The 288,358-nt window shown below is 35.1% G+C and overlaps 7 protein-coding genes and 1 long non-coding RNA gene across 10 annotated transcripts; 5 read left to right on the plus strand and 3 right to left on the minus strand.

Annotated features, from left to right (window-relative positions):
* Window positions 1-27,589: 27,589 nt before the first annotated feature.
* On the plus strand, window positions 27,590-30,443 carry LOC123566172 (uncharacterized). Of its 2 annotated transcripts, none has more exons than XM_053517486.1 (2): window positions 27,590-27,726; window positions 28,289-30,443. In XM_053517486.1, the coding sequence occupies exon 2, from the start codon at window positions 28,293-28,295 to the stop codon at window positions 29,301-29,303; it is 1,011 nt and encodes a 336-aa protein (XP_053373461.1). In that variant the 5' UTR covers window positions 27,590-27,726; window positions 28,289-28,292; the 3' UTR covers window positions 29,304-30,443. Both variants share the same exon structure in this region, with proteins under 2 accessions (XP_053373461.1, XP_045216004.2).
* Window positions 30,444-52,565: 22,122 nt separating this feature from the next.
* Window positions 52,566-189,706, plus strand: LOC123532095 (PDF receptor-like). The gene is made up of 12 exons (XM_045313453.2): window positions 52,566-52,689; window positions 135,168-135,278; window positions 137,197-137,360; window positions 155,963-156,066; window positions 162,062-162,227; window positions 167,237-167,393; window positions 171,109-171,169; window positions 176,804-176,873; window positions 177,494-177,588; window positions 181,738-181,915; window positions 184,731-184,865; window positions 186,760-189,706. The coding sequence occupies exons 1-12, from the start codon at window positions 52,614-52,616 to the stop codon at window positions 186,856-186,858; spliced, it is 1,416 nt and encodes a 471-aa protein (XP_045169388.1). The 5' UTR covers window positions 52,566-52,613; the 3' UTR covers window positions 186,859-189,706.
* A 17,524-nt stretch (window positions 189,707-207,230) lies between these two features.
* LOC123531005 (uncharacterized) lies at window positions 207,231-210,377 on the minus strand. Its single transcript, XM_045311782.2, has 4 exons — window positions 210,238-210,377; window positions 209,480-209,590; window positions 208,397-208,495; window positions 207,231-207,647 (listed from the first exon to the last, which is right to left on the minus strand). Exons 2-4 carry the CDS (start codon window positions 209,483-209,485, stop codon window positions 207,231-207,233), a joined length of 522 nt encoding a protein of 173 aa, XP_045167717.2. The 5' UTR covers window positions 209,486-209,590; window positions 210,238-210,377.
* A 4,932-nt stretch (window positions 210,378-215,309) lies between these two features.
* LOC128546785 (putative deoxyribonuclease TATDN2) lies at window positions 215,310-216,146 on the plus strand. The gene has a single exon (XM_053518116.1). The coding sequence runs from the start codon at window positions 215,310-215,312 to the stop codon at window positions 216,144-216,146; it is 837 nt and encodes a 278-aa protein (XP_053374091.1).
* Window positions 216,147-223,683: 7,537 nt separating this feature from the next.
* On the plus strand, window positions 223,684-224,607 carry LOC123531006 (uncharacterized). Its single transcript, XM_045311784.2, has one exon. It carries the CDS (start codon window positions 223,684-223,686, stop codon window positions 224,605-224,607), a length of 924 nt encoding a protein of 307 aa, XP_045167719.2.
* A 30,290-nt stretch (window positions 224,608-254,897) lies between these two features.
* LOC128546786 (uncharacterized) lies at window positions 254,898-258,589 on the minus strand. The gene is made up of 2 exons (XM_053518117.1): window positions 258,066-258,589; window positions 254,898-254,916 (listed from the first exon to the last, which is right to left on the minus strand). The coding sequence occupies exons 1-2, from the start codon at window positions 258,587-258,589 to the stop codon at window positions 254,898-254,900; spliced, it is 543 nt and encodes a 180-aa protein (XP_053374092.1).
* Window positions 258,590-265,470: 6,881 nt separating this feature from the next.
* Window positions 265,471-269,855, plus strand: LOC123532996 (uncharacterized). 2 transcript variants are annotated; one of them, XR_008366055.1, is made up of 4 exons: window positions 265,471-265,532; window positions 267,554-267,598; window positions 268,924-269,074; window positions 269,703-269,855. It is a non-coding gene; the product is annotated as an uncharacterized LOC123532996 (long non-coding RNA). The 2 variants fall into 2 exon arrangements; XR_008366054.1 differs by lacking the exon at window positions 265,471-265,532 and adding an exon at window positions 266,858-266,921.
* Window positions 269,856-272,290: 2,435 nt separating this feature from the next.
* On the minus strand, window positions 272,291-273,262 carry LOC128546787 (uncharacterized). Its single transcript, XM_053518119.1, has one exon. It carries the CDS (start codon window positions 273,260-273,262, stop codon window positions 272,291-272,293), a length of 972 nt encoding a protein of 323 aa, XP_053374094.1.
* Window positions 273,263-288,358: the final 15,096 nt, after the last annotated feature.

The following is a 288,358-nucleotide window of genomic DNA, read 5'->3' on the forward strand; positions in this document are numbered from 1 at the left end:
TTTTTTAACATATTTCTGCCGTCAAGTTTAATCTATTTCAGGGTCACAGTGGTGAACCATACTGCTGAACCCTGCCACAAAATGTACTGCTGCACCAAACATGTCACGCCGCTTCTGTTAATCTGTTGTATATTAGAGAACAAACTCTAAACGTGTGTGTGTATAAACACAATTTTGCTAGTATGCTTCTGTTGGTATATTTAATCATCATTGAACAATACGGTTGAATGAAACCGACTTGATTTTAAACTGCATGTATTTATTTATAAACATTCCGAATGTACTATCTTTTTCTTTTTGGTACTTTGTTTCTTGTTTTTTGTTAAATTTGGTTTGAATTTAAGCACGAAGATATCATGAATTATCGATAGCATGCAGGTTCGCCAGATTCTGGCATAGTATTTGCAGAAATATGAGGAGATGGTCTTAATGTCATTTATTCTGTAAAAAAACAAAACATAATTGAAATATTTTTGTAGGACATCGTTTTGTACATCGATTTATAATTCGATGACAGCTCATGAACATTATCCAGTTTTTCGTGTTGTTTTTGTTCTGTTTGGCACATTTATTTTATCTACTAGAAACATTGATGATAGTAAATACTCGGAAAGCAGGGGGTGGAGAGAGCCTTTTCGCTGGTCAGAGCCTCGGATTCTCCCTACCTCCCCCCTCTTATATAAAAATATCATAAAAATAGAGAAGAGTTAGGGTTGGGGCAGCCGGCTCGCAGCATACGATTAACCTGTCTTTCTGGGTAGTTTTTAGATGAAATTAAAACAAAAACAAAAATTAAAAAAAAATAATAATAATAATGCGTAAAGATTAAGAAAACATGACAAGTATTTGGCATATTAAATATTAATTGTCCATTCTGTATTTTGTCTTGCTGCATATGTTCATAAATAGTCCGGTATATTTTATGTTTCTTTCGGCATATTGATTGCTTAAGTACATGCATATTTGGAAAGAATTATGGTATTTCTATCTGTGGCAACGTTAAATGTCGCAACGCCGCTAAATGTCGCAACCACCGTTAAATGTCGCAAGGTTGACGTTAAATGTCGCAACCACCGCTAAATGTCGCAAAATCGTCTGCCGCTAAATGTCGCACCTTTAACGTTAAATGTCGCAAAAGATTGCCCACCGTTATATGTCGCAACACCAACGCTAAATGTCGCACTTCCTATTTGACACTATGACTATTAATCCCTTGTGTATATTTACTTTTTTGAGGGAAGAAAAATTAACAGGTTTATGTAATACAAATAATTATCTTAATGATAAGTGCTGTTACGTATAGCAACAAGAGGGCCTTGTTGACCCTAGATCGCTCACCTGAGTTCCACACCTTGCTTGAAGAGTCACGCAAGAAAAATATTTGTGAAATTATTTTGTAATAGGGCCAGTGTTTTTGGATAGAAATATTTTGAGGTTTCTTCTAACTAAATACGATTTGGTAATACTGTTGTATGTTTGTGGGGGTTGGGTATGGGTGGGGAACGGGGTGAATAACGACAGAAACACACAGCACCAAGACAATTAATAGAAAATATAAAAATTTACATTTTTGAAACGGGGCTGGGGGGGGGGGGGGGGAAGTGGAGAGAGGGGGGTTATGTGTGGGTAGGCGAAAAAGTAGGATAAGAGGGGAATGAGACGAAAGCAAACAATTTTAAGAGACTAAAAGTAAAATAATATCAAAATTCCCGCTTTACATGAAAGAATGTACAGAGGGCCACATAGGATCTTTCCCCGCCATTGAAGCTTGATAGTTACCTTATGACTGTAAACCTCCGAACAAAGAAATAGAACCCATGGCTGATTAATAGAAAATCTTCGCTTTCTACAGCTGGTACAAAACACAGTCTTCGTGTCGCGTAGTTGAACATCCTGTTGTGTAACAGGCCTGGATTGTTGCCCGAGCCGATTCCCCCCACCCCAAACCCCACCCATGTTGGCTTACTAGTGACTTATACTCATCAAAGTTGCACCCAACAATTTTGGAAATAATATTTTCTCAAAATGTAGACCCAAAACGCCCCAGAGGCGAACATTTTATACTTATATTTCAAAATTCCCCGTGAGAAGAACCCTTGACCCCTTGAAATGGGGGAGTACCCCTCCAGTACCTTAAAATTAAGAAAAAAATGCACCAGAGGCAACCATTTTATACCTGTGTTTCAAACTTTCCCGGGGAGGGACCCTGAGCCCTGAAAAAATGACAGGGATAATCCCTCCCATACACCGAAATTTTGAACAAAAAATGCAATAAAAGTCGAGCATTCCATACTTGTATTTCAAAATTGTGAATGGGAAAAGACCCTAACCACCTAAAATAAGGGGAGTGCCCCTCTAGTACGTACCTAAAAATAGACAAAAATGCACCACAGGCCAACATTTCATACCTGTATATAAAAAACTGTCCTACAAATACGGACAGAGGAACCCCGTACCTACTGCACGTCGCCGGTGACGCTTTTGTTTTAAACTGGTGCCATCAACAATTTCTGGCCCCAGGCCTGTTGTGTAACGAAATTCAGTTCGACTAAAGACATGCTATACAACGCGCGACAATACGGAGCGCGAGCTTAATGTCTCATGAGCTAAACAGGACTCCATAGAATTACATAGTTCCGACCTGAAATAAATCTAGTACTGTGGCGAGTACCACGTTAGTGCTCAAACCTTTAGATATGAAATATATAACGTATGTATGGTGCGGAACCACTGAAAAGCAAACGTGCAGATTAGAGTGAAAGGTCAATTCAGCCCTTCCCAAATCAGGCATGCATTACACAGTCTTATCTCTAAGTTTTAAAGACTGTTTAACTTACCTTATTTTGCTGTGCGACATTTAGCGTTGATGTTGCGACATATAACGGTGGGCAAATTTTTGCGACATTTGACGTTAAAGGTGCGACATTTAGCGGCAGACGATTTTGCGACATTTAGCGTTGGTTGCGACATTTAACGTCAACCTTGCGACATTTAACGGTGGTTGCGACGTTTAGCGGCGTTGCGACATTTAACGTTGCCACACTGTCTACATATTTTTTGAAGGCGTTCTATTGATGCATTGTGTTATTGGGATATTGATTTGTTATATGAACAGTAGTTAACCACCATCTTTGAAACCAGTTTAAGTTGTTTGTTTGGTATTAGTTATATAGTAAAGGAAAGAAATAATTTATTTTCGGACGAACGAAGTGAGGCCGAAAATAAGGCGTGTATGCGTATATAAACTTGATTTTATTAGTAAACATACATAACTTGCATTGATCTGATTTCATCAATTTAGAATTATTTTATTGTCGTGACTTAAATGGCGCTTACAAATTATAATCTTTATTCGGGTACAGTAAAGAAAGTCTTCTTTATTAAAATGTTTGGCTCAAGTCAATTCTAATTTCATTTTCATTTTTGTCCGTGTTATGAGCAATATTTAGTGATCCACAAAATTTTTATTCTTGTATACTACGGCAGTATCAAAATAAAAGTTCACTTGTCTAGGTTGACCTTCTCGTAACCTTGCGCTCGGTTGGTCATCTCTTATTATTGGTGTTATTGGGCGGGCGCCCTTACCGTTAGAGGGGGCCTTGACCAGGTGGTCGGCCATTCACCAGGTCCATGGATTGACTGTGTCTTATTTAAACAGGGTTATTCAACTTATCGGCCATACGATTATCAGTGATCAGTCGAAAGTTGCATTTATTATATGTACGTGTATGTCGGTACATATTATAATTTGTGGATCACTTTGCTACAAACCTCTAACACATGGGTTATGTTGAAACAGTCATGTAAATCCCCCCCCCCCCCCCCCCCCCCCCCCCCACTGTTTTCTTACGTTTCCAGTCTGCCGGTTAGCTCAGTCAATCGCTTGGATGGATTATATTTTTATTGTAGCATAGTTTGTTATAATCATTCCCTCGCACCGGTCCGTTTGTTCATATATTACATTGAAACACATTTTTCAATATTTTAATATTTTTGTGCGTTTGTTTGCTGAAGACTTTCTTGACTTAATCAGATTTTATTTTGATCTTGGTACTATGTTTCATTTCGTATTTACTTAATCTAGGAAGAATATTTTTGTTGATATATCATCTCATGTCATAGAGATCGGTGAGAGCATCTTTGCCTCGTTTCTCATTAGTGCGAAGTACTAAAACCTACAATTTCCTATTAGGTCTGGTATGTTTTGCGCTTATTTCCATAGTTTTCTGCACCTTCGCGCTGCTATGTTGCTTCCAGGCATTTTAGCTGGAGCTTTGTCTTTCATATTTTCTCATCATTTTCATATATACCATGCTATATATTTACAATATGCCATAATTTTCATTTGAAAATTTACAATAAAGTCACGGCCTTATCCCACATAATTTCGTTTTGTTTTTGCTATATTGCTTGGTACATTCACCTTTGTCTTAGAACCGATGAATTCCCTTATGCAGTCAGACCCGTACTGTAGACAGCCTCCAAAAAAGTATAACCTGCTTACTATGGTCACACGTCACCTGTCTTGAAAAAAATATATGTTTTCACAAATACCAGCATTTTCAGTTCCCAAGGGAGGTTCTGCAGCCGGGTTTGACTGTATATATATTTAAATACCCTCGCACCCACCAATAAATTAACAAAGATAATCATGTCTAGCACATCCGGAAGTGTATTTTACATCGCATTTTCAGGTAAACTGCCTTCAATAAGCGTAAATTGATAACATAAATATATTTTTTTGTAGAAATGGCAGAAAAAAACGATCTCTGATTCTGTAGGCCGCCATTGTTGTTTCCGACTTATTTAAATTTCCGTCACGTGACACTGTCTTCGTTGATTTACGGAAATCGGCGAAGACTCGCGGGTTGATTATATCTTTTAGGGACTCGCGGGTCATTAGATATTTTATCCATTATCTCAATAATATTTAGCCATCCAAGTCAGACTAACGGGCGAATGAGTACAATATATTGTTTTCTACAAATCTACAAAGTTTACAGTGATTTTGAACAGGATTATAACTTTAAAATCAATACAGTATTTGTATAAATCATGTGCTAAATATTACTGTTTAGTACGTTATGCGTAACAGATACAATACTTCAGTGAAAGTACCAAACATTTGAGAATAAATCTGTTTATCGGGAAATTGACGGTTTTTGGCTTCTATCGGAATGTTTCGTCTTGTACATTAGCTGATACAGTATAATGGTAAAATCTTTGGATACAAGTAACATATTGTTTTACGAGTTGCTGAATCTCTCAGACAGTGAACAGCGGATGGAATAGCAGTATCTGTACGAAGTTGTTATATTTACTTTATATGGCAAATGATTGCTTTAAATGGCACGAGGACTTTATGAGCTCTTTATCCCTAGTTTAACTATGAAATGTACAACTAATTATTTGCGTGTATGACAACAATGTTGTTTACGTTACAAGCTATAGAGTATAAAACATACATATATTTTCCTGTTGTGACAAGAGGATATGTTTATATTCGATACATTGAGTGATGTATAGATATTAAAAGGTAACAGGTAAGAGACCGATTCCATCTCATATTCTAATGATCAAGTTTATTTTAACAAATTTCAACAAACACGCTTGAAATGGTTAAAGCTTCATAATGTTGTTCAGCAAGTTTATGCCTATGCTAGGGAAGGTACGTTTTTCATGTACACAATGTTTATGCCTATGCTAGGGAAGGTACGGTTTTCATGTACACAATATTTATGCCTATGCTAGGGAAGGTACGGTTTTCATGTACACAATGTTTATGCCTATGCTAGGGAAGGTACGGTTTTCATGTACACAATGTTTATGCTTATGCTAGGGAAGGTGCGGTTTTCATGTACACAATTCGAGAGCAGACTTATATTTATTTCAAGGCTAAAGTTAAGACATAGAATTTAAAAAGTAAATTTGCCGTAACTTCCTTTATTAAACATCGAAACAACAACTAGATGATTGGTAAGTCAAATGATGCAGTATTCCATATAGAGATGATACCTGAAAATTAACAATGTATCTGATATTGCTTTCTGTGAGAAATCTTGTTACCGGAGTTTCTCAGTTACATAATAATTAAGATTTAATAGTTCAATTTTCATGATGAAATGCAATAACTAGTTGAAAAACTTAAGTCCTACTTAAAAAAAGTGAAGCCACTCGTATTGGGCTAGTGGAGTTGTTGTGAAATATGCTCGCTCGTTTGTGCTGCTGGTCGCTTAGCCGCAACTGGTCTAGTATACTGTAGTGGTGATTTGTTCGTATAAATTCTCTCTACCTATAATGATTTATAATGCGAACTATGCTCACGGATCTCGCGTATGGGAAAAAGAACAGTTCTGAATTTAATTATATCCCTAAATGCACACTATCTCTATAAAATTCAGTGTATTCTCGAGATCCAGTTAACTTTCAGAGGGAAAAATATAGCTTCTCTGGTCCCAATCAGTTAAAATGACTAAAATGTCACTCTTGATTTGTGAGACATGATAACAGAGATTTGAGTATATATGTAAATCATGAACCAGTGCAAATGTGAAGTACAATTTAAGTGTGTATATCAAGCAGCATCTTAACCAATTTTATTGGGTTGGTGGAGTTGTTGTGAAATATGCACGCTCGTTTGTGCTTTGCTTTGCTGTACTTCGTCTGGTATATTGCGGTGATGTTTTGTTCGTATAAATTCTCTCTACCTATAATAATTCAAAATATGATTTTGTGTCCTGAAGGATCTCACGTATGGGGAAGTGAACTGCTCTGAATTTAATTATATCCCTAATGCGCACTATTTCTATAAAATTCATTGTATCCACGAGATCCAGTTAACTTTCAGAGAGAGAAAATATAGCTTCTCTGGTCCCAGTCATTTAAAAAGACTACAATGTCACTGCTGATTTGTGAGACATGATAACAGAGATTTGAGTATATTTAGAAATGTTGAACCAGTACAAATGTGTAGTACAATCGGATGTATGCTGTTGGTCTAAAACATTGAGTAATATGCTTGATCTCTGAAATTATTGAGCTTACAATTAAAGTCAATTAAAATCATTGGTACACGAAGCCAAAGAAACATTGTATAAACAAATTATGTCTACGTGTTAGCAAATGACATTCAATATAGTTTGTCAGCTAGTCACCTTAGCGACTGGACCCATTTCATTGCTCAAGATATAAAAGACCAATTTCATGCATGCCAGACAGGATTTTCTCGTGTTTTTGCCAGTGCTGGAAAACTCGTCTTAAACCCAGAGGCGTAAGATAACTCACATGCTGCAGTTTATGAACGAATACGTAAACTGATACACTATTATAATAGAATAGTGCTTAAATAGAAAAGCATTTATTTTCTTTTATTTCTTCTATGAATTGAAGAACACGGTATGCACGAAAAAGAATCTATCACTAGTTGAAGATGTGGGCGGAAATATCTGGCTCTCGGGTAACTGTTGCGCAGTAACTCGACAGAGACTCGTAACCGCCTAAACAGGTACTCTTGAGTCAGATATTTCTATCCGAACTATGAGCCAGTGAAAGATTCCTATAATCTTTTTGATTATTTCTGTCAGGTTTGTTAATCTTTAATTTGTTTGACAACGTGGATTATTCCAAAAACTCTTCGATTACCGGTATAAAGATCAAGAGGTAGATTATGCCTCCTCAATGAGGTAATAACTAAGTAAAGCGATGTGTTTTGATGTTCATTTTTATGACATTTAACATGACACTATATCTTCACGAATTAACTAAACGAATGAAAATACCTGCCGCAAAAACTTATCTCATAGTTAAGGCAAACTAATACAATCTAGGAATGAATCATTCTCTCTGGACATTTCAGACATGAGTGGGTACCCGGGTATAACTATTGTATATCTTATTTATATAAACCATCTTTATCCTAAGTAAAAGTTTGCGAACTCATAGAATAAACTTACAAGTGACGTCCACCATCCGGCCACGGGGCCATTTAAACAATTTTAATATATTGCCAAATGTAGTCTTTGATAATTGGCTTTCAATAGCATGAACATAAGACGCGTAACTATATGAAATTAGACAAAACACAGTATTTGAATCAGTTAAATGAATTGTCGGTACCTTTGTGCAACAAAACCATTCTTTCGCATGCATGTAATGTTCAATATATCCCTGAAGCAAACAGAGTAAAATACACATATCGAACTTTTCTTGTCGCATTTCCATGTTTAACTGATCGTTTCCTTAACGATGTAGCCTTTTTATTCTGAATCAGTTATTTCATTTATCGTGAGCCCGTAGCGTTTATTCTTAACTACTGGTGACGGTAGAACCTATGATAAACAGCACCCAGACTGGATATGCTACATAATGAGATATGGTGACATCCCTCACATTTGTACGCAAACGTAAAGTGAACATCTACATAATTATGTAAATAACTATCAGCTAAACACTCTCCGATTAACTTAATTGTGTGAATAACTTGCATCGTTCTTAATTTTGTCACATGAGACGCTTATTGGAATAAAGAATGAAATCCTACCCGCACAAGTAAAACATCGCAACCTCTCCAATGACAAAAATGCACAGTCAAATCTGTATTAAGAAGTCCACAAAACCAATGAATCATTGCGCAAGTGATCGCCAACAACATGTGGCAATGAAAACAAAATATTTTTCGGGTTGGTTTCTGACGTGACAGATTAACGCAAGGAGCAACGTAGCACAGGTTACTACAAACTTTAAGGTAGAATATTCAGAGATTTTATTAGGTATACTAAATTTATAACAGCCATTTCCAAGACGACATATACATTCAATTATTGTACCCCCGACAACAAAGTTGTAAGGGGGGGTATACTGGTTTCAGGTTGTCTGTCTGTCTGTCCGTCTGTCCGTAGACGCAATCTTGTGCGCACCATCTCTCCTTATCCCTTTGACAGAATTTAATGAAACTTCACACAAGTGATCAGTACCAACAGTAGTTGTGCATGGGGCATGTTAGGTTCTTTTAGAAAAAAAATTTGCAGAGTTATGGGACTTTGTTTTTTTGTTACTATACTATATATATACATAGACACAATCTTGTGCGCACCATCTCTCCTCATCCCCTTGACACAATTTAATGAAACTTCACACAAGTGATCAGTACCAACAGTAGTTGTGCATGGGACATGTTAGGTTCTTTTAGAAAAAAAATTCCAGAGTTATGGGACTTTGTTTTTTTGTTACTATACTATATACATAGACACAATCTTGTGCGCACCATCTCTCCTTATCCCCTTGACAGAATTTAATGAAACTTCACACAAGTGATCAGTACCAACAGTAGTTGTGCATGGGGCATGTTAGGTTCTTTTAGAAAAAAAATTCCAGAGTTATGGGACTTTGTTTTTTGTTACTATACTATATACATAGACACAATCTTGTGCGCACCATCTCTTCTCATCCCCTTGACACAATTTAATGAAACTTCACACAAGTGATCAGTAACAACAGTAGTTGTGCATGGGGCATGTTAGGTTCTTTCAGTGACAAAAATTGCAGAGTTATGGGACTTTGTTTCTTGTTAACATACTATGTACATACAGTCTGCATATGCAATTTTGTGCGTGCCTAATCTACCAAACCCTTGCACACAATTTAATGAAACTTCACACAAGTGATCAGTACCAACGCTAGTTGTGCATGGTGCATGTTACATTCTTTTAGATAAATATTCTGCATAGTTATGGGACTTTGTTTTTTGTTACTATACTGTATACATACAGTCTATATATACATACAGTCCACATAATTATGCAATCTTGTGTGCATCAAATTGCAATGTACTGTGTCAGTGCATGCGGGGGGGGGGGGGGGGTACATTCATCACCTTTAGTGATAGCTCTAGTTCTCATTATTATACAAAAAGCAACAGCACATAGAACTTAGTGAAAATGGCCGCGACTTTTTTTTTGCACCCGAGGGGAGGCATATAGTTTTTGAACCGTCTGTCCGTCTTTTGATCTGTCAGTCTGTCGGTCTGTCCGCAATTTTCGTGTCCGGTCCATATCTTTGTCATCGATGGATGGATTTTCAAATAACTTGGCATGAATGTGTACCACAGTAAGACGACGTGTTGCGTGCAAGGCCCAGGTCCGTAGCTCAAAGGTCAAGGTCACACTTAGACATTAAAGGTCATTTTTCATGATGTGCATTCGTGTCCGGTCCATATCTTTGTCATCCATGGATGGATTTTCAAATAACTTGGCATGAATGTGTACCACAGTAAGACGACGTGTCATGCGCAAGACCCAGGTCCGTAGCTCAAAGGTCAAGGTCACACTTAGACGTTAAAGGTCATTTTTCATGATAGTGCATTCGTGTCCGGTCCATATCTTTGTCATCCATGGATGGATTTTTAAGTAACTTGGCATGAATGTGTACCACAGTAAGACGACGTGTCGCACGCAAGACCCAGGTCCGTAGCTCAAAGGTCAAGGTCACACTTAGACGTTAAAGGTCATATTTCATGATAGTGCATTGATGGGCCTGTCCGGTCCATATCTTTGTCATTCATGCATGGATTTTAAAATTATTGGGCATGAATGTGTACCACAGTAAGACGACGTGTCGCGCGCAAGACCCAGATCCGTAGGTCAGAAGTCCTAAACTCTAACATCGGCCATAACTATTCATTCAAAGTGCCATCGGGGGCATGTGTCATCCAATGGAGACAGCTCTTGTTTTCTTTGTTATTATGCAGTACAACAAGTTTACATTTATAGAAATGAATATGAGCAAAAGAAAGATCACTAACGAAATGACTTTTATCAGACGTCCATGATGTGAACTGATGAGGAAGAAAGTGGCAAGATGCAGATATTTCTACATTCATAGCTGCTGGAAAAGTCTGCTTATATCTATAAGTGCATAGGCCATACAGAATTGCACATGAGAGCACATGTGCATTCTTTTTTTTTTTTTTTTTTTGGCTACTGAATATGTTGTTAATCAAAAGCACTTTAAAGTCAGATTTATAATGGCATATTCATGTTGTATTGTACACAGTATTTACAATATATTAAATATTTGAGCTCAAAATATACTTTAAAACATTTCTCACTTTTGTTTGTAGACTTAAACAAAATGCTTGTACAGTTTATAATGAAATTCTAACTATGTTCTTTACTACAGAACATAATTAGCATATCTGCAACCTTAACCTTTATTTGCAGTAGATGGCACGTTTTCCTATACTCACCATTAATAACAAACATATTACAGAAATAACAGTAACTATTTGTAATTGTTACGTCTTCAAAATTAAATTACTGTTATATGAAATGTAAATTATACAACTGACATCTGTCATCAAGTTTTTTGTGACGATTTTCAAAGCGACATTTACGTCAAGGCTTTATATTACACTAGTGTAGTACCAAAATTATGTATGGCTTTATTTCACTCCCACGACGTCAAACATGTGATAATATGCGTTATGGTAAATAAAAGAACATATGTCAATGCCTGGTCTATTACTATGTCCTGAGGTTTGAATGTTACTCATAAAAACTGGTCAGCATGCCCTTTTCAGGTTTGAATTCGTATACATGCAATAACGTAGTTTCTTACTGAAGCTGCAGCAGATGTCCGTTGTCAGCTAATATCAAAAACATCTTTAATACAGACAAGAGCGAATGCCCGGGTAACCCCTCCAATTCGCTGTTTTGTAAGCCAGCTTTTTTGCTTCTTGTATTTTGTATTTGATCCTCAACGTGGCTCAAACTCACAACAATGAGAGATAGGTCATTCGGAGCACGCGACAAAAGTCTTTAGACCACAGCGGCATACTAAATATTCACTCTTTTGTTCTTTCTTTCATTCTTTTAATGAAAATTGATCGGGAAAAGAGCTGAAAAGCAGATTCTGATAACTTAATTTTCTTTCACGTGTCTTTTATCATTTTATCGTTGATTTGTTTATCTGTTACAATGTTTCCCTTTAATGCCTGAGTATCCGTTACAATCTTAAATGCAACAAGATTTTTTATTCAAAAATCATTAAAAAGTTTTCGTAATATGGACTATTCTTACAAAATATATTCACAATATATTCCCATCAGTAATTTTCCTAAAGAGAACACAACGAAAAGTCAATATTTTACAACATTGAGTAGACATATAGACTGCAGAAATGTCTGAATTACTCTATTATAGGGCTTACATTCGTACAAATACAAGTAAACCATACGGTGACTTTTCTTGATGTTAAAGGAGACCCCAGATGTTCCTCCAAGCATTTTTAATCACCTTGATAGAACAGCCGAGGTCATAAGCCATCTATATGGCTTCCTCACTTTAAGAGTTGTTACGAGCCCATATCAGTGTGGGACTGAAATATAAATCAGCGACCTTAACCAATTTGCCGCGGAGGTCTCTATCTTACTGTTTTTTTACATGAACACAGTATACGAGGAATCTTTCAAAATATATGCCACACTTAATTTGCCCATCATATAAAACTTTTTTACTATGATAAAACAATTAAGTAATATAAGAACTGACTTTTAAAATCGGTCGTAGAAATCTAGCGGTGTGCCGTAACCATGGAAACGGCTACTGAAGCTGGTAATCGCGGAAAGTCAAAAAACTTTCTTGTGTCATATTTCAAAAGGTAGTAGTATTAGAAACTTGATTTTTTCAAATTTATGAATATCTATCGTTCGCAGTGATTATATTCTAAATATCTGATTTAATTTCTAAATTGTCGTCAGCACGTGTAATTTTAGTAATAAGCACGTGCATTCAGTTGTGAACCAACAAGGTGCCTTTCTTAATCAGAAAATGTTTTCTGGACTTAATTACAACTATTGCTGATTTTTGGCTTCAAAATGTTGTATAATACGTATGCAATTAAAATTCTAAAAGTTTTTAATACGTCAGTTTAACTTCATTTTATATATTAATGCAGCGGCTTACATGCCATATCTTCCTTTTTCAATACATATGGACAATGAAGTTAATTAATAATGCGTTAAATATCGTTTTGGAATATTTAATAGATATTATATGACAAACAACAAAGTTTATTTAATTAATTGTTGGAATTGTTGGAAAACATGTGTATAAATTGTGACATTGCCTTTTGTTAGCTGTCAGTAATGTATAGATACGCTTAACATATTATAATGCATGCATAAAATTGTTCCCTTTTTCGTTGATATTTTTACTATTACTGTTACGAAATACAATACTTTAGATTTGATACTTCTATAGTTTTAATAACTAATCAAATTACCGGACTTTTGGAACCATTATGGGAGTAAACAAGGCCTAGAGTTAAGGCTTCCAGTGTGTGTAGAGCGGTTCTACCAAAGTGATGCTTACGTACATGTACTGAATAATAATAATGTTTTGCCTATTTCTTATTTTCGGGTTGGGTCACTTATTGTTACATTGTTGAATCTCGTGTTATGCAATACACTTTCCGGAGATATCATGACCATTGGTATGTTATCAAGTACTTTATATATATAATTATTTTATATAGACCAGATGGAAAAATAAAAGGAAAATACCGGATGTTTTTGAAAGAGTATGTCTGTATTTCTTTCATGCACACTTGCAGTAGCAATATACACGCTCTGCGTGCGGTTACGAAGAAAACATACACATGTTAAAGTGACAGTTTGCAAAAGGATGGTCAGCAAATGTTATCTTTATACATTTTCATTCCGGCTCCGTTGCTCCAGTAAGTCGCACATTTCTAGTTATTTTATGTACAAAACACTTTACAGTTTATTGACGAAAAAAATGAAATCTAAATGATCGTTTTACTATGATAACTTACATTCTAAACATTGAAAAAAAACATACATATACCATAATCCCGTTTTAAAAAGCAAACAGAACGTAAGTATAGGACAATGTGTATGGTCGAATTTCGAACCCAGGATCCCCCACCCCCACGCTCTACCAATTACTCAAATTGGGAAACTTGAGTAAATACTAGACGTCTCAGTGCTAGAATTTATTCTTTATTGCAACATTGTACGACTGTTCCGGTACTTATCAATATGCACACTATATTAGAATCAATTTGCTTTTAGTGAAAATACCGAAATTCAAATGGTACAAGGTTACATTCTTCATTTGTTTCTTGTAAACAATTAAATCTTGAGACCTCATTTTCAGTGCTTTACAGCATTTCAATGACATAAATCAGATATATAGCCATTAAATATAACATGCCTTCTCACCAAAAATGAAAAAATATACATATTTAGATGTTAGGTTACATTTATTAAAGAAATATTATCTGTCTGAAAATACTCCCATAAAATTTGTCATTTAGCAATAACCCGTTTACATGTAGACATGGAAATTCACAGTGAAAGTTATCTAGATTTTTTCTCAATACAATAAGCAATGCAGCTAAGCCAAAGCTATAACTGTCACATCCTTATCTGACTCATATACAAGATCTCATCAAAAACATGGAACTACATTTTGAATTGCAAAAACAGATCATCTAACATCATCTTACATGCTTGGCGAACTTCTCTTTTCGTAACACTGGGACTCATTGTCCGTGCGCAGTTAGTGGGGACCGATGCGCTATGCTAACTGCCAAATGCTAAATAAGAAGTTGTTGATGCTAAATGTCAATAGCTTAATGTTAATGTCACATACTTAATGCTAAATGCTACATACAAAAAACTATAATCCGTATACAAAATGCTAAATGTCATAAAATCTCTACATGCAGCAATTATAAGGCAGAGACTGAAGCATTCATGAAGGCCGTCTGAATGGTTGAAGACTCGACAGAAGAAAGCTCCTCAGTCGACTTTCTTACATATGCACTGTCTGTTATGGAAGTTCTGGTTAACAATAAAGCTCCGCACTAGCCAGGAGAATGTAGAGCCCGAGTATAAACTGCAAAGTAGCACTTCAGTGGATTATATCCGTTGTGGACTTGCAGGCAATGAAGAGACAGACAAACTGGCTAAGCTAGAAGCACAGTCAGAACAACCAACAAAACCTGTGTGCTACAAGACCAAAGCCACCATCATCAAGGCACTAACGAGACCAAGGATAGAGAAAGATGCTTTTCATCTCCTTGAGCAAGCTCGGGGCACAACAAACTCAATGCTCACATGTACAAGAAATATAGACTGGCATCGCCATCTTGTTCATGTGGTGAGGAAGATCAAACTGCGGAGCATATACTTCGGAGATGTAAAAATGTATGATCATGAGCGAGCTGCGACTTGGCCAATAGATACCTCAATGCACCAGAATCTGTATGGAGGCATTGAGGATCTGCGGCAAACCACAATTTTCACCAAGGCTACTGGTCTGACAATGTATTTGCAAACGAGGAGAAGAAGATAAAACAAATTCTTTTTGTCGAATGATAAATGCTAATTTTCAAATTATCAATCTTTGTGATCTTTATCTCTTCAACTAATGAATGTAACTTTTACTCATTTGGAAAAAAATAAATGTGCTGCCTGTCTAATTTAAAGCAATAACGTTGCAGATGTTACAGGGACATGGAACCGAACAATTTTGCTGTAAAATGTTTATTATATGATAGACTAAGATATGTAACAGAGAAAAAGTTATGTAACGAAGGGCAATGATTATATAACTGATATATTCAGCTCTTTATTTCAATGGAAACTTAGCAATGAGTATTTTGACATTTATTGTTTTAACAAAAAAGCATTTATCATTGACAATTACCGTTCGAAAGCCAACATTTGAAGTTAAGCAGTTCGTAAATAGCATTTTTCATTTTGCATCAACATATTTGCAGTGGCCATTGCGCATTGACCTTCCATAGGCATATCGCATTTGGTATGTTGCATTTCATGTAAAGTATTAGGCATTTTGCATTAAGTGATTGACATTTAACATTAAGTATTTGATGTTTAGTATTAAGTTATTTGCATTTTGCATTAAATAATTGTCATTTAACATTTGGCTATATTCATGGCGCACCGGCCTTCAATACATATCAAATGCCATATCCTTTGTGCTAAATGCCTATAATTATTGCCAAATGACAAATGCTACTCGTCAAATGCTTTAACTTTGTGAGTTAATAATCTGTATCCCTTACACTAATGACTGTTACTTTTAATCACGTAAAAACATATGAAGTTCTATCAGCCTGATTTGAATTAACATGTTCTGAGGGTTATGAGATGACATGATCGAAACTTTTCACTCTAAAATGTTAAGAAATATTTTTAAGAGCGACAAAGTAATGTTACAAAGGCCAATGACTATTTACAGGATGCATTTATACACTGATATATTCAGCTCTTTCTGTGAAGAAGTACTTTGCAATACGCATTTGGAATTTATTGTTTCGTATTTGCAATTATAATTGATTTTTTGACAATTACAAATGTACCATTTCACAGGCAATATTTGACATTAAGCATATAGCAAATAACATTTTGCAACACCTGTTTGACATTTAGCATTTGGCAAGTAGCATGGCACACCGAATTTCCATAGCCTTCCCAATGTCATTTCGTTTTCAAACATTTTGCATAAGGTGTTTGGCATTTAACATTGTTATCTGATATTTAGCAATTGACAAATAACATGGCGCACCAGGTTTCCATATAAACATACATGTACATTTATTTTATTAGCATCACTTTGGTAGAACCGTTCTACACACACTTTACTCTAGGCCTAGTTTACTCCCATTATTGTACTGCTTAATTATGAAGAGAAGTCCGGTAATATGATTAATTATTAAAGTGATAGAAGTATGAAATCTAAAATACTTGAATTCGTAACAGAAATAGTAAAAATATCAACGAAAATGAGAACAATTGTATGCATGTGTTATATGTTAAGCTTATGTCACACACACACACGCACGCACGCACGCACGTACACAAAATATATATGTTAAATATTCCAAGCCGAGATTCAACGAGTTATTCCCTAACTTCATTGTCCATGTGTATTGAAAAAAGAAGCGAATGAATAACGTACATGACATGCAATCCACTACATTAATATATAAAATAGTGTTAAACTGACGTATCAAAATTTTTAGAATTTTAATAGCATGCGTATTGTACAAAACTTTCAAACCAAAAATTAGCCATAGTTGTAATCAAGTTCAGGAAACATTTTCTGATTTAAAGAGGTTCCATGTTGATTCACAACTGAATGCACGTGCTAATGACTAAAATTGCACGTGCTGACGACAATTAAGAAATTTAATTAGATATTTAGAATATAATTACTGCAAACGATAGGTATTCATAACTTAAAAAAATGTGAAAAAATCAAGTTTCTAATACCATTACTTTTTGAAATATAACAAAAGAAAGATTTTTAGCTTCCGCGATTACCAGCTTCAGTAGCCGTTTCCATGGTTACGGCACACAGCTAGATTTCTACGACCGATCTTAAAACCTCCATTTATTGCCGAACTGTATTCTTATACAGGTGAAAAAGTTTTGAATGATGGGTAAATTAAAATCCTTACGGAGGGCCCGTACACACGAAAGCTTCTTCAGATACAGGCTGTACAGTCAAAAATAGGTCTGTAATGATGTAACAAGAATATATCATGTTTCTTACAAATTAGAGACGAAAATAAATGAGTGTCAGTCATATGCACAAAACTGCTTTATGTGCCCCCGCCATCTTTTGCAGGGCGGTGGAGGTGGGTGGGCGGGAGCAGTTACTCTTGTCCTTTTGTCAGCCGTCAGTCCGTTCGTCCGAATTTGTGTCATGCAGATCTCAAAAAGTATTTGACCCAGAGTAATCAAACCACACAGGATTATTATTCAGCATGCTAATTAACTTGTGCACTTGTTTTTTAAATTGGGATTTCACACGGCCACAAAAATATGCATTTAAAGGGCCTCAAAGTTTGTGTCGAATGTATCTAAACAAGTGTTTAACCTGCGAAAAACACTTTCTACAGAGGATGACAAAAAAGTACTATGGCTCAGACTCGAAGTGTTCGAGTCAGCCATTTCCGTCAAGGAATTTCGCTATCTGACTCCTGAGATTTATGTGGTCACTCAAAGGAAACCCTTAGAGTGACTCGAGTTGTTTGAAATAACTTTGAAGACATATTTCACATTACTTTTAGCACAAAAAAAATGTATTCTTGTAATTATAGATGCAAAAAACACATTGTTTGTGATAAATGATATTGATATTAATGATACTTTTTATTTTACATTAAGATAAATCAGAAAAAGACCTTAGCTTTTTATTTATGAATATGTAAATAAAGATTGCATCACTTTTTTGCTCTTTTTTTGTCCTCCGCCTTTTTCGAAGAAAAAAAGGGGGATATAGAAATAGGCTTCGTCCTTCGTCTGTCCGTCCTTCCGTTTTTCCGTCCGTCACACTTCGTGTCCGGTCCATAACTATGCCATCCATGAAGGGATTTTGAAATAACTTGGCATAAATGTTCATCATAATGAGGCGACGTGGAATGCGCAAGACCCAGAGCTCAAAAGGGGTAAAGGTCACACTTAGAGGTCAAAGGTTAACAGGTTCTATTTCATGCCCGGTCCATAATCATGAGACAGAGTGTCATGCCCAAGAACCAGGTCCCTAATTTGGAATTACTTCCCTTTGTTGTTACTATAAATAGCTTATACTGGCCGGAAAATTTTTGTAGTACAACATGCATGTTACATCCAATTTTTAGGTGTATTTTGATCTATCGCTACCTGGTAAGGGTTTTTGTGTGGACTTAGATTTTTAGCTCACCTCAGCATAAAGTGCTCAGGGTGACCTATTGTGATCGTTCACCGTCCGGCGTCCGTCCATCCGTCGTTCGTTCGGACGTCCGTCCGTTCACACTTTCCTTTAAACAACATCTCCTCCTAAGCTATCAGGCCAATTTTGATGAAACTTCACAGGGATGTTCCTTGGACTGTCTTCTTGAAAAAATATTCAAAGAATTGGATTCCATACAGAACAAAAGACTTTAAAAATCTTCTTGTCCAAAATCACAGGTCATAGGGCTTTTACATTTTGTATGTAGCATCATCTAGTGCTCCTCTACCAAGATTGTTCAAATTATCCCCCTACGGTCAAATATGGGACGGCCCCGGGGGTCACATGTTTTATATAGACTTGTATAGGGAAAAACTTTTTCTTGTCCAAAACCATAGAGCCTAGGATTTTGATATTTGGTATGTAGCATCATCTAGTGGTCCTCTACCAAGATTGTTCAAATTATCCCCCTTTAGTCAAATATGGCCCCGCCCGGGGGAGGGGGGGGGGCACATGTTTTAAATAGACTTGTCCAGGGAAAAACCTTTAAAAAATTCTTGACAAACCATAAGGTACGGAGATTAGATATTTAGTATGTGTTATGTTCTAGTGGTTCTCTACCAAGATTGTTCAAATCTTGACCCTGGGGTCAGTATAGGCAACGCCCGGGTGGTCCCTTGTTTTACATAGACTTATTTGTTTTTGAAGCAGTGGCAAGGAAATTTGAACCACAAGCAAAATGTTTGATACAGATTTCAATGTTCATCTTGAATTGTCCTAATCATGACCTACTGACCTACTTTCTTGTTTTTGAAGGTATAGCTTAGAAATTTAGACCATGTCCATAACTTTTGATACTGATTTCATGCTCATCTTTAATATTCTTAACCCTGAATTACTGACCTACTTTCTTGTTTTTTAAACTACAGCAAATAACTTTGGACCACCAATTCAATTTCTAAACAGATTTCAGTAGTTATCTTGAATACTTTTTATCATGACCTACTCACCTAGGTTTTGTTAATGAAGCTTAAACAAAGAAATTTGTCACTAGTTTTGACTTTTCTATCAAAATTTAAGAAAATCTAAGCGAGCGTATGAAGTCATTTTATAATTTAACGATATTTTGTTCCCGTTCCTGATTCTTTTTTAATTGCCGGGTCATTGCCGGGTCATTTTCCACTTACTGTTTTTTTTTGTGTTTTTTTTGCCATTTATTGAGTCTTTTTAAACAATACATATGTTCTATAATTTATTATTTAAACTTGTCAACCTCAAAATAAATGTGTTGTTACCGGGTATTGTTATATGTGACCAAACAATTTCAGTCCGATGATCATTATCAACATAAGAGCCCAATACTGGTCATATATGGAAAGTATCATATTTGACCATGATTCACAACCTGGTAAAAACAAACAGTTTTACAGCTTCATTAAGCACAACAAAACAGAAAATGTCGGCATCGCCCCCCTCATATCAGATGGTCTTACTTACACAGACCCCATCCAAAAGGGTACTATCTTAAACAAACAATTTGAATCTGTCTTTTCCCCTCCCCAGCCCCTTAGTCTGAAGCATATATGTTCCAACGTCCTCTCATCCCCAGTCTCCAAGATGAATAAGATTCAGGTCACCACTGAAGGTGTGGAAAAACTACTCCATGGCCTATCCCCACATAAAGCCTAGGGACCTGATGAATTATCCCCACGCATCCTAAAAGAACTCCACCATGAAATTGCTCCTGTACTTGCCCATATATACAGGTTATCTCTCGAATCTGGCCTAGTACCCAGTGATTGGAAAAAAGCCGCCGTAGCCCCCGTATTTAAAAAAGGTCTCAAGTCTAAACCTAGTAACTATCGTCCAATTTCCCTAACTTGCATTGCTTCTAAACTCCTTGAACACATTGTTGTTTCCAATCTTATGACCTATTTTGACAAGCATAAGTTACTTAGCCAGTTCCAGCACGGCTTTAGATCAGGTCACAGTTGTGAGACTCAGCTCATTAATTTCACTCAGGAACTTTACAATAACACTGAACAGGGTTAACAAACAGATGTTATTGTCATGGACTTTTCCAAGGCGTTTGACCAGGTCGATCACATAAGACTAATTTATAAACTACAAAGCCTTGGTGTCAACCCACAAATTACCAAATGGGTCAAATCTTTCCTGTCCAGTCGATCCCAGAAAGTCGCTGTTGATGGTCATTTTTTCAGTGCACTTCCTGTACCCTGTACTGTCTGGAGTTCCCCAGGGGTCTGTTCTTGGGCCTTGTCTCTTCCTGGTATATATCAATGACTTACCAGTCTCGGTCAAATGTAACGCAAGAATGTTTGCAGATGACACCATAATATACCTTACCGTCAACTCCATTTCAGATAGTATATCTCTGCAACAAGACCTCATTAGCTTAGAAACCTGGGAGAAGACATGGTCCATGGAGTTCAACCCGGACAAGTGTGAAGTCCTTAGAATCTTTAGAAATAAAAATCCTGTGGTCTACCCCTACAAACTTCACAATATAGAGTTAAAAACTTGTGAGGCAGCCAAATACCTAGGCATAACCATTTCCAAAGATCTAAACTGGTCCAAACACATTGACAATATCACTTCCAAAGCAACTTCCACTCTTCGCTTCATACAACGAAATGTCAAAACTGACAATAAAAAGGTCAAAATTGCTGCCTATAACACCTATGTCCGCCCTCAACTTGAGTACTGTTCAAGCGTCTGGCATCCTTGGAAAAAACCCCTCACTAGCAAAGTCGAAAATGTCCAAAGGTCAGCTGCTAGGTACGTCATGTACGACTACAGTTACACCAGTAGTGTTACACAAATGCTGAAAACTTTAGAATGGAATACACTCCAGTATAGAAGGTTACACAATTCATTAGTAATGTTTATAAGGACCGAGACAGTTGCAGTCGACCAATCTCATCTTATTCCAACTAGAAACCTAAATTACCTAATCCCCAGGTCTCACACTCAGTACTTTTCTAACTCCTACTTCCCAAGGACCATCCGACTCTGGAACTCCCTACCAACTTATGTTAAATCTAGCCCCAGTCCAGTATCTTTAGAGAGAGGCTGGCGGTAGTCAGTATGTAATTCTATTGCTTCTGTCCCATTTTAACTGTAGCATACTGTCTTTTTTAGCTTTAATTCTTTTAACATTGTAACATATCATTTCTTTAACAACTGTTTCTCTGACAGCGCCGCCCAGTGATAGTCGGAAATCGGCGACTGGGTGAAAGATGTAGATGAACATCTTCATCATTATCAGTTATAAACGTAACCATGTTCTTCATTATGAGTGTCCCGTCATCACTTTCGCAACTACTCTATGCTTACAAATATATGTGAGTTCATCAAAAAAAATATTATCATCATCATCATTATCCATTGCTTTATAACTGAAACCGCTTATATTACATGACGTTGTTAATACATTCATGACTTCTTGTATCTTTTGCCGCTACCTGTGTTACGTATTTAAATCGTAATACTGATTGAGACTGATGTTGTATATCTGCAACTCAGTATATTTGCCCTGACTTCTTGATGCTCAGCTTATCACTGTTACAAGTAGACATGGTCGTTAATGTGACTGAAAATTGCTGAACAAGACGCTAAACACAAACACTGTACCGGTATATAATTTCTTCAATTTTTTTTTAGGTTTCTAAATTACAACAAGAATCAAACGGTTTTTCTTAATCAAATATCCACTAAACTCTCGATCTGACTGATTTTGTCTCCTAGCTCGTCGTGTTGACATTATTGTAAAATAAGGTATACATTTACTTGCTTCTTTTAATACGTTTTCCTGACTGTTTTCGTACTGTTATTTTATGGTCACCGAAGGCGGGGGATTAATATAAAAACTAGATCACTAGGTCAAATCAAAGAAAAACCTTGTGTATGCGATGGAAACTGTATTTTTCAATTGATCTTTATGAATTTTTATCAGAATGATTGCCTTGATGAATTCTAGGTCAAGTTCGAATATGGATTATCTGGGGTCAAAAACTAGGTCACTAGGTCAAATCAAAGAAAAACCTTGTGTATGCAATAGGGGCTGCATTTTACACCGGATCTTCATGAAATTTGATCAGAATGTGTGTCTTGATGAAATCTAGAATGTATGTTTTGATGAAATCTAGGTTGAGTTTGAATATGGGTCATCTAGGGTCAAAAACTAGGCCACCCGGTTAAATTAAAGAGAAACTTTGTGTACATAATAGGGGCTGCATTTTTCACTGGATATTCATAAAATTTAGTCTGAATGATTGCCTTAATGAAATCTAGGTTATGTTAGAATATGGGTCATCTGGGGTCAAAAACTAGGTCACTAGGTCAAATCAAAGAAAAACCTTTTGTATGCAATAGAGACTGAATTTTTCAATTGATCTTCATGAAATTTAGTCAGAATGATTGCCTTGATAAAATTAAGGTCAAGTTTGAATATGGGTCATCTGAGATCAAAAACTAGGTCGCTAGGACAAATCAAAGAAAAATGGTTTTGTATGCGATTGAGGCTGTATTTTTCAATTGATGGTGATGAAATATGTACAGAATGATTGCCTTGATCAAATCTAGGTCAAGTTCGAATGTAGGTCATCTTGGCTCAAAAACTAGGTCACTAGATCAAATTGAAGAAAATACTTGTTTACACTTAAGAGACCACATTTTTGGTCCAATCTTACTGAAAATTGGTCAGAATATTTGTTTCCATTAAATAACTAGGTCAAACATGTTTACACTGTTATGGTGTGTTTCTCAGGTGAGCGACCTAGGGCCGTCTTGGCCCTCTTGTTTATTTATCTCCCATTTTTGAAAACATGGTCCAGGCATAACTCAAATATTATGTAAGGTATTGACTTGATACTTTACATATTGATAGAGCTCAGTGAGAGAGAGTGCAGTGGCAAAGAACCATAAGTCTAGTGGTCCGGTTTTTTAATGATGACCCTTTGTTTTAAAACCTTGAATAACAACTTGAATACTATGTAAGGTATTGACTTCATACTTTACATATTCATTCATAATTTTAACATGTCTGAAACATTGCGGAATGATACTAATTTCACTTGGGTAATGATTACATTTTACTCGGACTTTATCATAGACACTTTGTGTAAAATCTCAAACTTTAAACTAAAAAATCCATATAATATTTCGATGAAAGTTTTGTAGTTTGTAGCATCACCTGGGGCATGTGAAGTAAAAACTCTAATTTGACTTCTGAAGTAGTGCGATATTTGCTTCTGAACTCACTATATGTCCATGTAAAAATACTTTGTTTTACCCAAGTGGAAACTGGCAGGTACTTGAAATTGCAGCTTTCTGATTGGTCAGTTAGAACTCCTGATGTCATGATAAAATTTTGAATAGAAGTCAATGAGGCGGAGTGCAGTGACAAGGAACCATAACTATAGGTGGTTCAAGTTTTTTTAGTATCTCTCTTTTTGAAAATTTGTCCGGGGAATAACTCATAGCTATTGACATAATACTTTACATATTCACAGAGATCAGTGAGGGGAAAAGCAGTGTTAAAGAACCACTTTTGCTGACCGCATTTGTTCTTAACATAACCTCCGTGACTGAAAAGCCCCTTATGCTGCAGTCATTTTGGGGAGCATCCACCGGTGTTACCGATCTCCGTGTTATGAGTTGCATATGCAATAGTCTTGCATTCAACCGCCATGTTAACGAAAATAATATAAACTTTAAGACATACGGTAATTCGATATGTCGTTAAGAAGTGCAATGAAAATAATAAAAAACTACATTACTAAAACTAAATTTGAAAAACATACTAATTTTATGGTTAGATGAAAATTATCTGAATTCTGAAATATAGTTTTTAGGTTTTGAATATATAGAAATACTGTATATTCAAATATATTATCTGTAAAACAGTGATAACTGATAATGCATTACCAAAACCGGTTAAGATATATAAAAGCTATATCCTAGTACATTTTCGCACAGGGAGTAAAAGTTTTCGCTAATTTCGCGAATGAATTGAAAATTAAAATGGAATTCTTGTAAAAACGAAGGATGAATATCCAACAGATAAAGCCACTTAAAAAGCGCAGTCTCCCCAAAGCAACCCACAGCACTCGGACGTGCACATATGCATATGCACAAACACAGACAAAGGTAACACAAGAAGACAAAACGAACAAGCAAAGGTACACAGTGGGGGCATTGCCTTTGAACGTTCAAAGGCGAAATCACAAATGAGGAGATTAAACCGGTTTCTGGTGCGCACCTGACTTCACATTTACACCAATCATGTTCCAGAGTCACAGAACAGTGTAGATCCTGGTGAATTTCTAACACACGTAATGGCAATAGAAAGTTCTTAATAACAGAAAGTGATTAGAGAAAAAAATGACAACAAATTTGTATCAGTGGGGAAATTATCCTAGTGGCATCGACATTTGGAATCATAAATTAAACAATGTCTGTCCCCTAGTTATTAAAAAAAAATATATTCCGAGTACAACATTTATAACATTATACTGAAATATTTCTACGTAACTACTCAGATTTTATTTTTTTCAAGATGTTCGAACATTTAGTACAGTCAAACTAAACAAGAGGGCCAAGATGACCCTAGGTCGCTCACCTGAGTAACACACCATGACAGTGTAAACATGTTTGACCTAGTGATTTCATGGAAACAAATATTCTGATCAATTTTCTTTAAAATTGGACCAAAAATGTGGTCTCTTAAGTGTAAACAAGTATTTTCTTCCATTTGACCTAGTGACCTAGCTTTTGAGCCAAGATGACCTACGTTTGAACTTGACTTAGATTTGATCAAGGCAATCATTCTGACCAAATTTCATGAACCTCAATTGAAAAATACAACCTCTATCACATACAAAACCATTTTTCTTTGATTTGTCCTAGCGACCTAGTTTTTGACCCCAGATGACCCATATTCAAACTTGACCTTAATTTCATCAAGGCTATCATTCAGACAAAATTTCATGAAGATCAATTAAAAAAAATACAGTCTCTAGTGCATACACAAGGTTTCTCTTTGATTTGACCTAGTGACCTAGTTTTTGACCACAGATTAGACATATTCTTACCTGACCTAGATTTCATCAAGGCAATCGTTCTGACTAAATTTTATGAATATACCGTGTAAAATGCAGCCCCTATTGCATACACAAGGTTGATCTTTAATTTGACCGGGTGGACTAGTTTTTGACCCTAGATGACCCATATTCAAACTCAACCTAGATTCATCAAGACAAACATTCTGATCAAATGTCATGAAGATCCGGTATAAAATGCAGCCCCTATTGTATACACAAGGTTTTTCTTTGATTTGACCTAGTGACCTAGTATTTGATCCCAGATAATCCATATTCGAACTTGATCTAGATTTTATCAAAGCAATCATTCTGATAAAAATATATAAAGATCAATTGAAAATTGCAGCCTCTATCGCATACACAATGTTTTTATTTTATTTGACCAAGTGACCTAGTTTTTGACCCCAGATGTCCCATTTTTAAACTTTGCCTACATTTCATCAAGGTAATCATTCTGACAAAATTCAGGAAGATCAATTGAAAAATACAGCCTCTATCGCATACACATGGTTTTCCTTGATTTGACCTAGTGACCTAGTTTTTGACCCCAGATGACCCATTTTCGAGGTAATCATTCTGACCAAATTTCATGAAGATCAGTTGAAAATTACAGCCTCTATCGCATACACAAGCTAAATGTTGACGGACGACAGACGACAGACGCCAGACATCTAGCGATCAGAAAAACTAAAGATATTGCTAAATATTGGTTTTCAGACTATTTATTGCATTTATATTGCCAAGTGCTGTTTTGATCCACGACCCCTGGTTTCGTATTCCGACAGTGCTACCACTGGATCATACGTTTACGTCAACTGAATGGAAATAAATGTTTAAGTAATGTTAGAAACTGGTTCATCTTTTTATAGTTTAATATTGTATTCTTCTTAACACACTTCGTCTTACTTTCCGTAATATTGTTGTCATTTTAAACAGATTGTATGGATATAGTGTTTTAACAGCAAATACTACATAATGTAAACCAGAAATGTATGATACCAGTCAACACCAGTAATGCTATATGAAAGCGGGTAGCGCAGAGTTTTTTGTAATATTTTGCTCTTTATGCTTGAATTCAACCATTACAGTCATTTTCTACGTTACATAATTCATTAAGTCAGTTTTCATAGCAGACATATCTTTAGTTATACATAAATTCTGTATAGAGATTCTTGTCCGTGTTTGTTCTCTTAAATTTCTGTCGAGATTTCAGTTTAACGTCAAGGTACAAAGCCTAGAGCTTATAGCTGTACGTATCGTTGGGACGCTCGCCTTTGATTTGTGTCGGAGTTATGACTCCTTAAAGGTCATTTGTAATAATTTTATTCGGATTACATGTATTTTCTTTCATATCATTAATTGGATTTATACAAAAATCAGGAGAAAGGATCAGTAGAAAGTTGTGTTACGTATATGTTACTCGTTTTACGGTTGAATGATTTTCACTGAGTTATGACCCTTTCTTTTTTATCTCAATTTTCAGTGATAAGTTAAGATTTACTTCCACACTCTTTTCCCAACATACAGCGTTTTCAGATGCGTGTTTCTTAAAAATACGCGTACACATCCAGGTTTAAATTTTAAAAGCTTCCGTTCACCGCCGTATGAACACATCTGCCGCCGTATGAACACATCTCTGCCGACGTCTCTAATTTGTTTTTGGGTAGGGGAAACCGGGGTAAGTCGGAACAAGGACGATAATTTCAATATGCCAATAATGTACACGATATTTGATGACGTATAAGACTGACGTTACCAGTACCTGCTATCTCCAAAAGTTGCAATGGCGGGAGATCAAAACAAGAAGATAGCGTAAGAAAAGTTTAATTTTCGACTCCGTAAGTAAATTTTAGCATTTTGTACATGTTTTGTTTCACATATCATGAGTATAGAAATATTGTTTATCGTTTTGCATGATATAAAAGTTCTTTTTCTGAGCTAACATCTGAAACACTACAATTTGAGTCACTGTCATCGGCGCGCTTTCACGAGACGATGACAGAAGGAAACACGTGGTCGGGGTAAATTGGAACAGCGTGGTCGGGGTATGTTGGAACAATGTTCCGACTTGCCCCAGTCAGGTCTATTGGTCATCTGCGGTATTTCTCCTTTCTGTCTGCCAAAATAAGGCAAATGTAAATTGGTCTACTAAAATGACAGCATTCAGAGTAAATTTAGTTGCATTTGACTTTGGTATATTGCTGTAGGCAAAACATCAGATTGTATCTAAACGCTATTTTTTCGTCTATATAATTAGTGTGTGGTGTTTCCTGATAGCACTCTTCGTTGGTTTTAGCAGTTGCAATTTTAAACTCTGTAACAGTCTAGAAAAGATGTAACAGCAGATTTGTAGGTCCTAACTGCTTAAAATGTTAACGACTGATTTTTTTTTATTTACAGCAAAATGAGGAACTATGAAAGAAAAACTTCGAAGGGAATGGCGTCTGAAAGTAACATAAGATTGGCACTACGAGAAATCCTAGTGAACAAAAGTAGTTTAAATTCTGTTGCTGAACGGTTTAATATACCGAAAACAACTTTACACAGATACTTAAAGAAAGTTGGGGGTGGTGACGTTGAAGGTCTTCAAACGGGGTATTCGAAACATCTGCAGATATTTACTAAAGAGCAAGAAACGTCTCTTGAAAACTACATCAAGTTTGCTGCAGGAATATATTTTGGCTTGACTCCACATGATATTAAAACCTTAGCGTATGAATGTGCTGTCCAATATGAGATAAAAGTTCCCGACTCGTGGCACCGTGACAAAAAAGCGGGACCAGACTGGTTTTCAGGATTTATGAGACGTCATAAGTCTCTCTCTGCGCGAATACCGGAAGCTACTAGCTTGTCACGAAGTACAAGCTTTAACAAAACAAATGTTGGGGAATTCTATGAAAAGCTTATTACAGTAATAGATAAGAATCAGTTAAAGAGTCACCAAATATATAATGCAGACGAAACAGGCATTACAACCGTCCAAAAACCACGCAGTATCATTGCTACAAAAGGTACTAAACAAGTAGGTGCAATGACATCCGGGGAGAGAGGGACTCTGGTGACGACTTGTCTGGCAGTAAGTGCAACTGGAAACATGGTACCATCAATGCTAATATTTCCCAGGAAAAATTTCAAAGATCATTTCATTCGCGATGGCCCTACCGGCTGCATAGGATCTGCAAATACATCTGGGTGGATGATAGGAGAACACTTTCTAGAGTTTCTAAAGCATTTCGTTGAGCATACACGACCAATTTCTGACAACCCTGTGCTCCTTCTGCTCGACAATCACCACAGCCATGTTCACGTTCCTGCACTTAATTATGCGAAACGAAATGGGATAATTATGCTTTCTTTCCCCCGCACTGCAGCCACAAGCTGCAGCCCTTGGACAGATCTGTATATGGCCCTTTGAAACGATATGTTCAAACAGAGCAAGATAAATGGATAAGAACTATCCCGGTAAGCCAATGACTATTTATGACATACCAGGTATCTTGCGCATAACGCTACCGAAGGCTGCAACGCCACTGAACATCATTCGAGGATTCGAGGTATCTGGTATTGTCCCCTACAATCCAGATGTTTTCACCGATTTTGACTTTGCTCCATCCTATGTAATAGATCGGCCTGAAACTAAGTCAATGCAAAATGAAAATGGAGAATATGACGTCACAGAGAAGCATGTTGTCACAAGTACCCCAGTTAACAAAGCCCAAGACACTCATAGCAACCGGCCAGAAAATGAAACATTAGAAGTGCATGATGGCGCAGAGAATGAAGAAGCTTTGAGAAACAGTGCATTTGATCTTACATATACAGAGTGGGAACGCATAAGGCAGCATATTGAAAAGGAGAACCTTGGGCTTGAGAACGTCCCCGGAGATGGGCACTGTCTTTTGTATGCTGTACAAGCTAGTCTGAAATCAGGAAACATTGCAAATTTTTCCATCGAGGAAATCGGCAATAAACTTACGGAGGAAGTCAACACGTATTCACAGTTTTACAACAAATTTACGGTTGAGGGGCAAAATATTGAAACTGAACTGGAAAGGTACATTATCCACAAAGAGTACAGCAACAACACTGGAGATTTAGTGCTGTCAGCATTGAACAGTGCCCTATAAATGAAAACGACTGTTTATCAAGTCGACGGAAATAGGGTTATAACCATTGATTTAGGGCCTGGAAGACCTGTTGTACTTCCTACGAGACACATAATGTTGGCCTTCCATGGTGAACATTATCAAGCTGTGCTAAATAAATCAGACGATCAGAACACAACAGACACAGACACTGTTGGAAAAGGTCAAGATACTCCAAATGAAAATACATGCAATGATAAAGAGGTCCAAGCAAATCCGAAAGTACAGAATGACCAAGCTACTGAAATATCAACCGAAATTCAAAGTCCATTTGATGTGGAAAAGGACAAAACAAAGGAAACATCAATAAGGTATTTTCGCCAGAGTCAGTAAGGCCGTTTCCTAAAGCTGGTGAAAGAAAGCAGACAAAAGGTAAACGTAAACTTAAATCAGCTATACTCACTGATACTCCAGAAAAAGCACGATTTGAACTTGAACAATCAAAAACTAAAGCCAAGAAGTCACGAAAGGCCTTAACTCGAGAAAAAGAGAAGAAACCGCGTACTGTTTCCTCTACTGTAAAACCAAAGAAGAGGGCCGTACGCAGCAAGCTACCAGACAGTGATTCGGACAAGACAGAAAATGAGTGCTATTGTTTAATGTGTCTTGAGCCTTATTCAAATAGCAGATCTAGGGAACAATGGATTCAGTGCATTGTATGCAAACAATGGGCACACGCTGATTGCGTTAACTCAGGTCCAATGTTTGTATGCATTAACTGCGACTCTGACGACTCCGATTATGTTCGTTAAAGAGTTTAAAACTTTGTGATAACACTTTAAGTATATGTACTGCAACTGACTGTTAGTAATAGTTATAGTATGTTTACGAGAGTGTTCCTGGCACATATCAGGGCATGGGTGAAACTAATGTGGTTAGTCTATTGCAAAGTTTGAGCTTCGGTTAGAAACGACATTAAATGTTCGGTTCAAGTTTAAAATGTTCTTTTTGTACATTACATTAAGCGTTAGAAAACATGTTCATTATAGGGGCATTTCAGTTGATAGACTGATGTTACTAATGTTTGATATTACTATAAAGTCTTATGGTTAGACTGTTTTGTATAAGTCATCTCCCTTTGATGTGCGATATGTTCGATTTCGTTTCTGTTATCTTTGCCGTTAGAAAATTTTAATGTTATTGTTAGGCGTTTCTTGTTAGGCGTTTCTGTGGTTGACTTGGTAGACAATAATACTAAATATACGCCATTTATCGACCATGTATTTTCGGACGAGCACCCAACAATCGTTTTGTGGTGTCCTTGTCGAGCATTGTGGGTCCGTATAACGATGAGGGTGATAGTTGTGCCCAAATGACGTTTTTCTTGTCTTACTGAAATTGTTTCATGCAAAGATTATGATTGTTTCCTGTTGAAAGGTGTTAATGTTTGATTAAACTTGCAACACATTTATCGTAAGTATATTTTATTTTGTTCCAATTTACCCCTGTCCGTGTTCCAACTTGCCCCAACGACGGGGCAAGTCGGAACATCACACCTTGTTACTTTGGACTCGTCTATTTTGTTAAATACCTATTCAGTATACAAAGTGAGCCGATATTCTTGAAGAAATTACAATGAATTGCTAAAATATTTATAACTGATTTGCCGAATGTGTTATAAATACACAAAACAGTTCGAAGAGTATTTTTTGTTCCGACTTACCCCGGTCTCCCCTACTTGTAACATGTGTAAATGTTGAGTTCTGTCTAACTCGGGCGTGTACGGTAGCATTTTCACTACCGTCCATAAACAGACTCTGTAATAATATGAGTAGTGCCACGTGGCATCCGCTACATGGTGAGCTCAAAGCAGGTATGGGGGTATCAGGCACAAAAAGAGTTCTTTTCTCCGTTGTGAGATATTCTCAATACTTTATGAATTAACTGTTAGAAAGAAAGAAGCTTATGAATACAGGTCATGAACTTACTGTAATAACTAGAAATTTTATGTTGTTACGCCCTTACCTTAAAATATGTTGAATATTCTGAAATATTATATTCATAACCCGTTTATAATTTTTCGTTACTACAGACAAAGCACTTTTATAGTCTCCGAATAATTTATATTTTCCCTCGTTTGTTATTTGCTATTTTTGCAACCATGTTGCTGTCACAGAGATTTTTTTCAGTTGATGTAATGTTTTGAAACCAATAGGTTATAACACACTAAATAGTTGTTGTTCTTTATTCTATATAAAAATGACCTATTTCCAATGACCGCAGCACACATCAGGACCCATTTTAAATTTCTGTAACTTACATTTTCTTGAAGAATATTGTCAGTGCTAACTAAAAATCAAAAGAAAAGTGGGGTCATGTTTGATGCAAGAAAAATAATTTCAGTCAAACACACAAACTGCAAAATCAGCTAAAAAATGAGACCCCAAATTATACTGGTGGTGTATGATCTAAGTTTCCATGAAAAATTTTGTCATGTTGTTATTTCATTATGAAAAAGCTACCTACATGTCAAGCATAGATCTGTCATGTGATTTTAGCAAAAAAAAATGCAAAGATAATAAGGAAAATAGCTCTACAGAGCAAAAAAACTGAGGACTATTTGTATCCGCCATTATGCGACTACCGGTTTTTTTCGCGCCATTTTTCTATTTAGTGTCTGTATGCCAATAGGCCAAAACTGAATCATTCATGAAACAGAAATACTATCCTTTCTCTTAAGATCTGAATTAATACTAATGCTTTTCCTACTATTGATTTGAAGCAAACAAATCATATTCGCGTTGGACGAAAACTTAAAGCGGCAGAAAACTAAATATAATTGTGCTTAAGATTACTTGGCATAAAAGAGCTCGGTATTAAAATTAGCAACGTCGCTGATCTCATTCTAGATCTAGTTTTCTCATCAATAATTCTCAAGAATGATGCTGGATTTTGATAATAAAAGAATTCTAAATTAGTGTCTGGTAAAAGACCAGATAACTGAAGTCTTCATATATAATTCAGTTTAGACAAAGTCCATTTGCTAAATGTAAATATTTTTCGGCTGGCTTAGTCGAATTGTGGTTACTCAATATACAAGTTCAAAAACTATCTTTAAAAGATAATGTGAATCTTAAAATTTGCGAAAACTATAGATAATATGATCAAATCAAACAGATGAAGGGATGTAAGAGTTTGTATGTATCAATTGTAGGTATTAAATAGAAATACTCAAAAAATATGTTTGATCAAATGCATTATTTTGTTAGTTCTTGGTAGTAATTTGTCGACTTCTGAAAATAAAAAATATTTATGAAGAACTGAAAAGTGTAGTTAGTTTCAGACTCTTCTTTAAAACTCTTCACAAACACATCTGACTGATAGACTGAAGTTCACACCAGAGTCTGAAACAGTGCTCTAAGAGGTATATTGATTTATTTTATCTGTAGGACATGAAAATAAGAAGCGACAGACTCGCCCGCACTCTGAGAGACATGTTGTTTTAACCATGACGAGAACTGACCTAGATTTTAACCATATATCAGTAAGAACAGTGTGTCGCTTCTGACTATTGACAATAAATAACAAATGCTGATTGAATGGGATAAGGCCGTGACTTTTATTATTATAATATCATTACAGAAAATTGATGAAATATCATGGCATATTGTATGAGATAGAAGTATCATGAAATGAAGCATGAAATGATAGATTTCTAGCCAAATTGCATAGAAACAAAATAGGCAACGCTATGATGCACTGTGGACGAAAATTATTAAATAGATGGCGGCATTAAGATACCATACTGATGCAATATTCAAGAATCAATGATACTGCATTCCTGTACGACTAAGCCACTGGCAGCGTAATACGGAATATTTTCTTACATAATACATATATGCGCAGGCACCATCTAGCACTGAAAACACAGTCAAAGTCGTAATTCGAAAGCAAAATGTGTATGACATATGCCGTTCAAATCAGTTCGATCAAATTAACCTCCTTAGAAATTTTGATTTAACAAAAGCCACAGCAAAACAATTTAATTACAAGCGTAAACATGGATATTACAGACATCAACCAATGTATAGTCTGTATCATATACGGTAGAACACGGACCAAATACAACTTTTCAATAACATCGACTTTTTATCTTTCGCTTCTACAACATCCACATCAAAATAATTTTTGATAAAAAGCGTTATCATAAATAATGTGGTCATAAACCGATTTAGATGGTAGAACAAAAGGGACCGAAGACAACGGTTTAATAACATGTAGCTTTTACCTGACTACTTACCTTCAGGTATTGCTACCAAATAACATATTTTAACTACTTTACCCAACACCAGCATAAATTTCTATTGTCCACATGCGTGTTTTCTTTACCCATCGCCCAAAAGAAATTTACTTTCAATACCTGCTTAAAATAAAACAAAACAATAAATTGTACTGCTGTATAATGAACAAAATGTGAGCAATCTAATACTTAATGTATGATTAATTTTAAACCATTTCCAGTTTCGGAAGGTCAACATAGTACTACTGTAATTATTACCCAATGTACAGTAAAATGCATAGTCTAATCATCATCATCATAACGCCGCCACCATCGTCATCATCGCAATATTTTAATTTTGCGTTAAAAGGTATGATTACTAGCCCAACGTCATCATCATCATCAACATCATCATCATCATGAGGATACCATCAAAATTAGAACAATTAGAACGATTAGTAAATAACCACGATATTATATTTCTTAAACTAAAGATGCTTTTGAAAAAGGCGCATGTCTCCCACAACTGCCTTATCAGACTTTCAGTGCTTTGATTATAACGCGACTGCCTTATCAGACTTTCAGTGCTTTGATTATAAAAAAAACAAGTTTCAAGGGCCTTCATTCCGAAGTGCTTGAGCCGATTTGGCAAGTTAACGAACTTGGCCGAGATATTTATGATCAAACACATTTTCGTCAAATTAGGTGAAGATCGGATGTGAAATGTTCATCTTAGAGTGCGGACAAGCTTTGTGACAGACGGACATATGCACGCAGACAGACAGACACGCACGCGCGCACGCACGCACGCACGAACACACAAACACACACACACAGAGGAATAAATAATATATGTCGCCCACACCACTATGCAGACCTGGAAAACTGAAAAGATAAGTCGATATCCAACGCACAAAATACAGGAGAATACTATTCCACAAACCGGTAAATTTGTTTAGTTATACATTGTACGTAACAGACACGGGTGCAAAGGTGAGGATCGGGCACATTGTGCCGCGCAATAGTTAACCCTCCAAGCAATCAACTGCACTAAAAGGTAAAAGGTAAAGATAATTTTATTTACCGTCGCTTTGTGAAACAATTGAAACAATTAACATAAGTTCTGCAGAGCTTTTGAGCGACCCTATTTTAAGAACAGTTAAAACCATTTATACCTTACCCCCAGCAGTTTGCTTGTACCCATTTACAGCTTGGTCGACTGTGGCAAACGTGATAAAGTGCCTTGCCCAAGGACATACCGCAATGGGAGTAGCCAGGATCCGAACCAGGGGCCTTCACCTCCGTGGGAAAGCGTCTTAGCCCTCTCGACCGATGCGTCCACTAAGCGGCACTCAAGGACATAAACAGGGGGGTGATGTCTGTTTCAACATACCCAAATGTTAGAGGTTTGTAGCAAAGTGATCCACAAATATATAAAATATATAATATGTACTGACTTACAAGTACACATTTATAAACAACTTTCGACGGGTCAAAGACCAATTGGCCGAAGAGTTGTAATCCCTGTTTAATATAAGATACAGTCAATTCGAGGAATTTGGTTGAACGGCCGACCATGTAGGTCAAGGCCCCCTCTAACGGTTAAGAAGCGTACGCCCTTAACACCAATAATAGGAGAAGGCCAGTCGAACGCTAAACTTAAGATGCTTATCTAGTGGCCAACCTAGGAAGTGAGCTTGAATTTTAAGATACTACCGCAGTATCAAACCTTTAAAAGGCATACCAAAATTGTGGATCATATTAATTTTATATAGCTCACGTGATCAACACGGACAGCGTAAAAAAGCATTTTTGAACAAACAAACAAACAAACAAACAAAATTAATTCTCCTGCACGAGTGCGTTGGACAAGTATCTCCTCTGAGACATAATAACAACGTCAGTAATAAAATTGATAATCATTGTGATCATCATCAAAATCGTCCATTCCAATATCATCATAAGAATCGTCTTGACCACTAGTCGTGTTCACCAACATCGACCTTTTCTGTTCAAAGATATTTCATTTATTCGTTGAGGATAGTCGTTTAGTTTTGACTGTATAAGCAGTGTAAACTTTGAGCTTTCATCCTAAATTATTAGAATTTTGCGACGTGTCAAAGCTTTGACATGAGACATATAAAACTGTCACCCAATGTCCAAAACACAACGTCCCAACAAAACGGCAACAAACAAATAATGACGATTGCTGCTACTTTTCAATAGAAACGGGGATTTCCCTCGAAAAGAACCCAGCCCCTGATACCGCAAACAACAAATGACTGTTGGACACAAACAACACATGAAAACATCCAAACCACAATGCATTCATGTGCCCCAGCGGCCAACCACTGCAGCCTTGCACCCAATCTGACTTAAGTACTTGATCTTCTAAACGAAGATCTGAGAACGACCCATTCACATTCGTCTTCTGTATATTTTGGATTTCCAGTATTGCTATTTTTATTTTTTATCTAATCAGATGATTTGTTCGAATGTCAGAGAGTAAGAAAAATGTACAGTCATTCCAGGGCTCGAACCCGGGATCCCTCGCTTACAAAGCAAGTGGCCTACCGACTGAGCTAACCGGCTGTCTAATACATTACGACATAATAATTGTAAATATCAAAAGTCAAGGCTACAGGTAGATTTGCAAGATGTTGTAAGTTAGGCTCTGATTGGCTAGCGAAAGGGTCGTCAGAACGAGGCAATGAATAGGTCGTTCTCAGATCCTATGCGTAGCGTAATAGATGTACTTTAGTCAGATTGCCTTGCACCCTTCTTTAATATAATGAAATACACTGTAAAGGAAAAAGACAGTTTGTTCAAAACTTATCTGCATTTTTCTTGCATCCTCCTCTCTGTGGCAACATTACTGGAAAACAGCTCTTCAAACATGTGATGAACATATTTTTATACACGAAGTGCCGACTTGCCTGCTTAGTTTTTTGTGAAGGAATGAACCGCTTTGAAATATAAAAATGATCAAAACGACCCAACCCGTGAACAACTCGTGCGTAAAAGTGATTAATCGAGGCACGTTATATTACATGGACTGGATTAGAGTAACAGAAGCAGAAATTATAGCTCATGCGTACCTACTGAAAAATAACATAGATTTATTTCTCAAGAAAACAAATTTCTTTGTTTCCTCTACCATAAACGTACGCCGTATGCCTACAGCTATTTGTAGGTTGCTTGCATAGACGTTTCCCTCTGTCACTAGTTTATGGCATTTGGTTTTGCAGGCTGCCTAGGGGTGTGATCACTACCAGCCACAACAAGGATGATTTGCACGTCGCATTTAAAATAATCAAGACCACTCCAATAAATAATTCAAAAGATACATCATTTGCTCCCATCGTTGTTCAATAAATATGTAGACTGGCTCTACAACTTAGTTCCCATTACATGGAATTTAGTATAACTGGTGCCGTTATAACCAGTAATATGTACGCTAGCAACTGTAGTTATGAAATAGAATGACCTCAAACAGTACAAAACTAGAGATTATTCAATAACCATAGATTCGCACTAGCGACCCGATCGAACTACTGGCGTCTTAAATTATCAATAAATACAGATAAACAAATTTCTGCAATAGAATAATATCGCCTGATCATCGATAATATAGTTAACAAATAATCAAGGCCTTCGAGTGGTTTATCGTCTAATTTACCAAGATTAAGAGTTCAGATGCGTAGGAACTGAACCACGAGGGCGTTAGCCCGAGTGGTTAAATACTGAAGCATCTGAACGATGAACCGTGGTAAATTAGACGATAAATCACACGAAGTCCTTCATTGTTTTCATTCTGACATGCTCATTGACATGTTTTAATTAAGAAATAATAAATTTGTTCCTATATTTTATCAGTTAATAAAATATGGGCAGGAGTTTGGATGCGTAATAATTAAATCACGACTGCCCATGTTTTATTTATTGATAAAATTATTGGGACATAATTATTATTTCGATTCTAACAACGCAAATAATTCGCATTTTACAGTACTACATTTTCAGCGTAATACGTCATTCGGGTCATATGCTGTTACTATTTACCCCCTGTGGTTAGAAAGAGTTGCATAGCCAATGGAACGTATAGATATTTGTTTCTTTTTATCAGAATTTTGAGAAGTATTTATAATTTAATAATCTAACAGCTCGCAGACTAATTATGAAGAGAATCATCAAATTAAGCGATTTGACCCTGTGTTACAAGTTACGAGCTTAACTTTATATGACGTCATACTTTATGTCATACATTTATGACGTCACCGCTGAATCTTAATTAAGCTAATTGAATTCGCTCGTAGAGATCGAAACGTGTTTTACGGTCCTACACACAAGTCAGTATGACTTTTTATCATATTTATGTTTTTGAAATGCTGTTTTCAACCGTTTGGCCCTGAAATAATTTGTATGTAATGGAACTGAAGTAGAATCTCTTATGCTACAATCATAGGGGGTGAAATGTAACAGCCAACCATATTTTATCGTAGATTCGTGTATAGGCGATTTTGCTATATGTTTATATAGCAATTGCTGCAGATCGTGTTAGAATAAATATTATGCTGGACTTCATTTACCCGAGGAGTAATTTATCGGACGTCATGCGGCAATTTGACGTCATATTTGACGTCATAATGCTCTCTTACCGGTCCGCGCGTCAACCGTTGTTTATCGCAGAATATACAGAGCTTGATTTCCTTCTTTGTTTAACTGACAATCAAATTGAGCCATGTTAGAATTTATAGGGGATGAAAATCCCCGAGACGGTAACGTCCGTATATAGTTATTCGTCTTTGATGTCTGCATATACTGAGGCAATTTTTTCGATGTTTTCCGGTTCCGGTTTATGTACACAACGCAGACTGGTTGTCTTCAAGAACATCCGATCTTCCGAATCAGTCACAGAAATTCGTAAACCGCGCCAACATGATTCTTTTTACTGCTATTTCGTAATGAAAACTGTACATGCAACTGAAAAACACTTTAAACAGTGAGGAAGTGTAAAGGCCCTCAAGTTTCTGCGTGGAGAGCAAACAAACAAAAAAATCCTAAAGCCAATACGAGAACGCGGTGAATGACGTCACCGTCGCGGCTTCCCGTAATTTTTGCGAAGTATGATATTCACTGTATGAGGTATGATGACACTAACTGTAAACTGTTTAGAGCGAACTTTAGCTTTCTTTTGAGTGTTGAATATTTCTTCGTAAGTAGATATATAAAAGATAAATCTCCATGCTAGGCAGTGCCTTAATTCATATTAATATAACATGTAAGTGGTGACTGCTTAAAATTTTACTTTAATCGGCCACCTGAGTTAAAAAAGACTTTTATGGACGGAAGTCATGCGTGGCCTGACAAAAATGATCAAACATGAAAGTATCAATATCAGACTTGGTACATATGAAGCAGAGAATATGTTTCAAAGTGAAACAAACTGAACACGTCTTTGCCGGCTAGTGATACAAACTGAACACGTCTTTGCCGGGTAGTGATACAAACTGAACACGTCTTTGCCGGCTAGTCTTTGACGGCTAATGATACAAACTGAACACGTCTTTGTTGGCTAGTGATACAAACTAAACACGTCTTCCCCGGCCAGTGATACAAACTGAACACCTCTTTGCAGCCCAGTTTTGAAGTTATGGCATTAGTCTACGTATTTATCGAACTACCCTCATATACAGTTGTTGTCTGCAGTTAAGTTTAAGGAGGTTCATTTATTTTTTGCCCAAATCAAGTTGGGCGTTTGTGAAAGACGTGCTTTTTTGATAAAAGAGATAAGTGGGGAAGGTTGTTACGGAGCAGGCATAAGAAGTACATTTGTAAATATCCTTCTGAAGTCTAATAACGATGAAACGTGTATCACAGAAATAAATTTGCTAAATAACTGTATTTCCTTAATAATCATTATTTTAAAAGTAATACTGTTATCATAACTTGTCTACGATTTTCGGGAAGAACAGGTCTTCAAAAACAAATATTGTTTCGCTCGTAGTAATTATTCTAGTTTATTTAGATATACTTAGCTTTTGTAGTTGAAAACTGAAAGCCAACTCACGCAATTTTGTTAAAGGATTAACTGTCTAACAAATGAGTATATATCACCTAATCTGGAGTGAGATCGTATTAGCAACATAAGGTTCTATATTCTCACTTCCATCGCATATATTTAATCATGCATTATGGACACGACATAATAATTGTAAAATCTATACGGGACAAGTAACATATTGTTTTATATGTTAACTGCTGAAAATATTATTTTCTCTAGAAAGCGACAAAAGTGTGTAAATATTTTACAAGTGCTAATGCTGCGCTTGCCATAAAATCTCTAAAATCATTTTTAAAGTATAAATATATATTTTTCAACAGGATCAGGTATGAAATATGGAAGGATTGCTGATTAATTAGTGACAAAACGATTGTTTAACTTACATATTTTATTTGAACGGTAAGTAAATAGTGACAAAACGATTGTTTAACTTACTCACATATTTTATCTGAACGGTAAGTAAATAGTGACGTTTAACTTACTCACATATTTATAAATAGTGACAAAACGATTGTTTTACTTACTAACATGTTTTATCTGAACGGTAAGTAAATAGTGACGTTTAACTTACTCACATATTTTATTTGAACGGTAAGTAAATAGTGACGTTTAACTTACTTACATATTTTATTTGAACGGAAAGTAAATAGTGACAAAACGATTGTTTAACTTACTCACATATTTTATCTGAGCGGTAAGTAAATAGTGACGTTTAACTTACTCACATATTTATAAATAGTGACAAAATGATTGTTTAACTTACTCACATATTTTATCTGAACGGTAAGTAAATAGTGACGTGTAACTTACTCACATATTTTATTTGAACGGTAAGTAAATAGTGACAAAACGATTGTTTAACATACTAACATATTTTATCTGAACGGTAAGTAAATAGTGACGTGTAACTTACTCACATTCTATTTGAACGGTATTTAAATTGTGACAAAACGATTGTTTAACTTACTCACATATTTTATCTGAACGGTAAGTAAATAGTGACGTTTAACTTACTCACATATTTTATTTGAACGGTAAGTAAATAGTGACAAAACGATTGTTTAATTTACTCAATTATTTTTCTAAATGGTAAGTATATAGTGACGTTTAACTTACTCACATATTTTATTTAAACGGTAAGTAAATAGTGACGTTTAACTAACTCACATATTTTATTTGAACGGTAAGTAAATAGTGACAAAACGATTGTTTAACTTACTTACATATTTTATCTGAACGGTAAGTAAATAGTGACGTTTAACTTACTCACATATTTTATTTGAACGGTAAGTAAATGGTGACTAAAGAATTGTCTAACTAATTTTTATGTATGGTGTATTTGTCATGCTAATAACCACTTTGCCATTGCTGATAGCAAAAACGCCAGTGGTGATTCATTTACAATCTTCCCTGGCAGAATAATACATTTCAGTACATCAAGTTATCAAATAAATTTCAATCTCTGCTATTTACTTTAAGAGGCATTCCCTTTTAAATTTTAATAAAATGATAGCTTTAACATCGATTGTTTATATGTCAAATAGAAATAGGCTGTGAATGGGAGTTCTTTTTGTACCGTTATGTAAAAAATGGCAACAGTTTGCCTGCAGCGAGTAATCAATTCTTTATTCTGATTGTGAGATATGCAGTCTGAATAAACAGACTCAGTCAAATCGAGTCTGTTAATGTTTTGCTTGAATGAATTCTATGCTTCCAAAGGATTTTCAAACAGATTTTATCATAATTATAAGAACTCACGATTCGATAATTAGAATGAGTACCCTATCATAATACTCATATATTTCTCTACATGATATTGATTTAGTAAATAAATTACAAAAACGTGAGTCCTACGTATAAATGTAATTAAAAGGTCAATCACGAATATCAATAATAGCAACACATTTGTTTAACAGTAAGTCACCAATCTGCAAATTCGTAGAGTTCAGCAGATTTCAAGGTCGTTGATTAAAGTATTCTGAAGTCATAAATTCTTACAATTGCTAGCAACAGCCTCGTTAATGGGACGTTGACTGTGCTTGGATACAGCACAGTTGTTGCGCTGGAAGAATGCAACATTGACCTGTCAAACAAGTACGTTTAAATAATTGTGAGGTATTTTTGTATCTATTAAATTTTGATTTCTTCAATGACGTGGTTGGACTTTATTTAGTGTACTTTGAGAAATTATGAAAAAATATGGAGGTAAGTTATTGTTTTTTGTTTATTTGTACTATCTATACTGTAAGGATATGAAAGGTTAATGTGATAACATTAAACAGCGTTAAGATGCTATTCGGTGCACTTCGTTATTGGTGGAATGTTAGCAGTCACTCGGATTTTATGTAACTTGAATATCATCGTGTGCACTATATTGTTTTAATATGATAACAATAAATAAGATAAGCCAAAAGACGGACATTGCTGTGAAGGTATCATTACTTTCAAGTTATGTGCAGACAAAACATATAAATATATATGTGTGTGTGTGTATGTTTGTTTGGTTTCGTTAGAAAGTGCTTCGTTATGAAAAGCCGGGAATCCCAAAATCAACAATCAAACAATGGGCGTTTATGTGACATTTTCAGTGTCATGGCTAGCAATTTGGCGGTAAAAAAATATTCATTTTTACTGGTTAAGGGATTATTTTGTTTAGTAAGTAAATGCAATGCCCGTGTTATGATGAAAATTATAATCGTTTAAACGAAGCTTTGGAGAGCTCAGGCGGTAAGAAGCCATGTGACGGATAAAACATATGTGTGATATGCCGGTCTATGATTCTGTTAAATATCGGATGAACAACCACGTTACAAATGAAGCCAAATTATTCTTGCCTACCTTGCGGGGAAAGTATGCATTTGTCCGAGCACGCATAAAGGATAGATATTCCTGTCTTTCCCTCGGGAAAAACATTGTCTAAAATAGCGTGCACTGAAGTGACGTTACATATTACTCGCACTATTGTGACGTCATAAACTATAAGAATAATGCCAGGAAATATCCAAATCTTTTTGTCACCACGATCTATTCTGAACGCGATAGGCAAGAAATATGATCTAACATGTCTGCCTGTGTAAGACAGCTTTTTTCCCAACCATCGGGACAACTTGGATAAAACAACGTCGCTAACGCTAGGTTTTTCATTCCACACAGTTCCTCGGGTAGGGAAAACCCGTCTTACTCAGGCAGGCATGTAAGATCCTTATATTCTGTGCACATATTCGAGTAAGTAAATTATATGTAATCTAGTATAGTTTCTTTCCGGGCCAGAGTAATACTATACATGAATACAATGTTAAGTGTTTTGGGTACGTTCGTCAACTCTGCTAAAATGTAAATTATATTCCGGTCCCATTTTGTAAATAAATGTTGAACGTTATGTTATTGTTATAATAAATTATGTTTCTGTTATATTAATATGTAAATCTTAAACAATGAGTTTTTAGATCCGTTCTTGACCCTTCCAATTTACTGGTTAATTAATACCAACGCAGTTCCTTATTGTGAAGTTAGTTGCAATTTAGTATGTACTTTTATGATTCTGAATGTGTGCGCTTTTCTGATATACATTACATACTGTTTTACGACGAGGGATATAAATATCTATAATACAATAAAAGTAGTTTGATTTTCAAATTTAAGTGTTACTTACTTTTATTTCATTATTACATTTATCCACTTTACAAAATTTTGTTGCAGAGTCTAAATCTGTAACTAGTCTTAATGCGATGCTGACTTTCATAAGAGTGATCGAAACTCATTCACAGTGTATAGACTCTCTGTACGACCAACCGGAAGTCGCCAAAAACTAGGCGTTCAGAAATCAAAACAATTTTTTGCTGTCGCGGATGGCTTGGATTTTCATTGTTTATTTCGTTAATATAGCACGAAGTAAGTGTATTTTTTATTTTACGTATCGATATGGAATTACTGTTTACGTGGATACCAAACACGCCTGTTAAAACTCTTAATATACTTAATTTCAAGTCAAATCACGTGTGGGTATTTGTTCGATTTTGTTATGAAACTGTCAATTCTTTGAAATGCATGTATCTCAAGCTTTTGCAAAGAATTGAAACCTTTGCTAATTCATAGATAAATATCTTACGCGTCGAGAAATGCCAGCATGACTCTATGGTAACGAATACGCTTTTAGGAAAATGTGTTTTTCAGAGACATATGTGCCGATTACACTGTCCCACTATTCGATATATTACTGGCCCACTAATCGCAATTTTTAAAATCCGGACTGAACGCTTAGTCGAAAAACTACGCCTATTCAAAACTTCTTTTCATTCTTATATTTCAATGTTTTGACTTTGTTTTATGATAACCAAAAGTTAAAATATAATAGTTATAACTTCTTTTGTTTTCGTAACAGTCATGGACCAGTTTAAATGCTATTACTGCAGTTTCGATTCCACTTTTCGTTTGTGTTCATTAGTAAGCATTTATCAAAATAAATTGGTCTAGCACGGCGCAGCTGTGCGCCTAACTCAATTTGGTAAGTGCGTACTAATAAATTCTAACTTGCATAGTGTTTGAAACTGATTTTTGCAATAATGACTAGATTCGTTACACATAAATCACTAGCGCATAATTCATTTAATCGTTACGTGGCACAACTCAGTGTTTGATCAATTTTCGGCATCTCAGAGACTTGTTCGGACTTTACGACGGGAACTTTATCATCTCTCACAGAAAAAAAAAACAGTTGCCGTCGGCGCGGTAACTGGTAATTTCTGCTTATTTTAATATCCGGCTCTAAAGCATCGCTGATATCATTCAAAATCAAGCAGATCGAAGCTAACACCCGGTTCTTTTTCGTTTCGTTTTCATTCATAATTATTGAGTATTCGCTACAGAACAAACTGAAAATGACCTGGCTCCTAGTGATTACATCAGTTGATCTACATGTATAAATAATATGAATAAAGCTACCACCGTCTTGAAAGATAGATGAGCGGGACTCATTTTCATTGCACACTTTGACTGTACAAAGCAACCAGGCAGACAGTGCGTGAGTCTGTAGGCGGAGCTTAAATTCAAAAAGTAATTTCAAACACTAAGTACAATACATTGAGTGACATTGACCTTGAGTATAATGGACACAGGGACCCTGCAGAAAAAGGCTTTGTTTCTATGCTGTACAATGTTTATGCGAAGTTACAGTAAGGAATAAGCAAAAGTTAAAAAGATGTGATGAAAAAAAGGTTGCCTTAAGACTTTTAACCAAGAAAGCCAAGGCCGAAGCCGGGGCGAGTAGAATTGCACCCCTATTCCCGAATAGTCGAGCTAAAAATACAAAGAAAAAAAATAAATTGTCCTGTCACACTGAGCGAAATAAATATATATTTTTTCTCGTATGTGAGCGGAAACACGTATAAACATTCATAGCGCGTGTGTCTGTAGGCGTAGCTTGAATTAAAAAAAATGTCAAACACTAAAAAGATGTGACAGAAAAGGTTGCCGAAAAAATTTAACCAAGAAAGCCAGCGCGGAAGCCGAGGCGAGTAGAATAGCACCCCTATTCCCGAACAGTCGAGCTAAAAAAAAAAAGAAAAAAAAGAAATACAAACAAAGTGTCCGTCAAACTGAGCGAAATAAATATATATTTTTCTCGAATGTTAGCGGAAACACGTATAAAGATTTTATTTCTTGTCCAAGACAAGGACATCGTTGGTGAAACAGACTAATAAGTACTGTTTCACAGTCGCAAGTGAAATACAATACAAAATTTATATTTCTTAATTCAAGGAGTTCAGAGTATAGAGCCTGCAAGTTCAAACACTTCGTCATTTCTTTATTGAATAGGCATACAGTGTTTTGGCGAATAGTGGAACAGTTTTTATATAAAGTTTTGCGACTAGGCGGCCAGTGCATAATTCAGATGCATGTTGAATTAAACAATATTTCAACTATTTAGGATTGTAAATTCATATTTGTAGGTATAAACTCATGTGCATGGATTGATAATGTAACATTCAGAAGCGGTTCTGACACGTATTTCCTTCGCACTTCCTAAATAACGGACATTTTAGCCTGAATGCATCGTCTTTTGCTATGACCAGTCGTGTTTTTGGTGAAAATACGTTTTACTTTCATGTGTTAGTGTCTATTTAACGGCAGTTTGTTGCAGAGACATTTATCATACATTGAAAAATATATACAAGAAGAATATTTATTTCAAATAGACACAGAAAAACATAAAAATAATTACTACCGACAGCTTCCAACAATTTGAAAAACGAAAGTGAACGCCTAGTTATTGGCGACTTCCGTTTGGGCGTACAGAGAGTCTATACACTGTGTCATTTGTACATATAATTATATAATAAATAGTTGGATTCAAAGGAAAAACAAAAATAATTTAAATAATTAAGTTTGATTTCACATTTGAAACGATAAAGCACAAGGACCATACCCGCATACCACCCTTGAATGTATTACTAATACTAAATACTTATATAAAGTTCGAAACGTGGATTATATCGACAGTCAGGTATATGGGCAAACAAGGGTCAACAGTGTATGACACACGAAAATGCTTAATGTAATGATTTCCAAAAAGGCGCATCTAAAACAATGGAACATGAAACACCTCATAATAAGTTTATGTTCACCTTATATTGATGGAGAATACTGAGTACTCACATTCATCTGAAGTGAAGAGAAAACTTAACTTGATGGTTATGTAGCTATAACATTGTCTTGCCCAAATGGGGCATAACTAAAAAAAACTCGAAAGAAGAGAACAAATCTCAAGCAACAAATCGGACAGTATTCGCATATCCTCCTGATCTGACGTTGATGCATATCGAGATTTATTTGAAATTGATGAAAACTGTAGCAGGAGTTGAGTTAACAAGATAGTATATCGGACGGACGGAATAACGGATGGACGTTTCAAACACTAAATGCCTCCTGTGCATTCGACACACGAAATACAAAACACATACAACCATTAAATAGTGATAGTCTCTAATCTGATGATGTATACTAGAATTTCGCTTAATGTGTTTACTGATGCATATATCGAAGATATTTAAACCAAAATATAAAAATGTTTCGTTTGAATGTTGTTGTTTTGTTTTTTTTTTATTTCAGAAAGAATTCAATACTTTGTGGTATTTATTATTGTTTCATTTACAGCGGCTTTGAAATAACGTCATTGATCCCACTCGTAAATCATAAATCTAAACGCTCTGATAACTAGTCATATATATTTGGCCAGTTGTATATTGTTGTAGTATTTAAATGATCATGATGTAAGATTGAAACTTACAGCATCTGTGTGACTACAAAATAAAAACAATGCAACTATGGATACGTAAACAACGTACGTAATCAGCGTAAGAAAGTTTTGATTGACCCACTTTTCTTCAGGCACGGACTATGGTGTTCCGTTTGGACAATCGTGACTTTTTATTTAATACTTAACCGCGATGCACGATGGTACGATGACGAAAACGCGATGGCGCGATGACATGATGATGAAACAACGATGGTACGATGGTGAAAACGCGATGGCACGATGATGAAATCGCGATGGTGCGATGGTACGATGGTGAAATGTCGATGTAATATCGCGTTTTCATCATCGTACCATCGCGTTTTCACCAATCTGACTAAAGTACATATCCTATAACGCTACGCATAGGATCTGAGAACGACCTATTCATTGCCTCGTTCTGACGACACTTTCGCTAACCAATCAGAGCCTAACTTACAACATCTCGCAAATCTACCTGTAGCCTTGACTTTGATATTAAATTTTATATCATAATGTATCAATACCGTTAGCTACAGTTGGATAGCCACTTGCTTTGTAGACGGAGGGTCCGGTTTCGAGCCCTGGAATGATGCACATTTTTTTTACTCCTTGACATTCGAACAAGTCGTTTGATTGGATAAAATAAAAATAGCAATATGAAATCCAAATATACAGAAGACGATGTGAATGGGTCGTTTTCAGATCTTCGTTTAGAAGATCAAGTACTTAAGTCAGATTGCGTTTTCACCATCGTATCATCGTACCATCGCGTTTTCACCATCGTGTCATCGCGTTTTCATCATCGTACCATCGCATTTTCACCATCGTACCATCGCGTTATCACCATCGTACCATCGCATTTTCACCATCGTACCATCGCCTTCCGGTGGTCATGCGCAGTGGTACAGTATATGCGTCAGTAAAATACAGGCTTGATACAATCTCATTTTCACATTGCACTATGTACCTTCTACATCCTAACAAGAATAAGCTGAGTTTGAATAATACCATGTGACTATTACACCCAGCTTTTTATTTATTTCATGCATACATAAAATACAAAGGACGTGGCCTTGAAGATTTTACTGTTTTAATGAACTGAGCACTGAAATCTTTGTAAAACATTTTGCAAAACAGCAGAATCTAAATGATAAATTTCTTCTCACAAAATACATTGAGATACATTCATGTATTGTTGACAAAAATACAAGTGTACGGGACTACGCATTTCTTACCGTAAGGCGATGGTACGATGGTGAAAACGCGATGGTACGATGGTGAAAATGCGATGGTACGATGGTGAAACCACGATGGTAAGATGATGATATCGCGATGGCAAGATGGTGAAAACGCGATGGTACGATGGTGAAAGCACTATTGTACGATAATGATAACGCGATGGCACGATGATGAAAACGCGATGGTACGATGGTGAAAACGCGATGGAACGATGATGAAAACGCGATGGTGCGATGGTGAAAACACGATGGTGCTATGATGAAAACGCGATATTACCTCGACATTTCACCATCGTACCATCGCACCATCGCGATTACATCATCGTGCCATCGCGTTTTCACCATCGTACCATCGTTGTTTCATCATCGTGCCATCGTGCCATCGCGCCATCGCGTTTTCGTCATCGTACCATCGTGCATCGCGGTTTAGTATTAAAAATAAGTCACGATTGTCCAAACGGAACACCGTACACGGACTGACCAGTAGTTTGGCGCTGTGTACCTAGGATATTGACCGCGTACATAGGCCTTCTGGACTCGGTCGACATCCTATACATATTGATACGTCCACTCGCCATATACCTTTTTCTTTCGGCGTAGCTGTCTAAGCCAACTTTTGACCTACTTTAAGAACCAATAAAAGTTTTAAATTTATAATTCTTCAACAAATAAAAATAGTGGGACTTGAAAGAAGTGAATACATAAATACTTTTAATTAACTACATTTTTACATTTCAACAGAGTATTTCACAGATACGGTCATGGTGAGCTCGGCTTTCTCTGTAAACTCTGTAATGTACTCTACGTACCGCTTGATTAAATTAATAGTTATAAATGCAAGTGTTTGATATAACGTTGAATCACAAAAATGCCGTCTAATTGCTGGTATATCTAGCGAAAAGTGTCAGAAATGCAGTATTAATTAAACTTACACAGGAATATTCGAACTCCTGTAAAGCGTCTTAATATTGTCAAGAAGAAATGTAGTAAACAACGCGCGGGGCACTGTTCTGTATATTGCAATCCAACATTTTCAATACTTAAAATCCGCACCAACGCTGAATATCTTTTTTCAATATATTTCTTGTTCCGGGTACGTTAAGAGAAAATGTTTCGATTTTTGTTCCAACATCGAATCAGGTCAACTTTGGTGCCATGTCCGGAAGAGTATATTGCCACAAAATATACCTTATTAAATAATAAAATAGTGTGACAGTTTTTGGTAGTGTAACTGAATTATTTTTGAATTTATTTCTTTTGCGGAAATATGAGTTAACATTGCTCATTTTTGCACAAAAATATAGTGTTTTTTCTGGTACTATATATCACTTCCCTTACAGCAGAATATCAGTTTTTAAAAATGAGATTGTTTTAACGTTATCATTGTAAATCATCGAACTAGATTGAAGAATAAAGGAAAACACGGAATTACAGTATAAAGGGGATTGAAATAAGTACATTTATTACCGCTGATAAGTATGGCAATAAGTACATTTATTACCGCTGATAAGTATGGCAATAAGATTAGTTTTGAAAAAAAAGAGCAATAAATTGATCTAGATACTTTTTTCTTAAATTTATACACAAAAAAGTAATAAGAGAACACTGTAACATACTAGATGTTTCGATACGTTCTTGTTTTGTTTATAATAAATAAATATAAAAGTTATATAACCACGTGTTTTAACCAGTTATATTAACAAAAATGTCCAAGCTAGCATCTGTACCAAATCGTTTCACCAAGATTTAATTGTTTTAACAAGGTAGTGGAAATAACAAGTAGTCAACTCTAGACAGTTTACACAAAAATGACCAAGGTTTCAACGAAAAAGGGACATTTTCAAGTTAAGTTCAACACTACCCGGTTTCAGTGTACGACATAACCTGATCCAGTACCCTTTTTGATGTAACATGGTCTCGACCTTACTTACAGCCATACTTGCACAAATATGTGTAATATGAATATTTACACTATGTACATGTTGACGGTGTATATCAAGTTTCGTTTGTTTAAGAGGAGTCGAGTGCAAAAACGTTTGAAAGACGGACAGACTATCCAAACACTATTTATCACCTGGTTCTTCGTGGGCATAATTAAATCACATAATTCTTCTTCTGCGTTCCAATTTAAAGCAAACATATCTAGATAAATTTAACTATTAGATTGTCAGTCAGTCCTGCAAGAAGTATGTCAGTTAGTATATACATGCAAACAACTAGAGATGCAAATGTTATAACCCTATCTGTTATACCAAACAATCTGCCATATACGTGTATACAGATTGGGCAGACTGTCCGGCATTCGGTCAGACAAATATACAACTTTTGTTTGACCAAAAGAAAATTTCGAAAACTGAGTAAATGGATGAATCAAACCTGTTTTAAATTTGATGCATATATTTGTATTAACCCTGGCAGATTTTTCTAATTTAAAAATAAATTCAGCTGAATAGGGTGTGCAAAAAGAAACATTTTTAAAAGTAGATTTATAGTTTCAATACTTGTATTTTTAACACGGTAAATGCGGTAGGATTTGTTCAGCTTTAGCCTGAAAGAAATGGAAATGTTCATATTCTGAGAAAATGTTTCAGGAACTGTAAAAATTAAAACTGCTCATTCAAACCGAGCAGGCAACATCTGAATTTTAGCATGTTGGTCAAACTGACTGGTAGACCACGTGCTTGATAAATATGAAACTAAACCTCTAAGGTATCAATACTAATAATATCCGAAAATACGGTTAGGTCTTATTAGTTTTTGCGGAGAAGCGCCTTTGCCTTTGTTATGCGTAACCTATATATATATATATATTAGCTTAAGGCGTGTGTCTTAAATAAGGTTTCATTCTTGAGAAAGAAATGGAATAAAGCATTAGTTGAAGAATCCATTAAAGGTGTGTGCCAGATATAAAAGTCGATGTCTCCGTTCCCATTATTGGTCAGCCATATTACTTTCGCTAAATTCCATTATTTGCTATCGTTTTTTACGAGAGAAAATTGTCACGTAAAAGGAAGCAGAGCTGAAAAAGATGCTACAGTGATTAAGTACACATTGACATTATCGTTGTTGTTGTGCTGTAGCAGCTAATGTTAACATAATTCAATTATTGAGGGAATTTCAACGCAGTATCTGTAATGGATCTTTTGTCAGAGTAAATGTTAGTCTTTTTTGTTATTGCTTTTTTCAAGTTAGTACAGCGTTATATGACATGTGTATTTGTAAGTATTTATACATTAAGTTAAAGGAGCTTTTATCAAATTTGCATAAAATGAATCCCAGTGGATTCGAATTTTATAAGGTCTAGGTAGTATGTAACTTATAAATGATCTGTATTGCAATGAATAAAAAAATACAAACTGTATAAGATAGATATAGTAGACACACTTCTATAAATGAATATGAATTTATTATTACATATCAGCATAAATTTAGTATAATAAGTTCGTTGGTTATTCGAATGTACTATTCAACATATTATATTATATAAGTTGAAAGTGATTATTTTCTGGTGCGTTTCAAGTCTGTCACAATTACGGTATGATTATAACCATGCTGCTATATCTTCATAGTGTTTTCTATCTGTTCTCCTTTTTCTGGGTTTATTGCTATAGTAGTCATGAGTTTTAAAGATAGGCCTACTGCATTTAGAAATTATATAAATAATTACCAGTATCAACACACTTTTAAATAAAGGATAATTAATCTAAAATTAAGTCTCTGTAGACGAAGGGTTAATATATGTTTTATCATTTGTAGGTACATAATGGATCTATATTTAATGAAATAATGAAAACGCCGTGGAGCATAAAGAATCAGGCAGAATGTGTAAGCAGCCTTGGAAGTTCGGCATTTTCAACAGATGGTGAGTACAGCAGCTGACGTATAACGGACTTTTTATGTTTGTTTTTATTATCTTATATAGTACAAATTGTACACAAACCCATGCATTTTGGAAAGTTCTTTCAGATCTGCAAACTGATCACAGAGCTTATGAAATCAAATAAATAAATCACAAAAGGGAAAACATTTCTTTGCAATCATCTTTTTGACGATGTGTACAGCTTGGGGCAACTCATTTATGCATTATTACCTGTTTACTGGAACAGTATCACGGATTTTTGTTGCAGCTTTATATGTTTTCTTAGTTAATGGGGTATATACTGAAATATTCCCTGTAGTGACTTGCTGGGTTTTTTTTTGTAATCATAAGCTCTGTGACTACTTGATTTAAAATGCCTTTCAAAAATGTACAATTTGATTTACATTCTAAAATGATGTATTATGAAATAATATACAAACATGTGGAGATTACAGCAAATAAGATTTCATCCTTTTCAGTTTATTGGAACATGCGAGCAAAGGAAGTTACAAAAGTAAATCAAAATTGTCGATTTATCACACCGGTGAATATCTTATCTTAACTACCATAATTATTTGATTTGTGAGCAAGAACTGCGAGAAATTATTTATAATTGCGTTTCGAAAAAAGTAAATTTGTTAATGACCAGAAATTATCAATCAGAGATTCTGAGACCCTCAGTTTTTCTGATCTGATCAGAGAATGTCAAAAAGACTTTTTAACCCAATCTGATTGTGTTTACCGCTTGGCAGATAAATATGTTAAATTAATAAGTTTACCGTGTTGTTTAGGCTGATCACTACCAAATAGAATGTAAGCCTCCGCAGGTCTAGTCACAAGTAGTCCAAATATAAATAGTACTAATCTTTTTTCCTTTCCTAGTGCATTTTCTCGGCAGCAACGTGCTTACTTTTACCCTACCGCGTTTCAGTATGTATCACTTTGCATTCTAATGAAATCGGCATGTTCCTATCGCATGCTAGATAAAAATGGCGGCGTAAGAATTTAATGTCACGAAAAGAGAAATTGAAAGAAGCGAAAAGTAGTAATTTCAGCGGGTTGTATTTAACGAACTGTAGTTTTCTTATATAAAAGTTAACACCCCCTTTTCTTTTTGTTTTTCTAAAGTAGCGATCTAGTTCTTTATGGGAATATAAGTCTCTGAAAATCTGATATGCTAGAAAATGTCGAAACACCGTTATGAAGTGAGTGGATTTTATATGAAATAAAGAACAGCTGGATTTAGTGGTGTTCAGCCTATAAGGGGCAATACATGTTATTTTCTGAAACCCCTCGAAAATGAATGGAAATGCCATTAATCTATTCTTTATGATGTAAAACGGTAACAAATGGCTGAAAACGCTTCAATTTCTTGTGTTTTTGGAATTTAGATCGAATTTTCGACCAGGTGGCACTATTTTGGTTCGTTTTAGGACCTAGTAAATGTCTTCTCTCGCATTTTAGCACTTCAGTTGTCTAAATAATATTGAAATTAGCATGTTTCTGAATGAAAATGACAAACATCGTAACGATTAAATGGATGTTAAATGTAAATTCCACGAATAAGGTAAAATTAATTGAAATATTGCTTGCACAGGGCTAAATTTTGCATATTTTTGGGGATGGGGGTGACCTGTAATGAATTGTCATTTCTCTATATTTTCTCAATATTTTGCACCAAAACAAAGCAGAATCATTGTGAAATAGGCGTACCTTGAGAATGAATGCAAATTCATGGAAAAATCAAACAAAATATTTCTCTTATAAGGGGCAATACATGTTATTTTCTGAAACCCCTCGAAAATGAATGGAAATGCCATTAATCTATTCTTTATGATGTAAAACGGTAACAAATGGCTGAAAACGCTTCAATTTCTTGTGTTTTTGGAATTTAGATCGAATTTTCGACCAGGTGGCACTATTTTGGTTCGTTTTAGGACCTAGTAAATGTCTTCTCTCGCATTTTAGCACTTCAGTTGTCTAAATAATATTGAAATTAGCATGTTTCTGAATGAAAATGACAAACATCGTAACGATTAAATGGATGTTAAATGTAAATTCCACGAATAAGGTAAAATTAATTGAAATATTGCTTGCACAGGGCTAAATTTTGCATATTTTTGGGGATGGGGGTGACCTGTAATGAATTGTCATTTCTCTATATTTTCTCAATATTTTGCACCAAAACAAAGCAGAATCATTGTGAAATAGGCGTACCTTGAGAATGAATGCAAATTCATGGAAAAATCAAACAAAATATTTCTCTTATAGGCTGATCACTACCAAATAGAATGTAAGCCTCCGCAGGTCTAGTCACAAGTAGTCCAAATATAAATAGTACTAATCTTTTTTCCTTTCCTAGTGCATTTTCTCGGCAGCAACGTGCTTACTTTTACCCTACCGCGTTTCAGTATGTATCACTTTGCATTCTAATGAAATCGGCATGTTCCTATCGCATGCTAGATAAAAATGGCGGCGTAAGAATTTAATGTCACGAAAAGAGAAATTGAAAGAAGCGAAAAGTAGTAATTTCAGCGGGTTGTATTTAACGAACTGTAGTTTTCTTATATAAAAGTTAACACCCCCTTTTCTTTTTGTTTTTCTAAAGTAGCGATCTAGTTCTTTATGGGAATATAAGTCTCTGAAAATCTGATATGCTAGAAAATGTCGAAACACCGTTATGAAGTGAGTGGATTTTATATGAAATAAAGAACAGCTGGATTTAGTGGTGTTCAGCCTTTATGCCCTCAGGATTCAAGGCGGTTACACTCATACTGGTCTAGTTGTTGTCTTAAAACGCCTAAAGTAGGTATTATTATCTCGTATCACTTTCTACTTTGATACATGTACCGTATCGTCTTACATCGTCTTAAAGTGTATATGAAATAAGTAAAATAAACAAGGAAATAAAATCCAGAAAAGAAAATAATAAAAACAAGCGATGTACTACATTTACGGATCGAACCAACAGCCACCTCCGCTACGCTGAGAAAACTAAACTGAAAACTTCATTGCATGAATGTAACATAAGTTTTACATGTAAAAAAGCTATTTTTCTTGACTGAGTTGTTATGAATAGGATTTAAAATGCAGTGTTTATGAAATATGATATAGTTTCTTTAAAATATATTTTGTTTATGATAATGTAACTGTCTTTAATGAAGCAAAACATACTTACATAAATGGTTAAAATCCGAGGAACCCGGAGTACTTGTAGATTCTAGAAAAAACATATCATTTGTATAAGCTTCGCCGGAATATACCTTTGAAATCGATTTTAAGACTTAATTTTGTGACAGATAATAGATTTGTACCCGGCCATAAACTGTTTGACCCACATTATAGAATTTCATATATTTTGTGCCGAAACTATGACCAAACTTTGCAGCAGAAAACATCTGATGCTATTGTTTCCACTTCTTTTACATTGTTTACTTCAAGTAAAATTGTTTGGACAGTTTATGCCTCAGTTTGTAAACTTATAGGTAATTCAGTAGTGCCTGAATCAAGTTTGACGAGGTTTCCTAGCAACTGCCGGAATCAGGTTTGACGCGGTTTCCTAGCAACTGCCAAAATCAGGTTTAACGCGGTTTCCTAGCATCTGCTGGAATCAGGTTTAACGCAGCTTCTTAGCAAAGGGTTGCACAGGTAGACAACTTCTGACACCTCCCATATTCATACATTCTAAACATAAGCATTAGGATATATATTTTAGGACATATTTGTCTAAATTCGCAAATATATTGTCATATTTTCATTAACATTTTCTTTTATGTTCACTTAAATTAGTGTAGCGCATTGTGCCTGATGTCACGTGGACAATACAAAAAAACGTATCGTGAATTCTTTTCCGTTTTATCAACTAAAATAGACTTTTAATGCCGGCTCCAGTTTCCAGTTTATTTCAAATTATCTAAAGCTTCAACCATAATGTTCCTATTGATATTAAAGTTTTATTGCAAAAACATTATAATACTTTTAGTTCTTATTCAAAAGAGGATTACAGTGAACGTAAAACTGGCTTGTTTAGATAAAATGGAGATTAAAGAGCATAAAATAACTGAAACATCATTAATTTCAAAGAAACAAATGCATACTGACAACAGTAATAAGCTTTATGAATTTGCGTTGTAACTGAATGAAACCTGGTTTAAACATAGTGTTTGCAGTCAAACACGGTATCGGAGACCGTGTAGGCATATAGTGTTTGCAGTCAAACACGGTGTCGGAGACCGTGTAGGTATATAGTGTTTGCAGTCAAACACGGTGTCGGAGACCGTATATTAGTCAAACACGGTGTCAGAGACCGTGTAGGCATATAGTGTTTGCAGTCAAACACGGTGTCGGAGACGGTGTAGGCATATAGTGTTTGCAGTCAAACACGGTGTCGGAGACCCTGCAGGCATTACAAGGTGTTGGAGACCCTGTAGGCATATAGTGTTTGCAGTCAAACACGGTGTCGGATACCGTGTAGGCATATAGTGTTTGCAGTCAATCACGGTGTCGGAGACCGCGAGGCATATAGTGTTTGCAGTCAAACACGGTGTCGGAGACCGTGTAGGCATATAGTGTTTGCAGTCAAACACGGTGTCGGAGACCGTGTAGACATATAGTGTTTGCAGTCAAACACGGTGTCGGAGACGGTGTAGGCATATAGTGTTTGCAGTCAAACACGGTGTCGGAGACGGTGTAAGCATATATAAAGTGTTTGCAGTCAAACACGGTGTCGGAGACCCTGCAGACATATAGCGTTTGCAGTCAAACACGGTGTCGGAGACGGTGTCGGCATATAGCGTTTGCAGTCAAACACGGTGTCGGAGACCGTGTAGGCATATAGTGTTTGCAGTCAAACACGGTGTCGGAGACGGTGTAGGCATATAGCGTTTGCAGTCAAACACGGTGTCGGAGACGGTGTAAGCATATATAAAGTGTTTGCAGTCAAACACGGTGTCGGAGACCGTGTAGGCATATAGCGTTTGCAGTCAAACACGGTGTCGGAGACCGTGTAGGCTTATAGCGTTTGCCGTCAACCACGGTGTCTGAGACGGTGTAGGCATATAGCGTTTGCAGTCAAACACGGTGTCGGAGACGGTGTAGGAATATAGCGTTTGCAGTCAAACACGGTGTCGGAGACGGTGTAGGCATACAGCGTTTGCAGTCAAACACGGTGTCGGAGACGATGTAGGCATATAGTGTTTGGACGTCTGTCAGTCTGTCCATCCGATCACATTTTCAAATTTTCAGTTTTTAATGATATGGAGAAATTCTATATTGCGTATCCTTCTGGTAATGACCAGTATGAGTTTCAGTCGTATAAGTCTACACCAGTCTTAAATGTTGTAATTGTATAGTAACTTATTGCTCTTTATTTTAATGGTGTAAGCATTCTTGTAATTAATACAATGTAGACACTTAAGTAAAATAACTTATTTCTGGAACTACCAAATATAATTATGAGTTTTCTATGTTATGCAAAATTATGTAAATAAATACCGCCAAATTTACTGTAATTTATCCCATATAGGAGAAGACCTTTATATATATAAAGCCTGGCTTTCTTCTTCTTCTTCTTTTCGTTCGCGGGTCATAGCGCTATAAGCCTGGCTTTCGGATCTTATCCTTTTTCAACATGTATAATATTGATATTGTAAATTGTATAAAGTAGTATGCACATATGTTTGAAACAAAATATGTTTAAACTGAATGTTTTGCAATTATCACGACATGACAAAGCAGAATTACAGATTTGCATTAAATCATAAAATTTTGTTTTTATTATTTCAGTATTTTTGACAAATAAAAGGCATCTGTTTTACCCCCAAGAATAACTTTATTCATGTGAGAATTGGTTAATACAAAAGTAGTTTATAACATTCATTTGAAGTTTGCCAGTTATTTGCAATTTCTATCTCATGATGCGAATTGTTCCATGAATCAATGGCTGTTGGTACAAAAGATATGGAAAATATATTTATTTCTTTGTAAGGGATTTATGTCCAGCATTTCCTTAGCTGTAATGTGTAGTAACACTCAGGCACATCACAATAACGGTCTTAAAGGCAGTTAAAGGTTTTTTTCATATTTTTGTCTCACAGAGACAGTTGATTTACTGATATATTTTTTTAAGTGGAACAGAATGTGTAATCCCAGTACAAATTCCGGCTGTGATATTTTGTAATGTTTTGTTTTTTCTTTTTGTATACCCAGCTCGTACTATAAACGCTTACGATGATTCACGTATTTTAAAGGATATCCAAGAATCTGATGAAGAATGTGATTGTTAACTATGTATCAAATCTTTCTCTCATTATACATAATAAGAAGCTGATAAATTCTTTGGAATATTTATCACTTTTTGTTAAGATGAGACATTGATGCGAAGTATTTTTAGCGATTTAGTGCCATCAAAATTACACGACCTGGCTGAGGAACGGAGCTTTGAAAAATATTTTTCTTGATCGCTAAACTTCGCCGATGGCGCCACTGTGTACAAATGTATGTACGTTATTGTACACCGTATAATTTTAACCATGCCGGCAAACCCGCATGCCGGATGATTCATGTGCAGTTCATCACAACTAACTATTCATACACTGATATGTGAAAATTCGATAAAATTTCAAGTTCTTTGTTCCTTATAGTACATTTCTCGATTTAAAATAGGTCATATTACCAAAAAATAATTTGCAAACACGCTTTGGATTATGCTACCGGGTTATGATATATTTAAAAAAAAAAACATTCAAGAATTGCGAGAAAGTGGGGCTCTTCATACATCTTTCACTCTTTCAGCTACTGTCACAGTGTGGACATTTCTTATTTTATATACATTTCCGAGAACATTATATCTTAACATCTCTAAGAAACTTAAATTTATGAAGCTTTTATATTTCTTTGAAAAGGGTATTGCAAAATAGCTAAAGCGTTTTTTAAGTATGAAAACTAAAACGTGCATAGTAAACTGCAGCAAGAGTCTGATATATACTAGTAGTCAAGCGTGGGTGGCATTTGGTACAGCTGTATTATATATGTAGTAGTCAAGCGTGGGTGGCATTTGGTACAGCTGTATTATATATGTAGTAGTCAAGCGTGGGTGGCATTTGGTACAGCTGTATTATATATGTAGCAGTCAAGCGTGGGTGGCATTTGGTACAGCTGTATTATATATGTAGTAGTCAAGCGTGGGTGGCATTTGGTACAGCTGTATTATATATGTAGTAGCCAAGCGTGGGTGGCATTTGGTACAGCTGTATTATATATGTAGTAGCCAAGCGTGGGTGGCATTTGGTACAGCTGTATTATCTATGTAGTAGTCAAGCGTGGGTGGCATTTGGTGCAGCTGTATTATATATATAGTAGTCAAGCGTGGGTGGCATCTGGTGCAGCTGTATTATATATGTAGCAGTCAAGCGTGGGTGGCATCTGGTGCAGCTGTATTGAATATGTAGCAGTCAAGCGTGGGTGGCATCTGGTACAGCTGTATCATATATGTAATTAAAGATGTAGTCGAGTTTTAGATAACGAATGCTGTTTTGTATGATGTACCTTTTGGATCGAAAGTCTGCTTTGCGTGCACGCACATTTCAAAATATACGTGCACGTATAAAAATATGCGTGCACGCGAAAATATATGTCTACCTGTATATTTTTATACGTGCACGCATATATATGTAAGTGCAGGCTTATATGTACGTGCGTGTGTATAATACGTGCACTTGTAATTACGCATGCATGTATAGATTTATGCGTGCATGTACATATATTTGTGCACGCGTATATATCTGTCACGTATTGAAATATGCACAACACACATACCTTTTTCTTTAACATTTATTTTGTTATCCTTTATTGAACTTTTGTACGAGTCCTAGCAATCCAAGTACCTGTAATATGTACTTGACAAAAGTTAGTCGGAGTAATGAGAAAGGGGCACACATTGTTGTAAAGTATCACAGCGCAAGTTTAATCAGGGAAAATACCGGATCTTTGTCCTATGTGCATTTTTCTTCATGGCAACTTTCCCTTGAACAGCATAAGACTGTCCAGTGTACAATAAATTAAACATTTTAGGGCACACATCTTTTACATGAATTAAAAAGACATAGTAAAATGCAGGAACATAGTTTAAATTGTACTTGAATGCGCCATGGAATTAAGACGAAACAAATAATTATGAGAGCAATGTTTGTTTTATCGCTTTGTGTTTAAGGAAAATCGGCTTAACGTAACATCTCCGGACAAATAACAATATATATTTCTAATATTATGTTTCGAATAAACAATAATTTTCATATGAGTCCGCTAGATGAAATAAGAAACGGAGCAGCCAAAATTAACAACCAGACGGCGTTCAATTGTCCATTAATTCATGTCAATTTATCCACCAACTTAGAAAATGTAGGACAAGTCGGGGAAAAAAAATTGGCACCATGTTTTGCCTATTCATCAATGTAACTTATTGATATACATTGAATATGACAGTTAAATTACGTCCGCCATGTTATACGATATTAGTTTTGTTTAGCACATTTTATAGGAATGTTCAGCTGATCACATAACTATTTTGAGTGTTTTCTTTTCAGTATATATACTGCTTTACTTCGAATTTAAAGTAAACTATGGTATCTTTTATACTTCTGAAACATGTCATGATTGTATTGTAAGTATGCATGTAAATTAAACATACTCCAGTGAAATGAAATGAAACAATAAATTAATTTAATTATCAAAGTTGATTTTAAATACCAATCAGTTTATAATGCAAATTATGTACCCTAAATGTAACTGAATCAGAGTTGTGTTTTGACAAGTATAGAGACATAAGACGTAAATAGCTGGGCAATGTTTCGTGGCTCTCTTTAAATAATTTTGTTTCTGTTATGTCAAGTATGAGAAAGAAACATCTCTTAAACATTTGTAAATTTATAAAAGAAGCTATGCTTCAACGCAACAATGCCCTGTCAAATATTACTATTTCCTAGTATAAGTATTATTATTTATGTGTACATGTACATATTTTTATGATTTTGTAAAATTGTGTCTTTGCCATCTTTCTATTACAATGTAAATGGCCAAAGGCAAGTAATTTGCAGATTTGCCAATAAAATTTGAACTGTCGTAATTTTATGACACGCGGACCTAAATATTATTCCCAGATATTCTGTACAGAGTAGACAATTTTCACAGAGAAGCTATACATAACTGGACAAACCCTTACCTCATTTTAAAGAATTATCCTAAAACTTACATAAAATGAAGATAAAAGTAGGAGTCATATATTTACTAAGAGAGATTTGCTTACGGAAAATTAATCTCTCTAATGTGATCTCGTATTACCATTTATGCTAAATCTTAATTTCACTTTATCAAATACAATCTTTAGTCCCATTTTTACGACAAAAAATGTCAAAAATGCATCCATAATGAAATCTGAACAGAAACTAGCTTAATTTAGACATCTATGGCCGCTTCAAATGAAAAATTAGTATTCAATAACCTGTCCGATATTATTTTACTAGATTAGATGGCTCCCGCGCTGATTATTTTAGTACTGTTAGTCTGTTAGGCCTGTTTTTAAATTTTGATCAGTACCATCTGGAAAATGTAAATCACTATTTTCAAGGGAAGGTATTTACTTCGCGCGCATTGTTTGCATGGATTAAGTTTACTTCGACTTTTACACGCTTCGATCTCCGGTTTTCTTTACGTTTAACTTACTAGATTATCTTCTATCAAACAGCCTAGCCCACCGTACACTAGAGCTTACAAAGAATGTGTTTCGCGTTCACTTCACAAGCTTTGAGATTACCTCTTCACAGTGAAGTTCCTTGCATATAGGTACAGTTAACATCCATCACGAAAATGTCAAGGAATTCAACATTTTTGCCATTTTAAAATATTTATTCAACGCCTGTTCAACATGTGTAATGAGGAAAATCAGCTTCAACTCATGATAAATGTTTCATGATAACGTTACACCCAGAATTCTGTTAAGAATAGAAATCCATTCATATGCTTTATATTTCACTATTCAGTTCCATCGTTTTCTTTTTCATTTTAGACAACACCACTGCTTTTAGAAAAAAATTAAACGCGTTATAGGAATAAATACAAACAATATGTTGCTCGACATTATTTTGCAATTTTATTTCCTTTTTGTTTTGTATTTCATTAACATTTCCTTCCAAAACGTTAACAAAGAAATTAATCGTTTACTGGCTACATAACAGTTGTTGGTCAGTTTCTAATACCGAGTATCCAGAGGATAACAACGTTAGAGAATAATATTGAATGTTCATATAGTATTGATTAAACATTTTATCATAAATGCTTGGTGTTTATTTGGCTGGTAAGTTGGTCATGTCCTCTCCTCCTCTCACACCTTACAGATATGCTAGAATTGCGATTAAAGTTTATTATACCCCCACAAAACGAAGTTTGGGTATGTGGTGGGGGGGGGGGGGGGTATATATAAGAGTGAGCTTGGCGGTCGGTCGGTCGGTTGGTCGGTCGGTCCGTTGGTTTCTGTGGTTTCCGGATGATAACTCCTGAAAGGCTTGACTGATTTAAATAATTTTGGTACTCAGGTGTAACATTAGAAAATACAGGTCAAGTTCGAATTTGGGGTCAATAGGTCAAATGTCAAGGTCACAGTGACCCTGAACAGTTAAACGGTTTCCGGATGATAACTTGAGAACGCTTGGGCCTATGATCATATATTTTGGTACACAGGTGTAACATTATAAAATACAGGTCAGTTACGACTTTGGGGTCTGTAGGTCAAAGGTCAAGGTTACAGTGACTCGGAACACTTAAATGGTTTCCGGATGATAACTTGAGAACACGTGGGCCTAGGATCATAATTTTGGTACAAAGATGTAACATCATGAAATACAGGTCAAGTTCGACTTTGAGATTTGTAGATCAAAGGTCAAGGTCACATTGACTCGGAACAGTTAAACGGTTTCAAGATGATAACTTGAGAACGCTTGGGTCTAGGATCTTAAATTTTTGTACACAGGTGTAACATGATTAAATACAGGTCATGTTCGACTTTGAGGTTAGTAGGTCAAAGGTCAAGGTCACAATAACACGAAACAGTTAAACGGTTTCTGGATGATAACTTGAGAACGTTTGGGCCTAGGATCATGAAAAGTGATAGCGGGGTTGGTTATGACCAGCAGATGACCCCTAATGATTTTGAGGTCAGCAGGTCACAGGTCAAGGTCACAGTGACCCGGAACACTTATTATTTTGGGTTCCAAAGGTCAAAGATCATTTAAACCTTTTCCGGACAATAACTTGAGAACGCTTGGGCCGAGGATCATGAAACTTTATAAGGAGGTTGATCATGACCAGCAGATGACCTCTTTTGATTTTGAGGTCAGTAGGTCAAAGGTCAAGCAAGTTCAGCATTGACATTGGCTTAGTTCTGTGACAAGGCCATATTGTGGGGGTATAATTCGTCACTCGTGTGACAACTCTAGTTGATATCATTGTCTATTACCACACAACAAAGTTACAAATAAAAAAAGTTGCATATGAAATTTTCAACCCAAAGTCCTTTACCATGAAACTCACGTTAAAATCAATATACATAAACAACATTCGCGCATGTCTCAACGGCAACTTCGTTCGTCGCCATATACATGTCTGCCTGTAATTTATAAAAATACTCTTGAAAAACACAATAACATATAACTACATGCATCTCTTTAGCGTGGTAAACATAACTTGCTATGTCCTTAAGAATTTTGTATTATTTGACATAAACAAAAGTTGTATTTTAATACATTTGGTTTGATTCTATAAAACGATTAAATAATATTTACTCCTTAAAGGTTTTCATAAACTGGACATTCAAGAACGAAATGAAATTCACCTTCTTATAGATGACAATATGAATCAAATCTTAATTTAGTCAATGCATATCTCTAATACGGTATATTTGCTGTCTAAATATTCTTTATAATAAAAGCAAAAAATATTATTATAGAATATTGCCCGTGACGGTAGGCTTAGACTTGTATGTTGTTCTCGACAAAAAATCTGTAACACGCTGTGTTAATTATAAGGCACATTTTCAACACATTATTGGGCAAGTCAAACACTGGATCCTAAACTAAACAAAACATTTTATACCAGAGATGCCAGTTAGTTTTATTTGACATAATTTGAATATCCCTGGATATTGACTAGTAAATAATAGATATATATTTTCTATCTGGCGCACAAGTATTTTATTTATTTCTTTTTTTTTATTTCATATCTAACCTCCCAAACTCTGAATATATATATATAAACATTCTGACTAGATGTTTTCACGCCTAGAACTGTTTTACAGAACTGCAATCTGCTACGTTTGACGTAATCACCAGTCTAGACTAGCTCCTAGACTATGATATATCTTTTTACATTTTTATGATCGAATGTAGTGAACTGAGCCAGTCTATATCCTATGTCCAATATCATAGTCTAGTACAATCCGAAATTCACAAACCTCTTTTAGGTTTGTTATCATCAATGTCAAGAACTGACCACAGCTACTGATAGAGATCATGTTTACTGCCATTGTTTATGCATTCATTGAGACCTCTGGTAGCTTGTTTACATTTTAAGGCAGAGGTCAGCTGAGTTGAAATTTTATCAGAAATGAATTTTCATTTCTCTGTATTGGTACTTGCAGTTAGATTTGAAAATCTGAAAGATACACTTCCTATGGCTTGTCATTAAATGGACATAAGGAATTAAACTGTAATTGAACAATAAAGGAGTAGAACAGATGTGTTTTTCCCCCGAACTGGTAGCGGGAAAAGTTAGCTTTTGCGATATTTGTGTTAAAACCTTGAACGTTAATAGACGGAATGCACAAATTCAATAATATAGTGGTGCATTAATGAATATCCGGGTTCAGGGGCTGAATAATGCATATTGAAGTGTTGTATTTGAAGGACAGTGAAACACAAGTACACCGGGCATATAAATCTGCAATCTTGCTCTGAGAATATTCGGACAGAATGCTTTCATTTCTTGTTATCCTGTATTCTGTAAGTTAGAAGGTCTATGGCTTTTCTGAAAGATTTTTTAGCTTTAAAAATGTGTATGTAAATACATGAAAGCATATTTTTACATCAAAATTGGTATTTATGCAGGCGATAGAAAAGTCTCAAAGTTAGAAATACATTTTAGCTTATAATTCTTGTTTGTTTCTTATTTGTGCAAATTTCGCATTTAGCATACTATATTCTCCAGTTAACTCCAGTTAGTTATCTAATGCTTTACAAATCAAGAAAACCCCATACTTGTATCCTCTTTCGTTAAGATTAGCAGAGCCAAATTGTTAAGATAAAATTAATTAATTTGTGAAAAATATAATGTTAAATAGAGACATTTGGTTACAAAATGTTTTTTTTTTGTGTTTTTAGTTGACAATAGTATAGTTTTATTCATAGAAGGCTTGTTCAGTTTACCAAATACTTCATTTTAACGTCAAAAATGTTTAATACTCTAAGTACAAGTAAGCATTTGATATTTCGCATAAAATATATAGCATTAGGAAGTTAACATTATAACTCCGCCCTTTCATTTGAAAAATGCCACATGCCAAATGGAAAATATTTAATGCCATATGCTAAATCTTAAACATTGAGTCATAATTGTCAAATGCGATAGCAAAACAATACTGTGGAAGGACAGTGCGACATGCTAATTTCCAAATGCTAAATGACAAATAATTTAATAAAAAATAACATTTAGCATTAAATAATATGAATTTAGCATAAAGTTATTGGTATTTAGCATTAAAACTGACATTCGGCAATTAGCATGGCGCACAGGCCCTCCATACAAAGCTGAATACTAACATGCATTGTCCGATGTTGGCATGACATGGTAGAACATTTTTCAGATCAGACTCATAAGACATAATGCAGATCTTTATTTCATAAAATCAAAGGACAATTAGAATTATCTTTCAGCATTATAGACATCAGATATTTGAAATTTTCGCATTTATTATGAGAGCAAGAATATTGTATTTAGCTATCAAAATTAGATATCTGGCAATAAGAATGGGGCACCAGCCTTCCATATATGCATCGGCCTTCAATAGTTTTGTTATTTATCAATCTTTGTTAAGAAAATAAAACTTCTTTTTTGTTTGGTGCTGCAGTGACTTCAGTACGGTGCTTGGTCACTGAATAGAAATCATTTTTGCTGACATTTGTTTCCTTTAATTTTGGTACAGCTTTCTTATAATTTTGTCTATATCTGCTGGCTTTCCAATTGGACAACAATTCTCGGTTTCATTAACCACTTTGAAAAGTTTTATATGGTAGCAATCATAATCTTCCTTTTTGCCACATAATATACCAAGCAGTTTCTTTATCGTTTGAATAAACTTGAACTCAACATATCTTTTAAAATGTGCTTTTGACAATGACATGCTGTAAGAAACTTTTAAAATCCATTCTTCAGTTTCAGAATTTTAATGATTAGAATAATCCTTTAAATGATACAAGAGATCACAGAGTGATTTTGGCGCCCACCAATGTGTCATTTTTGTGTGTTCCAAATTTCAAGACTTACTGACTAGCTCAAGGTCAAATTTCGTTTCCGTACACAACACTGTGCATGTGGTTTAAATTCGAAAGCTGTAACTTGAGAAATGTGAAAGTAGGTCTCTAGATCAATTTCAAGGACAAAGTTCTTTGTACACATAACTATGCATGTGCATCAATTTTGAAGACTGTAGTTTGAGAAATTTGAAAGTAGGTCACTAGGTCAATCTTAAGGTCAAAGTTTATTTCGGTACACAAAACTATGCAAGTGGTCCAAATTTGAAGGCTGTAGCTTGAGAAATGAGAAAGTAGGTCACTAGGTCAAAATCAAGGTCAAATTTCACTTCACAACACAAATCTATGCATGTGGTCCAAATTTGAAGCCTGTTCCTTCAAAAATGTGAACGTAGGTCACTAGGTCAATATCAAGGTCAAAGTTTATTTCGGTATACAATCCTATTCATGTGGTCTAAATTTGAAGCCTATAGCTACAGAAATCTGAAAGTAGGTCACTAGGTCAATCTTAAGGTCAAAGTTCATTTCGGTACACAAAACTATGCATGTGGTCCAAATCTGAAGGCTGTAGCTTGAGAAATGTAAAAGTAGGTAACTAGGTCAAAATCAAGGTCAAATTCTATTTCGAAATACAAAACTATGCATGTGGTCCAAATTTGAAGCCTGTACCTTCAAAAATGTGAAAGTAGGTCACTAGGTCAATGTAAAGGTCAAAGTTTGTTTCGGTACACAAAACCATGCATGTGGTCCAAATTTGAAGGCTGTAGCTTGAGAAATGTGAATGTAGGTCACTAGGTCAAAATCAAGGTCAAATTTTATTTCGGAATACAGAACTATGCATGTGGTCCAAATTTGAAGCCTGTACCTTCAAAAATGTGGAAGTAGGTCACTAGGTCGATGTAAAGGTCAAAGTTTGTTTCGGTACAATTACCATGCAGGTGGTCCAGATTTGAAGGCTGTAGCTTGAGAAATGTGAAAGTAGGTCACTGTGTCAAAATCAAGGTCAAATTTCATTTCGGAACACGAAATTATGCATGTGGTCCAAATTTGAAGCATGTACCTTCAAAAATGTGAAAGTAGGTCACTAGGTCAATGTCAAGGTCAAAGTTTATTTCAGTGCACAAAACTATGCATGTGGTCCAAATTTGAAGGTTGTAGCTACAGAAATGTGAAAGTAGGTCACTAGGTCAAAATCAAGGTCAACTCATGTAAAGGTTCATCTTGCCACTCAAAACCATACATGTGGTCCAAATCTGAATGTTGTAGGTTACTGACAAGAAGTTTTTATAAGCTTTTCCCTATATAAGTCTATATGAACCATGTGACCCCCAGGGCGGGGCCATATTTGACCCTAGGGGGATAATTTTAACAAACTTGGTAGAGAACCACTAGACGATGCTACATTACAAATATCAAAGCCCTAGGCTTTGTGGTTTGGACAAGAAATTTTCAAAGTTTTTCCCTATATAAGTCTATGTAAACCATGTGACCCCCGGGGCGGGGCCATATTTGACCCTTGGGGGATAATTTGAACAATCTTAGTTGAAGACCACTAGATGATGTCACATACAAAATATCAAAGCCCTAGGCCCTGTGGTTTTGGACAAGAGGTTTTTCAAAGTTTTTCCCTATATAAGTCTATATAAACCATGTGACCCCCGGGGCGGGGCCATATTACACCCCAGGGAAATAATTTGAATCATCTTGGTAGAAGACCACTAGATGATGCTTCATACCAAATATCAAAGCCCTAGGCTCTGTGGTTTAGGGCAAGAAGATTTTCAAAGTTTTTCCCTATATAAATCTATGTAAATTATAGAAATAAACAAAGGGCCATAACTTACTAAAAATTTGTTGAACCAGTCTGTTTTTCAGGGGGACACAACTAGGGTACCAATACATCATTCTGGCAAAGTTTGGTCAAAATCCCCCTAGTAGTTTCTGAGGAGATGTGATAACGAGAAATTGTTAACGGAAGGACGGACGGAATGACGGACGGACGGACGGACGGAAGGACGACGGACCACGGACGCAGAGTGATTTGAATAGTCCACCATCTGATGATGGTGGGCTAATAAACATGTTATTGTTAATAAATACATTTGCAAGATTTCAAAAGTAGCAGAATGGTTTATTCTAGATGAGAATGGTTCTTCAGTTATCTCCATTAAAAATCAGTTAGGTAAACAGATTTATGATCAGCAGTGTAACACTTGACCACTAGCACGATGTACCAAATTATCCACAGGTAATCTAGGTGCCAATCATCTCTCTGAGAGCATTTCGGATTGTACTAGACTGATAATTTCAACATCAGTCCTGTGTGAAAATCTCTAAAATAGACTGGCTTTTGTCTCTATGAAATTGAATTCGTCAAAAAAGGGAAAAATAAAGAAATATAGTTATTATCAGTCTAGTGGCTAGTCTATCACCAGTCTATTGCAGAAAACGATAGGATCGGTGATACAAGCTTGTCAATAAGTTCCAAGTAGTTCCGGACGGCTGCCCTTTCTTATTTATCTTCGCTGTTTTTATTTCCACCAATCTATTTTTAGTTCACCTGTCACGTGATCCAATCATAGGCCTCTCATTGACTCCTGAAAGAGCCAAAATTTGTTAATGTTTACCTTGTTAACACGATAGAAGTGACTTTTAGATTCGACTTTAACCACACTTACACACAACTTAATTCACAATTAGATCTCACATTACCAACTTTTAGTAACATCGATCAATCGGAAAATCGATAAATTTGCCTATATAAAGAAAGAAGGAAAAAATTACTTAAACTTAAATAGAAAAAGTTCTATTTGGAAATCAAAAATTCGATAGCCCACAAATTAGAGTTTAATTTATTCCTGATATTATGAATATTTTTTTTTATATATTTTAATATTTGGTTGTTCCTTTTTGACTTTAAATAGACCCACCTCAGTTCATATAGACTCTGTAGGAAACGGGGCAAAAAAACTTACTTTTTCAAATATAACAGATAAAATTAGATATTTTCCGCAAATAATCAAAAATCGATACCCCTAAAATGTAGAAAAATTATTCGATTTTTGTTATGTGTAATTTGTTTTAAATTTAATAATTGTTTGTTTGGTCCTTTTTGCATTTTAGTGTGTACAGTGAACATTTCTTCAAATATTCCGGCTTTTTCCGCCGTTATCCGTAAGTACTCGGAAGCTGTTACGGAAAATATTGTCGTCTGCTAGCCTCTGGTTTGCAGGGGCTTTGTCGATACAAATTGGCTATGGATTGTAGTGCAAAAAAAATGAGATTGTAATTAGACCAATTAAATGACTGCTTTAATTTATAAATACAGAATAAAATATTAAAGGAGGTTAAAGAAACAACTACAACAGAATTATCAGTTCATCAATGCTATCTTTCAAATTGAAGTTTGGTCATATTATGAACATTAGAATATGAATTTTTGTTTCTAAACTATTTAAAAATGCCTTTAATGCCTGTTTTGGTACATTTTCAATTATTCGTTTGAAAATTAACTTCATTTAGTCCCAAGATTGCACATAATTACATTAAACACAAAATAATTTAATTGTTTCAAATGTTTAATTGACCTTTAAATTTCATTGTGTATTACAATATTGCCTAGGGGTAAGCAATATCCTGTCAGCTGGGTCATAAAAGATATGTTACCCAACTTACTATAAGTGATAGGTATTTTTATGGTTTTATGGTTTTAGTGTGTTGTAATATATATTGTCGCCACAATATCACTTTCTTCTGTCTATATATCATCTTTTTCGGCGACGCCGTCTAAATTCATTTTCGTTACCTATGCCACGTGACTTCAGTTTGCGAATCAAACTACTTGATAACGCATTATAGATAATTTATCAAAGTGGAAGATTTATGCAACACTCTGCCTGATTGGACGAGAGTGTCAATTTCTTTCACTCTGTTGAATGTGCTACGCTGAGTGAAATGTAGACAAAGCGTTTATCCTAAACGACGCTGTTTACAGTTTTAAAGCTAACTTTGGCTCAATATATTTAGCAAGAATATTGATATATCTCAAAATGATAAGTAAGTTTAATAAATATGATAAAAACCTGTTTAAATACCAACATATATCAAATTAAAGAAAGAATTGAATACGGTCTGCGTATCACATGAATAAGGGTGTGATAAGAGTCTTTAATGTAGAGAAGTGCACTTTAAAAGAATTTCCTTGTTACAATTGTCGTCTGTATATGAAAATGTTTCTTGCTTTTGTGACTTATTCAGATTGCATATTAAAATGAGTATTTGTTTGCTTTGATATATTTGTTATATATTATTTAACTGATTTAATATACATGAATATTTTTCTTAAGTATGGTATGCAAATATTGAACACAGTTGAAATCTGTTTTATTATATATATGCTCTGTAATGACTGAATTTCATTACACTGAAATGAAGGTACGCTGCATGCAGTTTATCTATGTGATATGACTACGGTCAAACTTTGCTTATGAAACAGAAATATTGAAATAATTACAATTGTATGTTTTGCTTGACCTTCACTTTTTTATAGGTGTGACGTCATTGTCCAAAAATTCATGAATAGCGAATATGCTATTTGTTAAAGCGGGATCAGTTGGTTTATTTTAGAAATAAAAAAGATAATAAACAAAACAAAATTCCTTTAATTGATTTTTTTCATGTATTCTTATCAAACTTGATTTGTAGCATCTTTATTAGGCCCGCAGCCAACTTTGTTCAGCTGGGACATTTGACCCCTTTTAGGGGCTGCTAGAGCTAAAACTAGAAATGCCTTTATACAGCGTCTCATGAACAGCTTGGTGGATCTTTGTCATATTTGGTCTGGAGCATCATTATAAGGTCCTCTTCCAAATTTATTTATATAGAAACTTGGGTCCTATTAGGGACCACTATAGCTAAAAGTAGATATGCCTTTCTTCGCATTAACCACTAAAATGTAAGGAATTTTTATCAAACTCGATGTGTAACAATATCGTAAGGTCTCCTGCTATTTTGTTACAAATGGGGATAGGGACCAATTTAGCTAAAAATATAAACACGTTTAATGACCTCTTCTCATGAACCGCTTCATGAACCTTCATCAAACTACTGTTGTAATTATTCATCTAAGGATAAACGAAACAAAATTGCAACCCTAAGAAACCTTTGCGAAAAAATTAAAAGAGAACCATTTAAATTGTTAAAGTGCGGGGTTTAGTTTTGCAATTTGAAAAATGTTAGATGAAAGATGAATGTTAGATGAAAAATTCATAAACTTCTTTCCTTATTACAATTCGCCGACTATCATTTTTAAAGATATTTCTTGTTTCTTTCTCTCGGGGATTGAGTTTTTATGATTTTTACACTTATTTCATTAATCTTATGACAGTAAGAAGAATCAGTACAAACTATTACCCAGCTTTATAATTAACAGTAATAAATTATCGTTATGGACTTGTCCATCTACGAATTTAAATTATACTATTAAATGTTAATAGAGGTGTTCTGTAAATATGTACTGAGTGAAGATCCTTGCCAAAATTTCACGAAAAAAACTTAAGTTATTACGTAGTTAAGTCTATTATTTTAAAATTGTGTTCAATAAGAAAGAAAAACTTAAGACCTTGATAAATGTCATAGTTCACATGTAGAAGACAGTAGTGTTGTATAAAATACAGTGATTTAGTTTAATATACTACAGTAATTTCGTGGAGCACCCATCGGTGTTACCGATCGCCTTGTTATTAAATAACTTTAGTAGAAAATCTGATATGACGGGGGCATCATGAATATTGAATTTATTGAGCGTTCTGTCGGATCGCCCAGACTTGCCCGTGTTTAACTGTGAGATGCATCGTTGCAGTTTTAAAGATGGAAAGTCTATATCTAGTTCAGCAAACATCACCTTAAATCCTGACAAAATATTTTTATTTGAAAATATAATGTACTAATCAGTCTGAAAAATATCTTCCGGACTGTTAATAGCCGAAAAATACTGTACAACATAGTCTAGAGTTACCCTATAAGTGTTCTTTTTAATACATTATTCTTTCAGTAACAACCAAAAATAAAGCTTGGCATTTTTATCAGGAGCTTTTAAAAGCAAATATGTTGTTTCTTTATCTTCTTTTTGTAACTTCTAACATATTTCTTTTAACCATAGCGTTCCTACTTTCTCCAGAAAGACCGCCGCTGTAGCCTAGTGGTAGAGCGTCAGCTTCGAGAGTGGGAGGTCGTGGGTTCGAAACCAAAGACTCAGCATTAAGAGGGTAATGCTAGGACTGGTTAGCCGGGTGTCAGTATAATGTGACTTGGTGGGGTATCATGTCACGTGTCTAAACTATTAAACGTTCTTTAGCATCATTATAAGGTCCTCTCCCAAGTTTGTTCAAATAGGGGCACCCGGCCCCTTTAAGGGACCGCTAGAGCCAAAATTAGAAATACCTTTAAACGACTTCTTCTCATGAACCGCTAAAAGGATTTTCATAAAACTTGGTCTGTAAATCATTAGGTCCTCTCCCAAGTTTGTTCAAATTGGGGCACATGGCCCCTTTAACTGGCCGCTAGAGCCAAACATTAGAAATACCTTTAAACGACATTTTTTCATGAACCATTAGAAGCATCTTCATCAAAGTTGGTCTGTAGCATCATTATAAGGTTCTCTCTCACTTTAATTCAAATGGAGGCAATTGGCCCCTTCTAGGGGCCACTAGAACTAAATCTAGAAATACCTTTAAAAGGCTTCTTCTCATGAACCACTTACTGGATCTTCATCAAATTTGATCTATAGCATCATTATAAGGTCCATTCCCAAATTTGTTCAAATGGGGCACTACTAGAACTAAAGATATAAATGCCTTTACAAGACTTCTTCTCATGAACCACTTAATGGATCTTCATAAATTTGATCTGTAGAATCATATAGGGTCCTCTACCAATTTTATTTAAATGGGGGCACTTGGCCACTTCTAGGGGCCGCTAGAGCCAGAATTAGAAATACCTTTAAACGACTTCTTTTTATGAACCGCTCTTCTTCAAAGTTGGTTTGTGGCATTGTTATAAGGTCCTCTCCCAATTTTGTTCAAATTGGGCACACTAGAACTAAAAAGGAAATGACTTTAAAAGACTTCTACTCATGAATCGCTTGATGGATCTCCATCAAACTTGGTTATAGCATCATTAGGAGGTCCTCTCCCAAATTTGTACAAATGGGGGCAGTCGGTCTCCCTTTTAGGGGCCAGAAGAAAGAACAAAAATGTAAATGCCTTCAAACGACTTCTTCTCATGAACTTCTTGGTGGATCTTCATCAAACTTGATTTGTAGCATGATCATAAGGTTCTTTACTATAAGTTTTCAAGTAGAGATACCTGGCCTCTTTTAGGGGCTGCTATGGTTAAAACCAGAAATACCTTTTAAACAACTTCTTCTAACGATTGGCTAGATGGATTTTTATCAGACTTTGTTTGTAGGATCATCATAAGGTCCTCTCTCAAATTTGTTCAAATGGGGGCAACATTTAGGGGTTGCTAGGGCTAAAAGTAAAAATACATTTTAATGACTACCTATCATGAACCACTCAGTGGATCTTCATCAAACCTTGTCTGTGGCATCAATATAAGGTCCTCTCATAAATTTGTTCAGTTTGGAGTGTTTGGTCCCTTTTAGGGTCTGATGGTTAAGGTCCTTTTCAGGTGAGCAACTAAGGCCCATTGGGGGCCTTTTGTTTAAAAACAGTACTTATCTCTGAAGAAAAGATAAGAAATCTTGTAAGTGTTATTTAAACAGTATGTTTTATGTACGTTCAATATGAATATACAGTTAACCAAGTAATTCAGTTATAAACAGAATATGATATTAAATAGTATTTTTATGATATGCGGACAACAATCTAGTTGTCTAAAGTATCGCTCAGAGGCCAATATATCTGTTTTAATGATTTAAAGTGTCAGTGACACAAAAGTATGAAAATGGAACAAACTCGCCTAGAGACAAAAGTGCTACTTATGCCGATATTACTAGAAAATTGTCTCGTAATTTCGAGATATTTTCGCGTCTTTGCAATATATGTTCTTGTTACATTGGAAGACGGGTCTCGCATTTGCCAGACGTGTCGCTACCTCGCTGACACGACTAAGCATCCCGTTCATATCGCTTCAAGTGGACTGAAGCAAAATTACTTTATATTGATTGTTTGCTACAAAGGATTTTGTTTTTGAACGAAATGTAATTAACAAAGAAATATGTTTTTTATATCAGCATGAAATTGTCATTGCTCAAATATTTTATTCTCTTCCTCTAAACTAAGTATTCTGAGGTCATGTTATATTAGATAAAAGCAAAAAATTTGATTTATTAAAAATAATATTTTTGAAATTAAAAAATTAGAGAAAAATAAAATTACATATTTTTGTCTTAAATCTAAATATATAATGCATACACAGAGTTTTGATTTGAAGGTCGTATGTCTTCTTTACTTACTGTATCCATAAGATAATAAAATAATAAAATAAATAGAGAAATGTAAATTTATAACTGGAGAAATGTATATTCTTATTGAAATTCTGGCTGTAAACGTGACCACGCCTGAACGTGTTTTTTTTTATTTATTTATATTTTTGTCGTTTATAAAATATATCTAAAAATCGACTTTAAAAACAAATAGTCAAATGTACTCATGAGTCGAAACTGATATTTTCGTGTTGGGAAAGTATATATGTAACTATGCAGGAAACCTGTACATAGATAATCTTTAAAGTAGTGCATAATTCAGGGTCAGAAAGTTAGAATCATTCCTTGTTAACTCTAGTGTTTGGTAGACCATGCATAGAAGTATAGAAGTAGGTCTAAATAACTCAAAAAAACTACAAAAAGACACGGAACGACTTACCAGGGTTCGGCGCAGTGCAAAAGATGTATAAATTTATTCAAATCTAAGGGCGGCATGTGTTCGAACACGGATACCATAAAAAGTTCAATCAGACGTCTTACAGCAGCAACGTTTTTTGACGTCATTGCTGTTTTAGACCTGTAAAGAGGAACCCTTTCTTTGAGGACTGCATGACGATTTCTAAATTTACATGCCCACCTGTAAACAGTTTCCTCAGATACTGCAGACTTCCTGTATGAAGTATGCAGTTCCTTGTAGGTATTTCTGGAGAATAACGTACTTTAATTTATGCTTTGATTTTTGCTTTTTCATAGCCGCATTACTTAGTGTAAATTACTACACCCGATGTAAAACTTAATATCTCCGAAACGGTAAGACGAAGCGGTACGATAGCTTTCAGTAAAACTTTGCAGGAATACAGAGATGTTAGTCATGTATCATCTCTGTAAAATACGAGTTTTTACTTGTCAAACTTCTACAGAAGCGCGCGAGTGTTATTATTTTTAGAATGGGGGTCGTACTTGACAGTCATAGTCCATATTTATTGTTCCGTTGAAAAAATATCTTAAGTACTGCTAAATATTCCATACGGAATTGATTCATACCAAAATGAAAATAAACTTCTAAACTTTTTATTGCTTTAATTACATTAAGAGGGTATGTAATGCGATTGCAGATGATAAGCATTATAACAGCCTCGTGACGCAGGAAATAGACGTTGGAAAAGAAATATCCTAGAGTAAGTAATCTGTATGTAGCATTATATAAAAACAAACTTGTGCGAATTTAATGAAAATCATGTTAACATGTCTGCTTTGATTCCCCATAAACAGACCAGTCTAAGAATTATCTCTCCAATTCATCAGAACTTGCCGAGTGCAATCGATCATTACTCGTAAAGTATAAAATAAGCAGATAGATTTTACATGTAACTAGCAATATCCCCTAGCAATAAACTTTGATCTATGACGCCTATGTTGCTTTCAGATCTGAGAGAGTCTTCAATAACTTTCTCCATAATCTTTCTTTGCGAGTCATAACGCTTACAGTGGAACAGGTAGCGATCAATGTCTTCTCTGCATTTACAGTTATCACACTCTTCTGATATCTTCTCATCAAATTTAGCCAAGTGAGCATTCAGCCTGCAGTGACCACTGATCAACCTATTAAAAGCAGTGAATGTCTGTCTGTCCACATCTGATGTACAATTCCTCATTCCTACACTTTCAAAGAGGTCACTTGTTCTGATGGTATCTAAATCCATATCATGCTGTCTCTGCCATTTCTCTTTAGCTTTTTCCTTCATGTTCTTAATTGCCTCATTCTTGTCAATAAACCCACCAATTTCTTCCTCCAACACCTGTGTATCTATAGCAGCTTCTTTTGCCATTTTGTCAGCCAATTCATTCCCCTTGATACCCATATGTCCAGGAATCCAGTGTGCAATGAGCTCATAACCCCTCTCTCTAATTTTTGAAGCTATTTCCCTTATACTTAGTGTAAGAGCAATCTTGCATGTTGGAATAACTGAACCAAAAACTGATGTAAGTGCTGCTTGACAATCTGTGAATATATGGATTGGCTTTCTTTCCAATGTATTTACATTCTGGATAAAATCAAGCGCTAACTGCAAGCCCATCAGCTCTCCGTGAAAGTTATTGCTGGCCTTACTAAGAGGTTTTTTTAACATAATTGGATTACAGTTTGGTCCATCAAAGAAAATGACTGCCCCTGCACCTGTTGGTCCTGGATTTCCCATTGCTGATCCATCTGTAAATACAAGTGTGTCTCCTTTATAGGTGTTCAACAGTTCCTTAATGTTCTTCTCTTGTGTTTCCTTGGTATTCTTCAGTTCTTCTAAATTGAGTTTTCCAAGTGTTCTGCATAAGCCAATAAGGTCTCTTGTATATTTGAATTCCTTTTCAATATTTTCTAAATCAAAATTTGTTCTGAACTCACTAAATCTGGACATTAAAAGTTCAAAGGTTGTATGTAATTTTCCAGCTACTCTAGTATTTCCTAAAAATTGTGTAAAGTCATCATACAGTGGATCATTTTCATGTTTCCCAGCTATGCGTACCACTTCTTGCGCCTGTCTCAATCTTAAATGAATATCTATTGGAGTAGTGTTTGTCAGTATTTCAAGCATGCTATTACTAGTAGACTTCATACATCCTGTGGCTTGTAACATGGCATACCTCTGTACCTTGCCAAACTCTTTTACACATTTATCATGGGCTGTTATTAACGCTGGGCTAGCATACTCCATAACTGGCAATGAAATTGTTTTGTAGAGACTCATATACATACACTGATTGGCTACAACCTTTACCTGATTCAACTACATGTCTATAGATCTCAATGCTGATAGACCTGGTTGTCTTTTTCTTTCAATATGTTCAAAGAAGTTGAGATTTTCATCAGTTGTTACACCCAGAACTCTTTTTGATTTAACTGGCATCAATTTTGATCCATTCATTTGTACATTGATGTTTTCAATCTGGTTTTGTGGATGAAATACAAGCAGATTCGTTTTTTCAGGCGCAGTACTCATGTTCCACTTTTTTCACCAATCACTGATCAATTCTAAGTCCTTATTAATGATTCCCTCAATATCATTAGATTCTTTACTACCCTTCCATAAGCTTACATCATCTGCAAAGTCTGCATGCTGACTACATACACCTGTCATTGCATCACTGGTATAAATATTACACAGGACAGGACTAATCACTGATCATTGAGGAATTCCAACATGTGAAGTGATCCATTCTGATGAGAAGTCATTTACCTTGATGTTGAAAACTCTGTTGTCCAAAAAGTTCTTGATGTACATCCATAACCTATTATTAATTCCTAGTTCATGTGCCTTCTTCAAGAGCCCAGCTCTCCAGACCTTTTCATAGTATGATTCATAATCCATAACTACAAGAGCAACATGTTCATCTTCTTTCCTAGATTGTGTAATACTGTTAACCATTCTGAGGAGGGACTGAGTACATGACTTCTGTTTACGATAAGCATTCTGAGACAATGCAACCCCACCCTCTATTTCTACTTTCCAAACTAACCTTTCTTTAACAATCCTTTCAAAAACACACTTTCTAAAGTTATAGGTCTATATGATCTTACAGAGTTGTAATCATCTTTATCTGGTTTTGGTAACATAATTTTAGGATCAGTCTTGAAAGCCATTGATAGCACACCATTTTGCCAACATTTTTGAAAAAGAATCTGTAAAGACTTAGCTAAATTAGCTCCACCTCTCTTCAATAAAATAGCTGATATATTTTCAACTGGACTTGGTGCACTGTTTGCATCTGCTGATGATATTGCCAACTCCACTTCACTGATTGAAATGTCTTGATTTTCCTGCCCTTCTTCCTCCCAGTCCTTCTTGTTCATTTTCTGTCTCTCATTTTGCTCAGTCTCATTAACCATTTTTTCAACAGTATTAAACCTATTACTATCATGAGAATTCTCATCTAATATATCTGTTACATATCTCTTTTTCATGTCAATGCATATTTCTTCATCTGTTGCTGCTACACTTCCATCAGCACGTAATATTGGCTGTACAGACACCTTTCTCCCACTATTTCTTACTTTTTTCAAACGTCAATATTTTTCCATACTGTCTTCAAATTTCATATCGGGTGCATGGCGTCATTTGTGACGTCAGTTTTATGCATTCTGTCGCGTTCGACAATTTTCAATTTTAGTCAGGCTAAAGAACAAATTATATCATTTATATAATAATTATAAGTGTAGTATGTGTATGTAATAGAAAGATTATTAGATCTGCATCGAGAAATATGCACTCGTTCTTCTGCGGAATGATATTGCTCTCATAAAGTCGCGCAATATTTCCGCTGCAGAACGCGTGCATATTGCTCGATACAAATCTATTAGATCTAGCCTATAAGTAGGCTACAGTATTCTTTGAGTAAGGGAAGTTATCAGGAAATAAAAAAAACATCTTACATTTTCCTTAAAATAGAATGAATGACACTGTTTGGATTTAGTGAATGTTCATGTAGATCTAGATCTACATAGATCTACAGTTTATCTAAAATATTTTTCTAGAATTTAGAAATAACAATTATAACAAATTAGGTAGACCTATTATACAAGCAAGCAAATTTATGTTGACTGTTTTTTTTTATCCATCACTCCTTTCATTTGTGTCTCAGATGCATGATTCACTCCTTTCAAGAAATTGAGTTAGCTACTAGATCTACATCTAATTTAGCAAAAGGACATGATGAAAAAAAGCTTCTTCTGCAAAATTTATGTTGACGTTATAAAATGTTGACGTCAAAATAACATGATTTTGCACAATTTTCTGGACTTAATTCAACCACAACAGATGTTTGTATTTTCAAAATTATTTTTATCAATTAATCTTACAGATGTATTTAAAAATAACAAAGCAGTTGGTATCTTTTTAGATTCGGTCGAATTGAGGATTTATCAACCCAGGAACAATGATATTCTACGCCTTTGGCCGATAACACTATTTCCAAAGTCGATACCGGTCGAGAAGCCATTTTATTTTATGAGTCATAAATTCTGTGTACTCTGGATCCGTTAGAAAACTCACAACAATTTTAACCGTAATAAATTAACATTCAGAATCATGTCGGTGCAAGTTCAAGGTCACATGGTTAGATCAAAGGTCTAATATGGGAAAATTCTTTTTGTTCTGTATCTTTTTAACGCTTGGAAGAATTTCAAACAAAATGCAATAAATCTTTCGAGTAAAGGGGGCTATCCATAGCTAAAAGCCAAGTGGGAACAGTATAAAATAAAAGTTCACTGTTTTGATTCATCTTACAATACTTTTATTGTGACTACACGTTAATAGTAACTAATTCATAACCAAAAATTACAGGTTAGCACGGGAAGTAACTATTCCGTGAATAATGCAGTATTTTTTGAAAGTTCGTACTATTATTAGACAATACCGTGTTGTTCCGAAGGATTTATTTTGATCTTGTTTCCGACAAAGAAAAATTTACTTTAGCGAAAATAACTGCACATTTTCAGTACTATAATAGAATGCAATTTCAATAAGTAGTGATGTAATAGGAGAGATCGTGTTTGTATACAAATCCGTTGTATATTCTATTTTAGAACTGATAAGACAAAGACCGGGTGGGCAGACGCCGAGCGTCCATGTTTTTTGTTTTTTTTTTGTTAACTTTGATGTTTTTCTAACGGCTTAAACTTTCTTAAAACACAAATGATATCAATAACTTTTTGATCAATGGAAAGGATATAAAACAAGCAATTTATTGATAACTTTAAACTTTTATTTCGAAATAAAATCGATTAATTATGAACGCTTAACTTACAGTGTTTTTACTAAAGGTTTGGAGCATCGCTACGCCGCTATTAAAATCATATGTCATTTAAAACGGTTTTAAATTTTCAAAAGTTATTTGAATATGAAAATATGAAAATCGTAAAAATTTTTAAAATCCATAAATGAACGAAAAAGTTATTAGAAATTAAAAATTCCGATCCCATACACAAACGATGTAAAAATATTTGTTTTGCCCACCACCAGATAAACAGGTGTTGATGCTTGACGTCAGGGCGATCTCTCCTATAGAAAAGGTATTTCTCAGCATGTTCAAGGACAGTTGGAAGTGTAAGAAAAATTCATCATCGCCAGGTACATCTTACATACATATTGTTAATAATAGATACAATATGTTTGTCACGGGTTGCTTCGATAGTGCTTAGCACATGTTGCTACTTTTGCCGACCTTTGTCAACATATTTGTTTGCATTGGCAGAGGGTTCTACCTTCCAGACTCTACTCCATCACTATGATCCATCGCTTTATATTATAACATGTTACGGGTGGCGGGTTAGTATTATGTTAGTGAACGTATAACGGGGTCATGTATAGGACAATATAATTCAATATAAGCGATCAAAATATAGGACATAGGGCCAGGAGTTTGATTGTACTTAGTAATACGCTGGACTTGTAGTAATAATTGAGTTATTTCCCCTTAATAGTATGGTTTTAGGAAAAGGGAAAAGTATAAACGAAAACAACAGGCTGAATAAATATCATGTTTTATAACTGTTTTATTTAATACAATGGATGGTAAATATTTGACCCTACGACATGTTCAGCACGAAAATGTTCGTGAGAAAAATATATTATGTATAAAAGAAAGCCCAAAGAACCTAATGCATATGGTAACTGCAGAAAGCAGACCAAGAGAAACACCATTAAGGACCGGACGAAGGGTTTGGAAAATGAGATTATAGACAAATTTTTAAGGTTTCGATGGAGGCCTTGAGAAACAAAAATCAAACAACACCAAATCATAGAAAGAAAGAGTTGTTTGACATGAAAATTGAACAGCATGTAAAACATGTATATTACTTTACGAAACAAGTGTCAGTATACTGATATAAACATTGAATTCCGGAAAAGGGCTGCCTAAAGGGGCTCCACTTCCGGACAGTTAAACGCCTTTAAAAACTCACCATTTTCAAAGAACTGTTACACATGTTTGTTTTGATGCATTTGCAATAGCGTGCGAGTGGTGAAATTTCACGTAACAAGGTGGAACATAGTTTTCAGCAATTGTTTATCTTTTTTTCTTTACAAATGGCATTCATTTTCAAAGGGAGACAACTTTTTCTCAAAGATTACTTAAAATAATCGGAAAAAGTTGTTTCCCTTTGAAAATGAATGTCATTTGTACTTAAAATAATGGGGAACAGTTGTCTCCCTTTGAAAATGAATGCCATATGTAAAGAAATAATGATAAACAATTGCTGAAAACTGTGTTCCACCTTGTTATGCGAAATTTCACCACTCGCACGCTATTGCAAATGTAACAAAACGAACATTTGTAACTGTTCTTTGAAAATGGTGAGTTTTTAAAGGCGTTTAACTGTCCGGAAGTGGAGCCCCTTTAGGCAGCCCTTTTCCGGAATTTAATGTTTATATCAGTATACTGACACTTGTTTCGTAAAGTAATATACATGTTTTACATGCTGTTCAATTTTCATGTCAAACAACTCTTTAATTCTATGATTTGTTGTTGTTTGTTTTTTGTTTCTCAAGGCCTCCATCGAAACCTTAATCACAAGATGTATCCTCCTTTCGGTTTCGCGGTGACCTCTTTCACACTGTTATACTTGGTAAATACGAAATCATTGTCGTAATCAAAGCCGTTGTCCTTGTAGTAGCTTGAACAACTGTCTTTGTCTTAATCTAGGCATAGGACTTGTAGTAATCTCGACAGCGGTCTTTGCCGTAATCTTAGCAACGGTCTTTGTCGTAATCTTGCAGTGGTCTTTGTCATTATCTCAGTAATGGACTTTGTAGTAATTTTAGCACAGTCCAGTCTTTGTCATAATTTTCGCTACATTCTTTGAAGTAATATTAGTAATGAAGAAAATGGTCTTTGAGGTAATTTTTTTAGTAATATTTACAACGGTCATGTCTAAATCTTAGTAATGGCCGTTGACGTAGTCTAAGAAACGGTTTTTATCGTACTCTCAGTAATTCTTTGTAGTTATTTCAGCAACTGTCTTTGTTGTAATGTTATCATTGATCTTTGTAATAATTTTTAGAAACGATCTCAAGTATTCTTAGCAACGGTCTTTGTCTTAATCTATTAATCAAGGTCTTTCTTGTAATCTGAGTGATGGTTTTCATAGTAATTTTAGCAACTGTCTTCGTCGAATTTTAGTTAAGTTCTTCGTAGAAATCTAGGCAACGGTCGTTGTCGTTATCTTAGCAAAGTTCTTTTTAGTAATCTTAGCAATGGTCAAAGTTTTAATCTAAGTAACGTTTTATTTGTTTGTTTTCTGATTAGCGCTATTTTTTAACAGTATTTTAGTAATGGCGGGCAACTGATTTTGGGGTCACTCGATTAAATGTCAAGGCGATAGGGGCCAAAACATGTAAAACCGTTTCAGATCCATTACTTAAGAACTATTTGACCCAGAACTTTATAGGGTGATGGGACTTAAAAAGTAGATGACCCATATGTTCAACATGACTTTTGTGTAATACGTAAAGTATTTTCGTTTAGAAATATTATACATTAAGTTTTGCTTTTAGGTGTACAGTCTTAAACTTGCAACAGTTGCCATTACATATTATGTAGAGTTTTACTAAGGCAACTTGGTTGGCACCTAGTAGGCGTATCTTCGGCAAAGATTTAAATTACTTTGCCTGATATTACGTGACATCACAGCTAAATCATCAGTTATAGAAATAATAGACAACATTCCAGCAGAGGCTTTTATGAGAGCTAATTAAGGTTGTAATAGCAGTCATTATTATTACCTTTAGAGAAGCTAAATTTGTCTTTTGTGGGAATAAAAACGGATTAAATTAATGTAACATTTGTAACATTTCAATACACGCCAAATCTAGATATTACTCTCAACCATGGTTGTGATGTTTCCTATACTTTAGAGTGGTCTATTCAGTTAGAAAATTTCATTTCTAATATTAATGTTCGTAATAAATTGATGAATCAAGAATACCACAAAGAACGTCGATTCGAATTCACTACTGTTACCTGTCACACTTAAACATTACTTCCTTTCACATTTTTAACAAAATAACTTGATCCGCAATAAAATTTTAGCAAGAAATAGCCTCGATTCATGCCTCTTTTCTCACCGCAACTGAAAAAGGGGGTTCCGTGATATGCCATTACGCAACTAGACCTGATTGCTCCTGTACTGGTTCCTCTGACACTGCTAGACCTTTATAGAATAAAATCTATAAGAAGATCTTTTTGAAGCAACAAGCTTAATAATATGAGAGACGGTTTGATTGAGTCTATTCATGAGAGGAAGTGGAATGTTCAACACCTGTCGCCCCCTAGCTACGACTTAAGCGGAATTTTAATACATGGATATTTAGTTGACTCCAGGATCCAAAATGACCAGGAAATATACCAGTCCTTTTTTAACATTGTTTTATTGATCTTGTCTTTATTTTTATTTTTTATTTAAGAAAATAAAGTATTATAGACTCGACTGAATAGAATTTAATGTGACTTTACATATTTAAAGCTTAATATACTTCATTTTTTCATATTTCTTAATATTTCAGAGAACGACATAAATTCCGCCGACGGGTTTTTTATGTACGGACGTAAAATTATACCAGTAAACTGCCTCTTTGTTCGAATTTTTTGAATATTTAAAAAATATTTCATGATATAAGAAATTATGTTTTAAGCAAATGAAGGGAATTTCAACTAAAACAATGACAGATAAAAATGAAATGTATTGAAAAAAAAAACAAGAATGAATATAGAATTATCTCCTGAATACAATACGTATAGTGTTTGGAAAGATACAGTAAGTGTTATTAATTACCATTATTCGCTTTTCATTGGTGGTATGAAAAATTTAAGTGATAGCTTTAATTTGACATGGCATATTTAGATGTAAGGAAAACGGATGGGGTTTTTTTTCGTTTTAAAACATCGGCCGAGGGGTTGGTTGGCACCCACAACATAAAAAGTGTTAAACAGAAACTGAAAGAAATATATTGTTCCTACCCATTGGAGTCGCTTTCGGAATTATCTGTGTATATATATATATATATATATATATATATATATATATATATATATAGCCTATGTGCCATGACAGTGGTCAGTCGCTGCCTAGCAAATATGCTAATAAGGGCTACCGGACTGTAGCCCTTGGGCGTGATCTTGGGTGTGGTTCTGGACTACACTGAATTGGGCCGGATTTAACCCTAGGGTCAGGTATTGAGCATATAGGTATACGACTGGTAGAACTGCGTGTGACCGTTCAACTGTTCTTCTGGAGTTGACCACTGTGTGCTACTTCCCTTGTAGACCGCTGTAGGCTGCTTAACGTGACCGGACTACATTGGCTGCTCGACGTGTCTGTACTTCTGTAGGCTGCTAGGTGTGATAGGACTTCAGTTGACTGCTCAGTGTGACTGTACTTCTATAGGCTGCTTGGTGTGACACGACTTCAGTTGACTGCTCAACGTGACTGTACTTCTGACCAAATATTTCATACATAAATTTTCCTCTGGCTACCTTGCCTAAATGACTGGTGTACCAATGATTCTTAAATAATTTCAGTTATGAGCTCGATAATTTCAGGAATCAGGCTAATCACTAAATGTTTCAAACTAACAATCTTTAATTGACAACAATTTGCTCAAACTCCTATAGGCTGGAGACTCTATACTTGACTGGTCTTTTTGTTGAAGTTCCCGTCAGACAATGTCTTTGAATCAACAATATACGAGTCCTATCGCATAGATGCTCGGCCTCTATCCTCTTAATTGAAGTTACAACTCTATATGAATGCCCTGACTCCTGGAATGCTCAGCGCCTATATGCTATCATATGTAGCATTCAAGTACCATATAGGTATATCCCCGATTGCTTGGTTGTACTTCGCCAATAATGCTGAACCATTTATAAGCTGGAACTCTCTTACTATCTCAGTAGATTACCAAGCTCTGGGTCTCTGTCTCAGCTTTCCGATGCTCAGCTTATATTTGCTATCATCTATAGCATTCAACTACCCTTAAGGTAAAACTCCTATTCGCTGGCCCTATAGCTCTCTCTGTCATCCATCTACCTATTTATACCTCAGCAGACGTGCTATTTATAGAACTTGTTTCTGATTGGTCTTAATTTATACATAGTATTTTACAACGAGTATTAGCAATTAGGAGTGACCTGTCGCTTTTATTTTTAGATTTGGATTTTCCAGACTGTTCCATTTATTAAATAAGGGTTTGAAAGATATTTGACTTATTTAAAACTATAAATATATTTCAAATACTGAGCAGATTGAAATTGCATTGATAGCTCAGTTGGTAGAACTGAAGCTAGGGATTTGACTTTTGCGATTAGGAGGCTGTGGGTTCGAATCCCACACAGGGTGAATTGTTTTATGATTGAATTTGATTTATTTATATTTTTCATATTTTTTTATCTCATTTTATTTCATCATTTCAATTTCATTTTTAATTTCATTCATACAATTTCAATACATTCAATACATTTCAAACACACGCGCCCAATGGAGCATCCTCACACTCGCTGGCGGCGTCGGTTTCCTCTGAATAAGTGTCATCAGCTAGTTGAAAGACCAAATTGTCAAGAGCTATGTCAACCATGTTGAATAATTCACAATCAAAAAAATCTTTGAAAAACCTATGTTATATGCGAAAATAGCAAAATGATACAAGTAATGCAATTCAAATACATCTTTAACATTATTATCATTTTGAATGTATGTTACCAAAATATAAAATGAAAAAAAAAAAATATATATATATATAAAGTGAAAAAAAATAAATATTGATCTCCGTTGGAATTCGAACTCACAAAAGTTAGATTCTAGAGCCGTCACGCTTACCACTGCACCACTGCGTCTAATTGTCGAAGAGGCAGTCATTTAAATATTTATTATAAAAATAAGTTATAAAAAGGTAGGGTACCCCTTTACTGAAGTGGTTTATTCCAGTAACCTTTCAAATCTATTAATAAAAGCGACAGGTCACTCCTAAATGCTAGTACTTGCTCTAACAAATATCTGGTTCCATTTAACTGTTGTATATGACATAGTGTGTGATGCTGGGATCCAGCTATCAACATAATGAACCCAAATTAGACAGAAATGACCCAAAGTCTGTTATAAACAGCAATTTAACAATAATCATAGCAATGGCACCATGAAAAGGGAGTCAAGCACTATCTGTGCTTAATGTGTTACGTTATCAGTATATCAAACATACAAATTATTCTGACAGCAGCTATCAGCTATCCACCGTGTAAAACAAGATGGCGGATGACCTTGTAATCAACAAATGCTCTAGATAAAAAGTCAAAAATACATTATTATACATCATAATTCATGGATTTACTTGGCAGAATTACTTTATGAAGGTTGCTACACCATATGAAATTGGAATTTAACATCTGGAAATTAAAATGAAGGAATAAGGAATTGTTGACATGAGTCGTGAAAACCAGATACATTTACAAACTTTGACAAAGTTTTGTCATGGAAAACGGCTTAAAAAGTGAAGGATAGATCAAAATGCTGGTACAATACGTAATGTCTGGTTGTTGTCTTGTGAATATAAACTAAGACAACAGTCAGCTTCATGCGTTGTCGCCAGCAATTAAAAGCTGCAAAACGAAAGTAAACAACCCAAGTGAGAGAATGAAGGATAAATAAAAGGTAAAATTTCAAGAGCATTTCAATATTGTCCACGAACGTATTAGTGTTGTCAGATTTGGCAGATATATACTTATTTAAGAAATTACAAGCATTTTGACATACTTTATTGACATATTTTGGATATGCTGAATCAAAAAAATATATGTTGGTCATCTGGCAATTTTCTGTCAAAGAGGCAAAAATGACCAATATATTTTGAAATCCCCATTTGTATATCTTTATAATAAAATGTATATTTTTTGAGATTTTTAATAAATAAATTCATGTTAAGAACGTAGCTGAGTAAATATCTATCTATAAAATGTATTTAAAAGTAGAAAATGTACTTTCAGGGGTTCAAAAAGGGGGATCTTAAGGCTTTTTATGTTTGAGAAATCAAAATAGTATCCATCCAAAGTCATGCATAAATAGAATAGAATAACATTGAATTATTAGTTTGAAAGTTTATGTTGCCTTTTTATTGTCACAAAAATTATCTTAAATTAATCATACTGAGACAAAAACAAAAGCAACATTAAAACTTAAATAATCATGTATGTGATGAACAGAATACCATCTACAACACGCTTTATACTGTTATGATAATTTTATTACATAATCTAACTTTTGATATCTAATCATCACTATGATTGTAAAAGATTAGGCATGTGATGTATCTGTCCTTGGTGATGCACTGACAAGTGCTGATTTGTTTCCTCTGAAAGGACACTCGGGACAGAATGAAATTAAAATGAAGGAATAAGGAATTTTTGACATGAGTCGTGAAAACCAGATACATTTACAAACTTTGACAAAGTTTTGTCATGGAAAACGGCTTAAAAAGTGAAGGATAGATCAAAATGCTGGTACAATACGTAATGTCTGGTTGTTGTCTTGTGAATATAAACTAAGACAACAGTCAGCTTCATGCGTTGTCGCCAGCAATTAAAAGCTGCAAAACGAAAGTAAACAACCCAAGTGAAAGAATGAAGGATAAATAAAAGGTAAAATTTCAAGAGCATTTCAATATTGTCCACGAACGTATTAGTGTTGTCAGATTTGGCAGATATATACTTATTTAAGAAATTACAAGCATTTTGACATACTTTATTAACATATTTTGCATATGCTGAATCAAAAAAGTATATGTTGGTCATCTGGCAATTTTCTGTCAAAGAGGCAAAAATGACCAATATATTTTGAAATCCCCATTTGTATATCTTTATAATAAAATGTATATTTTTTGAGATTTTTAATAAATAAATTCATGTTAAGAACGTAGCTGAGTAAATATCTATCTATAAAATGTATTTAAAAGTAGAAAATGTACTTTCAGGGGTTCAAAAAGGGGGATCTTAAGGCTTTTTATGTTTGAGAAATCAAAATAGTATCCATCCAAAGTCATGCATAAATAGAAAAGAATAACATTGAATTATTAGTTTGAAAGTTTATGTTGCCTTTTTATTGTCACAAAAATTATCTTAAATTAATCATACTGAGACAAAAACAAAAGCAACATTAAAACTTAAATAATCATGTATGTGATGAACAGAATACCATCTACAACACGCTTTATACTGTTATGATAATTTTATTACATAATCTAACTTTTGATATCTAATCATCACTATGATTGTAAAAGATTAGGCATGTGATGTATCTGTCCTTGGTGATGCACTGACAAGTGTAATGAACAGCTGAAAATACCGACCTATACTTCTAGTGACTACTTCTACAAGTAACAATCAAGTGCTGATTTGTTTCCTCTGAAAGGACACTCGGGACAGAATGTGAGTCAGAATGATGCAATAAACTGTGTTCTGGAGAGTCTGCTTATGTTCTCAATTTAGTGTATGGTAGTCAAAAAATATGACTCTACAGATCCTAAATTCGATAAAAAGACAAAACGGTTAATGTATTGTTTATTTTATCAGCAGGACATGAATATAAGAAGCGACAGACTCGCCCACACTCTGAGAAACATGTTGTTTTAACCATGACGAGAATTGTCCTAGATTTAAACGATATATTAGTAAGAGCAGCCTGTCGCTTCTGACTATTGACAACAAATAACAAATACTGATGGAATGGGATAAGGCCGTGACTTTTATTATTATAATATTATTACAGAAATTAATGAAATATCATGGCATATTGTATCATAAAAATGGAAAAAGCATGAAATGATAGATTTCTAGCCAAAATGCATAGAAACAAAATAGGCAACGCTATGATGCTGAAGCTCTATTTATGATAAGAACACATATACTAGACAATGGAGGGGAAAGAATGCGAATTGTGCTAGCAAATGCAGCTACCGAAAATCCGAGGCCAAGATGTTCAACGAATTCTCAACATCATGGCAATACTCCAGTCCCTGGGGACCTCCCGAGTGCAAAAAATTCTACCGGCTAAGTTTTATATCAATGTTTAGATAAATGTCTGAAGTGTCAGAAAATTTTGGGAAGAGTTGCCGCATCATGGTACGTTTTCAGAAATCCAAGATGGCGTCCAAGATGGCCGCCAAAATTATGAAAAAGCACTATCTATCATTTTTTAGCCATAATTTTATGAAAATCCGAATAGTTTTTAATCTTGATGTTCACAAAATATAGCAAACACATGTTGCCACCAATGTAAGTCATTTTCACTCAATTATTTGTACATTTATTGAAAAAAATTGAAAAATGTTCTTCAAAATAATGCGAAAAAATGACTAAAAACTGATGCTGCTGTGTATTTTCACTTCTCGTAATTATAGTTTCGATGATATTTACACTTTTTTAGCTTAAGGTGTAAATATCATTAGTTTTATGTACATTGATATCATTTTTATAGTATATGGATGCCTGACTCTTGCTCTTTTATCATTTTAGTGGGTGGGGTAAATGGAAGGTAATCCCAGATTTGCTTTAATTACTGATAGTCTTATGATATTTTCCCAATATTTCTTGAAAAAATATGGTACTTATATGATGTTTGCCTTGATCTGATGCAGGTATAATCTTAGCATATACATCTGTGCTTTGAATTCGACCATGTAACATCGTTGCCATGGTAACATTTTGAAGAAAATAAAAGAAAAGTTTCAATATATGTTGTTTTGGTGTTTTTTTTGTGTTTTTTTTTCTTGTTCTTTTTTTCCCACAAATTAACCAACCAGTAATCTATATTTTTATCCAATGCTAGTACCTAACAATTCAAACTAAGTGCAGTAGAAATTTATATTTTAAAAAATGTGTATTAATACTCGGATATTTGAAATTTTAGATAATAGGCCGGGGTTATTGTTATTGTTGTTATTCTGATTAGCTTTGTATTTTGACAAAAGTTGTGTTAATTTAGTTCTATATGTTATAAAATTATATTTCACAACAAAATCTTATAGAATAAGTCAAAAAAAAAATCTTCAAAAGTGTACCAGTACTCGGATGATCCAAAAGTTTGGATAACATTTAAACATTTCCTCATATTAAGTGACTCGAAGTTGATATAAAAACACTTAAATAACAAGTACATTGTTTATATTCGGGTACCATAGATTAAAGCGTAAGATTTATTGTTAACTCATGCCAAAAAGGGGAAGGAGCATAATTAAATTGTAAAATATTAATTGTATTAAAAATTCCATTTCTTGAAAATTATCTTCACAATAACATAGAATCCAGAATTGACACAAATTATCCTGCTAAAATATAGAAAATCCTTTTTGTATAGTACTCTTGCAATTTGTAATTATCGATTTTTAATCTGTTGTATTGCTCGACAACTTTTAATAATGCCAAAATATATGTATACGTAAATAAATTATTTTATGTGAAAATTGTGTGTAACAGTAATACAGAAAAAGTAGAAAATGACAGGTCGCGTAACACGACATAAACGAAAATGCTGCTGCAGGCTCAGTTTGATTCAAAAACCATTAATACATTTTCCTTTTAACATTTATTTAATTTCTCTGGAATGTTCCTCATTGTAGACATTTCAGTGTTGTTATATATTCTAGTCCTTATTAGCCCCTTACTGATTGAAAACCAGTTTCGGGGACTACAAGAATGTGCTTTTCCGTCCGTCATTCCGGCAATATGTCATCTGTCCGTCCGTCCGCAATTTCTGTCCGGTCCATAACTCTGCCATTCATGAAGGAATTTAAATATTACTTGGCACAAATGTTCCGCATTATGAGACGACGTCTCGTGTGCAAAACCCACGGACCCTTGGCTGAAAAGTCAAGATCACACTTGAAAGGCAAAGACCAAAAGGGTTTTTTTTCCTGTCCAGTTTGTAACTCAACAATCCTTAAAGGGATTTTGATATTACTTGGTACAAATATTCACCGCCATGAGTGTCATGCGCAAGAACCAGGTCCCTAGCCTAGGCTAATGTCACACTTAGAGGCCAATGGTCAAATTCAATTTTATATTTTATACTGGCTGAATGTAACACCTTTCGTGGGAAAGTTGTTTTCCCTTGTATGTCATGCTTTCTGTGCAAAAATCTAGACGATCAAACGGGAACTGGGGAGTCAAAAATATACATCATTTTCAAATGAAAACGATGACGGTAAATCTATTTCGATTGTTCATTGAGAAGTTGTCGTAGGGTCACAAAAATGGAAGTAAGTTCTAAAACAAGAGCTGTCTCTAAGACAGCGCGCTCCACTTTTCGGGGATTTGACAGACAGTAAGATGAATATATATCCCAATAAGAGACCTCTACTTTAAAAGAAAGATACACCAAGGGGCGTAATTCTGTCAAGAACACAAATTAGAGTTATTGAGATTTTTACCACACATGCAGATGATGATGGTAAAGATATATTTTGAGTTTAAGTCATTATCTTATATAATACCAAAGATATGTCCAGAAAACGAAGTTTGTTAAAAAAATCTAAGTATGAAAGGGGCATAATTTGGTCAGAAATACAAATCAGAGTTATGGGAATAGTTACCACATATGCAGATGATGATGATAAAGATACATATAAAGTTTCACTCTTTATCTTATAAGGCATAAAAGTTACCCAGAAAGCGAAGATTGCGAAAAAAACTTTAAGTATAAAAGGGGCATAATTCTGTCAAAAATACAGTTAGAGCTATTGGGTTTGTAACCACACATGTAGATGATGATCATAATTTACTTTTAATTTCAAGTCATTATCTTTTAGAGTACCAAAGATATGTCCATAAACGAAGCTTTCGGAAACATTTCACAGGAAAATAATTCCCAGTAAAACAGTTTTGTGACCTTGACCTTGGGTATAATGGGCTCAGCCTCTACACATACTTTGTTTTTATACTGGACAATATTTATATGAAGTTACAGTAAGATATAAGCATAAGTAACAAAGATATGACAGAAAAAACAAAGGTTGCCAAAAATATTTAACCTTAAAAATAACCTAAAGTATAACTCCTTGGTGACCTTGATCTTTGGTATAATGGGCCCAGTCCCTACACATACTTTGTTTGTATACTTGACAACGTTTATGTGATGTTACAGTAAGATATAAGCAAAAGTAACGAAAATATGACAGAAAAACAAAGGTTGCCGAAAAATTTTGACCAAGAAAGGTCACGCCGCAGCCGACGTCGACGCCGGGGCGAGTAGAATAGCCCCCAAATTCTCCGAATAGTGGAGCTAAAAATCTATATGATATAGGTCCACACTTTATCAGGTAGAGATAGGTACAAACACCGAAAATTGGATATAATATGCATCCTGTACCACAAAAAAGTGGTCTCGATTTTTCCCTTCGGCCAGTATTAAAAAAAGTTACAATATATGCTATTCATATTAAAACAAAGGGAAGTAATTCTTAAAACAAGGGTGCCTCATGGTAGTGAACATCTTTTTTTCTGATTTAACGTCGCACCGACACATGATAGGTCATATGGTGACTTTCCAGCTTTAATGGTGGAGGAAGACCCCAGGTGCCCCTCCGTGCATTATTTACCGACCTTCCGTAAGCCAGCTGGATGGCTTCCTCACATGAAGAATTCAAAGCCCCGAGATCTCTCCATGCATGAAAAAGAAATGTTCCGGACAAAGTCATTCTTGAATTTGATCATTAAATAATTGGCCTCTAAGTGTGACATTGACCTTAGACTTTGGACCTGGTTCTTGCGCATGACACTCATGGTTAAAATCCCTTCAATGATTCTTGAATTACAGACTCGTTAGGAAAAAAAGCCCTTTTGGTCTTTGACTTTCAAGTGTGATCTTGACCTTTCAGCTAAGGACATGTGGGTTTTGTTCATGGGAAGTCCTCTTATAATGGGGAACATTTGTGCCAAGTAATATTAAAATCTCTTAATGAATGGCAGAGTTATGGCACGAAATTGCGACAGACGGAATGACAGAATGCCGGAATGACGGACCGAAAAGCACATTCCTGTAGTCCCCGAAACTGGTTTTCAACCAGTAAGGGGCTATTAAGGACCATAATACATAACAGCACTGAAATGTCTACAATAAGGAACCTTCTAGAGAAATTAAATAATTGTTGAAAGGAAAAGGTATTTATGGTTTTTGATCAAACTGAGCCTGCAGCATTTTCGTTTAAGTCATGTAAATTGGGTGACCTGTCGTTTTCTTCTTTTTCTGTATTACTGTTACAAACAATTCCCACATAGAATATTTATTTTTATTTTGTAAATCATTAAAAATTCTCGAGCAATTACAAATTGCAAAAAAGTACTATAAAAAGGATTTTCTATTTTTTAGCATGATAGTTTGTGGCAATTCTGGATTATATGTTATTGTGAAGCGGAATTTTCAAGAAATGGAATTTTAAATACAATTAATATTTTACAATCAAATTATACTCCTTCCTTTTTTGGCATGAGCTATCAATACATCTTACGCTTTAATCTATGGTATCCCAAATCTAAATAATATACTTGTTGTTTAAGTGTTTTTATATCAACTTCGAGCCACTAAATATGAGGTAATGTTTAAATGTTATCTAAACTTTTGATCATCCGAGTACTTGTACACTTTTGAGGAGGAATATTTTGTTTTTACTAATTCTAAAAGATTTTGGTGTGAAATATAATTTGATAAGATAAAGAACTTACTTAACATAAATAACTTTTTTCATAATACAAAGCTCATCAGAATAACAACAACAACAATAACCCCGGCCTATTATCTAAAATTTCAATTACCCGAGTACTAATACACTTTTTTAAAATATAAATTTCTACTTCTCTTAGCTTAAGTTTTTAGGTACTGGCATTGGATAAAAATATAGATTACTGGTTGGTTATTTTGTGAAAAAAACACACCAAAACAACAAATATTGAAACATTTTCTCTTATTTTCTTCAAGATGTTACCATGGCAACGATGATACCTAATCGATTTTCAAATCATAGATATATATGTAAATTTACACCTGCATCAGATCAAGGCAAACATCATATAAATACCATATATTTTCAAGAAATATTGGGAAAATGTCATAAAACTATAAGTAATTAAAGCAAATCTGGGATTACATTCCATTTACCCCACCCACTTAATCGATAAAAGAGCAAGAGTCAGGCATCCATATACTATAAAAATGATATCAATGTACATAAAACTAATGGTATTTACACCTTTAACTAAAAAAGTGTAAATATCACCGAAACTATAAATACAAGAAGTGAAAATACACAGCAGCATCAGATTTTTACTCATTTTTTCGCATTATTTTGAAGAACATTTTTCCATTTTTTTTAATGAATTTACAAATAATTGAGAGAAATTGACTTACATGGGTGGCAAAATGTGTTTGCTATATTTTGTGAACATCAAGATTAAAAACTATTTGAATATTCATAAAATTATGACTAAAAAATGATAGATAGTGCTTTTTCATCAGTTTGGCGGCCATCTTGGACGCCATCTTGGATTTCTAAAAACGTACCATGATGCGGCAACTCCACCCAAAATTTTCTGACACTTCAGACATTTATCTAAACATTGATATAAAAATTAGCCGGTAGACTTTTTTGCACACGGGAGGTCCCCAGGGACTGGAGTACAATGGATTTTGCTCTGATTGCCTAAAGTATGCTGATAGACGTGTATACAATATGCCATACCGAAATGCACAAAGTGTGTTGAGGGCCACCAAATATTTTATGAAATAAAATTTGCCCATTAAGAGGTACATTGAATAATGTATTTTATTACTGAACAGCCACGTGCAAACATTCATTTCTTTAATAATAGCAGATCTCAGGATTATTTACTTTCAAAGATGGCATTATAAGCTATAATCAACTCTATTTGATAATATTTCTCTTGATTTTACCTACTCAACACTACATAGCAGTTACTTTTTCCTCGCAAATGTGTTGGATCTAATCCGAAATATATCAGACGGTAATCTTCATAAGACACGTACTTTTTAATTCAGCCATTAATTAAGTATGTAATTACGTATATTTGAATAGATCAATACTTTTACTTAGTTGTTTTTGCTTACCCTACTAGCAAAGTTTCCATTTGTTTTCACCAGTCCAAGGTGAAAGAACTCTACCGAGGTCATGCCACCCTGCCACTCCCAGTGTATATTTAGATTTAACAAAATCTCTAATTCAATCCGCCAAATGGTTCGACAGTGCTCTCATGCTGCCCTTCTATTCTTAGTGTACTGTTTGAATCGACAGTTCTTCTTTTAGTCTATTTCTTGGCTCCGGTATGATAACATATATCGACAGCACAACGCCAATGACAAGAGGATGTAGAAGCTGCATACACAAGGAACTAAATAAAAGTAAATATAATATCGGAATTATCTTTATGCCCCCGAAGGGAGGCATATAGTTTTTGAACCGTCTGTCAGTCTGTCAGTCCGTCAGTCTGTCAGTCTGTCGGTCTGTTCGCAATTTTCGTGTCCGGTCCATATCTTTGTCATCGATGGATGGATTTTCAAATAGCTTGGCATGAATGTGTACCACAGTAAGACGACGTGTCGCGCGCAAGACCCAGGTCCGTAGCTCAAAGGTCAAGGTAACACTTAGACGTTAAAGGATAGTGCATTGATGGGCGTGTCCGGTCCATATCTTTGTCATCGATGGATGGATTTTCAAATAACTTGGCATGAATGTGTACCACAGTAAGACGACGTGTCACGCGCAAGACCCAGGTCCGTAGCTCAAAGGTCAAGGTCACACTTAGAGGTTAAAGGATAGTGCATTGATGGGCGTGTCCGGCCCATATCTTTGTCATCGATGGATGGATTTTCAAATAACTTGGCATGAATGTGTACCACAGTAAGACGACGTGTCGTGCGCAAGACCCAGGTTCATAGCTCAAAGGTCAAGGTCACACTTAGACGTTAAAGGACAGTGCATTGATGGGCGTGTCCGGTCCATATCTTTGTCATCGATGGATGGATTTTCAAATAACTTGGCATGAATGTGTACCACAGTAAGACGACGTGTCACACTTAAGACCCAGGTCCGTAGCTCAAAGGTCAAGGTCACACTTAAGACGTTAAAGGTCATTTTTCATGATAGTGCATTGATGGGCATGTCCAGTCCATATCTTTGTCATTCATGCATGGATTTTAAAATAACTATGCATGAATGTGTGACACAATAAGACGACGTGTTGCGCGCAAGTCCCAGCTCCGTAGGTCAAAGGTCCTAAACTCTAACATCAGCCATAACTATTCATTCAAAGTGCCATCGGGGGCATGTGTCATCCTATGGAGACAGCTCTTGTTTCTTTTTTAATGGGTTTAATGTCGCCAATTCAAATCTTTAAATAACAGAAATACTATACATTTTTTTTTAATTATTGATGAATGATTCATTATAACGATAATAACACAAAGCGTACAACCCTAGATTTGGCACTGTGAACGAAAATAATTAGTTAGATGGCGGCAGTAAGATATCATACTGACGCAATATTCAAGAATCATTGCTACTGCAATTTCTTACGACTATTTCATTGGCAGTATAATACGAAATATTTTCATACGTAATACATGCATGCACAAAAAGCATCTAGCACCGAATAAGCAAAGTCGCATTTCAAAAGCAAAATTTGTATGACATATGCCGTTCAAATGAAGTGATCAATTTAACCTCCATAGACAACCTGTTTTACAAAAGCCGCAGGAAAACCTATGTATAGTCTGTATCACATACGGTAGAACAAAACGGACTGATAACAACGTTTCAATAACATTGAAATTTATCCTCTGCTTCTACAACAACCACATCAAAACAGTTTTTGATAACAAGCGTTTAAATAGATAATTTGGCCACTAACCGATTTAGATGGCAGAGCAAAACAGACCAAAGACGACGGTTTAATAACATAAAGCTTTTAACTGACTACTTACCTTCAGGTATTGTTACCAAGAACATATTTTAACAACTTTATCAAATAACAGCATAAATTTCTATTGTCTACCTGTATGTTTCTTTACCCATCACCCAAAAGAAATTTCCTTTCAATACCTGCTTAGAAATAAAACAAAGCAAAAGATTGTACTGATGTATATACTTAATGCATGATTAATTTTTTAAACTATTTCCAGTTTCGGAAGGTCAATATAGTACTGCTGTAATTATCGCCTAATGTACAGTAAAATGCATAGACTAATAATCATCATCATAAACACCGCCACCATCATCATCACCATCATCATATTTTACTTTTGTGTTTAAAGGTATGATTAATAGCACAACGTCGCCATCAACATCTTCATCATGAGGATACCATCAAAATTATATAAATAGAACAAAAAATAAATAACCACGATATTATATTTCTTAAACTAGAGATGCTTTTGAGAAAAAAGCGCCTGTCTCCCACAGCTGTCTTATCAGATTTTCAGTGCTTTGATTATAACTGACTGCCTTATCAGACTTTCAGTGCTTTGATTATAAAAACAAGAGGGCCAGGATGGCCCTATGTCGCTCACCTGAGAAACACACCATAATACACCATAACTGTGTAAACATAGACCTAGTGATTGCATGGAAAAAATATTCTGACCAAGTATTATTAAAACTGGAGCAAAAACAAGTATTTTCTTTGATTTGACCTAGTGACCTAGTTTTTGACCCCAGATGACCCATATTCGAACTTGACCTAGATTTTATCAAGGCTATCATTCTGACCAAATTTCATGAAGATCAATTGAAAAATACAGCCTCTATCGCATACACAAGTTTTTTCTTTGATTTGACCTAGTGACCTAGTTTTTGACCACAGATAACCAATAACCAAACTCAACCTAGATTTTATCAAGGCAATAATTCTGACCAAATTTCATAAAGATCAATTGAAAAATACAGCCTCTATCGCATACACAAGGTTTTTCTTTGATTTGACCTAGTGACCTAATTTTTGACCCAAGATGACCCATATTCGAACTTGACCAAGATTTCATCAAGGCAATCATTCTGACTGAATTTCATGAAGATCAATTGAAAAGTATAGCCTCTATCACATACACAAGGTTTTTCTTTGATAGACCTAATGACCTACTTTTTGATCCCAGATGACCCATATTCGAAACTGACCTAGACTTCATCAAGGCAATTGTTCTGACCAAAATTCATGAAGATAAATTGAAAAATACAGCCTCTATCGCATACAAAAGTTTTTCTTTAATTTGACTTAGTGACCTAGTTTTTAACCCCAGATGACCCATTTTTAAACTCTGCCTAGATTTTATCAAGGTTATCATTCTGACCAAAATTCATGAAGATTAATTGAAAAATACAGCCTCTATTGCATACACAAGGTTTTACTTTGATTTGACCTAGTGACCTAGTTTTTGACCCCAGATAACCCATTTTCGAACTCGGCCTAGATTTCATCAAGGTGACCAAAATTCATGAAGATTAATTGAAAAATACAGCCTCTATCGTATACACAAGTTTTTCTTTGATTTGACCTAGTGACCTAGTTTTTGATCCCAGATGACCCATTTTCAAACTCGGCCTAGATTTCATCAAGGTAATCATTCTGACCAAATTTCATGAAGATCAGATGAAAAATACAGCCTCTATCACATACACAAGCTAAATGTTGACGGACAGACGACAGACAGATAGACGCCAGACATCAAGTGATCAGAAAAACTCACCTGAGCATTGCTCAGGGGAGCTTAAAACAAGTTTCAAGGGCCAAAATTCCAAAGTGCATGGGCCTATGTGGCAGGTTATCGAACTTTGCCGAGGTCTTATGGTCGAACACATTTTGTTTAAGTTTAGTGAAGATTGTTACGCTTTCAAAGTATTCAACTGCTATTGGCAACAACCAAAGAAAGATGCGTTCATTCATTCCCAAATTTGCAATCATATATTTTCTTATATATCGTAAATAACCGATGTTTGTTGGACATTAATAAATAACGCATGGAAATATTTAGAATTACACTGTGTTCAAGAGCTTTAGTGGCCAATTATTGTAACTTTTCGTTCATCTTTAATTTAATGAAATACGTTATAAATAAAAAATACAATTTGTTCAAAAACTTACCTGCATTTTTCTTGCATCCTCCTCTTTGTGGCAACTTTACTGGAAAACGCCAGCTCTTCAAACATGTGACGAAGGTATTTTTGTACACGAACTATCGACTTGTCTGCTTAATTATTTGTGAAGGAACGGTTTGAATACAAAATGATAAAATTGACCACACCCGTGACCTGCTCGTGCGTGAAATTGATTAATCGAGGCATGTTATATTGTATGGACTGGATTAGAGTAATAAAAGCAGAAATTATAGCTCTTGCGTACCTACTGAAAAATTACATAGATTTATTTCTCAAGAGAACATAAATTCCTTTATGGAGTGAATGATTGTAAAACGGACTCCTAAACACAAGTATATTGCATCAGATGACTAGGTCAAAACATTTAGTTTACCTATTTCATAGTGCGCGACATACATTGAGTGACTTAGACATATTCAAAACAGACAACTTTAACTGAGGAAACACTGATTATGTTATTCTGCTGAACCTTACTTAGAACGTATTCACACACTTTATTGCAGGTAAAGTTAGGTATATAAGTGATTCAACACTTCAAATGAAAATGGTACTTTCCATGCTACTCAAGTCACTGCTTGGCAGAGGGTTAAGGTATAGGTCCATGTTTCAGAGAAAAAAGTTCGAACGTCATCAAATCATAGAAAGAAAGCATTGTTTTACTTGAAAATTTAGCAGCGTATAAAACAATTATATTATTGTACAAAACCATTGTCAATTTACTGATATATGTATTGAATTCCGGAAAGGGACTGCATGAAGGGGCCACACTTCTGGACAGTTCAGCGCCTTTAAAAAATCACCATTTTTTAAAAGCAGTTTCACGTCTTCGTTTTGATGCATTTGCAACATCGTGCGAGTGTTTAAACTTTACATAACTAGGTAAAACATCGTTTTTGACAATTGTTTACATTTTTTCTTTACAAATGGCATTCTTATTTAAAGGGGGACAACTCATTAAGAATATTTTAAGTATCCAACTCCGTGGGACAGAACAGTAAAACATGTATTGGACAGATAAGTTGTGTGTCAAGATGCTGTTCATTCGTTAAAAAATCTGTTGTTTTGTGATATACTGCTAAACCTTAACGATGACAATTTAAATCTTGCCCAAACCAATATTTCAGGAAGAAAAAAAACCTACCACTAGTGAAGGGAAAACTACTCTAGCGTTTGTTAATAATATTGAATTAAAAGCATTCTCATTAAAACAAAGTGAGGTAGAATCAGCAAGAGCTAACATTGATATGGCATTGCATCTGTATCGGAATAACACAGATATTCGTCCGACGTGGTCAGCTGTCAACCAATCTATCTGTGAAACTGACCCAAATATGCAAATATAACTAAGTTTGCTACATGATGATTAAACAAGCCCCAGTTCATGATATCGATACTTGCCAATAATAGGTTATATGGGACACTTAAATTGAGATCAGGGATTCTGAAAACCTAGAAAACCTCGGTGCTGAACTTGCAAATGAAAACTTATGGTAAATTTGCCGGGACATAGTTTCAGAGCTGCTGTGAGATTTGGTGTATGGGGTCTATATCTGTATGCATATTGGTGAACGCTGCCTTTATTTCATAGATGTGTTCATACAAGATACACACGCTTTGGGTGGGGTGTGCATGGGGGAGAGGCTTTTATCTGGCGGATGAACATCAGCGGCTTTCAGAAGTCTTGCATGAGTTCCAGTGTGGCAATATTTTGTAAAAATTGTCAAACACAAAATTCAGGAATGATAGAAAGACAATGGACAAAGGGTGGAGGAATGATTAGTACTATGTGAACCCCTGTATACAGCTTTGACTAGTTGTCTTTATCATACAACCTTAGGTTTCATATAAGCCTTCTGTAAGTGTATGTTTACAGTAAAGGACGAAGACATATTTGTGCACAAGGAAACATCATGTGGACTAACAAGCAGAAGAATCAATTCTAAATATGTTAGAAAGGTATAACATTGCTGTTTCATATTTGCAAGGTGACAGTTTGCAGAATCTAGAGACACCACAGAAAATGCTGAACACATACCACCACCAGTGATACAATCTCAGATCAGAAGTGCTCATAATCAAGCTCTGGTATAGAATCAAACAACAGTTCCCAGTTCTGACCTACTGCACCTACCGACATAGGATAGAAAGTGACACACTTAAGCCCGTTCTCATTACCCGTGACACCACATTCCTCAAGCTTGTATGGAGTTTATTGCTTGGATGTAAAACCTTCAGATGTAAATGTAAAATGGCCAGGCTGTTCCGTTAAAGCAGTACTAGTTTATGAACTCGATGTATTAAGTCAAGAGATGAACTTGGACTATAAAAGCGAAACCTCAAAGGTTCTAATATACCAGTTACGTGTCGGTATTATTTTAAAATAGTTTTATGATGAATATTTTATGGATTTAGCTTTTGTGTTGTTGTAAACTGCCTTTATAAATAGAATTATTGTACTGTACAGAACACAAGCTTTGCAATGATAACCAATATGAAGTGTTGAGTGACCATTTTATTTTGGCGAAAAATGTTTTTTTTCCTGATAAGTAGACACACCTTGAAATAAAAGACAGACTTCGAAAATTGTTGTTCATTCCATCTATAACTAAGTTACACATTACTATAATAAAACAAAGCTGCTTTTTTCTGGTTAATTGTGATATTATAATATATTTGCACTGAAAAATATCTTAATTTTGCGACCATTCTGTTTTCCATCATTTTGACTTATAAGAGAATATTTGCCAAAAGGCCAACATATTTTTTTTTGAACTCGGCATACCTGAATTATACTTAAAAAGTGTATGGGACTAAAGGCTAACAAAATGCTTGTACTCCTAACATTTATTGAAAGCTGGACCTGACCATATCGAATTGTGATTGGACTGTATCACTTGTCTTTGTAGGATGACATTATACACCGCTCTGAAAGTCGAAACGCATCTTAAATGTATGTTGTCAATATAAGATTTTAGTTTTGAATGACACAAGCAATGACGCAATGTAGTTAAAGAACATTCGTTTTGTTTCCTTATCATTATTTATTATAAATGAGAATAATAACAGACTGGTGAAAAATGGTATTTTTAATTAGATTTCTGCTGTTAGTTCTGCTTTATCACAGTTTCTCACATGAACGGTTAAAATTATCAGGGCAAAACAACTCGTACATTAAAACAGATTTTCGCACTGTAAGAATGAATTTTCATGTTATATCTTAACATCATACGATATGCTCTAGATAAGGTGAAATTGGTGTATGCATTCAATGATGTATAGTTCACCTTTCGATGTGAAATACTGATTAAAGTAATAATGGAATTCTCTCCTCCGCACCTTATTTACAGACATGTAAATGTGCTCTTATTAACAGACATTGCTTGCACAAACATAAGGGGTTTCCTGGAGCCTTAACAGCCTGGTAGTAATTAAAAAAAAAAGAGCCATGTCTATTATGATTATGTTAACACATTAAAATGACATCTTTTAAGTATCCAAAATCGTGCTTTTCACAAGCGAATTTGTATTTCAATTTTAGTACAGCTGGACATTTCATTTTATAACAGTTTAAATCATTAGGACCAAACAACTCGTACATTAAACAAAGGTGATGGATGTTCAGTGGAACAATGTTGTTGCCTGTCGTCACGAACCCGCAGAAAAAAGAAGTGCCAGAAAAAAGAAGCGCTTGTATTTTTTTCCAATAGTGAAATAATAAAGAATACAATTTAATATTTTTAATATTATTTAAATGTATTTTTAAAGTGAGATGTTCTTATTCATTCCACTTCACTGTTATTGTATGTTTCGATGAAAACAATGGGACATTAAGAGGGACTGCATCCGTCCATCCTTCCATCCGTCCGTCTGTCCGTCAATTCGTCACGCTTCTAGTCTGGTCAGAAACTACGCGACCTTCCGCGCGCAATACTAGGTCAGAATCAAACATGAAGGTCAAATGTAAACTTGCTGTTTCTTGTCCGGGCCATAACTCAGCCATTTACCAATTGATTTCAGAATGACCTGGCACAAATGTACCTATAATAAGATGACGTATCGCCCACAAGACCAAGATCCCTATCTAAAATGTCAAGGTCAATGATATCAGGACATGTTTATCCGGTCAATAAGCTTACTATTCAAGAATCGATACTCAACGTTTTCAGCACAAACAGTTGCCATAACAAACGATGTGTCACATTCACTAGCTCAGAAGTTAAGGTCACGAGTTGAAAGACTTTTGCCATTCTTTGTTCGATTATTCTTGTTCGATCGTTTTCATTTATATGTAGATATTCAAAAACATAAATGTCCAGCATTACAACAAGATGTGACAGGTACGAGACCCAGACTCTTATCTCTAAGTCCTATGTCAAAGTTAGTGTCACAAGCACGCAAGTTAAAGTTCTTTTTAATACATGTTACATATATAATATGATTGTTTTATGGCAGAAATTATATGGAAACATTTAGTGCATTATCACTTTACATTAAACGGGACATTGGACCGGCTGACAATCTTTGGAAAACGTCCATTGACGAGAGACTAACGAAACTCTGTCACAGTTTCTTGTTTCCAATAATGTATAAGAATGGTCAGATGAATTAGATGTATAAAAAGTGAGAGTAGGTACACAGAACAAATAATGGAAAGACAGGGGTAGCTCAAGACTCCAAGTACTTGACAGTGACAACATAAATACGAAATGATACGATTGATTAACTGATCTCTCTATTTCGGTGGCTAAAAATTGGGAGACGGATTGAAAGTAACAAAAAGAATCTACTAAAATGATTACGGTCAGGAAAAAGTTAGCAAAACTTTTACACGTAGTACAACATTTACTCATAAATTCACATAAATATAGTTGTAGAGGGAAACGTAGATAGTTGCAGACATGGTTTAGATTCTTGACAAATTTTAGAGATTAATTATTATTAGGTTATATACCCGATCGTAGGCAAGATGCCTTTTATCACATACAACTGAAAATCGATTTTCTTGTCAGCCATGTTCCTTCGTGTACAGGATGATAAATGATGTTCTTGACACTTGTTGGCTGTTCTAAAGACGAAATTTTACGATTACATATAATGCTTTTATGGAACATAGCATCGCATCAAAGTATGTCACACTGGAAATAATTGTTTTTTGGAGACAAGAAACTATTTCTCTAGGCAATGTTGGATTAAGGGAATAAATGTTATTTTTGCCAAGGCTGTCACTTTATGTAGAGCCACTTTATCTGGACAGATGTTTATATTACTGTTAATGCTTATCGGAGGAGATTTCATTCACATGTTAACCAGGTATAAAAATAGGTTTCAAAGGAATATTGAAAGTAAAACAAAGTAATGGTAACCTCATAGATTAAAGGATTTATTAATATAGTGTCAAATACAACTAGTGCAGAAAGTTGTTAGGCTTTCAGGAGATAAGAAGAGTTTGGTACAATGTATATTCTTTTAGTTCTGAATACACACGTTGCGGTAAAAATCATTCAGGATAATGAAGCAGTTGAGTTGATAGGTATAAACACGTTTATTATTATGTCCCCCCCCCCCCCCTCCTCTGGGGGAGACATATTGTTTTTGCCCTGTCCGTCCGTCCTTCCGTCCGTCCGTACGTCACACTTCATTTCCGAGCAATAACTGGAGAATCATTTGACCTAGAACCTTCAAACTTCATAGGGTTGTAGGGCTGCTGGAGTAGACGACCCCGATTGTTTTTGGGATAACTCTGTCAAAGGTCAAGGTCACAGAGGCCTGAACATTGAAAACCATTTCCGATCAATAACTTTAGTACCACTTGACCCAGAATGTTGAAACTTCATAGGATGCTTGTACATGCAAAGTAGATTACCCCTATTGATTTTGGAGTCACTCTATTAAAGATCAAGGTCACAGGGGCCTGAACATTGAAAACCATTGTCGGTCAGTAACTTGAGAACCACTCGACCCAGAATGTTGAAACTTCACAGAATGATTGTTTATGCAGAATAAATGACATCTATTGTTTTTGGGGTCACTACATTGAAGGTCAAGGTCACAGGGGCCTGAACATTGATAACCATTTCCGATCAATAACTTCAGAACCTCTTGATCCAGAATGTTGAAACTTCATAGGATGATTGAACATGCAGAGTAGAAGACCTCTATCGATTTTGGGGGTCACTCCATTAAAGGTCAAGGTCACAGGAGCCTGAACATGGAAAACAATTTCCGATCAATAACTTGAGAACCACTTGATCCAGAATGTTGAAACTTCATAGGATGATTGAACATGCAGAGTAGATGACTCCTATTGATTTTGGGATCAGTCTAATAAAGGTCAAGGTCACAGGGGCCTGGTCATGTAAAATCGTTTCTGGAAAATAACTTGAGAACCACTTGACCTAGAATGTTGAAACTTAATAGGATGATTGGACATGCAAGGTAGATGACCCCTTTTTATTTTGAGGTTACTTGATCAAAGGTCAAGGTCACAGGAGCCTGAACAGTGACTTGAGAACCACTAGGCCAATAGTGTTGAAATTTAGCGGGATGACTGGACATGCGAAGTAGATGATCCCTATTGCTGCCAACCATCAGTGTCTCTTTGACTTTCGCTCCTGACCCCTATTGACTTCTTGCCTATAGGACTTTGCATTGGGGGGAGACATGTGCTTTTTTACAAAAGCAATTTCTAGTTTATAACTGATATGGATGAAACACATTTATTGTCTTAAAATGATCCATCAATAAAAAAAAATGTAAAAATCCCTCGATTAATAATTAGCTGTTGATAAGCTATAGAACATGTTAATATTGAACTGCGCAAATGCCACGTTTTCCTAAATGAAAAGTAAACCCGTAACAGTTTTGAAATATCAATATTGCCTTAACATAAAAACTCGAAGTTTGATTTACTGCGTAAATTGTCTTGTAATACCCCCATCACACCAAGCCCGTTTTCAGTACGTTCTAAAAAATGTAGCCGAACGGGCTCAAACTGTGTGGCAACGGAACAGACGTAGTAGCAACGCTCTACAGTCTGTCTAAGAACTTTATGGACTGGCTCGGACGGGGTTGAACGGGAATGGTGTTCCAGAACTTTGAGCCTGCTCAAAAATTTCTGCCGATCATTCCGTCCTACAGTTAGACGGACTGACACCGTACTTAAAACGAGACGGATGTACTAAGAACTGATCCGCCGTACTTCGACCGAACTAGAGACGTGGTATGACGTAATGCGATCGGGCGTCAATTTAATTGCGTGTGCACACCGACCGGATCCGTTTGTATCTCGTTTAACCCGTTCATAGAAAGACTTAACTCGACCGCATTACATCCTTAGTGCGTCGTTATTCTGTCTGAATACGATCAAAATAAAATACTAAGTTTGCAATACGTTTCTAAACAGTTCTAAGAGTTTGCAATACGTTCTCAGTACGCTCCGCACGCTTTTAGTACGTTTAGTACGTTTATTCACAGTTCCTACAACGTCGGTCCCGTCTGCAGTATAATTACACAAGTTAGGGTATAAATACATGCTGTTGCCGTACAGGTTCAAGATTTGGGCACAAGGTTTAGCCAAGTTTATGCCTTTGCTTTTTTCTTTGATTTCTTACTCTGTCCTCCTTCATCCTCGGACTTGGAGACAGAGTCGTCAGAAGGCGGAGGGAATAAATTGCGACGCTCATCCTCTCGACTTTCACGTTCATGGGCTGGCTCAATAGACTCTGTATCGGCTTCTGTGAGACATTGGTCTTTTACTGCTTTAACACTTTACACTCCGTTTCTGTTTGGCTTCACTTTTCTTTTTAGCCATATTGATACTTGCCTATTGCTGTGATTTTTTTTTTTGTGTCTTGAGAGGTTGAAGAGACAAACAAGAATGAGAACTGGGCGAAACGTGACGGCTTTTAATAGCCGACGGGCTGGAACGTGATTGCAATTTACGTTCTGAATGCACTAGGGAGAGATGAGGACGTAATAAGAACGAGTTGAACTGTCTGTGAACGAGTTGGTCGAGTTAACAACTAGTTAGAACGTATGTCGACGTACACGGAACGAAGTAAGACTAGTTACGAACTTCTTTAATCTGACCATAGACGGACTTGGACTGCCTACAAACGATTTCCACATGAGGTGAACGGGCATTTTTTCCGAACTGAACTTACTATAAACGGACTTCAGACGGGATAAAGACGCGATGGACGTATCGAGAACTGTTTAAGAACTAACTATGATCGCATTATGGATATTTTCCGGCCAAAGTACAAATGTTCTAGCCAGATCGCAGCCCGTTTTACAATATTTTAGGACGGGTTGGGACGTTTTGAGAACTAGTTTGGTGTGATGGGGGCTTTAAGCAGCGGCAAATATGATTATAGGAACTAGAAAATGGTGAGATTTAAAAAAAAAAAAAACTTCCCTGGAGACTTGAACTACAGTAGGTTATAGTAAATTTGCGGAATATAAAATGACATGTGATTTTTTTTTTTTTTTTTTTTTTTTTTTTTTCATTTTTTTTAATTTGAAATAAGAGGCGAATGAAAAGCGGTATTATTTATTACATGGTGTAATACAAAGATTTCGTTAATATTGTTTTGTGTTTGTGCCACGAGGCCATACCAACTATTGAATAAACTAAAAGTCGTGGTTGTTCATATAACAGTGGTTCTTTAGTATATTTAGTGTGTTCACTGATGGATAAAACAATGGAGGAAAAAACAGACTGCAACAAAGAGACGTTTGAGCACTTAGAAATAGTGGATTTCCTCTACAATAGCACAGGTTGTATTTTGATGATATCTTAATTGCAAATATTCAATAATTTGTTTAACTAAAGAAAGTGAACAATAAAGTATTTATAAGTCTTGCAGACACTAGTACTTAATGACATAATTTAGTAAACGAATGTTCATTAGAAACATAATTATTCTTGTTTGTAAAAGAAATGCAGACTGAATGAAAATTCTATGTCACATTCATACCTTTTAAAGTATTTGTGCTTTTGAAAGATTTTGAAAGTAAAAGAACATAATGGTAGCCTCATACATTAAAACATTATTATAATGTCAAATACAACTAGCCCAGAAAATTGTTAGGCTTTCAGGAAATATAAGAAACTTTTGTACTTTCCTTTACTTCTGAAAAGAAATATTGCGGTAAAAATCATTCAAGAAAACTTTGCGTGGGTTTATTATTTATAACTAATAGGGATGAACAAATCTAATGTTCATAAAATTATCCGTCAATAAATAAAATGTAAATATTTTCTTGATAAGTAATTGGCTGTTGAATAGTAATAATTAACGTGTTTACACATATTCGTCTTTCCAGAAATTGCAGAAGTAAAATCAATATTAACTATTAGTTTTCAAATAATGGCGATTTAGAGCCAAAAAGCATTATAATTTTAGATTGTGAAAACTTAATTAGTTAGTTTAAACATTGTTTTCCTGACAGATTAGTGCATGTTTTATTACAGAATAATATTATAACACATAAAACAAAAAATAATGATAAAAGTATGTTAATCAATCTCAAGTTGTTGTAATGGATTGGCATTGTTCTGATCGTTTATCAATTACTATGATTATTAGTCCCCTACTGGTTGAAAACCAGTTTCGGGGACTATAGGATTGCGCTTTTCCGTCATTCTATCATTCCGTCATTCCGTCCGTCCGCAATTTCGTGTCCGGTCCATAACTCTTTTATCCATGAAGGGGTTTTAATATTACTTGACACAAATGTTCCTCATGATGAAATGACGTGTCATGCGCAAAACCCGGACCCCTAGCTTAAAGGTCAAGGTCATAATTGGAGGTCAAAGGTCAACAGGGCTTTTTTCCTGTCTGGTCCATAACTCTCCCATCCATGAAGGGATTTTAATATCACTTGGCACAATTGTACCTCATAATAAGACGATGTGTCATGCACAACTTTCAGAACCCTAGCTCAAAGATCAAGGTCACACTTAGCAGTCAAATGTTAACCTGGCATGAACAGGGTCTGTTTCGTGTCCGGTCCATAACTCTTTCATCCGTGAAGGGATTTTAATATTACTTGATACAAATATTCCCCATGATGAGCGACATGTCATGCACAAATTCCGGAGTCCTTGCTCAAAGGTCAAGGTCACAATTGGGGGTCAAAGGTCAATAGGGCTTCTTTCTTGTCCGGCCCATAACTCTGCCATCCATGAAGGGATTTTGATATCACTTGGCACAAATGTTTCCCATGATGAGACAACATGTTATGCGTAAAACCCGGATCCCTAGCTCAAAGATCAAGGTCACAACTGGAGGCCAAAAGTCAATAGGTTTTTTTCCCTGTCCGGTCCAGAACTATGTCATCCATCAAGGGATAACAATATTACAATGTAATTGGCATAAATGTTCCCCATGATGAGACAATGTGTCTTGTGCAACACCCAGAACCCTAGCTTAAAGGTCAAGGTCACACTTTGAGATCAAAGGTCAATAGGATTTTTTTCCTGTCTAGTCTATAACTTTGTCATGCAAAACAGGATTTAAATATCAGCTGGCACAAACATTCCCCTGGATGAGACAACATGTTGTGTGCAAAGTCCGGGCCCTAGATCTAAAGTCAAGGTCATACTTAGAGGTCAAAGGTCATATTCAAGAATGACTTTGTCTGGAGCATTTCTTCTTTGTGCATGGAGGGATTTTAATGTAACTTGGCACAAATGTTCACCACCATGAGACGAATTGTCCTGCGTCAGAACCAGGTCCCTGGGTCTAAGGTCAAGGTCATACTTAGCGGTCAAAGGTCAATTTCAAGAATGACTTTGTCCGGAGCATTTCTTCTTCATGCATGGAGGGATTTTGATGTAACTTGGCACAAATGTTCACCACCATGAGGCACACCTTTTTTTAGAATAACGTCTCTTTGTTGTTACTACAAATAGATTATATTGTAACTTTTTATTACTGGCCGTAGGGAAAAATCGAGACCACTTTTCTGTGGTACAACATGCATGTTACATTCAATTTTTGATCTATCTCTACCTGGTAAAGAGTTTCTTGTGGACTTAAATTATATAGATTTTTTTAGGATTAATTTCACTTTGTTGTTACTATAAATAACTTTTTGTATAATCAGCCAAAAAAAATCCAAATGAAAACAACTGTACGTTTTTATATATGCAAGTTTTAATCCAAGTGCTTTGTTATATTATACTGTATATATAGTACAATATTGTTTATACATTATTAACAGATATCAGTTCATTATGTTATACTGCAGTAGAGAAAATAAGGTGCCTTCCAGTAGGGGACTTTGTATTGCATGGCAATACTTCATTCACTTGTTATTTTTATTATGTTGGAATCAGCAAGTAGCGGTGACCTCAAAGAACATAATTATACTATTTTTTTGTAAGTACAAATTATCTCTGGTGTATTGGTCAAAATGGTAGAAACGTTTTTATTGCCGAGACGGCCCGGGTTCGATTCCCGACTGAAACATGTTTTTTCTTCTTGATTTTGCCTTTTTAACATAGTTTAGAAGCAAAATCTCATGTTCTTATGTTCATAATATGACCAAATTTCAGTTTTAAAGACAGATCATTTTAGCCAAAATCTGAAGTCCAGTATCTTTGAATATCATTAAGACAATGTTTATTTCAAAATTTGATTATTTCAAGACTAAATCATTCGAGAATTATTTTAATATTAACTGGATTACTAGTATTAACATCATTCTTTAATTAAAAAGGTATAAGCATCTCAGAAATCCATAAACATTCAATTAAATTTGTTACATTGTAAAATCACGGTTCCCATCAATCGATATTTTCATATATGACACTTTTATGCATTTGAATTTAATTTAGTCATTATTATAGTCTCATCTGTCTACATACAATATATTCAAGTACATTATATATGAACGTCGTTAAAACAATAATACACAGTCATTGAATACATTAGAATTATAGGAGACAAGATATGTTGTTGCTCTTCAGCTAATATCACTTGTATTATGATCTAAAATAGACAATGACAAATTGCATTCAAGCTCGATGTTGATACATGATCTAAAATATGTTGATGGAAAGGAACATTATAGTTCAATTAAAAAATGGATGTTATTCCCACATAAGACCTCAAAGACGACCAAATTTTACCTTGGTAAGGTCAAACTGGATTAGCAGCTACCTCTGGTAATGCATTACACAAATTAAATAATAAAGTATATGAACATGATTTACATACTAGATAAAACATTTTTCTTTTTGAAATGTTATAACAGGTTTTTGACCAAAATTTAACTAACCTGGATTCACTGAGAAATATTTTCAAAATCCATATCTGAAAATGTTAAAAAAAATCTCTGGTTCGACTTTTATCTCTTTTTGTGTTAGCTCAAAATGAATATTATCATGCAAACTACATTTTATCAGTACATGACTTTCTGTTTCTGTGCTATCACAAAACGGATTTTTATGCTGTTTACATTTGGCTGTCAATTATCCACGCGCATGACTAGCACTCTGAGCTACTACTTTTACGGATATATTATTTAAACAAGAAGTAACAGATGAATAAAAGGATTCTAGTACAATGTGTGATTCTGAAATATGTAAAATGTCAAAGTTCTGGTGAAAACACAACATGCACGTAAGTTAAAATTATCAAAGTCACGAGAAGCGTTCCACCCAGGAACTTTTCAAATCCTAGCTTTGAACTAACGTCTTTAAGTATGCTGACGACTGTAATGTCCAGCATTTCCTGTTGTTACCCTTGCCACGAGAGTTGTTGCCGCGACGACAGCATTGATGCTGCCATCCATTTTCTGAAAACCTGTGTGAATTCTGGTTTTTATCTGAACGCTGGTTAAAAGTGCCAATTTTAAACTGCTTATTTTCACTACCATGAGAGTCTAACTGGTTACTTTTCACAACATGGGAACTTCTTAAAGAAAACCTTTGGTTTTTAAGGGCACTATTGGTTTTTAAGGGCACTAATAATAGTATGAAAGTTACTAGACATGACGCGATCAGTATGTGTTTGGCCATGATTCAAACATACTGTACAATATTGTGCATATGCTAAGCAGCTTTCATGCCATCTTTTCTACACATAACTTGGCGTTTGTCTCCATGTTATATCTTAGCTATAACAACTCAGCAGGCTTAGAGCTATTGGTTCAAGTTTTGCGTTCTGCTCTAGTACAGTAAGTAAAGTAAGTAAATATCTATTTATTAACGTGACATGTGCAATTTACAAATAAATAAAACAATTTTCATATAATAATTTTTTTGCAACCGGCCCTATGGGCCTATAAATCACCTCATATTTTAACATATATACAGATGTAGTGTGAACAGAGTTATCAATATAATTATAAGTAACTACAGTTTGACGCAGTCTACTCGTGTTATAATAATAAATGCAATTCTACGTGTAACGAAAACATCTTTCGTCATACACATAAAAGAAATGTTTCACATTTTATACACAAAATATAGCATGAATTTTCAATGGGATAGACAATTTTTACGCTTTATATATGTATCCACTAGGAACGTAGTTAATTTTCACGTGTGATGTTACGTCGCTCAAAAAATCATAGACCAAATGGCGTCGTTGAAAATCGGCAGTAAAAATTAAAAAAAAGAAAGACATTGATTAATATTTAAAACTCCTTTTCCTCACGGTAAAGATTAAAATGGGTTAGCATGAAAATACGACATTTCATTGTTTGAAGAAAATTTATATTTCTGGTAAGACACCAACTATTTTCATGGCAAGGTGCAATGATAAAATATGTTAATAGAAGGATTTCATTTTTAGTGCGTTTAGACCGGTATAAACCACTGTGGGACTTCTGATAAATTATTCAAGAATCGCTGCTTAGATTAATACTGACCAGTTGAGCAGGGTCGCTTTTTACGACCGTTTTTCACAGCTATATTATTCAGCAGACGTAATTGTCAATTCAGAGGGGAAAACTAATATATATAAGTCCGATAGGAATAAAGTGTTAACCGCTGTAATAAATCAAGCGTTCTGTATATAAGACTGTAATATAATAATCTGAAATATGATTCTGTTTTTAACACTCCAATGTCTGAATTGCCAGAATTAATCCTTCATATTAGCAATAGCTATATATCAGCAAAAGAAGTTTAAATAAACAAAACCTTTTTACAGATTTTAGGATTAAATTCTCCCACAAAGAGCTTTAATCTAGCTGTATTCAACGCCCCTATAATAACTGTTTTAGCGGGAAAACCGTTTTTCTCCATTGTTTGTACTGTTGGAACAAAATACACAAATTTAAAATTGGGAGCAAAAATATATAAAAGTTGTCTATGTTTTATAGTGATCTAAATAACATAAATTGATTTAATCATGATTCTTCAACATATTAAATATAATTTATACTGTAACATTTCACCCAATGTAAGGAAAGGTTAGTGCACCTACACTGGAATGCTTTGATTAAAATGTGGACCTTAGCAATATTTCAAAATGTGGGTCAGTGAGAAAATCACAAGTTTGAAGATATTTTTTGTAGAAAAGATAAAGCAATGCAGATTTTAAATAATCCAAGCACAGTTGACAAATTTGACACTTTTCTGCTTTATTGTTATGGTCAAATAAAATGCATCGATTTGGCTCTTGTTCTTGATTTTGATGACTTTGTCAATATTTTAAGATCATTTCAAGCAATATTGTTTTCCTTTTACATTTTGTATATCTTTAGAAAGACGGAAACGTCGCTAGTTCAATAGCTTATTTATTCGTGGAGAACTCGACATTACCGTTCCATATTTTATTCAAGGTTATCAGGTTAAATGACGTTATGCTGACGTTTTATATCATTGATATTCACGTGACAGTATGGCGGATATATTTTCGAGCAATTAAAAGCACAGGTGGCAGTAACGTACCTAGGATATAGTATGGGTCCATGAGCCATATGCACTTAAATTTATTACAATTATAATGTTTTCTTAGGAAAAAAATCACAAAAAGCCATTTTGAAAAAGATTTTGCTCCTGTGACAATGAGCCATGAGAAAGGTAGATATGAACAGTTTGACACGTGCATTGCTTCCAGGTCCGTATTTTTTTTCAAAACAATATTTCCTTATCAATGATTGGCCGCCTTCTAGGCAAAAGATTAATCTTTCAGAAAAACCTTACTTCAAAACCCAGTTCCAAACCGTTTACGCATCACGAGCGAGCAACGGCCTACAAAACGATAGTGATTTCTCCACCCGAATAAATCCCACACATTTTCCGCACCGAAGTCTCCCCCATAAAACACATCAAGTGCTCCGTCCCAGTTAAAAATAACGTTACAACCGGTCAGAACAGGCCAAATGCAAACTAACAAGACCGAACATCAGGTTCAACACTTCGTAATAACTTACAAATTCGCTATTTAATGTTTTCGCTTTCGGAAATTACCTTCGCCAGCCATGATTACCGTTGACAAGACGATGGTTGTAAAGAACGTTTTCATTGGCGGAGACAGTTTACGTATTTCAAACGTAGCGATAAAATCCAAAGAGTACCCGAATATAAACAAGCAGCGATGGCTCGCGAAGATTATTTACCAAATTCAAATAAATAACAACTGGTAAGTAATTAAGTAGAATTGAACCTCAGTAAGATATTAAACTCAAAGACAGATAATATTACAGCCGTAACGCAAAAAAGGTTCAGTGATGATCTTCTTATCAACAATGGAAATAATACGAACAAATAGAACTTATACATTTTAATGTTAAAGATATGATGAGGTTATTAAAAACTAGTACGTCCACAAAATTTAACTTTAACAGTTTAACAAAATTATATCAATAAATTGAGTGATAGATATGACAGTGACAGATGATTTCAACTCGAGAACTGGATAACAACCGGATTTTGTAAATAACACTATGCTGGCTGCTATGTTTATATGCCTGTAGAATATTTAGCGATCAGTAATAAACCATCACGAGTTTCGCAAGACAGACATGTGAACAGATTTGATTTAAAATGTCTTTGTGTAAGGAAAATATCATCAGTATTGTAAAATGATGATTATCTGATTAAGAGTTACTTATGCAAGTATTTCAAATAAAAAGATATGTGATCTATATGATTTTTGGGATAACTGTCCGATAGAATTTGGTTTAAATTGTGAAAATATGATTTTAAAAGTATGATGTTTTGACCGTTGGTAAAATTGTCTGGGAAGTAAATGACACTACACAGTTGGATGATGTTCTTAATGAGAATAATTACATTTCTGTTGAAATTTCAAAACAGACTGGAGTCTGATGAATCAGACGAAGACACGTGTTTAGAAAATCTGAAAATTACACACTGAAACTTAAACTGTGCATCCGCAAAAAAGGATACTGAAAAAAAATCCCATGGATTAATGATATAACATGCTAAAATGGTAATGTCATTTTGTAATAATGAAAGAACATTTAAAACCAGTCTGTCTGAGGCAGACATATTGAAGTTTCCCTTTAGTAGGAGTTAATATACCAATATTAAAAGAAAAGCAAAAAGATAACTTTAAACCATTGTACTTTAGTGAACGTTCAGAAAGTGGCGCAAATTTTTTAGATATATCAAAAAAGTTCAAGAATAAAAGCACGTCAGACTCAGCTTATATTAGCTGAAATGTTTTTGCCGGACATTTTAAAAACACAATCCATTTCTCATCAAGATAATTATGTTTCAGATAATGATAATATTGGTCGTGCAGAGAGTGTACGCATATATGATCTCGATTGTCCATTTACAATTGAAGAAGAATCCAATGTAATCCATAGCTTAAATGTTTCAACAAAGTTTACGACTCGGAAAGATACTTCGAGTTATGATGTAAAGGTTTTGTTATACCTCTTTTTAAAAACGTGGACGATTCGAATCCAGGTAATTACATGGAATATTTTTGTCAATATAATAGCAAAACAACACTTTCTCTAAGAAAAAGAATAAATTAATAGTGTGGAGCAAAGGATGATTTTTAATGATGTTAAATTTGGATTAAGAGATTATCACAGCACTAGTGACTGTATATTTTACTGAAATATTGACTGCTTCTTATTTTAAATTTATAAGTGGATTATTGGATTTATAAATGCTTTTAACTATGATCTGTTCCGTTTTGTTTGTACATTTATATGTATAACTGAATATATATTTGAATGTCTTGACCTTATTTACGGTAGATATCGTAAATGATTCAAGACACGTTATGCAGATATGCCGATATTAATTAGAGGAAGGGAGTGGTGGTCTAGTGGATAAGGTGTCGGCCGCTCAATCCAGGGATTGTGGGTTCGAGCCGCACTTGTGTCACGACCATGACTTCTCATATGACACCAGTACTGGTTTTTCCAGGAAGCGGACTCGAGAGTGGTTACAATAAGCTTGAAGCTTTCATCACAATCGAGCTAAAACAAATTAGTATGAACTAAACGAAGTGCTATTATTTCCGATTTAACAAGCATGCAGAACTTTGCTAAAGTATGGCGACCTGTGTCCGTGTCAGTCTTATATTTACAATCGTATCATATTTATTTTCAAATATTAAGTGAAATATTGTATTTAATAGTAGCGATTATAAAAGCTGTAAATAGAATACAGATATATACAGTCAGTATTACATTAAATACATACATCTATGGGCAGCGGTTACCGCCAAAATTAGTAAAACTACAATCCATCCATTAACAAGTCAGTGAGTGCACTGCATTTCAACGCCGTCTAATCTAAACCTTCATCCCGTCCAATAGATTTGGATTCAACGCACTATATTTTAAAATCATGTAATAAAAAACTTCATGACGCCCATTTAAGGAGGTAGGTTACCTTTATATTTGAATGTGCGCATGTCCAACCGGAAGCTAACATGACGATTTACGACGACGTTTACGACAAACTAAATGTGTTTGTATATTCATCCTTCTGAAAACAAATCATAGACCTGTCTTCGATCTGACGCTTTATGGTTTAATAATGCAGAAATAATGAATAAATTGCCGCAGAAACGCTTCAAAACAATGTTGCCTTAAAATGACGTCATTGACGTCATGACGTTACGTGTCAGTTACCGCGCAAAATAAATAGCTTTTATCTTGAAAGTACGTAATCCTGTGCTTTTTCTTTATTCAAACTATTTTCAAATAACCATTATTTGCTGAAATATTTTTTAGGAATCTTTTGCTCTGAATAATAATCAATATTTTGCTTCTTTTATGTAGTTATATTGAAATGTTATACGGAATGTAAGAAAATGGATGATGGTAACCAATGTTATTTCGAATATAGTTGGGTGAGAGTTTACTTGTTACGGCCATTTTCAAATAAAAAGTCTAGCAGTTTCATTTGTAATACCTATTTTTCAGGTTCCGTTGATATTTGTTACTTATATACTAAAACTAAGATTTAAAATTGTTCAAATTTCAGTAGAAAATTGTGGTTTCTTGAATTGAATTGATGTTACCATGGAAACGAAGCCCGTGACCTATGTATATAAATGTAAAATTCAAAAGCGTTGACACTAGTCTATTTAAGAAATACAGCTTCGGCTTTTTATTTTCATTTCAACAATATTCATGAGAATAATAGTAGCATACTGAACGATTTATCCATGAAAAATGCCAGACGAGGGGCACTGCTGTAAGAATTCTAAGCTTAGAAATTTATTTGAATAAAAGCAGATAACACGAAAATATAACTTACGTTAGAAATAATATGTTTTAAAGCTACATCAACTAGAAAGATAATCTTATTCAATACTATTTTATAAGAAATTACGACAAAACGCAAGACATAAGCCATTTTAAACGTCTCTGTTGCCATGGTTACTTTAAACTTTAAGAAAAATAGGGTACCATGTATAGTGCTTGGTATTTTGCTAACAACATTACCCAAATATTCCATGTTGGTCATTAACAGAATGGCACTGAAGCGGTCGAAAACCCCAATTTTTATACATAATTGTTTAAAAATGAGAGAAAATGCGTTACCATGGAAACACGAGCCCCGCGACATATACATTTTAAGCTTATATTAGAAAGCTAACGTGCATACTAGTAAAATTATAGATTATGCGGACTTCTACGAATATCAATGAAACTAAAATACACCGAAAAGTGTTAAATATCCGTATTTTCCTTCTTCTTTCAATATGAAATAGCTTTGGAGGGTCATGTTCTTCAAACCTGGATAAAAATTGAACTTGAAGGGACAGAGACAAACGAAATTGAGATTTTAGCAGTTAAAACTTCATATTACACGAAATACAAAATGATGCTGCGTTTCAACTAATTTGAATTTACCCTTGTAACAAGGTAACCTACCTCCTTAAACATGAAACGATGCATTGAAACTTGACGCCGTTAAATGCATATTGAAACCATGTTGTGTAATTTGGAGCGGCGTATAAAAATGATGTCACGCAGTTCGTGCTGTCTAAAGTGAAACGATTCATTAAAACTTGACGCCGTTAAATGCATATTGAAACCATATTGTGTAATTTGGAGCGGCGTATAAAAATGATGCCACGCAGTTCGTGCTGTCTAAAGTAAAACGATTCATTAAAACTTGACGCCGTTAAATGCATATTGAAACCATGTTGTGTAATTTGGAGCGGCGTATAAAAATGATGCCACGCAGCCCAAAGTCAAGTCGTTTCTAGACACATGAGTATGTGCATTGTAAATTGAAACGATTCATTACAATTTCATGCCGTCTTAGTCGTGGTCTCGCGTTCACGCCTTCATAAAGCTTGTCACAATAATAAGTAATCTTCATTGAAAATATGAACCTAAGCTTTTCTTATCAGACAAAATATTGAAGCATTTGGTCTTCTCTAATGTAAATATAGTTACACAGGTTGGGCACATCTTCCGATCGGTGTTGTATTACCCCAATCTGAGGTGTCTTACGATCGGGGTAATACAATAACAATGTAAAAGCACAAAAGTTTTAGTATTTCTAGAAAAGTGCTAATATCTACATTTATATTGTAGTTAATATTTTTTATATATTTTTTTATCACCAGAGAGTAATATTATCTATTTTGCTTTTGTTAAAAAAAATCTGAATAATTCGGAATAATCTCACTATATTGTTGGTTCTTTATGTCTTACAAAGTTGCTGAAGTTGACAAAAAAGTTATCCAAACTTTTTTACTTTTCTATTGTTCTTATATTACCCCGATATATACTCAGGTTGAGGTAGTGGGTGTAATTTTCAGATTATTTTGCCAAAACATAAAAGACATTGAGCGATTTATATATATCACGTGATCCAGACAATCTTGTTATAATGTAATGATTGCATATACTAGTAAACGACATAGTGGCAAATTTAGAAATTGAATAAACTTGCAGTTATTCGAAGATGTTCTAAAACTGTGATAAAATGACATCTGTGTTATATCCTGACGAATCCGTGTTATGAAAGTATGTGTTTAAATAAACATTGCTAACCTATAATCACCACAGTGTTTACCGAATGCACGGGTTTTTCATGCAGATCGTACGTTCACAGGTGCGTAGAAAATCGGCCATTTTAAGCACGTGGTGTTTTTCCTATTCTTATGTTTTTGTTTCAATTATACGCACTTAAAACAAACGTTTTGCAAACCTGAAACCAACCTGGACTATTTAAGATAAAGGAATATACAGGTAAGTCAGGTATCATGCTCGGAATAACTGTGACCTGTGAGGTCTATAAACACCATGCAGACCTATCTCTTGAACAATAACTATAACTTATTCACGGCTTTGTTTTACACAAAACAATTTCAATATGCATCAGACGGCGTCAAGTTGCAGCCAATCATTCCGTTTTGCACTGCACGTATAGAAGTTCAGTTGGACGGTTTCACATTCCACTGCATGGCATCAAGATTTAATACATCGCTTAATATTAAACAAAGAGATTCCAATACTAGTATGCATTAGACAGCGTCAAGTAATAATGTCTCATCTTATTGTACACTGCACGAACTCTGGTTGCGTCGAACGTCTTCACATTGGGCTGCATGGCGCCATAATTTGTCGGACGGTTTCCCATTGCACTGCATGGCATCAAGTTCTTATACACCGCTTCTTATTAAACAACGTGGTTTCAATATGCATAAGATGGTGTCTAGTTTTAATGAATCATCACATTTTACACTGCATGAACTCGTGTTGCGTCGAACGTCTTCACATTGGGCTGCACGACACCATAACTTGTTGGACGGTTTCACATTTCGATGCATCGCAACAACTTTTTTAACGTATCATTTCATGTTTAAATGAATGGAATGAAGTTTTGTATTAAATGGTATCTAAATACAATGCATTGAATGAAAAGTTACTGAACGGGATAGAATTTTAGACAAGACGGTGTTGAAATGCACTGCACTGACTGACTCGTTAATGAATGGGTTGTATATTTACTAATTTTGGCGGTAACCGCCGCCCATATACATCAATTGAGTTAAGCTCAGGGATGAATTATATTTCCATGGTTGAATGTTGTTCAATAAAAGTGTAAAAGTTCTAGTTTTAACAATACAATCAAGTAAGTATCCTGTCGTGATTCGTGAGGTATAGTATGTTGTTAATACTTTTTCCGAGTTCCTTCATCTTTAATGGATATTAATTTGAGCATCTTCAACGAAAGGCGTTGTAAAGACAGCTCAGCACATTCAATTTAGCAGTCTTGGAAGGTGTTATGAATTTTTGTGACAAATTGCGTGTCATTTGTTGGGACACACTCTGAATTATGAGAGTGTAATATCAAGAAATGATTTATAATTTCAATTTTGAGGAAGCTATTCCTTAGAAACTGTGTGATTTATTTAGTACGAGGACGAAATATGGGAATATACTGAAATGTTATTGTATTCGCTTGAAAGTTAAGCTCTAATGATCTGTTTTGCTATGATGCTACGGGTGTATTCAACCAATGGAATTTGTTTTTGTATCTAAATCGACGTTAGTTTATATTTGAATGTGCGATTAATGCTACTAGTAAGGCGAAGAAGGACTATCATATGATAGAATAGCCGGATCTATAAAAAAAATAAACGTCGAACATCTGCTATGAAATCAACAATAGTTATGCAGCACGTTAAATACATAAAAGCTGTATTTCTTATAAAAGGCTCAAATAAGCTTGATTCTTTTAAGTGTTGTTTTTTTTTTTGTTCGAATTAAGAAGCAAAGCAAATTCTGTGTTTCGGATTAGTTTGAGAAACATCTATTGTCCCAGTTTGCTAGTGTTCACTGATCATACAAACAGTTAATGAAGGAACACGCTGTAGTGACTTATGTAAATGAAATAGCTGTTTCATGATCGCATGAATATAATCCCTTACCTGTGAAATAAAAAGGCGCAACTATTGTATTGAGATGAACTTGTTGATTATATTTACATACATTTTGTTATATACACGCTGTGTTGCAATATAATTCACTTTTAACATAACATGCATAATGCCTGACAATTGCTGAAATTTGCATATCAGTAAGACTTAGTAACAAAAAGACGTATGAAAATATATATAATTCATAATAAATGACAACAATATTAATGCCTGATTTTGATAATTTGTATTGGACAAAACTATTTTGTGAGGGCAGGCGAGCTTCGTAATTATTGATAGATTATAATTAAAAAGTAATTTAGTCAGATGAATTGTCATCATAAAGGAATTGTTCATTAAATGATGGTTTCAAGCAATGGAGGAGCAACAAGATTGCATCAAAGAAACTTTTGAGGAGATAGTGATTGTGGATAGTGTCGACAACAGCACAGGTTGTAATTTCACACTTATATCATAGTCAGATTTTATGTTATACATGTATCAGTTTTGCAGTAAGCAAGACTATAATATTTAAAGTAATATTTCAAGGGAAGAATTGTTCTAAAAGATACCAAAAAGAGCATCGTATCTCTCTAAAACATTCCTTGTCTGATTCTTTAAACAAGTGGTTTTAATAGTGATATTACATGATTCAAGAAAAAATTACATATTTTGACGTAGAAATGTGTTTCGTTTGTGAGGAGAATTCTGCTTGGACAAGTGTGTTTCCTTTATCTTGTCACTTGAAAAAAAAATAACGGAATTGTGAAAAAGAAGAGTAAAAGTACTTATCTGTAATCTGATTTCATGCAACTTTCCTTTAAGATTACTTCGCATAAATCTAATAATAAAAACAACATTTCTTTAAGACATCGTGAGTTTTTGTTGTTGTTGATGATGTTTTTCTATTGTTTGTTGTTTTTTTGCACAAATATCAGCCCACTCTCATGTTTGATTTCTGTCGTATTGCACCAGACCCTTAATGCTTACAGGTTAAATCATCCTGTTGTTGTTATACCACTGATAGTTCTAAGATGGTGTGCTACTGCTTTATCCAAAATGATTGTTTTATTTACGCTGTCAATATTTTTAAAGTGTCCAGGTATTTTTGTGCGTATATCTGTCATGCATAAATCTAGTATCATTCCCCTTGACCTAGTGAAAACGATGTTGTCCCTTGATTTAGTAAAAAAGAACAAAAATGCCGATAATTCAAAAAGTATTTTAACTAGAATCAACAAAATACACTCAACACTACACTAAAACAATGATAAATTAGCTCATGACCTTTGCGCACATATAGTATTATCCCCCTTGTAAGAAACTTATTAATGGATCTTCTTGAAACTTAACACATATACACTATCACTATAGAGCGGTGGTACACGCGCAGTTTCTTCGTTGCATCAACTCTAGAGTTATTGCCTTGCAATAATTTTACAATCCATAAATTTTACATATTAAAGTAATCCACTGAAGATCCATCATGAAATTTAATACATATGCAGATCGCTATAGTCGTTCAATCAGGATCTCTTCAGTGAAGTTATTACCCTTTAATTGATCTAAACTTCGTGAATTCCTACTAAACAATGTAACACATTGGTGGATCTATATGAAATGTAACACAAATACATGTCACTGTAGAGTAGACTTTTTCTACTAGATTTTGTAACAATAATATGAACCAACAAACTGTTGCACGGTCCTTTTATACATGACTTGTCTATATGTAGAAATTTGATATCTTTTAAAACTAATTATTTAATGATAAATATTTAGATAAAAAAAACAAATTATATATAATAGTAATACATGCACAGTACACATTTCAATTCATGCTTTGAATCAATATCATATTTTAAGTTTGACTCAGTCTCTGCTAACTGTCTGAGTTACAAGATATCATAGATTATGAATAACAAAACTATAAATCCCAATGTACGCTTTTGCATCGATAGGAAACTTAACAATATAGCCTGTCTGTTACTGCAGATGGCTTGCTGCCTTTGGCTGAATCTGCTGTTATCACCTGTTCAGTGGCTTCTATACTTTCTTTTTATATTAGAAAGGAAACACACGATGTGCTGGAAATGCTCTATTGCTTTGTCCTTATGACTGTATAACTGAATAAGTTATCCTAGAATTAATTTATAAATCATCTGATCTAAATGCCATTTGTTCATATGTCTGGTGTGAGTATGTAGCATTGTCACTTGCATAGTAATTCTCGTAACATATGCTGACTCGGAGGACGATATAAAATGCGACAAATACTTATTTGCATTTATATTGAAAAATGTCTTTATTTTCGCTGGAGAACAAAGGTTAATATGTTTCGGCTATGCTAATGAAATTTATCAAGTTGTGCCAGAAAAAAACGCCTTGCAATATATGAGTTTTAACTTACTACGAGTAAAAATGCATTGGAAAAAAATGCTGTGTATTGATACTCATGAAAAATTGTAATTTTGTATAAAATGATTTCGTGCGAGGGCCATTCCATAAGTTAAGTAACTGTCAAATTATTGTTAAAATATGTTGAATGACATAAGATTCTTTTACTGGTTATAGGTGCAGATGGGGGATATCCGGCTTTGGAGTAACTGTTTAGGCGGTAACGAGGCTCTCTCGCGTAAACAGTTGCCCGGTAGCCGCATATTACATAGAGATGGTACCTAAGCCACGTATTCAACGACAACAACAACAAATCCAGTGAAAAACTGAAGCACATATCGCTTATCCCACGCTAGCAATATTTTAATATAGCACCGTTCAGTAAATACGGGAACTTTTGACAGCGAAACCGGCTTCGTTATTTTGATGGATTAGCTAAAGAAAGGTGATAGTCATTTCTTTTTAATTAACACAGCCATTTTATTTATACTAATGACCGTCTACATTATATTAACAGAAGTTTCTGTAACGGTAAATTCAGCAAGGTAAATGCGATTCCGCACGCCTCGGTCAATATGCAAATTAGGTACATTTGTAAACACGAGGTGCGTGTCATAAAAAGTGAAATAACTTCTTTCGGCACAGTTTTTGGTATGGTTTTGGTGTGACCATAAGATAGAATATACATTTTTATATCGCTCTGTTTTTAACTCGTACATTTTGAGGCCTTGATTATTCTTGGCAAACGAATTTTGTAAAATGTTGAGGGATTCGATGCCGTAAAATTCTTAAAGCCTATTTATATTTTTTCTCACGAATAATGTTTTCTTTCCTATGATCATATCATACCTGTAAATTTTCGACAGTAATGAATAAAAATAGTTGTCTTTGAATTATTTCGTTCGAAAATGAAAGATGTTGCTCAACTTGTTTTGTTTCAATGATTATTCATAGATCTTGAAGTAAACAATATTATTAGGAAACACATCCAAATCTATGCGTACTTTGGTCACATAACTAAATAGTCATAGAAGAGTTATCTGTCACTGGCTTCACTTTTCCAAGTAGGATCAATTTTTTCGGATTAAATATTGCCCTTCAGCATGAAAACTGAAGTATGAAAGTTAAACCATTATATAATTGAGGTACTCCGATACTAAGTGTTCAACAGAAAATAATATCGGATGCAATTTGAATTTTAGGTACCATCTCTATATTACAGTCTGCTTAATATGGCTACCAACTGAGCGGCTTCGCTTAAAAACTCGTAGATAATAAAGACACTTACCATTGAAAAATGTCCTCTGTCAAAAAGTAAACCAATATCGTCATTTTTAACTGCAACTAACATTTTTCTCGCCTAAAAACAGTAAATTACAAAATACTACCCCCCCCCAACCCCCTAAAAATGGGGTTGCCGTTTCAGTACGAAAGGTATTAACTGATCTTAAGTTATTTAAATTGTATGTGGGTGCCGTGACAATTGAATGTATTCCAACCAGACAGTAATTACGTACACACATTCTTTTGTTACTAAGCAACAGAAAAATGCTGTTGAACATGCAGGCTGAACACTGAGAGGACAGTTAATTGATATGCATGTGATTGTTCGAATTAAGCGTTTTTTAACACTTTCATAGTCATATAAACGACAGCAGTGTCTACATGTTGCACTGAGCACAGTGTCCGGCTTTATAATGTTGTCTTACTGAAATGCCACGCCGTACACACGTGACATGACACCTCACTTAGTCACATTATACTGACATCGGGCTTACCAGTCCAAGAAGTGTGCTCTTTATGCTAAGCACCAGGCGAGGAAGCTACTAGTTACACTTTTACCGTCTCTGTTATGACACAACCACGAAACGAATCCACGACCTCTCTCGCTCGAAGCGGATGCTCTACCACAAGGATAAAGTGATGGTCTTTCTGATGTTCTATTAATTATAGATTTGATTTTATGGCACTTGTAGTATTACACTGTATGCTGATCCTCGTACATGGTTCTTTGGTGAACAAACTTTGTAAAACTAAACAATTTTAGAAGAACAAAGTCAGATATTACAAATATGTATCTTCTATTACAAACGCATTGTTGAGAGTGATAAGAAAAATAATATTACTTCACATTTTTGTGTACGTCTTAGTACGAAACACCGCTAACGAAACCTTCAAAAAGGTGAACGCTCGATGCGACCTTTTTAAGGGGGAGCAGAATCTAATATGATTGTCAGACCGTTTAATCAAATTACCCATCATGTCTAGTCAACAATAGACAGATATTTTAGTAAAGCGTGCCTTTAAAGAGTTCTAAATACATGGTGTCTAGAGTTCAATGTTCTCTGGTAAATGTAGTGTGTGCGTGTGCGTGCGCGCGTGTGTGCGCGTGCGTTTGCCTGTGTGTGTGTGTGTGTGTGTGTGTGTGTGTGTGTGTGTTTTATTCTAAATCATCAACAACAGTATCTATGCACGTTCGTCTGTCCATTTGTCCGTTCCTTTATCGTGTCGTAACTACAGGGAAAATTTTCATAAAACTAGCATCAGTTGTAAACCATATCAAGACGACGTACAGAAAGCACAGACCAGATCACTAGGTTATAGGTCAACGTCGCAGTTTGAAGTTAAAGGTCAAAGAGCTGTGTCCGTTCCATATCTTCTTAACAGTTGGGAAGATTTTCATAAAATGTCCACCAATTGTTAATCTCATCTAGGCGACGTACAGAGCGCACAACTGGAGTCACAAGATCAAAGGTTAAAGGTCCAATACTAAGGAATGTGAACATTTTAATTTCTTTTAAAAAGCACAGAAACTATTTCATTTTATTGGAAAATAAAAGTTGGTATGTAGAAATTCGAAATAAATCGCAGTATATGTACAATTATTTTTTTATGAAGTATGAAGAAAGTTAGAAAGACCTGGGGCTCATTCTGTCGATTCATTGAAATTTCAACATAATACACATACATTTCTTTGAGTTCCAAAGACCTTCTGTAAATTTTGACCTGCCAATCTTCATTATTTAGTGTCTTGCAGAAGTCTATGCACTGGCTATGAAAAAAATTGCCAACTCACTTTCCCTTAGTAATGGACCTTCAAAGTCACATTTATCAGAAAGCTTCATTCGTGTCCGCTCTATTGTCTAAGCCGCTGGGAAACTTTTCATGAAACTATCCTCAATCAATAACCACATCTAAACGAAGTTAAGAGCAAACAGTACATGTCAATATGTCCAAGGAAAACGTCACACAAGCTGGTAAATTTAAGATTTTTTTATTAGTGTTCGCGCCATTAAAGGGTCAAAAGTCCTGATCACAAGTATTTACATTCTCTGCATCTATGCGGCGTCCTTAAGTGATAGCTCTTGTTGTACCAGTTAACATTAATTTGATAGCATATAACAATTTTATGTTTTTATCAAAGTATATTTAAGTACTTCGACAAATTTGTGGTATTTCGTAAGTTACCTCTTTCTATGTTATACCAGCATTGACAAGAACCACTATGATAATTAAGGTTTTACTCGTATTTGTATTTTCTATGGTTGTTTAAGTGACATGATGAACATATAAGACGATATAAATCATTAATATATACACTCGGTCTTATAGTTACCAGTGATGTATTGCTTTTCTCTGATATAATGAACATGTTGCTAATAGTCCTAAGCTGCGCCGTTACCGTGGTGACCATAACTCAGAATTCTTCTCATTGATCATTCACACGTGAAGGTATGGCCATACATACATTTGCACAAAGATTCGAATATAACTAGTTCTGGAAAATGCGTAAAGGCAATACAGTCAATGATAAAATCTGTAAAAATATCCCTTAGAAGCATAGAATGCAACAACAAAAAAGAATAATAGCAGACTCGGTTTGATTGAGTCTGTTCATAGGAGGTAATTAAATGTGCAACACCTCTCCCGCCCCTAGCATCGGTTTATAAGCGGAACTCTATTACATATCTATTTGAATGGACTCCATGATCCCAAAGGCGAACACAATGTCATAATAACATTTAGTTCATTAGTACCTAGTAAATAGTAACAAACTTGTGCTAGAAATTCTCTTGATACCGTATTGCTTCATGCATTATCATCATATTATCATAACTGACGTAAGCCTATTGTCGAAAACAATGGACATGACGTTAGCGCGGGAGACGGAAATGACGTCATGTCGTTACGGAATGGCATTCCGATTTTGTTTTATTATCTGAAGTGTACCGTCATGTAATTTTCGTGAACTAACTTATTTTAAGCAAAGAAATATACTATAAGCAATAAAGTTTCATAGTAAAGGCGTTTCTTATCCAGCTGCAGTGAAAAGAAACATAAAAATAAAAACTAGCATTTAATGACTGAACATGAGTTAGTCACAAATAAAAAAAAAAACATACTGACCTTGCCTCCTTTTGTTTCAGGTAAACATGTAATAAACAGGCCCTGTACGGAGATAACACCCTCAGTGTGTTATGATCTTGCCAGAGGAACCTTTTTTACTCAAAGGCACCGTTCTTTCATTTAATAACATTTACAATAACATTTAATAATCTGCTACATTTTTTTAGACAAGATGCCGTCATAGCAATAATCAACTGCTACATTCTTCAGACATAATGCCATAATAACAGTTAATTGTCTGCTATCTTCTTCAGACATGACATCATAATAACATATAATTGTCTGCTATATGACATCATAAAAACAATTAGTTGTCTGATGCTATTAAACAATCAATTATCTATTACAATTTTAAGACATGATGTCGTAATTAGAGTAAATGTCTGCTATATTTTCAGTTATGAGACAGTCCTCCTGAGTGGTATTATTAGCATGGTGATCATAACTCAAAATCCTCCTCATTAGATATAACATTCACATGTACAAAATGTAAAAATATTAAATCGTTTAACATTTAATAATCATACTTATGTACTTAGCATATATGGCGAACGTATTTATGTGGAAATTAATTACACAAGAATAATTTCCTACAAATTGCACAAAAAAAATGTTTATGGCGGCTTTAGATTTATAACAGGCGAACTATTTTGATGCAGGATCAGTAGAAAAATCAAAGCCTTGAGACGTCTGGTGGTTGCGGGTTTAGGTAGATTTATTTTCTATTTAATAGCAACTGTTGTGTACCTCAATGCCTTTCTTTTACAATAAGGATAAAGCAGAGAGCATCTGCATTTACATTTTGTCTATTAAAAATGTCAAAATGTACAAAATGTAATTTTATGAAATAAGAAAATATCGGTAAAAATGATGGATGCACCCCGAAATATGCATTATAACACATTAAAATAACAAAAGTAGAATTCACTGACGATAAAGGCGCTTTAGTTTATTCATGTTGAGTAATCAAAGGGCAGTAACTCATCTGAATAAAACATGAAGATAATATGTGCATCTCCTATTCGGAGTGGTTTCAATGAATTCCAGCCAGTGGTTGCTGGGGAATACTCCGGGCAAAAATTGTACAATAGTATACCTGATCTGTTGGTGACAAAGCAAATGCCAATCTATAAATATGCATGTATGAGAAACAAATACAAATGTGCCTCATATCTAAGATGAACTTATCTATATTGCCAGCTGGAAATCGTGCATTGATGTAACCATGGGCTGGAATATCTTATCATTGATAGATCTTATGTAATCTAAATTGGTCAGTGTGAATGGATACAGGTTGAACTCATTCGCATTGTTCTTAATGGGACTATTTTGTGTAGCATTTTGTGAACATTCTTTTGATGTAATTAGGAATAAAAATAAAGATGCTATATGATTGTCAGAAATACACTTGTAACTTTGGTAGCGGGATAAACCGGGTGGTTCTCTTCCAAATTTTTCAAGCAGTTTTGCTTGGTTGCACATATGAACCGCCAGAGCTAAAAATAGAAAAATATTCAAACGACATCTCCTCCTAAACCAATGGTCCGATTTTGAAATTATTTCAAACAAATGGTACTTGTATGACCCCCTATAAAGATTGTTCAAATTATTTTGATTCGTTAAAAAAATATGACTGGAAGAGGGCGTGGCCACTTTTCACTATTTGTATTTTGTGGAAACTTTAAAAATTCTTCTTGTGTGGAACTGCCGGCCCAATTTTAAAATAATTTTGCACAAATTGTCCTTGTGTGACCCTCTATCAATAGTATTCAAATTGTTTCGATTTGTCAAAAAAAAACATGGCCGCCATAGTGCATGGTCACTTTTCCCTATATGTATATAGTGAAAATTAAAAAACAAATCTTCTTGTGTAAAACTGCTGGCCCAATTTTAAAATAATTATGCACAAATGGTTATTGTGTGACCCTCTACAAATACTGATCAAATTTTTCCTATTCGTCAAAAAAACATTTTCGCCATAGGGCGTGGTCACTTTTCTCTATATGTATATAGTTCTTCTTGTCTATTTTGACCATAGGGCAATAATAAAACTACTAGCCTAATTTCAAAATAATTTTACACAAACGGTCCTTGTGTGACCATCTACTAAGATTGGTCAGATTAGTTATATTTGTCAAAAAACATGGCTGCCAGGGGGCGTGGCCACTTTTCCCTATATTTATTAGAAAACTTTCTTGTATAAAACTGTTATCTCGACCTTAAAATAATTTGACACAAAATGTCCTTATGTGACCTTCTACAAGTATTGCTCAAATTTTTCTGATTCGTCAAAAAAATGGCCGCCAGAGGGCGTGGCCATTTTCCATTTTCAGATTTCGGTATTTGGTAAAAAGAATTTTAGCATATGTTACAAAATTATATTGTCATCCGCCGTATCGTGTGTCGAGCGTCGTGTCGCATTATTGTGCTCCGTGTTGTATGTTGACAGACGCACGACATGCGATACAACGGGCGACATTACGAAACGAGGCCCAGCACGACGACGCTATCACATAAGCTAAACAGGACTCCGGTGGATTCTGTAGTTAAGAGGTAAAATAATTTAAATACCTTGGCGACTACCGCGTCTAGGCATCAAATCAATTACGTAGGTATGGCGAGGCAACATTGGAAAACAAAAATGCAGTTCAGAACAGTATGTAATTTCTAAGCCCTTCCCATAGTCAACACATGCACACTTTGGCATGCACGCACACACCTAATCTTGTTTCAGGTTAAAAATTGTTTAAAGTAATATCTAAGTTGCAATAACTTGAACTTTAGTTGGTTTTTTGTTATTTGCTGATTGACATTTAGCGTTGGTTTTAAGACATATAACGGGGACATTTAGCGTTAAAGGTGCGACATTTAGCGGCAGATGATTTTGCGACATTTAGCGAGGGTGGCGATATTTCACATCAACTTTGCGACATTTAACGGTGCCACATACATTACACCTCTACAAGCTTTACTGATGATCATTACTTAGCTCTGAATGTGTTTAGCGCATATAAAATAATAAATCTCATTAATTTATGTAAGATAATAATTTATATTCCATACTAGATATCATTGTGCAAGTATTTTATCGTTGGTATATACATACATTACGCTTTCACATTATTTTGCCGACCTGACCTTTGATTGCTATCTAGATAATGTGTTTTATAATTTATAAAATGATATTTCTCATCAATTTATGAAAGGTAATGTCTTGTATTCCATAAAATATGTCATTGTGCAAGTATTTTATAGCTGGTATTAAATTTATACATATATTACGCTTCTGCAAGTCTTACGGGGCATCATTACGCCGCCCTGAGCTTTGAATGCTATCTAAATAATGAGTTTTACCATTTATAAAATAATATTTGTCCTAAATTTATGAAAGATAATGACTTATATTCCATAAAAGATGTCATTGTGTAAATAGTGTATCACTGGTATAAAATGTGTACATACATGAAGCTTCTATCAGTCTTACACGCCGATCTGAGCTTTGAATGCTATCATGTTAGGTAATATGTTTTACCATTTGTACTTGAAAAAAATGAAAGTTCAATATGCATAAAATCTTCTCAATTTATGATAGAAAATGCTTCATATGCAATAAAACATTCAACTCTTCAAGTATTTCAGTTCTGCTATTAAATTTATATAAAACATTACGCCCCAATTTGCGCTATTACGTATCATTTTGCTACATTACTGCACATTACTGTATTAAGGCAGAATCTACACGAAACTTTTGTCGTGTGTTCGTGTCGTCGGGTCGAAGTTAACGAAAGGTCGAAAACAGCTCAATGTCGTGTGTTCGCCTTTCGCCTTTCGGTGCGAATACACGAAGATATGACAAAAGAAGGGCGACAACACGAATTTCTAATACACGCAGACACGAAAAGTGATTAATACAAAAGTTCGTGTGTTCGCCTCTAAAATTTCGTTATTTCGCCTTCAATGTTTTGTTATTTCGTGTGTTTGCCTCGAAAATCGAAAGGCGAACACACGACAAATAAGCATTATTTCGACCTTTCGCGTTTTTTGTTACTTCAGCATTTCACCTCGGCGGTACGAACACACGAAATGGCAGAAATCAGCCACCATAGTATTAAAATTGAACACTTGTAATTGTGATTATAGTTGTAACACTTTCAGAAACGTGTTTCAGCTATTAGGTATTTTTCAAATAAAACAGTTCTTTCGAAACAAAAAAAAAATGTACCCGCAAGTTGTTCCAGATTAGCCTATAACAATGTTGTATCTGCACGGATATTTAAGTAACTTGGAACAAACAATCACCATAACAAAACAAACAAACCCTATTAGCTCAAAACTCAGGGCCACACTATGTGTTGAACAGTTTTTGTTGTATTTGTCCCGTTTGTAACATTTATGCGTAGTTGGATATTCAAATAACTTTGGATCAATATTAAACATTAAAACACAATGTGTCTTTTATATTATATTATTATACAAGCTTGATGAGCAAGTCTCAAATCCCTGACGCAAAGCTCAAGATTACAGGGTCAGAAGTTAACTGTCTATTTGGTACATGTAATTTCTTCTCTTTTTATATGATAAAGTGCAATAATACATGTTTCTGCAATCACCTCACTAATTCAAAAATAAAATATGTTTAAAGTAAAATAAGATATATTGATAAATATGAAAAATGCAATATTAACAGTACCAAAATAGATAATTTCATACACAGTTAAACATGGTTTTGATTCGAAAAGTAGCCAAGTTAATCTTCTGATTTACAGAACATAAAATCAAACGTTTGTAACAAAGCAATGCACTTTCTTTTTTTTAAGAATCGAATTTGTTTTCTCTTGAACACAAAAACTCATGAAATGGAGTGTTTTGCACATAGATAAAACGGTTGTAAATTGTTGAACAGTGTGTTACATATAATAAATAAAAACCTAACGGTTCTGTATTCAAACCGGTGATATACACTCAAACAGTAACATTGAATGCTTGTGTTTCTTCGAAATTTTAGAAAGTTCACTATTTTAGAGCGAGTGCCCCGGAGTTGTTTTGCAAAAGAAATGATGTGTATACAAACTTTAAAGTCTTCATTTTTGTGGTATTTTGTTAGTTAACAGTCTTTATTCTTTTTTTTCAGGTGGTTTATATTGCAATGCAACCTGGGATACAATACTGTGTTGGCCTGCTGCGCGAGCTGGCTCCACAATCAGACTACCTTGTCCGCCTCTTCCAGGGTTAGATCCTGAGAGTAAGATATCAATATGTGTCGTCATGATCATATTCACGTAATAAAGAGTTATTGATAATTTTCTCCCATGATCATGTAATGTTATCTAGAGCTCTTTGTAGTCAAAGTTAATTCATTTAAGCTCGATTGCGAAGACAGTTTGTGCTTATTTCAATAACTCTAGAGTCTGCTTCAAGGAACAATGTACACTTTATAATTTGACGAGGTAATTGGTCGTGATCTGAGGCAGATGGAGCAAAAGTCCGCCCGGTTGAGAAGAAAACATATTAACCAACTGAATACCGCCGCCCTTGAGTCATTCTGTTGGGTATTGTATTGAAAACGAGTGTATTGAACGGAGGGATTCTATACACACTTGTATGCTATATTTTTGTCCACTCTTGCTTTGTCAAGATTAATCAATTAAAGACATCTAATGGTAAATACAGTATATTGTAACATTCTATCAACAATATTTAGAGACGGTGCCTTCCCAAGGAAATTTAACACTAAATTGACCAGTAATAAACTGATGCCAACATAAAAGCAATGATCTAAAGTGAAAGAAAAACAAAATAGGCCCTTTTCCAAACAAATGAACTGGCCGACAAAATATGACCGACATTAATTATTAAAAATGTCACAGATACAGAACATGCACACTTTTCCCACGGCTTTCACTTAACAGTAGTCCTGAGGTCCTGCTATAATATCCAGCTGCATCAAAATTAAAATTGCATCCATTTCATACAAGGACAAAATACAAAATAAAGGAGTCGTTACAGCAAATGTTTTAATATTTTTGTTTTTAAGCTAAAAACACTTGCTTTCTGTAAGGATAACTTTTCAGAAACAGACTTTGTTATAAATGATATATACGACATGAAAAAAGAGAAATAGCATAAAAGAGATATAACTTGTATCACATATTTGTAACAACCTAAGCAGAATGCTGCTTATAACTTTCATCATTTCATTCCATTGTTTTGAAAGTGTTTCAGACGATTTACAAATTTTCAACCGATCCTCTTGACTTTTAATAGAACCTTCCGGCGTCACTGTCATTAATTGTGATCTAATTTAAGTAAGACAAATCGTAAAATGGCATAAATGTTGCAAATGATACAAGCGATTATCTATAAGAAGCCACAGCAATTTACAACCTACATTAACTTTATAAGTCTCTTCACATTTTAAACAAGAATTTCGTTTGGGCTTCATAATTAGAATTATATCTAGACAATCAGTTATTACATACACTGAGTGCAATCATCAGTGGAAACATATTGATGGTAAAATGTTGAACAGGTTTGTTTACATTATAAAACTTTCAATAACTTTTTTTCAAGTTTTTTTTTTTTTTTTTTTTTTTGTATGGTTTTGGAAAGCTTATGATATAGCACATATGATCCTCTTTCTTTCAGACTATAACTGGGAAATCCCGAAATCAATGGAAAACAGTAAATGTAGGAGTTGTCCATTTTGTTTATGACCATATTTAACTGTTAAATATTTCAGTGTCTACAAGGTGATAGGTCAGCACTAATTCTCCTGCATAGAGTATACGCACGCATTGAATATACACTATTAAACCTATTTTAAACCTAAACCTAACCTTTAGTCAGTATATCGTACAATCAATATGTGCGTACATACAATAGGGGCGATTTCATGTTGGCATAAGGAGATAGAGAAAAGAGATTTATTTACATATATAATCAACTCGTGTTTCAAAAAAAAATAAAACCTTCAGTAACTTTTTTTCAAGTTAGTTTTTTTGGTAAGAAATGGAGGGGAAAACATGAAAAGTCTTATTTGAAATATAAAGTAACATCTCTACATTTTATAAAGGCTTTGCAAATAATGCTAGCTTGACATAGTGTCTTAATGTTTAATTTCTTAGTATGCTTAGGTAAAATTTATCTGTTTTACTTTACAGAGTTTGGGTACAGAACATGTGGACCAGAGGGATTATGGGAGGGAAAATTCCCCGGGGACTACAGTTTACCAAGGGGCTATACAAATTATACGGATTGTTATACACCGGAAACGTTGGACCTATACAAGCGCTTCTTCTCCTCTAAAACAGCAGCTCAAAAACAGGTCAGTAACAATGAAACAAATCTGCTATATATCGTAGTAAACAAATGATTATTTAATTCAATATACATTGTATCTCTAAAATTTGGTATTATTTGTGGGGCAAAATTATACGTTTTAGCGCACCTGAGTATGAAGTGCTCATAGCGAGCTTTAACCACCGATTTTCGTCATCCGCAGTCCGAAATTTCTTTAAAAAAGACCAATTACTATACCGACAAGATATTTCACCCAAGTCAGAAAGGAATGTTCCTTGGGCGGTCCCCTTTCAGATTCCTTCTAATCTAGTCATCCATGCTCAGAATCCGTAGTTTTATGCCAAAAGAAATAAGTCAATAAAATGTTCCTCTTGCTTTTCTTCTTGTATATAGATAACATAAGTTTAATTACATGAGATGCCAGTAATAATATGTTTATGAACCCAGAGAGCTTATTTATCATGTTTTTGTCCTCTTGGGAGTGAAGTTAAGCCATGACATTCGAGAAATTCAAGTCTATAGTAGGTAAATTAGTATCACCAGGAAAAGCTAACATATGATATAAAGAAAATTACATTGAAGAGAAGTAATAAAATGCTCGACAGAGCCTCTTATCTTAAAGTTTCATTCAAACCGTTCAATCAATTTAATATGAAATGACACTCGTGTAACATCCTTTTCTAATTCTATATTAAAAGTATAAAGCAGCCATTTGTTACAAAATGCAAACAAAACATTTTCAACTGCACAGCAAGTTCAGACGCGTTTAGGTCGGGGTATTAATTTGTCAATTAATTTTTCCTCGGCGCCATGACTGCCAAACCTAAAGAATAGAAAAATCTTCCCACGTCACGGTCTTTTTAACTGATTTTATAATTATTTCATAGAATATCCGATAACAGGAATAAATGCTGAAATAACATCACAGTTATGGTTTTCATCAATGTTCTTGTTAGCATTACAGACGATATGAATTCAAACGCAATATCCATGAAATTCATGTTTGCTAATCAAAAAGACTACTAAAATAACATAAGATTTATAACACCTGAATCAGACAAAATTGCCTTATATTGTATTCATAGCGTATTAGATACGATATTTCTAGAAAAATCGTGACGAAACTGAATAGAAGAGATCACTATGTCCTCACGATCTCAAATTTCAGTATTGTCAAGATTGCTGGTATATACCATATCAAACACAAGATTTTGTAGCCGTTATCGTCCAACAGACAAAGAAAGTATATTACTGCATGATGTACGGAATGTTCAGTAATGGACAATTTTTTTCAATGATGCTATGACCTTTGAAGATTTAAATGCCTATGTTACGACCTTTTGATACCAAATGGATCAAGTACAAATTAAGGCGCTTTCATAGTATATGTACAGCTGCAGAAATTCAGTCCGAAACGTATTGCCTATTTATCATTCAAAGCAATCTTAAAACACATGAAATAATAAACGCAGCTTCCATGTTTGGCAAATATTTCATTCTAGCTCGTTGTATGAATAATGTTTGTAAATGTTGAAGTCTGTTACAAACTCGTGAACCACCGCATGGCTGGTACTTACTTTAATATCAAGAACATTATTTAAAGTGCTTAAATAACACCAGAGCTATGGCCTTTGAATTTATCAAAAGTCTGAAAAATCACGTGTTTGTTTATTGACTTTTTATGCCCCCCTTCGAAGTAGGGGTATATTCGGTCGGTCGGTCGGTCTGTCTGTCCGTAGATCAATTCGTTTCCGGATGATAAGAAAGCTTTGATCTAGGATCATGAAAGTTGATAGAGATGTTGATCGTGACCAGTAGATGACCCATATTGATTTTGAGGTCAGTAGGCCAAAGGTCAAACTCATAGTGTCCCGGAACAGTTAAACGGATTCCGGATGATATCTCAAGAACGCTTGGGCTTAGGAACATAAAAGTTAGAAGGGAGATTGGTCATGACAAGCAACTGACCTCTATTGATTTTGAGGTTAGTAGGTCAAAGGTCAAAGTGAGGGTGACCCAGAACAGTTTAACGGTTTCCGGATGATAACTCAAGAACGCTTGGGCCTAGGATCATGAAATTTAATAGGGAGGCTGGTCATGAATAGCAAACGACCCTATAAATTTTGTGGTCAGCAGATCAAGGTCGTAGTGACTCGGAACAGTTAAACGGTTTCCGGAAGATATCTTGAGAACGCTTGGACCTAGGATAATGAAACATAATAGGGAGGTTGGTCACGACTAGCAGATAACCCTTACTGATTTTGAGGTCAGTAGGTTCAAGGTTAAGGTCACATGTGACCCGGAACATTCAATCGTTTCCGGACAGTAACTTGAGAATGCTTAGGCCTAGGATCATGAAAGTTGAAAGTGAGGTTAGTCATAACCAACAAATGACCCCTATTGATATTAAGATCAGTAGGTCAAAGGTCAAGGTCACAGTGACCCGGAACAGTTAAACCATTTTGGGGTGATAACTCAAAAACACTTGGCCTAAGATCATGAAAGTTGATAAGGATGTTGGTCATAAGCAGCAGATGACCCCTATTGATTTTGAGGTCAGTAGGTTCAAAGGTCGAAGTCACAGTGACCTGGAACAGTTAAACGATTTCCGGACGATAACTTAAGAACGCGTAGACCTAGGATCACGAACCTTGAAAGGAAGATTGATCATGACCAGCAGATGACGTGTATTGAATTTGAGGTCAGTAGGTCAAAGGTCAAGGTAAGAGTAACCAAGAACAGTTTAAGCATTTCCAGATGATAACTCAAGAACGCTTAGGCCAAGGACCATGAAATTGATAAGGATGTTATGACCAGCATATGACTGCTATATATTTTGAGGTCAGTAGGTCAAAGGTCAAGGTCACAGTGACCTGGAACAGTTAAACAATTTCCGAACAATAATTTAAGAATGCTTGAGCCTAGGAATACGAAACTTGATAGGGAGGATGACCGTGACCAACAGATGACCCTTATTGATTTGGAGGTCAGCAGGTCAAAGGTCAAGGACACAGTGACCCAGAACAGTTAAACATTTTCAGACGATAACTTGAGAAAGCCTGGGCTTAGGATCACGAAATTTGATAGGGAGGTTGTTCATGACCAGAAGATGATCCCTGTTGATTTTGAGGTCAGTAGGTCAAAGGTCAAGGTCATATATCTAGAGAATGCGTTTGTCTAAGACCACATTTGATATAAAGATCACTTATGACCCATAATTATTGATCTGAGGTCAGTACATCAAACATTCAGTGCACAGTGACAGAATAAGTTCCGTTCCCTGTGCAGTTACTGAATGCAAAAAAAAATGGCATTTCGTGTTCTACGAGTTTTTGTTTAAATGGCCTATCACATCAATTTACCATTGGCACATGATATTCGCCTGTTGTAAAGAACAAAATACGCATCATTATTCTGCAAATAAAAGAAACATGTGTGACGAAAATAACTTTTCTTAGACGACATGTCTACAAAAAATGAAATATTAAATTGTCATACGATTTTGTCAGATGTGATATCAAATTACGTTTAATAAGTCTTATTTGGCGTGCGCTCAAAACATGTTATTAGATTCTGGAAAATATTCGAAGACGGTTAATAGATACCTTCTCACGTGCTGTAAATATTGTCTGAAGTTTTTGCAAAAGTCATTGGTACTGTATATAAGGTTCACCAAACTCAGTCCCCAGATTATCTGAAAAATAATATAATAGAACTGGTCAAAATTAATTTTAAATTGGTTTAAATTTTGTAGAAATCTGATAGAAAGTAGAAAACTCCTAAATCACCCTAGAAAAATATCACAGAAGTACAAATAGTTTAGCATTTTTGGCTAAAACAATAGCAGGAAATAAGGCCACATAATGTAAAAACCCACAATTTTCTTTTTTTATTCTAATGCTGCAGTCCTATCATTATCAAGTTTATGCAAGTTTATTTGGCCATTTACAATATCTTACTAAGATGGCTAAGACATACAATCAACATACAAAGCATACAATCATCAACATACAAACACACGAAGTAACACATTCAATATTACACTAAGACGCAGCAAAAGTAGCAAGTTTTTCCAACCGAAATTTCATAGCATTGAAACAAATTTAGACGAACTTCTAATAGTTTTGATACTCTTACAAGATAACAAATTAGCAAATCTATTAAATGTAGGAAAGGAAAAAAAACAATGTTATATTTCTGACGTAGCTTATGATAAATTGGACAGCACAATAAAAAGTGATACTCAGATTCAACATTTCTAGTACATAATTTACATATTCGATCATTTCTGTCAATACGTGAAAATCTACCACTTTCAGTTTCCAGATTATGAGATGACAACCTATCACACTATCTACTACATCCAAAAGCTTCTCATATTTAAATTCAGTCTTGAATATTCTATAATACTTAAGTTTACGTTGGTTTGATAACACATCATTCCACTCTTATAAATATTGATCTCGTAACGTTTGTTTTAACAATGGTAAATAGTTTATATCAAAATACGAGGATTGTTCAAATATGAATGCATATAAGCACATAAAAATCTATCCTTGATAGATTTCAATGAAAATTTTATTTGGTCCCCTCGAAGCATTCACCTCTAACAGATATGCAAAGTTTCAGTCTTCTAATCCAATCCTTGAAGGCATTTTCATAGTCTTTTCTAGGTATACTAAGAAGACACTAAAATATTGCAGAACCGAGGTGTTTGCCCTGCACAAATTTTCGACCAGAAAGGTACTTTTTTAGCCTTGGGAACAAAAAGAAGTCACAACCTTTTCCTGCTTCAAAAAGTCTTGTACAATAGACGCCTTGTGCGATGACGCACTGTCATGTAGCAATCTGACATTGGCCAAACCAGTTGCGGGTCTTCGATTTTTGAAATATTTCTTCAGTTTTCGAAGAACTTTAGTCTTGTAAAACTTCGCATTTACAGATTTGCCTTTACAGGCACAGTAAGCTGAATGGCAGGACCCTGAGTTGTGAAGAATATGGCATACATTACCTTCTTGACGCTCAAGGTCCGCTTTGCAGTGCATGGTCTTTTGCCAGACTTTGTTGCCCATATTTTGTTCTGAATCTTTCGTTTGGGCTCAAAAAAGTGAACCCATGTCTCGTCACCAGTGACGACATTTGCGAAAGACCGTGCATTGTGATTTAGAAACTGTTTAAGCAACAATTTTGCGCATTGCACGCGTGCCTTTTTTCTGCTCATCTGTCAACAGATGGGGAATCCATCTAGCACAGATCTTTCTCATTTTCAAATTACGTTTAAGAATTGTATGAGCTGCTCCTAATGAGATGCCAACCATACTAGCTATTTGCCTAGCGGTGTATCTTGCATCAGTAGCAATTATTTCTTTCACTCTAGCAACCGTCTTGGCAGACGTTGCTGTTTTCGGCCGACGGCCATGTGGTGCATCTTCTGTTGAAACTAACCCACATTTGAATTTCTTAAACCAACCAACGAATAACTGTCGAAAAAAGACATTTCATTATGCCCATAAATAGAACATATTTCATCAAAAATGTCTTTACACCCTATGCCAAGAATACAACGATTCTTAATATAGGACCATATTTCAACGGCGTACGCTGACCTTCCTCCAACCATTTTTGTATTAGTAAACACGAGTAGGCAATGTTTAGCGAGCGATAGACACAGCTAAAGTGAACGGATTTTAATGGGTGTGGTATCAATGTAAAGCTAACATGTTTATCTACCCAATAATCTTAATTTCCTCGTGATTTTCGCATTATTGAGCAAGATACCGTTCTAGATGCATTCATAGTTGAACAATTCTCGTAGCATACCACAAATAACCATATCCAAGGTTGTTTAGTAAGTTTTTTTACAGACAAAGCCCGTGAATTGTTTGGGTTTACAATATCATAAGAAGATAATTCAACAAATATTTTGTGAGTTAGAGAAGCAATGTTTTTCATTACTTTTATCCACTGCTTTAAAACATTAAAACACGCTCTCTACAAATTAATGATAAAGGAAAACGACCAAGCTCTCCCAACATTACAGTATTAGATGTCTGAGTACGAACACCAAGAATGCGTTTACAAAAACGTAAATGTAGTTTATCAATTTCTTTAAAATTATAAGCGCCCCATACTTCTGACCCATAATGAAGTATAGGAGTGACTAGAGAGTCAAATAAAGAAAGTTGGGTTTTAATGTCAAGTTGAACCCTACTAAAACAGATAATAAGTTATTATACGCTTTGAGAGCTTGGTCGTTTAATGTTTTGACAGCATTTTGCATATTACCAGTATAATAAAATTTAACACCTAGGTATCAAAAAGAATTGACAATGTCTAATCTTGCACCATTAATACACCAAGTAAAATTACAACGACTTTTTCTTTTTTCAAATATACATATTTTAGTTTTCTAAACATTTATTTTGAGACCCCAGTTTAATGAGTATATATAAACATTATCGAGTAAAGTCTGTAGGTTTTCGGGACTTGTTGTAAATAATGCTATATTATCGGCAAACAATAACATGTATACAGATAATACATTTAAATCATTATCAGACAGTTGTGAGAAATCAATGATATTTCTAACATCATTTACAAATAAAATAAACAATAAAGGAGAAAGTGGTTCTCCTTGCTTAACACCAATAGTAACATCAAACTGTTGGAATATGACAATGATACTGTATCTTTAGCACAAGATTTAACATTTTGGTAAATAGCTTTAACTATAGTTACAATCTTACAACTTATTTAAGATTCTATTAACTTAACCCATAATGCTCCATGAATGACGGTATCAAATGTCCGCTCATAATCTACAAAAGCACAAAATAACTTGGATTTGCTAGATAAAACTTTCTGAACAATATTATGCAATATAAATATATAATCTGATGCACTGTGACCATCTCAATTATCGTGCAGTTTCCGTGTAAAAATTAATTAAAATCTTAAAAATCATTTATTGCAAAAATCATTTATTCGCCTGAATTCACACGAATAGAAATGTGTTATATCAACTTTAAAAAAGACCCATGCCCAAATAATTAACAGCACATTTTAGTATTACGAGAAAATTTGGCCGTAATAATCAATTAAGATACAACGTTCTTGTTCTAACGATATTGTTTCTTTTAATAATGAAATATTTTGGATCTCGTAGTTACGTGTATATTTTTTGTAATTTTATAGTTACGTGATACGTGTATATTATTGTAATTACGGGATAAGAAGCTCATTTTCTTCCGAATGAATCTCTTCGACATTTTAATTTTAAGATTGTCGTCAAACGTTCTTTTTCTGTTTTGTAAACATGATATGCATTTAATATTACAGTCTTTGTTATGAATACAAAATGTATTCACACCAAGGGCAGATATGAAACAAAATTTTGCAATTTTCATGAGATTTCCTTTTAAACGTACATTTGCCTATGCTAATCATATGATGAATAAAGATGTCTTTAAAATTCAAAAACTTCCTCTTTTACCATGAAGAGTGATATATATTTTTAGCTCGACTATTCGAAGAATAAGTAGAGCTATCCTACTCACCACGGCGTCGGCGTCACACCTTGGTTAAGGTTTTTCGTACCAGTCCACATTTTGACAAAGTCTTTTGAGATAAAGCTTTAAAACTTTCAACACTTGTTTACCATTACCATGTCCAATTATAGGCAAGAGTACATAACTCTATTAAGGATTTTGGCTGAATTATGGCCCTTTTGCCTTAGAAATCTTTGTTAAGTTTTTCGTACCAGTTCATATTTTGTGTAAAGTGTTTGACATATGGCTTTGAAACTTCTGGCACTTGTTCAGTATAAAAGTTTCTATCTGTAGGCAAGAGTACATAACTCTGTCAACTATTTTGTCTGTATTTTGACCCTTTTTGGACTTGTAAATTGGTTCTGTTTTCGTACAAGTCAACGTTTTGTCAAAGCTATTTGACATACGGCTTTTAAACTTTAACCACTTGCTTATAATCATGATTTGCATCAGTAGACAAGAGTACATACCTCTGACAACTATTTTGGCTGAATTATGGCCCTTTTTGAACTTTGAAATTGGTTTTTAGCTCACCTGTCACAAAGTGACAAGGTGAGCTTTTGTGATCGCGCGGTGTCCGTCGTCCGTCTTCCGTCAGTGCGTCCGTGCGTGCGTGCGCCCGTAAACTTTTGCTTGTGACCACTCTAGAGGTGACATTTTTCATGGGATCTTTATGAAAGTTGGTCAGAATGTTCATCTTGATAAAATCTAGGTCAAGTTTGAAACTGGGTCACATGCCTTCAAAAACTAGGTCAGTAGGTCTAAAAATAGAAAAACCTTGTGACCTCTCTAGAGGCCATACATTTCACAAGATCTTCATGAAAATTGGTCAGAATGTTTACCTTGAGGATTTCTAGGTCAAGTTTGAAACTGGGTCACGTGTCGTCAAAAACTAGGTCAGTAGGTCTAAAAATAGAAAAACCTTGTGACCTCTCTAGAGGCCAAATATTTCACAAGATCTTCATGAAAATTGGTCAGAACGTTAGCCTTGATGATGTCTATGTCAAGTTTGAAACTGGGTCACGTGCCATCAAAAACTAGGTCAGTAGGTCAAATAATAGAAAAACCTTGTGACCTCTCTAAAGGCCATATTTTTCATGGGATCTGTATGAAAGTTAGTCAGAATGTTCATCTTGATGATATCAAAGTCAAGTTCGAAACTGGGTCACGTGCGATGAAAAACTAGGTCAGTAGGTCTAAAAATAGAAAAACCTTGTGATCTCTCTAGAGGCCATATATTTCATGAGATCTTAATGAAAATTGGTCAGAATGTTTATCTTGATGATATCTAGGTCAAGTCTGAAACTGGGTCACGTGCCATCAAAAACTAGGTCAGTAGGTCAAATAATAGAAAAACCTTGCGACCTCTTTAGAGGCCATATTTTTCATGGGATCTGTATGAAAGTTGGTCTGAATGTTCACCGTGATGATATCTAGGTCAGGTTTGAAAGTGGGTCACGTGCCTTTAAAAACTAGGTCAGTAGGTCAAATAATAGAAAAACCTTGTGACCTCTCTAAAGGCCATATTTTTCATGGGATCAGTATGAAAATTGGTCTGAATGTTCATCTTAATGATATCTAGGTCAGGTTCGAAACTGGGTCAACTGTGATTAAAAATTAGGTCAGTAGGTCTAAAAATAGAAAAAACTTTGTGACCTCTCTAGAGGCCATACTTTTGAATGGTTCTTCATGAAAATTGGTCAGAATGTTCACCTTGATGATATCTAGGTCAAGTTTGAAACTGGGTCACGTGCCTTAAAAATCTAGTTCAGTAGGTCAAATAATAAAAAAAAATTGTGACCTCTGTAGAGGCCATACTTTTCATGGGATCTGTATGAAAGTTGGTCTGAATGTTCATCTTGATGATATCTAGGTCAAGTTTGAAACTTTGTCAACTGCGGTAAAAAACTAGGTCAGTAGGTCTAAAATTATTAAAATCTTTTGACCTCTTTAGAGGCCATATTTTTCAATGGATCTTCATAAAAATTGGTGAGAATGCTCACCTTAATGATATCTAGGTCAGTTTCGAAACCGGGTCACGTGCGGTAAAAAACTAGGCCAGTAGGTTTAAAAATAGATAAACCTTGTGACCTCTCTAGAGGCCATGTTTTTCATGAGATCTTCATAAAAATTAGTGAGAATGTTCACCTTGATGATATTTAGGTAAAGTTCAAAACAGGGTCACGTACCTTCGAAAACTAGGTCAATAGGTCAAATAATAGAAAAACCTTGTTACCTCTCTAGAGACCATATTTTTCAATGGATCTTCATGAAAATTGGTCAGAATTTTTATCTTGATAATACCTAGGTCAAGTTCAAAACTAGGTCACTATGTCAAATAATAGAAAAAACGACGTCATACTCAAAACTGGGTCATGTGGGAAGAGGTGAGCGATTCAGGACCATCATTGTCCTCTTGCTGTACAAGTCAGCGTTTTGTCAAAACTATTTGACTTGTGGCTTTGAAACTTTGAACACTTATTTATCAACATAATTTCCATCTGTAGGCAAAAACACATAACTCTATCAAATATTTTGGCTGAATTATGGCCCTTTTTAGACTTGGAAATCGGTTCTGTTTTCATACAAGTCCACGTTTTGTCAAAGCTATTTGTCATATGGCTTTTAAACTTTAAACGCTTGCTTATCATCATGATTTGCATCTGTAGGCAAGAGTACATAACTCTGACAACTATTTTGGCTGAATTATGGCCCTTTTTGGACTTTGAAATTGGTTCAGTTTTTCGTACAAGTCAGCGTTTTGTCAAAACTATTTGACATGTGGCTTGAAACTTTGAACACTTGTTTATCAACACGATTTCCATCTGTACGCAACAGTACATAACTCTGTCAACTATTTTGGCTAAATTATGGCCCTTTTCGGAGTTGGATCTGTTAAACTTTTCATGCCAGTCCATATTTTGCCTTACCTTGTTGGCATATGGCTTTGAAACTTTAACCACTTGTTTACCATCACAGTCTACATTATGTAGGCAAGACTATTGTATTTGTACTTTTAGCATGTGTAAATGTTGAGTTCTGCTCAACCCGGGGCTAGAGGGCGTGGACGGTAGCTTACATTTCCACTACCGTCCAAGAACAGGCTCAATCAAACCGAGCCTGCAACATTTTCGTTTTTGTCGTGTTGAGCGACCTGTGAAGTTTCCTTATTTTTCTATTTCATAACTAGGCCAAGGACTTTAACTCAGCTCAGTTTAGCCCTTTTTTGAAATAAATTAAGTTTCTCATACCATTCCATATTTTGTCTAAACTGTTTGATATATGACTTTGAAACTTTGAACACTTCATTATCATCATGGTCAAACATTGCCGTTTAGCTTATCCAAATCCACAAATACAGGAACATTGTTTGTCTTATCTATTTTTTTCTTTTGTCTGAAAATCTGTGGTAATATTTTGACTCCATTCTTCTATCAATTCTTTGAATAGTAGAGCGCGCTGTCATCCAACAGCTCTTGTTTATTATGTTCCTAAAGATGAAAGAAGAAAAATATTTAAACCCTGTTACAGATTTTTTAATCTAAGAAGAAGGTTTTCCTCCCTAACATATTTAAAACAGAATTTAAAAAAATAGAAAAGTAATAAAATTCAATCAAATTTTATTTTCATAACTTAATACTTACAGAGAAAAAATGTAGTAAAATAGCATTTTATCAACATGTTTCATTATTTGGTTAAAATGCATAACGATATTTGAAAAATATGTAAAATCAGAAAGAAATTTATCCTGTCACTTGCAGTATTTTCGACCCGATATCAGGGTGCCGTATATCTTTCTTGATATACCGTCAGTTGATCATGTGACCAGTGATATACGGTCAGTTGATCGTGTGACCTTACGATCGATATTGTTGTCATTAGAAATTTTGCAACGAAACCATCATCATTGTGTTGGAAATGTCCGAACTAAGAAAATGAGTGGTCAAATAATGAGTTTTTATTCAAAAACGAAGAAGTTATTGCGATTTTGCCGGTAATCACGTCATTATATAAGTGACGTCATTACGAATATGACGTCATTAAAGCGGTTGTCGCACACTTATTTTTGTAAAATAAATTGCCAAATACCGGAAAATGAAGTAATGACAAGATAAATAGAATAATAGGTTAGTGCCTAAGATGGAGAAAGTTTATCTGGCTCGGCTCCGGACGTTATCAGGTTCGCCTTCGGCTCACCCGATAACCTCCTCCACCTCGCCAGATAAACTTTCTCATCTATGGCACTAACCTATTATTCTCTATATCTTAAGGTCAAGTAAAGCTTATAATCTGTTTATATTTCGAAATATTACAACTTAGGTTGATGTTCGCAGAAATTGTTATTTTACATGTCCACCGGTAAAGTAAGCTATATAATGTACAGAACTAACAAAGGATTACGTCAGAATCTTTTAAAATAAATGAAGCATTTTCAAAATATATGAAAACAAGAAATATCTTTAAAAATGATGGTTGGCGAATTGTAATAAGGAAAGACGTTTATGAATTTTTCATCTAACATTCATCTTTCATCTAACATTTTGCAAAACTAAACACCGCACTTTAACAATTTAAATGGTTCTCTTTTAATTTTTCGCAAAGGTTTCGTAGGGTTGCAATTTTGTTTCGTTTATCCTTAGACGAATAATTACAGCAGTAGTTTGATGAAGATTCATGAAGCGGTTCATGAGAATAGGTCATTAAACGTGTTTATATTTTTAGCTAAATTGGTCCCTACCCCCATTTGTAACAAAATAGCAAGAGACCTTACGATATTGTTACACATCGAGTTTGATAAAAATCCATTACATTTTAGTGGTTAATGCGAAGAAAGACATATCTACTTTTAGCTGTAGTGGTCCCTAATAGGGCCCAAGTTCCTATATAAATTAATTTGGAAGAGGACCTTATAATGATGCTACAGACCAAGTATGACAAAGATCCACGAATAATCGAAATTATAACACACATACATTTGAAGCTAGATCATTTTCGTTATTGAATTAAGGCAGACTCTGTTCATAATACAGTAGCTATAGCAACTATTCGTAAGAAAATGACAGACATTGGAGATCAATAAACGTCAGGAGGCAATGAGTTCACGGCGTAAAGAAGTTGTGTTTTTTGTAATGGTTAATATCTTTATATACGATATGTGAATAAGTTCTACATCAGATAATTTTGTTTCCGCATACGGGCATATTGTTTTTCCGGATCCTCTTCTGAAATTACTATTGAGTTTTCAAACAAATTTAGTAGGGATGGTTCCTACATCTGCTTGTTATGCAAATCGTTAGTATTTTTTGGTTGAAATGCATCCTGTCGAAGTAACTGCTTCGGTTTTTTAGCTCACCTGTCACATAGTGACAAGGTGAGCTTTTGTGATCACCTTCGTCCGTCGTCCGTCCGTCCGTGCGTCCGTCCGTCCGTGCGTGCGTCAACAATTTCGTGTCTGCATGATAGTGGTTTCATTTATGATTTTATTTTAACCAAACTTGCACACAACTTGTATCACCATAAGATCTCGGTTCCTTTCTTGAACTGGCAAGATCCCATTATGGGTTCCAGAGTTATGGCCCCTGAAAGGGCCAGAATTAGCTATTTTGACCTTGTCTGCACGATAGCAGCTTCATTTGTGATTTTATTTTAACCAGACTTGCACACAACTTGTATCACTATAAGATCTTGGTTCCTTTCTTGAACTGGCGAAATTCCATTATGGGTTCCAGAGTTATGGTCCCTGAAAGGGCCAGAATTAGCTATTTTGACCTTGTCTGCACAATAGCAGCTTCATTTGTGATTTTATTTTAACCAAACTTGCACACAACTTGTATCACTATAAGATCTTGGTTCCTTTCTTGAACTGGCGAGATTTCATTTTGGGTTCCAGAGTGATGGCCCCTGAAAGGGCCAGAATTAGCTATTTTGACCTTGTCTGCACAATAGCAGCTTCATTTATGATTTGAATTTAATCAAACTTGCACAAAACTTGTGTCACCATTAGGTCTTGGTTCTTTTGTCGAACCGGCCAGATCCCATAATGGGTTCCAGAGTTATGGCCCCTGAAAGGGCCAAAATTGGCTATTTTGACCTTGTTTGCACAATAGCAGCTTCATTTATGATTTGATTTTAACCAAACTTGTACACAACTTGTATCACCACAAGATCTTGCTTCCTTTCTTCAACTGGCCAGATTCAATCATGGGTTCCAGAGTTATGGCCCCTTAAAGGTCCAAAATTGGCTATTTTGGTTTTTGCAGCCATATAGAGACTTCATTTATGGTTTGATTTGATACAAACTTGCAAAATATCTTCAACAACAATAAATCTTGAATTCCATGACAAATCAGATCCAATCGAAGGTTCCAGAGTTATTTTATATCTGATTACCTCCCCTGATTGTAATCAAAATGGATTTATATCAGTTAGTACTTATAGGACTTATTTGAAATTTCATTATTGTCATTAGTTGGACTGAGCCAATCAGGGTAGATAACTATGGACAGATTTTATGTCAAATTACCTCCCTTTATTTCAAATTAAAATGGGTATATCTCCGTAACTAATGAAGATACTGATCGGAAATTTCATTTATGTCAACAGATTTATTTGGCAGATCCTTCTTTTGTTCACTTACAATAATTTTTTTTTTTTTGATTAATTCCCTTTTACGTTACTATAAATAGCTTATTTTTAGTAACTTTTTTATTATTGGCCGTAGGGAAAAACCGAGATAACTTTTCTGTGGTACAATATGGATGGTACCTCCAATTTTTAGGTGTATTTTGACATATCTGTACCTTGTAAGAACTTTTTTTCGGTTAAATTTCTTCCCTTTGTTGTTACTGTCCTTTGGACTTAGATATTTTTTCTGAGGACTTTCTTGTCCTCAAGTGCAATGATAACAGGTGAGCGATATAGGGCCATCATGGCCCTCTTGTTTGTTTTTTGTTGTTGTTGTTTTTGTTATTGTTGTTGTTGTTGTTGTTTTGGCTACTGATCTGTTTTTTAGATTAGGTGTCATTTCTATTTTAGATCGAAAAATTAAAACAAAAGATAATTTAATTACAAAATATTAGAATTACTAGTGGTTAACCATAAAGGAGAGTTGTAATTTAGATTATCAGTGTAAACATAGGAGTAAGAATGTAAGAAACTTTAGGAAAATCTGTAAGATGAATGAAACTTATATTTTTTATAACTAATCTAGTATTAATTCTCTATTTATTCTGTGTTTAAATATGGAAGTCTTCTTTTGTTGTTAAATAGTGTGTTTTTAAGAAAACTTGTTTCATATTTGTGACGTGCCCCATTTTTAACAGCATACCGTAAAAATATGCTTGTAACGTTAAAGTTAACGTCATATCGGTGATTCCATTCAACTATATACTTTAGGTAAAAATCCGTCACACTGCAATCTGAGGATTCATTGTAATTTTGAAGCGTTTTATAAAGAAAAGCGTAATCTGTCGACTGGCCGCACGCACATGTGTGGTAATATATTCCACTTGAGGCATGCTTCCAAAATGTAATAATCTTTGCATTCGAAAGAAAATACATTTTACTGAAAAATTCAGACGCTTCTAGTACTTGAATACTTTTTATAAAGAAACAACCAGCTACCTGGGATATTTTACTGTCACTTTTTTCGCTGTATCACGTTTTAGCAGGCTATAACATAATTATTAAAGACTCGAAATTACTTTACTCTTACCTTGTAATTTTTACTTTTATAGTGGATATCTGATCTAGCAAAACATGATGTCCTGGTGGTGTTATTTATTGTTGAATTATCCCTCCTTGTAGAGTAATTCGTTCGAATAATTTGAAATTTGTTACGCATTATGATTTCATTTAGCAGGTCATGTTGATATCTAATCTGTCACGGTGTGTGTGTGCATATCGGATCCCTCTCTGTGGTAAATGAGAAAATGGATCCCTCTCTGTTCGCGCACAGGACCTTCTTTGTGGTAAACAATGAACTCTAATGTCAGGGAGCTCGGAAAATCGAAATTTTCGTCCTGAGCACAGGTTTTGGCATAAAAGCATATGAACTACGGGAAGGCGTAGCTATATGCCATTGCTTTTAACTCACCTGAGCAATGCTCAGGTGAGTTTTTCTGATCACTCCATGTCCGTCGTCTGTCTGTCTGTCTGTCCGTCAACATTTAGCTTGTGTATGCGATAGAGGCTGTATTTTTCAACTGATCTTCATGAAATTTGGTAAGAATGAGTCCCTTGACAAAATCTAAGATAAATTCGAAAATGGGTTATCTGGGGTCAAAAACTAGGTCACTATTTTAAATCAAAGAAAAACCTTGTGTATGCAATAGAGGCTGTATTTTTTCAATTAATCTTCATGAATTTTGGTCAGAATGATAACCTTGATAAAATCTAGGCCAAGTTTAAAAATGGGTCATCTGGGGTCAAAAACTAGGTCACTAGGTCAAATCAAAGAAAAACCTTATGTATGCAATAGAGGCTGTATTTTTCAATTAATCTTCATGAATTTTAGTCAGAATGATTGCCTTGATAAAATCTAGGCAAGTTTGAAAATGGGTTATCTGGGGTCAAAAACTAGGTCACTAGGTCAAATCAAAGAAAAACCTTGTGTATGCAATAGGGGCTGTATTTTTCAATTAATCTTCATGAATTTTGGTCAGAATGATGACGTTGGCCGAGTTCGAAAATGGGTTATCTGGGGTCAAAAAATAGTTCACTAGGTAAAATCAAAGAAAAACCTTGTGTATGCGATAGAGGCTTTTTTTTTCAATTAATCTTCATGAATTTTTTCAGAATGGTTGCCTTGATGAAATTAAGGTCAAGTTCGAATATGGGTCATCTGGGGTCAGAAAGTAGGTCATTAGGTCAAATTAAAGAAAAACCTTGTGTATGCAAAAGAGGATATAATATTTTTCAATTGATCTTCATGAAATTAAGTCAGAATGATTGCCTTGATGAAATCTAGGTCAAGTTTGAATATGGGTCATCGTGGATCAAAAATAAGGTCACTAGGTCAAATCAAAGAAAAACCTTGTGTATGCTCAAAGGTCAAGGTCACACTTAGCAGTCAAATGTTAACATGGCATGAACAGGGTCTGCTTCGTGTCCGGTCCATAACTCTGTCATTCATTAAGGGATTTAATATCACTTGGCATAAATGTTCCCCATGATGAGATGACGTGTCATGCGCAAGATCCAGACCCCTGGCTCAAAGGTCACGGTCACAATTGGAGGTCAAATGTCAACAGGGCTTTTTCCTGTCCGGTCCTTAACTCTCCCATCCATGAAGGGATTTTAATATTACTTGGCATAAATATACCTCATAATAAGACGATATGTCATGCACAACTTTCAGACCCTTAGCTCAAAGGTCTAGGTCACACTTAGCAGTCAAATGTTAACATGGCATGAACAGGGTCTGCTTCGTGTCCGGTCCATAACTCTGTCATTCATCAAGGGATTTTAATATCCTGTGGCACAAATGTTGTCCATGATTAGACGACATGTTATGTGAAAAATCCGGATCAGTAGCTCAAAGGTCAAGGTCACAATTGGAGGTCAAAGGCCAACAGGGCTTTTTTCCTGTCCGGTCCATAACTCTCCCATCCACGAAGGGATTTTAATATAACTTGGCACAAATGTACCTCATAATAAGACGATATGTCATGCACAACTTTCAGAGCCCTAGCTCAAAGGTCAAGGTCACACTTAGCAGTCAAATGTTAACCTGGCATGAACAGGGTCTGTTTCTCCGTCATTCATTAAGTATTTCACTTGGCATAAATGTTGTCCATGATCAGACAACGTGTCATGTGCAAAACCCGGACCCCTGGCTCAAAGGTCAGGGTCACAATTGGAGGTCAAAGGTCAGCAGGGATTTTTTCCTGTCCGGTCCATAACTCTGCCATCCTTGAAGGGATAATAATATTACTTGGCACAAATGTGACCCCTTGATGAGATGACTCTTCATGTGCAACACCCAGAACCCTAGCTTAAAGGTCAAGGTCACATTTTGAGATCAAATGTCAATAGGTTTTTTTCTGTCCGGTCTATTACTTTGTCATGCAAGACAGGATTTAAATATCAGTTGGCACAAATATTCCGCTGGATGAGAAAACATGTCATGCGCAAATCCTGGGCCCTAGGTCTAAGGTCAAGGTCACACTTAGAGGCCAAAGGTCAGATACAAAAAGACTTTGTCCGGAGCATTTCTTCTTTGTGCATGGAGGGATTTTGATGAAACTTGGCACAAATGTTCACCACCATGAGACGGAGAGTCTTGCCAAAAACCAGGTCCCTATGTCTAAGGTCAAGGTCATACTTAGTGGTCAAATTTGAGAATTACTTTGTCCAGAGCATTTCGTCTCCATGCATGGAGGGATTTTGATGTAACTTGGCACAAACTGCAAACTGCGAATTGCAGACCAACTTAATGCCTATCTATCTGTCAGATGTTATGTCAATGACGCATTGATTCCAAGCCGGGCATATGTCTTGTAAATCTTTTTATTTTCTCATGTCATGTTAAATTTAGACGCCTGATATATTACACACAAAAAAAGTAGATTTTTATTTTGCTTTCATTTATTAATAATAAAAGATAATAAGTTTCGAGTGAACAACCAGTAACTTTCTTAAGAAAATAAATGCCTGTGACAAAACCAGAATTTAAACAGTCATATATGTTATGGCTTATTTGATAAAACAAGGTCGTTCATGGATATATAAATGCAAGTAGCAAGAAAAAGAAAACGCCAACGAAATTTTATTTTGTTTAATAACAGTAGTTGTAGTTTTTAAGGAGAAATTTTTGCTCAATCCAAAATACGAAATAATAACATCACTGACGGCTGGTAATATACATGTATGATAATCTTTAAACTGTAAATTGTGAGAGTAGTGACCGTCCGTCGTCTTTCACCATTTAGCTCATTATCTCCTCAGATACCACTTACCAATGAGTAAAGACGGAAGCCTCTTAAGTAATGTACAGTGCAATATGCTTGTTACTGGAAGTAATTGTACGGAATTAATGTACTATTTTCTGAATAAAATAACTTCTGACATATTTTTTCAGATGATGAAGGACGTGATAAATGGAATAAGGACGATGGATGTTGTCGGCCTTTGGTTGTCTCTCATATCATCTTTACTGTCCCTCTTCATCTTCAGTTATTTTAGGTATATATATTACGTTTGTATTCCGGTCAGATAAGCACACACTGAATAACCGACTATCCTGATTTTTAGTCGAGCGTGCGTCAGAATAGTCGGTTATCCAGTGTGAATGATTTTATTTAAGTCGTATAAAAGTTTGATTTTTTAGTCCTTTTACGTTTTCTTTCCTTATCTTTTACAAATAAACATTAGCAATACGTTCTCTCTGAGCGTGCAGTCAGTAGGTTCCAGGAACAAAAAGAACGCAAATGATCAAAGGAAAACACATTAATAGTATGTTTTGGGGATGTAAAAGTATAATATAATAAAGCTTTAACCTAAGGTAACAACAATTAGGTTATTGTCCCTCTTACTGGCCCACGCCCTGAGCAGATAAGACGGGACAGTAACCTATTGGTATGCTGAAAAAATATGCTGTACTCTTCGGAAGTATGTTTATGAAAGGTATTACAATACGAAATACATATTGGTTCCATTTCTTTTACTTAATTGGTATGGCGGTCATCTTGAAATTCAAAATGGCCGCTCTTTTGCCCATAGATTGCCATATATCTTGATTAGAAAAATGTTTTTAACAACTGTTCAGCGGGAGATTTTCATTTCTCTAAACTTACTAAAACAGATCTATGGATAAACAGAACAAAATTTCCACATTGTTTGATAAAACAGTAGTCAGTATATTATAGCCATTTGCGCATATATTTAATATTTAGAAGTTTTACAATGGCATGCTGACAGAAATGTTTTGTTTTCTTTAAAATAATGACAGAAAAATAAAATCCTGTAATAATTGCATCTTTATCTCCCGGCATATAGATTTGGCGTTTTCCGTCCGGAGCCATATCTAGGAAGTGGTTTGGAATAGTTAAATAAAACTTCATAAACATGTAAACCACTATAGGAAATGCTGCACGTCAAGTTTCAGTGAGATTGCCCAGGTAACACCAGAGATATGACCCTTAGTAGTTTCTAGTGTTAACTATATAGGGTACTATAAATATGGCAAGTTCTGCTATATTTCACCTAGAACTATGAAACTTAACATGAATTTAGATCACCATAACGTGGTGGTGCACACTTAACACAATTTCGTCAGGATTTCTTTAGTAACTTTAGAGTTATTGCCCTTTAATTGCTTATAAAATCTACATATTTATACAGAAAAAACTAACCAATTGGTATTATTTCATTAAACTTCTTTCATTTTAACATTTATCATCAGCATGTGAAGATGTGTACCCACAACCGGTCTCACCCAGCGCCAAGGTCCCACCCCACTCCCTCCCAACCTCCACCCCCATATTTTTTTATTTTTTATTTAAAAAAAAAACTCAATCCCTTAATCCTTCCATGAATATTTGTCAACAAAGTTGATCCCTCTCTCCACCTCGCATCGCACCTCCACCCAGTTACCCCAAACACCCCGATCATGCACCCCTCCCCCTCAAAAAAAATGTACGATATCTGTTTCTTTTTTTCATTTTTTTTTTTCATTTTTTTATTTTCCATCAATATTTATTATCAACATTTGAAGTTTTGTATCTACATCCGGTCACCCCCCCCCCCCCCCCCCACCCCTCCTTCCCAAAAACAAAATTAAAAAAATCATTCCTTCTTTTAAAATTTACAAACCTTTCATGGATGGATCAACATGTGAAGTTGTACACCCCCCCCCCACACACACACACACAAACACCACTCCGTCACCACTCACGTGCCAGATTTCTTACTTGATTGTGCTCTCTTAAGGACATTCTGTTCAAATGTAACGACATTATTTGCTTCTTAGTAACATCCTTAATTTTTTGTCCGATATATTTCTTTGCCATTCCTCGCCACAAACCCATTAAGCGGGGATACAAATTCATTTAATTTGCTTGTCAATCTTAAATTAAGTATTCTGTATTGAGAAATCGACAACATTTGTTTTATATTTGAAATACATTTTGTTGTCATTCAAGCGGACATTTACATACATCATCAGAATCAGTCAGTAAGTTAAACATTCATTAAAAGCATTGTATGAATGGCTGTCAATTTCTGGATACAAAAATGATAACAATAATAAATTTCTTTTTTCAGTAATTACTCTGAATAAACAACATCGCAGAACATAACTATCTAGTTGGTTCATATGGTCGTGAGGGATGTCGCATATTTCATTACCTCTCATGAACAGATTTAATCAAACCAGGTCTGCTGTAATTTTGCTTGGATGTGCTCTGAAATTCCAAAGATTTGATTGTCTATATATCTCCAGTGTCCTTACTGATAATTGTATTCATTATCCTCACACTTATACAGCTCATTGCATGAGAGGCTGTACATTTGTCTGTATCTGTATTTGTTACCAAGTTGACTTGTTCAGCATAATACAAGATCGGCGAACGCTTAGTTGCGAAGGGCAAATATAAAGCCTTCTATTGTTATTACTTGAATCACACTACTGCTAAGAATGTGACGGTCCAAACACGTTTTCGTGAAAACAGAGTTTCTTAAATTTTCTGCTGTACAGTTTTAATCTACAAATTCACTATCATTTATTTTTCGATAACATTTAAGGTAAAGCGTTAAGCGTTAATGCATCTCTTATATTTGCTTCTGTTACTAAGTAATCAGAAGGTGAAAGGGCTGGCAACAGGCCCTCTTCTACTTAATGATTGACAGTAACCCTGTTTGCTTGGTGATGAGCTTCAGTTTTCTAGGAATGATCTCACCAGAGAGAGATACGCTGTTTTTATGCAGTTCTTGAAACAGTACCTCAGGTTTCTTCGTATGAGACATATGATAGAATTCATCTTTCTTCTTGTTTTATTTATTGCAGTGTCCAAGAAAATAATTCGAAAAGAATTAATCCTAACTATGAGTTTTCAGTAAGTTATGTTAAAATGTTTCCACATATCACTTAAACTATGGGTTTTTATTATTAACACTCATAACACAGTATATTTTACATTGAATTTCAATCCCTACTTATCAGCCAAAATTTCCAATTCACATTAGGCATTTTGTAGACCATGGGTTGGATGTTTTTACAATATATGTCATCGAAAAAAAAGACACCTGTCTGATTGTACGGATGGTTGAAAATATTTCTAACCATATGTAGAATGGCTCTTCAACGGCTAAACTCTAAGTTTGCATAATCATCTTTGTCGGGTAAAATTATCAAAAACTTTGAAATGATGATATCAGTTTTTGTATCCAGCATTAGAAGAGGCAAGAAGATCATTTAGTGTTACTAAGAGGTCATGATAAGAGTTGATAATTGTATTACCTTTTTGAAGATGGTTTAGAATGTGTCAAATGATGCTACATATACAATATTGATATAAGGGCAAAATGCAGATAGTGTTTGCGAGACGTTTGTGTAAATTCAACCACTATGTAAAGCACCATTAGTTATAGCTGAGGACACATTCTAGAGTTTGTGATATTACATTTTTGGTATTATCAAACCCATGACCTTTGAAGGGTATATTATATACGTAACTAAATTATTCTAATAAGATGTCAGCTGTTTCTTCGCATCATTAACAAACATACCAATTTTCTTTTTAAGTACAGTTCTATAAACGTTATCCTTCCTTTCAGATTTGACGAATCCTAAAGTAGGTTTGATGATTTTAATTTAATTTTCAGACACTTCGTATTTCATTTAAGCCTTCTTAATTTCTTCTCTACACAATTCAAGTTAATATTCAGATTATTCCTTTGTAGTTTTATTTACGCCTTGTTTATTCTTCTTTGTAATGTTTATCAATTCAAGCAGTTTATTCAGCTACAGCAGGATATGTCGTCACACATGTAAAGACACACCCGCCTATTTCTGTGAAGAATGTAGTTGTCTGGAAATACTTTGACAGACTTTATCGCATGTCTGGAAGATTGTTTACCAGGTTTTACCCCTTTCAGCTATGACTCGGTACCATATACAGTGTCTGATTTGACGAAGTCGAATACCCCTTTCAGCTATGACTCGGTACCACATACAGTGTCTGGTTTGACGAAGTCGAATACCCCTTTCAGCTATGACTCGGTACCACTTTCAGTGTCTGGTTTGACGAAGTCGAATACCCCTTTCAGCTATGACTCGGTACCACATACAGTGTCTGGTTTGACGAAGTCGAATACCCCTTTCAGCTATGACTTGGTACCACTTTCAGTGTCTGATTTGACGAAGTCGATTGCACCTTTCAGCTATGACTCAGTACCACATACAGTGGTTTGACGAAGTCGATTGCACCTTTCAGCTATGACTCGGTACCACATACAGTGTCTGGTTTGACGAAGTCGAATGCACCTTTCAGCTATGACTCGGTACCATATATAGTGTCGGGTTTGACGAAGTCGAATGCACTAATAACTTCTAGTTGTTGCTTCCTAACACTACAACTGTTCCCAGTTAAAAATCTAAACTTTGGTTTCTTTAGAAGAGTGGTTTTACTGTTTCCTGATTTAGTTTATGAACAACTTGAGAAGTTGCTAGTGATTGATGGAGTGGCTGTTCCCAGCAAATTGCCTCTATTTTTTGGACTGCTGGTATGAAGAAGGCCGATTGGTGGACAAAATCGATGTATCAGTAGTTATATCCTTAATAATAAAAGAGCAAAACATACTAGAACAATAGTAAACCACATTTGAACCTATAATTTGTAATTGCAATGTCCACACTTATTGCAACACATGCCGAATTGCAGCCTGGTTATCGGTAAATACATTACAGGAGCTTGGGTTTACCTGCTTATCCGCCAGAATGACTTAATTGATGACTGGTATTGCACGCGTTTTGCTAAGTTCGTATTCACTGAGAATATTCATAGAGTTTATTCTACCGGCTTGCAAAAATGTTTTTAAAAAATGCATTAACAATGGTAGCATTCGTGTCTCTACAATAACTATCATCTGTCTCATTTTGCCAATGCTGAATACATGCAACATAAATATAAATGTTGCCGCCATTTCGGCTTTCTCGTGATCGTGGGAGGCTCTATCACACAGGAATAATATGCGCCAAGATAGAGCTATATATAGAACAAAAATAAGATAAACTTTTTAAGTTTAAACACAGCTAAAACAAGACATATCACGTCCACATATGTATAAATTACCCACCTCTCCCCACACACATCCTTCTTTATAATCCTCATTAAAACGCGCAGAATACCTAACAATGTTGGTGCTCATTTAAATTCCAAAGAAGCCACATAGAAAGTCAATTTACTTTCCATAAAGCCTAATATTAAAGACTAAAGTCAAAGGGTACAGCATATAGTTTAGCAAACCCACGTTACCAAATCCCAAACAAAGTTCGACTTTTTCATATCTTATGCCATAAAGATGGAAAAGAACGGCGGCCATTTTGAATCCTAGGTGATCGCCAAGAAAGTAGTCAGTTTGAAAATAGAACCAGTATTTTTCGTAAACCAGAAAGTCTAGCGAACAAAATATGACAACAGTTTAAAAGTACAGATTGAAATAGCAAAGCCACTTTTTGGCCACTCAAAACATACTAGCTAACCATACGACATTCAAAATGACTTTATTTTAAACATTGATAAACGATGTGTTGTTAATTTAGAACAAAATTAACTTGTCATTGTTTTTATAAAACAAACTCGTTTTCTGTCACTGTGATAGACGATGACCTTTGAAAAACATTCAATATTAGAAGTCGTAAATTATTTAATGCAATCATTCATTAATTCTGCCTTTATATTTCTTGTTCTATACAGATATATATCAACACGGAAATGTCGCAGTCGAACAACTGACAACTGCGTAATTTGTTTTGCATCTCTTTGAAAATATAGAAGTAGCAGATGCTGCTCGTGTCATCTGCTAGGTATTTTAAATTGTTCTAGTTTGACATTATCATCTTTTGATTTATAAATGCATATGAATGATATAAAGAAGAACATGCAGTTAGATGAAAGATAGCATTTCCATCGAGAGTCTTTTATAAAATTGAAACTATCATCTAAATATGTCATTTCAGAAGTCTCCGCTGCCATCGAACACGCATACATCGAAATTTATTTCTTGCCATCATCGTTCAAGTTTTCATCCGTCTTATTGTTTATGTTGATCAGTTTGTTGCTCGAATACAAGGTGGGGAAATTGCTGGTACCTCAACTGGAATGAGTGGTGCTATATATGACACAGTAAGTGTAGTTCGACAAAAACATATTGAAAGCTTGGTTAGTTCACGTGTATTAATGTTTAATATAGATGAAATTGCAAGCTGGTTCTCGTAGAGAAAAATCACGTATAAAAATACCCTTATACAGCAAAACTGCGCAAAAAAATATGTATCAAATACCTTGATGATTCTTCTTTTTAGCTCAACTGAGCCAAAGGCTCATGGTGAGCTTTTGTGACCGCTCAATGTCCGTTGAGTGTCGTGTGGCCGTCAACATATTCTAAAAAAATCTTCTTCTTGAAAACTACTAGGCAGAATTACACCAAACTTTACAGGAATGATTCTTGGGTGCCCCCCTTTCAAAATTGTTAAATTCCATGCAGAACTCTGGTTGCCATGACAACTGAAAGGAATTTTTTTTAAATCTTCTTGTCCAAAACTACAGGGCCTAGGGATTTGATATCTGGTATGTAGCATCATCAAGTGGTCCTCTACCAAGATTGTTCAAATTATCCCCCTTGGGTCAAATATGGCCCCGCCCCGGGGGTCACATGTTTTATATAGATTTATATAGGGAAAACTTTGAAAATCTTCTTGTACAAAAGCATACGGTCTATGGCTTTGATATTTGGTATGTAGCATCATGTAGCATCATGTAGTGGTCCTCTACCAAGATTGTTCAAATTATTCCCCTAGGATCAAATGTGGCCCCGCCCCGGGGTTCCGAATTTTCTACATAGACTTATATAGGAAAAAAAGTTTTAAAATCTTTTTATCTGAAACCACAAGACATAGGCCTTTGATATTTGGTTTGTTGCATTGTCTTATGGTCCTCAACCAAAATTGTTCAAATTGTATCCCTGGGGTAAAAAGAGGCCCTGCCCTGGGGGTCCCAAATTTTATATAGACTTATATAGGAAAAAACTTTTAAAATCGTCTTATCTGAAACCACAAGACCTAGGCTTTTGATATTTGGTATGATGCCTAGTAGTCCTCTATCAAAATTGTTAAAATTATGCCCCTGGGCTTAAAGAGGCCCCGCCCCGGGGTCATTTAGTTATTACATGAGTTATATAGGAAAAAATACTTAAAAAATTATCTGATCCCATTTCCAAAACTGTTTGATTATAATTACCTGTTGACCCCAAGTAATATGATGTCACTTGACTGTGACCTTGACCTGCTGACCTACTTTCTTCTTTTTTAGCTCAGGCGAGTTTTTGTGATCGCTCGATGTCCGGCGTCCGTCGTCTGTCTGTCTGTCTGTCAACATTTAGCTTGTGTATGCGATAGAGGCTATATTTTTCAATTGATCTTCATGAATTTTAGTCAGAATGATTGCCTTGATGAAGTCTAGGCTGAGTTTGGATATGGATCATCTGGGATCAAAAACTAGGTCACTAGGACAAATCAAAGAAAAACCTTGTGGATGCGATAGAGGCTGTATTTTGCAATTAATCTTCATGAATATAGGTCAGAATGATTGTCTTGACAAAATCTAGGCTGAGTTTGAAAATGGATTATCTGAGGTTAAAAAGTAGGTCACTAGGTCAAATCAAAGAAAAACTTTGTGTATGCATTAGAGGCTATATCTTTTCAATTGATCTTCCTGAAATTTGGTCAGAATGATTGCTTTGATGAAATCTAGATCGATTTTGAATATGGGTCATCTGGGGTCAAAAAGTAGGTCACTAGGTCAAATCAAAGGAAAACCTTGTGGATGCGATAGAGGCTGTATTTTTCAATTGATCTTCATGAAATTTGGTCAGAATGATAACCTTGATAAAATCTAGATAAGGTTCGAATATGGGTCATTTGGGGTCTAAAAGTAGGTCACTAGGTCAAATCAAAGGAAAACCTTGTGTATGCGATAGAGGCTGTACTTTTCAATTGATCTTCATGAATTTTGGTCAGAATGATTGCCTTGATGCAGTCTAGGTCAAATTTAAATATGGGTTATCTGGGATCAAAAAATAGGTCACTAGGTCAAATCAAAGGAAAACCTTGTGTATGCGATAGAGGCTGTATTTTCAATTGATCTTCATGAAATTTGATCAGAATGATAGCCTTGATGAAATCTAGGTCAAGTTCGAATATGGGTTATCTGGGGTTAAAAACTAGGTCACTAGGTCAAATCAAAGAAAATACTTGTTTATACTGAAGATTCTTGCTCCAATTTTAATGATAATTGGTCAGAATATTTTTTTCCATGAAATCACTAGGTCAAACATGTTTACACTGTTATGGTGTGTTATGGTGTGTTTCTCACGTGAGTGACCTAGGGCCATCTTGGCCCTATTGTTTAAGATACAGCCTTGAAATTTGAATGATATGTACAGTTTTGCACACCAATCTTAAAACTGGTTTTCAGTGACCATGAATATGACCTACTGACCTACTTTCTTGTATTTTAAGCTTTAGCAAAGAAATTTGTTCAAGCAAGCAACTTAACTCACGTGAGTGATATATCATCATGGCCCTCTTGTTTCCATATAGAATATTATCGGTTAATAAAATGTTATGTTACGTTACGAAAAAAAATGTATGAGCCGTACCATGAGAAAACCAACATCCGCGCAGTCTGGTCAGAATCTATGCTGTTAGCTTTCAAAGCCTATTGCAATTAGAGAAACCGTTCGCGAACAACATGGATCCTGACCAGAAACAATATGTTCTTTCGGGGTGCCTGTCCATGCCTGAATTAATACTTGGAGAGAGATTTTGGTTCTTACATCATCAAATTTTGATTAGGACCAAACAACAACAAAAAAATGTCTCGACCTGCGGTTGAAGTAGAACCTCCTCTTGATTTGTGCGAAGATTTTTAAATACATTCACTATTTATTATGGAGTGTTAACTGATAATTGATCACAATAACTATGAACAATTTAATAATGTAAAAGGGAAAATTTTTGTAACGTTGGTTCCAACATCTGTACCTTATATATACAAAAAAATGGCGTGAAATTGTTGATAAAGTCAAACGGGTCTGTAAAGACGTTGACATTTTTGACATCTGATATTTGTAGTAGAACTAGAATAGAAAATAGTGACGTTTGTAAATAAGTTTTATAAAAGCGGACTTTATTTGAAGGTGATCTTTAGCATAGATTCGATTGTTTTGCGTCGTTTTTTACTCTCCTAATGAACTCATGTGGCAATGGAAAAACACTGTTTCCGACTCCCGTCAGGCAGACGAGAGTATCTTGCATGTCATTAGTTAAAGTCGTTCTACTGGAATTAGTCTAGATAGGTAGGGCTTTAATATATAAAATAAGTGTAATTTACGTAGTCATATATCAGTATTGGAGATATATTTGAGACGCGGTAATATGAAAATAACAGCACGATATAAGTGGATAAATTTTTGTCATACATAAATAACGTACAAATTATGCAAACGGTATTGTAAAACGTATGTATTATTCAAATAGAAAAATGTAAATAACATCAGCTGTACTGTATTCATGTTAAAGCAGTATGACTATTACAATTAAGTATTTGTACTTTTGGAGCAAAGTCACTAAATGGATAATTATGGTTAAATATGCATCATAAATGTTTTTATGGGAAAAACGTACTCAAAGTTTCTTTTAAGAAAGGATCAAAGACAACGTCATCTTGAAGGCAATCCTGTATTGGTAAGTCTAAACAAAGGCGTATGCCCGATACACGAGTTTTACGTGTAAAATATCGCAGACAAGTAACAGCTTAGTGAATCAATATTTGCCGCCTTTATAGCCAACATTGTTTTCATTATAATCAACATTGCAACGTAACCAACATTGCCATGAAACCATCATTGTCATTGTAACTAACATTTCCATGTAACAAACATTGCAACATATTAATATTGTTATGTAACCAATATTGCCCAGTAACCAACATTACTATATAACCAAACATTGTTATTGTAATCCCTGTGTGTATTGCCATGTAACCCACATGGTCATACAACCAATATGTTATATATCCGACATTGCCATGTAACCAGTATGGTCACTGTAAGAAACATTGCCTGCCATTTAAAACTAGCATTTCCATCGTTACTAACATTTCTGTGTTACCAAAATTGCCATTTTAACCAACGTTTCTATGTAACCAACATTTTAAGGTACCAAACATTGCCATGTAATCAGCATTGCCATTTTAACTAACATTGGTAACCAACAAAATTATATAACCAAAATTATCATTTTAACCAACAGTGTCCTTGTAACCAAATTTCGCCGCGCAAGCAACGTTACAACGTAACCCGTGTGTGATCCCATAAAAATCAATTGTCGTGTGGCGCTGTAAAATGACTCCTTGTTCATGGATTCAGTGATATTATATTTTCTGGTCCTTTGAGTTCATGGAGTCCATTCAATTGTACCATAATAGAACTCCTCTTAAATCGGTTCTAAAGTAGGCGTAAAAAATGTACCATAATAGAACTCCTCTTAAACCGGTTCTATAGTAGGCGTAAAAATGTACCATAATAGAACTCCTCTTAAATCGGTTCTATAGTAGGCGTAAAAAATGTTGGGCATTACATTATTACTCACGCAAACTTGTAAAATCTGAGTCTGCTTTTTTTTGCAAATTTTATTTTCATCACAATAGCAGTCTTTAAGAGCCGTGTGGCGGCTGTAAAAAGTCTTCCCGTACTTGGATCCATATTCAATATCCAGCAAAATCTCCACAGAAATAACAGAGTTATTCTGGTAAGATTTAAGATTCAAGGGCAAAGAAAAAACGTCTGCCCCATACTATCATCTATTCTTCAAAAGGATCTTCTTTCAGATGTTTGCACTGTTTTAGAGATACTAGTACAAGTTTACCCATAATTCCGGAAGGAGCATGCGTAGTCACAGTTGCATTGTATTATAACTGTTGCGTGCTGCCTTTTCATTTTTAATTTTCAAGTGTTTATCTCTATAAAAACTTACGTCTTACAACTGGTTAGATATGACGTCATTCCCAGGTAAATAAATGAAACAGAATATATCTAATATTGACTTACACTTCGAAAAACGATATTTTTTCAGCCTGTTCTATGTGAAGTGTTGCACGCATTATTAGAATATACAAAGACAGTGCAGTTTATGTGGATGTTGATTGAGGGCATGTACTTGCACAACCAAATTGCAGTTTCTGTCTTCTCAAAGAAACCTAACTATCAGATATTTTATGCAATGGGATGGGGTAAGTATTCGTGAATGATTTTTTTTTGGAGTTAAGATAAGGCGACGATGATAGAATAATATTTGTCTAATATGTCTCTTTGTCGAAGTGACATTAGTTCCTGGCTCTGGTATTCACAAAAAACATAAAGTAAAGTATGGTGGCAGTTGCGAGTTTGGTTTCTGGTTCTAAGATTCACAGTTACACTGTTTTACAGTGTGTTCAACGGCTTATCAATATAAACCTACAGTGTATCATGGTTTGATGCAATTCCCATCAATTCTAGTTTTGCCGTTATCAATATACTCTTAAAACGCCCCCATATCACTGTATGGTAACTACAACGGTAGCCGTGTGTTTGGATTTGTCCAATATGGCCGCTCAAAGCAAAACACAGTGGAACATCATGTAAGTTCTTAAAAATATTTACTACGTCTTCTTACGTTTCGTTACCAAGCTCTGTTCAGTAACCATTGTAATGTCCAGATAAGTAATTACGAGACTGACATGGCAATCGGAATCGTATTTAGCATAAACATATCTTGTAAACTAATGGAAATTGTTCAGTATCGCGTCAGATGTTCCAAAATTTCATTTTATTATCTATAAAATCGAAATATTTGGACTAAATGGGTGTAAATATACTTTACGATAATCTCTAGTATGCACAAACTGTGATATTTACAAAGCACCTAAAATTCAAAATGACACAAAACGTATAGTGTCGTGAAAATATTAATGTAACGGTTTGGATAACAAGTGCACACCGGTTTGGATGACTTAATCTGCTTGGATGTTTGCGGTTTGAACTAACACATTTAACTGCTAATTCTAAAATAATGTTTGTTTCTAAGTAGTGTTTTCACATTTTACAATGGTACATGTTCAAATATGTCTTCCGGCAAAGCAAGCATGGCCTTCAAGCATTTATTTCATACTATTATAAATGTATATGCTTATAAAATAGGGATGTATAATTCAAAGAAATACACTCATATGTTGATATGCTAATTTTTCTAGTGTATTTAATCAAACTGATGTTACTAAGAATTTTTGAAATGAGTATACACATATACTTGCTGATGACTAGCAAAAAAATGTGTTAAAACAGAGCAAGTGATTAATGCATGCTGAAGATTGTTTCAATTCGCTACACTTTGACACACACCTCACAAGTAATATTTGCTTTAGCACTTGCCCAAAATGAACATCCTCGTGAAGGGCATAACTCTATGATCTGCCGAAAATATATTAATCGATAGGTTTAATATATAGTGTTTGCTATACAGGGCTAATGCCTTATCACCTCTCAGTGTGTGCTAACAGGTTTATACCCCAGTGGTGGTTTTGCTAATGACAGTTCCAAGGCGACGTTTATTTGTGTCTTTCTTCTACGTTACATATACGTTATAGTATGTATATTTTGAGTATAGTTTAGTAATGTATACATCGATGCATACACTGCTGTAGGCTTTCGTGTTTTTCCTGTTGGATATGTTTCCCTTTTTATAATTTCTTTTCTCAAGCGAAGCAATGAAAACACTTTTGGGAGAAGAATGGCTACGAAAAGCAATGGTCAGCACTATTGATCTTTGTAGGAAATGCAAACGCACAGGCCTAGTGCTACGTAAGATACCAGTGCAAGAGTACATTAAATTGTTAATTATGCATGATAGTGTGTTCATTTGTAGGGCCCGATAAAAAAGCTGTGTTTCCTGTTAGAGCTTTTTAAACGGAAATGTTTTACTTGCTTGATTACTGATATACTGACGTCTGTTCTAATTTCACGACTGTTTATATACATTTCGATGAAAAACCTCAAATATCAAGTTTGAATAGGGGGCAATAAAGGTCGACTATTCAAATGCCATGTCACTAAAGAAAGCTAACTGAATGAATCAGTGATATAAACAAGTACCAAACTGCAAAGCATTTTGTAAGACGTGTGTTTTAGTCATAGAAATTTCCCCACTTCTGATGCTAAATAAGATACCTGCTTACATACATGAACTTGACCATAACTTGCTAAGTCAAGTAAAAATAGAGGCATAATTTCTTTGAAAGAACAGAAGAATCTTGGCGCCTGTGCACTGCATGTCGGATAAACGGAGTGAACAAGTGTTCTGGGGCTGTGTTTTTGGTGCTCTGTGCTTCCGAGAAATCTACCCTTACCTATTATCTTTTGTAGTTTCATTTCATTCTTAAAAGTGATACATGTATGTGAGCCACCTACTTACACACCAAAGCTACAACAGTATTTGTTAGTTCAAGGAAGCGACATAACTCTGCAGTGAAGTTTTAAGCTACCTATCAGGATATCTAGTGATTCATTTTAAAAATGTTGTCGGATATAAATTCGTTATTATACGTAAAGCATTTTTATGCACAGGTAACAAAAATGTATACAGTAGGTACAGTGTTAATTTCGAATCGTTTATACAGAGTTTTTCCTTTAGTTTAGATATTTAGTTTTATGACCTTCGGTTTATTTCTTTCCCTAGATTTTTTTGCAGTCTACACAAAAGGTTACCTGTGATATCCCAGAAATAAATGAAGGAGATAGATGTGGTTGTTTCTGGTTTTATCAACCTTGATACCGATTTTTCGTGCAGGAATTTGAATTAAGGTACTGTCCAAACCGGTGCATATACTAAATCCAAACCGTTAACTGTTTTTCAATCACTTGTATCCAAACCGTTACACAGCTGATACATGTGATTGACTTACGATGGTATTTTGTCGTAAAATTACCATACTTTCAGCTTAGAGACAGATTTCAAGATATGTGAAAATGTTTCTTCTTTCTTCTTAACTGATTCATCTGATGATACAATTACAAGAGTTTTGATAACATCATTTAAAAGTTTCGTTTTCGCTTCTTGATTCCCATAATCTGCACGTTTTTATCACTTAGTAATTAAAACTGGAATGATCTTATCTTCTTATATCGAATAACTTGAAACTTAGATTGTAAACTGAAAACGTAATAAATCTTTATGTAAAATATGTGTTTATTTGTAGAAAATATCATATCTTACTTGATGTTTTTGACATTTTTTGCTCGGGAGAGGCCATATTGGACAGATCCAATCTGACTAAAGTACTTGATCTTCTAAACGAAGATCTGAGAACGACCCATTCACATTCGTCTTCTGTATATTTTGGATTTCCAATATTGCTATTTTTATTTTCGCAAATCTATTTTTGTTTGAACCAACCAGACAACTTGTTCGAATGTCAAAGAGTAAGAAAAATTTGCAGTTAATCCAGGGCTCGAACCCGGGACCTCTCATTTACAAAGCAAGTGCCCTACCGACTGAGCTAAACGGCTATCTGACATCTCTCAACATAAAAATTGTTGATATCAAAACCCACGGCTTTTAAAGCTTGCAGGATATTGTAAGGTAGCTTTTGATTGGCTAGCGGAAGGGTTGTCAGAACGAGGCCATGAATAGCTCGTTGTCAGATCCTATGCGTAGCGTAATAGGAGATGTACTTTAGTCAGATTGGGACAGATCCAAACACACGGCTTTCGGTGTAGTTACCATACAGTGCATACAGTGTATCTGGAAAATTTGATCAGGGAAGATCATTGAAAACAGAAATTATAGGACGTTACGTATTATGAAAACAGAATTGTCAAAGTTATGTGTTGGTCACCTTTATAATGTTTCTAACGTTTTGATATAGATGTATCTAATACATATTCAAACAGCTGCATTCTCGTTATTATCAGGTGCTCCTATACCGGTGACAGTTGCATGGTGTATTGTCATGGCGTGTTATCTAAAATCAAAGTAAGTGACACAATAACGACTGTAATCATATGACATGATTAAACAAAGCTTAAAAAATAATGCATTATTTATTTTTAGCTCACATGTCACAAAGTGACAAGGTGAGCTTTTGTGATCGTGCAGCGTCCGTCGTCCGTCCGTGCGTGCGTAAACTTTTGATTGTGACCATTCTAGAGGTCACATTTTTCATGAGATCTTTATGAAAGTTGGTCAGAATGTTCATCTTGATGATATCTAGGACAAGTTTTAAACTGGGTCACATGCGGTCCAAAACTAGGTCAGTAGGTCTAAAAATAGAAAAACATTGTGACCTCTCTAGAGGCCATACTTTTCAATGGATCTTCATGAAAGTTAGTCAGAATGTTCATCTTGATAATATCTAGGTCAAGTTCAACTGGGTCATGTACCGTCAAAAACTAGGTCAGTAGGTCAAATAATAATAAAACCTTGTGACCTCTCTAGTGGCCATATTTTCAAGGGATCTGTATGAAAGTTGATCTGAATGTTTATCTTGATGATATCTAGGTCAAGTTCGAAACTGGGTCAACTGCGGTCAAAAACTAGGTCAGTAGGTCTAAAAATAGAAAAACCTTGTGACCTCTCTAGAGGCCATACTTTTAAATGAAACTTCATGAAAATTGGTCAGAATGTATATCTTGATGATATCTAGGTAAAGTTTGACACTTGGTCACGTGCCATTAATATCTAGGTCAGTAGGACAAATAATAAGAAAACCTTGTGACCTCTCTAGAGGCCATATTTTTGAATGGAACTTCATGAAAATTAGCCTGAATATTCACCTTGATGATATCTAGATAAAGTTCGAAACTGGGTTATGTGCGGTCCAAAACTAGGTCAGTATGTCTAAAAATAGTGAAACATTTCGACCTCTCTAGAGGCCATATTTTTGAATAAATCTTCATGAAAATTGAGTTACGTGCGGTCCAAAACTAGGTCAGTAGGTCTAAAAATAGAAAAACCTTTCGACCTCTCCAGAGGCCATATTTTTCAATGGATCTTCATGAAAATTGGTTTGAATGTTCACCTTGATGATATCTAGATATATTTCGAAACTGGGTTACGTGCAATGAAAAACTAGGTCAGTAGGTATAAAAATAGAAAAACCTTGTGACCTCTCTAGAGGCCATATTTTCAAGAGATCTTCATGAAAATTGGTGGGAATGTTCACCTTGATGATATCTAGGTCAAGTTCAAAACTGGGTCACGTATCTTTAAAAACTAGGTCATTAGGTCAAATAATAGAAAAACCTTGTGACCTCTCTAGAGGCCATATTTTTCAATGGATCTTCATGAAAATTGGTCAAAACTTTTATCTTGATGATATCTAGGTCAAGTTCAAAACTTGGTCACATGAGCTCAAAATCTAGGTCACTATGTCAAATAATAGAAAAGACGTCATACTCAGTTCAAAACTGGGTCATGTGGGGACAGGTGAGCGATTCAGGACTATCATGGTCCTCTTGTTTTGTTAACTCGTCGCTCTTAATGCATGACTTGAATTCAGTTTTGTTATATTTTCTGATCCTTTGTGATCATGGAGTACATTCAATATCTGGGTAATAAAATTCCGTTTAAATCGGTGCAAGAGGGCGTTAGAAATATTGCATATTTCATTACCTCTCATGAACAGACTCAGTCAAACCGAGTCTGCTATTAATTTGCTTCGTTGCATTCTTGCTTCCAAATGATCTTCTTATTGAATCTTATATTAATTGAGGCACCGCCTAGAATGGGGATTTATCTTTTGTATATCCGCTTACAAAGGAAGTATTCACTACTCAAAAGAAAATGAAACTTCGCGAGAACCTATTTACAGTTTACATTTAGTGTCATCACACCTGTTACAGCGAATATCATACTTTGCAAAATCTACGGGAAGCCGGTATGGTGTCGGCCCAGTACAATTTCTCCTTCTTTGCTGTATAGTAAAACAAGCACTTTTGGACATGGATTGTGAATTTCACAACAAAATTGCAGCATTGACAGCTCTGTATTTCTGAAGAGTAATACTATCCCAGTCAATATATCACAGAAAAACACCACCATCAACGATGAACTTTTTTGCTACACATCAAAGTATCTAGTCCATGTTTAAATTTCCCACTGACATCTGTCATGGCCACCAGTCTGGTGTAGTTTTTTAATCCTTCCGCACGGAAATGTAATCCTGAAAAACACACATAAAACAACTGTTAAAGACATCAGAAATGACAAAAAATGTACACAGTATCAATAAATACATTTGGAATATAACATGTCAAAGTAGGGATAGCGTTAAATTGGGAACTTCAAAATTTCAAAGAACTACTTTCTAGGATACAACGAACCGGAAGTACTACTATACCGGGGTGACACCTAAATCTTATCAAATTTTTAATTAAGCCAAATTTTTCCCATAAAATCTTGTAACTTAGGGTTTTGCAAGAAAAGTTACACAAGACATTGTCATCGGAAAGAAAATTTTGTACCGCAGAAACATTTCAAACATTAGACCTACTTTGCGGAGAAATTGGCTTGGAAACCGGAGTTTTGAAGAAAAAAGGCACATTACAAAATTTGCCTTCCTTCTGAAAATTTCAATCACATTTTCATGAAATCAGCTGTGATATCACTAGTTAATGCTTATAGTATATTTTATGTAACTTTAAGCTTATTTATTTTGAAAAATGATGTATCAAAATGAGTATTTACTTTAAAAATATGCAATTTTTAGTAAAAAAATGCATAATTTACCCACTACAATTGCTGAAAAATGAAACTTTTAATGATTGAAAGACCAGAACCCACAAGCAAAGACCAATATGTGATTATATTTATGACAATTACTGGAAGTAAAACAGATCAATACATCACAGCCTATCTGAAAATGAATTATGTCTTCGACTAAGCCAGGCAATGCCTGAAACGTCAAATGCAAAGCCGATCCGCGCCATCTTGGAAGCAGGCAAGTGTGGAAGGTCAAGAACTCCACCTGGAGCCAGACACAGCTCAGGGTACCCCTGAAACTGTCAAGCAGTTACTGACAAGGCTACAGTTCTGACTAAAGACATTAGGGCCAGAGGGAAATGCACCGGTGGAACATGTAAATCGCTTACCGAAAACTAGCCGTCATTCTGCGGTGTTACACTGGGAATCACAGCTTCTGCCCGCTCGACTTAATAGGTTGGTCTGGTTTATGGGTAGCTGCTGACTGGTTGTACGATTCTAAATTCCTACTGACATATGGAATTCATCGCCTGCAAATGACAAAAGAAAGATTGTGAACCGGTGTCGGCCTTTCTTGAGAAACAACTGAGTGTGTGTGTATAGTTCTAAGTGTCATCAGGAACACCTACAGAAAAAAGTGACATAATATTCACAGATTGGTACCATCTATAATTTCTTTATCATTCTGATATCAACTGGTTCAGGAACTTTACAGGAAGTCTGTCATTAAAACACAGCAACTGAATAATTTTCTACATATATTTTAGCTGAAATAGTGAAAAGAATATTAAAATAAGTATAACGAACCGGAAGTACTTCTATACCGGGGTGACACCGTATGACGGTGACGTCATTCGCCGCGTTCTCGTACTGGCTTTAGGATTGTTTTGTTTGTTTGCACTCCACGCAGAAACTTGACGGCCTTTACACTTCCATACTGTTCAAAAAGTGTTTTTCAGTTGCATATACATTTTTAATACGAAAAACAAGTAAAAACAAATCATGTTAGCACGGTTTACAAATGTCTGTGACTGATTCGGGGTGCTCGGATGTTCACGCAGACAACCAGTCTACGGAGTGTTACATAAACTGGAACCGGAAAACTTCGATAAAAATTGCCTCAGTACATGCAACCTCCCAAACTCCAATTTAACGCAGTGATCTCCCTTGCAGTTTCGCTCATTGATCGCTAAAATTCAGCTAAGTGGACTTCTTTTAGTTATTTAATTATTTAGTTAATTTTACCCCAATGTTTTCGGAGTTTACACTTCTTTTAGCACAGGCGAACGTCCCATAATAAAAAAAAAATAACGATTGTGATTGAAAATGGGTAATTATTTACAAGACCGGTAAGTATCCTGAAACGAAACTGAAAATAAACAAACGAGTATGTCGACGTTAATCTTTGATGCCGTTCAAGATAATTATGCTGCCATTGACCCCAAGCCGAAACAGATAGAGGCTTTTCAATATTTTCCTGCTGGCCAAGATATGTTATTGTCAAAAGTTTGGTAGATTTCTGTATTATATCAACATATAAGTTTATTTTAAAACCGATCATCACGTGATGAACAATGGTCACGTGAATGTTGTGTTGGCAGTGATCATTGAGCGAAGCGGCAAGGGAGATCACTGCGTTGGAGTTTGGCAACCTCCGCGCAGGAATATTGTCAAACAATCAGCCCTGCCTTCAAGTAAATCATGTGACGATGGTACAACCATGTGATCCTAAAATGGCGGCGCGCTTGGCAACGCCGGGTAAATCAAATGCTTGCCTTATTCGACACTCAAATTGACATTTATGTCAGAACCTTTAAGAACATAATGAAAGTATTTGATATATTTATATTTTGCAGTATGCCACTCGTCAAATTCTCTTACTGTGCTCAAGCTACCGTCAAGTAATTTCATTGTTTACATTTTTAGCAGGTGCGCGCCACAACACCAGAAAAAGAAGTAATTTTAGTAACACTGCATTATTTTTTAGTTTTTTGCTCGTTTAACAAATAAAATATATAATATTTACATACTGAGATAAAAATTTTGTCCACTCAACAAAATTAAAATAATGAAATATAACTCGGCTGAACTTCAGCCCAATTTATACGTGGTGGCAGTTCTACTGTACCGATAAGGGGAAGTAACACTGTGTTGGAGTTTGCAGTACATGCAGACATCAAAGACGAATAACTATATACGGACGATACCGTCTCGGGGATTTTCATCCCCTATTAGTGGAATCTACTAAGCTTATGTATAACTCGTAACGTTCACTAACTATTAAATCAAAAGTCACGTTATCAGTAAATCACAACTCAAATGATTATATACAGTTCAACTTCGTAACTTGGTTTAGTTTGAATGGATGAACGTCAATCAGTAATTTTCAAACTAACTAGCCAAACAAACAAAAGGTGTATCATGAGTAAGTACGAATATGCACCAACAAAGATCAATAGCTTTGCATGGAGAAATACTAGTATGCACTTTTTTCGCGGATTAACATTGAGCTGCGTATGTACTGCAGAGCCCGTGCATATCTCTAGATGCAAATCTGAATATCTTACAGAATAGAATCCTGTGTCAGGTTAGGAGCACAAAAATATACTTTGAAGATTGTAAGTGTCTAATCCCGCAGATGACACTACTTACCGTATGTCGACCAGAACCATGTTACACTCATTTTGGGACTATTCATGTTTGGGATATCTGATTGCATTTGTCGCAGCTCAACAAATTTACGTACAATTGTTATTTAACTTAAGTGATCATTTAATAGTATGTGCACTTTCATTGAAATGTGTCAGTATTTTACAAACCTTACAAGTTTGGAAACATGTTGTATATATATGTATATATCGCGAGACATCTACAGTTCTTTATACTAAACAAAGAAGTATTTTTCAGATGTTGGTATCCATATTATTTCTCGCCCTATATTTGGATCATTGAAGCTCCCCGTGTCGGTGTTATTGTTGTAAGTACGATTTTATGCCTTAAAAATCACTAAGTCTTTCGAAACCTGCTGTATTCACTGAATGGTCATTCCTTATGCCGTAATGTAAATTGTAATATACGAGAATTTACACGTAGTTTATATTGTGCAAAGCCACATTTCCATCAGTACTTTGGAGTGTCGCTAAGTCGCAGTTTAAGGTGGCAAACAAACTTCAGGTGCTTGCAGTTCAGGTCTGGGCCTTTTCGAGATCTACTCATACAATGTACTCTGCCAGTGCTACCAGAGCTGAAGAAGCCATGTTTGATGCAAGAAACTGAGTTTGAGTCACCTTGACATACTTACAAAATTGACCCATTCAGTGAAAATAAATGATGGGCAAGTATTTAAAAATTTCCAGTTGAAAAAGAAAACGAAAATAATTACTACAAGGTATTTGTATTTTGGCAATTAAGTGCATATATACATCCATATTTCAGCTCTTGTATTGAATTAAAAATTTCGCTTAAGAGAGATATTTTTAGTTGTATATAATATTATTACGTATTCGTTATAAAGTCTGTATGTTTCGCATTTTGTAAATAAATCTGAAAACAACATTTGTTTGCGGACTTGTTAATCCGTGCTTCACTCTTTTTCAGGTAAATTTGTTATTTCTGTTAAACATCATACGTGTGCTTGTGCTAAAACTACAAGATAGTCGTCATGCGAACGAGGCTCAATATGTTAAAGTCAGGTATGTAGAAACGAGGTTAAATATGTTAAAGAGCGAGTCTTAATAAGTTAAAGTCAGGTATTTAGCAATCACTTTCAATGTTTAAGTCAGGTATGTAGCAACGAGGTTCGGTTTATAAAAATCAGGTATGTAGTATTATGTAAAGTAATGTATGTTTCAGTGTGGCTCAATATGTTTAAATCAGGTATCTAGCGCGGGGCTCAATATTTCACTGTTTCAAATATGTAGCAACGAGGTCCAGTCGGTAAAAGACATAAGTAGCAAAGAAGCTCATATAATGTCCTGTATGTAACAACGATGTTCAATATGTTAAAAGTCAGGAATGTAGGAACGAAGCTCAATAAAGTAGGGTTTGTTGAGTTACGTTTAATTATGTTAAAGTCATGTATGAAACAAATGAAGCCCAGAATGTTAAAGTCATGTGTGTTGCAACGAGGATTATGTTAGATTCAGATATGTAGCGACGATGCTCAATATGTTAAAGTCAGGTATGTAGAAACGAGGCTCAAAATGTTAGAAAAATGTATGTTGCAACGAGGTCAGGGTATGTTTATTGCATCAAGATTCAATATATGTAAGTCAGATATATAGCATCCAGGCTCAATATGTTAAAGTCAGGTATGTTTATTGCATCAAGATTCAATATATGTAAGTCAGATATGTAGCATCAAGGCTCAATATGTTAAAGTCAGGTATGTTTATTGCATCAAGATTCAGTATATGTAAGTCAGATATGTAGCATCAAGGCTCAATATGCTAAAAGTCAGGTATGTTTATTGCATCAAGATTTAATATATGTAAGTAAGATATGTAGCATCAATCCTCAATATGTTAAAGTCAGGTAAGTTTATTGCATCAAGATTCAGTATGTGTAAGTCAGATATGTAGCATCAAGGCTCAATATGCTAAAAGTCAGGTATGTTTATTGCATCAAGATTCAGTATGTGTAAGTCAGATATGTAGCATTAATGCTCAATATGTTAAAGTCAGGTATGTTTATTGCATCAAGATTCAGTATGTGTAAGTCAGATATGTAGCATTAATGCTCAATATGTTAAAGTCAGGTATGTTTATTGCATCAAGATTCAATATATGTAAGTCAGATATGTAGCATCAAGGCTCAATATGTTAAAGTCAGGTATGTTTATTGACTCTAGATTCAATATATGTAAGTAAGATATGTAGCATCAAGGCTCAAAGGCTCAACATGTTAAAAGTCGTTGTCATATGTCTGAAATATGTTTTCATATTTAAACTCTAATTGTACTTTAAAGCACTTTTTGCTTTATTGAAATGTATCATCTTTCCATATATTTCATATAATACTGTATTAACTGGTAAAAAATTGTGCCATGAAAAAACATGTAATTTTATGTAATAAGGAGAGGACAACTGTATGCTAATATAGCTTTCTGTCCAATTCCTGAAATGTTGTATTGTAAATATTTCATGTTTTTCGGAATAAAAATATGTTTAAACTAAACTAATATGTTAAAAATCAGGTATGTTTATTGCATCAAGATTTAATATATGTAAATAAAATATGTAGCATCAAGGCCCAATATGTTAAAGATATGTAGCATCAAGGCTCAATATGTTTAAGTCAGGTATGTTTATTGCATCAAGATTCAATATATGTAAGTCAGATATGTAGCATCAAGGCTCAATATGTTAAAGTCAGATATGTTTATTGCATCAAGATTTAATATATGTAAGTCAGATATGTAGCATCAAGGCTCAATATATTAAAGTCAGGTATGTTTATTGCATCAAGATTCAATGTATTTTAAAGTCAGATATGTAGCATCGGGGCTCAGTATGTTTAATTCAGGTTTGTAAAACATCAAGGCTCCTATGTTAAAGACATGCATGCACCAGATAGGCTCACTCTTGTACTATGGATGCTGACTATGTTAAGAACAAGTCGTAAGTAGTAAGAATCATAAGAGTCTCGATATGTTAAATACATTCCTACATGTGTAAGGAAGATATTTTGGCCTCTAATAATCCATGTACCAGGCTATTCGGAACTTTATGAAGGTATGTGTACTTTTTGAATGTATGTGTATTTCAAGGAACCAGAAATAATACATGTACCAACTGTGTGTCCAAGTAGGGTTTTTTTTCACAGCCTCCACACGACACTTGTTGTTTTAATCAGGTTACCTAAGGATTAATGGATGGGTGGTGTCATGTCTATCATTTGCGTATAATAACCTTAGTTTGTTATGATGTTCTAAAATTAAATTTGACCTACATGTATATGCAGCGTATATATAGGAAAATATTCGAAAAACCTGGTTTTCGTGGAATTTCCACGTCTTTATTATTAAATACCTTCATAAATAACGTTTGTTGTAATATATTTATATTTTGTTATAATATTTCCTTGTCCTTTGGAGTCAGAGTACGTTTAATTTTACTTATTAGAATTCTTCTTAAGCCAGTACTTCACAACTTCTCATGAACAGGCCCAGTTAATATGTGTCTGCTATTATTTTGCTTTGTTACGATCTATGCTGTCAAACGGATTTTTATATCGGTCCGCCTCGGCGGGACGATATTACAATAGGAATACTATAGGAAAATCTACGGTAAAATCCGAAAATCTCAGTTGTGGAGGAAGGAAACTTGATTAAAATGTTCCCGCCAAGGAATAATTTTTTTGCATCGGACCATGCTGTGTTTAACTGTAATACGAAGACACTCTCTCAGGAATACATTCTCTGCGTCGGAGCAGCTGCAATGCTTTATCGTCATCCGAAGATATATCTTTTAGCAATAAATTCTCTTCGCTGAACCAGCTATATTCTGCCTAAATGTGACCCCTCTGTCTCTCTGTCTCTCTCTCCGGTGGGGTTCAAACTCCGGAGCCCTCGATCCGGAGGCGAACGCTCTACCACTGACCTATCATGACACAAGATTCCACTTTCAGTGAAGTAATTTTGCGTAATTGTAGAGCGTTCACCTCCGGTGCGGAAGGTCGCGGATTCGATTAACGGTCGCGTACAAAAGATGTGAAAAATGGTACCAGTTGCTCCCTAATATTCATCCTCATCACCATGTTAACTTACACTTTCACACGTGATACCATGTTTAAGTGTATATTACATATATGTATATGATGATGTACTATGTACAAGTCAAAATAAAATGTATGTTCTGTTCTGTTCTGTTCCTAATATGCTTAGCATTATGCGGAGAGAACAGGCTCTTCTCTCAAACTGGTAATCTCGCATGAATGAGATGTGTCTAAATTGGTAGAATCTGTTTCAGGATTCATCTTAGCTTAATTAGTGTAAAACATTGTAGTTTTGAATCAGATATAGGAGCCGATAAATGTTTTCGTGCTGATTATACATGTAAAGGGGAGCAACCGTCTGACATGTTGTAATCGATCACCGTCGATAAATAATTCTAGCAAAATCAAGCAAATCCATATATCTTGATAAATTCAGTAAGAAGATCATATGGGAGCAAACAATGCAACCAAGCAAAATTATAGCAGACTCGATTTGACTGAGTCGGCTCATCAGAGGAAATTAAATATGCAACACCTCTAGGGGCCCCTAGCACCGGCTTAAGCAGAATTCTATTACCCAGATATTGAATGTATTTCATGATGCCAAAGGATCATAAAATAACATTTGAAAAAACTTTCTTAAAGTTTTAAACATGTCAAAGTAACTATTTTCACGAGATCAAATCGACAACAGGCCGCATACTAGCTTTTTTTACAAAGCTAAGCTCGTTAATGATTTAATTCGAATGTTTAGTTCATTTTGATGACAAATTTCAATAAAAAAAAAATAGGTCGAACACGAAAAAGAAAGGAAATACGTGTTTTTATTACAACAAAGAATCTGTAAAAGTTAATTCATTATCGATTTGCTGTTGGTGGATAATGGATGGACTAGATATAGTATTTCTATAAATTTGATTTCAGTTCATATAAAACATTTTTTTTTTGTATTAACCTTTTAAAGTGTCGAAATGAGCACTAATAAGAATGGTAAGTATAGAGGTTTGTATTCTAATAAAATTACATGTAGTACATAGTGTTCTATAAAAGGAATGTCAGGGTGCAGTTCTAAGCAAAGTAAAATAAGGAAATAAAATCTGAAAATAATTGATTATATTCTATTACAGGAAAGCGATCAAGGCAGCGTTATTTCTGTTACCATTGTTGGGTATCACAAACTTTGTTGTGATGATTGAGAGTCCTACAGAAGCTATTGCGTTCGCCATTTGGTCATATATCTCACATTTCCTAGTGTCTTTTCAAGGCTTCCTTATCTCTTTATTGTACTGCTTTCTAAATGGCGAGGTAAGTTGGTCATTTCATAAAGTATAACTTTGCATTATTGATTGAGGGACCTGGTATTAATTAATTAAGTTACTGATTTAACCATGTATTTTAGGTAATATGGTTTTATGTGTATTTTGTTTCAATTACATATCAATTTATTGTCTGGGAAAACGAAGCTTAAAGCTAAATATATTTAAAGAACTCAATAGCATTAGAGACATGTTCCCAATCTAGCATCAACAAATATGCAGTAAGACAAATAAAAAAGGAATAGTTTTCCGATATGTGAGTATGTGAAGGCGGTGTATCGCCGTATAAGATAAACTGTATGTGCGAATTAAAGGAGATCAATATAATAAGGCCTTTGGAGACATTAGTGTAATACACTTATCTAACAAACTTAAATTTAATCATGATTCAAGTGACGCAAAATCAATAGATCTACATCAAAATTTGTATAAAGCAAAATGGAGCCTTATCAGAACAGGATATACATGTACTTGATAATTAAAGCTTAGCATAACGATTTGAGAAACAAAAATCAAACAATACCAAATCATAGAAAAAAAGTTGTTTAACATGAAAATTAAACAGCATGTAAAACGTGTATATTACTTTACGAAACAAGTGTCAGTATACCGATATAAACATTGAATTCCGGAAAAGGACTACCTAAAGGGGCCCCACTTCCGGACAGTCAAACGCCTTTAAAAACTCACCATTTTCAAAGAACTGTTACATATGTTCGTTTTGATGCATTTGCAATAGCGTGCGAGTGGTGAAATTTCACAAAACAAGGTGGAACACAGTTTTCAGCAATTGTTTATCTTTATTTCTTTTCAAAGGGAGACAACTTTTTCCGAATATTTTAAGTAGCCATTTGTAAAGAAATAAAGATAAACAATTGCTGAAAACTGTGTTCCACCTTGTTATGTGAAATTTCACCACTCGCACGTTATTGCAAATGCATCAAAACGAACATATGCAACAGTTCTTTGAAAATAGTGAGTTTTTAAAGGTGTTTAACTGTCCGGAAGTGGGGCCCCTTTAGGCAGTCCTTTTCCGGAATTCAATGTTTATATCGGTATACTGACACTTGTTTCATAGAGTAATATACATGTTTAGGCTATATACCAATAAAACAAATTGTTCTTTGTTTCATATAAAATTCAGCTGCTTCAGAACAATTTTGTTACAGTTTCTAGATTTTCACTCCGTCGTAGACCTATTTTCCACAAGATATCCATACATTTGCTACAAGAAAACGAAAAGAAAAAGGGGTGTTGAATAGTATGCAGTGAAATGCAAGTCAACTGAAGTCAGGTACCCTCATATTGCCGCATTTCAGAAAGCGGTCCGCAGAATAAACACCCTACTTTCGTTTTCAAGTAAACAACTCGAATACATGCAAATATTAGCACGAAAAGTGTCCTATTTTATGTAAAATTCATTCCACGAGTGAAATAATGCCCATTTGGTCTCCGATTTTCGCACAAACGCGCGAAAAATGGAAAAATTAGGATATATTTATTAGGGATTTCTTTCGACCATTTTTGACCGAATTACTGCAATATAACCTTTTACATGCTGTTCAACTTTCATGTTAAACAACTCTTTCTTTCTATGATTTGGTGCTGTTTGATTTTTGTTGCTCAAAACGTAATGCTAAGCCTTAATTACTCCTATAGATGTAAGACTGAGGGAAATAGCAACTGATTTTAAATTGATCAATCAATGAGCGGATTTTATATTTCATAAGTTAAAAATCATGATAAACTTTGGAAATATTTTTTCATATGATATTTAACATGAACTTATTACGCAGAAGGATAAGCTTATTTGAAACTCTCTCCTTACTTGATAAACTTTGAATTTCTTTTCATGCATTTGTATTTTGTAGCATTGACTTTTACGAAAGACAAGCAAAAAAAGATATGTCCGTTGTACGTCTTGGGTACACATACAAACTTGAAGATGATCATCCGTTTTCAAAAGATACGGTGGTCTGCAGTTTGCATTTTGCACTTCAAATTGCAAACTGTAAACGTTTTGCATTTAGCAGTTCAAAGTACAAATCATAAATGAGTTTGAAATGTTAAATTTTAAAGCATGAAAAGACCAAAACATTTACATATCTTTATTAGATAACTAATCGCAGTTCTTATATAACTTGGATAGCGAAATATAAATCCATTTTGCAGTTCGAATTTCAAACTACAAAACAGTTTGCATTTGCAGTTCGACTTGCAAAATGCAAAACTATTTGCGGGATGCAATACGACTTGCAAAATGCAAACTGCAGATCAACTTAACGCGCCTATTTTCAAAAACATTACAAAACGAGACTCAAATCGAATGAAAAACTACCGACTGCGCCCACAGAAGTCATAATTTATTACATTTAGACTTCTTCACAGGTACAAGTTACATTAAGACGACACTTTTGTTTATCTTCGGCAATGTCTTCAGAAGTATCAAGAAACTCTGTAAGGGTGTATCCCCCTCCGAGAACTGAATCAAATTCGTTACTCCTCAGTGTAAGGCTTTGTGTGTGCAAACAAATGTTTACTGCGAAAAAACAGGAGACTTTTCGTTTTTAAGTTCTGGAAAAGATTTTAGTTTATACACTTTTAGTAGTTTTTTTAACAATTCTGTTTAGAAAAAAATAGTTTATTTACCAACAGATATAAGTTTAACCCATAGAAAATTTCTCCAATTTCTCGCAGTAACCATACTTGGGAACTTTTAATTGTGGTGTTCAGTCCTGTCATGTTAACGTTCTTTCTCCTACACATCTTGTTCTAATTGTTCGTTCTTTTCTGTGTGTCCTTAGGTACAACATACCTTGAAAAAGCGATGGGATCGTTGTCGCCAGCGACGTATGGTCCATAATTCCAGTTTTCGGCGATTGAGCCGGTCCTTTTCTGTGTTTACGTCTGTTACAGAGGTACCTCATACCACGAATCAGGTACTATGTGTTTCTTCACATCAAAATAGTTGGATGATTTTAATGCAGCACTGTGTAGTAGGCTCCCAGTATTAATTGCAGTACAAATAACTCTCTTGCTACAGTTCTTACACACCTTTCATGACGTCTCTTGAAGTAATCTTTGCCTGATTTTATCAGATTTGTGCATTACTCATAAAATGATTGTGACGTCATATTGCATTTTTGACGAAGCGAAAAAATCTTATGATTGATAAGATATTTTGACAGCCAGTATTTTTCTTTCGTCTTTTACAATGACGACAAAAACGTATGGAAATTGGGTTTCATGTATATCACAAATACAAATAACATACATTTATCCAGCTTCTTTTCACGGTGACTAATTAGATATATATTTTTTCTGATGAAGCTAAATATGGTATAATGACATTATGAGGTACCTCGATCTGTCAGATATTCTGTAATCTATTGCATGACAGCATGACTTGAATATATTTGTCTGTATCGTAAATCTTTAAAATATACAAGCATAGAAATTATATCTTACATAAGAAAATAACAGTTAAAAGTTGCAGCATAAATTCAGAATATAACAGTTCGTACTGTAACAAGTTGTGGACTGACAATATATTATAGCATATACATTTCTGATCACTGCAGTAAATCGGGTATTATAGCTTTTCTGCAAAAAAATGGCGAACCTCACACAAGCCAAAATAAATCAACCATCATCCTGAATATAGATTTGAAAATCAAAAAGTACAGAAAATAATTTTCACTTAAAGGTGTCCAATGCCCATCTTTCACTAAAATATTTTATTTTAAGAAATTTACTTTAAACGTAGAAAATCCTCATCAAATGTATTTAACTTGACTAAATACATAAATCAACTATGTATGTAGAGCTATATTTATAATTAAATGTGATCAGTTTATTGTTAAAAACTTCCTTTTTTGGCGGTAGTAAACATTTACACTGTGTTTATCTGTACATGTATCAAGTGTGTATAATTTCAAACCTAATGCACAATAATGTTAATACACATAAAATTGCTAATTTTATGTTTACATAGACTATAATTAGTAAATGTCGATTTATTGTCAAATTTAGAAATTGGGTCTAAACCTTTAAGGAATTTAAAAACACGTACATGAACAAAAAGCATGTTACATGGTCTTGACAAAATATTACAAGGAGCACGTTTGAAATATTTAAGTTGGAAAAGTTAAATCACTCATTGATTGTAACTAAGATTTAAACTGTTGCGTTTGTTTACATCAGAAACTTAAATTTAAATGACATTGTTTCACAGCAGTAGTCATAGGTTATAGAGTGGTCTTCTGATAAAAGCTAAGTTTTGTGATAACGAAGCGCCGCGATATGAACGCAGTAACTTAATTCATTAGAAGCTCAATACGTGATGTATACCCTATGCAAAGTTTAACAAGTACAATTGTAGGTAATCTTAAGCAACCGCCTAAAACAGTCTCTGGCTGCTGACCGGATATTTAGACTAGTTAAACGATGATATATTTCAGATGTGTTGCCCTTCATATAGCATAAAATGACTCGTTTTCAAAAATATATGCAATTCCATGTAACTTTATTTATCAAACTTGTACCTTATTTTCAAGTTTTTTGTTTCATTGATTTACGGTGGACAGTTTAAGTTCAAGCCATGTTTCATGCAATGTTTTCATGTTATTTGTTTCATGTCTTACTACTTTCATAATCGTGTTTTTAGAGGAAATAATTAAAATTAAGATCTCTTATAGTTATATACTATTTATAGATTTATCTGAAAGCTTTATCTATTAAATGTTAGATGGCACAACTTAGGACATATGGAATAGAATTATCAGGGTAAGGAGATATTATTTTAAATTTCGAAGTTTCAATGTTATCTTACAGGTACGAGGACAAGCATCAACGTCAACACAGTATAACGGAAATGCTGTTCCATTATTAAGAAGTATTATATCGCGACAAGGACAAGAATCAGGTGTTTAAAGTTGATAACAAGTTTAAAATCGCGCCAAGGACAATAATCGTTTAAAGTTGAAAACAAGTTTAAAATCGCACCAAGGACATGAATCATGCGTTTAAAGCGTTTTAAAAGTTTATAACAACTTTAAAATCGCAACAAGGACAAGAATCAGGCGTTTAAAGCGTTTTTAAAGTTGAAAACAAGTTTAAAATCGCGCCAAGGACAAGAATCATGCGTTTAAAGCGTTTTTAAAGTTGAATACAAATTTAAAATCGCGACAAGGACAAGAATCAGGCGTTTAAAATCGATAACAAGACTAGTTTAAAATCACGCCAAGGACAAGAATCCAGTGTTTTATGTTGATAATAGTTTAAAATCGCGCCAAGGATAAGCATCAGGCGTTTAAAGTTGATAAGATTCAAAATTGCGACATGGACAAGAATCAGGCGTATGAAATTGGTAACAAGTTTAAAACCGCGCCAGGGACAAGAATCAGGCCTACAACGTTTAAAACATACGTGTGAAGAAGAAGAAACAGGCGTGTAACGTTTGAAAAATGAAATAAAAATGGGAGATTCTTCAGCATTAATATGACAACCTGCATTATGATTTTTATTACGTCATGAAAACTGCAAAGTAAAAAGCATGGTAATACGTTTTTGAGTTCTGCTATAATCAATACAACGTAAATATAAAACAAAAGAGTTTTTGCTTTGTAAGAATCGCACAATTTTTCACCATTCAAAATCATTTAGTCTTACGAATTACAAATAGATTATATGAATACTAACTTCCTTTAGCGTAGTTATTCCAAAGGGAATGTTCAACGGGTGTAAGGTGGTAATTTCACAAAGGTTTTCTAGTGTTTTGTTGTCAGCTCGCTTTTATTACAGCTACCGTTATTTATTCGTCCATCTTGTGTTCATGACTTGCTTTCCAAAGACAATATCTTTTTTTTATATAAATTATCTATGACGGGTTAATTCCGTATGTTTGTAATGTGAAACATTTTGCCCTCACTGTCGTTGCATCAGTAAATAAGTGCATGGGTTAAACTTTTGCACTTGTCATTTTAAATTATTTTCACTGAAACGGGAATTTAAAGTGCAGTTATTTTGCGCAAAACATGAGTTGTATGCGTTTCGAATGACCAATCCTGATTTTTAAAATTGAAAACCACATACTATTACTTAGTCTACAATTACATGTGTAAAATGAAATACACATTTTACATATTTATGCAACTATGTCCATTTTCAACAAACTATACAAAACAGGTACATAGAAGTCAGGTAAAAAAACGGACAATACATTGTTGGCTGAAATGTTTCGAAGTAATTTCGTTGTACTTGAAAAAATGCATGGTCAAAAATATCTCAATATGTGTTGTTTTCCGTTGAAGCGTTGAAAATTTTTTGCTGAGTCTAAAATCAAATAAAACTGCATATGTTAGAACCGTCTGTCATCAATGAGCTCATCTGTCATCAATGAGCTCGGTACGTATCAAGCACAGTTTAAGATTTAGTGTAGTGAAGTTTTAATACTTTTGTTCTATTTCATCTCATCACATTAAATTCCGTTACTTTTATTGTATGTAACGTATGCTTAATAGCGTTTTGTTCTGGCGCTTCATTTATTTGTTTATTTCTAATTGTTTACTTCATATTTAGGACTATTTTATCAAGAGTTGCATATCTTAAAAAGAATCATAGCGTAGTATTTTAGTATACAGGTGATGAAAATATCTCTGTGAATATTCATTGCAAAATATCAATATTAACAGTTACAAACTACAGGCACCATCAAAATATATAGACATTTCTTGCATTCGTATGCATCCAGAGGTTATATAGTCCAATAGAAATTCCAAAACCGAACTATATCTGTCAAACTACTCGGGTTTTCAGTAATTTTCATTTGGTAAATGCAATACTTTTCCATTAGCTCTAAAGATCTAAAATACGTAGACTAAAATGTTTCTAACAATTTAATAAGTAATTTCAGCGGATTCTATTTTTGTTTGAAAAATTGTTAGCCATTTGGATTTAACGGAACATCAACTGAAATTTATATAAAAAAAGGTAGGAAATTTGATTAGTATTTGAAAATTTTCTTGGAATATTTCGATTACCAATTACAATTACACGTGTTTTTTGTTTTTTTTTTTCATTTGATAGCTACTTCTGTATGTTTCGGTGGAAACCCGAATCATAATCCCGGTTATTTTGAGACTATATGTTTTTGTTGTATTTTTTCACTAGATAAGCGATAACTCGTACAAGAACAATGACTTGAATTTTAAAATAATAAGAGCGCAATCTCAACAAAAACCACAATCATGACCAATCAGAAATTTTGTTATGCGTATGTACCCAAAATATCAATATATAATAGTACGACTAAGTTTTATTATGTAGCCAAATTCTGAAATAGGGCACTGGTTTTTATATGAACAGAAGAACCGTTTCCTTTCTTTCACTGTCAGTTAGTATTTCAAAGTTGATCATGGTATTTTATGAGCATTCAAAGATTAAAACCTATTGCGTTGCTTAATGAAATATAAAATATCGAGTACAACTTTGTAGTCTTATCAAACGCGGTTTTTAGTATTTCTTTAGATATGTTCATGATTAATTTTTGCATTCAGTATGGTCAGGTAGGCTAGGTAATGATCAGATACTGATGTAAGATGAAACGTTATATTTGTATTAGACGAAATGTAAGACAAAAAGGATAACATTGTTACAAATATGTTATTGTAAGTACCGTAGGTTTTGATTGATCTGTACAACTATTTCATTTCTTTTACGTTTTTAGTTTTCTGTCAATTTTATATTTTCCTTAATTCTTGAGATCAATAATAAAACTCATTTCAAAGGCAAGACAGACTCGTTTAGTCATTTATTCCCACCATTTTTCAGTTGTTGATATAAAAAAAAAGGGCTGGGCGTATCTGTAAGTTTTAATTGAAATTTGTTGATTATATAGCTCAATGCTGCTTTTTATGTGGAAACACTTGAGTTATATAAATGTAACGTATGAAAATAAATGCTATTCTTCAAAAGTAAATGTTTTATATAGATACTAACTGTCAGAACAAACAGGTTTTCCAACAATACACAGTCATACATGTTGGATCATTTTTCTTGCCTATCATGTTCAAAATGGATCGTGATAACGAATAGATTTGGGTATTTCCTGACATTATTTTTGTATTATATGACTCATAATGGTGCCAGTACTATGTGACGTCACCGGAGTGCACGGTTTTTCCCTATCCCTGGCACGTGCTCGGACAAATGTATATTTTCTCCGCTAAGTAGGCAAGAAAATCCGAGTGTACTATCATGCTGTTTGTTTGCGTTCTATGCTTCTATGCTTCCAGAGGGTCTTTTCATAGATTAAATGTTGGATAGGAGATACCTTTATATGAACATGCGAGGGTTTGAACTTACAGTTATTCTGTTTGCGATAATCAGCCGTCAGTCGTTTCGGCGTTGAAAATTAATTATGTCAGATGTGTAAGATACGTGAGCTGATGGCTTAGTGTAAATTATCTCACTACAAAGTTGCCTTTCGGTGTTAAAAAATTGAATTTCGCATATAGCCAATGTAGATGTGAAAACAAAATGCTATTGAAATTATAAAAAAATCAATATTCAAAATATTTCTTTCCAAATAGTTTAAAGATCTACCACTTTTCGTAATGTCTAATCTGCATCAGTGAAGATATTTAAATAGTTCATACTATCAGTGCCCAATCTGCATCAATGAAGATATTTAGATAGTTCATACTACTTTTTTCAGTGTCCAATCTGCATCAATGAAGATATTCAAATAGTTCATACTACTTTTTCCAGTGTCCAGTCTGCATCAATAAAGATATTCAAATAGTTCATACTACTTTTCATAATGTCCCATCTGCGTCAATGAAGATATTCAAATAGTTCTTACTAATTTCCCTTATGTCTCATTTGTATCAATTAGGATACAAATATTTTATACCGCATGTCCAAATGTCAGATGACTCAGGTCCGTACTAATGAAGATATTCAGAGAGTTCATACTATTTTTCCCTATGTCCAATCAGTATTAATTAAGATGTTCAAATATTTCACTCAACAATTCCTAATGTCTAATCTCTAATAATGAAGGTATTAGTCCTTGAATATAATCACCGTTCGTAGTTCAGATGCGAAGGAATGATGTCATTAGGGCACAGCGATATAATAATACGCATGTAAACGACAGTGATATTATGCAAGAGAAAAACACTGTTTGAGATATACTGTTTTAATCTACACGAGATCGAATATCATAGTGTTGAAAGGATACGAGTAATAGGTAAAATTGTTAACAAGTCAAAAGTGTTTCCGCCGCCAGAAATGTATATTCAGATCAGTCATAATGAATGTCCTTTTAATGATCTCAGAAATAATTAGGGTCATCTGCAGGTCATGGCAATCTAAATATATTAAACTATATCCTAAAAATCTGATATCTATAGTTTATGCAAACTAACCACACTTTCCTAACCAGAATCCTAACAGAAGTAATGTAAACACATTTCCAAAAGGTTATCAGCTCACTGAACAGCTGATTATTTGTTTACATATTATTTACGCGGATATTGATGATGTCATACACAACCTGTTTTTACAATTTAATATTAAGAAAAAGCATAATTCCACAAATCTCCGATAATCGTGGTAATCCTACATCACCACCAAATTATAAAATTCTTGTATCTAAGTCAAATGTACCACACGAAAGGCGAACAAAAGGATCGTGTGAATTAGGTCACGGTCATCCGAGATGGTTGTAACTTACGGTGTGTTACGAAGATATAATATTTTATCAATTTAAATAAAGTATTAGTGTATCACACATCTACGAACAAAAAAAAATCTGTACAGGATCGAAAACCTTTCACGTGACTTGCACCATGAACCACTCGCGAAATTTTTTTAGCATACCAATAAACCCACCGCCTCCTGGCGGCGGGTAACAAGAATGAATTGGACATAGTCATAGTCTTCACATTAAATTTGAATTTACAACATAAATAACTAAAATTTAAACTGTAAACACATTGTTTCAATTATGTGTGAATGTCCGACATTCAATTGTTGAAGAATTTATTTGGTTGTGTATAATTTGCCATTGGAAAGCTACAGCATATTATGTAGACAAAAGTCATTCATCAAAATTACGCCCTTCTTTCCAAAACAATGGGTTTGCAGAACAAGCGGGATAAAGATCCTTTGGCAGGGAAATCAATCATATGTAAGCAATCAGTTCTCCTTTTTATGAAAACCCAGTGTTTTCATCCATCAACATGTCAGCAAGTATATATACTCAGACAAAAGAGATGAAAAAATGTCGACATAACACTTTGATGTGCAGAAACTGATTACATCTGTTTTGCTGAAATTCGGATCCCGTATGACATGTTTAATAAAACAGATACAAATTCAAATTGTTTATTGGAACTAAACTAATACATAGAACAGTGTTTTCCAGGGCATATACTGAACAAACATCAATAGCATACCATTTAAATAGCATAACATGATTAACGAGCATATACTTAAACAGAACAAACAAAGTTTGGTTAACAATGATTGATATTCAACATAACATTTAAAATTAAAACTGTCCCCTTACACTACATATTCCAAACATGTCAGGTGTGAATTACCAAAACATCAACGTAATATTGTTGATGCAATCCATCAAAGACGCCACATTTTAATTAAGAAATATTATATATCCCCAACAATGATTTGTCGTTGAATGAAATCATTGTTTGGAGTTTAGATGCGAAGGAATCTAAACGACAAACAGTAATTTTATTCACGAGCAAATCACTGTTTGAGATATATTATTTCGATTGTAACACGTTAATATGAAATAAGGCAATACCTCAATCGGTGGTATTTGTTTTTGCATGTAGAATGGGGGCTGGGGGCACATTCATGTTATATGATTTGAGTAAATGAAATAAGAGCTGTCCGTAAGACAGCGCGCTCGACTTTTCTCAGTGCTTGACTCTGAATTAGAGCTTTGCCAGTAAACAAATTCCAAATTAAAAAGGGACATAACTCTGTCAAAATTCAAGCCAGAGTTGTGGGAATTGTGTCTACTGGTGTAGACTTTGATAGTAAATAACTATTTTGAGTTTCAAATGAAAAGCTTTAATAGTAACAGAGATACTTGACTTTTAACAAAAATTTCTAAGTTAAAAAGGGGCATAATTCTGTCAAAATTCAAACCAGAGTTATGGGGATTGTTTCTCCTGGTGTAGACTTTGGTGGTAAATAAGTATTTTAAGTTTCAAGTCAAAATCTTTGATAGTAACAGAGATACTTGAATTTATCAAAAACTTTAACCAACGGCGACGCTGACGCCGACACCGGGGCGAGTGCAATAGCTCTACCTTTTCTTCGAAAAGTCGAGCTTAAAAAGCGTGCAAAATGTAGCTTACCCTTACAAACTTTCGTATTAACTGAGGCCCAGATATAGCTTTTAATTTAATAAATGTTCTTGATTTATTCTTGACAAATCAACCCTCTCAAGTTTATTCCGCCAAAATATTACCTAGTCTTGGATCGTCAGATCATAATACTGTCTTTCATGAAATGAAATGACTAAACCCAGAAGTGACTTTCCCTGGGTGACAAAAAAGATCATTAAAATGATACATAAAAGAGATAAATTACATACTAAATGTAAAAACGCTAAAGGAAAAGAACGATACAGCAAAATGAGACAGCGACTTACTATTCTTAAAGCCACCATCCAAAGAGAAATACGCAAATCTTATTGGGAATATTTAGAATCGGTAATCTTTTCTAATGACTCAGAATCTGGTAAAAACAAAAAAGTCTATTCTTTTGTTAAACATAAAAAAAAACAGACAATCATGGTGTAGCACCTTTAAAATCTGAAGGTAAAACTTATACCAAACCATATGATAAAGCAACAATTCTTAACAAACAGTTTGAATCTGTTTTCTCAAAACCCAAACCAGTCAGTCTTAAACAACTTTGTGAATTAAACCTCTTTGAAAATGACAAATTTCAACAAGTTAATAAAATGCCTAACATTGATATAACTGTAGAAATTGTTTTGAAAATGCTCAAGGATCTAAATCCAAACAAGGCGTCTGGTCCGGATCAGCTGTCGACAAGATTACTTAAAGAACTTTCTCTCGAAACAGCTCCTTTTCTCACTAAAGTCTTCCAGAACTCACTGAGAACTCGTATAGTTCCAGAGGACTGGAAAACTGCTATTGTTGCACCTGTATACAAAAAGGGTCCTAAATATAAAGCCAGCAACTATCGACCAATTTCTTTGACTTGCATAGCTTCCAAACTAATGGAGCATATCATGGTCTCAAACATCATGCGCCATCCCGACAATAACAATCTTCTCACACCTTTCCAACATGGCTTCCGTTCTAAACATAGCTGTGAGACTCAAATTTTATCCTTCACACAGGAAATATTTGACAGTCTCCAATCTGGAAAACAAACATATCTTATTGTAATGGATTTCTCGAAAGCTTTCGATAAAGTCGATCATCAACTTCTCCTCTATAAACTTATGAAACTTGGTGTCAAAAAACATCTTTATCCTGGATTCAATCTTTCCTTAGTAATCGTTCTCAATCTGTAGTAGTTGAAGGCTCATACTCTGATTCTTTACCAGTTCTTTCAGGGGATCCCCAAGGTTCAGTGTTGGGTCCTTGTCTCTTCCTTTGTTTCATCAATTACCTTCCCGACTCTGTTAAAAGTAGAATACGCTTATTTGCTGATGACACCATCATATACCTCACTATCGACTCATTAGTAGACTCCTATAAACTTCAAAACGATTTAACAAAATTAGAAGAATGGGAACATAAATGGTCTATGGAATTTAATCCTGATAAATGCGAAATCATACATAATCAAGAACTAAAAACCACAGAAAATGCTAAATATCTTGGGATTACTATTAGTGATGACTTTAGTTGGAAGAAACATATTGAATTTACATCTTCAAAAGCTAGTAACACCCTTAGATTTCTAAAAAGAAATGTACAATGTAATAACCGTAATATCAAAGAAACTGCCTACAAAACATACGTTCGCCCACAACTAGAATACTGTAACACCATATGGCATCCATGGCAGAAAAACTTAACATATGAAATAGAAAAGGTTCAAAGAGCTGCAGCCAGATATGTTATGAATAACTACTCATACCAAAGCAGCGTAACATCAATGCTTGAAACTCTTAAATGGCAGACATTAGAACAAAGAAGAATACATGCATCTTTAATTATGTTGTATAAAATATCACACAACCTCGTCTCTGTAGATCATAACCATCTGACAACCTCTAGAAATTTAAACTTTATCATTACATCTTCAAGAACACAATATCATATGAACTCCTTCTTTCCCCGCACAATCAGATACTGGAACGCCTTACCTTATAACATCAAGGACAGTGTGAACCTTCAGTGCTTCACATCTGACCTAGGTTCGTATATGTACTAATGTCATCATCCGGTTTTTATTTTTAACAAGCTGTATATATTACCGCTCTCACTCTTTTAACAACATGAATATCATGTACCATGTAACATAGCAACATGCTTTTAACAACTACCCCGACCTCCCATTTATGATCAGAGATTGATTGTTGGGAGTATCTCCGTAGATGTAGATAATTAAAATGTTACAGTTTGAAAAATTGGGAATAAAGAAGCTTATATAAAACTTTATCTAAAAAACAAATTAAAATTTTTTTCAAAAATAAAAACAACATAAAAATGTCTTGACATAACTGAATGGAAAGACCATTTCGATGTTTATTTTGGATATAGAGCTTAATGTTGCAGCGAACTGTAGACAGTTGTATCCAAATCATGCGAAGTGCCGCATCTGGGACATCAGTTGGGAAAAGCCAACATTTCCTGGAAGAAGAATTGATACCGCTGCAAAAATATATTAATGGGCAAGGGTCTGAGTAAAGCATCTAGTAACAAATTTCACTACATTACTCAGAATGAAAATGAATGGTACACATGTATAGACCTAATAATTATTTTCATGCCATGCATAATTTTATCCCCTTAATTATATGCCCTTTTAAATAATGATACTAAGCATGCGTCATAAGTATGAGATGGTCATGCATGACGAGTTTCATGTTCTTCTTTGTTTTCTTTTTTTCTTTACTAGAATAGCCATTTCACTACACTATACCATTCGATATAATTCTATCATGCATTTTCAGCCAGCATATGTCATAAAACATTGACATCATTCTTCTTTTCAAGTTCATTCCTCTTTCAAAATTATAACTCAGTGTTGTTTCTTATTACATTGCCTGTATTTCTTTACATTTGTTTTAAATAGACTTTTGCAGCTATATAACTACCTCGTAATAAATACACACACGAAGGTGATATAATCTGTACATTTTTCTATTACATCCACCTTTCTCTGTCATATTCACGTACATGTACAGTTCTATATCACTTTCACTTCTCTATTGACACTCATTTACATTTCTCTATCATTTTCACTTCTCTGTTGGCACACTCATTCACAGTTCTCCATCATTTGACACTTCTCTATTGGCATTCACTTACAGTTCTCTATCATTTTCACTTCTCTATTGGCACTCCGAACAGTTCTCTATCATTTACACTTCTCTATTGGCACTCACTCACAGTTCTCTTTCATTTTCACTTCTCTACTGGTACTCACTCACAGTTCTCTATCATTTTACACTTCCCTATTGAGACTCACTCACAGTTCTCTATTTTATTTTACTTCTCTATTGGCACTCACTTAAAGTTCTCTATCATTTTCACTTCTCTGTTTGCACTCTCTCACATTTCTTTATCATTTTACACTTCTCTATTGGCACTCACTCACAGTCCTCTATCATTTTCACTTCTCTGTTGACAGTCACCCACAGTCCTGTATCATTTTACACTTCTCTGCTGGAACACACATTCACAGTTCTCAATCACTTTCACTTCTCTATTGACACTCATCCACAGTTCCCTATCATATTACACTTCTCAATTGGCACACTCATTCACAGTTCTATATCATTTTCACTTCTCTATTGGCACTCACTCGCAGTACTCTATCATTTTCACTTCTCTATTAGCACTCACTCACAGTTCTCTGTCATTTTACACTTCTCTGTTGGCACTCATTCACAGTTCTCTATCATTTTACACTTCTCTGTTGACACACTCATTCAAAGTTCTCTATCATTTTCACTTCACTATTGACACTCACTTACAGTTCTTTATCATTTTCACTTCTTTATTGGTACTCTCTCATAGTTCTTTGTCATTTTCACTTCTCTATTGGCACTCACTCACAGTTCTCTATCATTTGACAAATCTCTATTAGCACACTCATTCACAGTTGTCTATCATTTGGACTTCTCTACTGGCACTAGCTTACAGTTCTCTATCATTTTCACTTCTCTATTGGATCTCACTCACATTTCTCTATCATTTTCACTTCTCTACTGGCGCTCACTCACAGTTCTCTATCATTTTACACTTCTCTATTGGCAAACTCATTCACAGTTCCCTATCATTTTCACTTCTCTATTGGCACTCATCCAAAGTTCTCTATGATTTTCACTTCTCTATATGCACATTCATTAACAGTTCTCTATTTTTTTCACTTCTATATTGGCACTCAACCACAGTTCTCTATCATTTTTACTTCTATATTGGCAATCACTCACAGTTCACTGTCATTTTCACTTCTCTATTGGCACTTCCATTCACAGTTCTCTATCATTTTACACTTCTCTGTTGGTACTCACTCATAGTTCTTTATCATTTTCACTTTTATTTTGTCACTCACTCAAAGTTTTCTATCATTTTCACTTCCATATTGGCACTCATTTACAGTTCTCTTGTCATTTTTTCTTCATTATTGGCACTCACTTTTGAATAGTCGAGCGCGCTGTCCTTCCGGCAGATTTACTTTGTTTGATATTATTTTGTTGTTACACTTTCTGGAAGTGAAAAATAAATCACAACAATTACTGCTCCATATTAACCGATATTTGCTTATAATGAAAAATGCTTTCAAACAATCTGTCCAAAGAAAAAAATTCTAGGAAGTCTCCTTATATCTGGTCCAGTATGGCGGTTTCTTTATGATACTGAAAGCGTTTAATTTGTAACTTTGTAATTTGTGCAAGTGTAGCTCGTGCTATAGGTCAAGTCATACAAATTCACTGCGCGCATTTATGAAAATTAAATGTTTTTACACGTTGAAGTTGTTACAAACTCATAATCAACCATTATTTTCAAAGGTCTACCCATTAAATTCAGTATTGACTATTATTCTTCTTATAGACACCCTTTAAGTGGAAAATATCAAACACCATCCAATTAAGTTGGTATGAGAAAGTTACCGGAATTATACTGGATAGGCTGCGGCTCTAGGGTTCCAAGTTTGTCGTCACCACATGATAAACCGGAAGCGATGGCGTAACGTCATATATCCGGAAAACGTAGAATAAAGCCTTGATTCGGCTTACAGAAATGAAAATCACTCTATTATGAATTAAAGGCAGCCTGTGAGTAAATTTATTACAATGACATTGTTACTGTCTTTCTAAAGTTAAAATATGATACTAAAACATCTGACACCTTAAATAATTGAAAATAATGTCTTAAAATTAGCTTGAAATATGGGTTCACTTTAATCATGGCCAAAAATCTCAAGAATAAGCACACGGATCTATATACTTTATTTCACACATTATAGGCCATGCTAGTATGTTTATTTACGACTGTGAGAAGTTGCATTACAATCTACATTGTAGAAAAAATTCTATTCGCAAAAATGTTATGAAAGCGATTTTCTTATAGACTTCCATGTTTATGAAAATTGCGTGAGGTCCAAATTTTTCAAATCGGTCTAGCATAAAATCTAGCACACGACCCTATCTTTTTTATTTGCCGAATTTTCTTAGAATAAAAGTATAGCAAGTACACAACTAGGACATAACAAGCAAGTGGCTGCTGCTGGGCAGTAAGAGCAAGATACTTTCATTTGTCAGTAATTGTGATACAAGCTGTGATTCCGTGACTTCTAGACAAAATTTATTTATAAAAGCACTCGTTGAATATATACAAAATATATAGAGGAACTCACAAAAGTTTTAGCAGTAAACAACGAAATAATTCTATGTATACTTTCATATTGGAAATTCTGAACAATTTCTGTTTGAACATTTATTCAATTTATGCCCATATGTTCACAATTATTTAATAGAAGTGAAAAACTGGATGGAAAATGAGTATGAAATAGTCTTAGATATACAAGAAAAGCAATTTCTTTTCTCATATGCTAAAAATAACAATAAAGGAAATTTTATATCTTTGCTACTTAAATACTACATTCATAGGTCGAAATTTAAAGAAAATTAACCATTATATTAAATTATAGTGTCTAAATATTCTATTGTTTATTCAATATTTAAAACAAAAATTTACAACACGGAAATATATAGCTAAACTTAACAATGAGTATCAAAAGTTTGAAAAATAAAGACTAGTCAAACTTGGTCCAAAAAAAACAACTGAATATATGACTAAACCAGAATACGTAGATTTACAGATTTGTATCAAAATATTCCTCAAATTACCCGCATCTAATGAAAAATAAAGAGTGTATAATTGGCGATAGCAGGAAAATGTACCCTTTTATGTTTTTTTATCTCCTAATTCATTTTTTTGGGGGGGGTCAGTAGCTTTGTTTTGTTTTTTTTTACAGGAAATTTTTTTGCGGTCCATTTGAGGCCCACTTCTAAAAAAATACTTTTTATCTGAGAAATCCCCATATATATGGTTTTGTTTTGATATCAAGTAAACCCAGATTGCATATATGCATTTACTGTGTATGTACATGTGCTTGCTGGAGTTCAGAATATATATTGTTGTACTATATAATTTCATAATTTCATATCGTATTCATATATACTGTAAGGTTCAAAATATATATTGTTGTACTATATAACTTCATAATTTCATATTGTATTCGTACATATTGTAAGGATAATAGGTGGATGGCTCTCCGATCCCTATTATACCATTTTACGAGGATAATAAACGGGGTTACCATCTGGGCCTCAAAAGAAAATAAACTATTTCTGGATGTAGTTTATCTAAACATAAAATTATCAAGTATATGTGTATTAAAGTGCAATTATGCGCATTTTCAAGTAAAAAATCCAGCTGAAATAGATGTGTGTGTATAAAGGGTGGAGGAAATTATAGCTTTTAACCCAATATACCAAATTCTTCCTGTAACCAGTACGAAATAATAAGTTTCCAATATGACTTTTCTTATTTTGACTGGGGCAGTCTTTTTATTAAAAGTCAAACTGCACGCAGGAGTTGCTTCTCTTCAGCTACAGAAGTAAATGAGATCACTGCGTAGAAGATTAAAGAAAAGAACTATTATCTTATTAGTCCGATTTCTTTATTTCTAAAGCATCAACTTCAAATACAAGTCAAAGTGGGAATGAACCAATCCATGCACTAATGATTCAGTTGACTTTTGTGTGAGATGTTTCCGTATAGCTTTAAGGTTTCGTAACTGCACATGAGCTATCTGACACTTTTTCTGGATGTGATGGTCAGAGTTGAGTGTATTGGTCATGGTTACACCCAGGTCTCTGACATGATCGACACATTTTACGTCACACCCACCAACGTGACACTTGTGATGTTCAATTTCGCTAACTATTGTCTGGTTCCATACATAATTATTTTAGTTTTAGATTGATTCATATTTAATTTGAAGGTCGTCATCCATTATATTTTTTCACTGAAACATCTGTCAAATTGTTGAAGAACAGTTGTCTCATTTTGAGAATTTCCCGCTTGAATTTTTAACGCAGTCTTGTGGTCATCCGCGTATTCATAGAGATCGGTTTGATATTTCTGCACCACTCGTTTGAGAGCCGACATATACAGGGTAAAGATCACAGGTCCGGCACAAGATTGTCAAGATCATTTCTCAACTTGATTAATTTATCGGCAAAGTATCGTAGGATGTCATTTGCCAAAGATTCTACACTTGTGTGTTATGGGAGCGGAATGTGCTTTGACCTTCCCAGTAAACATTCAGCACTTTATATGTTTCTTATACCACTATATACTTTCTTTCACAGGTCAGATTTGTCATTCATAAAGATTGTCTCTATTAAACGTGTGTACTGTTTCAACTGTTTAAGGTATCCAGAGTACCAAGGAACTGTCGGTCTACAGAGAATAATTCTTTCCTTCTGTCTGACGTGATTCCTGTGAATTCAGACACAAGATCATTGACATTGGACGAATTCACTACAATGTTGTTTAATTGTCCGAATTCTGCTTGCAATATGTCACTGGATACAGATTTCCAATTGCGAGATTTGATTTCATTCCTGATCAATTATTTTTTTTGGTTGGGTTTAACGTCGCACCGACACAATTATAGGTCATATGGCGACTTTCCAGCTTTGATGGTGGAGGAAGAACCCAGAAGCCCCTCCGCGCATTATTAAGGGGGGACGACACTGTTCAATGTTACAACTAACAAAGCAGTGGTCAGAGATGTAATAGTCTGACAAAGGTTCTGAGACATCCACACGTTTGTCTACTAGCTTTGTGGTCATCAGGTCTAGAATATGACCACCAGAATGAGTTGGAGCACTGACACGTTGAACCAGTCCAAAAGATTTCAAACACTGCTGGAATTGTTTGGTTTAGCAATCTGACTTATTATGCATGTGGATGTTAAAGTCACCTAACAGCACCAGAGACTCAGATCTGGTCATTATTTGTTCAAAAAACACAGTGAAATTTGTCATGAACATAGCCTGAGTCACTGGGTGTCTCTCCGAATACGGCGGTCTATATATTCCAAAGATGTAGAAGATGAACGATTTACTACATACTTTATATTCAGCATATTTCAAAGGACTGAAAGGTTTTTGCTGGGCATGTTGACACTTTGAGATTGTTTCTGTATAATAGGGCAAGTCCTCCACCTTTACGGTCAGGTCTGGGGACACCGTCAAAGCAGTAACAACCTGAGACAATTCTCCCCTGAAAACGTCATCACAATCCGGCTGTAGCCAAGTTTCAGTGATCACACAGAGGTCTATACCCTCCTACAATATGTGAGGTCAGCAGACTTTCCTCGCACAGGCCTTATGTTCACATTTGAAAGTTTCTTTACGTGTGCATTTAATCTGAAATGTACGTTCTAGTTTAATTTGGGTCAAATTTGTTAAGTGAACATCAGCTTTAGACTTTATCCTTGGGCGACCAGCTCGTTTACCTCTGTAATTCAAAAGATTATACTTTTTCAGCATAGCTAATGTTTCTTCATTCGGTATTGTATACCTCCTAGGCACAAATCTGTAATCCAATAATTGGTCTCTACTGTACTGTCTACCTGTACATGGATTAGCCATAACTTCGAGTGAGATGTTGTTCACCAAAACTAATGAAATTATTGAAGCGTTACTCCAATATTTGTCAATTTGCAATTGTTTTACATCAAAGTTTTTCATTAAGGTTTAGGAGTATATCACCAAAACACAGAAATATTTTATAAACGAATAACATCGTTATCAATATTTTACTTAACCATTACATGTTCTGCCGTACTGTCCCGTACTGAAAATATTCTTTAAAAGTTGTCCCGCTTTGAAAATGAATGCCATTTGTAAAGAAATAAAAATAAACAATTGCTGAAAACTGTGTTCCACTTAGTTATGTGAAATTTCACCACTCGCATGCTATTGCAAATGAATCAAAACAAACATGTGTAACAGTTCTTTAAAAAATGGTGATTTTTTGAAGGCGTTTGACTGCCCGGAAGTGGGGCCCCTTTAGGCAGTCCTTTTTTCGGAATCCAATGTTTATATTAGTAAACTGACACTTGTTTTGTTGTTTTTGTATGATAGCGTGTATATTACTCTATAAAACAAGTGTCAGTATACTGATATAAGCATTGAATTCCAAAAAAGGACTGTCTAAATAGGTCCCACTTCCAGACAGTCAAGCGCTTTTAAAAACTCACCATTTTCAAGGAACTGTTACACATGTTTGTTTTGGTGCATTTGTAATAGCGTGCGAGTGTTGAAATTTCACAAAACTAGGCGAAACACAGTTTTCAGCAATTGTTTATTTTTATTTCTTTACAAATGGCATTCATTTTCAAAGGGGGACAACTTTTCAGAATATTTTCAGTACGGGACAGTACGGCAGAAAATGTAATGGTCAGGTAAAATATTGGTAACGATGTTATTCGTTTATAAAATATTTCTATGTTTTGGTGATATACTCCTAAACCTTAATCCAAAGATAATTCCATAAAATAAATTCTGCAGTATGTTGCTCACCAGTTTATTAAAAACTGAGCCAAATATCCAATCTCTAGAATCACTAGTTTTTGCAAAATAATCTTTGCAGAGCAGGAAAAATTGTAGCCTACACCTGGCGCAAAACTAACATCAATCATTTTTATTTCATTTGATTATTTTTTAACTCAATTAAGGCATCGCCACAGTCACAACTCAGTATCGGTTCATATTTTCAGGCCGAGTATTTTTCTCTTGAAAATTGCACTAAAACCTTAACAGCTGGTCAAATTATCATCAACATAAGAAGCATATGATGATTTATAGTACATATGCCGCTTGTAAAATATCTGAGTCTCGTTTAGACCGAAAATTTACCCCAAAATATTGAAATTTTATGTGCAGTAGAACTCCAATATAAAAAATATTACAAAGACAAAATTTAGTTAATTTCATAGTACAATATGTATACTGCAAACTCCTACGGATTTTTGTTGAAATTGTTCCTGGTTATTGCATTAGACACAAAAAAGACAACCCCATGTAAATTTAATTTAAAGTGTTGTTTGTACATGCATTACTGACCACAGGTAGCCAGGTAAACCTATACATAATCCTATAATATCACCTGTTTATATACATGTAAATTATGTGTGAACAGATAACACAAATTGGATAAATTGATGGTGTTGGGATTTTTGTGTATAATTCTGTAATCAGGTAAAATTTCAAAATAATTTCTGAAGACTTTATTCTTCACGGTCAGCTTTACAATTGGCTGTAATTATCTTTGAAATGTATTGAATATATATTGAGTATGACTGCAGATAAAATTGCAAAATTTTGTCATAGAAAAATATCGAATAAAGGCATAATACAGGTAGTGAAATGCACATCCTTCTACTTGCATATGTTCACATAGATATTTAAAACATAATTATGACAAATTTATTGACTTTATTGTTACCACTTAGTCATCTTTTATTTTTATGAAAATTTGCATGTAAAATTTTGAGTCAAATGGCTGCCACTGTAGGCGATGCCTACAACATAAAGTGGGTGGGAGTGGTGAAAAATAAAAAGGTGAATTTTTCAAATACATCTTTTTTGTTTGATGAAATTTGTGATTGTGCCATTCACTATAGTTATAAACTATACACCCCTGTACAAAATGTGTAGATTTGGCATAAAATAATGATAAAAAGTTACTATTTACATCTTCATCTTATGTTCGTTACACACAAAATACTATATTGTTTTGTCTCAAAAGAAATACATCTATATAGAGTCCATTTCTTAATTTACAACATCAGAAAGAGAAAATAAGTATAAAGTCAAACACTAGACTGAAAACACTTACTATATTATCCTAATACCATCCAAAAATAGAAAAAAAATATCAATAACATTGTGTACAAGAAAGTAGTAAGATTTTAGTTACGGTGGGCATAATGTGCCACCATGGCCAAAAATTGAGAAAATTATGAAATTTAAAAAAATGATGGTAAAAATGCCGTAAAAAGTGAACAGATATCTCTATATATATAGAATATGAGACAAGTGCATCATTTCAAGTAATATCAATTTAAATTAAGTAATGGGAAATTACTTCCCTTTAACAACCTGAGCTTTGGAAAGTTGGTCATTCTGAATTTTAAAAATTCATACTGAGGTATAAGCATAATGCATTAAAAACATCACTTGGTACACCGTTTAATCTTAAAGTATCCTATTAAGTCTACTTGTGCATCCAAGATAAAATTTCAAATGTTGCATGAAACAGGATAAAAGTATTTACATTGAGAATTAAGCTTTTTTTATAGATTTTTTACTACACTGCTCATAAGACTTTTTACTATACTGTTCATAAAAGTCAATGAAAAATTATGTTCTGATTGAAAACTGTAAAATATAAAAATTTAGTATGGAGTTGTAATTACCTCCCTTTTATTTTTCAAAACAAATATATTTTGAAATTTCAGACAAATAAAAAATCAGTTTTAATATAACAGCATTCTTCTTAAGTAAAAATACCTGATATATATTAACTTAAAACCTTTGAAAAAAGTGGACATACAAATCATATTGAATGTTTTTACAATGGAAAGTAATACACAAAAATGATGTCATAAATAATAAGCACAACCTTGATGTAGGATTACAATTGTAAATATTAACCACAACATGTGTTAAAATTGTTAAAAGATATCTTGAACAATTAAAATTGTCAGAAAATGAAATATTTTTTAACATAATTTAATTCTATAAAAATAGTATGTATCAATCAAATAAAAAATATGCAGCCTTACTTTATACAACAGTGCTAGATGGCAACTTGCAGGTGATTCATTCACTATTTCAGAGAAAAATCCCATATTTTATTCTATCAGCAAGTAAAAGTCTAAAGTAAGAAAATGAAAGTTTGTGTGTAGGAGAACATATCTGACAGTCACTAATGGTCTGTGTTCACTTATAAAAACTTAGCAGTTTAAATGTAGTAAAAACCTATGTAAAACAACATCTTTTGAAACTACTGATATGCACTGATGTGGAGTCTATATTCTTGACGTAGACTATAGCGTAGGGTCTATACAGTAACTCCTGATGTGGACTAGTGTTGTCTATACTCCTGATATGGACTGTTCCTGAACTGGAATAATGTTAAGTTCATACTCATGATGTGGACTAGTGTAGTTGATACTCCTGATGTGGACTAGTGTTGTCTATACTTCTGATATGGACTGCTCCTGAACTGGAATAAAGTTCATACTCCTGAAGTGGACTAGTGTAGAGTTTATAATAATGGTGTGGACTGGTAGAGTATCAGTATATCTCATAGATTATCTGTACATCAGTCTGAAATCAAATTATCAACAATTTGTAAATTGTGTTTGTTGAAATAAGTATTAATAATACATACTGCTATTACATTTGTATTTATAACTTTTAATGCTGAAAATAATAAAAGTCGATGACAAAAGTGGAAAAATTCCTGTAAAATAGAGCTATTCTTTTGCTTGCTTTATACATGACAAAATCAAAGTAATTTTGCAACAGTTTCTGTTCTTTTACTACATAAAATTCTTACATTTATTAAAGAGGAATGAAAAGTGGTTCAAGCTGAGTATAAAGTCACTTTTCCTTCAATGCAGTGTGTCTGAGCCCTGTTGTAATAACTGATAGTGGCGTGTGGAAGTTATAAAACTAGACTGCTGAAATCAGAATGATGGTGGCTGTACAAAAGGTGCTCATTCTTGTATCAGAAATATGCGAAGTCATTGTGGAGCTTTCTTCTACAGAAACAAGCTCAAAGTGGCTGTATGAACTTAACTGTGAAGGCTACATTAATAGTATCTAACACATTTTTGTCATTTCTAATTTTAGTTAGCATTGTAACTATATTACATACAATTAGGTGCAGTTTCTTTTCCACAAAAATAGCAGAATAACTGAGCTATAACTTAACAGGAAGTTGTAAGCACATATCGATGAAGGACATACAAAAGTTTTACTATGTAATTAAGTTACATAAGCTAATTACCATCTCAGAACTTTAATGAACCATCCTTCAGGTCAGCTATCAAATTGTCTACTTCAGTCGCATTTTCTTCATTATCGTACTTCACATCATACACAGCCTTTGGTGATCCATCTTTTATATTAAATATTTAAGCAAAGGAATATTTATAATACTGATGTTTGTAGTTTTCTGTATTGCCCATTACTTACTAATTTTAAATAAAACGTGTTTGTGTCATATACAAAAAAAACTACTTTATCATAACCTAAATGAAAAATGGATTATAAGTTAAGGCTTAAAGCGTAATTCATACAATTGAATGTGTTACTCTGAGCCAGTATCTCATACTAAAACATTGATTAACTAATCTTATATGGAGTTGTTTGTAATAATTCTATACTTCCATAACTGAGATTTTATTTGAGCAAGAAATACTGCATTATAACATGTTATATAAAAATATCATTTTTACACACAACAATTACCTTTAACTATTCTGAGAACAGTTCCATTGTACCACTGCTTTTCCCCAGTATCCTCATTCACTACCCATTCATGCTGAATTCTTTTTCCAACAAATGTCTGTTTTCTTTTAAACTTCAATCCTTGAGAAGTTACAGCAGTGTCAACTGATTTACTGGTACTTGCAGCAGTGTCAACAGATTTACTGGTATCTCTAGTAGTGTCAACAGATTTACTGGTAGTTCCAGTAGTGTCAACAGATTTATGGGAACTTCTAGCAGTGTCTACAGATTTACAGACAGGTTTACTGGTAGTTCTAGCGGTATCAACAGATTCACCAGTAGTTCCAGCAATTTCAACAGATTCAGCACTATACTTCTTCTGTCGCTCAGACCGACGAATTCCATGTTCTTCTTTATGTGACTATATCAACAATAGTAAATAAAACATGTGAAAATTTCTAAAAAAATCATACCATTATAAAGAGCACACAAATACTCCATATTTCATACCAAAAATAGCAGGCACAGTTTTTCAAAAATATTTAAATACAAATATCTAAGTCATAATCACTGTCATGTAGTACTTTAATCCAAATTAAAAAAAAAAACATAACATGAATGTATCTTTATCATTTTCATTTTCAGGCACATAATGTTTAATGTATTTATTGTATGCAAGAAGGTTATGTTAAGATCTAAATTTGAAGCAGAACAAAATACTTAAATATACTATGAAACATCATGTTCAGGCTACTGTTACAAGCTTTTACTGCAAATTCTAATTTATAAGTAAAACTGGTAATTTTCTATAGAGAAATTGCCAATTAAATTCACAAATGAAGAACTAGATAGTTACCTTATAATGTTTAAACAAATTAGGAAATGAAGCTCTATATTCTGTGATAAACAACAGTTGACGCACCAGTAAGAAAACATTATAACGTCAATCATGATGTCAAATTGCCACATGACGTCCGATAAATTAATCTTCTGCTAAATGAAATCAGAATGAAAACAATGAAGGCCTTCTTGTGATTTATTTCTAATTTACAATGGTTCATCGTTCATGGTCTAATGCCTATGCATCTGAACTCTGATCCGTGGTAAATCAGACGATAAACCACTCGAAGCTCTACATTAATTGTTAAGTATAAACACTATATAGCTTACCTGGAGGTGATTTGATTCTGGTGAACTGAACATAGTAATATCTTTGTCCACGTTTCCTGATGAGTGGGCAACTGCAGCACTAGCCAAAGGTGGTACAGTCTGAAATAAAAAATGATGGTATTAAACATTAAAGTTTTATTAAATAAGGGTAAAGATATAATCATTAGTAAGTGACTATAGTATTAATCAGTTCACATTCTACATGTGTGTCCATAGGACACAGGTGCCCCCCACCCCCCATCCCTCCTGCCACTTTAACATGGTTTTATGACTCAGGTTCAATAATTTTTAAGATGTTTGCAACACAAACTTGTAAGAACCTTATGTGTATTTTTCACTTAGTCAGCCATAACTCTGGCCTAGCTGAGTAAAATCTTAAAGAGAACACTTTACAGGCTATAAAACAATCCTCTAATGTTTTATAATTCTAGGTCAAGTATATTTTAACATACATGTTTCAAAAACTTTTTTTTGAGTAAGTCTGGACAAAAAGTCTGGTCTTGTGTAATGAAAAAAATTAAAAAACGAAATAAGTCAGGGGCCATAACTCATACACAACTGAATGAATGCGGACGCGAAACCCTAGGTGCACAACAGCACATGCTGACCAACATTCGTGTAAAGTTTTGTGACTCTACGTCAAATACTTTTGGAGCTAGGCGCAACACAACATTCTCGGAAGGGTGGACAGACGGAGGACAGAAGGACGGAGGACGGACAAGAGCAAATCTATATGCCCCCACCACTCATAGGGGCCACAAAAAGGTAATATTTTTATAACTTCCACGTAACAAAGGTGTGACTAAAATGTATAATTGGTAGTGATGATGTTGGAAGAATGACTGTACGTTTTCCAGGATTTATTTCAAAATGAGTATTATCTTATGCAACACTAGCATTTTTGCTGGATGAAAACAAGTGCAGTAAGAACTTGGTGTAATTACTATTATTCAAAGTGCAAATAATTTTGTAAGCAACTTTCATTTCAGATAGTACGTTTTTTGTTTGGTGTCAAAGTGGCCAATAATCTATTAAAACAACAAGTGAGTCAAACAGGCTATGACCTTTATTTATAAAATTTACCTGCATGGAAGTTATGGCTGAAGAACAAGAAGCTTTCTTTCAACGTGTGCTAACTTTTGGATGACATCGTGATGCCTTGCTACTCACAGAACTAGCCAAGGGTGCTACATACTGAAATTGAAATATTTTCATATATATGTCTCACTAGTACAATGTACACTTCTCAATTTCATATATAACAGGAAATGTTTATTTGTGAAAATCCCCTGCTATCTTCATTATATGATGGTGCTAACTAGCAGTTCCGGCTTATTTTCATAATTGATATTAGATATTAAAACGTTACAGTTGATAATTATTACAAATTAAAAAGCTGATTTCATTAAGCTTTACTCCTATAATGAATTTGTTCAACTTTCAAATTGGACAGTACCACTGACTGTTACAGGCGGTGCTTACCAAAAAGATACTGACTGAATAGTGAACAGTGCGGATCATGATCAGACTGCATGAATGTGCAGACTGATCATGATATACACTGGTCATAAAGGCATAATCAATCATGTCCAGCATGTTAAGGGTTAAAAGTAATTTTATACAGCAAATTATAATCCAATATGATTTGAGGTGTTGCCGATCAACAGAATGTCAACTAGCAGATTAAAAGTATTTTTAATATGCTCAATGACAGTCTATTAAATTGATTCAAACAAACTTTATTACTGGTAAGATACAAAATATGCAAATGAAATTTAAGAAAAATATAGAAGGAAGTTTGTATATAGACAATTCCTATACACTGGTATATATGTACTGACCCATGGTGACTCTGGTTTCCTTATCCCTGAGTATGTTCCATGCCTGGGGTAAGCTAACTCAGGTAAGAGGAATTTGTGATAAAATGCAGTTAGCTTTGGCCTAATATCAGCCCACAGCTTTTTATCTCTATAGATTCTCTCAATGTAGATGTCGTAAGGATTTGTACGGCGGAGAACAAAATCACACCAGTTCTTTTCTGTTATATTTAACTGTCCTTGTATCTGAATGTAAATTTCGTGCTTTCGTTTTAACTGAATCTTATCTTTAGAAATTTCTAAACAAAAGTTTGGAACTTTTGTTATTGCTTCTCTGATAGAGTATTTATTGTTCTGTAAAAAGTTCTTTATTTCAATCAATCCTTCAGAATTTTCATCTTTTAAAATACCATCAGGTGATGCTGCCAAATATGGATATGATTTACAAATAACAAGTCCAATTTTTCCAACTTCAACTTTTGACTTTTGATTTTTGTACTCTAAAATTGTGTTTTCTTCCTGAGATAACCCTCTTACTGTGTTGATGTTTCCTTTAAAATTTGAATACAACATGTTTTTAACAATACAATTTGGCACATTTGATGGTCTACGAGAAACTATTTTACCAAAGTTAGAACTTGTGAGCCTTTCACGCCTTTCTATTTTCCATGATTCTGACTGACTTTGTTGTCTGGCCTTTATTTCAATAGTAAGTATTTCATCTTCATTTACTTTCACATTTTTTTCATAATAACAATCACATATTTGTTTCAATTTATCTGCAGATACATCTTCATGTCATTAAGGGGGCTACCATAATCATGTTTTGCCTTTTTACTTGTACTTTCTTTGAGAGACTGTAACTTTTGTGACTTTTCTGTACACCTGTATTTTTCACATGCTTTAATTTTTAGGCATTTTGTTCTTGCTGATTTCAAAAACTTTGCACCAGGTTATGTGTCGGTCACTTTTTGAAATGCTATTGGAGACCAGGCTGGACCCAAGTTCTTTCTTAAAGCTCCACCATAGCATCTAGTATTCCATGAGCCACGACTGCACCTATAAACAAATTTTCCCCCATCAAATTTGCATTGTATTGACATCCAACTTTCAGCTAAGTTTGAGGTAAAATTGCCAATAAGTCGTTCACTTTTTTCTGCCACACGGTTCAGTAGTACAGAAACATCTGTTATAATTTCTTTTATATCACTAAATGGAATGTTACTCTTTAGTGCTTCTCTTGATTCTTGCATCTGTAACTCTGATGGTAAGTTCCAGTAATCTGTTTGGTTTGAAAAAATTTCATCAAAAGAATTGATTGTCTCCGACTCTGACCTATGACAATCAGTGTCATTATCTTCATTTTCTGATTGTTTCATTTTGTTTTCTTTGCAAAAATCAGTACAATTGGAATGAAAGCCTAAAACATGAAAAATGGAATTCTTAATATCGTGTTTCAATTTCTTTACATCTTTTTCCTTACTTCTCATTCTGATGGCACAACACACTGCAATTGTAAGTCTTTGGGGGTTTTGGGTTTTTTTATATATCCTCCCCACATTTAGGTACATTTTCAACTAACTTTGAATATACTGAGCTGTCACCATCAGCTATTACTTTTAAATAACGCAGTCCATGCATTGACTCTGCTTCCAAAAAGCCATTTAAAATTATATCTGACTCCATGGACTGTGAACTTTGTGACCAGTTACGAAAACAGTTATGTTGTTTTGGTTCTATCATTTTACTTTCCGCAGATTCACAAATGACACATTGTTTATTTCTGACTCCAATATATAATAATGTTTTGGTTTCCGCCCCAAAAATCACACCAACACCTCCTAACGCATTATATGAATGTTTATGAGTCCGTTTCGACCGACCACCATCACAGATTACCGTTATGAAAGGCACTCCCTGGTCAAAGTCATTTCTTTCAATAGCCAATCGTTTTTCTTCTGCTCCTGCCTTGACAAGTTCTTCTTGTAAAATGTCATGCCACCATTCACCTATTCTACTTTCTATGTCATTAAACATTCTACCTGACATTGGGGGTATATCCATACAGGTTAAAGTTTCATTTAATTGAGCAGGCCCTCCTCCTGCACTTACAGTTCCCCACACTGCACGAACGTTAGTGTCATACAGGCCATTTACCTGTTTTTTACTTGTTTCCAGAGTAAATTCTTTCTGGCAGCCAAGACACTGACATAAAATTACATTGAAGAGCCCACTTTGCTTCATTTCCGACTTCAAAACAACGGGAGATTAACTTCGATGGTAAGTTGCTGAGCTTTTTGACATAAGCACACATGCGTTGAAATGTCAACAACATGTTCTTTCAAAATGTCAAGGTTAACAATCCTATTTCCGGTCAATGGTTCCGTCTTTAAAAGAAATTTCAGACTGGTAGAACCTAAACGACAGAGCTTGGTGTTCTTCAGGTTTTGTACAGGAATTCTACGGACTGTAATGTTGGTAAAGTACTTGCCATTTTTTGACACTTGTTTGCGAATTAACTGATAGGGTCGAAAAGTTCTCTTGTCATTACAATAGAATTTTCTTTTTTCTTCATTCTTTATATATTCAATTTTCTTATTTCTTTTATATGACCTGGATCGTATGCCAGCAGGCTGCCCAAATTTACGCCTGGCTATTTTCGCTTTTTCTTTGCGATTTATTGCCATTTTAAGTTTTCAAACAGTCATATACAATAGATAAATGTTCATAACACAAAAGGTCACACTATTAAATACTCAATATCAAAGCAGAAGGTGATTCAAATGAATATTTCACATCTCAAAGTTCTTGTGTTTCTATGCTGCCACCATACTTTTTCACAAATGTAAACAAGTCCATCCTTGCACGAAGTGTGTGTATTATTTTACACATGTTTGTTTACATTTCGAACAGGGGTGGGAAGGGTAATACTCAACTTTCAACATGAGATCGATGAAAATAAACAGTTGTAATCGAAGCATAACATAGCTATGCACATGAAAAACGTAAGAATTACCTGATTTATATTTACCTTTACTTAAGAAATGTAGAAAACTGCCAAACGACTTTCCCGTACTTTTTCCACTCAGAGCCTGTCAACACCCGGAAACAGTTACACCGACAAACTGACGCCGACAATGTAGTCCTTAATTTCAGTATTTTTTTTCAATTTATGAAAGATATTGATTATAAAACAATCAGTGTAATGTCTTTTTTCGTAAATCAATCATCTGTGAACATATATCAAAAAAATACTTTTTATAAACTCTACTATTAGGATATGACGTCATAATAACGATAGTTGTCGAGAAACCCGAATGGTCGCGTATTAATTTATGGTTATTAGGCCCACAAGTTCCACGAGAAGCATGAAAAGGAAAGTTCTGTAGTAGACGCGGATCACTCATGTGTATCGCCCATGAAACTGCTGGCTTACGTTTGGTCCGAGGAATGCTGGGATCGCCCTCTTGCAAGGAGGCCGCCATATAGGTAAAACTATTGGCAGAACGTCATTCTAGTAGGTATTCAGCGCTCGGCAAAGTTGGTAAGTCATTATATACTTTATATTAGTCCATTGTAAGGGTTGTAGCGGGTTCAACACTGGTGGCAGCGATTGAAGTCTTATATCCTTGCTGAGTCCCTGGACTAACCCATTCAAGTGCAGCAAGGCATGGAAAAAGTCATTGCCTATGGCAGCTTTGCTCTAACAAAAGAGCAACGTCGGTATTGTACAACCAGGAAAGAACTTCTGGCGGTGGTGCGTTTTACAAGACAGTTCAGGCACTATTTACTAGGCAAACCATTTACGGTTAGGACTGACCATTCAAGCTTAAGATGGCTTATGAACTTCCGGGAACCGCAAGGTCAGTTGGCGAGATGGTTGGAACAGCTATCTCAATATAATATGGTGTTGAAACACCGGGCAGGTCGTGAGCACTGTAACGCGGATGCATTGTCCAGAATGCCGGCAGTAGAGTGGACATGCGAAGGTCGCAGTGCCGGGGTGCGACCTGGTAATTTACCATGCGGTGGGTGCCAATATTGTGTTAGGGCTCATGAAACAAACTGGACAGTCTTCCAAGAAGAAGTAGATGATGCAGTGTCATTGGTGACAAGACCAGCTTTGACGGTTTCCGCTGTTGTTGGCCACTCCAGCGATGGTCAAACTGTGAGGACCCATGGGGGCACAAGTGAAAACATCTATGGGATTGATTGGGGAAATTCAAACAGCCTGAACAGCGACAGTGGCAAGCCAGTCTCAAACCAAAAAGGGTTTGATCTAGATAACTCAGAATCAGAGATTCTTGGCTGTTGCACAACTCAGCAGCATTTAGAATCTGGTGCAGTATGTCAAGATGACATAGAAGTTTTGCAGTCTGTTATCGACAACATTCCATGGCAAACTGAAGAACCTGCAGGTAGCTATGGGGTGGTAGGTGTTAACATGGTTACTACCCGGGATAAGGCAAGGGATAATGCAGCAATAGACCAAGGTAGATCTGATGTGACGAAAAGTCTAGGGAATCCCCAAAACGTCAGGATGACCGGGATAGTGCCTGTGAGGCCCACAAAGAAGGGCGTGAAGAGAGCCGGAGAGAATCCCGGAAGGACCAGCATGACGACCGAGGTCAGGAGAGTAGGGGAAACCTTAAGCAGCCCCATTAGCAAGGGCATTCATCAGACAGTAGGGGCAACTCGGTCCAAAACAGACCGAAACCCTCCGATAACCGAAGTCATAGTACTTCAGACCGGCAGCGTCAACGAGATGACAGCCACAGGCGTAGGGAGGAGCAGCCGAGAAAACGGAGCACCTCGCTGCAGGCAGGCCAGGAGTCTGGTAAGCGCCCTAAACCGGCGCTGCCTAGATGCCCAATTTAAGGATGTAGTGCCAGAATGGAGGTAAAACATGCCTTCAAAAAACATCTGCCATTGCTATTTCATCCTGCGCTGAATGGCACGGAAGTTGCTGAGAGGAGGAGGACGGCTCTTCGAGTGCTGGTGGGAGCACACAAGACGCTGAATAGTTTGGTGACGCTGGCTGAAAGTATTGGGGAGTTTTCTGAAACTAAACTTCCGTAACTGACCTACAGCAGGGCATGCGTGAGCTGGGAGAGGTGCTGAACAAGCGTGAGGAAGATCTGACGCTCCGTAATCATGGAAGCAGTGTTCTTTCCTTAATCGAATGGAGCAGGCTCATTTCTTTGGTTTCGTTGTTAAGACCGGAACAGCGTGACACCTTCAGGGAGCTATTCGAGCCATCTGAAGAGGAACAACTTCGACTGCCTAAACTCGCAGTTGGGTTTGACAGCCACTGTCATCTAGACCGGACAATGGAGAAACTGAGGAAACGAGAGAAGAATCTCTCAAGTATTCTGGATGGCTCGTCAACCTTACCAGAATATGAGATCGAGGTACCAAGGGTTGTTGGCGTGTTTTGTAACCCAGAAACTTACCCCTCTAAAACAGAGATAAAGAACTGGGTCAGTCAAGGAGTTTGTCCTGCTATTGGATGGCATCCCCGGAAAACCTCGGGGACTGAAGAGGACTGGAGACTGTTCAGGGATCGCCTGAATATGCCCGAAGTGGTTGCTCTAGGGGAAGTTGGCTTGGAGCGCAATGAGCCACCAAATCAGTGGTATGCCCAGATGTTGAAGCTAGAGAAGGCGTTAGATTGCTTAGGACCAAACCATGTCCTAGTGTTACATTGCAGGAGTGTGGGGACAGAATCCGACGAAGCTTGGCTGACTGTCCTCATGATTCTGAAAGCGCATCAGGCAGTGGGTCGGGAACGCCTTATCCACTGTCATTGCTTTACGGGCAGTCGCTCCTTGGCAGAGAGATTGAGTGCGGAGTACCCAAACACGTACTTCGGTTTCACTTCGGTGGTGCCAAATATAAGGAGCCTGGGGACCATGACAGGTTGGATTGGGTAAGGCATGTTGATCCAGGACGAATTCTCCTAGAGACTGATGCCCCCTACTTTCCGGTTCCTGGTGCAGCCCTTCGAAGGTCGACACCAGCTGCCTTGGGTTACACCGCGGCTGAGGTAGCCAAGATCCGCAGTGAGCCATGGAGAGATCTTCTTCAAAGAGCCGCCACCAACACGGAACGGCTCTATGTCAGAAAGATGCCTCCAGAGTTGGCCTAAGCAGGGCCTAATATCGACTAGGCTTCACCTAAACTGTGAAGTCTGGTTCCTGGTCAAGGAAGGTGCGGCCTTGCCGGGGGACTCCAGGTTGCCCAGGGTAGAAAAAATATGCTGACAACCTAGTGCTAGTACTGGTTTGAACCCAGGACATCCAACCTACAACGTTGGGTTGGAACATCAAACATGGCAGGCTCAGACATTTCCGAGAGGCTGATATTGTTAACCTAGATGCACTCCTTTATAGGGCGGGGAGGAGTGTAGTAGACGTGGATCACTCATGTGTATCGCCCGCGAAACTGCTGGCTTACGTTTGGTCCGAGGAATGCTGGGATCGCCCTCTTGCAAGGAGGCTGCCATAGTGGTGAAACTATTGGCAGAACGTTACACAAATTACATCATTCTAGAAGGTATTCAGCGCTCGACAAAGTTGGTAAGTCATTATATACTTTATATTAGTCCATTGTAAGGGTTGTAGTGGGTTCAACAGTTCATTGATAAAGTTTTAAGTATATTTCATCGATTATTTCAATTACATATACCGAGATAAAAAGCAACAATATGCCACACAGTAGCCATAACGTTGTCCTTGTCCTTGGATAGTTTGGGGATGTTTCATTGTTTCGATTGGAATTTATAGTCTGCTGAATTGTTTGTTTACACTATTTTATGAATGAACACATTTGTGTAAAAAAAGTAATAGAAACGCATTTAATTTTAACCAATATCTCGATTACTAAGAAATATTTTGTAAAATGGCTATTAGACAATGTTCATTGCTATTTGGAGTTTATTTATACCAGGAATAATGAAAATTTGATCTTTAAATATGTTGTAGGAATGCAGATGGTACTTTCTATTGTTCTAGTGTTGGGCTATTAATTAGTGATTAATTAGGAGTTTGTTTTCATGATTTCGAGAATTCTATCCATCAGTTTGTTGCTTACTGCATCATTCAGGTACTTTAAATTAACAAATTGATAGAATTTATTCATTTTATATTACACTCTTGTTTAATCAAACATGTTGATGGCGACACCTAAATCCATGCTTTGCTAAAAACAGTAATTGTGTACTACTACTAAAACTGGATCTTTTTTTAAATAACCGATTGTTACTGCATTATTTTAAACATTCAAAGTAGCTCTATGTAAACAATTTATTTACATACTTAGTAGAATTAAACTAATTTCATGAGAATTTTCTACATTTGAAGTAAATATTTAAAGATAAATATTTTAGTGAAAGATGACCATTTTATATCGATTTATAGCTTTATATTGCACAGACCAATGCTGCAGTTTATTTTCAACATATACCCGAAGGCCTTCAAAGCACAGGTTTGAGCCGCATGGTGCGTGAGAAGTCTTATCCATAGTTTTCTTTGCTTAGAGGCCTTCAATGTCGGTGTCGTTTCACCGACTTTCTCTACCTTATCAGGGTGGGTCCGAAAGTTCACTTACGATGTAGCATATATTTCATGTGAGGAAGATATCCACCCAGCTCGTGGAAGATCGTTGCTTTATCAAACTGTATACAAAATGTCCAGAGAGGTACTCCACTATAAAGCTCAAACAATGTGACTAGCAAAGTTTTGCAACAACTAAATTTGTCAACGAATTTCAGAAACATAAAATCTGCATTTGCGTCTGCTGTAAGGCTTAAGTTGCAGTCATGATAAACCTCTTATTAAAGACCGTCATTGACATAATAAATTTCGTGTAATGTCATATTAGAGCTACACGTTTGATTTGTCATATCCTGGCTGCATTATATACTGTGTACAGGCGTGTAGACTGAAGGTTGAAAGTAATTAGTTTGGTAGTCAAAATTATTCAAAACCGTTAAAGACAAGTTTATGAAGTTAAGAACGATACTGTGTTTATAAAGTTAATGAGAAACATTACCTTGTTACTTGCCTTGAAAAGCTGTATGATAAAGCGCAAGGATAACTAAATGTAACATTGGTCCCTTTCAGTTGGATTCCTCTGACTTATTCGTTATTACCTTTGTCCAAGATGTTGCGGTTGGACAAACTAAATATGCTATTTATGTGAAGGTTTCTTAATGATAAATCAAACCTAAATTTAGAACAGAGCCACTAAAAGAAAACCTGTCCAATGAAATTTAGTACAGATATTGCTTATGAAAATTACAAAGAAGCTAACGATAAAACAGAGGAAGGACCAAACTACTTCTTGTACATAATCAGGGGAAGTAACTGACTAATGTTCCCCATTATAATCTAGGAAAACATACACGATATTTTAACGAAGGACACAATTTAGAATTCATCTGACGTGGTTTATTTTAAAAAGAAAACATCTATTACAGCGATCGAGAAGGACTATCGGGATGAAATAGCTTTCCCTTAAGATATACGGCATGGTGAACTATCCTTTACTGTATGGGTGAAAACTAGACACGTCATCTTTGTGCAATATTTATATTAAAGTAACTAAAAATTAGTCTGTCATGTCAACAAAGATGATAAAGTCAATCTTTTGAAGCATTATCAAGCGCAATTTAAGCGTTAAAAATCCAGCTGGATAATGTATAGGATGGCATAAAAATAAAAATCGTTTAAAAATGTTCTCTTCCCTTACTTTAAAACAGTATACTCTACATAGCACGTAAGTTCTTTCCTCTTATTTCTTCCCGTTTTTTCTACAATAACAACTACGTTTACGAACGGGAATAATTTTGATATATCTGTATGTTCAAATGATACAAGAATGTTTCTTGCATGTTTTGTTTTCGATATGGAAACGTAAGAATGTTTTGAAAATATATTGGGTGTATAAGACCAAGTTTTAAAATGTTTTAAGGTTAGTATTATATTTCTTTAAAAGTTCGATGATATGATATCGTTAACCCTGATGTAGTAATATTTTGGTGATATGAAGATTTCTATCATTAAAATCCTCTAACAAATCAAAGTTTTAAGAGTTTGACACACACACACGTGCGCGCACGCACACGCACATCAACACACACACACACACACACACACACACACCGGATGAACATCGTATGAAATAGTGAAAGCCATACACGTATAATTCTCATCTGCTGGATGTAAACATAGGGTATTAATAACAGTTATCTTTTTTTGGCTGAATTTTATAACGTCCCAAAACATCAGGCTTGCTACGTGTATTTGTTCTGCTTCAAAAAACGTTTAAAATATTAAATCCATTCTTGCGCCCAATGCCTTTTCGACAATTTTTGTCAAAACCTTTGGAAACAACACTTTTATTTCAACATCCACAAACAGACTAAAGAAACTCTAATAAGTGAATGTCTACTTGCGGATTTGACGAGTGACCACATTGAAGTAGAAGTGTGAAACTAGATAAGCTATGCCCCATAAACACACTATGTACCCGGATAATCCTAACTCTGTTCAGCGACCCTAACTCAATGCCAACATGACCGACAGAAAGACGATGTATGTAGTTAATTTCCCTGTCTTTTTTCATGTTTTTATGTTAGTATGCAATGTTAGCGTAAAATTTTTGATAGCAATGATCTTCTGTATTGATAACATGTTTTGTATACTAAATATTTCAATCGACAAGTCACATTATGTGGCTGAAATTCATTAAAATGTACTCAAAGATGCCTTCAAAATGAACATGTTTTATGTTTCTAACTGCTTTAAAGTACCAGAAATTGCAATAAGACCTTACTTATCAACTGTATTAGTTCAATAAACATCTCTTAGACAATGTTTAACAGTATCAAAGTTTGAAATTCATTTTTATAGCTTAAAAACTATATTGATTATGATGTGGGTTTAGATTTGCGGATAATTCCTGACTGGTATAGGAAACAGTGCCGGATAAATACGAACTTAGAATGGATAAACACCTAACCAAATGAAAACATAGCTGTTCGTCTGTACTTTATGTATGAACTATAAATGCTCGAAGTTCTTTGACCCACCTTGCCCTGCAGGGATGTGGGATTCCTATATCCAACTTGTCCAACTCGTGATTTTTTAATTTTATTTGCCAGCAGTCAAGTGCATTTTTCATTCTGTGTGTCCGCGGACAAGCAGAATTTTTCACGTATAAAATGAGAAAACAAAAAATATCATTTAGATTGTGTGTTGCTTCAAGTGTATGGAGGTGATAAAGATAATTTAATGTATGAAATCCGTGATGTACTTGCTGAGAGTCTCTCGACTGCTGCAGTTTTAGAAAAAAAAACACGCATCTGTGTCTTTAAGCATCACTTTCCATGATCTAAATGGTTCTTTGGCTAGGTCTTGCGCACACTGTAACTCGGGGACTATGATAAAAAATCAGAAATGTAAACAACTTAAAAAAGTGTTTCGACAAGTTTGTTAGTATAATTCCAACTGCTGAGACAATAAGTCACTGTCAAAGGAAATATGGGAGCCAGTAGTCAGCCAAATGAAAATCAAAAGCACACAGAGATCGCAAGTATGACTAAAATCAAGTCGGAACGTTTTAAGAGTCTTTCTCTGAATTCATCTGGCTTTGTACCCTTGCGTGGACAGTGTTTTGGGCATGGCATCAAAAGATCACGAACCCTGCTTGTGCGATTTCAGACTTTTATAAACTTTAAAAGGCAAATATTCTAACAGCTTATTTTTTACCACAGTTACTGTTACTGTGATATGCTTTTCTTTTCATTGTCCTACATAAAGAACTCTCCAGTCTATTTGCAGTTTCAAGAAGGTTTAATATTACAAATCCGAGCAAGTGAAATTTGACTATGGACTAGTGGATTTTTAAGGTACGTGGGCAAGTGAAAAATGTGTGGATTTCCCCCCCCCCCCCCCCCCCCCCCAACACACACACACACACTTTTCTTCCCTACTTACCGTCTGAAAAATATCATATTTAATAATTAATAATAAATCTAATCCCATTTAAACAATATCAAAATATTCCATTAGCACCTCTATAAAATCTCTTACACTATAAGATACACAAGATTTGAAATAAACGCAATTCTTCTGAAACAGTGTGTGAGAGAGAGAGATGGAGGGAGAGAAGGTTGGGGGTTACAGAACTTCGAACATCGGTGGTATCAAATAATTTCTTATATAATTATATAATAATTTTGACTTTTATATTGAATTATTTTCGAGGGTTTATCCAGATTTTTGCAAACATTGCTATTTGCATAATATTAAAATTATGAAAAAATATTTGACTGTAGTGGGCATACATATAACATCTTGTAAAATTAATGACAAAGTTTGAAGACAATACCGCTTATAAAGTAAAGTAATATTTACAATAATCAGACCATGTACATGTCAACTCATTCATTTCTATAGAATACTAGTCATTTAGGTGTTTATCCTTCCCGCGATTTCGTGTAAGTTAGGTTATTATCCATTCCCCATGTAAACTGAGTTCGGTTTTTATCAACTCGAAGTTAGGTTTTTATCCCTTTTCTCGCTGTCAGTACATTTGAACATGTATTGTGTCAACATATAGTGGGTTAACAACATAGTGTAAACGGGCCTATAAAGTAGTATATTTTTGCTTTCAAACAACAAAATAGTAGAGGCATCAAAAGCATATAAGTATTTTTTAAGATTTTTTGTAAAGTTTTTCATTGAAAAGTTTGCCTTGTTCGTCGGTATTCTACCTGAAAACACAAGGGTTGATACAAAGGGGTCCGGCACATGAATGGATTGAGTTTAATGACTTATTTTTGAGTCCTAGAGCCATAATTATGAAAAAATCCATAATAATATAACTACTCCATAGAAGTACTCTAGGAAGTAGTTATATTAGTATGGATTTTTTCATAATTATGGCTCTAGGACTCAAAAACAAGTCATTAAACTCAATGCATTCATGTTGCCGGACCCCTTTGGGTTGATATATTTAACATGGTACATTTTGAAATAAATATACACTTGATCAATGGAGACAGATATAACAACCGAAACATTCCTTTATACATGTTGGCACTGAGTTAGGGTCGCTGAACAGAGTTAAGATTATCCGGGTACATAGTGTGATAAATTGAAAGCGTTGTTTCCAGAGGTTATGATTGGAGAGCTATCAATATTTTGTTCAAAGTTCATCAAATTTGGGGCCGTTTGAAAACTGCGGGTAAGGTAGAAGATAAACATTATACGGATTTGAACATCTGTCAGCTATCCGGAGGTAAAACGTTCGCGCAAAAAGAAACGCCATAATCCCATTTATTATTTTATCAACAATCCAGGAGGTTGAAAATATGCAACTGGCAATTCCCAGATAAAAGACTGTGCATACATGCTGAGGATTTGGTAAAATATCAGTGAAAGAATTTGTTCGGGAAAGACTGTCACCAATATTATCTGAAAAACGTAAAGGACCTGTCTGTCACTCACTGATACATAAAACATCCATCTTATGTATCACGAATTTCGGTAAAGGAAATGTCCATTTTTTCCATATTTCTAAGAAAACCGTCACATGGAAAAATGGGTCCGCCGTGACATTTAAGACACAAAACGGAATCAATTATTTTTTTTTTTTTTTTCTTTTTTGTTACCCAAATCGACCTGAAACCCGTGACACTTTGCTCACTAACCCGTTACCAAGGCTCGTCCTAAACCATTTCTTCGTTTGACCGACATCCCTAAGCGTGAAAATAAAACCTATCAATTTACTCAAAAAAAATGCAAAATGATGCAACCTTATGCAATATAGCTCAGGACTGAGGCATGGCACATGATTTACTATGTGACAAACATCTTTGATATAGATGGCAAGAACCACTGAGCTGAGCGCTGATCCACATCAAGGACCTCTTTTTTAATTTTCAAAACGTGGCCGAACGTTATAGTCTTTTGATGTCAGAACAGCATGTCATCAACGATACTCTACTGGCCGCTTTTTAACCTTGTTTCATCAGTGTACTTTAAAGCATTTGGCTCTTTTTTTTTTTAATTTTTTGTTCGAAATACAAAATGTTGCCGCATATCTCAATTAAACACTAATTTTCAGGCGATGACCAACACAATATGCCTGCCAAGTTCTAAAGGTTTATTGTAATTTTGAAATAATGATGATTTTTCTTTGAAAATACCTGTAAATTTTAATGTATTCTGTTTTCCTTATTTTTTCTAATTTCAGACATGCAAGGAAGAGAAGAATGAGGGACAGTTGAAGGTTCCACTGAAGGCTACCGTAAGAACAGGTGTTATGACGGGTTAATCCGAGACAACTGTACAAAAGATCGGTAAGGAATCCGACATTCTTGAATGATCGCGCAAAATTCGCTCAGATAAATATGAAATAGATGACTTTGATAAATCTGTTGTACGTAGAACAGTGCACGAAATGATTAATTCGCGGAAAATTATTCCGACAGCCAAAGGCTTAGCGGACCTGCTAAAAGAAAAAATAAATTATCTTGGCGGTGAGCATCATTTAAAGCGAATACTTAAGGAACTCGGATTCTCTTGGAGACGTGTTGGGTCGATCAGGAAGCAATTGATGGAACGATCAGATATTGTTTTTCTTCGGGCGCAATATTTACGGAAAATGAAGGCATCCAGGGACCTCGGACGCCCTATTATATATACGGACGATACGTTTGTGCACGCAGAACATACGGCTTCGAAATGCTGGCAGTCGGAAGATGTTCTCGCTGTTCCATTTAATAAGGGCGATCGACTCATCATTGTACATGCCGGATCTGAAGCTAAAGGTGCCGGATTAGTTTTTAAATCGAAATCACGAAGTGGAGATTACCATGATGAAATGAACTCAGAAAATATTCAGAAATTGTTAACGAAACAACTCATACCAAACTTGCTTGCCAATTCCGTCGTTGTCATTGATAACGCACCGTATCATAATGTCCAGGAAAATCGGTGTCCCTCGCAGTCAACGTTAAAAGCGGAAGTGAAAAACTGGTTACGACGAAATAATATCCGATTTGATGACAACATGCTAAAACCGGAACTTCTGGAGTCATGCAAAAGGAACAAGCCTGCACACAAGTTCGTTGTCGACAACATTCTTAAAAATCATGGACATGACTGTATTCGGTTACCGCCGTACCACGCAGATCTAAACGCTATTGAGTTGATCTGGGATAACTTGAAACGACAGATTGCAGTTCACAATTTCAAGTTTAACTTGAAAGAAGTCTCTTCTCTTGTTGAAGAAGCTTTCGGACAGATAACAACCAACGACTGCGGACATGTGAAAAGGGTGGAGGCGGAATTTTTGGCGACAGGATGTTGCCAGAGATATTGACAAGTATCATAAGAATGCCTATCTAATTTACCGTGATAACTGACCAACATTTTTATAATCGTTCGCCGACCCGACTGTAATATATTTTGCAACTATTTATTATTAATCTGGAATAATAAATGTATTATTATACCAGATTTATATAGCGCCCTTTTAATGATTAACACGTTCGAAGGCGCTTTACATATAGCAAACGCAGCCATACAAGGCGCGAAATTCATCCTCTACTAGTACAGACACAAAGCGATCGGACCAGAGGTCAGAGGCCGTATTTTTCCTGGAAAGAACCAGTACAGGCCTCTTAGTCAGGTGGGAGACACGCAATTTCCAGTTCCTGGACCGGGATTCGAACCCCGGTCCTCAGGATTGGCAGTCAAGTGTGTTACCACTAGACCACCGGCCCACCTTTATTAATATAGCCTCGTTTCGGGGCATTCTTCCGAATTAATCGAAGTTGCGGGAAGGGTACGTAAGCAATCGGAAAACATATTTTCGGTTTGAAATAGGCAAATGTTTTGTTTATTTGCTGGTTATTCTTGAACATATTCCTGACTATTTGGTCAGATCCGATTCAGTGGGTAATATTTTCAGTAAATATGAAGTCTCGGCTACAAACTCTGGTTTTCATATAATACTCGATCTGGTCTTAATGGTGGACCTTTAAAATATTTACGATGTAAATTCATGCCAGTAGTATAATATCTTAACACTGAATATAGAATAACGTTTACAAGAAATAATTGTTGCGTTCAAGAACTGACTTTCAATTGTTCAAGGAAACTCCTTTTCGTTGCTGTAACGTTAAAAACATCATGCATTTAATCCATGAGCTACACTGTTCGCTTTTCAGTAAGTAAGTCTTCAGTGAACACTCTTCGAATAATAAATGATTTTGCTTAAGGTTGAGAATCAGGCCTTGAGAAACAAAACTTAAACAACACAAAATCATTGAAAGAAAGAGTTGTTTGACATGAAAATTGAACAGCATGTAAAGCATTTATATAACTTTACGAAACTAGTGTCAGTAGACTGATAAAAACATTGAATTCCGGAAAAGGACCGCTTAAAGGGGCTCCACTTCCGGACAGTTAAACGCCTTTAAAAACTCACCATTTTTAAAGAACTGTTACACATGTTCATTTTAATGCATTTGCAATAGCATGCGAGTGGTGAAATTTTGCATAACAAGGTGGAACACAGTTTTCAGCAATAATTGTTTATCTTTATTTCTTTACAAATGGCATTCATTGTCAAAGGGAGACAACTTTTTCGGAATACTTTAGGTACAAATGGCATTCATTTTCAAAGGGAGACAATTTTTCGGAATACTTTAGGTACAAATGGTATTCATTTTCAAAGGGAGACAACTTTTTCCGATTATTTTAAGTAATCGTCGAGAAAAAGTTGTTTCCCTTTGAAAATGAATGCCATTTGTAAATAAATAAAGATAAACAATTGCTGCAAACTGTGTTCCACCTTGTTTTGTGAAATTTCACCACTCGCACGCTATTGAAAATGCATCAAAACGAACATGTGTAACAGTTCTTTGAAAATGGTGAGTTTTTAAAGTGGTTTGACTGTCCGGAAGTGGGGCCCCTAAAGGCAGTCATTTTCTGGAATTCAATGTTTATATCAGTATACTGACACTTGTTTCGTAAAATAATATACATCGTTTACATGCTGTTTAATTTTCATGTCAAACAAATCTTTCTTTCTATGATTTGGTGTTGTTTGATTTTTGTTTCTCAAGGCCTTCTTCGTAACCTTAAATTGAATGATGGACCAGTCCATTTTAGAAATTTAGCAGGGTAACGGTTAAGGTAAAAATATATGAATCGCCCTCCAAACATTAGATAAACCCAAAATCTTTACATCCAGAGAGAGACACTGTATCTATATGCTCAGTTATAGTATCTAACAGCTTCATCCGCAACAATTGCTTTTAAAACTTACAATTTAAATATATGATGTGCTAATTCTGCAAAATGTATCTAGAGTTATCGACATGAACTTTTAAGCTTTAACTATGCCTAACATTTTTGTAAATCTTGATAAGAGATTTATAAGCTTTATAGTTACATTTTAATCAGATATATCTAAGTAAAAAGAGCTGTCGGAGGACAGCAACGCTCGACTATTCACCAGCCTTGTTAATTGAATGAATACAAAGATGGAAAAAGGGGCATGATTTTGTAAAATTGAAAAACAGGGTTGTGGAACATGTACAATGCATGTCTAATCATCAAAGTGAACAAGTGTGTGAAGTTTCAGTCCTTTCCCATTTGTGGGTACTGAGATATTTGCTTACAAACAACAACTTAACCAAAAACTGCTCAGTCAAAAAAGGGGCCGCAAGTGAACAAGTGTGTGAAGTTTCAATCCATTCCCATTTGTGGGTACTGAGATACCAGCTCACATATGAAACCTTAACTTAAAATTTCTATGTTGAAAAAGTGGCATAACTTTGTGACAAAGCAAAATATAGTTTTGGAACCTGTGCACTGCATGTCATATTATCACAGTGAACAACTGTGTGAAGTTTCAATCCATTCCCTTTTGTGGGTATTGAAATACCAGCTTGCATATGAAACTTGAAATTAAAAGTTCAGTGTCGAAAAAGGGGCACGATTTTGTAACAAAGCAAAACAGAGTTATGAAACCTGTGCAGTTTAAGTCAGTTTATCACAGTAAATAATTGTGTGAAGTTTCAATCTATTTCCACAAGTGGGTACGGAGATACCAGCTTACATACAAAAACTTAACCAAATCGGGACGCCGGCGCCGGCGCATAAGTCCATGAGTCCATGAGTCCAATAGCTTTAGCTTTTCTATGAATAGTCTAGCTAAAACCTAAAAAGGCTACATGTTGACAGTGCTTTACTTTGATGATTCGCACCATGACAATTGCTTTTTTGTAGACTAGTGCAAGTTTTCTGTTCAAACATTACTGTTCCATGCTTATCGTAGCACGAGCACGAAGTATAGAGTTCATTTATGTATCGATACTTCAAGTCAACCTAGTTTTCTTACTTTATTTTATATATTAATGAAATATAAAGAGAAACATTCTATCCATTAACATTGAATGGATATATTTGATAAAAATGTGTAGGGATGTCCAGAATAGAGCATTAACAATACTTTATAATATTTTTGTAAACGATGTTACATATACATATAACTTCAGGGTATGACTTAAAGTCACGACTTCGGTTTAAGTCACGATTTAAGTTCCTTTTATGGAAATTAGAGACCTATATTTATGAAATACAGATGACCTCCTTTTGTAATCTAATAGACGTCAGTGAACATATGGTCCCTTATCATTTCCCTGTAACTGGTCCAAAGTCTGTCGTAATACAAAGTAATCTATCAGCTGGCATTTGTGAAAAAAAATTGTCTTTACGAAATCTGACTAAACGATCTCTTCTAAATCAAATACATCACTTCTAAATCAAACACATGGTAATATAACGATCACTTCTAAATCAAATACATGGCAATATAAAGAAAACTTCTTCTGTGGAACTCTTTGACACCTCTCACACCCCCAGCACCGGCTTAAGTGGAACTCTATAACACCTCTCACACCCCACGCACCGGTTTCAGTGGAACTCCATAACACCGCTCACACCCCAGCACCGGCTTCAGCGGAACTTTAAAACACCCCTCAATCCCCAGCACCGGCTTCAGCGGCTTCAGCGGATCTCTATAACACCCCTTAAGCCCCTAGCACCGGCTTCAGCGGAACTCTATAACACACCTCAAGCCTCCAGCACCGGCTTCACCTGCTTCAGCGGAACTCTATTACACCCCTCAAGCCCCCAGCACCGGCTTCAGCGGAACTATAACACGCCTCAAGCCCCCAACACCGGCTTCATCGGAACTCTATAACACCCCTCAAGCCCCCAGCACCGGCTTCAGCGGAACTCTATAACACCCCTCAAGCCCCCAGCACCGGCTTCAGCGGAACTCTATAACACCACTCAAGCCCCCAGCACCGGCTTCAGCGGAACTCTGTAAGTTAGACCTTGTATTATGTTTCAATATGGCCATAAATGCTTGAGACCTTAATTTTCTTTCTTTTCTTACTTTCTATTATGTTTTATGAGTGTTACTCTTTCACCAATTTTTATATGAAAATACGCTCCTTGCATTCCATTCAAAATATATAATGAATGTAAATATTTCTTATTGCAGCTCTATGTACATAGTTAAATATATTTGATAAAAGTTGTCAAGATACAATGTATAAATCAATATCAGTTTAAAGATAAGATATTTAAGTAAAGATTAACAGTGTACATTTTAAGATAAGGTTCGCAATGAGCAAAATGAGGCACAGTACTCAAATTATTGCGATATCACTTGATGTAACAGCTAACTAAGATTTTTTTCCGAAAATCCTTGTTACCTCATTATGTTCACATGAATGTGTCAAGTTTAACCCCTTAATTGCAAGTTCATTGCGGATAATTCTGCATTTAAAGCAAACGACTAACAAAAGCAATGAAAAGGGGGCAAAAATTCCAGTTTTATTCTACTTGCATTTATCTTTTGCATGAGGTTTTTTAAAAATATGTATTGAACTATAGCAGTATGGATATAAAACTTCTTTTCCGAAACGTTAATTAACTTATTGCTTTTTAACTTTTTATCAACCGAGATATAAGAAGAGTGAATCTTATTTGACATAATTAAAAATGTCATTTGCTAAAAACAACACCTAGAAGTAGACTCTGATAATAGGCAATATAATAAGAAAAACAATGTAAACATATTTAAATGAGAAATTGCCAAGAAAATACATGTTCTTTGTATTTTAGAAGCATTTTTCCGTCATAAGGTTTAAGTTTAAAAGGCAGTGGAAATTTCTGACATGCTCTTTCGTGTCTCACACAGGGCTTGTTCTTTCCAGGAAACGGCTTCGCGTTTGTCGGTGCTATACACCGGGCACGTTAAAGAACCGGACTGTCTATTCGCAAAGGGCTATGACAGGCCTGTATCTAATTTTGCGCCCCGGGTGGCTGCCTTTGCTCAATGCAAAGCGCTTTTGAACGTGTTTATCATGAAAAGGGCGCTATATAAACCTGATATAATATAATATATATAAATCTGTTATTTCAACAATAATTTTTCAGGAAATGATACACAGGTATGTAGGTCATCTGCAGAAAAATAATCGGGTGCACGACATTTCGTCGAAACACGTTTGGTCGAACAGACAAACTGACGAAATGACATTATGCCTAATGGACATTATGCAGAATGCTACAATTAGTCGATAAAATTAACATCATATCATATTCTATTTGCTCAGGGTGAACTAAATTGAATACATTTTAGGTATTTGGAAATGAAAATATGTATCCGTATAATGCAATATTGACAAATAATGAAACCTATGAAATAGGTATATACAGATTTCTAGTTTTACGCGTTTCGTTTAGAATAGCGTAAAACGTTTGTCTTTACGGTTCGTATACACTACAGTGATAAGTAAGTTAAACTGTTCACTGGTTTTTCGTGCGTGTAGTGAATTAATGAATGTTTAAGTTATATCGTGTATTGGTCATTCTACCAGACGTTTCAGAGCTGTTCACATCTCGATTTTATTAGCAATTTTAGAACACGTGGTAGCCGGAAAATATGTCCAGGGAAAATGAACTTCTTTCTCGGATGGAGGCATTAATTGATTCCAAGTTTCAGACTTTTGAACAACGCATGAATTCTACACAGCGAGAGCTTTCGCAGTCGCATATCGTTGCAATTCAGGAAAACCTGGCAGCTGCTGGTAGTTACACTTTTAAGAAGAAAGGGCATGAACAGCAATACAAGGTGAACGCCAGAGTGCTAGATAAATTACACCAAGCTGACGGCTACATCCAAGAAGCTGCTAGAGATTCTTCGGTAGAAGCTGCTGAGAATGCTCGTCAAAAAGTTGTCGAAGGTATTGACATTTTAAATTATAGACAGAAATGCATAAAGTTGGCAGACTCCTCTGAACATGGCTGGAAAGTCGTTCAGGAGTACGAGACGCACCCGTTGGCTGAAAACGAAGAAGATGAAAAGAAGATTCAACGTGCGCAAATTCAGGCTGATAGAAAAGTTAGACAGGAGCGTCGCATCAGGTCTAGACGTTTTTTTCCGTATCCAGAAGTACAACGCACACCAGCTGCGGGGCAGTCTACACAACAGAACAGGCAAACATGGAATAGCTCGAGGAAGCCTGGTTCCTGTTTCAGGTGCGGCAAGCCTGGTCATTGGCGAGCAGATTGCAAAGTCATTGTGGAGAGCACGGAGACTGGGAATGCTAATCAGATAAGTAATTTTTTTTGTATGAAAGACACAGATACTGTTAAAAAGCGTATAGCGTTTTCAAACTGTTGTAAAAGTGTGGGCTGTGAGCCCGAGTCTGTGGCTTGTCCGGTAAGCAATAGAGAAATAGCAAGTCCGGTTGGAAGGTTGAAGAATAATTTAGCACACTGGGAAAAGACATGTAAAAATGAGTATATTCTAGACGTTATTGCTCAGGGGTACAAATTGCCATTTAAAACCATGCCCTCATCTGTTGAAATCAGAAATAACAAGTCTGCTTTAGATAATCTAGAGTTTGTATCTTCTGAGATAAAAATATTGTTAGCCAAAGGGTGTATTTCTGAGGTACAGTCTGCTCCGGAAGTGGTGAACCCATTGACAGTTGCTATTAATCGTGTAGGAAAGCCTAGACTAGTTCTTGACTGCAGGCATATAAATTTGGATTTATATAAGTACAAATGTCGTTTTGAGGATCAGTCCGTCGCCAGGCAAATTTTCAAAAAAGGCGATTTTATCTTCTCCTTTGATATCAAAGGAGCTTACCACCACATTATGATACATTTTGCACACCGTACTTATCTTGGTTTTTCATGGTCCGAAAACAGTCAGAAAAGATATTTTGTTTTTAACGTTTTACCATTTGGTATTTCTACAGCTGGTTACATTTTTACAAAAGTTTTAAGGGTACTTGTAGAAAAATGGCGCAGTTTGGGGCTAAAGGTGGTGTTATTTTTAGATGACGGATTAGGCGGTGCAAACTCTTATGAATGCGCTTTAAGAGATAGCGTCTTTGTGAGACAAGATTTGATAAATTTCGGGTTTCTGCTAGCCGAAGAAAATGCAACTGGCAAACCTTGTCTACGTTTAGTTTGGCTAGGTTAAACTGGGACATGAACTGTGGTTTTTTGAGTGTTTATCCGAGTAATGGACAGTGCTAAATTAACTAATTAAGACTGGGTACGAAATACCAGCGTCATAAATAACTAACCAATGGACCGCGCGAAATATGCATAGTCAATAGGCTTTAGCTTTCTATGCAGTGTGTAACCTAAGGCACGTTGTGCGATTGTATACGAGATTCCACCTTTAAAATGCTTGTTTTCAACTAGGCAAGTTTGTCAAACTTTTGTTCCATGCTTTCGTAGCACGAGCCGAACTGTTATTTTGGAAAACAATATTTTTTATATATTGAATATTATGAATATAAGAGAACATCTATCCAAATGTGTATATTACACAAACTTGTTGATGGAAATGATTAACATACTTTATAAGTCTTTGTAACGAGTGTATCTATAATTAGGTAGTTTAAAGTCTCGACTCGTTAATCACGATTAAGTCTTTTATGGAATTCAGAGACCTAGATATGAAATTAAGATCCACCTTTGTATGCTATAAGCATGTACATAGGTCCCTCTCTTTTCCCTGTAACCATTCGTTAATAAAAGTAAGTTACAGTGATTGTGAAAAAAAATGTGTCTTTTCGAAATCTGACAAACACAATTCTTCTAATCATACATAACTTTATATGCAACAACATGATAATATACATCATTTAACCAAAGGCATGTAACTCTAAGAACTTTTCTGTGAGCTGTTGACACTTGACACCCCCGCACCGGCTTGAGTGGAACTCTATAACTCTCTAATCCACCCGCGATCGTTTCAGTGGTAAACTACCAAAAGCATCAACCCAACGGTTCTGCGGTTACCCCTCAACCCCAGCACGAGTTAGGGTCAGCGATCTTAACACCCTTAGGCCTAACCTTACGAACTCTATACCACCACCCGAGGCTTACCCTAGCTCAGGAATTAAACATCAAAGAGCATGCACCTGTACAGCTGGACTATCAACTGCTCAGCCCGAAACGGCTTCGTTTCGAGGACTATAAACAAGCTCGAGCTTCAGAATCTATAACTTCTACCCCTGCCTTCAGCCGGAATCTTAACACCACAACCAGCAAGCTCAGGGAACTAAAGAAACCCGTATTTGTCCAATAGCCCTAAATGTTGAGCCTTGATTTTCTTTCTTTTGAGTACTTATTATTTTATAGTGTTACTTTTTCACCAATTATATAGACAACATGAGACCTCATGCAATTCCATGTCAAATCAGTAGTTGAATGTAATTTCTTTGCATCAACAAGCAATAACTGTGATGAAAAGTGCAATACATGTATAAATAATTTTAATTCAAAGAAAGAATTTAAGTAAACATTTAACAGTGTACATATTAAGATACTTATTGAGCTTTGCGCATTGAAGAAACAATGAGAATACAAATTTTGCGATCACTGATTAACGCAACTAGTTTTTCCGAAATCCTTGGTCCTCATTATGTACAATGAATGTTCCATCTAACCCTAAACAAAGTTCATTTGGACAAATTCTCATTTAAGCAAACGAACTAACTAAACCAGTGAAAAGGCAAACAACCATTTATATTCTAACTTGTTTAATTTTGATAGGTTTTAAAATATGATATAACATATAGTCATGGATATAAAACTTGTTTGAACGTTAATTGACTTTTTGCTTTTTACTTTTATCAAACGAATTTACATGTAAGTGACATACTTTTTGACATCATTTTAATGTCACATTTGCTAAAAGAAGACTGATCTCAATAATAGGCAATGACTAAGAATAACAAGGTAACATTTTTAATCGGATTCCAATACATGTTCTTTACGTATTTTGAAATATCCTGGTTTATCTAAAACTAATTCTACATGTCTTTCTGTTTAACACTTGTTTTAGAACGCCGCGGTCGTTGCATATACACGATTATAAAGAACCGCTAGTTATACGAAAGCTAGGGACAGCCGTTATTTCGCGGTTGCTTGCTCAATCCAAGCGATGTTGAACTTGTTCATTCATGAGAATCGGGGCGCTATAAACCTGTAAGCTAGTCGATATATAGATCTGTATTCAACGTATTTCAGGAAATGATAGGAGTAGGTCTCGCAGAAGCAAAAATGCGTTGTGCGACATTCGTTGAACCGGTTAGAAGTCCAAACAAAGCGATGACATATGCCTAATAATTACTGCGTAGAGCTCAGATTAGCGATTAAATTTATATCATACATTTTATATTTGCTCATAACCTATGATACTTTTAGTTATATGGAAATAATTAGTATCCGTCTTATGCAATTATTCAATATGAACTATTGTATAGTGTAGTGTAGAAGATGACATATTAACTGTATGTTTTTGAGGAATAAAACAATATACAGTTTTAAATGACACTTTATCCAATAATCCTTAACATTATGCAAACTGCAAAAAAAATGCCAAAAAGAATCTAACGGTATATCCTCCAAAAACAAACGAACGTTAAACACAAACATCATTCAGCAATGATATCAAATAAAAATTAATAATAGATCCTCACTGACCTTTGTTTCTAAAATGTACATGTTTGGTTTGACGTGACATAATACCCAGTAACAACTTATTCATCTGAGGCACAGTATGTTATAATCTCATCGAAAATCGTGGTTTTTACCACTGCGGACAGTAATGACATCTAGCTGACCAAGATAAAAGGAGTGACCGTATCACATTGGACCTCAGTTATCGCCAGGCTTAGATTCTAAAACGGTGAGTATAAGTTTTTGATAGTACATAGTATTTATATTTATTATAAAAAACTAGTATAGATTAAGATGAAAACGAATGGATAAAAGTAAGCAAACCATTAGCAAGTAGCTGTAATTCGTTTTATATCATAGGATTCATAATTTACTGGTCACGGGTTTGATCGTCGGCAAGACAAATGTTTATGCAAAAAAGTATCGAAAGACACTTTTATCTGCAGTCTCTTAGCCTGGCCAACTTCAAATTGTTATAATCAAATCACAGTTATATATGAGGTACATTTTAAAAAATATAAAGAATCACTTTGTGATATAAAATCTCTGGCCGGATTTGACTAAGCAATAAACGACTATTTTTTTCTTTTTCAGTAAGATATGAAGCTGTTACTTGTTTGCCTCCTTCCAGTGGTTCTGGCAGCACCCTATGGTAAGATTATACACATGGATTGCTTTTTAATTGCAACTAATCTTGAACTTTATTATTCTTAGATTTAGGTAGTTTTGCAAGTTCGGGTCAATATTATTTTTACACTGCAGAGCTTGATTTAAAACTGCTATTTCAGAGTATGATGTACTCAGAAAATTTGACCAAATACCTTTTGTTTGACTGGTTTGAAAAAATATGGGTCTCAAGTAAATTTTCAAAATGAGAATCTTTGGGAAATGTTTTATTCCATTGTAAATTATGTATTACAATATATTCGTTGCATCTTTTACTTTCTGTATGCCGGGGACAGGATTATTCTAGTTATCTGGATAAATGGAGCTGTGACTTCCTGTGTAGTAAGGGTGCAGTGCTACCTTAATGTTTGACCAATTTGATAATTTCAGTATTTTCACAATACTTGTAGACTTGTGTCAGTGGTATGTTAAAAGATACATAATATGTTAGAGAGTTAATCTTGTGTCTTCGTAAATCGAAGACAAATGACACTGAATGTGACTGTTGTTCTCAGACATAGTTTATCGCTTTTGATTTTCGTATATTAACTGAACTTCTCGAATTACATTGAATTTTATAAAACAAAGACGTTAAAATGGAATGACAATGCTGTTTTATGTCTATTCTACCATCTATATCTTATTGAATAATACAAGGTAGTGACCGAACATTCAAAAATCGGCTTAAAAGTAAGAAAGTACCGGTAATAAACATTTCAATATCTAATTGTATAATTGCTGTCATGTTGTTTCCATGGCGATTTAAATTGTTTTTGGCATAGACACACTTAATAACTGACCTTCTTTATTCTTTTCAAAACTGACTTGCATTTTCTTGAATAATATTGTCAGTGCAGGACAGAATTACAAGGAAAAGTGGATATCATTTTTGATGCCAGAAAGATATTTTCAGTCAATCAAACACTGTAAAAATCAGCCAAAATTGAGACCCTAAATTGTATCATTGGTGTATAATAACAAATTTTATAATGAAACTATATTATAATGAAAATAATATTTTTTTGTCAAGCGTAGATCTGTCATGTGATTTTAGCAAAATTAATGCAATGAAAATAAGGAAAATAGCTATAAAGAGTAAAAGAAAACTGAAAACTATTTGAATCCGCCAATTTTATATTTGATGTATATATACCTTTTCGATATTCATTTGTACTGTACTTCCATATTTCTGTATTTGAGTTTCACTACTTTTCCCAACTAGAATGCAGTTGTCTTGGTTCGCATCTTAAACTCAAGAAACTATACTAAGTCCTCTATTAAAAGAGTATATAATTATACTAAACAAAAAATTAAGTAGTGACTGTCTCCACACTATTTCCTTAACTTTCAAATTGTCATATTTTTTCAGTAATGGCCCGCTTTTGAAAATACTTTCAGCGCTACGAATTTCTAAACGATGGCTTTTATATACAATTAGCTTTCCTTACCCTTTAAGTTTGCTTAATTGACTTTTTCAAAGGATGTTTTTGTTCTAGATTCAAAGAGATTCATTGTTGGTCCAATACAAGTTGATTCCTTGTGTAAGTATTATTCGAATTTTGTATACAAACGTCAGTTACAAAAGAAAGGTTTGACTTTTTATCTCAAAACATAATTATGTATATTTTTTGTTGTCCTGAAATTAGAAAAGTAAATTTCAAAATGTTCTTCCATACGTACCCATTTCACTATGTATATATATGATATTTGTCATTTAACAATTTATATATGACATATGCACCCATCTAAATATTTACATATGACGTATGTACCTAACTACCTATTTAACAATTCATATGTGAAATATGTTCCCATTGAACTATTTATATGTTGAATGTGTACCAATTTAACTATTCATTGCTCATTTAACTATTCATATATGTGAGACATGTAGCCATTTAACTATTTTCATGTGCCTTATGTACCAAATTTACAATTTACGTGTGCGATATGTATCTATCTGAAAAATCTACTCTTTCCACTATTTATGTCCTAATTTAACTGTTTATTGATGACATGTATTCTCATTTAACTATCTATAGATGGCAAATGTGCTCATTTAACTTTTTAGTATGACTTGTGTATTCATCTAACTGTTTATATATGACATATGTACTTATTTATCAATTTATTGAAGTTGATCTTGACTCTCTTAAATGTGACGTGCAAATCATCCTTGATGTGGCTGGTAGTGATCCAACGGAGGCAGCCTGCGAAGCCGAATGCCACAAACTAGTGACAGATGGAAACGTGCTCAATTACGGCTGTCCACTTATCTGTCATGCGTGCGTAGCTTTTTCATTAGGCTTATTTATATTGGTCGGAACGTATGGTCAATACTGTCTATGAAGTTAGTTTCATATATTTTAGAAATGGCTGCGAACACCCGACCACTCGTTAGCTTTAATACTGGAGGATAACCACTCCAAATTTTATTTCAGACACGGGATCTCACCTTCATAAAAATAAAAACCTTTCAGCAATCCCAATAATCGGTAGCATTTTCTCTATAACTTCATAAGAAACTATTTTTAAACGGATTTGGTTGTTCTTACACTTGCCATGCTCAGACATTTTTATTGAATGTCTTTATTTGCAGCATACAGAATTTGGCACACTACTTCCACGAGACACCAAAGCCAGGAGATCAAACTCAGCCATGCGGTGGTCTTAATACTGTACTTGGCAGAAAATAATTTTGTTGAATATCTCTTATTTAATAATAAATAAAGTGTTAATTTTTTCTGTGTAAAATATTCTTTTTCCAGTTACTGGGGTTAACTTAATGGCACTATACGAAAAACAAAGAAACAAATTGCTTTGAGCTATATTTTAATGGCGAGCAAAGATAAATTTGTATTGAGAACGAATACATTTTGTATATGGATATGACTGTGATATATCATGTATAAGTACGGCCTATACAAGTTAGTTTGAGAATCAATATCATTATACACGTTTTGTAAATATCGTAACTCTGTTAGTTAGCTACGAATAGCGCATCTGCTCCCGCTGAAACATTTTTCTCATTTTAGTTTATTATAAAGACTTAACATGTTTTAACATTTTATATTTAAAACTTATTTCCATGCATTCTGCATGTAAATATGTATTTTTGATGCTTTAAATTCAATCTTCCAAAAATCTATCAAACCATTTGCCTAAATTTGGTACATATATCAATGCAAGAAACCACAAGACTGATTTTGATATGTTTTGGCATTTTATAACATGATTTTATGTCCCTCAATAAGCATATTTTATTAACGTTTATAATCATCATCCAAAATCAAAATGAAAATCATTTTTCCAGACACGGATAATTTTGTTAATTTATCCTTATAGGAGACTTATCTTTGTTAATATTCTATATATCTCTACACAAGTACACCATACAGTATAATATACTCTAATCATGTTAGAATTAATCTTTGCCGCGTGTCATTGAGTACTTTCTTGAAAAGCTGTGCTGACAGTGTTAAATCGTGACGTATTTCATTGTATGATGTGCAAAAGCGTCTTATTAAACCTTTTAAGTATGACACGTTTCTGTTCCTAAAATGATGGAATATGGGACGATTCCCTATCCAACTCCTTATATCGAATCAATCATCTGTCAATATTAACTTTTACTGTAATCTACACAATTTTTCAAAATATAGTAGAGGATAAAAGATTCTTTCACCGGTGGTAGGTGCTGTCCAGCTCGAAGGTAACGAGGCTCTGCCGAGTTATCGCTTAAACAGATACTCTAGAGCCGGATATTTCCATCTGTATCTACCACCTGTGATTGAATTTTTTGGGACACTTCCAGTTTAGCGGTCCCCGGTCAGAAATACGTCGTGACGTCACGTTACTTTGGGGGCTGCCGCCCCCAAACCCCTGCTTTTTCCACAAGTGCTACTGGCCCCATACCAACGCTATGTTATTTTAACAAGAATTTAAACACAACCCTCCTAAAATAATTAGTCAAAGTCAGTGGGGACCGCTAAAATGGAAACTACCCAATTTTTTTCTGCATGCCATATTCAATTGAACTGTAAAAATAAATTCAAACAAATGATTTTCATATAGTATTTTTTTCTTATAGTAGCGCGGGAACTTTAAGTACGTAAACAGGAAGTACGTCATGACGTTACAACTGTACAAAGACGAAAACAACGTAATGGTTCCGGTTTTGTTTTATCATCTGCAGTGAAACGTTAGGTCTTTTCCGTAAAATTATGTTTTTGAATCAGAAAAAATGTTATAAGGAACAAAGAGAAACTATCAAGTATTTGATTTTTATCCTGTTTTACGAATTCGTCGCATGTGTGAAAAAGTCGTACGAATTCCTCACACATGTATGAAATATTTGTGAAAATTTCGTTGGCACTAAAAGATGGTTAAAAATGGGGCTCGAAAATTTCACAATACCTTCTTGTATTCTTACGTATTTGTCACGCAATGTGTGAGGAATTAGTACGAAACTTTCACACGTGTGGCGAATTCGTTTGTGTGAAAATTACGAATCAACATACGTAAAACATAATTATAACTATGCAACTCTACTAGAATTATACAAATGTAGTTCGCTATACGTCATTTACTTCACGATATTCATCTTACATCCCGGGGTAAGACGGTGTTTTCCAGCACTGGTGAAATCACCAGAAATCCCTGTCTGGTGTGCAAGAAATGAATAATTGTTCCCTATTTAAACACTGTGCTATACAACCAAATATTTGTACTATTAGATATCTTTGATATATATGTAGAAATGTGGATATGAAACAAGGAATCAATATCATTACTTTGCTTTAGATGACACAAGAAATAGTAATGGATGGGATTGTTGTACCCCAATCTATGGTGTTCCGTTAGGGCCAGCGCCTGCTCCCTGTGAATGCGAAGCGCGGAGGTACGACGTTACGATGGCGAAGCGCGACAGTACGATGGTGACAACACGACAGTGCGATGGTGAAGCACGACAGTACGATGGCGAAGCGCGACAATACGATGGTGACAGTCCGTTGTACTGTCGCGCTTAGCCATCGTATTGTCGCGCTTCACCGTCGTAGTGTCGCGCTTCGCCATCGTACTGTCGCGCTTCACCATTGTAGTGTCATGCTTCGCCATCGCACTGTCGCGCTTCACCATCGTAGTGTCACCATCGTAATACCACGCTTCGTCATTGCACTGTCGCGCTTCGCCATAGCACTGTCGAATTTCACCATCGTATTTGTCACAAATTGACATACGGGCCTTATTTTATCTGTAGTGTAAATGCAGGTATTGCATCATCTTTTTGTAAATTTTTGAGTTATTGAGGTAAATGTCAGATTTCACGCATGAAATACCTCTCATGTTTTTCTGTATTTCATAACTTAAATTTCCATGTAAATTTCATTAAATTCGGTTCAGTAATAAGAAAGTTGATATTTTATAAACTTCAGTAATTTATGTTTTTATCCCCAAAACCACTATAATGGGCCTCAAATTGTCAATTTAAATTCGCGCCAAAGTAGTTAGATTCCCCGGCTATATCGTGAATCCCGTGAAAATGACAATAGTCGGAGTCCACGGCATAGGCCGTGAATCCCATGAAATTTTGTATTTGGCGGGACATTACCCTTTAAATAGACTGGACTAGATATGCCTTGCGCACACCACCTTACGACTTTATAGACGAATCTATGTCTGAATTATTTTCTTGCTAGAAATTTATGCTCGATCGAGGTAAGAAATTTATTTGTTAGATTTTTGTATGATTTTTGCATTACGATTTTTATTTGGTAAATTTTTGTTCATTCTACAGAATTCTGTAACATTTACTTTTCGGCATATGATTTTAGCTAGTTTCGGTATGTCAGGATGATTTATTAAATTTTTCAGACTTTTGTAAATTATTTCGAAAGAGGAATCTAAAATGTTTCGTTTATATAAGATGTAAAATTTGTACTGAAATTTGTAACATGATATTTATAAAGTACTTTGTTTCAAAAACTTATGTCAAACATTTTTGTTAATTATGGAACGCCATTACTGCATTGTATTGTTATGTATAAATCTATATGGCAAGTCTAGCACCATGTATGTATTATATTATTGTAATTGTGTGCCAGTCTATAGCACATCTAATTAATGTCCGTTGTAGTGTATGGCATTAGATATTATATGGATGCCAACTATCATATAACGTTTGATTTATATTGAATTTTGTTAATTTGTAGTTTAAATAATAGCTGCAGTTTATCATTTCCATTACTATAATGTTTCATCATATACTTTTCATATCATTTCATACTTTAACTTAAGTCTTTTAAGTAAGTAATCTTTGTAATATGGAAGTAATAAGTGACGTATTTTAATCATATGACGTATGAACTTAGTAGCACATATGTTTTGTATAAGTAGCACGTATTATTTATGGGAGCCTACGGAGGTATGGTGTACCCAAAGGAGCAGTTTTATGCCCTGACTTATTTGTTTTGCTATGGTGCTTACCATATGTTATATATTTTAGCTTCTTCCGCCAGACGATTTTTCCTGGTGATGTCATAACCCGGAAGTACAATGCCCGAGGTTCACTTGTCTTCACTCGCCTGGATGTGATATTCCCAGCGCAGAGCTTTCGTCCCATGGTTGTGCCGTAAACCGCAAAGACGATGATTTTTGTTATCCTCTGCAGTCAGCTCAGGGATGCAATCACCTACCACCATAGGGAGCCAACACGGAATCAACGTATTCACGGTTTAAAGGGACTGAATTTAGAAGCTATGTTTTGTTCGTGCTACTTAAAGTTCACAATTACATTAAAGACCTGTGTCACGTCAGATTAGAATGGACTATAAGAACTTTTGTATCTAGAGATACTGAACTTTCTTTTTTTTCTTTCTTATAATCAGTTTTTTTTTCTTTTCATCTATTCATTGTAAATAATCATCTTTTGTAAATAAATTTGTAAATATTGTAAAGGGTGTTGATTTGTTCTGATGGTTACTGTCGCCGGTACGGCCATTCCTGTCACAGTATTGTCACCATCGTACTGTCGCGCTTCGCCATCAGACTGTCTCACTTTATCATCGTACTGTCGCGCTTCGCCATCGTACTGTTACGCTTCGCCATCGTACTGTCGCGCTTCATCAACTTTTCTCTTTTTACTTAATGGCCGACTTTAATGTATAGAATTGTACGGTCAGACGGAGGGGCGTGCTTTGGATTTACTTACTTATAATCTTGTTTAACATAAATCTACATTTTTTATCCAATACGGTTTTCAATTAAAAAAAAAGACAGGGTCGGTCGGGTAAGCGGAAACAAAAAACTATATTCTAGACCTAACTAACACGTTTGCAAAAAAAAATACCCAAAAGCATTATATTATAAGCAAATCTTATACAGCCGTGTATTTTTATTATTTTTAGCTGACAATATAATATAAATATCATATGGCAGCGTGTGTGACATTGATATCATTGATATTGTCAACCCGAGGGCAGTATGTCACCGAGGCGAAAGTAAAAAATAGTTTTTAAAGACCTGCTCCAGTCCTACCTTTTAACCTTAAATTGTCACTGAAAAGGCATGAAAATTCTGACTATGAACAGTGACACCTGTCAAAATATAGTCTATTTTATATAAAATTCTATATAAGATACCTGTAGATTTGCGTGCTGAAGTGTGGCGCGTGGCCATTAACTGTTACCTATTGTAATCATGGGTTGCATACACACAATAGAATTTGAATAGCCGTGGAGCAGGGCTTTAATTTTTTTATTTTTCTTTCTGTCAGTTACTGTCGTCTGAATCGCCTGTGTACACATTGAATAATGACGTCGCTACTAAATGTGTACAAGGGAGGCAATCATTTCATGATTTGGCTAAACAATTGAAGCAGTTATTTGCCCTTATATGACATTCAAAATATTAGCGCGGTCACATGACCTGACAGTCGCTTTTTCTTGGTCACGTGTCAAAAAGGTTGAAAAAATTTTTGATAGTCAAAATATCTCTTTCTCGTATTGTGGCTGATTTCTCCCATTGCGTGTGTTCGTGTCGGCGAGGCGAAATGTCGAAGTAACGAAAACACGAAAGGTCGAAATAATGCTTATTTGTCGTGTGTTCGCCTTTCGACTTTCAAGGCGAATACACGAAGTAACGAAACACTGATGGCGAAATAACGAAATTTCAGAGGCGAACACACGAACTTTTGTATTAATCACTTTTCGTATCGGCGGGTATTAAAACTTCGGTATTTCGCCTTCAATGTTTCGTTACTTTGTGCATTCGCCTCGGAAGGCGAAAGACGAACACACGAAAGTTGAGCTGTTTTCGACCTTTCGTTAGTTCGACCCGCCGACACGAACACACGACAAATGTTTCATGTAGGGTCTGCCTTAATACACTATAATAATGGCGCAAAATGGGGCGTAATGTATATATGAATTTAATACCAGAACTGTGAAGAGTGACATGTTTTATTGCATATGAAACATTTTCTACACGAACTTTTGTATTAATCCCTTTTCGTATCGGCGGGTATTAAAACTTCGTTATTTCGCCTTCAATGTTTCGTTACTTCGTGTATTCGCCTCGGAAGGCGAAAGGCGAACACACGAAAATTGAGCTGTTTTCGACCTTACGTTACTTCGACCCGCCGACACGAACACGTGTAGGGTCTGCCTTAATACACTATAATAATGGCGCAAAATGGGGCGTAATGTATATATGAATTTAATACCAGAACTGAAATACTAGAAGAGTGACACGTTTTATTACATATGAAACATTTTCTGTCATAATTGGGAAGATTTTTTGTATAAATTGTAAAACACATTATCTAGATAGCATTCAAAGTTCATGTCGGCGTAATGATATGCCCCGTAAGACTGACAGAAGCTTAATGTATGTACAATTTAATACTAGTGATAAAATATCTACACAATGACATCGTTCATGGAATATAAATCAGTATCTTTCGTTTTAGGACAAATATTATTTTATAACTGGTAAAACACATTATTTAGATAGCATATTCATTTCCGCAGCATATTATGTGTAATTGTTATGCGCATGCCTACCGGAAGGCGAATACACGAAAGGACGAAATTGCACATTTGTCGTGTGTTCGTGTCGGCGGGTCGAAGTAACGAAAGGTGGAAAACTGCTTATATTTCTCGTGTGTTCGTCTTTCGACTTTGGAGGCGAATACACAAAGACACGACAAAAGAAGGGCGACAACACGAAGTTTTGAAACCCGCCGACACGAAAAGTGATTAATACAAAGTTCGTGTATTCGCCTCTGAAATTTCGTTATTTCGCCTTCAATGTTTCTTTACTTCATGTATTCTCCTCGAATGTCGAAAGGCGAACACACGACAAATAAGCAGTTTTCGACCTTTCATGTTTTCGTGTCTTCAACATTTCGACCCGCCGACACGAACAAATATGCATTATTTCGATCTTTCGTGTTTTCGTTACTTCGATATTTCGCCCTGCCGACACGAACACTCGAAATGGCAGAAATCAGCCACCATATTCTTGGGTAATGGGGTTTTATCATTGTAGACAAAAGCGAGGTGTAATAAATACTTTTAACGTTTCAAGGCTTGAAATATATGAACTGATTAAACACCATTTTCTCACAAAACAATTAATTATGTACATGAAAATACATTATCATTTATTTTTCCACTGAGAGGTTAATTTTGAATACAATGTTATTTTGTTCATAAATAACACTCGGCTGGGTGACATTCGTTTTTATTATCCCTCAAGTAAACATTGTAAAATAGCCATAGACCAACGGAGCCTATTTTGGAATGGTACATTTCAAACAATATTAAGGTATAATACATGCCATATAATATTCATTTGAGTGACACTCTGCTGGGGAATTTTCATTTGAAAAACATCAGGTCTGGTGATATTCATTTCAATAACACGCCATGTACCCGGATAATCTTAACTCTGTTCAGCGACCCTAACTCAGTGCCAACATGGCAGATGTTAAGCTGATACAACTTTGTTTTCTGTGTAATTACAATGTATAAAGGAATTTTCTGTTGTTATATCTATCTCCATTGATCAAGTGTATATTTATTTCAAAATGTATCATGTTAAATATATCAATCCTTGTGTTTTCAGTTGGAAAAACGACGAACAAGGCAACTTTTTCAATGAAAACTTTTACAAAAAATCTTTTAAAATACTTCTATGCTTTTGATGCCTCGACTATTTTGTTGTTTGAAAGCAAAGATATACTGCTTTATAGGCCCGTTTACACTATGTTGTTAACCCACTACATGTTGACAAAATACATGTTCAAATGTACTGACAGCGGGGAAAAGGGATAAAAACCTAACTTTGATTTGATAAAAACCGAACTCAGTTTACATGAGGAATGGATAAAAACCTAACTTACACGAAATTGCGTGACGGATAAACACCTAACTGACTAGTATTCTATAGAAATGAATGAGTTGACATGTACATGGTCTGATTGTTGTAAACATTACTTTATAAGCGGTATTGTCTTCAAACTTTATCATTGATTTTACAAGATGTTATATGTATCCCCCACTACAGTCAAAATTTTTTTCATAATTTTAATATTATGCAAATAGCAATGTTTTGAAAAAATCTGGATAAACCCCCAAAAAATAACTCAGTATAAAAGTCAAAATTATTATATTTACATAAGGAATTATTTAATACCACCGATGTTCGAAGTTCTGTAGTCCCCAACCCTCTCTCCCTCCATCTCTCTCTCTCTCTCTCTCTCTCTCTCTCTCTCTCTCTCTCTCTCTCTCTCTCACACACACACACACACACACACTGTTTCAGAAGAATTGTGTTTGTTTCAAATCTTGTATATCGTATAGTGTAAGAGATTTTTATAGAGGTGCTAATGGAATATTTTTGATATTGTTGGAATTGGATTAGATTTATGATTAATTATTAAATATGATATTTTTCAGACGGTAAATAGGGAAGAAAAGTGTGTGTGTGTGAGGTGGGGGGTGGGGGAGTGATGCATGTACTGACGGGACAGGGGTGTGGGTATCATTACATTTTTCACTTGTCCACGGACACTTAAAAATCCACTTGTCCATAGTCAAATTTCACTTGCTCTGATTTGCAATATTAAACCTTCATGAAAGTGCAAATAGACTGGAGATCGAGTTCTTTATTTAGGACAATAAAATAGAAAAGCATACCACAGTAACTGTGGTAAAAAAAATAAGCTGTTGAAATATTTGCCTTTTAACGTTTATAAAAGTCTGAAATCGCGTAAACAGTGTTCGGGATCTTTTGAGGTCATGCTCGAAACACTGCCCACGCAATGGTGCAAAGCCACATGAATTCAGAGAAAGACTCTTAAAATGTTCCGACTTATTTTAGTCATACTTGCGATCTCTGTGTGCTTTTGATTTAAATTTGGCTGACTACTGGCTCAAATATTTCCTTTGACAGTGACTTATTGTCTCAGCAGTTGGAATTCTACTTACAAACTTGTCATAATACTTTTTTAAGTTGTTTACGTTTCTGCTGTCTTTAAATGTCCTTTTAGTTCTCTGTGTGTAACCCTTGTTTTCCTTTTTTAGTTTTAGTTACAGAATGCTATATGCTGATGATGCAAATATTTTCTTCAGCTACTTTAAGTAGTTCTTATGTTCCCTTTAGCATGTATATGATTTTTTTTTTTATGTTTTTTTTAAATGCATGTTGTAAAATGTGCCTCTTCTTATTTTTGTGTAGTGTCAGCTTATCTTTTTTTATGTTGCTTTAAATGTGCTAAATCTGTATGTGGTAAATTACTTTTTCCTTTTATTTGCAAGTTCCTATGTGCTATTTTGTTTTAATGCGCTGTAACATGTATGTGATAATTTGTGATTTGTTTCTTATCTACTTAGAGCCAGATGCTTTATTTGCTTTAATGTGCTATAACATATCTGCATTTTATTACAGCTGATTTACTTATGTTGAGCTTATTTACATGTGTTTGTCGGAAAATAGCTTTAAGCTAGTGTTATATGTTTATACTTATCCGACGTTAAATAAATCTTCTTGTATCTAACTCTTCTCTGTGTTTTATCATAGTCACCGAGTTACAGCGTGCGCGAGACCTAGTCAAAGAACTCATTATCTTTATCACCTCCATACACTTGAAGCAACACACAATCAATGATATTTTATGTTTTCTCATTTTATACCTGAAAAAAGTATGCTTGTCCGCGGACACACAGAATGAAAAATGCACTTGTCCGCCGGCAAAAAAATCAAGAGTCGGATAAGTTGGACATTGGAATCCCACATCCCTGCAGGGGTGTGTATATCAAAGAACTTCGAGCATCAACATGCCATAAAAAGCACAGTCGAACAGCCGTTTTCGTTTGGTTAGGTGTTTATCCATTCTAAGTTTGTATTTATCCAGCACTGTTTCCTATACCAGTTAGGAATTATCCCCAAATTTAAACCTACTTCATAATCAATACAAGTTTTAAGCTATAAAAATCAATTTCAAACTTTGATACTTTTACACATTGTCAAAGAGATATTTATGGAACTAATACATTTAATAAGTAAGGTCTTACTGCAATTTCTGGTACTTTAAAACAGTTAGAAACATAAAACATGTTCATTTTGAAGACTTTTTTGAGTACATTTTAATGAATTCCAGCCACATAATGTGACATTTCGATTGAAATATTTAGTACACAAAACATGTTATCAATACAGGATATTATGACTATCAAAAGTTTTACGCTAACATTGCATACTCGCATAAAAACATGAACAAAGACAAGGAAATTAACTACATACATCGTCTTTCTGTCAGCCATGTTGGCACTGAGTTAGGGTCGCTTAACTGAGTTAAGATTATCCGGGTACATGGCGTGAATAATACCCGTGCCGAAAAGCGTTCCAATTATTTGATCATTGGACAAAGTTGACAATACTGTAACTGAGTGCAACGCGACAGTACGATGGTGACGATGATGAAGCGTGACAGTGCGATGGCGAAGCGCGACAGTGCGATGGCGAAGCGCGACAGTACAATGGCGAAGCGCGACAGTACGACGGACTGTGCCTATACTGTGCCTATATCCAAATCCAGCATGGCGTTAAAGGTATTTTAAATGGAAAGCCAATATAAAGGTACTTTCTTGAGAAAAAAATGGAGTAGCCTTGAATTTGTACGGTAGTTTTAATTCTTGGTCTTCTAGTTGTTGTTGATATATTTCAAGTTTGCAGAACTAAGTGCTTTCAGTGCGAATTTTAGTGTGTTGTAGGCCCTACGAGTGTGTTTTAGCATCCTGTTGTTTTTCTCGTGCGAACTGGACTTTTTTGTTCGACTGTGTTTTAGCATCCGGTTTTTTTCCCACGCAAACTGGGTGTTTTGTTCGATTGTGTTTTTGCATCATGATTTTTTTCATGCGGAACAGGCGATATGTTCGACTGTGTTTTAGCATCCTATGGAGAATTCTTTTCTCGCAAGAACTGGGTGTTTTGTTTAACTGTGTTCTGTGTTCTGGCATCCCGTTCTTTTCTCACGCAAACTGGGTGTTTTGTTTGACCGTGTTTTGCACCCTGATTTTTCTCACACGAACTGAATGTGTGCTGCCATCCTGACCGTTTCCCTGTTGACTAGTATTAGTACCCTGTGTTGCTGTTACTGTTGCGGATCTCAAGTAGGAACGTACAGTAACTTGGTCTGCTTTCAAACGACGTTTTTATCTCTCTTTTGATGCCGTTGCTACGGCTGTTACTGATACTGTTGATTCCGTGTAAATGATTCAATTTTGATGAGCTTTAATACGATCTATCCCTGTATAACGTACCGTTTGGGTCAAAAGTCTGAAATCGCTCTCGAGAGCGGTACCATAATACACGGTACCGATGTAAACAAGGTCGATGAATCTGTGTACAGCTGTTCGTCTGTGATGCTGCTGATGTATCCGGTTCAATATGATATGTATATCCGAGGCTCGTCGTCGGAAAAAAATTACTCTGGATTATATATGACTGGAATGGCGTCCAGTAAAACCGAGAGTTATAAGTGCTGGAATGTGATTTATTAGATTCCTGAAAATGCAGCATAATCAACTATCATAACAATCATCTGTTGTCGTAAATAAGTTACTATAATAATGTATTTTGTATTGAAATAATGTATTTTAAATTATCTGTATCTAACATCACTACTGGCAGACAACAAATCAAGAGAAATAATTCTGAGCACTGAATCTGTACAATTATCCTTTTATTATCACTTATTATGACATAAAGTTTGTTTCCCTTAACAGATGCAACCATTTTTTTTTATTTCTGTACGTTAAAAAACATTCTAATAAAATTATGCTTTTCTCTGTTAAAACACTCTTACGTTAGTATGACGTCACGTTAACGTGCGGTGACGTCAATATTTTTGTTGCGACAAAAAAAGAGCGCTACTATATTTTATCTACTGTTTTAGATTAAGGAGGTAGGTTACCTTGTTACCAGGGTAAATTCAAATTAGTTGAACCGCAGTGATTTTTTGTATTTCGTGTAATTTAATGTTTTAACTGCTACAATTTCAGTTCCGTTTATCTCTGTCCCTTCAAGTACAATTTTTATCCAGGTTTGAAGTACATGACCCTCTTAAGGTATTTTATATAGAAAGAAGAAGGAAAATACGGATATTTAACACTTTTCAGTGTATTTTGGTTTCATTGTTATCCGTAGAAGTCTGCATAATTAATAGTTTTACTAGTATGCGCATAAGCTTTCTTATAAAAGCTTAAAATGTATATGTCGCGGGGCTCGTGTTTCCATGGTAACGCATTTTCTCTCATTTTTCAACAATTATGTATGAAAACGGGTTTTTCGACGGCTTCAGTGCCATTCTGTTATTGACCAACATGGAATATTTGGGTAATATGATTAGCAAAATACCAAGAACTTTACATGGTACTATGTTTTTCTTAAAGTTTAGAGTAACCATGGCAACAGAGATGTTTAAAATAGCTTATATGTTGCTTTTTATCGTAATTTCTTATAAAAAATATTATATAAAATTATCTTTCTTGTTAATGTAGCTTTAAAACATCTTATTTCTAACGTTAGAAATATTTTCTTATGAATTACAGTTAATTTAACAAATTTCACAGCTTAATATACTTACAGCAGTGCCCCTCGTCTGACATTTTTATTGAAAAAATCGTTCTGCATGCTGCAATTATTCTCATGGATATTGTTGAAATGAAAATAAAAAGCCGAAGCTGTGTTCCTTAAATAGACCAGTGTCAACGCTTTTGAATTTTACAATTAGTACATATAGGTCACGGGCTTCGTTTCCATGGTAACATCAATTTAATTCAAGACACCGCAATTTTATACTGAAATTTTAACAATTTTAGAGCTTAGTTTTAGTATTTAAGTAACAAATTATCAACGGAAACTGGGAAATAGGTATAACAAATCAAACTGCCCAATTGTTATTTGTAAATGACCGTAATAAGTTACCTTTCAGCCATCTATATTCCAAATCACATCAGTTACCATCATCCATTTTCTTACATTCCGCATAACATTTCAATATAATTACATAAAAGAAGCAAAATATTGATCATTTTTCAGAGCAAAAGACAAACAAAAAGTATTTCAGCAAATAATGGCTGTTTAAAAATAGTTCAAATAAAGAAAAGGCACAGAATAACGTACTTTCAAAATAAAAGCTATTAATTTTGCGCGGTAACTGACACGTAACGCCATGACGTCAATGACGTCATTTAAGGCAACAATGTTTTGAAGCGTTTCTGCGGCAATTCATTCATTATTTCTGCATTATTAAACCATTAAACATAAGATCGGCGGCAGGTTCAAGATTAATTTCCAGAAGAATGGATATACAAACACATTTAGTTTGTCGTAAACGTCGTCGTAAATCGTCACGTTAGCTTCCGGTTGGACATGCGCACTTACAAATATCAAGGTAACCTACCTCCTTAAGGGCATATTAGAATCGAAATAATTTATAGCAAAACCGTGTTTAAACACTCTTTATACACTTAGGCGGTAATACGTCGTACAAATAATTTAACTGCGCCCTCGCATGGTCAGCTTTTAACGAGAATTTTCCAGAATTCTCTCCCTTAATTATTGACTGTGTTAAAGCAATTCCCTTCATACTGGATTGTCTCCCTTACATTAGCTAAAAGTTGTGTCATTCATGACCCAAGTCAATAATTCTTTGTCACGGATTTTGCATTGATCTTAATAGCGAGCGTAGCTCGCGAGCAATTGCGAGAAGCGCAATTGCGAGCGCGTAGCTCGCCTTACGGCAATGTGTAGGCGAATATAACAAAGGTGTGCCGAATGGGGCAAAGTGATGTTGCTGAAAAATTTTCCTCTCGTCTGGGCGCCGCCATTTTGGGTGCCGCCATTTTGTTCTACTTCCGTCAAAGTCGGGAAAATTGTTGTTTTTTTTTTTTAATTTTATATTTGAGTTACAATCTCTATGTTCATTAGGTGTCTTTATTTTTAAAAAAGTTATGTTATGGAAATAATTTCAATTTTGCTTTTATTTTACAAAGTGTCCCTAGAGGACAGGTGCCCACAGGAAATGCTTTGTTGGCAGTGAATACAGAACTTCATTTGATTGCTGAATATTATTCATCACTCAAAAATGCAAGAAAGATTTCCAGTTGGTAGAAAAAAAATATGATAAATGTCATAAATAAGCATAAAGCCATAAGAACGCCACAAACAGGTAATGACGTCACCGTGACACCGGCTTTCCATAAATTTTGCAACGTATGATATTCGCTGTTACAGGTATAATGACACTAAATTTTTGTTTCTTTTCAAGTGAGGTTCTCGGAATTGTTTTAAGCAGTGAATAGTTTCTTTGCCGTTTAAGCTACGCTCGCTCAGAGGCTTTGCCTTTTTCATATTATTTTGCTTTGGGCAATACACGGAAATTAAACTAGCATATTACTCCATAGAAAGCAACAAAACATGTAGCCAGTTTTTTATATAAATCAAGTTGTTTTATAGATTCATATAGAAATATTATTCTTATAAAGATATAAAATATTTCTGTAAAAAAAAAACAACATGATATTGCGAAATTCGTGTTGTCATGTAACAGAACATGAAAATATTTAAATAAATTTCTTTTCCTTTCTTCTGAAACTTTGAACCTCGCCAGAAAATAACGGCCTAACATTGAAATCCGAGGATTATTTTGTAAACGAACTTTCCCACAAAAACATGTATAATAGCTTTCCTCGAGAAAAACGAACTTGTGTGAAGAAGAATGTATTCCCGTTTTGTTTGAATGTTCTTGTATATATAACAGTACTTTTGTTTAACTGTCATGCCTAGAGGTTTGCTCTTTAAAACATGATAAAATAAAGTAATAAACTAAGCAATACTGTATTTGACAGGCAATGGCAAAAAAAAATAAAAATAAAAAATAAAAATAAAACAAAAAAACGAGCAATTTAACAAACTTAAAACGTGTTCGTAAAACACGCACACACACTTGATCCTTCCTGTAACCTGCAAGGTATCTATTTAATTATGAATCAAGTTTCTGATTTTTCTTAATATCAGCATTGGTGTATGTATCCTAACTAATTTTTTTATTAGCTCTGACTTTAGTCTTGTATTATCAATGATATACATAAATCAAATATGCAATTCAGATAATATTATGTGTTTGTACTTATTATACAATTCAATCATGAAATCAAATTTTTCCGTGTAAAGTAAAGTCTTTAGCTGCGAAGGTGTCTATTTTGCATGCTTTCCAAGAACAAAACGGTGACAAAAAATGTAGGTCGTACTAAAGAAATAATCCTACCGTGCAAACTCATGGAACGCATGCTATTATAAATGTTTTCTTTTTGTCTTGTTTTTTTCATGCTATGTTTTCACTTCTAAAACAGATATGATATTGCGCGTCTGTTAATTTCCCCCTTTCTCCGTACAGTAGCGTGGAAATCATGCTGTATCTTTTATCTAAATAAATGTACTCATTCTCTCCCCCGCCCCCTCTTGCCAGCTTTTACTGATCGCCTAACATGCAAATTACACTATTTCCTAGGAAAATTATTCTTATTGACGTCGTTTTTCTCCTGTCGCCGAACGTTTCAATATTTCAAATATATTCAGCTTTCAGTCGGAACTAATGTAATTTATGTTGATTCGTATTGTTCTCATAAACAGTTGGGTGAAAAATCAAAGCTCAGTTCTATTCTGTTCTGTTCATTTGTTTTTTTTTTTTTTTTTTTGTCTAATGAGACAATTATGAACGTTATTATTTCAAAAATCTATATTGAATCGTACATCAGTTGTTGGTATATGCAGTTCCGTAAATTCACACCGTTTAAGTTACATCAGAACTGTAAGAAATCCAACAGTTTTTAATGTCTTGGTATACTTTGACATTAAATGGAAGCAAGAAGCTTTTACCCTATTACAATTATAAATATGCTATTGTATTGTTTATAAAGTCAAGAACAACTACCAATGTGGTAATAAGTTTTCTTATTTTGGAAAATATAATTTATTCGCCTCTAAAGTTAAAGAAATTGAAAAATTTAGTGATTTTCACTATATGCTCAATATAAGTGATGGTGATACTTTTAAAACAAAATTGGAAGCGAGAAGATGTTCAGTTAAAATAAATATTTTCACATCAAATTGAAGAAGAGAAAATGATGTATACTGTCATATTTGGTAAAATATTCACAAACCAAAAGACATATTTGAAATTAATCATTGAAAATAATTTTCCTATATAATCTAGTGCTCAAAGTAATACCATCAGCAAAACCAATATTGAGTATCGGATAATTTTCAAGGAGGACAACCTACTACGATATGCCAGTCAAATATAATAAAAGCTGGGGATGTGAAATTATTACGCCCGACGTATAACCGCCCATCGTGCATGAATAGTGTTAAAGCACTCTTTTGCTATAAATTATTTCTTAAATAAGATTTTGCTTTATTTGATTGTCTTGAATCAATATTTGAATTATGGTACTGAGAATTAAGCTTTATTATGGAATAAAAGTGAGTTATTTCTTATCACTCAATTTTGAGGGAAGTGCTGTTGGAAGTTAAACTTGCTCATCTGATCGTGCGTGTTCCAGAAGTAGAAATTATAGATAACTATATAACGGAATGTGACATTTGTTTATCTTCGTGTGTAAAGTTACATTTTGAAAGTAAACAGACGTAAACATTTTGTGCATTTTATGTGTATGATACATATTATAGAAGGCCATGTTTGAGCTAAGATGTTGTAAATGTTTTATTTTCATGTCTGTACATGTTACCTTCTGAAAATAAAGAATTTATTATTATTATTATTATTATTATTATAGAAGGCCATGTTTGAGCTAAGATGTTGTAAATGTTTTATTTTTTCATGTCTGTACATGTTACCTTCTGAAAATAAAGAATTTATTATTATTAATATTATTATTATAGAAGGCCATGTTTGAGCTAAGATGTTGTAAATGTTTTATTTTTTCATGTCTGTACATGTTACCTTCTGAAAATAAAGAATTTATTATTATTATTATTATTATTATATAATCTGACGAAGTCACATAAAGCTGAATGATTTATTTCTGTCAATTATCGTGAACTTCAGAATTTATGGAATGTGGATAGTACATACATGCATCAAACAACTGTAACGAACTTACCTCTTTGCAAAGCTTGCTTTTCATAGGACACAACGAAACTCTTACTGATTTCATATGCTATATGTTTGAACCTTAGGTCAAAAAGGGAATGTAGAATCAGAACTGCAACACTTTATAGTATTGTCATGACTAATATATGTTTTGAATAGTCAGTGAAATATACCAGTATTACATGTCATTCAAAAGGTCTAAGATAGCTTTACATAAAAATATAAACCATGCATCATCGGTAGTTTTATTTGTCGTCACTAGTCCTGAAACATAGACAAAAGTATGTGATTAAATAACAACGTAAATATGGTGGTAAAGTGTTTTCCCACCATTTAACTTCCACTGGAGGTATGTTGATTGCTCCAAATAAGTGATATCTCAAACAACAGGCATTACATAAAATATTTCATTATTTCATAGACTGATGTAATGATTTTTATAGTGTAGTTTAAGTTAAAATGAAAATATATAAAAACACTTTTTTATTTCTACAAAGATCGTTCACGTTTCGGATCTTTATTAGGTTTGAAGAGGACACTTTGAATTTTTCGTATAGTATGCAAATAGGCCCTATTGAAACAAGTTGATTTTAACGATCACATCTGCTAATATCGGAACCATTTCTATAAATCTGTAATTAAACGCTAGAAAGATATAACGCCATCAATTCAGAAAAAAAAAATAATAGAAGTTTGAAGTATTGATATTCATCACTTCACTTTTCACGATTCCAAAGTTTCATGTAAAAACATGAAGTATGAAGTATGAAATGTTAAGTAAGAAGTGTGAAGTAATACGAAATAAGGCACTGCCTTAGTAAATCGGGAATTGTTAAAGTCCATCAGCTTTCCTAGAAATATGCGTTTGTTTCAATTTATGATGGTAGTTTTTGGAATAAAAAAGCAATACTGCCCATATTTGTACTGATGTGCAAAACGGTGCGGTTCGGACAAGTTATGTGGACGCTTATTACGCACAGGGAAAAGGCGTATTCTTCCAAAAAGCCGAAGTCAGACGCTCTCTGCATGTGCCGGAAGGACACATTTTTTAATTCGATAGTATATCTCATTCGATATATATCGCATGTTACCATAAAAGGATAGATTCCCTATGAACCGACGAACTGTGAGTTATATTATAAAACTATGGCGGCTGATTTGTGCCATTTCGTTATTTCCTTCTGTCGCAGCTGTCTGCCGAACGTCGCCCCGCCAAACGTAGCATGTCGCCCCTACAATGTCGCCTCGCCGAACGTTACCCAACCAAACGTTGTTTTTTCGCCTTCCGGAATATTAGTAGTAATTCTAGTATTTGAGACAAAAGGCAGTTAGATTTTAATAGTGATTATGGGTTTTAATTGTCAGTCCCTAGTAAAGTGTTACCAGTGTTACCAGAAGAAATTACTCACTCTTATCCTCACTCCACACCCCCACCCCTCACCACCCCAACCCATCCATCGACTTTCAATTCAACAGTGCATTCTTCAGTAACTCAATGTGTAACTTTAAATATGCGTGCGTCCGTGCGTCCGCCCGCCCACCAGACCGTCCGTCTAATTCTTGTCTAAATTATAAGTTTGTCATATATTGGGAAAATACTTTATGCCTGCCTCAATGAGGCTAGTCGCCGCGAGCAAACAACAGGGGCCGGTTGTTTGAAACTTTAACCGGCTGTTAAACTAACTGCCAGTTAAATTTTGATTCAAAATACTAGACTTGGTGGGAATAACTAGTACGATGTTTTGATTGTATTGTAAAGATTTTTCATTGTTCATAATTCTTACCTCATACATTTGTTTTTCAAAGTCTTCTGAAATGCCAAAAAATAACTCTAAGAAATAGATAAAGCGAAGAACTAACTCCAGAAATAGACTTTTTACTTCAAAACTAACATGTTTCGTCCATTGGACTTCATCAGAGTATAATAACAAAATAGTATGACGTCACAGGAAAGTACGACGTCAATGACGACGTCAAAAGACGTAACCAATTTTGGCGTAATATTCACATATAGTATAGGATCAAAAATAGATACTTATTCCCTGCAAAAATTGCAAAGCAAAAATAATATTAATACAGGCAAGGAAAACTAACTTATATGCAAAAATACATTAGGAAGAATCTGTGTGAAAAAATGAAAGACTAAAATAATATTTTAGCATTCATGCCATGAGGCCAGGCTGTATTCAATGTATGAATCCAACGAGTCTCTTTCAAGAGCCTAAACCAGTCATTTTTTACCAAGTCGATTGGCATGAAAGAAAAATCACTAACAGAGTGATTTTCAGAATTGAAATGTTCAGATACATTTGTAGGAGTATCAGGAAAATGTCTGATATCAAATTTATGGCTGTTCATTCTTTGAGAACATTTCTGATGTGTTTGTCCCACATATTGTAACTTACACTTTTTGCATGTGATTAAATAGATAACATTTTCAGACATGCAGTTAATATTTTGTTAAACATCGTAAGTTTTTAAAGTTTGAGAGCTTGTAAACTGTACAGATTCAGTGATATTAGCGCAATGAGAACACCGTGTTCTATTACATTTAAGAAAACCACCATTTACATCCGAAGACATCAGGCTACTGTGAACCAAGATATCACTAAGATTTGTAGGTCGCTTGTAAGCAATAATTGGTTTGCATTTAACCAGGTTGCGTACACTGCTTTTCTCAGATAGTTAAAAAAGCCCCCAATATTTATTAAGGATCTGACCAATGTTTGGTAGGGATGGGTTGTATACGCAAACAAAGGGGATAATATCATCTGTGTTCTGCCTGTGATTGGTCATGGCTTCTTCGGTTGACAATGCTGATGCTTTAGCTAAAGCATCATCAAGGATATGACTTGGATAATTACGATTTTGGAAATACGTTCGCAATTTCTCCAATTCGTTTGTGAACAAATCATCATAAGAAGTGAGACGCCTGTATCGCTTAGCTTGGCTATACGGGATCCCTTTCTTGCATGAAAGAGGGTGACAGGATGAAAATTCAATGTATTGATGTGTATTGGTTGCTTTTTCATGAACAGAAAAATCAAAATTACCATCTCCTGTTCTACCAATATTAACATCAAGAAATGTAGCTGTATCTCTTGAATAACTGTGGGTGAATTTTATATTGGGATGGACATTGTTTAAACTGTCAATAAATTTAAGTAGGTCTGCTTCACTGTGTTCCCATATAAAAAAAAATGTCATCGAGGAAACGTAACCAAAGCGATGGCTTAACAGTAGTATTAGCTAGGAAATCGCTTTCCAGTTTACCCATAAAAAGTGAAGCATAAGTAGGAGCCATACGTGTACCCATAGCAGTACCTAAAATTTGAACATAATTTTCATTATTGAACTGAAAATGGTTTTTAGTCAAGACTAGTTCAATAAGCTGGCAAATATCATTGACTGACTGATGTGACAAGTATGAATGAGCTTTGTCCAAATATTCACGGCAAGCCTCTATCCCGTCATCATGCGGAATATTAGTGTATAAGGATGAAACTTCCATAGTAACCAAAAATGCATTAGGGGAGATATTAGGCATAGACCCTAGCTTTTTAATGAAGTCAGTAGAGTCTTTAACATATGAGGGCAGGGCTTCCATGTGTGGCTTCAAGATATTATCAATGTATTCAGATATGCCTTCAGTAACAGAGTTATACCCAGATACAATTGGCCGTCCCGGGTAACCAAGTGGTAGTTCTGAGTTAATATCTTTATGAATTTTGGGCAAGATGTAAAACTGTGGCGTTCTGGCATCACTAGGTACAACTAAAGTATCATTAGAATCACCATTAACATTCCTACAAATAACATCTAAAACATCAGTAACATCTTTTGAAAACTGTTCAACAGGGTTATGATCAAGTTTTTTGTAGTAAGCAGTATTATTCAGCTGTCTGTTGACTTCAGCAATATAATCAGTTCTGTTCATTACCACAATAACCGAGCCTTTGTCAGATTTCTTAAGGATTATACTATCATCATTTCGAAGATTTTTCAGGGCAGAAAGTTCATCAGTAGATTGGTTAGGTCGAAACCTGTACTTACTGTTCTTTTGAAGAAGTTCATGCGTTATAGCATCAATGTAAAAATCAAGTGTAGAGTCTCTTCCAGAAGGTGGAGTAAATATTGAATGTTTTTTCTTATATTTCTGTTTATTTTTATTTAAAAGTTAATCAACCGTTAGCTTAATCGCCTGTTAAAGTTTCAAGCAACTGGGCACAGATCGCTATTTGAAAGGTCAATGACCCTGTTTGCTGAGGCGTTTGGAAGAGGCTCATGTCATATTTTTATTGAGCAGTTACTTTCGTAGAGTACACTCGTAAAAAATCTTTTTTTATTTCCTATTGTGGCTAATTTATGCCATTGTCCTCTTTTTATCTATATGTCATGAAAAAAGTCTTGTAATTTAAAAGTTACACATCGTGTCACTGGTGGACCCAATGATGGTTGGAGGGGGCGGGGCAAGAGTGAGTAATTTCCTCTGATAACACTTAGTTGGGGGACTAACAAATATATATAATAACTATTAAAATCTTACTAACTTTTATCACAAATTTGATAAATACTATCATGTCATTTCGGAAGGCGAAAAGACGATGTTTTGTCTGGGTGGCGATCGGCGGAGCGACGTTTGTCGGGACGCCATAATAGCGTTAGGCGGAGCTGCGACAGAACGAAAGAACGAAATGGCACAAATCAGCCAACATAGAAAAAACAGTATACTGTAAAGTGAAGTGTGAACTCAGAAGTATGGACTGTGATTTTTGTAGTCATCACCGGGCAGATTATATACTTAAAGTTATAGTGTGTGATAAAAAAAATAAAACGCTGAACACGAAAATGAACAAAAACAAGAAATTAAGGATCTATTTACTTGGTACTTCTTTCGACCGCACCACGAAAGCATATTTTAGACCGAATTACTAACCTTATTCCTTATCAGTAATGATTTCGTCTTATAAATGAGATATCCAAGATTTAAACTCACTTGGACATATTCACACGGCGTATAACTAACTGGTAAGAAAGCTATCAGTTGTATGTTTTTGAAATTACAAAATTGATAATTTAAGGTGAAAATATTTTCATCTGACATATTCTTTACTTAACAATGGTGGCATATTTCTGTCGTAAGATAACTTGTGAAGTATCGCGAAAAGATTTGCGTTAGCTAAATAAATATCGAGAAATTATCTAATTATTTGTTTAATGTTTGCAATATTTCGAGTAATATAAAAATCCTAACACAAATAATAGCTCTAAGAGCAGACATAATTACCATTGGCATGTCCGCTTTTTTGATAACTAGCAATACGAATCGTATCTCGTTTGCGTTTTAGCAACGCGGATCGACATGTTCGTATTACTAGTTTTTGGAATATAGGAAAACTCATTATTTTAGATAAACAGCAATACGAATCTTATCAACATTAAAAAACAGTATTCTACCCACTAATAGTTTAGAGCTGAGTATAACATCCCTATAAAAAACACATGATTGTTAGCAAACTACAGATACGTGCAGCAATAGGTTTTATGTAGGACTTAAGGTATTAGACCCGTAATAGAGTACCACCTTTTTGAAGAGTATTCAATTCCTACAATAAATCTACTTTGACTGAAATTTTTCAGGGGGCGTAAGTTCAAGCCCCACTGGGACCCTTATTTTTCCTTTTTCCTAGTAAGTTTTTAACTAATTTTTCAAGACTTATTATTGATTTATTGTACAAAAGTGAAACATTTTCATTTGATAAGCAATTTCTTGCTGTTCAAAGTGAATTTACTTCTGAAACATAAGGCGACAGAGTTAGACATCTTTAAAAATACTGAGTTACATGCGGTAAAAGATCTCAATTTTGCCTTTACTCTTAAGATTACATATTGTGGAAGAAATGTAGGTAGGTTTCACTTCTGCCCCAAGATTATTTTTGAATGAAGTGAGCAAAATTCAAAATAGTCCCACAGGACAGATAATTTTTCAATGTTGGAGTTAGAATTCGGTCTCATTAAATCCGTTTACTTGAGGCACCCTGGAAAAAAATGATATTGACAGTTTTATTTTGTGTTTTATTATTGTTTACCAATAGTTTGGTGTTTCTTTTATTAAAATTAATGGTATAATGAATCCTCTGCAAACGTTTTGGACAGTGGCCATCACTTTGCAATTTGTCTTTACTTGAACTTGGGGAAATATCATAAATTATACAAAATTTATAAAAAACGGCACGGTAAAAGTTCTTTAAAATTTGCAACACAATGCAAAACACAGTCAACATTACGAATATACCTAGCAAATACCATTTTTAAACATTACTATTAGGGATCCAATACTTTGGCCTCTTTTGTTGCAACAAATGTTAAGGGGCTCTCGGACAACATGGTTTTAACAAACGTAATAGAGGACCATTAGGTAATGTAACGTGCCACTTATCTAAGCTTTAGGTATGGAAAAGCATTAGTGCCAGTGCGTTTTATTTATTCGGGATAAAATTAATATAGTATATCTTGAAAGTACGCATTTTTTTTTTATTTCATCATTTTTTAAACAGCCAATATTCGCCGATGTACTAAGAGTCTTTCGCTTTGAATAATGATCAATATTTAAATTTTTATGTACTTATATTGAAATGTTATTCGAAGTGTAAGAAAACGGATAATGGTAACTGATATTATTTGGAATATAGTTGGGTGCAAGGTTACTTATTACGGCAATTTTCAAATAAAAATTGGGCAGTTTGATTTGTAATATACGGAAGCTTATCAGGGCCTCCACTTATCTAAAAGTTTTGCGTCAAGTCAACTTGTGTCTTTTCGTTTTGAACAAAAACATCTGATGAAGGCGTGATAATTAATACGTTATACGTAAATGTTTTTAATCATTACGCATACTTTTTTTTATCGAATTGCGTGAAATATTTGTCAATGCGATTAACTTCTACACGTCTAACTAGATCTTTCAGCGAAGTCGTCAAGAAACATAACAAGAAGATAAATGTATTTGGTATTTCAACATAATTTACTCGACTTGTTACATCTTTTTCTCGAGAACGTTTACTTTAAGCGATATAATTATGTATGTCACGTGATATTTAAACACGTCAGGTTCAAAAATTGCCTATTTTGGTCTTGTCTGCACAGTGATGGTTTCATTATGTCTACGCCAGAAATATTCTAGGGAGACATATTGTTTTCCCCGAGTTGTCTGTCTGTCCGTCTGTCTGTCCCGACGTGCCCACATGTAAATTTGGGGTTAGCGTTTCTGTTGAATTTGACATTCTGAGGTTGTGGTCATTCTGGGGTTAAATTGGTATTGTGGGGTTAAAAAATAGTATTGTGGGGTTAAAAGGATCAAAGGAAGATAATAGGTAATATAAGGGATTACCCCACAGATCCTGTAAGTTCGTCCGTCTGTCCTTCACAAATCGTGTCCGGGCTGTATTGTTTAAACCCCTTAAAGGATTTTCAAATTACTTGGCACAAATAGTCACTGTAACAAATCATGGAGGCTGGGGGAGACATGTGTTTTTGTTACAAAAACCCTTCTTGTTTGTGAGTTGATTTTAACTAAACTTGCACATAACTTTTACCACTAAAAAATCTTAGTTCCTTTCTTAAACCAGGCATATCCCATGATTGACTCGAGAGTTATATCCCGTAAAAAGGCAAAACTTGTCTAAATTGTGGTCTTGTCTGCACATAATTATTGTTTCATTTATGATTTTATTTTTCAACTATATTTCAATATGAACATGTGAAATTTCATAATAACACTTCCCCCTCTTCCACCCCACCCCCACATCACAACCCCCTCCCCACACCCCCCCCCCCCCCCCCCCCCACCCTCGTTAAAAATCTATTGTTCAGCTATATTTTCAATATAAACATGTGAAAATGTGAAATTTCAAAACAACAGTTCCCCGCATCCCGACACCCTGCACCCCCTCCACCAGGGTGACATCCCTCCCCCAGTTATTTTTTTATTTTCCAGCTCTATTTCAGTATGAACATGTGAAATTTCAAAAGAGCATTTCCACACGCACCGACCCCCTCCTCTCCCCTCCTCCCTCCCATTCAGTTATATTATGATTGTCCTTTTTAGCTCGACTAAATATATCAAACACTATCAAAGCTTTGATACTAGCTAGATCAATGTAATTTTGTATGTGAATAGAGGGCAATATTGAAATTATGAACAACACTTTGTTAAAATTCATGTTGCTATGGCAACAGAAATAGTCAAAATATAGTTTTCCCATATGGATCCTTTGATGACAAAAAATTATAGTGGCTCGGTTAATGTAATTTGGTATGTGAATACATGGAAATATGGAGATTACTATAGGTTTACTCTCCATCTGTCTGTCTGTCCATCCGTCTCACAATGTTTATCTCGAAAATCACTATGTATATTTTTTTCCAGTTAAATATTTGTCGAAAATAGAAAAACATCGAGCCTATTGAGAAAAGTTAAGCCGAAAAGTGAAAAACATCGAGCATATCGAGAAAAGTGAAGTCGAAAAGAGAAAAACATCGAGCATATCGCGAAATGTTAAGTTGCATTACCTCTATATTTTTAATCTTTGTCAATAAATTTTATTGACATGTGTAAAACATCTTATCTAGGCGAGTAAAGACAAGTCGACTTAGCACAAAACATCTCACCAACTGTAGGCCCTAATAAGCTTCCGTAGTAATACCTACTTTTTCCGTTTCCTTTGATAATTTGCTACTTATAACTAAAACTATACTCTAACACTGCTCATATTTCAGAAGAAAATACTGATATCTTGAATTAAATAGTGACCTAGATATCTAAATGCAAATTTCAAAGGCGTGGCCTATTAATACAACACAGTTTAAGCCTTTTATCTGCCATGAGAATAAAATTTGCAAGCACAATGAATGCTGATGTAAGTACTTTAAAGTTTGATATTTGTTTAAATAAATGCAAATAAAACGAACATGTTACATATTGAATAAATACTTGCTGCCCCTACAGGTAATGTTAATAATACTGGCTTGCCTCCTTCTATGCGTGGCACTCGCTGCCCCTACAGGTAATGTTAATACTGGCCTGCCTCCTTCTACGCGTGGCACTCGCTGCCCCTACAGGTAATGTTAATACTGGTCAGCCTCCCTCTATTCGTGGCACTTGCTGCTCTACAGGTATTGTAAATAATAGTCTGCATCTTTCTACCAGTGGTACTTGCTGCCCCTATAGGTAATGTAAATACTCCTTCTACCCGTGGCACTTGCTGTCCCTACAGGTAATGTAAATACTAGTCTGCATCCTTCTGCCCGTGGCACTTGCTGTCCCTACAGATAATGTAAATACTAGTCTGCCTCCTTCTACCCGGTGCACATGTTGCACCCACAGGTAATGTAAATACTAATCTGCCTCCTTCTACCCGGTGCACTTGTTGCACCCACAGGTAATGTTAATACTAGTCTGCCTCCTTCTACCCGTGGCACTTGCTGCCCCCACAGGTAATGTAAATACTAGTCTGCATCCTTCTACCCGTGGCACTTGCTGCCCCCACAGGTAATGTTAATACTAGTCTGCCTCCTTCTACCCGTGGCACTTGCTGTCCCTACAGGTAATGTAAATACTAGTCTGCATCCTTCTGCCCGTGGCACTTGCTGTCCCTACAGATAATGTAAATACTAGTCTGCCTCCTTCTACCCGGTGCACATGTTGCACCCACAGGTAATGTAAATACTAATCTGCCTCCTTCTACCCGGTGCACTTGTTGCACCCACAGGTAATGTAAATACTAGTCTGTCTCCTTCTACCCGGTGTACTTGTTGCACCCACAGGTAATGTAAATACTAATCTGCCTCATTCTACCCGGTGCACTTGTTGCACCCACAGGTAATGTAAATACTAGTCTGCCTCCTTCTACCCGTGGCACTTGTTGCCCCTATAGATAATGTAAATACTAGTCTGCCTCCTTCTACCCATGGCTCTTGCTGTCCCTACATGTGTACAGGTAATGTAAATACTGGTCTGCTTTCTTCTGTCCGTGGCACTTACTACCCTTATAGGCAATGTAAATACTAGTCGGCCTCTTTCTACCCGTGGCACTTGTTGCCCCTACAGGTAATGTAAATACTGGTCTGCTTTCTTCTGCCCTCTTGGCAGTTGCGGCCTCTACAGGCAATGTAAATACTAGTCTGCCTTCTTCTGTCCGTAGCACTCGCTACCCCTATAGGCAATGTTAATACTAGTCTGCCTCCTTCTGTCCGTGGCACTTGCTGCCCTTACAGGTAATGTAAATACTAGTCTGCCTCCTTCTGTCCGTGGCACTTGCTGCCCCTACAGGCAATGTAAATACTAGTCTGCCTCCTTCTGCTCGTGGCACTTGCTGCCCCTACAGGTCATGTAAATACTAGTCTGCCTCCTTCTGCCCGTGACACTCGCTGCCCCTACATGTAATGTAAATACTGGCCTGCCTTCTTCTTCCCGTGGCACTCGCTGCCCCTACAGGTAATGTAAATACTGGTCTGCTTTCTTCTGCCCTTGGCAGTTGCTGCCTCTACAGGCAATGTAAATACTAGTCTGCCTTCTTCTTCCCGTGGCACTCGCTGCCCCTACAGGTAATGTAAATACTGGTCTGCCTCTTTCTACGCGTGGCACTCGCTGCCCCTGCAGGTAATGTAAATACTAGTCTGCCTCCTTCTGCCCGTGGCACTTGTTGCCCCTACAGGTAATGTAAATACTAGTCTGCCTCCTTCTGCCCGTGGCACTTGTTGCCCCTACAGGTAATGTAAATACTAGTCTGCCTCCTTCTGCCCGTGGCACTTGTTGCCCCTACAGGTAATGTAAATACTAGTCTGCCTCCTTCTACCCGTGGCACTCGCTGCCCCTACAGGTAATGTAAATACTAGTCTGCCTTCTTCGTCCCGTGGCACTCGCTGCCCCTACAGGTAATGTAAATACTAGTCTGCCTCCTTCTACACATGGCACTTGTTGCACCCACAGGCAATGTAAATACTAGTCTGCCTTCTTCTTCCCGTGGCACTCGCTGCCCCCACAGGTAATGTAAATACTAGTCTGCCTCCTTCTACCAGTGGCACTTGTTGTCCCTACAGGTAATGTAAATACTAGTCTGCCTCCTTCTAACAGTGGCACTTGTTGCCCCTACAGGTAATGTAAATACTAGTCTGCCTCCTTCTACCAGCGGCACTTGTTGCCCCTACAGGTAATGTAAATACTAGTCTGCCTCATTCTGCCCGTGGCTCTTGCTGCCCCTACAGGTAATGTCAATACTGGTCCTCTTTCTTCTTCCCGTGGCACTTGCTGCCCTTACAGACAATGTAAATACTAGTCTGCCTTCTTCTTCCTGTGGCACTCGCTGCCCCTACAGGTAATGTAAATACTAGTCTGCCTCCTTCTACCCGTCGCACTTGCTGCAACTACAGGTAATGTAAATACTAGTCTGCCTCCATCTACCCGTGGCACACGCTGCCCCTGCAGGTAATGGAAATACTGGTCTGCCTCCTTCTACCCGTGGCACCCGCTGCCTCTACAGGTAATGTAAATAGTAGTCTGCCTCTTTCTGCCCGTGGCACTTGTTGCCCCTACAGGTAATATAAATACTGGTCTTCCTTCTTCTACCCGTGGCACTTGCTGTCTCCACAGGTAAGGTAAATACAAGTCTGCATCCTTCTGCCCGTGGCACTTGCTGATCTCACAGGTAATGTAAATACTAAAAAGCAAATTTAAGATTATTACTTGATAATTTTTACGTACTCATCTCACATCTCAAATTTTCTTGTTCATTTTCTAAAAGTTCAAAATTTAATAAAAGAGCTTATTTCAATGTAATGTATTTAAGGTCGTATATTCAATGCCTGCCATGATTGTATGTAATTCATCTGTAAGGGGAGGAACTATTTTAGTTAATTCTACCGTTCCAGTCCTTTTCCTATTGTGTGTAGTCTTGTCAGTTGTCATGTATAAATGTACATTACGAAATAAATATGTTTAAACTAATACTAGTTTGCGTCCTTATGCCCGTTGCACTTGCTGCCCCAACAGGTAATGTAAATACTAGTCTGCCACCTTCTGCCAGTGGCACTTGCTGTCCCTACAGGTAATGTAAATACTAGTCTGTTTCCTTCTTCCTGTGGCACTTGCTGTCCCTACAGGTAATGTAAATGCTGGTCTGAATCCTTCTGCCCGTGGCACTTGCTGCCGCTACAGGTAATGTAAATACTAGTCTGCCTCCTTCTGTCCGTGGTACTTGCTGCCCCTACAGGTCATGTAAATACTGGTCTGACTCTTACCTGTGGCACTCGCTGCCCCTACATGTAATGTAAATACTGGGGGTTTTTTTAATACTGGTCTGCCTCCTTTTACCCGTGGCACTTGCTGTCCCTACATTTAATGTAAATACTGGTCTTCCTCCTTCTACCCGTGGCACTTGCTGTCCCTACATTTAATGTAAATACTGGTCTTCCTCCTTGTACCCGTGGCACTTGCTGTCCCTACATTTAATGTAAATACTGGTCTTCCTCCTTCTACACGTGGCACTTGCTGTCCCTACATTTAATGTAAATACTGGTCTGCCTCCTTCTACCCGTGGCACTTGCTGTCCCTACAGGTAATGTAAATACTGGTCTTCCTCCTTCTACCCGTGGCACTTGCTGTCCCTACATTTAATGTAAATACTGGTCTTCCTCCTTCTACCCGTGGCACTTGCTGCCACCACAGGTAATATAAATAAGCAATGGTGCAGTTTGTTGTAATCGAATGAATGTAGTTTTTGTTATTTATGAAACAAATTTAGATTTGAATTATTTCAACGAAATCTTTTCTTTAGTTTAAAAAGAAAGAAAAACATTACTAAAATAATAAATGTACTCAGTGTCTTTCTCCGATTTCTTTCAGATACAAAACGATTTATCTTCGGGAATTTTCAGGTTGATAGTCTCTGTACGTATAACAACTTTTATAACTTTATATATTTATTTATTTATTTGAGTCTCATCCATTTACATTTTATACACATATACAAACAATAAAAATCACACACATCATACAAGTAAATGGCCATTCTATATAGAATTACAAGAGACTATCTAAAACTAGTACATTACACTATTAAAATCACAGTAAAGCTATTGCAAGTGTATTGTGTTGTATTTTGTGTTGTGTTCATTTCAAGTGGTGCTTATTTGTGTGTGTGTGTGCTTGTGTGTGTGCGTGTGTGTACTCAAGTTGTGTGTATGTATGTACTATGTTGTGATTGTGTTGTGTTGTGCATGCATGTATTGTTTTATTCTTTATTTGAGTCTTATCTATATGAAAACATGTAAGTTTACAAATTCAATTATACATAATTAAAACTAAGTACATAGCCGCTCTATAAGTAGAGCTATAAGAGACTATATTAGCTGTGACACCACATGCTTCAATGCACCTGGGATCCACCACTCGGAAACCACCAATGCAAACAAGAGCTGCCCGTAATACAGCACGCTTGACCTTTCTCAGTGCCTGACTCTGAATTAGAGTTAAAAAGAGACATAATTCTACCAAAATTCAAATATAGTTATGGAGGTTGTTTCTCCTGGTGTTTAAGCTTCAAGTCAAAAGCCTCACTAGTGACAATAATATGTAACTTTTCAGAAACTTTAACCAAAATCCCTAAGTTACAATTAAAGGGGCATAATTCTGTCAAATTAAAATATAGTTATGGGGATTGTCTCTCCTTGCGTACACTTTGATAATCAACACCTATTTAGATTTCAAGTCAATAGCCTGTAACACAGACACTTGACTTTATCCGCATGGGCCAATTATATTATCTATATGTTGTATAAAAATGGAAATAAATCATAAAAGATCCTTTTGTAACATAGAAAACAACGGAGCAAAATTATTGCTGTAAACATGAAGGTCTCGTCATGACAGGTAATGAATGGTATGAACAACAACCTACAAACACCCTAGTACGTAAAGCTTTAGCCGAATTCTAAAATGCAGCTTTTTATTCAATGGACTCCATGCTGCAAAAGGACCACAAATTGTAAGATAAATAAGTTCTAGTTCGAATATTTAAAACACTTTTAAAGGACAACATTCTGAAACAATAACTAACAGCTGTTTTCCATGGTCTAAGAATCATACCACGGAATTCGTCGGATAATTGTACTTGCGTTACAAATTGTAAGGAATTTATAAGGTTACACCCGAGTTATCAAAATTTCACTTTGAGAATCATACAGTTATAACTTTTAAGATTTGCATTCCTGCAGTTGATCTTGACACGCTGAAATGTGACGTGCAGGTTTTACTTGACGTAGTGGGAAGCAATTCAACTGAAAAGGCGTGTGAGAATGAATGTGGCGTCTTGCTTAAAAGTGATACAAATGTCCTCAATTACGGTTGCCCACTAGTTTGCCATGGGTAAGTTTTCATTCAGACAATACTTCACTGTTGTATGAAGAGAGAGTTGGGCGGGGAGGTAGGAGATGACGTTAGAGTGTATAACACTTTAAGAGTAAAAGCTAATATCTCATAGCTTTGAAACTATTTTAAACGTGCACATGCAACGTGTCTATTTTATTCCTGGTACTTTTATAGTAATATCTCTATATACTAACGTTTGAAATGGCAATCGACTTGGTAAAAAATGACTGGTTTAGGCTCTTGAAAGAGACTCGTTGGATTCATACATTGAATACAGCCTGGCCTCATGGCATGAATGCTAAAATATTATTTTAGTCTTTCATTTTTTCACACAGATTCTTCCTAATGTATTTTTGCATTATATTTCTGGAGTTAGTTCTTCGCTTTATCTATTTCTTTAATATATTATTATGTAATACAGCTATTTGTTTTATAGTGGTATGATCACAATAATGCATATTTAACCAGTGTTAAAGACTACATGTTAATTGATATGACCTTCATTTGCGTTGTATTTTAAAGTGTAAAACAACTTTCAAATAGTGACAGCTTACAATCGTGTTATCTATATGGATTGTATATATATTAATGGAAAAGTTGCTTTCTTAAGTCATTTTAATTTCAGGCTGCAGAATCTGGCACATTATTTCCACGAGGTGCCCAAACCAGGAGATCAGCATATGATTTGTGGCGGACTTGGAATAACTACAACTAGCGGATCTATATAAACCCCAGTGTTTAACTGTCACCAACAATTACTAAATAAATGTTTTCCCAATGTTCCTGTTTTATCTTTTCCTTCCGCTTATCTTTGTTCTATATCTAGTGATCTGTGATGAAATTCAAATATAGTAGAAGAAAATATAATATCTAAACCGGTTGCACAGACTGGGTCCCATTTATTTTTATCAGTAGGACATGAATATAAGAAGCGACAGACTCGCCCGCACTCTGAGAGACATGTTGTTTTAACCATGACGAGAACTGACCTAGATTTTAACCATATATCAGTAAGAACAGTCTGTCGCTTCTGACTATTGACAATAAATAACAAATGCTGATTGAATGGGATAAGGCCGTGACTTTTATTATTATAATATCATTACAGAAAATTAATGAAATATCATGGCATATTGTATGAGATAGAAGTATCATGAAATGAAGCATGAAATGATAGATTTCTAGCCAAATTGCATGGAAACAAAATAGGCAACGCTATGATGCTGAAGCTCTAAATTTATGATAAGCACACATGTACTAAAGCCAATGGAAGGAGAATGCAAAATTGCAAATTGTGCTAGCAAATCCAGCTGCCGAAAATCCGAGGCCAAGATGCTCAACGAATTCTCAACATCATGATAAAGGATTTTGCGATGATTGCTTAAATTATGCTGATGATTGTGTATACAATATGCCATACCGAAATGCACAATGTGTGTTGAGGGCCACCAAATATTTTATGAAATAAGATTTGCCCATAAAATGGTACATTGAATATTGTATCTAATTACTGAATAGCCACATGCAAGCATTCATTTCTTTAATGATACCACATTTTCCGGATAATTTACTTTCAAAGATGGCAATATAAGCTATATTCAACTCTATTTGACCATTATTTCTCTTGATTTTTTCTAATCAACACTATGCAGCAGTTACTTTTTCCCTCATAAATTTGTTGGATCTAACCCGAAATAGGTCAGGCGGTAACCTTTATAAGACACGTACTTTATAATTCAGCCATAATTCAAGTACGTAATTACGTATATTTAAATAGATCAAAAGTTTTACTTAATAGTGTTTTGCTTACCCTGCTACTAAAGTTTCCATTTACTTTCACCAGTCTAAGGTGAAAGAACTCTACCGAGGTCATGCCACCCTGCCACTCCGAGTGTATATTTAGATTTAGCAAAGTCTCTCATGCAGTCCACCAAATGGTTCGACAGTGCTTTCAGGCTGCCCGTCTTATCTACCCTTATGAAATAACAAGTCAACATCAAATACAATACCAGACGAGCGGTTTAGAAAAAACAAAAAGAGCTAACTGGCATGCTAAAATTTAAGATCTACAATGCCGAAGATTTAGACACCTGTAACCTGCTCTCAAGAGAATCGGCAACATAGCCATCTTTACTATTTTCTCCTTTCCATCGCCCGTGTCTTTTCCAACATCAGTCGTTAACACCCGCGTTCGCAGCTATAGTTGCACCTCCTGCGCGTAGAGAATGGAGGCCAGTGTTCGAATCCCCAATAACTTCTTTAAGTCTAGAAACTAAACACTCTCTAGCGCGAGTGTAACTCAGTGGTTTATTCTTATTAATGAGATGACACTTGCCTTTGGATCTGTAACATGGCCTGAACAGAAAAACATCGTTTTCGACGGACAAACCAGCGACCATAAAATAACGTTTTAAATCATATACGGACAAGCTTCGGACACACCTTTTGATATAACGATAGTATCACCGCAACGATATTGGTCGGTCCTGCTTTTCCTGATATGAACAGAAAAATATGTATCGAAAAATTCTATATCAATACAATGCACATTGCTCAATTTAAAAATCCTGCAAATGCTATAAGAATCATAGATAAGTCACGCAGAACGAGAACATCGGATGAATGCGTGTACTTTACACATAAAGAAACAAGATCGTCTGTAGAGATCGGATCCTTTTTAGATTTAGGTTTGGAAAGTGTTCTTTTTGCAGCTTCAAGTAAATTTAGCACAAACAAATTGCTGGTCGGATCCTCAAGGTTTCTCAACGAATGCGCCCATTTTATGCCATAAACAGTGTTCGAAATCATAGAACTTGGTGATTGTTTGTCTATTAAATGCAATATGAATAGGCTGAGCCGGAAGCGCTGAACCACCTTTGGAAGAAATGAACTCTTCCCACTTTTTAAAATAGAAAAAATACTTAGAAACAGTGTTTTTACTTTTAGAATTCACTAGGAAAGATGACATTTTGGAAGACAGTTCATCGAAACTTTCATGTCGTAAACCACTCCTCTGTATTTCATCTTCTGTACCGCTCTTCAGCTTCAGGCCTGCACAAATAGAAAAACATACCACTGAATAAATCTTACAGTAATAAAACCAAAATGTAGTTTTCTACCATCAAATATGCCATTTTGTCCCCTGCCACGCCTGGTTAATTTACCTGGTGGAAAAACATAATAAGCATGCACATTTTCAAGCATTGTCTTACCTCAAATTGTGTGCACGTCAACTGCGATATCCTGCAAATATTGCTTTTTACTACCTATTTTTAAAATAGATATAACATTCTTATTGTCTGTGTTCAAACCCACGTTGTGCCCTTCCAGGCTTTTCACCGATGTGTTCAAAACCCTGTGAACTGTCTCGAGCTCTCTCCAGGTGGAACTCAAACCACTTTCGATTTCAGACCAACGACCAATTACTTGACTTCCCTCATCACCCTCAATGAACCCTGCAAATCCGGCTCCACTGGCGTCACAAAATACGGTACTCTGAATAATATCTTCATCTACTGAACATAAATATGTCTCCTTAAGTTTTCCCTTATTTAGAGCTCTTAGATTACCATTCCAAAAAATAATCTCATCGTAAGCTCGAGAACTGAGCATGACTGGTGCGTCCCAGCTGGCACGACTAACTATGCAATCATACAGTGACCTTGACCTTAACCTTACAATCTGTCCCACAAACGATTGCATGGAGATCAGTTGACCAACTAAACTTGCAACGCTTCGCACGTGGAAAACGGTTTTTCCCCGACTTACGCTATCAATGAATTTCTTCAAAAGACATTCTGTTTTTGAGGCGCGTTTATCTGTGACCATGAGAATACCGTTTAAGGTATCCCAAAGATAACCTAACCAGACAATGCTTTGACAAGGCAACCAGTTACATTTATCTTCTGCCATGATGAAACCAAAATTCATCAAATCTTTATGTACAAAAACCGACATGTCCAACGTTTTCGAAAAGGTGTTATCACCACCCATACCGTCGTCCAAGAACAACACAATTCTATGACCAAGAGATCTCCATTTTGAGACTACAGTTCTCAGAAGTTTTGTAAATATGTACCCTGCTGTAGAAATGCCAAATGGAAGGACATTAAACACGTAATTAACTACCGTGTCGTCCGATTCCCATGAAAAACCTAAAAACTTTCTATGCTCTGGAAATATCATAATGTGATGGTAGGCGCTTCTAATATGAAATGAGAATAGATAATCTCCCTTCCCAAATATAGTTTTTGCTACCGACTGATCTTCGAAACGGCATTTGTACTTGAAAAGATCAGGATTTATTTGTCTGCAGTCTAAACCTAGACGTGGCTTACCAGATTTTTCATAAGCAACCGTCAAAGGATTTACAATGTATGGTTTATCTTTAACTTCAGAAATACAGCCTTTCGAAAGTAAATTTCGAATTTCTGTTTGAACAAACGAAGCATTATCCCTAGCCGATTTGTTGTTTTTCAAAAATACAGAATTAGGAATATTTCTGAATGGTAATTTATAGCCTTCACTTACGACCTCTAAAATATACTGATTAGCCCCAGCTTCTTTCCAGTGATTTAAACATCTATGTATTCTGCCAACTGGCGTAATAATTTCAGATTTTTCGTTATTTGTTCCGAAAAATGAATAATATGAGCTATTTATCTATGTATTTGACTGTTGCGCATTCAGCGTATCTCTATTCCCCACACCACCATCGCTCAACATCGCCCTGCAGTCGGCTCTCCAGTGCCCAGCTCGACCGCAACGGAAACAGGTCCCTGGTTTGCGACCCTGTGATGACTGGTTTCATCCTTGCGCTGCTGGTTCTATTCTGTAGCGTTGGTGTACCTTCTCTGGTCGGTAAGGTATTGCGTGTATATAGAGAGAAGCGAAAATCCCTAGAACGTCTCTTTTGCTTTAACTTCCGGTCCGCTTTTAACTGAGCCCTGAAGATCTTTTTCTCGTCTTCTTCATTTTCGGCAAGTGGGTGAGCTTCGTATTCTTGAACAACTCTCCACCCAGAATCACTAGAATCTGAGTTTTATCAGTTTTTGACGATGAATTAACAAGTCCATACCTTCTGAAACTTTTTGCTGCGCAGAAGAAACGGCCTCGCTCGGGTTCTCCCTTGCGGTCTCTTGAAGAAAACTATCAGCTGTTCACAGCTTTTCTAAGACTTTGACGTTCACCTTGCTTTGTTCTTCATTTCCTTTCTTGCGAAACGTGTAACTGTCTGCCTGTCCCAAACTCTCCTGGAGACGAGAAATATGTGCCTATGAGAATTCCTTCTGTGATTGCTCAAAGGCTTGAAGTTTGTTGGTTATAAGCATTTCCATTCTAGTGAGAAGCTCATTTTGCTGTTCATTTAGTTGCCTATCCTGATCCATGGCTGCACACGTGGTCGAAAAGCATATAAAAGCACGTTGAACAAATCTAGCTTTGTGTGAAGTCGCTTGGTAGAATGACAATCTAATACACTTTTACAACATATATACTCAACCACGAGAAAATCGTGCAAAAAGACCGACCAATATATCACTACCTTGTATCCAGTACGGTATGCTTAAGACAAATATTTCACGCTATACTGCGAACCGCGTGAAATTGATATTCTATTCCTAGTGTACTGTTTGACTCAACAGTGTTTCTTCCTTGGCTCCGGTATAATAACATATATCGACAGCACAACGCCTGTGACACGAGGATATAGAAGCTACACACACAAACATCTAAATAAAAGTAAATATAATATCAAAATTATTATCTTTTATGTTGACTTTAACGCCGCGAAATCAAATAACTAAATAACAGAAATACTGCAGTTTTTTATTATTGATGAATGATTTCGTTATTACGATAAAGTCACAAAGCGCACAGCCCTAAATTTGGCTCTGTGGACGAAAATTATTAACTAGATGGCGGCATTAAGATATCATACTGATGCAATATTGAAGAATCAATGTTACTGCAATTCCTGTACGACTAAACCACTGGCAGTATAATACGGAATATTTTCTTACATAATACATGCATGCACAGGAACCATCTAGCACTGAAAACGCAGTCAAAAGTCGCAATTCGAAAGCAAAAGTTGTATAACATATGCCGTTCAAATCAATTCGATCTATCTAACCTCCTTAGAAATTTTGATTTAACAAAAACCACAGCAAAACAATTTAATTACAAGCGTAAACATAGATATTACGGACATAAACCAATGTATAGTCTGTATTTAACAGTTAAAGGCACTGGCCTTCAGATTGTTCGACAACAAAAAAGAGAAGATTTTTAGATATATGGAAATAAATGCTTATTTCTTAAGAATGCTTTGAAACATAATTACTGGCAGACTATATGGTACGAAAACACATGAGAATTATATGTTTTTACTACTTTTTACAATGAAATCGAAAAGAGTTTACTCGGAGTAAACTTTAACACGCGTTAAACACTAAAGCCTATTATTGGTAACGACAGCCTGAAAACTCATAATATGACAAAACTTCAATTTGAAAGAAAGATATCAAAGATATTTTTTTAGCCAAAATCTTGATGTCACGTTACTTTACGCTAAAATCTATAGAATTTGCTATGTTAAGTGTGTCAAAGTTTCTCTTTAGAAAGCTTGCAATCAGAGCTTTTCAAAGATCTATCATTTGATATCTCTTATCATGTGCATTGCAACGATAATTAAAACTTACCAGGAACTTTAGCGGTCGGTATACTCATAAATAATCAATAAAAGTAGTGCGGAAATGGGATGGCGGATTAATCTTCTTCAGTGAAAACTTTTTACGGTTATAATAGGTTTCAACCTAAAAATATTACGCATGCGCGGATCCAGCTTATTTTCTCAGAGGGGGTCCGACACAAGGAATAATGTTCTCAAAATAGTTCTTAAAGTTAATCGAGTAAAAGTGGTAAAACTAGGAAAGAGAGTCAAGGTTGCCTTCTAGGGGTCCATATATATATGCAATCTATATATATAACATCCGGCCCCTTTAAAAAAAAATTGCCCCAAATTTTCAAACAAATTGTCACACATTTTGTCCTGAACATAAATGGCATTTGATTTAAACTTCATGTATTCATAGAACCCATTAAGGCAAAGTGTAGTGTCATATCTGTCCTAGTTTTTGAATTACCTCCCTTTATTACACAAAATCATGTTTGTCCGGAGCATTAATTTCGAAAGAATTAAATGTATTGGACTGAAACTTAACAAAATGAGAGAGGCGGTTGATAGGGAATAGAGTGAGTACAGTGTCTAAGAATCATTACCATGCCGTACCTAGTTTTTTTTAATTATCTCCCTTTATTATAAATAATAAGACTTCTGGAGCATAACTTGGAAAGTATAAAAGGCATTTGGTTGAAACTTCATAGATTGGTAGAAGACATTGATAGCAAGTGTAATGTCATAGAACAATAACTATCCTACCTTTTCTTTTTAATTGTCTCACTTCATCTTTGATTTAGTCCGGGCTCCCTTCATTAATTTTTCTGTATCGGGCAAACCAAAATTACCTCCTGAAACACCATGACCCTAAAGTATTTATTACATTTTATTTTTGAGACCGTTGCCCGAGACAAAGATATTTGGCCCAATAACTCATTGCACATACATGATTCGTGGACAGACAATTTCCACATGTAATGATGCAAAATACCGCCGAAGATATATATAGAGGCACGCATGAAAGCGGTAAAACAAACATGAGAAGAACACTTTGTTCAAGAGCATATAATCTGCAGACCTTATCGGCAACAAATATACTATACACCAAACTATACATGTATATTTCTATGTTTATGTATTGCACATTTATAAGCAACACGTAAACGCTTTCGGATTTAGTAGAGACGCGTTGACTGTTCTAAAACATAAACCATGTTCGTTTCTAATTGTCCAGAGGTCACAGGCCCTTTTATACATATGTATATAATATTTGGAATGATGTGACATATACTTGATACGTACTTCCAATTCGTTTCTTTATCCAGCTTCCATTTAAGCTCAAGATCTGCGTAGTTTCAAAAATATTAATGCACCACATATGTAGCCCATGCACAACAAATGTTTCCCATTCGGTTTTTCGCCAATAAATATTTTTCTAGCAAAGTGATCGCCATATAATTTTTCTTCTAGGTGGGGTTTAGCATACGGAAGGTTTAAAAGGGCAAAATTTAAGCAGGCGAAGGGCAGTTACAACATATTTCCATCTGTTGATAAAAATGTTGCTAATTTTCAGTCATACCGCTTCGCGGAAGATAAGTTTTTCTCCGTCATTTCTACAAATACAGGTAAGGTAAATGCACTTATGTGCGTGGTAATGTATACTCGGTTGCACTGCATCGCGATATTTTGGCAAAACAATGTCATTTTCACAAAATTCACTCACAAATAAAAATCTCACCTGTTCTTCTGTGAAATGTTTACCACATATGTACTACCGGAAGTACAACATATGATTTTAAACGGTGCCCATTTGGGAATACATATGTTGGTTCCCCCTCCGTGTAGAAGCAAACACTCTTACATGCATAAATGTCAGGCGCCTACATAAGACAACATTCAGTCACAATACAAACAGACCAACATAACAACTTCTGTTGTTTAAGTTATTGATACATAATTCACAAATTATTCAAGCAAGTAATGCTGATATTGAACATACGAGTGTTATACGTGTATATTTATCAATCATCAAACAGTACACAAATACTGTTTTCCAAGGTATGCACTGAAACAATCATTTGAGTAAGGAATTGCAACACTGAAATACAATATCACAAAGTTCTCTGTGCTCCAGTGACAATAAACAATTTAGTTCAAACAGAAACAATTCCTAATGCCTCTTTATACTGTGCACAACATCAATTTGAGATGTTGCTGTAGCAGTTATAATAGAAAAGTATGGTGCAAGTTTAAACAAACTTTCATACAAATATCTTTAAACATACTGACAAGCCTTTGCAAATTTATATAATGCAACAAATGTTTAAATTTCCAGCTGAAATACTCTATCAGCAGTAAAAGTAACATTAATGACAACAAAAAATAGTACAAAATTAACCTATGTACATATGCAATCATGAAACAAAATGCAGTTTGAAGTAGATCTATGCTGTTATGGATTAGAATTAAATACATTAGAAAATGATGTGCATAAATTCAATTCTAATACTATTTGCATAAATAATTATTTCACTAATGAAAGTCATTGTTCAAAAAGTTTGTAATAACTTGATGCTAATCTCACCGAAACAAAATGAAAGAAACAGCACCAGATTGATGTTTAAGGTGTTAAGGACAATAAGGGAAATTAATACAGAATTAAGAGATCTTACAAAGTAATGCATGATCCTAAACTGTATGTGAATACTTTTTTTAACTGTTGTGTTATCAACAGAAACAAATTTATCATGACATTATAATCATCTTTGCACCCTACTCTGTACAGCTAATGTTTATGCTATACCTGTATAACAACATAAAACAAACAACACACTGGCATTGTAATACATTTAAAAATGGACAGCGAACATGGATATTGTAACTAATGGCATTTACAAATATAAGAGACACTCAATACTAATGCATTACTAGTATATCAAAAACAACATGTAGGCACAACATTTAGCTCACTAGAAATGTAATGGGACTAGATAACTAAGAAGATGACTTAAACATAATATCTCTGTTAATTACATATCCTTAGGACGGCCAGCACATATTTATGCAACCTCGCCAGTTCCAAAAGAAAGTGTGCACTTTTTAAGTTTAAATATTTCAAAAAATTCCCCGACGTTTTTGTTTCATTTTTTCATACACTAACTCTCAGGTATAACTCAAAATCTAAAATGCACACCAATTTGTTTACGAACTCATTTAAATTTTCGTACCAAACATTATAAGTTTTCATGAAAATAACCGAGAAAAAATAACAGAAAAAAACTGAGTGCACACTTTCTTTTGGAACTGAGTGTATGTATGTTTTTGACAACACAGAAAATGACGTCACTCGACCTTCAGCTGTTTCCGGAAGTAAATAAATTGAAAGTAGAAATGCTAAACTTGAAGACGAAAGCCGCATTTTGATTCGTAGATAGGGGTCACGCGCAGGGGTCACCCCGTCTAAATGTATGCGCGTGGACTTCTTTTTTTTTTTTTTTTTTTTTTTTTTTTTTTTGCTATTAGGGAGCCAATTTTTAGCACTTTATTACGAATAGAAATTACCTGGGCAGCATGACTGTCAGCTTTTAATCTATGAAAAAGTATTTGAGCTCCGGATAAACACAAATCCCACAGGGGTCTGTAACGGACCAAGGGTACATTGATAATTTTGGAACTTCATCAAATCGCTCAAAATGTCATTTTTGATGTTGTCTGAGAATGTCAGTATATGCCTCAGATGTAAGATATAATCGTACGTATTTGAGAGCTGTAGACCTAGACATTTCAGAAATATTTTCAAAATAAGTTTCGTGTAATAAATGTTGTTTCTACGGAAGCGTGAAAGGGCCATCAGACGCTAATACGTTTTAGTACATTAAGGCTGCGGAAAGGATATATGCAATGATGTAGAATTATATTGTTATAATTTTATCATTTGTCAAAAAGATGAAATAAAGCAGGATAAAGTTTATTACTTCAAAAATGGAAATTTAGAAAGGTGTGGTCAATTGACTGTCTGAATTATTATTTTTAACAAAAAATATAGTGTATTAGTGAAAGAAAACAAAAATGGTGTAGTATAGTGGTTGCAATATGTGGTAATTGTAACTAATAGCTTATTTTGAAAACTGAATAAAACATGAAAATGTGTTTGATGTAATCATACTCATAGTCACCAGTACAAGTTTCTAACCTAGAAAACATGTGTTTAAACATAAAATATCAAAACTAAAATGCAGTTCAATATAAAATGACACAATTTCAGCATAGTAAACAGTAAAATATTGCAATGAATGAAAAACAGAACAAAATAAAAAAAAATGACATAAACTGTTAATACTGAACTTGGTTCCTAGAAAGCTAGGTTAAATACTGAATGGCACAAGGATACACATAACTGTATAATTTAGCAATACTATAGTACATAGTATAAAATACATACATTTGTATTACGATACTAAACTACAGGCGGTGGCCTGCTATCTATGTTCTTGCGAGTTTTGGCATTGAGACTTGAACCAGAAACCCAAAAGGAATTTTGTGCTGGCTCCCCAACAATATGAACTAGATACTGAAATCCCTCTAAAGTATGACGTTGTGCTAAAACCCGCTTAATTTTGTGATAACCTCCAGAGGTAATCTCACCTACATTACTGAGATCAACAAGATCAGAGTCACGGAATCGTTTCGGCTTTCGAATGACACGTTTCGGCCGTTTATTCAATGTCTTTGGAGACAACTGTGTCTCCTTTTCTTTTTCTTTTGTACTTATATTAATGTGATCAGTCTGAGTAGCAAAACTTGAAAATGTAACTTCAGGTACACTCTGACTAACTTCAAAAAAGTTAGACGGAGTAGGCTGACGAATGTACGCAAGTTTGAGTCTATCAATGTGTACAGGTTGAGAAAATGACATTTTTATGGTAGGATCCTCCAGAATAACCGTATGTACACTAGAAATATTTTTCACCACAAAAGGTCCACTATACTGCAGTTTAAGTTCTTTCGCAGAATTTGCAGTTTCGTCTGTTCAATACACAATCTCTTGCATTCAACTGTAAGTTATTTGCTTTCACATTCATGCGCGCCAGCATATTTGTCTTTACTGCACATACATTGTCTTTGACGTGGTTTCGTATTTCTGTCAGATACAATTGTTTCTGCTGCATGTATGTATGGTAGTCTTTCGGTATAGATGTCATATCTGATATTGTTGGTGACAATGGGAACTTTGGTCGTTTCACTTACAGTATTTCAAACGGAGAATACCCTGTACTGGCATTGACTGCATTGTTCATACTAAATACAACTGTTGAAGTAAAGGTGTCCCAATTGTTACAACGTTCATTCATGTATGGAATTAACTTTGTGGCTAATGTTCTGTGTGTACGTTCACAAGCACCTAGGCAGTGATGAACAAAACTTGGAGTAAACTGCTGGGGAATTTGTAATAAATTGCAAAGCTCACGTGTAACTTTCGCAGTAAATTCAGAACTTTGGTCACTAATCAAAGTATCACAAATACCATATTGGGTAAATAGTTCCAACAGTACTTCACACACTGTAGCTGAATCTTTGTTGGGGATCGGTTTACAATAGAGATACTTTGAGAACATGTCAACAGCTGTGAAAATGTAAGTATTGCCTTTTTGTGTACATGACAGTGGTCCATATAAATCAATCTCCCATACATAGTCCAGTAAAAATATAAAATTTAGGGGGGGGGGGGGGGGGGGAATTTGCTCAGAAATGATTTTTGGCATGTGTGATCTTATAAGATTCTTTCACTAGTTGTAGGTGCAGATGGGAATTTCCGGCCTCGAGGGTAACTGTTTAGGCGGTAACGAGGTTCCTACCGAGTTACCGCCTAAACAGTTACTCGAGAGCCGGATATTCCCATCTGCACCTATAACCAGTGACAGAATATTTTTCTTGCATACCGATATCAAGATATTATAATAAAAATAAAATCAGTCGAAGGCTTTCTTTTTAGAACTATTTCTTATAGAAGCGTATTTAAACAAAGCGCGGGAAATCAACGTCCGTAAACAGGAAAAACGTCAAGACGTTTCAAAGACAAATAACAATGTTTAGTTCCGGTTTTGTTTTATCAGTTCAAGCGTAACGTTATGAATATTTTATAAAATAACGTGTTTTGAATCGGGAAATATACTATCAGGAACAAAGAGGAACTGTCAAGGTGTTGGATTTTTATTCAGTTTTTCGAAATAAAATATAAATAACTACATAAATCTTCTACATATATGTAGTTCGTAATACGTCATTTAAAGCACGAGAGTCAGATGGATTTTTCCAGCACCGGTAAAAATACCGGAAATCCCCCGCCGTCTGGTATGCAAGAAATAACATATCAGGAATGACATATCAAAAACCTACCAAAATCCAATGAGGCAAACACCCTATTTTTGGGGTAAAATGCTAAAAAAATGAAACTAAAGTGCGAATTTTTGGAATTCCATCATACTTTCATCTATACTTACCTAAACATGTCAAAATTTTAAAGGATATAAGCAGAGTCTATTACCAGTAACCGAAAATTATATTTGAAACAATATATATCCAATATGGCTGCCAAAACCAATATGGCCACCATAACTTAACCCTAAGACTGCCAGAGGGCCACTTTTGTGGCCCGACTAATGTACCATTAGCAAAGCCACTATGTTGATTTTCTCATGGCACGGCTCATATATTGTACGAAACAATTTATTTGTTCTTAGTTCTGAATTGGATTTGCGCCTTCACTGAATATAGACGGGGAAGTTTGTATAACTATGGTATGTTTTCTACCCTACAATTGTATAACACATGTATGAACGTTTCATTTGCTGTCTTAAAGCATTTTACTTGCATGTTAGTTATTTCATATTTTTTTCCATCCTGTAAAATTAGGTTAATAATACACTTTGTTACAACAAACTACATGTTTGTTGGTTTACTGCCTGCTTGAAATATTGAAGCGCGGGCAGAACTATTTCAGATCAGAGCATGTTCCATATGACGACAGTATTTGAAAAAAAAGAAAAATTATGATAATTGAATTGACGTGGAAAGACGTTACACACCTAGACATGTATAATATCATCAGCGTAACATTTTTCAAAATGGTAAACATATGGATCGAAGTGTTTTCCGCCGAAACGAAAAAAGTAACATCAATGATGCTGATGAAAGTGGCCCGAAACATATGCCAGAACATTATGCAAAGCATACGTTTATTTCACATTGATGTACACAATTAACATGATGATAAAACATGTGACAAAGACGAACAAGTAACAAATTGATATTATGTTGATGACAAAAAAAAAAATATGTATGTTTATACGGTACCACCTGAATTATTACTAGCCCACCCGCTTAGCTCAATAGGTAAGAGCGTTGGTCTACAGACCTGGGGGCCGCGAGTTCTATACTCGGGCGGGCGTATGTTCTCCGTGACTATTTGATAAACGACATTGTGTCTGATATCATTAGTCCTTCACCCCTGATTCATGTAGGGAAGTTGGCAGTTACTTGCGGATAACAAGTTTGTACTGGTACAGAATCCAGGAACACTGGTTAGCTTAACTGCCCGCCGTTACATGTCTGAAATACTGCTGAAAAACGGCGTTAAACCCAAATCAAACAAAAAAAAAACTGAACTATTACTTCCACGTTTATGTTTCTAAAGTTCAGCCTGCACCCTATCCCGAATACACTTTTCTTTAACTTTTAAATTTCGAACTTCGAAACAGCAAAAAACTCCATGAATAAGGAATGGCAGTTTTAGCAGATAATAAATGAGTTCTTACGTACAGTTTCTGTTTGAGTTCCGCCGGCCACTACATTAAAGTTACATTTTTAATCATGATTAGAGTATAAATGATGGGGAAATGAACTTTGAAATGTAGACAAACAAAATATTTCAATAATTTTCTAACACCACAGACAAATAAGAAATCATTTCCAACATACACAATTACTCGTTGTGTATACCAAATATATCAAATTTAGATAAAATTGGTTGTTAGTTTGCACAATGATTAAAAACGACACATATATAGGGCAGACGGTTTAAAATGTTTATTGTCTAATAAAATAAGCTTTGGACGCTTGTGATATAAACGTTTAACATCTTGTGACAGTCGGAGACAGGCAGAGAGACTCATGCCATCACATCGAAAGTGTTTGTTTTTTTACTTCTTTGTATTATTCTTCTGTGTTCCTTTTTCTTTTTTCATCAGGATTAAGTGCTCTCATCATCATTACTTTTTTCTCTTATAAACACTTGTACATCCGCCATCTGTAGTATATTATTGCTCGAGTGTATATGTAGATATTTTTTGTGTTCGTTTTTTTTCTAACTAAAGCTTAAGGGAAGGAGAGTCTCTAATGTTGTCAGAACTTGTTGTGCGACCCTTTTGCCCTTTGATTATATATGTTTGAATTGTAATTGTAATAATATATCAAAGCGCAATAAAATATGATTAAATCAAAAAACGCTTGTGATAACATACAGTCTATACTAGTATGTGGCACAGTTCATTCGTACACATACCGAGGCTCCAGCACTGAGGCACTTTCCAAAGTTTACTGGTATATGAGTCTGATCAATAAGCCCAGGATGAACAGTACCGGCGAAAACGTGATAGACAGAGAACTTAGACCTCAATGAATGCGTTTTAGCATCCTCCGCTACGGACAGATCCAGCATCCTCCGCTACGGACAGATCCAGCATTCATCGCTACGGATGGATCCAGCATTCTCCGCTACGGACAGATCCAGCATTCTCCGTTACGGACAGATCCATCCCCCGCCACGGACAGATCCAGCATCCTCCGCTACGGACAGATCAAGCATCCTCCGCTACGGAAAGATCCAGCATTCACCGCTACGGATGGATCCAGCATTCTCCGCTTCGGACAGATCCAGCATTCACCGCTACAGACAGATCCAGCATCCTCCGCTACGGACAGATCCAGCATTCACCGCTACGTACAGATCCAGCATTCACCGCTACGGTCTATAAGCCTAAGTTGTAGAATACTTTCCCAGTAATAACTAGCCTGACTCCCTGGCTGCATGGATATTTTTTTCAATAAATACAGGACATATTTTATTAGAAATTTAAAGACTCTAAAGTAGCACATTTTTTTTCTGATGGCTTTTTGGAGCCAATGGCAATAAAAATATCAAGGTAGAAAAAAATTCTTAAGTTACTTCCCTCTAAATGGAGAAAACTGATATATGTAAATAAGAACAAACCTATTGACGGGAGCCAGTCTAAGTAGTAACGAGAAACACAAGATCGTAACCAAACATAAGAAATATATGGTTGATGTGAACGTCAAAGATAAGCTTTTAATTAACTTATACTTTTGATCATCAAAAAACATCGAAAATGAGCAAAACGTTTACTTTTTTTATCTTGTTCATAGATATACTATTAACGCTTACATTTAATATTATATAAATATTGCATTTCTGAGAGGGTGATATGAATATCACCCTCTCTGGAATGCAATATTTATTTTATTATACCGAAAGCTTATAAGGGTCAAAGCATTTACTGCAAAATCAACATAATAATTTATTTAAAATTAAAAAGTAATTACTAACCAAATAATGAAGACAGAATTAAAGAGTCTTTACTTATTAGCACACATAATTTGTGGCGACTTTGCTGTAATAAGACTTTTTTTGATAGATTTAGTCAAGACGTTTACATATCGCTGACCCCTATATTTATTCTAATATTTCAACATTGCGTCAAACAGTAGCAATCGAAAAACGGCGATAACATTTTTTTTTCTAAATGAAACATATAAGTGTGAGTACTCATTTTCTTAGTTAGATCATTTCCAAACTTATTGTTGTAGTTTCGATTCAATATTTGATGAAAAATTGTTTTCGAAATATTTTGCACGTAGCATAAAAAAGAAAATAATCAATGCGAAAGTATCAATCTCTCAACGGGTGATATGAAAGAATAATATCACATGCGCAGAAAAACAAAATAACGCTGTTGCGCATGTGATATGAAATTATGGATCATATCACCTGCGCAGAAATTGAAAATAACGATTTTGCGCATGTGATATAAAATCACTGGGGAATATGATATATTATTCAAGTTAAACTAATGGGAAATTTGCATTGGACATTTATGTGAGGTATAATAAAACATAATAACGACCATCTATTAAATAGGCTAAAACTCATTGGAGGAGTGGTCAATTCGCTTTCTTATGAACATCTTCGAACCAGACAGCAATTTGTGAATCGGGTTGAGGAAATGCTTGGAAGGAAGGGAAACAGAAGGAGTCACCGTTTGCCCGAGGTGTAGGGTCTAATGACGACGCTAAACATGGTTCTCGTGCACAGTTTGTGGGGGGAAAAGCTCGCCACCGCAGATACGTCGAGGTTTACTATTTCGTACCACAGGAACACACTGTCACCGTCTGGATATTTACTTGAGCGCGAATCAACAACATCATTTATCTATTTACTTTCATAGTCCCGATCTTATTCAGAAAAAAGTAATTAAAGAGACAACTTCCATAAAAGCTTAATATGAGCCAGTAAGCACGGGCATATTTTCACGACTGCAAAATCAAATTTAGCGTCTTTTTATCATAACAGTACCGAATTAAATTTAACTGACGCGAAGTTTTTTACAATGCTTAGAGTAAAGGCATTGTGGTATTTATCATCCAGGTAAACATAGTTATATATGAGTACTTATTCGCCCAACCTGTGTACTTTTGTCTTTGTTTTGTGCTTTGTAGCATAACAAATTTTATACATGTATAGATAAACTGCTTCCATTTCTGAAGGTATTTGAATAATACTTTTAAATAAAATGAATGTATGCAACCTTCATACGTAAAGCCACAATTTTTACTTTAGTAAGAGTCCATTAAATATATGTTTTAAATTTCACATTATAATCCAAAACTAATCATGATAACATACTACTTTTGCAAGCGTCTTTGTTTACGTTTTCACATATGTTAGGGCACTGAATTCCTTTTCACTCGCAGTTCACCCCGTAATTTTATGGCAAAGCTGCGTTTGCGTCAATGACACTGCCGTCTGTTCCTGTATCAGCAGTTCTGGCATAGAATTTTATCATTATGTATCAACCGATCGAATGGGATTTGAACAGTGTTGAAGAAGGCATGACAGAAAAACTATGTACAAACATAAACTGTACGTTTACAGCGATGAAGAAAACAGCACTGATTATGAGTATGGCTTCCGTTCATCCGTATTTATCCGTTTTTCATATTATTAAATCAAGACGTTTACTAAACATGATGAATAAATAAACGTTTTAAAAAAAGTTGCTCGAGATGTGGAGCGAAAATTCCCTTCCCTGTTTGTTGTTACGTATGTTTATATATCTGGCGACATATATATCATTGCTATCAAGTAAAACCTCACATTCAATAATAATGTAAATTTTATATAGGCTATCTTTAATTCTGATTGTTAAAAGGGGAGCGTTAGTACTGTTTTTTCAAGGAAGCGGAGTCAAAAGTGGTTCAAATTAGCTTGAACCTTTCATCACAATCGAGCTAAAATAAAATAAGTATAAACTATATCGAGGGCTTGGTGCAAAACTATTGTAAGTATATATAAATAAAGAACAAGATACAATAGTTTTGCGCCAAGCCCTCGATATGTTTTGAATGAGAATCAAGCACTTGTATTATATAAAAACGATAAAAAGTTCAGTAAACTATAATATCTAAAACACGCACCTTCTTTTGCATATTTACAAACTCCCAATTACTACTTAATTAACGAAACGTCGCGCTAATATTACAAACGTCAACGTTCGAAAAGTGACGGTTTTATTTAGATGACGTCGTGAACGACGTTGGCAATTTTGAATTTATAGTGTGGCAGCGAAAGGGTTAAGGAAATTTCTGGAATTGATTCATTTTATGTTTTATACTTCATCTGAGTGTGTAAAACATCCATATGATAACAGAAAAGGTAAAACAATGTTCATTTGACATAATCCCTAAAGCAATTTAATCCAATATTACATCATATATCCATTATGACTGCCTTATTTCCAATATGGCCGTCCAAAACAACATAATAACCAACAATTTTAGCATTATCTTTATGAAATGGCTGACAAGTACCCTTACAGAAACAGAAAGTTAGCGGCTAGCAAGCCAAGCTACTACCTAGTCACTTATATTTTTGGTAGCAAGAACTGGTAGCAGGAAGATAGCAGGTTGTAGCGAGTAGCTGCTGTGTATCTGCTACCTACTCATTACTAGTAGAGACCCCGCACTTTCGGTACCAGGAAACTGCTAGCATAAACAGAAGGTAGCGACAAAGCGATTTTAGTGGCAAAGTTAGTCTTATATGACATTAGCTACCTGCTACCATAGCTATAAAGTAGCACTTAATATGATGTCATTGTGTAGGCCCCATACGTTTAACATGATATCACAATGCCTGTAGGTGGAAATGAAATGTTAAGTGCTTGGGACTTGTGATGTAGTTGCCCGATTCAAACATATAAAATGTGGAAATAAAGTATATTCTGATTTACTCAAGAGGGCGATTTTTTCAT

This window comes from Mercenaria mercenaria, chromosome 11 (assembly GCF_021730395.1).
Source record: "Mercenaria mercenaria strain notata chromosome 11, MADL_Memer_1, whole genome shotgun sequence".
Taxonomy (NCBI): domain Eukaryota; kingdom Metazoa; phylum Mollusca; class Bivalvia; order Venerida; family Veneridae; genus Mercenaria; species Mercenaria mercenaria.

Coding starts and splice junctions, on each gene's coding strand:
- LOC123566172 (XM_053517486.1), top strand. CDS start 28,293: ATGAGGAACTATGAAAGAAAAACTTCGAAGGGAATGGCGTCTGAAAGT.
- LOC123532095 (XM_045313453.2), top strand. CDS start 52,614: ATGAAAACGCCGTGGAGCATAAAGAATCAGGCAGAATGTGTAAGCAGC. Junction 156,067..162,061: donor TTCATCTTCAGTTATTTTAG/GTATATATATTA, acceptor ATGTCATTTCAG/AAGTCTCCGCTGCCATCGAA. Junction 167,394..171,108: donor ATTTTATGCAATGGGATGGG/GTAAGTATTCGT, acceptor CGTTATTATCAG/GTGCTCCTATACCGGTGACA.
- LOC123531005 (XM_045311782.2), bottom strand. Junction 207,648..208,396: donor CAGAATCAAATCACCTCCAG/GTAAGCTATATA, acceptor TTGTTGATATAG/TCACATAAAGAAGAACATGG.
- LOC128546785 (XM_053518116.1), top strand. CDS start 215,310: ATGCGTGAGCTGGGAGAGGTGCTGAACAAGCGTGAGGAAGATCTGACG.
- LOC123531006 (XM_045311784.2), top strand. CDS start 223,684: ATGATTAATTCGCGGAAAATTATTCCGACAGCCAAAGGCTTAGCGGAC.
- LOC128546786 (XM_053518117.1), bottom strand. CDS start 258,589: ATGAACAGAACTGATTATATTGCTGAAGTCAACAGACAGCTGAATAAT.
- LOC128546787 (XM_053518119.1), bottom strand. CDS start 273,262: ATGATATTTCCAGAGCATAGAAAGTTTTTAGGTTTTTCATGGGAATCG.